Source organism: Monomorium pharaonis, chromosome 5 (genome assembly GCF_013373865.1).
Source record: "Monomorium pharaonis isolate MP-MQ-018 chromosome 5, ASM1337386v2, whole genome shotgun sequence".
NCBI lineage: Eukaryota > Metazoa > Arthropoda > Insecta > Hymenoptera > Formicidae > Monomorium > Monomorium pharaonis.
The window spans coordinates 25802265-26090622 of NC_050471.1; the positions used below are offsets into that span (position 1 = coordinate 25802265).

General features: G+C 33.4%; 23 protein-coding genes, 2 long non-coding RNA genes and 1 pseudogene across 41 annotated transcripts in view; 15 read left to right on the top strand and 11 right to left on the bottom strand.

Annotated features, from left to right (window-relative positions):
* Positions 1-8970: 8970 nt before the first annotated feature.
* On the bottom strand, positions 8971-21681 carry LOC105839661 (peroxisome biogenesis protein 1). Its single transcript, XM_012686122.3, has 16 exons — positions 21550-21681; positions 20316-20534; positions 20126-20240; positions 18798-19172; positions 17789-18371; positions 17048-17259; positions 15870-16026; positions 15170-15332; positions 14579-14738; positions 13758-14080; positions 13553-13617; positions 13393-13452; positions 12836-13022; positions 12588-12758; positions 9287-9399; positions 8971-9191 (listed from the first exon to the last, which is right to left on the bottom strand). Exons 1-16 carry the CDS (start codon positions 21640-21642, stop codon positions 9119-9121), a joined length of 3069 nt encoding a protein of 1022 aa, XP_012541576.1. The 5' UTR covers positions 21643-21681; the 3' UTR covers positions 8971-9118.
* LOC105839662 (G2/mitotic-specific cyclin-B3) lies at positions 21631-32803 on the top strand. Of its 4 annotated transcripts, none has more exons than XM_036286817.1 (8): positions 21640-21746; positions 23509-24357; positions 25720-25976; positions 26559-26870; positions 28620-29075; positions 29194-29349; positions 29878-30158; positions 30323-32803. In XM_036286817.1, the coding sequence occupies exons 3-8, from the start codon at positions 25764-25766 to the stop codon at positions 30372-30374; spliced, it is 1470 nt and encodes a 489-aa protein (XP_036142710.1). In that variant the 5' UTR covers positions 21640-21746; positions 23509-24357; positions 25720-25763; the 3' UTR covers positions 30375-32803. The 4 variants fall into 4 exon arrangements, with proteins under 4 accessions (XP_012541579.1, XP_036142710.1, XP_036142711.1 ...); XM_036286818.1 differs by having other exon boundaries at positions 23509-23815; XM_036286816.1 differs by having other exon boundaries at positions 23509-23811.
* A 2550-nt stretch (positions 32804-35353) lies between these two features.
* On the bottom strand, positions 35354-43259 carry LOC105839658 (run domain Beclin-1-interacting and cysteine-rich domain-containing protein). Of its 2 annotated transcripts, none has more exons than XM_028192578.2 (9): positions 42329-43259; positions 40434-40615; positions 39823-39974; positions 39523-39706; positions 37672-39269; positions 36785-36967; positions 36507-36689; positions 36093-36246; positions 35354-35665 (listed from the first exon to the last, which is right to left on the bottom strand). In XM_028192578.2, the coding sequence occupies exons 1-9, from the start codon at positions 42390-42392 to the stop codon at positions 35465-35467; spliced, it is 2901 nt and encodes a 966-aa protein (XP_028048379.2). In that variant the 5' UTR covers positions 42393-43259; the 3' UTR covers positions 35354-35464. The 2 variants fall into 2 exon arrangements, with proteins under 2 accessions (XP_028048379.2, XP_012541570.1); XM_012686116.3 differs by lacking the exon at positions 42329-43259 and adding an exon at positions 41415-41546.
* LOC105839657 (fatty acyl-CoA reductase wat) lies at positions 41961-94228 on the top strand. 6 transcript variants are annotated; one of them, XM_036287728.1, is made up of 13 exons: positions 41961-42118; positions 42186-42256; positions 64141-64246; positions 83000-83135; positions 84552-84691; positions 85211-85333; positions 86216-86341; positions 87142-87287; positions 87360-87469; positions 88903-89098; positions 89511-89750; positions 89886-90143; positions 90224-90457. In XM_036287728.1, exons 4-13 carry the CDS (start codon positions 83051-83053, stop codon positions 90312-90314), a joined length of 1515 nt encoding a protein of 504 aa, XP_036143621.1. In that variant the 5' UTR covers positions 41961-42118; positions 42186-42256; positions 64141-64246; positions 83000-83050; the 3' UTR covers positions 90315-90457. The 6 variants fall into 6 exon arrangements, with proteins under 6 accessions (XP_036143621.1, XP_036143619.1, XP_036143620.1 ...); XM_036287726.1 differs by lacking the exons at positions 64141-64246; positions 90224-90457 and adding an exon at positions 94092-94228 and having other exon boundaries at positions 41961-42031; positions 42206-42256; XM_036287727.1 differs by lacking the exon at positions 64141-64246.
* Positions 44518-46547, top strand: LOC105839660 (cytochrome P450 9e2). Its single transcript, XM_012686120.3, has one exon. The coding sequence runs from the start codon at positions 44581-44583 to the stop codon at positions 46114-46116; it is 1536 nt and encodes a 511-aa protein (XP_012541574.2). The 5' UTR covers positions 44518-44580; the 3' UTR covers positions 46117-46547.
* LOC105839659 (cytochrome P450 9e2) lies at positions 46655-50894 on the top strand. The gene has a single exon (XM_012686119.3). It carries the CDS (start codon positions 49056-49058, stop codon positions 50760-50762), a length of 1707 nt encoding a protein of 568 aa, XP_012541573.2. The 5' UTR covers positions 46655-49055; the 3' UTR covers positions 50763-50894.
* LOC114254970 (cytochrome P450 9e2-like) lies at positions 52110-54181 on the top strand (the record flags this gene model as incomplete). Its single annotated transcript, XM_028192514.1, has 1 exon — positions 52110-54181. A coding segment is annotated over one exon (1284 nt), but the record flags the coding sequence as incomplete, so codon positions are not given.
* On the top strand, positions 54642-56990 carry LOC118645875 (cytochrome P450 9e2-like). Its single transcript, XM_036287733.1, has one exon. It carries the CDS (start codon positions 54821-54823, stop codon positions 56354-56356), a length of 1536 nt encoding a protein of 511 aa, XP_036143626.1. The 5' UTR covers positions 54642-54820; the 3' UTR covers positions 56357-56990.
* On the top strand, positions 59411-61746 carry LOC114254986 (cytochrome P450 9e2-like). Of its 2 annotated transcripts, XM_036287731.1 has the most exons (2): positions 59412-60683; positions 60870-61746. In XM_036287731.1, the coding sequence occupies exons 1-2, from the start codon at positions 59636-59638 to the stop codon at positions 61175-61177; spliced, it is 1356 nt and encodes a 451-aa protein (XP_036143624.1). In that variant the 5' UTR covers positions 59412-59635; the 3' UTR covers positions 61178-61746. The 2 variants fall into 2 exon arrangements, with proteins under 2 accessions (XP_028048380.1, XP_036143624.1); XM_028192579.2 differs by having other exon boundaries at positions 59411-61746.
* On the bottom strand, positions 64360-70431 carry LOC105839655 (elongation of very long chain fatty acids protein 1). The gene is made up of 4 exons (XM_028192580.2): positions 66533-70431; positions 66145-66428; positions 65026-65328; positions 64360-64960 (listed from the first exon to the last, which is right to left on the bottom strand). Exons 1-4 carry the CDS (start codon positions 66576-66578, stop codon positions 64790-64792), a joined length of 804 nt encoding a protein of 267 aa, XP_028048381.1. The 5' UTR covers positions 66579-70431; the 3' UTR covers positions 64360-64789.
* Positions 70352-73013, bottom strand: LOC105835664 (elongation of very long chain fatty acids protein 1). The gene is made up of 4 exons (XM_036287734.1): positions 72912-73013; positions 71501-71784; positions 70671-70973; positions 70352-70607 (listed from the first exon to the last, which is right to left on the bottom strand). The coding sequence occupies exons 1-4, from the start codon at positions 72916-72918 to the stop codon at positions 70443-70445; spliced, it is 759 nt and encodes a 252-aa protein (XP_036143627.1). The 5' UTR covers positions 72919-73013; the 3' UTR covers positions 70352-70442.
* On the bottom strand, positions 87375-94442 carry LOC118645876 (annotated as a pseudogene).
* Positions 94443-96048: 1606 nt separating this feature from the next.
* Positions 96049-105887, top strand: LOC105837947 (trifunctional enzyme subunit alpha, mitochondrial). The gene is made up of 11 exons (XM_012683153.3): positions 96049-96792; positions 99792-99901; positions 100051-100323; positions 100431-100681; positions 101235-101618; positions 102227-102397; positions 102464-102686; positions 103049-103258; positions 103456-103651; positions 104174-104376; positions 104664-105887. Exons 1-11 carry the CDS (start codon positions 96717-96719, stop codon positions 104865-104867), a joined length of 2301 nt encoding a protein of 766 aa, XP_012538607.1. The 5' UTR covers positions 96049-96716; the 3' UTR covers positions 104868-105887.
* Positions 105888-112257: 6370 nt separating this feature from the next.
* LOC105837948 (Krueppel-like factor 3) lies at positions 112258-116602 on the bottom strand. The gene is made up of 3 exons (XM_012683154.3): positions 116332-116602; positions 115393-115590; positions 112258-114599 (listed from the first exon to the last, which is right to left on the bottom strand). The coding sequence occupies exons 1-3, from the start codon at positions 116383-116385 to the stop codon at positions 113685-113687; spliced, it is 1167 nt and encodes a 388-aa protein (XP_012538608.1). The 5' UTR covers positions 116386-116602; the 3' UTR covers positions 112258-113684.
* A 108-nt stretch (positions 116603-116710) lies between these two features.
* LOC118645624 lies at positions 116711-118947 on the top strand. Its single transcript, XR_004963316.1, has 2 exons — positions 116711-117358; positions 118154-118947. It is a non-coding gene; the product is annotated as an uncharacterized LOC118645624 (long non-coding RNA).
* On the bottom strand, positions 118154-119238 carry LOC118645625. Its single transcript, XR_004963317.1, has 2 exons — positions 118869-119238; positions 118154-118766 (listed from the first exon to the last, which is right to left on the bottom strand). It is a non-coding gene; the product is annotated as an uncharacterized LOC118645625 (long non-coding RNA).
* A 4855-nt stretch (positions 119239-124093) lies between these two features.
* LOC105829345 (endoribonuclease LACTB2) lies at positions 124094-127570 on the top strand. Its single transcript, XM_012668108.3, has 3 exons — positions 124094-126084; positions 126521-127160; positions 127337-127570. The coding sequence occupies exons 1-3, from the start codon at positions 125957-125959 to the stop codon at positions 127469-127471; spliced, it is 903 nt and encodes a 300-aa protein (XP_012523562.1). The 5' UTR covers positions 124094-125956; the 3' UTR covers positions 127472-127570.
* A 1247-nt stretch (positions 127571-128817) lies between these two features.
* LOC105833235 (endoribonuclease LACTB2) lies at positions 128818-132541 on the top strand. The gene is made up of 3 exons (XM_012674803.3): positions 128818-129516; positions 130949-131588; positions 132375-132541. Exons 1-3 carry the CDS (start codon positions 129389-129391, stop codon positions 132501-132503), a joined length of 897 nt encoding a protein of 298 aa, XP_012530257.1. The 5' UTR covers positions 128818-129388; the 3' UTR covers positions 132504-132541.
* Positions 132542-132862: 321 nt separating this feature from the next.
* LOC105833236 (nuclear factor of activated T-cells 5) lies at positions 132863-182067 on the bottom strand. 4 transcript variants are annotated; one of them, XM_036286831.1, is made up of 11 exons: positions 179805-182067; positions 162532-162704; positions 144711-145009; positions 142751-143057; positions 140611-141123; positions 139937-140383; positions 138770-139351; positions 138081-138458; positions 137186-137607; positions 136620-136991; positions 132863-136492 (listed from the first exon to the last, which is right to left on the bottom strand). In XM_036286831.1, the coding sequence occupies exons 2-11, from the start codon at positions 162665-162667 to the stop codon at positions 135890-135892; spliced, it is 4059 nt and encodes a 1352-aa protein (XP_036142724.1). In that variant the 5' UTR covers positions 162668-162704; positions 179805-182067; the 3' UTR covers positions 132863-135889. The 4 variants fall into 4 exon arrangements, with proteins under 4 accessions (XP_036142724.1, XP_036142725.1, XP_036142726.1 ...); XM_036286832.1 differs by having other exon boundaries at positions 137234-137607; positions 179805-182065; XM_036286833.1 differs by lacking the exon at positions 162532-162704 and having other exon boundaries at positions 179805-182065.
* A 1360-nt stretch (positions 182068-183427) lies between these two features.
* LOC105830707 (calponin homology domain-containing protein DDB_G0272472) lies at positions 183428-202602 on the bottom strand. Of its 2 annotated transcripts, none has more exons than XM_012670214.3 (6): positions 202380-202602; positions 200381-200428; positions 189258-189613; positions 188680-188820; positions 187932-188072; positions 183428-186007 (listed from the first exon to the last, which is right to left on the bottom strand). In XM_012670214.3, the coding sequence occupies exons 2-6, from the start codon at positions 200415-200417 to the stop codon at positions 185894-185896; spliced, it is 789 nt and encodes a 262-aa protein (XP_012525668.1). In that variant the 5' UTR covers positions 200418-200428; positions 202380-202602; the 3' UTR covers positions 183428-185893. The 2 variants fall into 2 exon arrangements, with proteins under 2 accessions (XP_012525668.1, XP_012525667.1); XM_012670213.3 differs by lacking the exons at positions 200381-200428; positions 202380-202602 and adding exons at positions 192146-192235; positions 195101-195375 and having other exon boundaries at positions 183459-186007.
* Positions 195545-200061, top strand: LOC105830709. The gene is made up of 3 exons (XM_012670215.3): positions 195545-195775; positions 196776-196876; positions 199277-200061. Exons 2-3 carry the CDS (start codon positions 196833-196835, stop codon positions 199614-199616), a joined length of 384 nt encoding a protein of 127 aa, XP_012525669.1. The 5' UTR covers positions 195545-195775; positions 196776-196832; the 3' UTR covers positions 199617-200061.
* Positions 202603-204802: 2200 nt separating the features above from the next.
* Positions 204803-210557, top strand: LOC105830706 (phosphatidylserine synthase 1). 3 transcript variants are annotated; one of them, XM_028192746.2, is made up of 7 exons: positions 204803-205182; positions 206134-206176; positions 207285-207839; positions 208199-208468; positions 208733-208955; positions 209477-209543; positions 210216-210557. In XM_028192746.2, the coding sequence occupies exons 1-7, from the start codon at positions 205020-205022 to the stop codon at positions 210269-210271; spliced, it is 1377 nt and encodes a 458-aa protein (XP_028048547.1). In that variant the 5' UTR covers positions 204803-205019; the 3' UTR covers positions 210272-210557. The 3 variants fall into 3 exon arrangements, with proteins under 3 accessions (XP_028048547.1, XP_012525665.1, XP_028048548.1); XM_028192747.1 differs by having other exon boundaries at positions 205049-205182; positions 206160-206176; XM_012670211.3 differs by lacking the exon at positions 206134-206176 and having other exon boundaries at positions 204806-205182.
* A 109-nt stretch (positions 210558-210666) lies between these two features.
* On the bottom strand, positions 210667-219906 carry LOC105830703 (neprilysin-1). The gene is made up of 17 exons (XM_012670208.3): positions 219467-219906; positions 218729-218999; positions 217906-218327; positions 216936-217272; positions 216643-216753; positions 216404-216518; positions 216152-216347; positions 215695-215847; positions 215522-215614; positions 215195-215380; positions 214772-214903; positions 214480-214662; positions 214108-214214; positions 213624-213811; positions 213228-213394; positions 212816-212965; positions 210667-211241 (listed from the first exon to the last, which is right to left on the bottom strand). The coding sequence occupies exons 1-17, from the start codon at positions 219656-219658 to the stop codon at positions 211023-211025; spliced, it is 3222 nt and encodes a 1073-aa protein (XP_012525662.1). The 5' UTR covers positions 219659-219906; the 3' UTR covers positions 210667-211022.
* Positions 219907-220120: 214 nt separating this feature from the next.
* On the bottom strand, positions 220121-225948 carry LOC105830705 (zinc finger protein 341). The gene is made up of 9 exons (XM_012670210.3): positions 225807-225948; positions 225375-225449; positions 224639-224900; positions 223814-224159; positions 223302-223496; positions 222269-222832; positions 221457-221723; positions 221164-221376; positions 220121-220781 (listed from the first exon to the last, which is right to left on the bottom strand). Exons 1-9 carry the CDS (start codon positions 225835-225837, stop codon positions 220590-220592), a joined length of 2145 nt encoding a protein of 714 aa, XP_012525664.1. The 5' UTR covers positions 225838-225948; the 3' UTR covers positions 220121-220589.
* Positions 225949-226918: 970 nt separating this feature from the next.
* On the top strand, positions 226919-232801 carry LOC105830704 (probable cytosolic oligopeptidase A). Its single transcript, XM_012670209.3, has 11 exons — positions 226919-227056; positions 227789-227952; positions 228608-228993; positions 229487-229643; positions 229725-229961; positions 230205-230331; positions 230634-231018; positions 231291-231403; positions 231555-231722; positions 231960-232091; positions 232313-232801. The coding sequence occupies exons 1-11, from the start codon at positions 226971-226973 to the stop codon at positions 232542-232544; spliced, it is 2187 nt and encodes a 728-aa protein (XP_012525663.2). The 5' UTR covers positions 226919-226970; the 3' UTR covers positions 232545-232801.
* A 4505-nt stretch (positions 232802-237306) lies between these two features.
* The window catches only part of LOC105835282 (interleukin-1 receptor accessory protein-like 1), a 213935-nt gene continuing 162883 nt past the window's right edge, over positions 237307-288358 (top strand). Inside the window, exon 1 of the mRNA XM_036286834.1 lies at positions 237307-238649. Within this exon, the coding sequence (XP_036142727.1) occupies positions 238399-238649 (251 nt within the window). The 5' untranslated portion in view covers positions 237307-238398. The remainder of the gene's footprint in view (positions 238650-288358) is intronic.

Genomic DNA, 288358 nt, shown 5'->3' on the forward strand with positions numbered 1-288358 from the left:
CGTACCGCAAGCACACGCAGACATCCACACACGTACATACACTCTTTATCGCGATTGTCCGCTTTCTCACGCTTTCGTAACATCGAATGATACAGCCTCCTCTTCTCTTCTTCGTATAACATTTTTGAGATTCGGATACTTTTTCTTTCTCTTCTCTTCTCTTCTCATTCGTTTTCTTCGATTTTCCCTTTTCTCACTTTTTCTCTTTATCTATTCTCATCTTTCGCGCTTTTTTACTCCTTTTTTTTCTTATATTCTTTCCTTTTTTTATTTGCTATTTTAAATATTTCTTTTTTCTTCTTAAAAAATATTTTTTGTTTTGATGTATCTTCTTTTTTTTCTTTAGTGTATCGATTTCTTCTTTAGTCTTTATTTCTTTATTTTATATTCTTCCCTTTTTTTATTTTCTAGTCATCTCTCTCTCTTCTCTTCTTCTTTCCCTTCTATTTTTTTCAATACTACCTTCTCCATATTTTTCCCTCTTTTCTCTATTCTCACATTTCTTTTATCTTATGTTCCTTTTCCCTCGTAACTTTTTTTCTCGTTGACTTCTCTATAATTTTTGCAAAGAGGCAAAAAGGCAATAGAAAGGAAAACCAAAAAACGAGAGGCAAAAAGCACGTTCTAGATTAGCCTTTAGTTGTGCCTTGTTCTCTTATTTTTCATCTTTCTTTTTTGCCTTTCTTTTCCTTTTTCTTCCCTCTAAAACTTCTATCGAGGTCTACGGCCGAGCCTAGTATAGAAAATTAACTATTTCCTCTCGCCGAGCCTCATCACTTTTCCGAGCTTATCGCGCCACCTCGGAACCGGATAAACAATTTCTTCAGCCGGCCGAGAATATTGGGCCACTATTCTTTAGAATTTCACGTGTGCATCAATAACGCATTCCATGCGCCAATAGTAACTCGAGAATCCAAAAATTTCGAATGATGCATGCCGCCCCAGCTACATCCCTCGCATTTGTGCATCATTTCACGTATAACGCGCAACACAATTATGTGCGTGTATGTTAATGCATTTTCCTATATTATATAATGTACGGGCGCATTGATACTTGCGCGTATATAAATTATTTTTCACGTAACAACGAACCCCGATACAGGCTTAGGAATCTATGCGCCACCGGATATGCATCCAAGGCAAATATAATGCACTTCTTCCTCCCCCTTCTCTTCCCATTTTTCCTCCCCCTCCCCTCCTCCTCTCCCTTTTTTCTCTGGCTCTCGCCATTTTCGAGCGCGACAAAGGGAGGATTTGTCGCGAGGCGAAGCTCGACAAAACCTTACACCATACCCTCCCCGCCACTAGGCGACGCCTCGTCGAGCTTTTAGAATGTTATAAACGCGTGCGTGCGTGCACGTGCGATTCGTCAACGGTGTAACGCCGTTTCCGCGAGCGCCATTGTTGCCGCGGCGGATTTCGTGTTTCGTCGATTTTGTGTCATCGATCCGGCCGACGCGCGAGAAGAAAATTCAAGGGGGACGTATCTGCAGTTAAATGCCCTTACCTCTCCACGCTCTTCGATCATAGACGTGTGGTTTATTTCTACTCCGTATTCGAAATACAATTTATTGAAACGAAGATTTGCAATGTTCCTTACGTGTCGGCAGATAAATAGAGAACACAATGTTACCGGTTTATTACGCCGTTTAAACCAGCGCCGCATTATGACCGGTCAAGAATCGAGCGAGATTCAACATTATCGTCGTCGTCGTTGTCGTCATCGTCGAGAAGAAGCGTCGTCTACTAAGCTGATTCGCGGCAATTAATATGCCTGCGAACGAGAGCATTTTCATTTTCGCTGATGCCCGCCCTCGCAGACCAGCAGAATAATAATCCATCTTAAATAACCCGCGGGCTGAAGAAGAGAAGCCCGAGAAGCACCGCCTCGTCTAAACGCCGAGCGGACGCCCGGAGTAATCTCGAAGAAGGATTCAATTACGGGTGCGGGAGCAAGCGAGGTTTAAAAACAGAAATTATGCTCGTCGTGACTCGTATTAGCGCGCGATCTCGCGTTCGTTCGCGATGAGGGGGTTTATTCTTCAGCTTCATCGGGATCCTCCGCGAATCTTTCCGAAAATCGTTCCCGATGAGCGTTGTTAAAAGCGTCAAGCAAGTCTTCTCTGGTATTTTGTAATTGTTATTGGAAATATACTTTATAGACGCAATTTATTTTTAAAACTTTCGGATTTTTATCTGTACGTAACTCCTCAATCAGCAAATTTAGTGTTCTTAATTGTCTAAGACTGTTAATTTATCATATCTTATCCGGGTCTAGATCACACGCAATTAACGACTCAACGCCATCCAAACTATGTCAGATAGTTTGCAAAGTTAAAGCAAAGTGATTCACGTGTATATACATATATAATATATATATATATATATATGTGTATGTGTGTGTGTGTGTGTGTGTGGAAGGGGAAGATAATAATGCACGTGATCTCGTCAAGTCTTCTGGAAAGAGGGGGGAGGATTTATTAAATTCCTTAAGCTATGTTCAGTCTTATTAACATTTAAGACTGAACATGTTTACCGATTATTCTCATTATTTAACATAGCAATAAATTTTATTTTTTTTAATGTACTCGAATACAATTCTACAATATACTTTGTGTGTGTGTGTGTGTGTACGTATGCATATTTATAATCTCACGTCTACTATAAACTGAAACTACTGGAGTTATATTTTAATAACAGCTTCTTGACCAACTTTGAAGATAATTTTTCTTCAACAGAAATATTTATTGCACTCCGTCACATTAACTCTACACTGAGAAAAAAGTATTGTTGATTTGACTTAAAATTTTGTCAGTTCAAGAATTTATGCATGTAGTTTAAATGCACAAATTTCAATTCAAGTATTTATATAGTCAATTAAAATATATAAATTCTTGAATAGACAAAATTTAATTTAGTTGGAAAATTTAGTCAAATTAACATTTTTTTTCTTAGTGTATTTAAGACTCTGTTATATTTAATTTCATTTTTGTCCACGCTGACTAATTATAACTTATTTTTCTCTTATACATCTTATTCTTATTCCCAAAGGACAGAAAAAACCAGGAGCCAACGATTGTTTTCCGCGACGCATGTCTAATTTCGGAATAATTCGCTAACAATTAACCATGCGTTATACAATTATTTTTTCCACTCCCAAACGCGAGGACGTAAAAGGGACGTTTATCAGCGTAGAGAAGGACGCGCAATGGGGACATACAAAATGCACGAGGACGAGGTCCAGAGTGGTGGTTTGAATACAAATAGAGCGGCGGGGTGGAAGTGTTTCTCCCGATATGGGTGGCCAACAGTGGCGGTGGTGGTGGTACGCGAAGTATAACCGGGGAGAAGTTGATATACCTTTGAAGAAGGGGACACGGGACCTTTGAGGGGCTTATCCGCACGTCTGCCTCTGAATAGCACTCGCGGATCCGAATCACATCGCCTATGCCCGTGTCCTCTTAGACCGGTCGAACGTGCGGACCGGACAGGCAAATCATTTTCCGTACGGGGGAAAAAAGGGACGCGCTTAATCCGGATGGAAATCTCCCCCTCCCTCTCCTCCCTCTTTTCCTTCCTCCTTTTCTTCCATTTCTGTCCTTTCGATGCTTTCTCGAACTAATAATTTCTATCGTTTCATCGCGTTCCGTTTTTATCGGAAGCAAAACTTTTGAATCTCCTTGTTCACCGGTCATTTACGAAAGAACTAATCTCAAGGAGAATTTTAAAATTGGAATCGTTATCTCAATCAAGTTTTAAATCTAGAACTTAAAGTGCAAATGTCATTCGACATTTTTATACTTTATACTTTTAATATTTTGATACCAGATAATCTTAAGAAGATGATCTCGTTTTTTTTTTGCGACCGGCTATTTGTCGAAATTGATGTAGAATTTTATTACGACTTAACGCACAGGTTGTCCAAAATTAAACTCAACGTTTGGAAAATTTAGATCATCCCCTGTCCTGTAGAGGCAAATTCAGGATTTCTAGCGTCAAAAGTTCCGAGGTCCAATATTGAGCTCTCGCGCCCTCGAATCTCGCGCCATCGAGATCGGGGAAACAGAGGCGCGGGGATTCCCAGCCTTAACTTGGGAATGGGATAGGATTGAAGCGTGAAGAGGCCGTTATTGTGGGCGCTGGCGCGCGTCATTTGATCTGGCATAGTAGGAGGAAGAGCCGCGGTTGTGTGTGCACCATTTCCCGGTGGCGCAGTGGTAACGGCGAACGTCATCGTTCCTCTCTCCCTGACCTCACCTAGAGCACCTCGACGCCACGCCGCGCCGCGTCGACGGGAAGAGGGGGAGGGGGGGGAGCGTTAAAGTTGCGCAACCCTCCACCGACAGGCAGGCTGGAATTTACCCCGCAGGCCGGCCAACCTAATGGAAACAAGAAATTGCGGCAAACTGCGTTACCCACGCCTCGACGCCCTGGAAATATCGCACCAACGACGCCCGGCTTTGGGGTGAGGAGTTCGCCGACGGCGCGGGGCGCCTCGCCTCTTCTCGGGGTTTTCAAAGAGACGCGTCGATGGATACTTCGGCGGGTCACACCGAGGGTCGCCAAGGGTTGCCGAGGGTCGCCCTAAGTGACGCAAATTGTTTGTGCAGCAATTGCTTGCGCGTTATGCCCTTAGTCTTCAAACTGCACTATCTCGAGATATACAATTCGATAGAGACACTGGCGACAAAAAAGGTTTAGAGTTTATATTAGAACTGTTACTTTTGACAACTTCGAATATTCGAGTAGTCCTAGTTGATAACAGATAAATTAGATAATGGGAAACTAAAATTTTCACCTTAGAGTTTACACTGAACATATAAAATTATTAAGCGAAATATTATCGAATTATCGAATTATCGTGAGGAAATAGAGGGAAAGGGCAATGTCGGAATGCTTTGTGGAACGTTCAAAGATATCTAAACGTGGAAACGGGTCAGCCCCAGTATAGGAAGAACGTAGCAATCGCGCGTGTTTATTTAACATCTCTGATAATCGAGTTATCGTTCGCTTGACGCTGCTTTCTTTCCATTCGATTCGACGATTGTGGAGAAACGCGCGGCGATACTTTCGAGAAACCGAGCACTCCCGGTGCAATTTATCGCAGTAGCACTCGGGAGAATTCCCGCGTGTTTGCGAATGTCGTTTTTCCTCGGTAACTAACGAGTTCGGCTCCCGATCGACGTGTCGATGTATCCGAGAATGTAATCACGAGCGTAATTGATATATTATTTTCTCTAGATACAATGAACGAACAGAGAGAAGCGGTTACAGCTCAGGGCTGTTCACTCGTAGTGATCCATCAGAATTGAATAATTCTAAATTAAAATTCATAACTGCTTATAAGAAATTCTGTCTTGAGCAGTAGAGGATTTTATTTAACAGATTTTTTATTACTTTTACTTAACTCGCATTATTTTTTGACATAATAATTAAATAAATGTTTAATGTAATATAAATATGAATAATATAAAAAATAAGAAACACTAAATATAAACGAAATTCTGTACAAAGATCCAAATAATATAATAAATAATAATAAAAATACATCTCTAAAGAAAGATATAAATAATAATACAAACAATAATGGATTCCATTGTAAAATGATTATCTTATTAAAATTCAATATACGACGTACGATAAACGACTATAGCGGCATGTAATACCGAGATACAATTTATTGTAGGACAAGCTTTAGGCTGACAATCTCGTCTACAATTATGAAGTTTGTCGCGCCCGGCGTAAACCCGCCGCGGGAGCGGGAAAGGCCGACGGAGCAGAACAAGGAGGCAAAATCCATCTGGTGATTTCACAGGCAATTATGCCGCGTCGCCGTGGACGGGCGTGGATGGCTTACTCTTATTTAACGCCAATGTGGGCGCGCGGCGCACGCCTCGCCGACCACCGGCGCCAATCGCTCGCTTGCCCGACCGCCATCCCATTTGCGCAAAATTGTCAATGATAGAATGGTACGAGAGATCGAAAACTCCTGCATTCAGTGCCCCCCTCCCCCCCGTACTTCCCCCCCTTTCTCCCTGCGGCATTCCCCGTCTTTTTTCTCTCGTTTCTTCTCCGATTCAAAAACCAACCGCGCGGCGAATTTCTTCCTTTATCAGTTTATCTGCTATAAGGAATATTCATACACAAATTTTCCTGCCCTCTACAATAATGTTTACTCAATGATATGAAACCATCGAAAATTTGTATTAGTTGTTTGAGTCAAACCATTTAATTCAATCATCATTAATTTCATAACTTAACGACTAGATATCTTTATCCAAAGAAGTCTATCTTTTCAAAGTCGATACAAAAAGGACATACAGACAGATAGAAATGTTCTTCATTCGTAGAGACAACTTCTATGTGTCCTATTTTAAAAATCAACAATCAGGATTCGTCACAACTTGCAACAACTTTGGAATAATATCAACGCCTTCGGGTTATGAAATTATGTCGTGGCGGAATCGCGAAGCGATTCTTGTCAAGTCTTCGTAATTTCGCGTGCGAGTTGCCGCTGCCTGTCATTATAACGTCACGGAATTGCCTCTGAGGTAATCACAACACCCTTGAAGAAGCGCTTCTCATTTCGCCATCGTGCGAAACTTCTTTGCGTAGCGTACTTCTTCGTGCAAAGAAACCCAAAGCGAACGCGAACAAACTCACCCCCTTCCGCCCCCCCCTCTCTCTCTTCACGATTATTCTCGAAAGAATTGACTCGGAAATCACGATTGTATTGTGACGACTTCTTTCAAACAAATTTTCTTTCGCACAAGAAGAATTTTTCTCAAACTGTCGAAAGATGCCAATATTTTTTCACTAATCGGACTTTTAAACACTAATAATTTAGATTTTAAAAACAATGATTATTCTGGTGGTTTATCTAATTTATAGCATTCTCAAAATGTCTATCTTTACCCATAATTCAAAGTTTCAAATCTTTTAAATTGTTTACATTCCTTACATTCTTGTCCATGCAGGGCTATATTTCTAGTGAAGCTACAATAGTTACATAAAAGAAGAATGCCGATTCTCAAGATTACCGCCGGTTTTTCCAATATCGGTCAGCCAACATTTCGCCTCGGGTCTCACTTCTTACCTAAATAACAGCCTATTTCCTTTATATCTCTGCGCCTATATATACAATTCCCCCTTACAGCTCCTCCGGATTCCTTCCTTCCTTCCTTCCTTTTTCGAGGGCGGCAATTTGTTGCCGGGCGCGAAGTCGAGTTTTCGCCGAATGTCGCCAACGCGAATAGGATTAGCGCGGCGAGAAGCGGTAATCAGGAATAAAAATGCGCCAACCGGCGGCATTTACGCTAACTAATCTCCTTCGGTGGGTGGAGAGGCACTAACGGAGTTAGCAGCCTTCGTCGCCCAATGGCTCTCTCTCTCTCTCTCTCTCCGTGTTGCTCAGCTGTCGCTTGTTAGCCTGGTAATTGGCCATTTTTATGCTAAGCAAAGTCTCCTCTTCAACGTCGTCGTCCTCGTCGTCGTCGTCGTCGTTGTCACCGTCGTCATCGTCGTCTTTGCGAGCATCTCCTTGCATCTCTTCGTATCAGCCGTCTTTCTTCCGTCATTTCGCGGCTTAACCTTGCGAAGGGCACTATCCAGCTACTCCTTTCGGCCATGTTCATCGCGCAAAAGGACTCGTCCTTTGCACACGGCTAGACCATCCAGAAAAGCAACGAACATGCAACATCCAGATTTCTGTGCGACGGCAATATGGCGGCGTTACATTCTATATTTTCGCGTTAGCGCTAGCAAACTCGTTATCTGTCGCGATATACTCTTAGCCTTGACGTCCACCACTTCTCTTCCCTGTAAACGAGAATCAGCGCGAAGCGTAATCCGGATGCTCCTCCAGCCACCCCCTCCCCCCCCTCCCCCGCGAAACTGCGACGCGACTCTCCTCGTGCTTGCCGACTTAGCATCGGCAACTTTTCGTATTAATAATCGGTATAATAATTAGTATTTTCACGCGCGACTTAGCAGGAAGGACGCGCCGGCGTCGGCGTTGGCATCTCTCGGCGCCTCTCGCGAGGCGAAGGGGGTAGAGGACTGGGAAGTTTGTCTAAGATCTTGATTTTAAGTTCGCCGGGGCGAAGGAGGCGCATATTTCACCGCGCTAATGTCCCGCCAGATAAACTACAATATTAGCTGCCTTCGCCCGTGATTTAATTTAACTTTGCCCCGGCGCGACATCCGCCTCCTCGAGCTGGCGCGAGCGCGAGCTACCGTCGCGGTTCGCCACCGCGGGTTCACCCGGTAAAATCTCTACTGTGAATTATGTTCGAGTGGATGTGGATTCTCATTCGAGATCGATTTCTCACTGAATATAGCAAAATGGAGACGTTTGAAACGCGTCTGATCTCTCGTTTAGTCGTCCCGCCTATAACATTACGAATATTTTACAAGATGCCATCTTTCTACTTCAGTTAAAATATCTGAACAGAAAGAGAAAGAAATTTTGCAATTACGCCACATAACCCTTAGATCCAAACTAATAAAAATGACCGAAGTGGGGTAACTTAAGTTAGGTAACTTAAAACCTCAGAGTTTTCTTTGAAATTTAGTATCATAAACGTTTTAGAAATAGTTTAAAAAATAAAAATTGAAAACTTTTATTACCATCATTCCATTATAAAAATAATTGAGATTTATTATTAGTAACAAAATAGTTACATGGAAGACTCAAGTTACCGCTCTTAAGCATCTGAGACGAAGGAGTAGATTAAATTTTAATCTACTCCTTCGTCTCAGATGCTTAAGAGCGGTAACTTGACATTTAATCATTAAATGTAAACATACAAATATAACAATTACACTTCTCGATATTTAGGTAATTAAAAATACAGCGAAGTAAATCAATTATGATTCGAAAGGTATGAATCATTATTACAATGATAATAGTGCAATAACTTTACTCTCTAGCTTCTGAAGAAAAGATGGATAAATGATTTCACGCTGAACTATCGCCTAAGAAGAAATCTTTATTGTAATGAATGTTATTCTTTCTTCCAAATATAAAATTTAATACATGCTCCTTATATCCTGACTTTGTCACATAGTTTTTTCCTTCTTGAAAAACATTGACTTGATTTAAAGAAAAAGATTCGGATTAGGCCAGTGTCATCTTCTGATTCTTGAGCTCGTCCTCCGTCAAGTTAGCCTCATTAGAAAATCGGGCATAACTGTAATGAATTATAATAATAAAGAATATAATAAGTTAAAAACAGATAAGTAGGATTTTTTAGTACTTTAATTTTCTTTGTATATGTTCACTTACATTTTGGTGTATTTCAACTTTTCGGCAGTGGATAAGGATGGTCTTGTCGACCTGATAGACTCCACAAGCTGTGTTTGCGTAACTTTGATGGCAGTGGCATTGACTTTGCCGTCCTGTATCATCAATAAATGAAAAACATAAAAAATTATATATAAGTACATATAAATTAATATTAATACACTTTTATATATTCCTACTTTAATTGTGTATTCAAAGCAATTGTTTATGATATAGCGCGTGATTTCAATCGTATGAAAAAATATTGTCGAGTTCGTCTCAAAATACTGCAAAAGCTTAATGCTGTGCGTTAACAGCAGCGAATTGATTTAATTATTGGAGTTAAGTACAATCTGCATCGCTTCGGAAGATACCCTCCCATGTTCCTATCCGCATAATCATTTATCACAGCAAGGCGCCTCTCTCTACCCCCTACATCTTTCTCTCACCCCCCCCCCCTCTCTCTCTCTCTCTCTCTCTCGGGATACGTCGCGCTCTCCGGAAACTCACTCGCTAATTAAACGCACAGTTTGGATACTCGCGTTCTTCCGGGAGGTAAGTGCCGCCGTACAACTTCGTTTTCTCCGATGCGTATTAATTAATAGCTTCCCGTGAGCCGCGCCACTCGTTCCTCGTACACCTCGAAGACGCCCCGGCCTTTTAACGCAGGCCCGATTAATTCGGATTAAATCGATCGGCTGCACGCGCACGCATCAGTGAATGACCGCTGAATTTACGCTTATCTCCATAATCAGGAAATTATATATTGTCAATACTTCTTAAATAAGAGAAGCCAAAGAACGAGATTGAATAAGCATCAGCAATTCAATCGACCTTTGCTTTACAGATTATCAAGTGGTTAATAAATTAATGAATTCCCAAGAGAGTTTAACACATGTATGTGGACAATATAACAACAAAATAATTATCCTGCATATATTTCAAAAGTATATCTCCACTAGCAAAGGTCAATTTTTTTTATTCCATTTAATAGATTGCTAAAATCACTAAAGTGGACAAATAAAGAAAATAAAAAAGAAACAAAATTATTAAAATAAATATTGTATATAATAAACTAAAGGCTTAATAAACAAACGGGCAACCGAGGGGGGTGGCGACAGACGCGTCTTCGACGTGTCTGAGAGACTAACGAGCGTCATAACTAGCGGAATGGCTGTCTGGCTTTCGATCTTGCAGGACCGCTGCGGGCCCTAAACCGTGTATCATTATAACGCATAAGATAATAACCCCCTCGACGTTCAGCGAGGCGGACGGGGAGAAGCAAGGAGGAAGAGGATGAAGCGAAGCGCCGAAGGGGGTAGCTCGGCGCTCTCGGCACCGTGTGCTAATAAACCTGCTCTACGTTTCCTCGGCTATATCGCGGCACCTACAGCCTCCTCTCCCTCTTCGATCTCACCCTCTATCCCCAGCCCGCACCAGGGCGTGCTTTCTCCCTCCCTCCCCCTCCTCCCCCGGTGTGTACGCACACCGTAGGGTGCACACCTAACGATATTATCGTCATTACGCACTATCTTACTTCGGAAGCTACCCTACAAATGATTCTCGGGAGTCGCGCGAGAAGCGCTTTTCATTACGGCGCTGCGCAGATACTACGATACACGACAACGGTAGCAACAACAAAACGGTTCGGCCATTAGCGATGCGATCTGCTGTTCCGTGAAAGAGTCCGAGTCCAACCTTGCGTTTGGAAAAATCGATTACAAGCGCTGACAATTGAAATTCCGATTACTCTGCACGGCGGTTTTGTTAAAATGTCTAAAATTTTAGTTAGACGCAGATTTAAAAGTAATTTTGCTGGGCCATCAAAATAATTACATAGGATACTTTAGCTGATTGCTAAAATATCGAAACTTTTTACATTATTTGTCGTGCTTGAACGTCTTTTATAAGTATTTGGATGGTTCAACAGAATTATTTTTGCAGATCTGCATCTAACTAAATTTTCAAATACTTCAGCAAAACTGTTCTTTCTCTGTTCATTCCATATAAATTCATGTGTATCTCAATATATATCTCTTATGATTTCTTCGTTGAATGATTAGGTGTCCAAAATAAACAACAATCATTTTTATCCATCTGTTTATATTCTTTTATACTTCATAAATATTATTTTACGTTTTTGCTTATAGAGACAATTTCTCTACGGATAACAAAGCAATACTGTAAATTTCTATACTATTAAGCAAGATTAAAAGAATTAATTACTTAAATAATAAGATTACAGACAATAAAACTTAGACATTGGCAGTAGGACAGATGCGGAGAGAGAGAGTCTGCAGTAAGCATAATAAATAAAATTAATAGAAGAGCTAATGAGAATATAGAGGTGATTATTAATAGAGCGCAAATCAGTTGACTTGACTTTTGAACAATGTCTATTTTGTTGCAAATTTTAATACTGTGAATCTTATTACTTTTATTTGCATGCTTTTATTAAATTATAGACTTTATAATCATATTGTTTTCTGGACATATCGATGAAATGACAAGTGATAGCGTTTTTACTTTATCAACAAGTCATGTGTTAACAACACGACTTCCTGAAATCATTCCGAAATCGACTTAAGAAGGATGCTCAATCGGTCATCCAGAGGAGTTTAAACATCACTGAAAACTGTATATATTGCTGCTAAAGATGATTCAAAACGTAATCGGAATTTAAATAAAAATCTTTTAATTAATTTGTACTTTATTAAGCGCGCCTATACTCTCATTAGCGCTTCTATTAATAATTCGTTGTCTTGTTTACATTTATTACCTATTTATATGTATACTTCCCGTTTTATATTTAATTCTTAGCGGAAAAAAATTATTCATGATATTGTTACACTTGATTTAATCAGATTTTCCTTAACGAACTTATTTAATTTTTGAGGTAATGATCGATTGATTCTGATAAACGCTCCGTTTTTTGCCGAACTTCAATTGAGAATAGTCAAAAACGCGAACATTCTTTCGAAACATACAAATAAAAAACAATTGAGAATACTTCTGCTTGATAGCAATCAAATAGCTGAATTCTGTAAGTGTCAATATTATTATACTATTGTTGCGCAGATATATAAAAAATTATATATAAAAAAGCTGCGCAACAACAATGTAGTATCGAACTGTTAGAAGTTACAAAACAGGCCTAGAGGTACAGAAAGGAGCTCGTACAATTTGCCCCAAAAGACTGTTTAGAGAGAAGCCACTATAGTGGCGTTTCAATTCAAAGAATAAGTTGACAAGAAGCCACTATGATGACGAATAGTAACCAAAGGGTTAATATACAAACACTCACCGTCGCAGCCGCCAAGACTTCAAACGCCGACAGTCTCGCCAAGGTAATCGCCGCGTTAATATCGGCCCCGGTAAAGCCATCAGAGAGTTGGACCAATACCTTCAGGTTCAGCTCGCTTACGTCTATGTTTTGGGAATTGCATAAAACTTTGAAGATCTCCTCTCTTTCCAACTGAAATGAAAGGCGCACGTGAGTATTATTGCGTGAATAATTAACGCGAAATGTCCACGTGTCAAAAATATATTTACCTCGTTCGGTAAAGGGCAATGCAAACACTTGTCGAGGCGTCCTGGTCTCAAAAGAGCCGGATCCAACAAGTCGGGCCTCGAGGACGCTGCCACAACTGCTACCCCCTCGCGATCCTCGACTCCGTCAAGCTGCGTCAGCAGTTGATTCACCACCCGATCAGTGGCTCCGGTGTTATCGTGTCCGCGTCTAAATAGAAAAAAAGCAATATATATTTTTGACATTTTGAAAATACAATGGAAGAAAAATTAAGACAAAATATAACGGGATAAATTTCAATAATCTGTGACAAGTTAACATATTTATTTACTAAGTGGGTAAACTATGAATATGTTTATTTAATTATCTATTTATTTTATTTAACTTGACTTTATTATTTAACTTGTACTTTTGAAGCAAATCGCCCAAATTATAAGTACAAGTACAAGAATACAAGACAAATATAATATTTAATATATAAAATATTTTGTCGATTATCATATTATTAAGTATGTATATTAGGATAAAGAAGATAGATAAAAAATAGAATTAGCATTTCTATGATTATTCGTCTTGTTACCTGGGTGCAAGACTGTCGAATTCATCAAAGAATAAAACACACGGTTTGGCACGACGAGCTCTATAACAGAATAAATAATAATAATTTTTTTAGAATCCGCATATCATATAAAGCCAATATTTAAAAGAGAAGGAAAAAATCTGGAAAAGTCTCATTATACCTTTCGAATACATCTCTTACAGACTCCTCACTGACACCTATGTACTTCGACAACAATTCTGGACCCTGAAATAAAGCTCATCATTTAGAAAATATAGTTAAAGTCACGTTTATACTCTCAACTTTCTATTAATAGATCCGAAAAGCGAAGCTATGAAATTTATAACTATATTTTACGTCTAATTAAAAATGAATCTTGTTTCCACCTTAATGCTGATCAGATTTACACCGCACTCGCCGGCGATCGCTTTGGCCAGCATCGTTTTCCCAGTGCCTGGCATCCCGTACAATAGAACGCCGCTCTGAAGCTTTATCGGAGCGTTCTTGAAGATCTCCGGGTACTTGAGCGGCCACTGCAAAATTTCTGTGAGGGAACTCTTCGTGTCTGCTAGTCCGCCGATGTCGGACCAAGAATGGCCGCCGCTCTTGTACAACTGCACACCCTGCAGAGACATCGGCGTGCAACCCTCCAATGCGGTATTAACGTCCTCCTCCGTCATAATAATCGGCGCTTTCTGTCTTCCTTTCACTTTGAGTAGAAAGAAATGCATAAACATAGCAATCGTAGCAAACATGATTCCCGTAAAAGCAATCACGTTAAAAAGACAGAGTTTTCCTAGACTTAAGACAAAAAATATAGAGAGAATTTTCTCTTAAAATTCACCCTCAAAGTCGTGACAATCGTGGGACAATGTGAAAGAATTTTATTTAATTTTACTACAATTGTATTAATTCTTCGAAGATTATCCTGTCCGTTCCTATCTTTTCTAAAGAAGTACGCGAATCTATTAAATTGACATAAAAATAATAAAAAGCTGAATTCATTACCGTTACAGATAGAAAAAAGTATAATGGTCGTTATAAAAAAGGCAATGATAATGATAATTACAAGTAACACGGTTACCCTTTCCAACCCTGATTAAGCGTTCGCTTTTACTGATATTTTCTTGTTTTCTTTCGCTGAAATTCTTCATTTAAAATTATTGTAGTGTTCATTGATTTTACGATCATTCGTCTATCTCATTACCGTGGCGCTTCCACGCGACGAACCGCGATTTCTCCGTCAAGTCGACGAGATCCTGGGGCATCCAACCCTCGGTCTTGTTTCCATAGTAATTCCAATTCATGTCTCCAGGCACGCACAACTTGTCCTCGAGCGTTAATCGCAAAATATCGATTCTATCCACCTGGTTAGCCACGACACGAGTTAGTGTTACGCAGAAATCAACGTCTGAACTTACATGAGGATAGGGGTAACTTAATTAAGAAGGTGCGGAAATACGAAGACGCGTTAGTCGAAATGCACCGACAAACAAGACAGCAATGGCACAAAGGCCTGTTAGAAAATGTGCAAAATAACGATATGTGAATAATAAAATGTGGATAATATCGATGCATTTCTTTTTTTTTTCTTCGTTTCTCTTTTCAAACAAACTCTTGAATTTCATCATGTTTCGTAAAGATAATAACACTAAAGTACTAGAAATCTAAATTTGCAGTAGTATTTAAATTTCACAGCTTTCCAATTTCCTGTTAATTTACGCAAAACAAAAGATTAGTTTGTCTTAAATGTCACGCATGTAACTTTTCAAAATAACTTCGAATTGATCGATTGTACCTTCTCGAGATTCGGGATCTGTAAGACTGTCTTAAAGAACTGCGCTCCTCTGGCCGGTCGTAATCTCAAGCCAATTTTGCTCACGTCGACACAAGTGGCGACGACCGAAATGTAATGAGACTCTTGGTATTGCATGATGGTGTTGATCAGCATATCCGTAACTCTAAAATTAATTTCAAATCGCTTAACTCATAAGCGAAAAGATTTTAGTCTTTTAGTTTTCTAAAATTTCTAATTTTTTTATTTCTTGAGATGTCTTGCTTTTTTTTTTTATTTTATTTTGTTAGCAATCTAAAAGATCGTTTTTCAGATTATTTCAGACATCTACGGAAATGTCTTGAAGATATCTTTTAGAAATATAAAAAACATCTTATATATGACAATATGTATTAAAAACATCTTTTAAAATGTCCTTATATGTTTTCAAAAAATATTTTGAAGATATTTTTAATAAGATATCCTGATATCCACAAGACTTCGATGTTTTTTTTAAGTAAGGGATGCTGCTAATTGAAAAGATGGTCACTTCGCATTAAAGAATTAAGACCTACTTTTAAGAAATATTAATCTATGTTTTTTTCTATGAATAACAATGTTGATTTACAAATCACGCGATATTCTGAAACTTTTTACCTCTCTTTTCAATTAAATTAACAATTATTATTTGACTTAAATTAAACCGATAAATGCAATTGTTTACCTGGAATCGTTCGTTGCGTCTATCGTATTTTTCTCGTCATTTAATGATGCGTTAGTAATGCATTCCAAATCATCCAGAAACAGTATAGATGGTTGATAATACACACACAACTTCATCCAGTGTGTAAGAGTCTTCTGTATTGTCTCTGCCTTTTTGCCTAATTAATAATAGTTGTATTTGAAACCATAAAACTTGTACCATAAGGTAGAATAGAAATTTTGATAGAATCTCAAATTGTACTTTTTTACAATTATTTTCCATAAAATTTCTTTTCAGATTATGTTCTGATTATATAATGTAGTAACAAAACTTAATTTAAATTTCAGTTTGAAAATATATAACACAATTTCAATAAATTGTGTTAAAGCGGACTCGAAAAAATTTATAAATTATAACAATGTCAACGGTAATAATTTTGAAAGTCGCCAGTAATGATTTGAAATAAACGAGACTTTTTTTAAGTCGACACAACTGGCAGATTTTATTGAATATTATATTTACGACGTTTCGGCTCCTGTTTTGGGCACTTTTCAAGTAATGTACAATCACATATAAATTTGTGACTCGTGTCAGCGAATCATAATCATATGACTATATAAATAACCAAAAGAAGAAAACTGTTTTACAATTGATATAATAAAAACAAAGAATTGAAAAACTTACGTGACATGAACTAATCGTGTCATATAAAGATAACAGAAATTAATGATATATAATTTTTTAAAATATTAGTACAAGAATATTAAGGATGACAATGTACGTCTTAACTGGTACACAGTAATTGTCAGACTGATCGAAAACAAAAAGAACATTTGTTAGTACAAATAAAGGCAAGCATTCAAGTATATTTAATGACTCTATTGTAAATTGGGTTTAAACTGTAATAAATATAATGTTCAATAAAATCTGCCAGTTGTGTCGATTTAAAAAAACGTCTCGTTTATTTGTAAATTATAGTAATTTTTCTGCTCAATAATAAAAAAATATTCATAATGAATTAAAACATAATCTAATTAACATGAACCTGTTATAATTTATTAAAACTGTAAAGGAGAGTAATTTTCTATGTATTATATATGTCGCAAAAAGAGATCAGCGTTTGTGTTTTCAGTTCTTTGGGGATCTGATGGAGATTAAATATTACAGTTAATTGGATGAAAAAATTGGCACGATATTACCTCTGAGCAGTCTGCACTCGATCACGGTCGTGTACACGAAATACGGCGCCCCCTTATAACACTCTATTAGCTTATTGCAGATGGTCGTTTTACCGGAACCAACGTTACCACAGATCAAAATATTCTCCCGATCATACTGAAAGTCCACTCTTCGTAAACCTAAGCTGAGATCGAGCACAGTCTTGCAATCTTTAAGAATACCTTCTATATATCTGTAATTTTTTATCATCGAGATTTAGTACAAATTATAAGACTAACTTAAGAAACAATCAAATAAATTTAATATTTTATTTGTAAATTCAGTATTAAAAAAATAATAAAATAACCAAGAAAAATTGCTTTTTTGTAGAAATTTTATTTTATTTTTTCTTTTACAATTTCTTTCTCATACATAAATTTTTAACTTAGAAAAAAAGGAAAGAAATTAATAAGATAAAGTATATATTTTACAATAACTAGTCGAAGTTAAAAAATTAAAGTAACATTAAAATTAACAAAGTTAAAGTTAAAGTTATTAAATTTTTAATTTTGTTATTTAACTTTTAACTTTTTAATTAATTACTTTTCAATCCTGCTCAAAAGTTGTATATGAATGAGTCATGTGACTTTTCTTCATTTTTTTTTTAAGCCAAAGAGCCTCCTTTAAAGATGTGATTTATTACTTAAAGTAACAATTCAAAGTCATTATTATCAAGTTCCATTAGTAGTAATTAAAATATCATGATACACTCATTTCATTACCTGGTAGAAATTTTTTCCATCCTCGTATTTTTCTGAAAACACTTTTCAAATATTTCCTCGCGGTATCCACCTGATGGAGGCGGGACCAGATTGATCAAGACATCCGAATTTATGATATCCCTCGTTACTATTACATAATTGCAATCCGCGGGTGACATTCGTATGATGCATTCACCGTCGTCAAATGGAATCGTCGCGTCCGCATTAAGCAGCAGCGGCTCGTGCCTCGAATGGAGTTTCAGATAATTTTCAAAAAAAAATTCTGACGCTATCGTGGAATGGGAGAGAAAAATGTTAATCGACGATGGCTTTGGCGGTTCGACCTCTTCGATCATCTGTACGATCACTCGGCAGCCAGCTTCTAAGTCGAGAGTGATGCTTAAACTCAAGGACATGTACGCACAAGAGTGAATCGAATTTAAGTCGAAATAGTCTCTGTCTAACGACGCAGAACATTTATCCAAAATGTCTTCGAGAACGTAAATTCTCGCAACTAATTCTTGCGGAGGTTTAAAAGAAGAATCCACAGTCGTCAGGAAATTTGTTCTATTCGTCCGATCCTTTGACACTTTCCTGACTTTACCTAAAATGAAACAGTTGCTTTAGCCCCGCAATAACAATAACGAATTTAATAGTTACTTTGATCATTACTTTTACATTGAATCTATTTCTGACATAATTAAAGTGTCTGACATAAATAAAGAGAATATGAAGAAAATTATATTTACTACAATTATATTTCATTTATATATATAAATATTTATTTCATGATTTAGATTTTGATGAAAGTATAATTTTTCTGCAGAATTCTAAAAATAAAATTATTATTATTAATATTTATCAGTAACTGTATCAATGAAAATGGACTTCATATAATTATTTAACCATGCAATTATAATCATATATCAAATATCATATATCAAACATTTTTCTCTCAGTGCAATACAATAAAAAAATAAGCCCGCGAGTCTTAAGCAGAATATTCTTTAATATTATTATAGAAATTTACATATCATCTTTCCATTTGATTTTGCGCCTTTCGGCAAACAGTCCCTGCGAATCAGAATGTTGGAGGGGCATCGTAGGATTATGTCGTAGGCATTTGATTTATCGCAGGACGGGAAGTCCGGCAGAGGATATGCGCGAAACACGCAAGGCACGGTTCTATTGCGAAAGCGCGGCAGTAACGCATAATTTGCGGCACAGTCCCCCGAATCGCGATTATCTTTTCCTTTAGCGAAGTAAGGTAAGATCCTGGCCAAAGAATTGCCTATCTTCCTAGCCTCTTCCGCGTCCTTTATCATTGTGTCCGCACTCGCATCGAGCACATGCACTTCTGTGAATTCCTCGAGCATTCCATACGCGAATCGTGGTTCTGTATCCGCTATAAAGATAATGATTCAGTTAAAATACATCTAAATATATCTTTATATTCAAAAATATTCTGAAAGATTTAATAAAGTTATTTGGTATTATTACAATATTAATTTTGATGTATTTTAATAATGCCAAATGATCACACTTCACAAATTCTTCGATTGTTTCTTTTGTATAATTCAACAACTTTCTAATAATAATATTAAAACCGACTTCGTTTTTTTCTTAGAATTTTCTTTGCTTTTAAAAAAAATTCTAATAAATATTTAAGAATTTTTTAAGTTTTCTATATAATTCAGAAATGCAAAGAAATGCGTTAATCAATTTTTATAATCATTGCTACTTTACGAGTAAAAGTAATGTGTTATTAATACTTTGATTTATTACGTAACGAATAAAATCACAAGTTACTTTTTTTAAATTTAATAATATTTAGTAACGATCAAGTTACTTCAAAAACAATTATTCCGACTTTGACTTTATCATTACTGTTATGAAACATTGTAACATTGTAAATTATCATTATAAAAAGTTAACAGTAACGATGTTATTCTTACAATCAATTACTTTTCATCCCTAATATAATTTTACAATTTTTTAGAAAATTTCTCAGATTATTTATATAAATTAAAACACTCTTAAAAAGTTTTGAGAAAAGTCTATATCTTTTTACTTCTTTACACATGTAAATTCTGAGAAATATTCGAAGATTTTTAAGATTTTTTGTTCCATAATTCCGCAGAAAATTTATAAAATATTTCTCTCAAGAAATTTAATTTTTTTTATTACTTCATAAAATATAGAAAATTCTTAAATATTATAAGATATGAAATTCTTTTTCGTCAGCGTGATATAAAGAATGGAGTAATCCAAGCATTTACATAATCAAGAATAATAATGCTATTTTTCGAGTAATTTTTCTATACTCGAGTAAAATTACACAAAAAACAAATGACTTGCCAACGCTGAAAGTCACGGAGGAAAACTTTGAGATCCACGCCACGATCGGCTGTCCTTTCGCGACAATTCTCACTTGGCTCAGGAGACTCGATTGCATCTTTTCCATTTGCAATTCCTACCGTCGGATACAGACGATCATTTAATTAATTCGTTATTAGCACGAGTAAAGGATATGAAAATGATATCGTACCAGAAGCTCGCGATCGCTCGCCGTGCGTGGAACAATGTGAATGCTGCTTAACGAAGGTACTTTTTTCACAGAGGACACACGCACTTCGTCTCCCTCTTGGATATTCAAACTTCTCGCAAATGTTGCCCCGATAGATAAGACATCATCATTGACACTAATGCAACCGACACAAGAAAGATAGTATGTCTTTTTGTTGTGCAATATTTCGATCGCATTCTCCTGTAATTAAGTCATTGCATAATCAAAACCAAAGAATTGCGTGAAAAATTCTATGATTATTTTATAGATAATTTACCATACAGTCGTACGGTTACTTGTACTCTGCTGAAAATATAAATCGGAGCGTGAGAACGTAAGAGGAAAGTAATAAAGGCATAAACAAAACTTCTAAGTGTAAATTAAAACAATGAAATGTTTGCAAAAGCATTGTTAAAGATAAACGCTTCTTTTACATTTCACCATTTCAATTTACGTTTTATAGAAGTTTCGTTTACACTTCTATCACTCTTCTATTATATTTAACTTACGCTCGAATTTTTATTTTCACCAAGATAATTATAATAATTATATAATCCGTTATAATTGTTTTTAAAAATGTGGCATAAAATATAAAAAAAAGCATGCATAAATTTTTGTTCCTATTATTATCAATGTCTATTACTATCATTCATATTATCTTAGCATTTAATATCGATTTTTTATTATACTGAAATAATGTATATTCAAATAAGGACCAGTTCTTTTTAGTAAACTTACCTATAGGTAAGTATATGTATGTCTACCTTTTTTTTCGAAATGAATTCTAAAAGATAAATTTTATTCTAAATTGTTTTTATAATTATAAATTTAAACTTTTTATAATTTATTTTTATAATTATGATAATTGACATTTTGCTGGCTGAAATAATTATAAAAAAATTATAACGCAAAAGTATATAACATAAAACACATTTTAATAATTGTAATTTTAACATAACTCATTTTTTTATTTAAGATAGAATTTTTTTTTTAATTAAAAATTGCGTTTTTATCGAGTTATCATTATTATCGATTGTCGAGTTTATCATTTCAGATTTTCCGCCAAGGTTTCCTATTTATCAACAGAGAGAAGAATTCTTCTCTCTGCCCATAGTTAGCGCCACAGTAACAAAAGGCGCGCGATAGTCACGTGACACTTGTTGCCGATAAAGAAGTTAGTGACAGAAATTGCCGTGGCCGTATTATAGGACCTAACCTTAGATTCCAAGCGGCGCAGCGGAGAAATTGACAGATGTGCGAAACAATTGTTCGTCGTAATATACTTCACGATAAAACGCTCGCTTCGCATCTCAGCGTCATTCACGAACGGCACATTCACAAATGAAACACACAGTCCAACAACGTGCCCTTGCGCGAAGGAAACTAAAGAAAACCCAATGAACTTTGCACTAGGTAGTTACTATAAAGCTTTATATAGCGACTGAGCGTCGCTCAGTAAGCGAATGGGAAGCTACGTATTGTTTACGATCGATAATTTGCATGTTGTCTTTGGTTAAGTAAACCGCTATTTGCAAAATAAAACATTCAAGATTTTAATTTAAGATAAAAAAATATAAGTAATTTTGATCAATAAATTTAGCCATACATAAAATTTTTGCAATGAAGGTGCGAATGTTTTAGGCTATCAGAAAATTTTGACATAACGCTAACATAATAGAAGTAGAACGAACCAAATTAAGTAAAAAAAAAGTCCTGTACCATTTTGCGATTTTTGTAATGATTAACGAGTTATTAATTTAAAAAAATAGCCGATTTGGTCGGCCTACTGCCAAATTCCGGCAAGCGCGCGACAACGCGAGATAAAACCGCGCGTCCGCGCTATTAAGAAGTTTATAGGCTTAACGTTAGCCCCATTACCGTATATTCTTTGTTTTATATTATTATGGCAACAATGAGTTTTACTTTTACATAAGTTAAAAATTAGTTCTTAATTCTCGTCCCACAATATCTTTCAAAAAGCTTTCTGAAAGATATTTTCATCTAGTATATTAAATTTTGTGCTGTGTGGGATACAATCACACACATTTTAAGAGCCACAAAAATGTTAATTTTATAAAATTATGAATACATACCTTTTTAATTATTCTCCAAAAATATATTATGTTAATTATAATTTAAGATGTGAATATATTACAGAAAAAGATAACGGCGGTACAAAAAATCATTTATTAACAAAAAATAACGATTTTTTAATTCCTTCTCATTAACTGAATTAATTCTGAGAAGAGTTTCCCGTATCTATAAAAAAAAATTTATACGAAATCTCATTACAAAATGTTTGTAACGAGATTTTGTACATATTTCTATTATAGATTTGAAAGTTCTTTTGTGAACTTTAATATATTCGCATTTTTTTATTATAGACAATATAGACGGTTTTGAAATAAGACTTAATCATCTAATCTATTCTTATATTTAAAATCGTCTTGGTTCCGATTTACAATAAAAATTTAACCTTTAAGGGTTCTGGCAGTCGCAAAATCGCGCTGGTCTGCCGAAGCCCAAAGCCGTAAGAAATTAACTAATCACAGTTAAGTATTCTTATAAAAATTAATATCATGATTGATCAATTTTTTACTTAAAGCTTAAATCTTTATTGTAGACTAGAACTTAAATACAATTTTATAATGTTATGAACCAATCAGAGCGTTTTAGCATCTTAAAACGTAAGAGCGCATTTAGCAAACCAACAGCTTAAGGCCTTGTCTACAATGAAGATGTAAGCTTTAAGCCATAAAAAATTGACCAATCACAACTAAGTATTCTTATAAAAAATTACTGTGATTGGTTAGTTTCTGGCTTAAAGCTCAAATCCTTTATTGTAAACTAGGGGTAAGCCTTTGGCACATGATACGAGTTTTCATGCTAGATCGCATACGAAACTTCTTATTACCTGTCCAGATTGGCTCGGATATTTATATTACCAATCGTAAGCCAATCGTAAGACGCCTCCTATGCCAGCATGAAAAATCATATCGTGTACCGAAGGCTTTAGTAGCAATCGCTCTTACTTTTAGAACCGTCAAATCAACGACGTTATTCTACAGAAAAATAATATTACTCAACTATGGAGTCTGCTAGTTATGAATATCGGCTTAATTCGTGACCGCGACGCGTGTGGCGCCTTCAAATGAGAACTCCCCCTTAACTACAGGAGAACTCCACAGCTGCGGCGCGGAGGATTGGCCTGGCGGTGGGTGATGCCAGCCAATCACCGCGCGACAAACGGCCGTAACCGTGCGTTTGAACCAACGTCAACTCTCGCCAAAACTCAGTCAAACCACACGGCGAGACGAGAGGAGGACGTGGGCAGCGACCGCTAGACGCGTGAGAGATCGAAACGCGACATTGCACAGCCGTATTAGCGCACGACGCGTGGCATGTGAGAACATTGTGAGAATAAAACGACCTTTCGCCTGCTCGCTCACACAAGCGCACGAGGAACCCGTAGAATCACGTAGGTAAAGCGCGCACGTTAACATGTTCCAAATACGTGTCCTCTACCGGCGTCGCGGGGGATGCACCTCTCGCTCCAGAGCGGCGCGACTCCACCATGTTTCGGCCGCACGTAATTTCGAATAAATATTTCGCCGGTGACCTTCGTGCTTCCTCTCCCGTGGCACCCGCGAGGGCAGCTTTCGATGATCTCGTTGCGATCGTTTCCCATTCGCAACCGAGCGCAACGGACCCGGAGTCGCGGAGTCTCGCTCCTGCCTGTTCCCGCGTCTTTTTCCTCTGCTCTGGGCGCATCGTTCGCGAGAACCGAAAAAAAACTTTCGTATAGATCTTGAGATTCATCACTGAATGTCACGCGAATTCCTACGTCGGCGGAAAGCGGGATAGTGCCACTTCATTTCGGCGACGACTCCGGCGATCTTTTTGGTACGGGGTGCACGGGAGACGCGTGTGTCCGAGGTGTCGAGATCGCTACGAGACGCGAGTTTCTGTGTACGAGCCGAGGGTCACACGTTAACCTTCGATCGTGCTCAAAAGCATCTCGAAAGTATGCCAGGCAAATGCAGAGCATTTTCTCGTACAATTTCGTTGCATTCCTCCAGAATTACAATTAATCCGGGAAATAGTCACTTAACTTGTCCTATTCGTAAACAATAACTTGGATTGTTTCTTTACACTCCAATTAAGTATTATTTTTAATGTTACTGTATTCTAGAATTTTTGAAATTATATTGTTTTTATTAACATTTTAAGAAAGAGATATGAGGAAAGTTTAAAATGAAAATTTTGTGTTTAATTTGATTTTGTTTTAGCACTAAAAAGTAATGAAAAAAGTTGTAAATAATTACTTTTTATGTGAAGATAGTATACGAAGAACAGTAATCACTTGCTTTTAGAAAGTAACTTTTTCAATTACTATAAAATATATTTGTATATCTTTTTATAAAAAGATAATTATAATTAATAATATGGTTTAATTAATATGGTTTTAAAAAAACGAAATTAACTAACAATAATGTAACCTTAATAAAGAAGTATTTTTTAACTCTAATTATTAAATATTTTGAAAACAAAATTTAGAGACATAAATGTTATTAAATTTTATATTAATTTTTAGTTTAAAGAGAAAAATATAATAACATTAAAAATTTTTATTATTGAATATCTAGTTTGTATGTGTTTACTATTCAACATCTTGAAACAAAATAATTTATTTATCACGTTGATGCTATGGTGCTAACCTATTATACATATTATATTAAATAAACCTTTAATTGAAAAATACTCTTATTTGACAACATTCTTTTTATTTTATTGCTTTTAATATAAGAGATTAGTATTTACCAGTTTTTTAAGAAGATGTGGATATAACTAGCATAGATTTCTTTATTAAAATACTATAGAATTTTATCAACCTAGAAAATTCAGTACTAAATATGAATATCACGATAATTGACATGTTAATTATAAATATATTTTGAATGATAATGTATTTAGTATAAATGTGTGATTTTTAGTGGATTATTAGAATATTTTATCAAATTATTTATAGAACATTTTATTTTTTCTTCTTTTCCTTTCCTTTTTCCTCCAATTACATCTCATTTCCTAAAAAATTTGATATGCATTCTCTACTTTTTTTTAAATATTTTAATTGTTTTTCTTTAATCCACTTATACTGTTACTTATTATATTTCAAAAAAATTTACTATTCTTTCTTATCTTTCTTCTTACATTTCTCTTTTTGATATTAATTTATATCATCTTTTTTTATATTTACTATGAATAAAATATACTCCAAAAATTTTATTATCTTTTTCTAAAACACTCTACTATATATTATATGCTATAAATTAAAATATAATATTAAATTAATATATAATTAATTATATGTGTTTGTGAATAACAGTAATTAGATAAGAAATTGAAGCACCAATTCATCAGATCTGCAAAATGGCACCTCCAAAGGTATTACTTGGACAAAACAGACAAAACAGCACTGCAACCTTGAGAAAAGGAATAACAACCAGAAGTCAAAATTCTTTATTGAACAATGTTTTAAAACCATCTAATACTGGCAGAGAAACTCGCACCAAACGAAAAGCAGAAGTTTCACCATTGAAGGAAAAAACGCATAAAAGATGTGCTTTTGCAAACATCACCAATGTATGTATTCTACAAAATTATTATAGCTTTATTATTATATTGAAACATACATTTTATATATAAACATATACTTTAATTTAGTAGTCAGATTTAAATACAACTTTAAGTTTGAATTTTTATTAATTAGTGTTTATTAAGTTTATTAGATGCCCATTTTCAACTCCTTATTTTACTTGTGTCTTGATAAATACTGAATGTAACTAAGACATGCAATGCTTTATGTTCAAAATACTATCAGAAGTAAGATTAGATAAGAGACAAAAAAACAAAAAATTTCAATTTGACAGAAAATACGATTCTATTATATGACATTTCTGAATCAGATCATCTTAAGTATGTATGTAGATTGTTGCCAAAATTTATTACCTAAAGAAGTAAGAAGAAAGAGAACATGAAAATCAAGTTAAAAGTGATTTAAATTTGACTACTGCTTTAATTTATTTAATTTACTATACAAATAATCCAAATCAGTATTTCACATATGTTACCTTTGATACTTTTATTACACATGCTATGTATGGTATTGTATATTTTTTATTTATAATTACATATGTAGGTTTTATTTTACGGATTCTTTTATAGGCCATTACTACATCATTAGGAGGACAAAATCATGCAACAAAAAAAGCGATTATTCAGCCCAAACCAATTGAAAGTAATATTGTTTTAGAAAAATCTGCAGATATTACATCAAAAGGGGTATCGACGAAAATAAAACCGGTGCCTCGTGTTAAGCCTATCATCAAAAAAGATGATAAAACAGAAATTGTCAATAAAGTTGTAAATAATAGACGAAGTGTAGATTTAGAAAAATCAGAGGATAATTCATTATACGTCAGTGCCTTGGAAGATGTTAATGATAGCATGAAAAGGACTCGCAGGAGCAATAATAAGGTATAATTTCTGCAACATTATATTAATATACATCTTAGAATTCATAGGTTCTCTCAATTTTATTTATTTGCACTTTTTAAAGATTTAAAGATTGAAATTTGTTTTTTGAACAAATTTTATATAACTTCTAAAATTTCTTTAAAACTGTACACTTATAATTCTTAAAACCAGGGTTTTCCAAAATTATCACAATCCATTTTTTTTAAACAGCAAACCTCTGCTTTAAAAAGTTAACTACTTACGTAGTTTTAGGGAATATGTAAATAAGCATCGGAAAGTAAATCATTTATTTATATCTCGATCTTTTTATATTTTATATTGAATATAATTTTATAATACCTAAATACTCAATACTCAAATACGTAATGAAGTCTGAAAGTGTAAAGAAAGCACTTATTTCGAACATTGATGATAGTTTTGATGTTAGCATTGATGCACATTATTTCATATACAAGAAGTTTTACAATTGTAGTTTATTTTGAGATTTGGTTTTCATTTTTACAATTAAAGGAGAGGAAACGGTTATAAACCACAATTTTGTTTTATTTTAATAACTCAATAAATATTTATTAAATTTGTTACCCATAAAGTTCTATCAATCATGTTATAAGCAGAAGTTCTTGGATATATCTCTGGATATATATAACGAACATAATTAATAATTTACTGAAAAGGAGAAAAAATATTGTGGTTATAGAACCTGTAGAAGGATATGGAACACTACCAACAAATATTCTCAAAATTATTTTTATTTCTAAACTATGGAAAACTAACTCTTGGACGAATTTTGCACTTCAGTATCACGCAAATATCAGTATCTTGCACATAGTACTATGGGAAAATATCAAAAATATATATAAAAAAATATCTTTACTCTTGGCTCTTGCAACTTTACGCATTGTAGAAGTATTATAAAAGTATTATAACAAGCAATATTAACTAATAAGTGAAATAAAAGTATAACTAATTCATTCGAAGGAATTATAGCACTCGGACTTACGGCATTCACAAATGGTCCATAATGCAGGCAATATAACTTTACACATCAAATGCATTTATGCAATCGTTAAATTTAATAATGTTATTTAAAGACTATATTCAAGCTCCTCAAGTTACACTAAAGTTAAAAAATTAATACTTGACATATTTCTCAAAATGATGTAAAGATTTCATATCTATAAAACTTTTGGTTCCTGCAATACTGAAATGCAGTTTTTATAACAACACAATAAACATGATCAGTGACTATGTTGTAACGTCTAAACAATATGTAAAGAAATAACTTCGACGGTTATTTCCAAAATTCAACACAAAGTATACGAAATATTGTGAATTTTATTAACCTTACTTCTAATCCATAACCACCTTCTCTTCTTTTGAAAAATTTTTTTAACTAACAAAGGAATTCGAAAATTCAAGAAATTATATTTTTTGGCAATGCATAAAGGATATCCTGATGTAATAAACTTTTTTCTCTATCTGAATTTACATTGTAAAAATAAAATCAACTTTTAAAAATTGTAGTCTATTTTTCTCGTTGTTTCATTATTCATCAATAAAAAAAGAACAAAATAAAATTAGAAAATTTTCTTTTAATCATATTTATTAATTAAAAAAACTTATCATAAACGTAATAATTTGTTAATAAAGTGGAAATATTTAATTATATCATCAAAATATCCTATATGTGTATAATCAAAGTTTTATCATTTTTTAAATTGTATATTAACATTTATCAAATATTTATAGGTCGACGAAAAAACTAACGAGAATCAAATAGAGACAACTGACAAAAGAGAATTTACACTTCCCGCGCATGAGAATAAAGTTACCGCCGCAACTTTGGTAAAGGCTATACCTGTAACACAATTGCCTGAAGGTGTCCAGTGGGATTTTGATGGCGAGAATTGGTTAGATCCATATCAAGTGTCGCATTATGTGATGGATATCTTCGAATATCTGAAGGAGCGAGAACACCTATTCCCTATCGGCGATTACATGGACCGACAAATATGTCTTTCGCAATGGATGAGAGCGCTATTAGTAGACTGGATGGTCGAAGTTCAGGAGTCATTCGAATTGAATCACGAAACTCTGTATCTAGCTGTAAAACTGGTTGATTTATATCTAACAAAGATGACTGTCGGAAAAGAAACTTTACAACTGCTCGGCGCTGCAAGTCTTTTCATAGCAAGCAAATTTGACGTAAATTTTACATTCACAATTATATCTCTATCACGCAAAAATTTTTATGTGGTAATATAATTGCACTTATATTGAACAATAAACTTTGATAATAAAAACTTTTTAACTTCGACTTTAGGAAAGAATACCACCAATGGTAGAAGATTTTTTGTATATATGTGACGGTGCTTACACACAAAGGGAGCTAATCAAAATGGAAATTAATATTTTAAAAGTAGTCAATTTTGATCTGGGAATACCTCTTTCTTACAGATTTCTTCGGCGCTATGCTAGGGTAAGCAACTTATAACTATTAACTTATAAAGGCTATCTCAGAATTTTATTCTATCCCAGGATTTTACTGAAAACGTTAAATAATACAGAGAGAGAGGGGGGAGAAAGAGAGAGAGAGAGAGAGAGGGGGGGGGATGGAGGTCACAAGCATGCAAACTTTAAAATTTTACAGAAAATTTAATTCTGAATAAAAAGTTTGTTATAAATATAAATCAAAAATGCTCTTAAAAAGTTAGTGTCCAAATATCTGATTATTTTTTATACATTTTTATAAATATCTGGGAATGTATGCGTTTTCTAAAAGTGGCGAGAGAAAGAACACATTATTTTTAAATCATCAGATCATAAAAGGAAATCTAATTACATTTTTCTGTTGGAAATTAGATGTTTTAGTTTTATCAAAATTTTGTTTTAATTTAATCTTCAATAGAATTTACTCCTAGAATTCTTTAAAACAATTTATTATAATAGAGAAATCTATATAAACATACATTATATATATAACTCGATTACTACTGTCTGTAAATAGTGTGCTAAGGTGTCTATGCCCACGTTAACTCTGGCTCGGTACATATTGGAGCATTCACTGATGGATTATACAATGATCAGATTTAGCGATAGCAAAATAGCAGCAGCGGCGTTACTATTAGCGTTGCTAATGAAGGACTTGGGAGGATGGACACCAACATTAGAATATTATAGTAGTTATAAACTTGACGACATAAGAGATATTTGCAACCTTTTGAACAATAGTCTACATAAAGAGCATAAAGAAACATTAAAGACTGTCTACAGCAAATACAGCCACAAGTAAGTATTTAAATATATTTTATGTAGTTATATTTCTTTCGCGTATTTTATATTTTATTTCTTATTTCTCTTAGGTATTTTTAGAATTTTTCTGAACATTTTTTGCAAAAATTGCCGATGTTTATTTGCACATTCTATTTCTATTTATTTTATTTGTATTTTAGGATTTTCTTTGAAGTAGCAAAGCTGCCCCTAAAGGACACTTTAAACATTTAAATAGAATAAAAATATAATTAAAAGTAACTGAAATAATTTGTAAGTCAAAGGAATATCTCAAATTCAGTATAAGTACAAACAGATTGAACCATTTTGATAACACGGAATTAGGAGTTAAGACTAGTCGTATCAATTGTTGGATAGTTTGAATGTTAAGTGAATATTAAGATATGATCGTTAGCATAGTGAATAGTGAACGTTGCTCTCCAAATTGTATAATGTGTGAAAAAGCGTAAAAAAATCTCGAATGCATATCGAAAACTTTTACCGCGAAACTGATTTTTTTACGGGTACATACTACATAGCGTATATATTGACTTATTATCTTTATTATTATTATATTATCTTTATTATTATTATATCATTATTTATATAAATATATATGTGACGCGGTAATATCTATATAACTTTACAGTCTTTACTATTTGTATAAGTCATTTTTATTCATTCTTTGTCTTTTTTTATTAAAAATTTATTTTAGCGCCACGCTTTTATACCATGCGAAATGAATTCTCAACCTAAGATTTGATGTCGAGTTTTTCTACAATACGCGAAAATAGACTGAAAAGTAATGCACGTATGGTCCAATTAACTCTTGAACAAAATATGTATATTTTTAAATAATTTAAAGATAAAATAAAATTTATTTTTTTATTTTAATCGCATTGTACAATTTAATAAATTCCCAATGGAAAATTCTTTTGATGACATGTCCGTTTATTTAGTTTCGCCATTCATGAAAGAATATGAAAAAATACAAATTACATAATGTAAGCCCTAAATTGAATGTTTTACGACTGTTGCTCTGTTGCGACATTCATACGTACGTAATTTTGAAGCAATCAAATTCACACATTTATATTGTTTATCATGCATCGAGCAACAATATCTTAATCAATTTTTTAACAATGACTGAATTTTATACTGCACATATTAGATCTAATTAGTGTAAAACCTGATTTTATTTTGACGATTGTTCAAAAATCATTGACCAGAGTTAATTTTTATAAAGATAACATTTGTTAAGAAGACAACACTGTCCCTATCTCATTTCTCAGGGTAGTTGACCGTATGCGTTGCTTTTCAGACTGTCTTTTCATGATTAACTTCAATCTTTCGATGACTTTCGTGACTGACGATATTTTTGAATTATACTATCAATCGCTAATTGATAATGCGAATACGATTACGCTCAAGCGAAAACTGTGCCAGCTCTCACCGTCATATAAAGAATGTGGCGCATTGTTACATATCATTGTTGTATTTACAGTTAGGCTTCCTTATTTCTTCTTCATTAGGATCAAGCTAGCTTTTCTCGTCTTTCCCCTCCAGTCTCCACATATTCAAGTATTAAGTAGTTGTTAGGTTTAATCATTAGAATATGATTGGAAGCTGAAGAGTGGGAAGAACACGGAGAAACTAACTCAATCCGCGTAAGGAAATACAGCGGAAGCTAAACTGTACATAGACTAAAGCTTACATTGTTGAAGAACTCGGAAAATTTGTTACAGTCATGAGTGAGAAAAAATATTCATCACAGACAATTAGATGACAAAAAAATTCAATATTAGGAATATAATATCCTACTTCTGATACGTGGAGAATATCTACCTTAGAGAGTATAATATCTCCTGTGTACATTTTTAGCAACGTAAGAATTCCTTTTTTTTTATTATATTCTCCTTCATTGAAACTCGTATTTGTGAGTGGCAAATGTTTTGTCATTTTGCTGTCAAATGTAAATTTATGCAAAGTATATTGAAAAAATTTTTGGGCAATTATATTAATTTATTATAAAGTTATACTTAGAAATCGCTACTTTAAAAATTAAAGAAAAAATTGGCTTATATACTCTTGTATCCTACTGAAACGAAGAGAAATTATAAATTTGAAAGAGTCGCAATTTATAAATTCGACGTTTCGAAACCTAATAGTATGACATATCTTTCTTATCTAGACGAAAATATTCAGGTGAACATCAATAGGAAATGAAAAAATCTCATCTGTGATATCAATACTTGCTTGTAATTCACAGAACTAAAACGATAAATGCGTGTGTGGTGCACTTTTTCTTTCTAAATGCATCTAAGGATGCTTCTAAATGCATCTAAAGGATGGTTATTAAATCCTTTAACGTGAAAAATAATTATAAGTTCATAATTTCGACGTTTTATTTTGGATATAATTTTGCATCTCAAATGGACAACAAACGTATAAGTAAAATTTATATACATATACTGTACATATATACGATTAATCGTAGATTTTCATCTATACATATATGTGCGCGATCGTAAGATTTCTAAATTAGGCTAGTATGTATATAGTTATTTTTCTACTATTTTAATAAAATATGTTGATTATATCGAAAAAAATGTGTGCATGTGCATTAAAAATAGGATGTAATAAAATTGTAAGAATACTTATTAGCTTGTTGTGCATTATTTTACCTAAAATATTTATCAAGAAAAAAATCTCATTATATCATCATAGAACGTAAAGAACCTCGCACCAATGGAATTTGGTTCTCGGCCAAATTTGCTGAAAGTGCAACATATTATTCATTACGACTTCCTGATCAAAAGTTTCAATAAATAAGGTCCAAAAATTAATGGTTTTCAAAATACCGAGCTTCTATATAAGTATATTGTATTTATAACTTGATATTGAATGTTCTGTAAATAGTATTGCTAAACAATACAATCAATATTAAACTAAAGTAAAACTGCTATTGTAGAATCGTTCATTAATGGTTGCTTACATCAAATAACATCAAGTTGAATTTATGATGTTAGCAAATCTCATCTGGGATTTGGATAAATTATTTATGTTTATAAAAATGTTTATAATAATATAGGAGTTTAGGTTATAAGTTTTTTAATAAAATATTACATTATAAATAAATATCACTTAATGATACAATAGCATTCTAAACTTAATTAGTTAAGTAAAATGATTAAAACTGCCATGCATCACAAAATTCAATATTAACAAATTAATCCCAGGGCCCCTATTCTTGAAGTCATTCGCAAGAGAAACGTATACGCAAATACTCGCTCTAACAGAAAGTTGTAAGTTTATTGGTTAATAGCCATACGATAGCCAATAAATTTCCAACTTTTCTGTAAGATCAGAATTTGCGAATACGTTTCTCTTGCGAATAAATTCAAGAATAGACCCCCTGTTGTAAAAATAAATGGTATCTTTCCTCATTAATTATAATTATTCCAATCTCATAACTTTATTTACATATTTTACATGTTTTTTATACATGTTTTATTAATAATTTATTATATCAAGAATTATAACAGTTATATTGCCAGAGAAATGTAACAAAAAACGTCAAAATTTCTTTTTTAAAATGTACTATAATTTCATATGCTTTTTAACGCTCTCCATAAATAAAGAATAAATATACATTTTTTTAAATTCAATATAAATCAGGTACATACTTACTATTACTAGATTTGGTTTTTACATGGTAATTTTACATTATTTGTATTGATCGACTTGAGAATCTTATTCCCATTTATAAAATAACTACAAAAGACTAATACTTTTTCTTCATGCTTGTCATGCTAGAATAGATATGCATACTGTTAAAATTTTTTATATCAAAGTCTATCAAAAAGAATAACTCTGTAAATGTAACAGATTAAATTTATTGTGTGTGCGCGCGTGCAAATTATACATTATACTCTTTAAAAAATTTACTTTTCCAATAACAATTCATTATAAAATGTGTCTCCATTTGTTTGACAAATAGTATGTTGTTTTTTTTTTTAATATAAATTATCTAATTTATGTGTGTGTGTGTGTATATATATATCTTCTAAGATTTTTCATAGGTCGATATGTTTACAAATAGTACTCAGAAGTTGTTCTAAAAGACGTCCTATGGACATTTATATTATATGCAGATAACTCCAAAGAAAATAGAAATTCAACATGTATATATCACAATGCGTCAGTCTTCGCTGTAATGTCTCGTTCATTCAATATTTTTTCTTTGAGACTGAGGCACAAATAGTATTTTTTTCAACATGAAACAAAGAGTGCAGAAAAAACTCTGGACTTCTACAGATTCTTATAGTTCATAAATGCTTTTACCCAATTTATGTTGTAATTTACAATTTTAAATTTTAATTTACAATTTAATTTTCACCTTTAACTTCAAGTTTCGCAACCTTCTACGTCAAATAATTTAGGAGTCATAATTAAGTTCGAATGAATTGACTTTTATTTTATAATATCTAACAAATATCGTCTATCTAATAAATCCATGTACTCAAGAAACCTGTTTATTCTCTTGAATACAGTATTGTTCGATATACAGGCTATCCTGAATTTAAATGTCAAAACTATGGAAGTGTGAAAGATCGAATAAGAAAAAAGTTCTTCAGTGAAATTTGCATAATTGTTTACTTCATTTAGAAAAGAATTGTAAAAATGACAAAAATCACTTTTTCTTATTTATCATTTAATATTTAATTTATACACTTATGTTGTCATTTCGTAAAGTCTCAGAGCTCTCAGAGTTCTCAGAACTCATCATCTGTTCGTTTTGCATTTAAACATTGCCCGTACCATTTTTGAAAGATACAAAATTTATTTTAACATTATATCAAGAGATCGAATTTTAGCAATTAGTTTCTTTAATCATTTCACAATTCACTTCCGTCAAAATAATGTAAACAAATACATTTTTACATTTATCAAAGGAGGAATAATCAAGAAAATTATCATGTAAATAATATATAAATTAAAAAAATGATCTCTTTATTTTTTTTCGATTTTCCCTAAAATGTAACAAAGCACTAAAGAATTATTTTTTAATTTGTCGATCTTTCACTCCCAAATTTTTAACATTTAAATTCGGAAAACTCTGCATTTAATAAATTAATAATAGACTTAATTCTTAAGTCTTAATAGAATTAATTCAGACATTAAAGTCCAAAAGACACCATAAAACCTAAATGTCTCTTCGAATTTTTTATTGTCCGGGATATGTCTCATAAGGCTTGAATAGTAGATGTTTAATATACATATCCCACTTTAAATAACGCGATAAAAAACGCTTTCTTCATTCGTCAGGGCTTCTCATCTCTTGAGATTCTTCTTGCGTGCAATCTTGCACATCGAGGACATTCAAGCTTGTTGGAATTGTGTTTGCAATCAATGTGGAAACATGCGCCGCATTTTTCACATCGTGTTACTTTCGACAGATCCCATGGAAATATCACGTCTTTGGAACAACATAGTTCGCAGACGAATCCTCTAGCTTGGCATAACTGAAAGAAAATAGTATAATTACATAAATAGTCTAATTCTACATGTAACAATTATGTCATTTAGTATCTAAAGATGAACAATTTCAATGCATAACAAAAAATATGAGAAATTTCTCATTTTATTGATTTTATTAAACCTTGCGTGTAAAGTTAAAAAATTTTAATATAATATAATATAAGCTTTTTCAATATTAATATAATTGTTCACAAAATTAAATCTTTTAAATTAAATTAAAGATAAACCATAGTTTTTTTATAATGGAATAAATACAGTTTTATTATTTTTTATTAATTTGACATTTAACATTTGGTAGTTTTACGCTCGGTTTACGTTTTTTACATTCATCTATTTGCTATTTTTTCTATTTTATATATTTGTTAAAATAAAAATTAATTTTTTAATCATTCAATTGATTAAATGCTGTACCTCGCAATCTACTATATGTGCACAACAAATTTGAACGAGCTCCTGCAGTCTGACGTATAGCACACCGAGCTTGACATTTATCAGGTCTTGAATAGAATACACATGTGGCTCGTTTATTATGTAATTTGACTCTTTTTTTAGCACATCTTGAAGACTGTAATAAAAACAGATGTCAATGAGCTATCATACTTATTTCTAGAATAATAACTAAAAAGTTGAAAATTAAGAGTTAAATAATAAAGTTAAAAACAATTTTTAACTTAATTAACTTTAAAGAAGTTAATTTTTAATTTTAACTAATTATTTTTAAAACATATTTACGTATTAACTTTTTTAAAGTTAAAAATTTACCTATGGTAAAAAATGGTAAAAGAAATAAATATATTCCCATATAAAAAACAATCTGAAATTTACCTGATCGCGAATCGACATGTATATAAGAAATCCTTGAGAAAAAATAATTTTGTGCGCAGGAGTCTTGTCTTGTCCAATTGTTTTATTCGTCTGTATAATAGCGGATTCAAGTCATTCACTTGAAACAGCGGGTCTGACATCATCTGATCCAACAATCGATATGAGAAATTCGATACGGGATATCTATGGAATATTAAGAAATTGAAAAAAACATCAGAATATCGCTTCGATCTATTAAACATTTACCTAGTTTTTATAAGTTTCTTAAAGAGACCTACCGATTGAAATCCCATTTTGATAGAATTTTTCCTGGTATAAACGCTACTTGGTTCGTGTGACACCCCGTACAGAAATATCGACCCAGATACTCGCAATATCGAAACCGATTAGCATATTTCACAGCAACCTTCATACCACAACCTGCGCACCTATAATTCTGTTTCGCTATTAGCATTCGTCTTCTGAAAAAAGTGATGCTGATTGGTTCTCTCGCTGCGCTTACTTCATGTTGTGAGAACATTCATTGCAAATAACAGTTATTGCGATTGAATTTTGACAGCAATTTGTATAGATGATTATCTATACAATTATCGTTGTAGTTTATTTTCAAAAAGTAAAAAACAAAAAGCTCAATAGCGCGCGTTTGTAGCGTCTAGTATAACAAAAATTATCAAGCAGAGATGTGTTACGAGAAGAAAGAATATAAAGATTCACGTTAGGGTAAAGAAAAAATAAACAAGTATTTATAATAAAATCACTACATCAGTCAATAAACAAATAAAAATAACTTAATATCATTATATTCTAAAATAAAAAAACAATATTTTTATATTGATATAAAAGTTAAATCTAAAAAATATAAATTAATTTGCAATTTATTATCTTGAAGTCTTATTATATTAATATTTTTTTTAAACAGTTATTTACAATAGTGGTTCTTAAACTGACAGATGAGATCCAATGTGTGATTTCCATTGTTACATATAGAATCTATATTTTAAAGATATTATTTGTAGAACTTTTAGTAACAAAAAAATAGTGGTGCAATAATTAACTTATTATTATTGATGCAATAATATTTTCCTTGTGCGAGAATGATAATAAAAAGAAACACTAAAAAATTTAGAAAAATTAATGTATGTCATACTCGTCTCTTCGCACTTACACTGGTGGTGGATGGGGTGTGAAGATGATCTGTGGGCGCGGCGGAGCCCATTCAACTGTCCCCCTCAGCGGAATAGTCCGCGCGTCTTCACTCTCGATCTCGTCGGGACTGACCGGCCAGCTCTTCGGCATCGGTAGTAAACGCTGAGGCGCGTCCTTTTCCGAGACCAGCCATTGCAGCTCGCTCGCCCTCGGCAGTTGCTTCTCGCTGAAACGACTGATGAGGGAGAGAGCTACCCCTTCAGCAGACACACTGCTCTCGCTCACATTGGAGTCTGTGGCAAATCTCGCCGCACGCGATTCCGCATCCGAGAACGACGCGGTCGACGCGGACATGCCACCGTTCGTCCTCAACCTCCGCTCATCATCCAACTCGGAGTCCTCCATGGACATGTTGTCCGAGGAGCTATCCGAGGACGTAGACAAAGGGCTGACGCTCTGATCGGTGGTTGTGGTCGTGTCGGTCCTGCCGTCGCTCAACAGATCACCACGGCTCCAGCCTCTGCCTCGACACTTCTCCTCCTGGCGTTGCCGACGTCGCAGACGAATTCGTTGCTTTAGCCGGTTAATCTCTTCGTCGCTCTCGTCATCGACCACTTCATCCAGCAGACGCCGCTGCAAACGGTTGCATTTGACCTGTTCGATGGCGGCAATCATCGCCTCACAGACGCTGAAGTGCGCGTTCTCGCGATCCAGCTCGGCATCATGAGCACGTGAAAACCGCGCCGAAGACAAAAAGCTCGTCAAACTCTGGCCTTCAGCAGGGCGCGGGAAATAACCGGTCGCCATTGGCTGTACGCTACTGCCGCCGTCCTCCATGAAACTTTTTCGCGGTGTACGAATGTCCTTCTGGCCTTCCACTTCTGAACTCCAAGAGCCTGTGAACTCAGGTGCCGAGCCAACCAGAAAAGATGTCTTTTTGCGCGTCGTCCATTGATTCAACGTCTTCATCTCCGCCGATTCTGAAATCGTGATTGGTTGTGTCTCCTCGATTGCGTTCCTGGTGCTCTCGTGAACGTTTAAAGAAGCCTGCAGGTTTTCAGAACGTTCTTGCTTTTTATTCCGATGTCTACCTTTCGTTCGATTTCTTGTCTTTCTAATGGGTGTCTTCGGCTTCGCTATAAGTTTGTCCACGTTCGAATCAACAGGTTTTGAATCTGAGTAATTAATATTAATAATCTCCGCCAATTCAATGGTACGAGGTCGGTTATTGCTACTGTTACTATTGCTACATTCTTGAATTGTCGACGAGATCGTAGCTGAATTTTCCATGACTGCGTTACTGTGACTCTTGACTAAAGCAGGCAGACTATTCCACGTTTTCAGAGGTACATCGTCGACCTCAGAATGTGCGTCCCTTTGTGCGTCATTATCAATGATAACTTGTTCAGATTTTGACATCTGATTCTCAGCACTATCTATGTCACGCGACACAGACTGCGTCGAAGCCTTCAGTTTGTCCAATTGATATCTGCTGAGGACATTTGTACTCTTGTCCCGCGTGAAGACGTGATTAATGCTAGAAAAGTTTACCGGATACGAGGATGAGCGACGATGTCGCCTGGGACTCGCTTTGGGAGATATCCATGTTGGCAAAAACTATAAATTAAAATAGAAAAATAAAAATTATTTAATTTATTGAAATCCACCATAAGTAATACCATCATATATTTAAGAAAGCGCATTTCTAAATCCTAAAATTCTTTGAAGCTCTTAAATTTTAACATTTAGAATTCCAAAATTTTTTATCATAATGCAAAAGAAATTAATTAAGAAGAAATTGATTTAAAATTTATAATTTATATATATTTATATTTCGTGTAAAACAAAAATATAACATTAAGACGCTTACTAAGCAGGGATCAATTTCCGCGAGTAGCACAGGCTGGTTCCTCTCGACCGCTCTTAGATACAAAAGTGTTGCTTCTGCCAAGTTCTCTTGACAAAGGAAGGCCCATGGTTCCAGACAAGAAAGCAAATGTTCTTTATCTGATAGAAGCCATGATAACTTGTGCGATAGGGAATGGCTCTCTAAACTTTAAATTAGTGTTCTTAGTGTCCACCATAACAAAGCTTCTTGAAATGTAGACACATTCAAATATATATATATTTTTTATTATGTATATTGTTTATTCCATAAAGAAAAACTTACTTTTTGTAGAGCCATAGCATATCCTTTTTGGATGTTATCCTAACTGGCAAATTGCATAAATAATCCTCATTTTCCGACAATATTGGTGATGTCGCCAGAGACGGTTGAAGCCAATTTAGTCCTTGAATAAATATCCAGCAATCGGGTTCACCCTTATAAAAAATTTTTATGATATGAGTTTTATATGACAAGATTTTTCTGAGGTAGAGCCATTTATATCTATAGTAATTCTAACCTGATTATTTGACAAAAAATGTTAAAATTGATAATATTGACATAATTAAAATGTGATCTAATAATTTATAAAAAATAATTATAATTAAATCATAACAGTAATAATTTCAACAACAAATCAGTCACAACCTATTCAGAACTAATTCAATTCTTTTTTTTTTCTAAAATATTTTTCTATATATCTTATCGTTTCATTAATAATTGCTTGAAATCAAACTCCTACAAGCATTGTTTTTTTAAAGAGGGTCTTATGTTTATCATATATTTTTATGTTCAACATATTTCACACAAAAATAGTTCTAGACAATTATGATCAGTTCTTTGTAACATAATATGTTCAATAAAAAAAACTTTGACAGCAAACACACGTAACTAACATTAGGATCAAATATACGACAGCCGTGCTTGAATATCTGCTCCATTATGCTGTGCAGTCGATTTAGGCCACCATAAATGTTCCATACATTAGGCACTCCATCGATCACCAGACCCTCTACAGTGGATCGAAGACTATGAAGGAGCTGCCATCGCTCCTTGTTGTAAGTATTCTCAGACATCCCTACAAAATTATTAATATTTTTCATCTATAGAAGCATTTTTTTATAATTAACTCCACTTTAATCAACTCTAATTAACTTTTTCATCAACAATTAATTTTGTCCAAGTAACACACTAACAAAAATATTTTAATATCACATAATGCAATAACTACTAACTACTTCCTACATGCTATCTAGCAATTGAATTAATTACTGATTAAAGTTAATTGGCTGAAGAAAAAAATAATCTAGTGAATAATTTTCTTAGAATTGTCTATATAACTTTTTTAGAATTTCTATGTAAATATCAAAATTTCTGTATAATTTTATAACTTTTTATAACTTTTAGAAAAATTTTCAAATTTTTTATACAAATAAAAATATTTTCAGGTATATTGAAACAAAATCTACATCTTTTCTAGAAATCTTCAAATAATAAGTAAATAAATATTAATATATTCTAAGATTTTTCATTTGATAATGCCTGATTAAATCTTATAAAATCTGAAAAAGTTCTAAATAACTTTTAGAAATTATGTTTAGAAATCTTGAAAATTTTCACAGAATCCACATATATAAAGAATTCTAAAATGTAAATATTTCTCAGTATTTCTAAAGTATTTCAATTCATAAAATACAAAAATTTAAAAAAAAAAATTTTTACCAGAAATTAGTGACAGTTGATCGTGTTAATTAAAAATATTAAAAATAATTTCTAATTTTTGTCTTCTACCCGATCGCAATTAAAAAAACAAGGAAGAGACAAGAAGAGGAGATCCTATCCGAAAGGATACAGCCTGCGATGTAGGTGATTCTTACTCATGTCTTTCTCACGTCCCCTTTGCAGGAGAGACACAATGATGCTCTTTACAAATAAATTAACGCCCCTTAATTGCGAAATTGTGTGAATTAACGCGGAGCAAAATTGAAATGGGAGAACGAACGCCCCAGGTAAACGTTCGTCAATCACTTTTGAACGAGGAGGCGAAAGTTATCGTCACTTCTAGTCACACCTCTGTCAAGGGAAACATTCACAGTCATTCGTTCGCTGTGTTGGAACTCGCACGCTTCAACGTTACTATGAATACTATGGATTACACACAATGCACTAACGCTAGCACGCGGCAGACGCATGCCGTAATCGAGAACACGCGATAAATCGGACGGGCGACTCCCGCCGTACTCGATCATAAATAATCACAACGAGCTGTCATGTCACAAATGTCACGTCACAACTCATTGCGTGTGTACTCTGTACTCTGGATTGCTTGGAATTGGAAATTGGAACTCGGTCTCGGAATCACTGTTTATGCTGGTAACTACAGGCAGCACAGATATCGACTGCGCTCCAATGTGCAGTAGTGCAGATGGTGCAGACGGTGCAGAGACATCGCCTGGGTGTGCAGCCAAGTATCGTTTATCGTTTAACATTCAGTGAACAACAAAGATAAAATAATTAATATCTGTCTCGGATCTCTCTTTAGGGTCGGTTGTTCCAACTTCTTGGTAAATTTATCTACCAGGTAAGCATGTGTCTATCTTCATTTTTTTTCTTAAATAAATAAAGACAAACATATATTTACCTGATAGGTAAATTTCCCAAGAAATTGGAACAACCGACCCCTAATCAGGCAGAAGCTGAAATTGCTGAGAATGGACAGGTTCGTGTTTTATATTTTTTTAGAGTTCCTGTAGTAAGAGTTAAGTCAATGTGATAATTTTTGATTGCTTGCCTGAATCTGTCTGTAGATGAACGACTGGAGGGGAAGGAAGGTCTTCACATTCATATTTACACATTTGGCCCCAACATGGCCAGGCCCCTACAATACATTGTGATTCCACCTTCCTCTACCTTCCCCATCTTTCACTTTTACTACTGCTCACTCTTTTCGTACAACACACACTCACATATACACTTTGTGCCCAAAATGGCACTCATGTGAAGACCTTCCTTTCTCTCCCATTGTTCATCTACAGACCTTGGCCTGAATCTTCCATATGTAACATCCATGTACCCGCGAATTTTGAATATAACATTTAATAAAAGAAGTAATAAATAATACAACAGTGCTATATAGGTATGCTGTTCAATAGCCTTATATTTTATACATGTTAAAAATGTTATACATATATGTATATTATTAAATTATTATTTGTGATGATATTGATATTTATGATTATTTCTATTTTCTACATTGTCTGCATCAGTAGAATTAACCTAAATATAATAAAATCAGCATTACCAAATTAGTTTTAACATTAGTTTGACAACATAATGTATATAATATACAAAAATAACATAATATTAACATTATATGGTGACAATTTTAATTCTTGTTATAAGGAACTTTGATTTCTGTTTCCGTTCACCAGCGCTTCTATGTGAACAAAATATGCACTTTGAACTGTTAAACTACTAGAACAATATTGGCAGATTCATTAGATAATGTCAACAATTTTTTTAGTTTCTTCCATCCTCTATCTAGGAATGGATTATATCAGTTGAATAACAACACAAGCAATTAATAATCTGTTTTTGTTCCACTGCTAATAATCGCGAAGAAATCTTATCTGACAAAACACTTCTTTATAAAACATTTTTATAATGATAATTCATTTTTATAATGATAATGTGTTTCATTATTGCGTAATGTGATTTCTACACCGCCATTAATAATAATAAGATATATAACAAAAGTTATATAATTTTATGTATACTTAAAAATTTTTGTCTTCTTAACTTTTCTTACTTATTTAATTCGTTATATATGTTATGTTAATATTTAAACATTAATCTCTAGAGATACTTTAGTATGTAAAAAGTTTATACATGGAGAACATTCATCAATTATTTTCTTTGAAAAATTTAAATAAAATTTTCTAAAAGAAAACGTTAAAACATTATGACAAATATTATTTACTATTTAATATATAACATACTAATCTATTAATATAATCTACTAATCTATTAAATTATTTGCTGACCCATAATCTAATTATATAAAATACATATGTCATTACATCTTGCAATAATTTGTTGCTCAGGTGTTATTAGCTTTCTAAGCAGAACAAGTCACAACAAAATATATAAATAAATTGTGATTGATTATGATTTTTTTTTTGTTCTATTTGAATATCTTTTCAAATTTACTGCTAAATATGATAAATTAAAAAAATATTTCTGTTGCAAAAGTTTGCATAACGTTTTGCAGAATTCTTTCAGAATTATACATAAAATATGAGAGAAATCTCTTTTGAAACGTTTCGTAGCAATTGATACTGTATAAAAATCATAATTCTAAAATAAAATTTGGGTCTATTATTTCCTCCTACATTCTGTTATTAGGCACATCCGTCACTTAGAGCTCCAAATCATTCTATTATGTGTTTTACAAGGTTACAATGTAGTCACAATTGGAAAAAATTCTATTATAGTCTATGAATAATACACAAGTAAAGATCAAATTTTCATTAGTAGTAATTATATTCATTCTGTTAGTACATTTTGTGTGAGTTTTCTAGTTAAGAATAACTGTGTCACATTTCCAAATATTAATAAAAATTTTTTAATTTTACAAATTATTGTATTACTTTTAACATCCATGTTTAAAGTCTACTATACAAAAGGTGCAAAGTTACATAATAAATATAATTACGTAATCATATAAAATCATTAATCATTCTGTAATCGTCAAAAACTGTTTTCTTGTTAAAAGCGTTGCCAATTTTTTTTATTGAAACGTATATGTGAGAAAACTATGTTCTTTAAATTAAATTATTAATAATTATACTTTTTACAAGTTACGATATTCATTGTATGCATTTAAATCAATTAACATTGCGTAATTACTAACGGGATGTATCGTCGTAATAATACCAAGAAGCGTATCTCCCCTCCAGTCTTATTCTCCGTCATGATAAAATGCGTACTACGTCATAACGTTTTACGCCGTGTTCGACGCAACATCTCGTTTTTCTGTTCGCGATGGATTCGTCGTGGACCTTTCTACTACTATTGATTACTTTGGTTGTCATTGGTGTTTTAAAAATTATCGGTGTGCTGCATAATGCATTTTTTCACTGGAAGAATAAGGGCCTACCTTACATACCAGATTCACTTTCGTCTTTTCTAATAAGTTTTAAAGTGTTTGCGGGTTACATCAGTTTCCCCGAGTTTTGCCAATGTATGTACAATTACTTTCCAAACGCTAAATACAATGGAGCAGTGGATTTCTTTACTCCTGCCGTGCTTTTGCGCGATCCCGAGTTGATTAGAGAAATTATAGTGAAGGACTTTGAACATTTTATGGATCACCGTCTTTTTATTGATGAAAGCGCAGAACCGTTGTTTGGCAAGAATGTTTTCGCCTTGCGCGGAGATCGTTGGAAAGAAATGAGAACTATATTGAGTCCCTCTTTCACCGCCAGCAAAATGAAATTTATGTTCGAACTGATATCGAAATGTTCCCATGATTTTGTTAATTACTTGGTCGATCATCCGGAACTCTGTCATGCGATGGACACAAAGGCAGCCTTTCGACGATACACCACTGATGTAATTGCTACGATCGCCTTTGGCATAAGTGTGAATTCTATGAAAGATCAAGACAACGAATTCTACCTGAGAGGAGTGGAGGCTACCAAATTTTCTACTGGAATATTAGGAACGGTTAAGATAATATTACTACGATCATGTCCACAGCTTGCTAAATCACTTGGCATATCATTTTTCCCACAGGCTACGTCAAAGTTTTTCATGAAGATCGTAGGGGAAACCATCAAAGCGCGAGACGAGCAAGGTATCGTCAGACCTGATATGATCCATTTGCTACTGCAGGCTCGTGACAAGGAAAATGCGCACAAAATGACATTGCTCGACATCGTTTCTCAAGCCTTCATCTTTTTCTTCGCCGGTTTTGAAACCTCGTCAACCTTGATGAGCTTTATTGCTCACGAATTGGCGGTTAATCAAGATATTCAGGACCGTCTGCGCGAGGAGATACAGCAGTATCTTGCCGAAGGAAACGGTGAGATAACTTACGAGTCGCTGTCAAAGATGACTTACATGGACATGGTGGTTTCCGAGACTCTCAGAAAATATCCACCAGCGGTCATGACGGATAGACTCTGCACTAAGAAATACGAACTGCCTCCAGCGCAACCAGGCTGTAAGAACGTCATGGTGGAACCTGACACTGTACTACTGTTACCCATTTACGCTTTACATCACGACCCGAAGTACTTTCCAAATCCGAATAAATTTGATCCCGAACGCTTCAGCGAGGAGAATAAAGACAACATTGTACCATACACTTATCTGCCATTCGGTGAAGGACCCCGAAAGTGTATTGGTAATCGATTTGCTCTTATGGAGACTAAGATTCTAATAGCTCATCTTTTACAAAAGTTTACTTTGAAGACTACGGAAAAAACCGTCGAACCAATTGTATACAGTAAAAGGGACTTTTCGTTACAACCTGAGGGCGGATTCTGGATTGGTTTGGAGAAGAGAGAAACATGAAAACATTGTATAAAACACAATATTCTACAATATACTTAAATGCGTTTGGATTAATATTATTGCAGACATTTTTAAAGATTTAAAAATTAAATTAAGTAAACGATAAGATTTGTTTGCAATGTATTATTAATGTATTATTAATTATTACTTATTATTATTTATATAATAATGAGTAATGGTTCAAGACAAATACTTAAATCAAACATTCAAATATTTACTAATGAAAATTGGAAAATATTAGAATTGGATAAATTAATTTTTTTCAACTAAATCTTAGTGGCTTATAAAAATTATTTATTTACATTAAAATGAAACGAACGGAAAACGAACCCACAATTAATTAAATATTTTATTAAGATTAAAATTAACTTGAATGTAATTAAAATTTAATTTTGAGAAGCACATTATATTTAATTATAAATTATATTAAATAAAGAATTGTAATTTTTTAAAGTTACATTATTCAAAATAATTGCAATATGATTTAAATAAATTTAATATTTTGTTTGTAAATTATTTTTATATAAAATAAAAAGCAAACGTTTTTTATGCAGAAATGTTTTTTAATATTTTTTTCTTTTACATAGATTTTAATCTAGGAACAGAATTAATAAGTTAAAATTTATGTGTTTAAAAAATAAAAAATTAAAATTAAATATTTAATTATTTAAAATTAACTGATTTAAGAAAAAGTTATTAACTTCTTTACTTTATAATTAATTTTTAACTTTTAACTATATAGTCACTACCTAATTCTTAAAATAATAAATATTAAACACTTACTTTGATTTATGAGTGCACTTGACTATGCAGGCTGTTTTATGATTTACGTAATTTTCATTCGATTATTGATCAGCTTCGTAGAAATATTTATTATTTCTTTTAAGAACAGATTTTTATCGCGCAAACGTTTGTTGGTTTTCTTTTTGACTAAGTTAATTTTTCTTTATTACTTTATTCAAATTATTTTTATAAAAACTAAATGGTGGCAGTATTAAATTAGCCATAATAATTACTTTTTTGGACTTTAAAAGTACTAACAACAATGCTTTTATTACTTCAAATGAGTACTAATTACTAGCCAACACTGTGCTATTACATTTTTATGTGATTTTATTTTTTTATTCAAATTTTCTTGTAATTTGTTATACAATTAAACATCAACATTATGTTTAATGGAAATGTTTAATAATATTTTTAACAACACACAGATGCAATACATTATACATATTATAAGCTTCTTTATATAATTATAATATCTAATTGATGAAATTATAATATTTCATGACATTTTTATAAAATTTCTAATGAAAGTCATTATTTTGATAATTTTACAATATTATTGTAAAATCTTGTGGAAAAAAATTTTGCAGAAAAATACACCCAAAAAATGTTCTGTTGATGTAGATTTCTCGATGTTACAACCAAATGTATCCCTAATTTTTAAATCTGCTAGAATTTTGGCTGACACGTACAGTGCATAAATTCTGTTTCTATCTGTTAGATTCATTGTGATAAACAATACATGTGCATATTACAATATTTACTAATCTACCTCAGTCAATTTTACACAAATACAATTTTTGTTACTGTAGTTGCGAGATTATTTTTTGAGTGTAAGAATTATAGCTTAAGTAGAAAATATTTAAAATATTTAAAGAAAATATTTAAAAATATATGTTTAATTAAACAAAAAATTAACTTAATAATAGGATGTGATCTGTATAATTAATTAAATATTTTTAATACAAATCTAAATAAAGAGGTACTTTTTGAAGATATGTTTAATTAATAAAACTTTATTTTATTTTTCCAAATCTAGTATTTTTTGTATGTATACTATGTGACTAGAATGTCAATCAGTTATATTTACATGACTGAGTTTATTACAAAAAATTGCAATAATTTTATATATTTACGTAAATATGGTCATTACATAATGATCTTATGATCTAAGCCGATAGGGGCCAAAGAGGCGATGATTAAAGGATACACTGCTCTATTATGCGTCGAACACTGCTCTTTATTAAATGCTATAACTTTGTTAATTTGCGAACCTGGCAAAATTCTTTTGTAAACATATTGCATATATCATATACTTGCGAAATGTGCCAAGAAAAAAATTATTTTTTTTACCCGCTACACTAGAATACCTTCTTAATTTGTTGCTGTGATTAGTAGGCTAGCTAAGCAGAACAACAAATCACTACAATATATAAATGAGCCATGATTATGATTCTTTGTTCTGTTTGTTACTACTGCACGTGATGGATTTAAAAATATTTCAGTTGCAAAAAATTGACGTGAACTTTACAGAATTCTTTTAGAATTGTATTTGAAATGTGAAAGATTGGAAATTTTCTGAAACTCTTTTTGTAACAATTGATACCGTATAGGAATCATAATTCTAACGTGATAAAATTTTGGCCTGTTATTTTCTTTCACATTTTGTTATTATGCACATCCGTCACTTAGAGCTTCAAATCGCTCTATTATGTGTTTTATTACAAGGTTACAATGTAATCACAATTGAAAAAAATTCTATTATAGTCTATGAATAATACACAGGTGAAGATCAAATTTTTATTAGCAGTAATTATATTCGTTCTATTAGTATACTTTATGTGAATCTTCTTCTAATTAAGAATAACTGTATTATATTTTTAAATAGTACGAAAAATTAAAAAATTCCCGGATTATTTGATTACGTTTAAACGTTTATATGTTTAAAGTCTACTATACAAAATGTGCAAAGTTATATAATAAATATAATTACGTAATCATATAAAATTATTAATAATTCTGTAATTGTCAAAACTGTTTTCTTGTTGAAAGTGTTGCCAATTTTTTAAAATTTAAACGTATATGTGAGAAAACTATATTCTTTAAATTAAATTATTAATAATTATACTTTTTATGCAAGTTACGATATTCACTGTATGCATTTGAATCAATTAACATTGCGCAATACTGATGAGATGTATCGTCACAATAACACCGAGAAGCGTATCTCCCCTCCAATCTTTTCCTTCATGATAAAATGCGTACTATGTGCCTACATACGTCATAACGTTTCACGCCGTGTCCGACGAAGCAGCTTATTTTTCGCGATGGATTCGTCATGGACCTTTGTGCTACTATTGATTACATTGGCCGTCATTGGGGTTTTGAAAATTATCGGTGTGCTGCATAATACATTTTTTCACTGGAAGAATAAGGGCCTACCTTACATTCCAGATTCACTTTCGTCTTTTTTAGTAAGTTGGAAAGTGTTTGCGGGTTACATCACTTTCCCCGACTTTTGCCAATATATGTACAAATACTTTCCAAACGTTAAATATAATGGAACACTGGATTTCTTCACGCCTGCCGTACTTCTGCGCGATCCCGATTTGATTAGAGAAATTATAGTGAAGGATTTCGAACATTTCACGGATCACCGTACTTTCGTTGATGAAACCGTAGAGCCATTGTTTGGCAAGAATGTTTTCTCCTTGCGCGGAGATCGTTGGAAAGAAATGAGAACTATACTGAGCCCCTCTTTCACCGCCAGCAAAATGAAGTTTATGTTCGAATTGATATCAAAATGTTCCCATGATTTTGTCAATTACTTAGTCGATCATCCGGAACTCTGTCATGCGATGGAAACAAAGGCAGCCTTTCGACGATATACCACTGATGTAATTGCCACGGTCGCCTTTGGCATAAGTGTGAATTCTATGAAAGATCAAGACAACGAGTTCTATCTGAGAGGAGTGGAGGCTACCAAATTTTCTACTGGAATACTAGCAACGGCTAAGATCATATTTCTACGCTCGTGTCCATGGCTTGCTAAATCACTTGGCATGTCTTTTTTCCCAGAGGCTACGTTAAAGTTTTTCATGAAGATCGTAGGGGAAACCGTTAAAGCGCGAGACGAGCAAGGTATCGTCAGACCTGATATGATTCATTTGCTACTGCAGGCTCGTGACAAGGAAAGTGCGCACAAAATGACATTGCTCGACATCGTTTCGCAAGCTTTCATCTTTTTCTTTGCCGGTTTTGAAACCTCATCGACCTTGATGTGTTTCGTCGCTCACGAACTAGCGGTTCATCAAGATATTCAAGATCGTCTACGCGAGGAGGTACAGCAGTATCTTGCCGAAGGAAACGGGGAAATAACTTACGAATCGCTGTCAAAGATGACTTACATGGACATGGTGGTTTCCGAGGCTCTTAGAAAGTACCCACCAGTGGTCTTCACGGATAGACTTTGCACTAAGAAATACGAACTGCCTCCGGCGCAACCAGGCTGCAAGAACGTGATCGTCGAACCTGACACTGTAATGATGTTACCGGTTTACGCATTACATCATGACCCGAAATACTTTCCAAACCCGAATAAATTTGATCCCGAACGATTCAGCGAGGAGAATAAAGACAATATTGTACCATATACTTATCTGCCATTCGGTGAAGGACCCCGAAAGTGTATTGGTAATCGATTTGCTCTTATGGAGGCTAAGATTCTAATAGCTCGTCTTTTACAAAAGTTTACTTTGAAGACTACGGAAAAAACCGTCGAACCAATTGTATACAGTAAGAGGGAGTTTTCATTACAACCTAGTGGCGGATTCTGGATTGGTTTGGAGAAGAGGGACACGTGAAAACATTGTATAAAAGACAATATTCTACAATGTACTTAGTTGCGTTCGGAATAATATTATTGTACATTTATATTTTTCAAACATTTAAAGATTTAAAAAATAAATTAAACAATAAGATTTGTTTGCAATGTATTATAATGTATTATTAATTATTTTCATTTATATATTATTTTTAATAATAATGATAATATATAAATGATAATATTTATTATTAATAAATTATTATTGTTAATAATGAGTAATAGTTTAAGACAAATACTTAAATTAAATAATGAAATTTTTATTAACGAGAATTGAAAAGTATCAGGATTATCTAAATTAATTTTTTTGGACTAAATATTAGTGGCTTCCAAAAATAATATATTTACATTAAAATGAAACGAACGAAAAACTAATTCACAATTAGTTAAATATTTTATTAAGTAAGATTAAATTAACTTGAGTTTGAATAAAAATTAATTTTGAGAAGAATATTATTTATATTAAAATTATATTAAATTATGACTTGTAATTTTTTTAAGTTAAATTATTCAAAATAATTACAATATGGATCATTAAATTAATTTAACAATACTTTATTTGTGAATTAATTTCGTATAAAATAGGAAAAATATATTATTTATTTAGAAATGTTGTTTAATAATTTTTTTACATAGATTTTAACATAGGGAAATAAATAATAAGTTAAACTGACTTTACCGTTAACCGTCGAACTATACACCTGTTTTGGCACTCTGGCTGTAAACACTGGCTGATTTGTAAACCACACATATTAAATATAAATGCTCATATACTAGTTTACCGGACTTCGATTATTTTATCGCTTTTGAACGAATAAAATACATCGGTTTCTCTTCGGACTTTATTACATTTTTACATGGCTCAGATACCTCGGATTTTTTTGCCTTTTAACGGAAAAAGCTTATTGTCTTGTTCTTTTATTATTGTTTTTTATATTGTATTATTGTTATTTATTACTCTCACTTTTACACTTTTATAAAATTTGACGTTTAACTTGTTATATATCTTAATTTTTTTAAATAATTTTAATCTTTATATTTATATATGTCAGTAATCATGACGTTTAACTTGTTTAAAATTTTAATGTATTGTAATAATTTTTTATCTTTATTTTAAACCGGTTATCTGTACAACGACTGGATGATTAAATAATAGTCGAAACGTTTCGAAAATGATTAATATGCATTGTTTTTGATTTTTATAATAAGATTATTCAATTGTTCTTAGATAAATAAAACATAGCTTTATATGATAATTCATAGCTCGTTTTATTGATCCACTTTAATTTCTCCTTTGCTTTGCAAAAATACGAACTTTACAGATTAATTTTATTTAATATTTAATAAGTTAAATTATAGTGAAATTATAGTGAAGGACTTTGAACATTTCACGGATCACTGTGCTTTTCTTCATGAAAGCGTAGAACCGCTGTTTGGCAAAAATGTTTTCTCCTTGCGCGGAGATCGTTGGAAAGAAATGAGAACTATACTAAGTCCCTCTTTTACCGCCAGCAAAATGAAATTTATGTTTGAACTGATATCGAAATGTTCTCATGATTTTGTCAATTATTTGGTCGATCATCCGGAACTCTGTCATGCCATGGAAATGAAGGCAGTCTTTCGACGATATACCGCCGATGTAATTGCTACGACAGCCTTTGGCATAAATGTGAATTCTATGAAAGATCAAGACAACGAGTTCTACATGAGAGGAGTGCAGGCTGCCAAATTTCCTACTGGAGTATTAGTAACGATTAAGTTTATATTGTTAAGATCGTGCCCACGGCTAGCCAAATTACTTGGTCTGTCTTTTTTTCCGTCGGCTACAACAAAGTTTTTTATGAAGATCATAGAAGAAACCGTTAAAGTGCGAGAAGAGCAAGGTATCGTCAGACCTGATATAATTTATTTACTACTGCAAGCTCGGAACAAAGAAAATGCCAGTGCTTACAAAATGACATTGCTCGACATAGTTTCACAAGCTTTTATCTATTTCTTCGCCGGTTTTGAAATCTCGTCGACCTTGATGTGTTTCGTTGCTCACGAATTGGCGGTTCATCAAGATATTCAAGATCGTTTGCGCGAGGAAGTACAGCAATATTGTGCCGAAGGAGACGGTGAGATAACTTACGAGGCGCTGTCAAAGATGACTTACATGGACGTGGTAGTTTCCGAGGCTCTCAGAAAACATCCACCAGCGATCTTTACGGATAGACTCTGCACTAAGAAATACGAACTACCTCCAACTCAACCAGGCTGCAAAAACGTGATCGTCGAACCTGACACTGTAATGATGTTACCCATTTACGCTTTACATCATGACCCGAAGTACTTTCCGAACCCGAATACATTTTATCCTGAACGATTCAACGAGGAGAATAAAGACAACATTGTACCATACACTTATCTGCCATTTGGTGAGGGACCCAGAGTGTGTATCGGTAATCGATTTGCTCTTATGGAGGCTAAGATTCTAGTAGCTCATCTTTTACAAAAGTTTACGTTGAAGACTATAGAAAAAACCATCGAACCAATTGTATACACTAAAAAAGAGTTTTCGTTACAACCTATTGGCGGATTTTGGATTAGTTTGGAGAAGAGAGGAACATGAAAATATTGTATAAGGGACATTATTTTATGATATAAGATACTTGTACCCAATATGACCATGTACCCAATTTGGCTCACCTCCTATTTTTAAATAGTTACACGATGGATTTCATAGATAACGCTAATACATCGTTCAAGAAGTCGATATGATATATTTATGTTAGTTAACTGCTCAATATGTCCTTTCTATGGCTTGTAATCGTATTTCATTCAAATTGTGTTTTTTTTTTTAATTTAAAATTTCAGAATTAAGTTTTTGCTTTGTATAACTATTACGTAACAATTATTTAATTTTATTGTGATTTTTTGGTATACATGCTATGTAAACGCAATGCCAATCAGTTATAGTTGTATAACTGAGTTCATTACAAAAAATTGCAATAATTTTATATATTTACATCAATATAGTAACAGTCAATAGCGGCAGAACGCCAAAAAATAAATAAATATACATTAACTTCTACAGAACCGACCTTTTTTTAGACAACTTTTTTAGTTTTAGTGTTGGTTTTTGTCCTTGCCAGTGATTTAAACTTCGAAAAAAGACAATCCAGCGTCTAATATTAGACTTCCAATCCGAAAAAAGTAGTTATTTTTTTATGTATTTGAACTTTATATTATTGTTTATTGTTAAAGTAATTGTTTGATGACATTATTTGCAACAAAAATGTGTTGAAAAATATGTATAAAAACATAATTTTATCGTACTTTGTGAGATATGGGGTAGCAAAATGTTGTTATACAAAGTAACATCAATTTATTTCGAAATAAATGCATATTATAATGAAAGAAGTAATTTTAGCTAAAGGAATAGTTTTGATAAACCTAATTATTAGTTTAATATTAGGCTTCCAATCCTGGAGAGGTTAATCAAAAATGTCATTAGTTGAAAAAAATAAACTTAAGAAGCTATAATTTCAATAATTTTTAATTGATATTACAAAGTCAAAATATTCTTACTAAACAGTGTTTCTTATTTCATTGCAAGTTTAACTAAAATATTAGTTATTTCTATTTCATAATGGCTTTGGATCTTCAGTTTATTATACTATAAAACTACAAAGGAACATAATGAATCTAATTACGTAATCATGTAAAGGTAACAATTATTATTAAAAATTATTTTATTATTGAAAACCTCGCCAATTTTTATTAAAATGTGTGAAAAAAAATATTTTGAGATTAAATTAATTATCTCTCAATACGAGTTTTGACATTTAAAAACATAGTTGTAATTAATCATTTTGTATTAAATTGATTAATATATTTCATGCTATATTATCAATGTGACATATGTCGTCACAATAATACCGAGAAGCGAATAATCTCTTCCCTCTCTTTTTCATCTCCGTGATAAGATGCGTACTACATGCATACATACGTTATAACGTTTCGTGCCGTGTGCGACGGAGCAGCTTATTTTTTGCGATGGATTCGTCGTCGACATTTGTGTTACTACTGATTACTCTGGTTATCATTGGCATCTTGAAAATTATCACTGTGATACATCATGCATTTTTTTATTGGAAGAATAAAGGCCTACCTTACATGCCAAATTCAATTTCATCTTTTATAATGAACTGGAAAGTGTTTTTGGGTTACTGCAATTTAGCCGATTATTGCCAATATTTGTACAATTACTTCCCAGACGCAAAATATTTTGGAGGGGTGGATTTTTTAACGCCTACTGTGCTTTTACGCGATCCCGAGTTGATTAGGGAAATTACAGTAAAGGATTTTGAACATTTCACGGATCATCGTACTTTCATAGATGAAAACATAGAACCATTGTTTGGCAAGAATATTTTCGCCTTGCGCGGAGATCGTTGGAAAGAAATGAGAAATATACTCAGCCCTTCTTTCACCGCCAGCAAAATGAAGTTTATGTTCGAATTGATATCGAAGTGTTCTCATGATTTTGTCGATTATTTGGTCGATCATCCAGAAGTATGTCATGCGATCGAAACAAAGGGGGTCTTTCGGCGATATACAACCGATGTAATTGCTACGACAGCCTTTGGAATAAGTGTAAATTCTATGAAAGATCAAAACAATGAGTTTTACCTGAGAGGAGTGGAGGCTGCCAAATTTTCTACTGGAATACTACAAACAATCAAGTTCGTATTTTTAATGTCGTGCCCACGGCTTGCTACAGCACTTGGCGTGTCTTTTTTTCCGCCGTCTACGTTAAAATTTTTCATGAAGAGCGTAGGAGAAACCGTTAAAGCGCGAGAAGAGCAAGGTATCGTCAGACCGGATATGATCCATTTGTTAATGCAGGCTCGGGACAAGGAAAGTGCGCACAAGATGACATTGCTCGACATTGTTTCTCAAGCTTTCGTCTTTTTCTTCGCCGGCTTTGAAACCTCAGCGACCTTGATGTGTTTTGTCGCTCATGAACTAGCAGTTCATCAAGACATTCAGGACCGTCTACGCGAGGAGATACAGCAGCATCTTACCGAAGAAAATGAGGAAATATCGTATGAGTCGCTGTCAAAGATGACTTACATGGACATGGTGATTTCCGAGGCACTCAGAAAGTATCCACCTGTGGTCTTCCTCGATAGACTTTGCACTAAGAAATACGAACTGTCTCCAGCGCAACCAGGCTGCAAGAATGTGATCCTCGAACCTGACACTCTGTTGATGTTTCCCGTTTATGCTATACATCATGACCCGAAGTATTTTCCAAATCCGAGTAAATTTGATCCCGAACGATTCAGCGAGGAGAATAAAAATAACATTTTACCATATACCTATCTGCCATTCGGTGAAGGACCCAGAAAGTGTATCGGCAACCGATTTGTTCTTATGGAGACTAAGATTTTAATAGCTCATCTTTTACAAAAGTTTACTTTGAAGACTACAGAAAAAACCGTCGAACCAATCGTATACAGTAAAGGGGAATTTTTGTTGAAACCTGCTGGCGGATTCTGGATTAGTTTGGAGAGGAGAGGAACGTAAAAGTCTTGTACAAAATACATTGCTCCGCAATATAGATATATTTGGAATAACGTTAATGCACTTTCAACTTTTAAACATTTTAACCTTAAAAAATAAATTAAGCAAACAATAAGATTGTTTACAATATATTAATGTATTACTAATTACTTATTGTTATTTACATGATAATAATTTAAGACAATGCTTAAATCAAATATTCAATAATACTGAGTGGTATTAAATTAATTAGTAATTATTACTTTTTTGGAGGGTTAAAAATACTAACAACAGTGCCAGGATGGTTTTAAATTAGCCAGTAGTTATTATTTATTTTAAGCATCAAAAATACTAATAACAACTTAGTGCCTCTGTTTCAAATGAGTATTAATTACTGGCCAATTTAACACTGGTCAATATTATATTTTTGTATAACTTTTATTAGTTTAGATATTTTTATAATTATTATAAAATTAAATATTTTACATTAATTTTGTGGAAAATTTAAATAATATTATTAACAACACAAAATATTGTATATTATGCATAGCATACGATTCTTTACACAATCATATTGTTTTATCTATAATGTCTTTAAAATTATAACGTTTTATAACATGTCTATAAAATTTCTAATAAAATAAAGTCACTATTTTGACATTTTTTTATTTGTTACATAATATAAAATCTTAATAAAATGTATATAAAATAAGAAATATACCTCTTAAGTACATAGAAAATATTTAAAAATGTACATCTAATTAAATAGAAAATTACCTATTCAATAATAAATGTAATCAGTCTAAGTAATTAAATATTCTTCTAATCTAATTAATTAAATATTTTTAAAACAAATCTAAAAAAAAAAACACCTCAAGATGCATGAATATGTGTCTAGTAATAACATTTTATTATATTTTTATTACTCTTGTGATTTTCCTATATACTATACAATGTGAATGTTGTATAAAGTATTGAAAAAATTACAATGACTTTATATATTTACATTGATATGATAATAAACGACGTAGTACCAGCATAACGCAAAGAATAATACATTAAGAAAAGATCAACGAGTTTCGTCATGTGATTATATCATCGTCCTTGGCATTACCTATTCGGAATTCTCATATTAAACAAACTTTTAGTTAAAAGATTTCAAGAATAAAAAAAATAAAATAAGTAAAAATTAAGAAAGTGTAATATAAAAAATTAACAAATTACGTCTTGTTTGTGTATGCTATGCAGCATTTAAGAAAATCAGGTACAACTGATGTAAATTTTTGACTGTTGAACTAATTGTGTTCAGTAAAAATGAGTTTTCATTGCACCCTGTTAGTGGTTTCTGGATTATTTTGGAGAAAAGAGAAACCTTGTCTTGTACAAAATACATTATTGAAATGTCTTGTACAAAATACATTAGTCTATGATATATGTATTTATGTTCGAAAAAACATTGCGTTTTTAACTTTTAAAACATTCAACGCTTTGAAAAAATTAATAAAGCAAGTAAGATTTGTTTACAATGTATTAATAATGTGTAATAGTTCAAAACAAATGCTCTAATCAGTAATCAACTTTTTATTAATAAGCAATGAAAAAAATATTAAGATTAGATGATTCTTTCTTAACTTAAATTAAAATTAATAACTTATAAAATTGGTTTACTTATATTAAAAGTTACATGAAAAAAAACTAACTCAGTTAAAAGTTATATTAAGATTAAATTGGCTTAAGTTAAATTAAAAGTCGTAATTTTTTAAAGTTAGATTACTAAAACAATTACAATGCTTCACGAGTATCACAAATCACACGTCCAAAACAACAAGTCACAACATAAAAATATTTTTAAATAAATCCTTATAGATCATATATTTGTTTTTGTTCTGCTTAGATTTTTTTAAATTTATTTTGTGTGTTAGATTTTAGAAATATTTTTGCAACATTTTACATTATGAAATTTTAGAAACATTTCTGATGCAACAGTTTATATGACATTTTGTAAAATCTTTTCAGAATTGTTTCTGAAATTGATTGAAACCTTTCTAAAAACTTTCTGTAGCAATCGGTGCTGAATGGAAATCATGGTTTTAATATTTTAAATATGTAATCTGTTATTTCCTCCCATTCTGTTATTAAGCACATCCGTCATTTAAAGCTCCAAACTGTTCTCTATTACGAACTCCAGTGTAGTCACAATTGGCAGAAGTTTTTTTATAGTTTGTAATAATCGACAGAGACATAAAAATTAAATTCTTGTTAGCAGTAACTATGTTGATTCTGTTAGTATAGCTTGTGAGTCTTCCTCTTCAAGGATGTAGGTATGTGTCAATATTTCCAAGTATTATCAAAAATTTTTTAATTTTAAACATCTACATCTAATATTTCAACATAATTCTCTTATTAACTTAAAAGTTATAATTTTATTTTTCTCTTGATTTTTATGTAAATTTACGTTTAGTAGTACTAATTTTCCAATTTTATAAGAAAGTAGCATTACGAATTAAGTCAAATTTTTTATATATAAAACCAATAAAATTTTAAAATAAATATTTGTGCAATTTATTTAAATCTACTACTTTGCTTAAAAGTTATTTATCTAAAATACAGTAAACATAAGATAGGTTTTACTGCAAGCCAATTTTTTTATTATTTACTTCCTTACAACTGATTTCAGAGCTAAAATTCGAATATTTAAGGTCAAAATTTGCATAATTAATTTAAAAGAATAAACGAATAAATTTAAGAAACTTACAATATTTAAATTTTAATAACTTTTAATTGGTATTATAGATCCAAAACGTTTTTAGTCAAACAATATTTCTTATTTCATTGCAAATTTAACTAAAACATTTAGTTATCTCTATTTTGTAATGATTCAAATATTATGTTAACTATACAAAAGGGCACGATAAATCTAACTATATTATATAAAATTATCAATAATTGTCTATATAATTAGAAAAAATTATTTTACCAGGGTGTGTGTGTGTTTGTGTGCGTGCGTGCGTGCGTGCGCGCGTCATTGTGTAAAAATATCACCAATTTTTATTAAAATGTGTGAAAAAATGATTTTAAAAAATTAAATTATTAATTAATTTCTGATACAAGTCACAACATTAGAAAATCGTTTGCAAGCGTCTAAATTGAATAACATTTATCACGCAATTATTAATACGACACGTCGCAATAACAGCGTATCTCCTCTCTTTTTTTTATCTCCTTTGTGATAAGATATGCGTACAACATGGGTATATTTAAAACGTTTTACGCTGTGTCCGACGAAGCACTTTTCTATTCACGATGGATTTGTCATCGACCTTTGTGCTATTATTAGTTACTCTGATAGTCATTGGAGTTTTGAAAATTATCAGTGTGCTACATCATGCATTTTTTTATTGGAAAAATAAGGGCCTACCTTATATGCCAGATTCGTTTTCGTCTTTTTTAATGAATTGGAAAGTCGTTTTGGGTTACACCACTTTCTCCGATTATTGCCAATATATGTACAGTTACTTTCCAAACGCTAAATATATTGGAATAGTGGATTTTGTCACGCCTGGTGTGCTTTTGCGCGATCCCAAGTTGATCAAAGAAATCATGGTAAGGGATTTTGAACATTTTCCGGATCATCGCCCCGTCTTTGATGAAAGTGTAGATCCATTGTTTAGCAAGAGCCTTTCCGCTTTGCGCGGAGATCGTTGGAGAGAAATGAGAAATATACTGAGCCCTTCTTTCACCGCCAGCAAAATGAAATTTATATTCGAATTGATATCGAAATGTTCTCGTGATTTCGTTAATTATTTAGTCGATCATCCAGAACTTTGTCAAGCGATCGAAACAAAAGGAGCCTTTCGACGATATGCTACTGATGTAATCGCTACGACAGCCTTTGGCATAAATGTGAATTCTATGAAAGATCGAGATAATGAGTTTTACGTGAGAGGAGTGGAAGCTACGAAATTTCCTACTGGAGTATTAATAATGATCAAGTTCATATTCATAAAATCGTGCCCACGGCTAGCTAAATCACTTGGCATGTCTTTTTTCCCACCGGCTACGTTAAAGTTTTTCATGAAGATCGTAGGGGAAACCGTTAAAGCGCGTGAGGAACAAGGTATTGTCAGACCGGATATGATCCACTTGTTACTACAGGCTCGTAACAAGGAAAATGCCAGTACGCATAAAATGGCATTGATGGACATCGTTTCGCAAGCTTTCATCTTTTTCTTGGCCGGCTTCGAAACCTTTTCAACCTTGATTAGCTTTGTTGCTCACGAACTGGCGGTTAATCAAGATATTCAAGACCGTCTACGCGAGGAGATACAGCAGTACCTTACCAAAGAAAACGGTGAGATATCTTACGAGTCGCTGTCGAAGATGACTTACATGGACATGGTGGTTTCCGAGGCTCTCAGAAAATATCCACCAGTGATCTTCCTCGATAGAGTTTGCACTAAGAAATACGAATTGCCTCCAGCGCAACCAGGCTACAAAAATGTGATCATTGAACCTGACAATGTATTGTTGTTTCCAGCTTATGCTTTACATCATGATTCAAAGTACTTTCCAAACCCAAGTAAATTCGATCCTGAACGATTCAGCGAGCAGAACAAAGACAACATCTTACCATACTCTTATCTGCCATTCGGTGAAGGACCTAGAAAATGTATTGGCAATCGATTTGCTCTTATGGAGACTAAAATTCTAATAGCTCGTCTTTTACAAAAGTTTACGTTGAAGACTACAGAAAAAACTGTTGAACCAATTGTGTTCAGTAAAAATGAGTTTTCGTTGCACCCTGTTAATGGTTTCTGGATTAGTTTGGAGAAAAGAGAAACCTGAAATGTGTTGTAACAAAATACATTAGTCTACGATGTATTTATGTTCGTTGCGTTATTATACCTTTAAAACATTTAACACTTTAAAAAATTTATAAAGTAAACAATAAGATTTGTTTGCTATATGTTTATAATAAGTAACAGTTCAAGACAAATGTTCTAATCAGTCTAATCAATAATCAATTTTTTTACTAATAAGCAATGAAAAATATTAAGATTGTATAGAATAATATTCTTTTTTAATTAAATTAAATTAAAGTTAAAAGAATCTTAAAGTCGTCTGTTTTACCAAAATTTTTTATTTTAACTAATCTTTTTGGCTTTATACTCTTTATAGAATTGCAAAATTCTTTTACAGAATTATAGTACGTAACTAAAATACATACTAAAATCTAATGAAGTACGGTCGATTTAACATCAAAAACGAAAAAAAATTCATTTTTGGTACGTAGAGCTGTCACTTGAGGACAATATAGTATACAAAATCTACGATATCTATGTACAAAATGGAACCGTACATACGTTTCTAGGGATAACATATACGAACAATATCGTGCAGTTGAAACTAAGATTAAGAGTTTATAAATAAAAAGATTAGTTTTAATAAATTTTTATAACTGCAAATTCAGATATAGGTTAGAAAAAGAGCACTCTGAAAAACATTTTGTTTATTCTCGGTATAAAATCCAGTTCATATGATGATATTAATACTTTAATTCTGAAAAAGAATTTTTGAATCTATAAAGGAAATACATACGAAATCTTGTTAATGATATGCCCAAATTACATTATCGACTTTAATCAAGTTTGACAGGCACTTTAGCATCTCCTTAATAACTTATAAAATTAATTTAGTTGCGGTAAAACTCACTTATAGAAATTAACTCGGTGTAAAATTATGGTAAGATTAAATTAACTTAAGTTAAATTAAAAGCCGTAATTTTTTAATGTTACATTATTAAAAATAATTATCATTTTTTAATTATAAAGTAAATTTAATTTTATATTTGTAAATTGATTTTATGTAAAGTAACAAAGTAATTATTTTTTGCATAGAAATATTTTTTAAATAATTTTTTTGTAGATAAATTTTTAACTTAAGAGAAAAGTTAATAAATTAAAATTTATGCGTTTTAAAAATAAATAATTAAAATTAAAAATTAAATCATTTAAAGTTACAACTTAAGTTAAAAAGTTACTGATTTTTTAAATCTATATTATTTTTTAACTTTTTAACTAATCGCTATTCAACTAAAAATATTATATTTAGGTATTATGTTAAACACATGTTTGTGACTTGCTCTTGAGTCTGCTTGATTATGTTAATCGTTTCTAATGATTTATGTAACTTCCACTTGACCTAAATAGCTTAGCACAGAAATGATGGACATGACATTATTTCTTCTTTCAGAAACGAATATTTGTATTGTATAAACGTTTATTGTATTTTTTCGATTTTCAAAAGCAATTTATTTTTTATTTATTTATTAAGACTACTCTTATTAAATTTTTTTATCATTTTTTGTTATTTAAAGTTAAACATTCGACATCATACTTTTTAGTATAATAATATATTATTAACAACATGCAGTTGATATATCATGTATATCATATGATCCTTTATGTTTTAATCATAATATTTATCTATAATATCTTTGAAATTATAATATTTTGTAATATCTATATAAAAGTTTTATTAAAATCACACACTATTTTAAGTGCTGCTATAAAATTTTATTTAAAAATTTTTACATAAAAATAAAAGCAGTATGTTAAGTACATATAAAATATTTAAAAGTATATACCTAATTAAGTAAATAATTATTTGCTCAAAGATAACCTTGATCAGTTTAATTAGCCAAGTAATTCTTACAATAGGACAAATTTAAATAAAGAGGAACGTTTTTTACCGAAGGTACCACATGTTCAATTTATAAAATTTTACTCCATTTTTCTGATTCTATTGTGATTTTACGCAATTCCTATGTTAATGTACTATGTCAATTATGTTAATACAATATGTGTCAATTATATTCATATACCCTTCATTGTAAAATATTGTAATCATGATATATTCACATCTAGTAGGTAATAAGCGATGAAGTAGCGACGCGATGTTGAATACATTTAAAAAAGGTCAATGGAATATGTTATAGGATTATGTTACTGCAGTCATAAGACCTAAATATAAAAAACGTCTTAAAACATTTTACAAGAATAGTCCAAAAAATGTCTAAAAAATACGAATTTATTTATAGTTTGTTTTAATTTAGAAACATTAAATAAGTGTTTTATAATAGTTAACTTATATTAAAATATTTATATATTGGTAATAGTAAGACTAGCTAAGCTTACTTACATATAAGCCAAAATACACCATTTCTACTAATGTTTGATTTCAATCATTTTATCATAACAAATTATTATTATTATTATTCAAAATAATATAGTTTATGGACAGAATTTTTTCTTTTAAATTAGTGTGCAAAGAAAGAAAGGAAGTATTATTAGACACTTTTTTTTACATATGTAATTTATTCTTTAATTAAAAAAAGTATATCTACGGCCAAATTTACTAAAACATTGGTTGGTTATGTAATAAACAAATTAAACAAAAGAATTGCAGAACACCGTAAGTTACATTGTTAAACTGATCGGTTGGTTGAATAATTAAAAAAGTCCTTGGTAATTTAATGAGGTTTATTATTGACATACATAGGCTAAAAATATGCGTCAATCACTCAACTTATTTTTTAATTACATTTTTAAGTGAATTAAAACAACTATAACCGTCATTTTTTTAGACTATTAAATTTTGTTTAAAAAAAAAGATATACTTATATTTATATTTTTTACAAGTACAAGAATATTAAGTTCTTTGGCCATTTGTAAATGCACTGTTTTTAAATTATAACGCAAAATTGCTGAAAATTCCTTTTGTTAGCTAAGAGATGCAAATTTTTATAGAGAAAGCTGATCTTCCCTTGGTGCCTATTTGATGCGCAGTTTGATGATCTGAGATGTACAAATTTACATACGAAATATTGACACAAAGATTTAACTACCAAATAAGGTTTGTGTTTAATTAGTTAAAATGTTAATATAATAATTTTATAAGGTATTGTAAAAATTCGTTATAAATTAAATTTATTTAATTTACAAACATTTATAGTTATATTTATGTAATTGTTTTCTTTTAATTTTTGGCATTTGCATACATATATATCCCTTAGAGTATTTGTTCAAATTAAAAGTCTTAATTATTATAATATTATTAAATATTATTAAAGAGGTGTTTTATTATAATATCGTATGCAATGTTTCTAAAAATAGACATTGTATAGTTGCTAATTAGCATCATTTCATTTTATTTTTACAATGTTGCAATCTTTCTGCAATTTTCTATATTATATGGGTGTGTCGAATTCTTTACGAAACACTGTATTGTACATTTTGCATTATACACCATATATGAGGAATACATAGAAAATTTTTAAAACAATAACGACACATATATACACGCACTAATACATTTCATATGTTACAATAATTTAAAAGAAAAGTGAATCTTGTTAAGTTAACAACGAAATACATTCAACAAAATTGTACTTAATAATTAAATTGATTTTTTTGATTTTTTGTAAGAAGAAATATAAAAATTTAAAAAGAATAACAAGTTTATCATGACATTAATAAATGATATGGCAGAAAAGTATATCATATTTTTATTATCACAGTTAGGCATCAAACCTTGCACACCAATTAACAGGAAAATTATAAACTGTACCTATATTTTAATAAAAAAATATTTAATATGATTAAACATATCGACGAATTAGATTCAACACTTACCATTTGTATAACAGTAAAATTTTTCTTGAACGGTAGAAGTCTTTGTTGCATATCTGGTCCAAAAGTACTCAAAAAATAATAAGAATACATTATCACGTGTATAGAAGAATTGACCACAGTTGCAGTCATGGCAAAACTAACGATAAAGTATCTGAGCGTCAACCATACATGAATAACTACAGTAACATGATGGTACGTGTGTAAATATGAGATCTGGCGATCTTTTTTTCTCAATATAAAAACTATAGTTTCAATAAAATCAATTATTTTAAGTAATAGTGTCCACCATAGATTTCCGAGTTGCTGCAATAGAATTAAATCTAAGTATAAATTAATAGACTTACATTACGCAAAGCAATATTGAAACTGACTTTGCGAAATTGTTATCTTAATTGGATCAATTAATTAAAAATCTAAATAAAAATCTTTGCAGAAGACTTCTTTTCTTCTACTCTCGAAATTCTCGAATGTTTATTTTACTGATCCAATTAGCAGACAACACTTTTTTAAGTGCTTTTTTAAAATTTACTTTTTATTAATTACACATTGTACAATTTATTTTTAAAATTAATTATTAAAAAGTTTATTAGATATTTATTAATTATGATTTAAAATTATTGGAAACAGTATATTGTGTTACAAGTGCCGAAGATCGACTATTCTCTGCGAGTGCAGAGAGTGGATTTACGGATATATAGTGTTTCAGTTAACTATGAGTATTTTTAGAAATTTATAGCTGCTATTTCTCACTTATGTGATTGTGATGATATTTTAAAGACACTATATTAGATATATAACATAAACGCGTGTAGCATGTGCTATTTCTTTTCTGATTTTTAACTCCAGAGTTTGAAAAATCTCGCTACACGTAAGAAACTTACAGTATATAATCTTATAAAAAAATATTAAACTGTATCAAAGCGCACGATATCAGCTTACGACGCGAAGCACTCGAATTCCGAACAATCAATCTACATCATATAATTATAACAAAACGACAAAAAATTCTATTGTTGATTTAACACCGTTTTTTTTTTTCATACAGAAGGATAACAAGATATGAAATAAAAAAACAGCAACTTTAAAATAATTTTTTCATATTATTTATATTTCACGTACCTTTTCAGTGTTATTTGCGTAAAGTTTATCAAATGGCTCACAATATCTCCATATGGCATCAAACGATCCACCAGTTGTCACAATATTAAACACTAGCCAAGAATTTGCAATAATTTGAAAAAAGTTATAACACTGCATAAACGTTTTCAAAGAGTACGGTTGTCTATTTCTCATAAATTGCGGTCCAATAAAGTAGACGATATATATATAGACTAGCGATATAAAAATTATTGGTATCGGCGAAGAAAGGAATGGCCACTTTATTATTTGTGCATCTGTAAAATCTGCATAATATGTATAAGTTAAAAGAATTTTGTAGAGTAACTCTTATAAAAAAAAAATTTTATAAAGCTTTAAAATTCTTTTGATTTATCTATTTAGAACTTACTAGCCATTTTTTCCGGAATATAATGATTAGACTCTACTTGTGCCATACTATTAATTATTTTAACTTATTTTAACAAATGTACTTCTCGTACGACTGTTCGAACAAAATTCAACGGTATCAATGAAGAACAACATCTTTAAAACCACCAATATTACATATATATTTATATTTACATACATAGTTATATGTAATAACCATACGCACACGCATTGCACAACACACACACACACACACACACACAAAATACTACGAAAAAGACATTTATCTATATTTCCTGTTACAAACGATGATTAGACTGAACAATTAAATAATTAGATTATTAAATAATTAGATATTAAAATTTTGTATATTATTAGTAAACAATAAAATTCAATAGCAAACGAGCTTGCATTTAGCATAAATTTAAAAGTAATTTTGTAATTTCCAAGTAATTTTATAAGTAGTGAATGGTTTTAAGACAAGCCAAGACAAAATCTTGAAATTCTCGTCTTGTCAGCACTATTTGCTAAGGATCAAGAGAATGGCTCGCGCCAAATAAACACGATCATGTATTATTATATGCGAGTTATAAGCACTTGAGATTATCAGATTTCAGTAACAACTGAAATCCAGTTCTACATTTAATTTAATCGGAGTTTAACTGACTGTATCCAATAGATAAATTTGTTTTATATAAAACAAATTTTTCTATTGAAAATGGTTAATTAAACTTCGGTTAAATTATGGAATTGGGTCCAATTAATGCCCGATTTCTTTATACCTTTTGATAACTATCTTTCAGATAAAGATATTTATCGGATAACTAAAAATTTGTTTTCTTCACTAAAACTTGTTGTTACATATCTAATGAATAGCTATTCTTAATACTAATAATTTTCGACAGTACTAGTAAAAAGTCCGGGAATGTTATTATTAATTATCATGTTGCCAGTGAAGTAAAGTTATATTTGTCAAGAGAACAAGTTTTTTCAACCCACTGTTAATTGTATATTTTGGAAAGTTTTGAAAAAAATAATACATTTAATCATACATTTAATATTCATATTTATACATACGATACAATTCATATATATACAATTTATAGTATACAATTATGTAGTACAGTAAGATCGTAGTAAAATTTGTTAAACTGATACTCTTTTTTTATTTACAGTAGTTGATAACGGACTTTATGTTCTCAGAGACTTCCTAGAAAACTGTTTGGCAGGTTTTAATTTTGTAATCTATAAAAAATATATGTAATAAGTGCTAAAGTAGGATATCAAAGAAGTTATAAAGAAAATGTGATATAAAAATTAAATTATAATAGATATATTATATTACTTATAAGTAATTTTTCCGACACGATTTTTATAAAGTGACGCTATTAGTTATATTGTAGTCTTGTAGAATCTGTATTTTAATTTCCATACCTAAAACACTTTCACACTTCCAAATAACCATTTAATAATGTTTGTACATGAGCATTGTTATACATGAACTGTTTTTAGCTGCAGTAATTAGTTACAAAAGAGGAATAAAATATTTTTTATTGGATATCCACTATCGTTAAGTAATATTCTCATATAAAATTTGCCTTCCTCTAATCTTCTATAACGTAATCAACTATATTGAATGATTGTTACGTCATGAACAGAATTTGGTCACCTAGCCACAATATCTATAATTCTCTTTTTATGATCACAAACTTTGTTCGGGATTTGATTTTCCCTTTCAAATTTTCCGTCCCTTGAATTCGTCGCGCTTGCTGATGACATGTTCACAGCATGTCAATAAGATTTAGCAGGGGACGAGCGGGAACACAATAATATCACGCCGGCCGTCTCGAACCGCAGTTTCTGAGCGTCATGCTCCTCGGTGGAGGACCGCGTGATTCTCTCGATGGAGGATCGCGTGGTCCTCCGCAGATCAGCAGCTGCGTGGTGAGTGATCGCCACGCACTGTAAGCGATTTGATCGGATGGTGTGGAGGCGCCCGATTTCTCGGAGCGATCCTCCGCAGCCAGTCTTGCGCCTGCTACCGCCCGCCAAGATCATTCTTCGCGCTTCGCGCAATTCATTCAAATTTCAAGTATTCACGATCCCGCGCTGTTTCTCTCTATCTCGGGATCGCGAGTGCCTATTGCGGTGCGTCGAAATACGTCGAAGTTCGCTTTGTTTTTCGATTAATTGTTCATTTAGTGTTATATTTTGCGCGCAATCGCGGGTTGAGAGATCAAGCAGAGATATCGACAGTACGACCATCTCATTAACCGGTTGACGACGTCGCGTTCGTGATTGCACGGCTGCTGCGCGACAAGATATCCGTCGATCGCGATCGCAAGATTTCCGTCGCGAAAGCGTGCATCGCCACGCTTAACAAGATTTCCGACGCGCTTTTCTCTTCGGCAGCCTATCATCGTGCAAGGAAGATTTCCGATCGCTCACATCTCGTCGTCTTCGCGTACGTCCGAATCTCAATCTCAATTCCGCGCGAGCGTGCACTCTGTGTATTCGTTCAGTGAGAGGTGAAACACATAATAAAGTTGGTAAAGTTGATCTGTAAGAGTGTCATTTATGATCCACCTCATCTAATCTCATCCTCAAGTGAATTTCTGAATTCACACGACACGCACTCCGCGCTCAGCGCTGGGCGGTTCCGGCACTCGCGCCGACACAAGCGGCGCACTCGCATACAAACTTAAAAGAAAAGATTCTTTTTAATTTCTGAATTCTTCTGCGTGTTTACCTTCTGAAAATATTTATTATAAATATTATTGCTTAAAATAAATAATTCTAAATTTTACAATAAGTATAAAATCTATATAATATTTATGTAATCTTTCGGTGTTGCATGAAGTAAATATAGTATTTCCAATTTATATTTCATTTTAACTTACCAGAAGATTGTATTCTAATATGTGTTCCATCGATGCAACCAATTACCCTTGGAAATTTATACTTTTCATAAAATGAAATCAGGAATTACATATAAATTTTTCAAATAACTATTCATTAAGTAATGATATTATCTCATAAATTAACTTTATTATTTCAACCGAATACATGTTCCAAAATACTAAGAATTGGTCTTCAATTGCGTGCAATAATTCGAGCACTGTATTCTTTTTCAGACAAAATTGTTGGAAAAATTCTGTGTCATACATCCCACACTTGAAAATTATTCAAATTATTTCTTATCATGTATGGTCTTCTTTCCATAAATACAGCATTATCTTCATCATCATCAAATTCAAACATATTGACATTCATTAACAAATATATTATTGTTTTTATCAAGTCAGCATCAATTACGTACTCTTCTAATTTTTTAAGTTACGTTGGAGCACATTGGAACACTGACATATCTGTTCTTTTTAGCTGCATTGCTGCACTAGTACAATATCTGTTAGATATTTGCTACTTCAGGTAGAAGATAAATCTGTCAGTTAGACCTTACAAAGATGAAAAAAACTGATTCTAGGAGATATTTTTTTGATAAAGTTATCGAAAATTTATCTAAATGTGAAGAAATCGGGGAAGAAATTAGAAACTGTTGTTCATATTTTTGACACTACTCATCTAGATCTCGATCTATCAATCTTTCTTTCGAGAAAATAAATCACATTGAAAATACTTTATCTTGTATTTGCTCTCGATACCGGTCACTATTTACATAACCAATACGTCTTACAATCATATAATTTCCAAAAATATTTATTTAATAATTTTTTATACATTAAGAAAAAAATGTATATTTGCGACTATAATTGCAAAATAATTAGAAATATTTTTTTTATAACAATTATACAGGTCTGCAAAATTAATAACAGCATATGTACACGAATTAACATCCATTTAATGTTACAATAATATAAAAGAAAAGTGAATCGTGTTAACAACAATACATCCAACAAAATTGTACTTAATAATTATGTTATTCTTGATTTCTTATAAGAACCATAAAAATTTAAAAATAATAACAAGTTCGGTATACCATTAAAAAATGTCATGACAGAAAAGTATTTCACAATTTTATTACCACAGTTAGGCCTCAAACCTTGCGAACCAACTATCCAAATAAATGCAATATGTACCTATTTTAATTTAAAAAAAATTAATATGAATGAACATATCGACGAATTAAATTCAGCACTTACCATTTGTATAATAGTAAGACTTTTTTTGAACGGTAGAAGTCTTTGTTGAATGTTTGATCCAAAAGTACTCAAAAAGTAATAAGAATACATGATCACGTGTACAGAACAATTAAGCATTGTTTCAGTCATAGTAAAACTATGAACAAAGTATCTGAGCGTCAACCATACGTATATAGCTGTAGAAAGGTGATGGTACGTGTGTAAAAATGAAATCTGGCGATCTTTTTTCCTCAGTACAAATATTACAGTTTCAATTAAATCAATTATTTTAAGCAATAGTGCCCACCATAGACTTTTAAGTTGCTGCAATAAAAACATTTTATGAAGTATAAAGTGTAAGTTAATAATATAGATATATAGATAGCTGACATGTCGATCTAATCAGCGGACTTTTTAAATGCTTTTTAAAATGTTTTTTAAGTACATTTACTCTTCATAATGTGTGTGCATTGTACAATTTATATCTAAAAATAATTCGAAGTTGCCTATTTTAGTCTGTTATCTGTTATTGCCTGTTATTGCAAAAACAAAAAATTTATTGCACCTTGTGGATCATATTAAAGTATGAAAATTTTTGAAGACAAAATACGTTCTTACTTTTATTTTAAAGAGATGGCGAAAAGGGAAAAGGGAAGAATCAAAATCTGATAAGTGCTTTTTAAAGTAGAGACTTTAAGCTTTAAAATAAAAAAGAAACTTTTAAATACGATAAATTTTCACAATGTTACGATTATTTGAAATTGAGTGAAATTTTGGTATAATTTCTTGTTGCTTAAAAATTCGATCAAAATGTTTGTTTATATATATATATATATATATATTTCACGTACCTTTTCAGTGTTATCGCCGCAAATTTTATCAAATGACTCACAATATTTCCATATGGCAACGAACGGTCTACCAGTTGTCACAACATTAAACACTAACCAAAAATTTGCAATAATTTGAAAAAGATTGTAATATTGCATAAACGTTTTCAAAGAGTACGGTTTTCTGTTTTTCATGAATTGCGGACCAGCAAAGTAAATGACATAAATATAGACTAGTGATATGGAAATTATTGGTATTGGAGAAGATATAAATGGCCATTTTATTGTTCTTGTATCTGTGAAACCTACAACATAATTTAATATAAATTTGAGAGAAAATTATAAGGGAATTTTATAAAGTATCCCTTCTAAAAAAATTTTAAATTTTTTAATTATCAAAAATAACGGTTTTTCTTCAAGTCGTCAGTGATAAATAATCAGAAAATGACTAAATCTTCGTAAATTCAACCCAACTTGCAATTTTATTTAAAATTAAAAAGTCAAGTACAACGTTTCGACCACGTATCGGGTCCTTTTCAAGTACAAAGCTGACATAGTTGGCAAAGAAACATAGCAGTCAATAAATTTGTTGCCGCAAGCTACAGATTAGTGACCATACACGGTTTATTTAATTATGACCATCACCACAGTTTACACTGTTCTACTTATATATTTTTTTCTTTTCCTATTTATACACCGTGATCTACATTGATCCAAGTTTTTACTCGTTTTTAATTTTACATTATGACGTGTCAATTGTTGCTGCACGAAACATGTAAGTTTGCATAAAAAAACCTCTCTTTTTTTCTGTATTACAAAAAATACTTCATTCTTTTACCTTTGAGACTCTATTTTTACTGACTTTACTATATTTATCATAATTACTGGTCATTATTATATTTTTCCCTTCTTTTGCTTCTTTTTTTACACAGTGTATAATCTGTAGCTTGCGACTTCAAATTTATTGACTGCTATGTTTCTTTGCCAACTACGTCAGCTTTGTACTTGAAAAGGACCCGATACGTGGTCGAAACGTTGTACTTGACTTTTAAATTTGAATAAAATTGCCAGTTGGGTTGAATTTACAAAGATTTAGTCATTTTCTGATTTTTTAAAATTATATTGACATATATATATATATATATACACTGAGAAAAAAGTAATTGATTCAACAAAACATTTAGTTGCGAGCTGCCAACAAAAGATATACTTAATACAATAATATTTGCTGTTAATGCAAATGCAATAATGTTGATTGGACTATGTATTTATTTTGCAATACCATATATTGTTGTATTGAACATATCTTGTTGGCAGCCCGCAACTAAAAAATTTTTTTGAACCAATTACTTTTTTTTCTCAGTGTACATACACATGTATATATATATATATATATATATATATATATATATAATGTATATTTAGAACTTACTGTCCATTATTTCCAGAAGATGATGATTAGGTTCTAGTTAGGTTATACTTTTATTTTAGTTTATTTCACAAGTGTATTTCTCCTACGATTGCCCGAATAAAACTAAACGATGTCAAAGAGAAACAACTTTAAAAATGTATTCATACGTACACAATGTAACAGGCAAGGTTTGTAGATGAACGACCGGAGGGAAAGGAAAGTCTTCCCACTCATAGTTAATCATTTGGCCCCAAAAAGGCCGAGACCAATATAATGTATTAGCTTTAAGTCTAAAACGATGTATCAATTCTACCTTCCCCACATTTTACTTTTACTACTACTCACTTATTTTTCTCGTATAACAAACACTACACATACACTTTATGGTCCCAAAATGGAGCTCATGCAAATACCTTCCTTCCCCTCCCGTCGTTCATCTACAGACCTTGGTAATAGGTACATGCACGCGTGTACATAACATGCACATGCGCGTACGTACGCCAAGTACGCTGTTTAAAAAGAACAAAAAACATGTTTTTTTTAAGAAGATAATCACCAACGATAAAAAGTAAATTGTTTTACAATAATGTAAAACGATTCTGGCACAAAACCGGCACCGAATAATAGTCATTTCTAAACTGCTAAAGCTGGACTCCACTCAAAGAAGTTGATAGTTTAGTGATTCCATAATTAGCAACCGTTTAAATGTAATCTCTGATTGACTAAATTGTAAGTCTTAAAATTTCAAAAATTACTGCTTTAAATAAAAATTTACAAACAATTATTTTACTTAAATTTTCAAAAATCTTGTTGCTATAATATTTTAATTCACAATTTTCGAAACGCATCCCGTATATTGCATATACAAAGTGCCTAAAAATTTTTAAATTAAAGTACCACAGCAAGAAAGTTCAACAAACGAATTATAAAAATTTTACTGTTTCTTATTCCAAGCAGTTTTCAAGATATAAAGCTTCAACACTGTATATGTAGCTAATCTAACTGTATCAAACTCTCTAATAAATGGTTAGAGAAACCGTTATCGATACGGGATCCAAGAATTGACGATTATTAATTTAACCGTAATCTATAATAAGCCAGTGTATTGAACATTTATACTTCAAAAACTACTGCTTGAAATAAAAAATGACAAAATTTATATAATTTACTTTCAAGAACTTTCTTACTGTATAGTCTTTAATTACTAAATAAATAACTTAGTAATAAGAAAACTCAATAATGGCACATCTTTATTAGTGATCAACTAATTTAAAGTTATTTTACGCTAAATTAAAACATTTATAATAAAAGTGAATTCTATAAATATATTGAAAATTAAATTAAAAACTCTTTTACGTTATCCTATACTATTACTTTTATCGGCCTATTGGTTGCAATGATCTCTCTCTTTCTCTCTCTCTCTCTCTCTCTCTCTCTCCCTCTCTCTCTCTCTCTCTCTCTCTCTCCCTCATTCTCTGTAATTTTCTGTATACAAGATAACAATGAAACGAATGTTTATAATAAAGTTAATTACGTGATTTTTGTATATTACACATTTTGTATATAACATAAAAGTTAAAGTATATTAAGAGAAAATTTAAAATTATTGTTTAAATAGTTATTTTATTTAGATCTTTTGCAAAAAATTTAAATATCTAGAAAGATATAGCACCTAAAATTAAATTCAGCTAAAACTATGACAATGATCATGGATAGCATAACAAAATATATCAACCATTAGCTTTTTATTAGATAAACTTTCTGGTATTGTCGTACGTGCTATCACAGTACAAGGACTCGAAATTATCTTAGAATCACTTTTTCAGAAAATCTCTTTTGGAAAAAACCATGTCACGAAAATGATTTCCAGGATCTATGCTTCACTAGTGAGGCTTTATCAACTCTAATTATCCAAACGTCTGTTATCATCTGTTATCAATTATATTTCATGAATATTTGATCATAAACTCTGATTTTATGATTCTTTGGACGATAATCCGTCCTTATATTTTAGATCGTCTTAAATTTATTTTTCGATACTGCACATATTTCCGGCCGAGCCGCCGATTGCGCGTGAACGCCTCAGGCACGTTTCGATGAAGAAGTATACAGGACTGCTATTCCGTAATCACTTATCGATAACTATCGATGTCCTTGAGTGTCTTTGCGCACGTATTTTAATATATTGAAAAAATATGCGCAACGACACTTAACGACATCGATAGTTGTCGGTACGTGGTTACGTAATAGCACCCCTGGAGGTTGTACCTAAAATATTTCTTTTGTTAAATACTTTTTATTTTTATTAAATAATTGAATATTAATAATTGTATTATTAATATATGTTATGTATATAAAACTATTTTACATATATAAAATATGTTATCATAATATATTTATGACGAAATATAATTACAATAGCTTTCCACATCAAACATGAGGTACTATTATTGTTTGATACGTTTTTTAAAATACTAATTTCCTCAGTACGCCTATTCTACTAATAATAATAATAAAACATTATAACATAACAAATAAGAAAGCAACTTTTTTATAAAATTCAAAAAGTAATTTGAAAAAATTGAAGCTAATTTGTGTATAATTTAATATAAATTAATTTAATATAATTTAATTAATGTAATATAAAAAAGTTTAATGCGATTTTCTAAGTCATTTGTACGATTTTACTAAAGATGGTATATATGCAGAGATTTTAAAAGAAACTAACTCGCATCAGCGAAGATAATGTTTTATCGTTTAAAGAAAATGTTTTTTTGTTTTCGTAAATTTTATTTTTTAATTTTTATAAGTGGATAACATAATATATCTAATATTTCGAAAAATTTTACCTTTTTTCTAACCGTGCTTTTAAAGCAAGATTGCATTGCAAATCTCAAAACTTTGCCTGAAATTCTAAGTTTTGTTCTTTGATACATGTGATGATACTTTGATTTGTACAGTGAGAGAATTCTCAAAAAGTACTAACTCTTTTCTTAATATTTCGAAATTAGTAAAATATTAAATTGATTAATTAGAGAATTAATTACATCTTTAGGTTTGTTTGCTCAAAATTACAATTCTTTAAAGAGAATTTAGCAAGAAGGAAAAAAATAAAAAATATTTTTTAATGATTTTATATTGTGATATATTATGATAACATATTTTATGTATGTAAAATAGTTTTATATACATAACATATATTAATAATAAAATTATTAATATTCTATTATTTAATAAAAATAAAAAGTATTTAAAGAGAAAAATATTTTAGATACAACCACCCAATATACTTCTTTAAACGCGCCTGAAGCGTTCACGTGTGTTCGGCGGCTCGACCGTCAACGAGCGATAGTGGGAAAACGGTAAGCGTCACCTCTGAAATCTGCTCGAAAAGGGCAACGTCGAGCATTGGTCTACGAGAATTACAGATTTTTAGTATTGGCAAGAAATCAAGAAGAGGTGAAGTAACAGCGTTTGGCAGCGTTTGACAGTCGACAATCATCCATTACAAGCGTTCACAATACAAGGAAAATATATTATTGAACACACAGTATACACAAGTATACAACAGTAGAGTTCTACATTCTGCCGAGTGATAAGCGACGAAAACTTATCAGTTATTTCATATTTTATTAATCATCTAAAAGGCGTCAAGTGTGTGTATGTGCGCCCCTAATACAAAAAAAAACTATTATATTAAGTAAATTGTCTTATTATCCTATTGTTTTATTGTTTTATTGTTTTTCTTACAAAAATAATGATATGAGTAAATGCGCCAACTGTAAGAATATTTATATAAAATTTATTTATTATAACTTTTTATTAAAATATTAAATAATAAGCGAGCTTAATGATCAAATAATTGAATGATTAAAATCAACTAACGGGATTATAGCGAAGCAAAAACTTGGCGTACCCGGGCATTTTTTCTATATTTCCAAGACTTTATGTTATTGATATCAATAAATATATATACAAAAATGTGATTAATTGGCTTGAGTTTTGTTTTACTATGTATCAGTTTTTGCTATCTGTTATTATTGATAACATTTCAATTTTTTAAATAATTTTTTGACAGATTTTATACATAGAATTTTCTAAAGTTTTTTTTTAAATATATTTAGCTAAATGTATTGATCTTATACTATTTTTGAATTGGGTTTTTGTACTTGACATATTTTTTTATCTTTATAAAATTTTTGATGGGTTATTATTTGTTCATTATTTTATTTGTACAAATAATTTCTATAACATTGATGGATCATTGCGTTTTAATGACCCGGGTACATCAAGTTCTTGCTTTACTATAATCCCGTTAGTTGATTTTAATCATTTAATTATTTGATTATCAAGCCTGTGTATTATTTAATATTTTAATAAAAAGTTATAATAAATAAATTTTGTATAAATATTCTTATAGTTGTCGCATTCACTCATATCATTATTTTTGTAAGAAAGACAATAAAACAATAAAACAATAGAACAATGAGACAATTTACTTAATATAATAGTTTTTTTTTTTATTAGGGGCGCACATACACACACTTGGCGCCTTTTTTACCTTTTTTAAAAAAAGAAAATTTTGTATGCATTTTGCAGTATTAAGCATCTTATTTAGAATATATATATTTTTGTAATAAAACAGTTATTATGTATAACTGAAATTGAATTATATTACACAATTTATTATATCATAATTCCCGGCTTTGTATATGAAAGTATTAACACGCGAGATTAATCAATCAATAAACTAAAAAACTCGCTTGTAATTTTTTCAACTCAATTTATAATTACACTTTGTTAAATATTTATTAAAATTAACGTTTATATTTTAATAATAGATTAATTAATAAATATGTATTATTTATTACTAACTTTTTCTAAAAATAATATATAAATATCTTTGGCACCTCTAGTTTAAATAAAATAATATTTATACAACACGCATTCTTTTGTAATTATGGTATAGTTGCAATCTAGCCATATGTGAGGTGGTATAGTACTCTATAATTTTTTTATTAGAGTGAAAATACTGCTACTATAATTTTTCGAGTAATTTTCCACCCCATAAGAGTTAAAATTCACTCTAATATATTAAATGTTCCACTCCAATAAGTTATTTTTTTTATGATTTTCCACTCCAATAAAAGTCCATTAGAGTGAATTCTAACTTTTATTGAGTGGAAAATCATTAAAAAAATTGTAGTGGCAGTATTTTCATTCTAATTTAGAAAGTATTTACTTCTACGACACATATCATTGTATGCAAATTATTATTACGTTTTTGATAGAGTTGACAGCTGTCAAAATTCAGTCGCGATGATAGTTACTCTCGCAGCACGAAGTGAGTTAAGCAAAAAACGGAATAATAGTGTGATACATAGTCTAACGCGCACTTTACAGTACACACGGATTTTTTAATGGATTAATATTAATTATATGATTTACATACAGATATATTACTTGAAATTTATTTATTTTTTATTCTCGCAAAGCAACATATCATCATGAATAACAGCAATTTATCAATATACAATATATATTTTATAACAGACCTGTCACAGATAAATCTTAATGACCTTTAGTGTTCGGCAGAAATGGTGTCCCTTTAACATAAAAATTGGGGATTGCGCCGATGTTGCATCCTTCACTAACGGCGCACGTTCAAGAAAGATAGAGTTATGAAGAGTGAGAAGACGTGATACCGATTCGCCGGTGTTCAATATCTGTTTCACTCGCATTCGATACTAATGACGTCTCTCGCTTAAGTGCAAGTGAAACAGATATTGAACACCGGTGAATCGGTATCACGTTTTCTCACTCTTCATAACTCTATCTTTCTTGTACGTGCGGCGTTGGTGAAGGATGCAACACCGGCAAGATCCCCAATTTTTTCGGTCCTCCCCGCAGTCCCCGCTTTCACTTCACCGCGCGACGAGTAACACGTACGGCGCTTCGTGTGTGAATGAATGATCGCCGCGCTGGACTCCGAGGACTGGACACCATTTCTGCTGGTGCGGTACTGGACAAAAATGACGATGACATACCTTAGTATAGAATACCGCGTACTAAATTGTGGACCAGTACTTTGTAAACGGAACAATAACCAGGGTTGGGAAGTAACGCGTTACTTGTAACGTCGTTACCGTTACCGTTACTTTACTAGATGTCTATGAGGCAGAAGTCAGAAGTAAAATGAGCATACAAAGGAGATTCTATGTATGTACATATATTGTTATTGTTCGACATACATATGTATAATAGAATAAAGAAGCATATGAATCATCGAGACACTGGCCTAATTTACACCGCGCGACCTGACCTATGCCCTAATCTATACCTATACCCTGACTTAAAGTAGGCTACTAATAAACTGTTTACACGCGTTATGTTGTGTGGCCTAAGATGGGTCACGGATCGTCAAAAAGTGGCCTGACCCAAACAAGTTTGCGAGCGTTTACACCGTTGTGAACTATCGGGTTGGGTCGAATATAGTGTATAGGTCGCAGACTAAACGTACGGTGTAAACGTGCTCACTCTGTATCAGTCTGTAAATTAATACCATTTTTTTGTTCCTTTATATAAATCATTTCAGAGACTAATCTTTTGTAATAATTGGGTTTATGGTTAAAAATTGTGACATTTTCCCAATCGAAATTATAACGCATTTCTATTCTATGTTTGGTGATAACAGAGTGTCTAGGAGGCTCAAGTTTTAAATTAGTAGCATGCTCTTTAATCCTGGTCGCAAGTTTTCTTTTAGTCTGTCCAACATATGTGGCATCGCAATCCAAGCAGTCAATTTTATAAATTATATTATTGTTGAAAAAATGATTCATTTTATTCTTTTGAACTTTTATGAACACATTTAATGTATTAATAATTCCAACTGTAAAAAAAATTTTATTCACCATTGATGAGGCTAACTCAGAAATATTTTTGATAAAAGGCAATGTAAAATATTTCTTCTTTGTAATAATTCCATTATTAATCTCATCAGTATTGTTGTTATTAACTAGAGCTTTATTTTTTGACAGTAACAATTTGTCATTAATTATTTTAATTCTTTTATTCATTTCTTTAAAAATTAAGTCCAAATACCCATTATTTTTGAGTGTTTGAATGCAATGTTCAAGATTTTTTTGGTAGTATATAGGGTGAGAAATAATAAAGCTCTGTCAATCATATTGTAAATATTCCCGATTTTATGACATAAGAGTGATGGCAGATATCTTTCTGAGTAAGTTCTTTTTTTAAATCAATCAATATAGATTGTGTTGTCTTTTATGATTAATAAAAGGTCCAAGAAACTAATTTTTCGTTCATTTTCTAATTCAATGGTGAACTGTAATCTCTCGTGGAAACTATTAAATGTGTTTAGAATATCATTGATTCTGTTCGATGGAGCGCATGAAACATCATTGGCATATCTATAGTAAAACGCTATCTCTAAATTAATCTTTTTTAAAGCTTTATCCTCGATATCCTGCAACACTAATTGTCAGCCATAATGGGGGACGACGGTGACCCCATAGGAGTACCGAAAGTCTGCTTATAAATTTTATCGTTAAATGTAAAATATGTGGAAGACAAGACAAGACAAGAATTTTATTGCTGAAATAAATTCGTTTTGAGGAATAGACGTATTTTTTTCAATATATGCCTATCTATCAATTATGCTGAGTATTGCAAGATCTTGAGGAACGTTGGTGAACAAAGAGACTGCATCTAAAGAAATAAGTAAATGCGAAGGTGGAATAGTGGTACCTATAAGTACTTTATACAATTCAAAGCTATTATCAGCTACTTTACTATTTTTAGGTAAACTATCTTTGATGATGTTGTGTAAAAAATTGGCCAACGAATATATAGTAAAGCCGTGCTAATGGAGGAAACAATAATTCTTATGCTAGCGCCACACTATGCGCGTATTCGCGATTCGTAATTCATAATTCGCGATTTATCTGACCATTCGACCAGCGAATCAGTGCGAATGACGAATTGCGCATGATGAATCAACGAATTTTCTCACCATACTATTTATGAACGTCAGATAAATCGCGAATTACGAATTACGAATCGTACGAATCGCGAATACGCGCATAATGTAGCGCTAGCATTAGAGGAGTGTCGATCTTATGAATTTTAAGTAAACCATACGCTTTCGGTAAAATAGAGTCACTTGAATGTAAACGGGAATAAGTTTTTTTGGAGATAAAATTATTATTAAGCCATTTCTTCAACATTTGGTTGAAGTTTTTTTCTAATACAGAAATAGGATCTTTTCTTATTTGCATGTAAGTATTTTGGTCATTTAATATTACTTCCATTTTTTTTAATGTAATCATTTTTATCAAGGGCCACAGTGACATTTCCTTTATGAGCTCTTGTGAAAATAACTTCAGGATGTTTTTTTTACAAAATCAGAAGTAATATTATGTAGATTGAGAATGCAACTATCATTTAAGTCTAACCTCGGAGTTTTTGTTAAAAATTTCGATTGGGAAAATGTCACAATTCTTGACCATGAACCGAATTATTACAAAAGATTAATCTCTGAAATGATTTATATAAAGGAACAAAAAAATGTGGTATTAATTTACAGACTGATACAGAGTGTCTCGATGATTCATATGCTTGTTTATTCTATTATATGTCAAACAATTACAATGTACATAGATTATGGATTAACAAATCAAACTTTCGCCTAGGGATTCTTAAAGAAGAGTCTTTGCCCTTTAATTAAAAAAAAATCATATAATCTGGATAGTTTTTTACAAAGCTACATCACTTTGAAGATTACCTAAAAATTTGGTCAAAGTTTTTGTCGCAATGCTTCTTAGACAGCACTTGTTGTCTAAGCAAGATTTTGGAATACTGACCGATTTACGCCCTCACGCAATTCTCCCTTTCTCTCGATCCAACTATCGAATTAACGGATATATAAACTGCCGAAAGAAAGTTAGGGACGAGTCAATCAGAAGTCGACAATCTGAAGTAACACACGACACTCTGCTTTGCGGGGTCGTGGACAGTGAACTCAACAGTGGTGGCAGCGCGTGTAGGATTTGCACTGCCAGAAAGATCAGCCAAACGAGGTACAACAGGTGCAATGTATTTGATGCATTGAAACGCGTTGCTGTAAAAATACATAACGTTTCAAATTTAATAGATAAACTTTGAGAATATATAAAGACAAGAGAGATAAAAAGAAATTTGTTGCAATTTGTGTAACTTTATTATCTTTTTGCATCCAAAATTCGGATAAAAAATTGTTTTAATCAAAAGCACAAATAGTTTAATGTAAAATATTATCTGTTTTAAACGAGTGTTTAGAAAATTTTTTTTTGTTACTAACTTTTTAACGAGCAACGGCTAAAATCTTTTGAACGTCACTCAAGAGGATAACCTTCATAAGTTATGAATCATAATATATGTCAAAGTCAAGATTGTCAGAGCGAGCTCCTCTGATCAAAATATTTACCTTTAAGATATATATCATATATATAAGTTATTTTTTATACAGACCCGAAAAAAATGGACTTATGCAATTATATATTAAATAATTATATGCTATTCGATCTTTTTATATCTAATTTATTTATATTTATATATAATCATATTATACCAATTTTTCTCGGGGTCTTTACTTTCTTAAAAATTCTAATATAAAAACAGCTTTTTAACTGTTTTCTCATACAGATACTTCGATATTTGTGTCTTTGTGATGTTAAATAATTATTAGCAGTTTTTTTCATTTTTTCGCTTTTGAACGAAAAAATATCTTTAACTTATTTTGGATTTTAACTAATCTGATATAATTGCTCCTTGCTCTTTTACTGCGTTACATTATATTATTTGACTCATTGACACATATAATCTAATTGATTTTTTAATTTATTTATTATTATATTTTTTATTAAATTTATTTATTTATATTTTTACATTCTTTTTCCAATGTTTATGAATTTTACATTATTATTAATAGCGATTAATTTATTTGGGAGGGACTGAAAAAGACTAACAATAAGTATATTCGAAACATTTCACAATTTATTAAATATTTTTGCAATTCTTTAAATATTTGCTTTATTAAATTTTATTTATAGACAACATCTTACAAAGCTCGTTCATTGACTTTGTATTGTAATTTACGTATTATGATAAGTGAACGAAACATGGAAACTGAAGCATATAGAACGCCGATACAGAATTTCTATGCCGGACAGTCGATCTTCATCACAGGTATTTATTTATTATGCATCTTACTAACTATGTGTGTATATAATATACTTTATTTTAAAACTCCTTTTTATTTGGGTAACTTTTATTTCAGTACTATTTCGTAATAATGCGCCTAAAATGCAAGTTTGCAAAACTTACTGTTTCTTTCTCGTTCTATAAAATTTTGCAGCCTTATTCACTTTTGCTAAATATTATAATTTATTTCTAATTGGCATTCGTTCATTATCACTTTTTTTCCTTTTGCAATCTATATTACTTTTTTACATATATTTTATTGCAATTTAAATAAATTCTTAGCTTTTTTTCCTGTGCTACGACTTATTGTAATGTAAATGTTTAATTTGTTTATGTGTTTTTAATTATTATGGCAATTTGCAGTAGCTGTACTGTTGTTGTCTCTTCATTTGTAATGCGTTTTAATTTTCAGTCAATCTAACAATTTCTGATATCTATAAATTACACTCAATAAAGTTTTCTTCTTATTATTATTATTATTAAGAAAATAAGTTATTTTTTAAAAATCAATTACTTTATGCCTTATGCTTCAAATCTAAAAGGAAATGTTCAAATTCTATCGGAATGCACGTGTCGTTAATGGTTTTGTAAAAGTAATTTTTTTGATTGTTTAAAAAATTTTAATATTATTTTATTAATGTTAAACACGCATATTACAAGTGTAAATTTCCATGCATTTTGGTTATTTTATTACACTACAAATAAAATTATATATTATTAATTTTTTTTATTTATAATTTATCGCTTTCTATATTAAATATAATCGGAGCATGATAATTTATTCAATGTTAAGGCACTTATGTAATATATTTAAATTCCGTTTCAATATTACTGTCAGAAAATCTAAAGTTACGTACACTGTAGATTTTTAATATTGGCAATAATATCGAAACGCAGCCTCCAAAAGTACATGCTCTCTTAATCGATTAAAAACGCCTTCCCCGGAGTGGTAACTTGAGTTTGCAAAAAAGAAAAGAGTCATATGGAGCCACAATTAAAGAATATAGTGCTTGTTTTTCCACAAATCTATTCTTGTTCAACAAAAATAATCCTTGTTCTAATAAATAATATTAACAGTTTTTCTAAAAAGATTTCCGAGTGCACAAAATGTACCTTCAATCATATACGTTGAAAGTTGACCAAGACGAGACAAATCATTAACTACTTCTCAGCCTTTTTTAATGTCTTCTTATACCATTCACTTGTGTTTTCGACAAATGTGACACTTGCCAAAGGCCTTTGTACCATTTTCAACGATTTGGCAGAAAAAATTTCGTTGGCAGCACAAAGTTTTAGACAAATTTTTTTTTCGAATTTTTTAAAATTCTTTATAAAAATCGCACTACACATATACGTGTATATGTGTATGTGTATAATTTACCCCTTTAAATTATTTTTTAGGGGGTAGCGGATTTCTAGGGAAAGTCTTGATTGAGAAACTCTTACGAAGTTGTGCCGATATTTCCACAATATATTTATTGATACGATCAAAGAAAGATAAACACCCCGACAGTCGACTAGACGAAATATTTGAAGAACCTGTAAATATCTAGAAAATAATATCAGATTAATATAATATACAGGGTGTTTCTAAAGCATCGGATTTGCTTAGCACCATGCGATAGAGAATGAAAATCTAAGAAGAAATGTCTAATACTATTTTTCGATGCGGTAAATAGTTTCGCCTCAATTCATTAATGTAATAAGTCAATAAGCGCGGAGGTACAAGAGAAAGTCAGTGAAAATACGTGAAGTTGACTCTCTGTTATTAAAAATTAAAAAATGCTTTTAATGCTAACAATTATCGATAAAATTCTTTGGAAGGCTACTAAAATTTTCAATAGAACTGTCGGTTACCGAGAAATATTTCCATTTTGACGGGACTTAGAAAATTTTCGAATTTATATCTTCAACTAAAGAAATTTTTTATTCCGCAGCTTATAGCTTGTGCTAATAATTCTCTATTGCATGGTGTTAAGCAAATCCAATGCTTTAGAAACACCCTGTATATCACAATATGTAAACTTATTATATGTATAAGATCTATGCAATCTGTGTAGCTTTACGATCGAGTAAAAGAGGAAGTACCCGATTTTCGCCAAAAAGTCGTCCCTATTATAGGCGATTTAAATGTCGAAGACTTTGGATTGTCAGCAAATGACAAGAACATGCTAATAAATGAAGTACTTAATTCAGATTACTCTACTTATTCTCTTATCTGTACTATAATATTCAACAAAAACTATTGCATATTTAAACAAGAGTATACATTTTATATATAGAGGAAGATCGCCAATACTAGACTATCAGTAAAAATTAATGACCGAAAGATATAAAATCGACGTCGAATTAATACATACTTTCGATGCAAAATACATCGATGTTATTTCAATGAGTCATTTGTTATTTCTCAATGGAATAGGTTTCTTAAAGTGGCAACCTTTTATTTCTTGAAAACTAAACATTGCATTGTATTATTAATACTGATAAAAACATGATTTATTTAGAGAATTAGGAAAATAAAAATTTATATACATTTATCATATATTTATGGAGCTTTTTGGTAAAGTAACTTCTTCAAAAGCAAAAATAAAATTTGCATTGTTTTTTATAAGTTACATAATTTAGGAAATAGAAAATACATTATTAATTACGTTATATTATTTTACATGTTTATAATTTTTTTAACTATTTTGTTTATATTTTTTTGTTTTGTTTTTTTTATAATGTGTATAAGATATAAAATTGTTGTGGAACATAATTACTCTTTGTTACTAAAAACAAAACAAAGATGTCTGATGATCTGTTATCTTTATAACAAAATTTCAAATAAATTGTACATTTCTGAAATAAATACAAAAGAAAAATACTAATAGTATTGTATTGATAATCTTTCTTTATCTAATTATAATCTATTTAAAAATATTAATTATAATCTAATTATAAATCATACTCTGATTATAACTTAATTATAAGTTAGCGTAGTTAAGAATTAAACTCCTTTTTTTCTAATTTTTTAACAGAAAACATTATAGTGCAATATTTATAATATAATATACATATAGGTATCGATAATTTTTCATATGGCAGCGAACGTACGTTTTAACGAAGAAATCAAAGTTTCTGCAGCAGCAAACATTGACGGTACTGCTAGTATCTTAAAGCTAGCAAAACACATGACAAATTTAAAGGTAATTCTTTTGTCTGACAATTACATATTAACACTTAGAAAAAAAAATTGTTCGATAAATTACAATCTCAATATATTTTATAGTTAATTTTTGCCTCAAACGTATTTTTATGTTTTATTTAAATATACAATGTTTAAAATTTTATATACTTGATCATGTTCGATTATATTCATCTTTATTTATTTTTAATTTATTATATATATTATATATGTTATTATATGTATTACATCTAGAAGTTGTACCTCTGTTATCGTATTGTATTGTGATTATATTATAATCCTGAGCTTGTCCATCCGGCTAGGAAACCGACTAAAAGACTTCAGCTCTGCTTCGAATTATAATTACTTTTTTTTTATTTATATTTTGCACAATGGCGTACATTTACATTTTATTTAATTCCGCCGTCAAGCATTGAAGATGGCTTAATGGAAAGCCGAAACGTTTGCAACACATCGATTCAGCTTAATTAAACTGTGACACAGCGGAACATTGTTAAATTGTCCTTATTCTCGCCCACGGATAACCGCACTGACTTTCCACAGTTCTATTTCTTGCGCATTAAATTTTGTGATTATATGGAGTCCTTCTTAATTTTGTTTTTTTTTTACTTTTAATTTTTAACATTTAAACACTATAAAAGTAATATTCTGAATTTTTTTATTATATGATTGTAGTTCCAAATATCATACTTTCTTTTCTCAATGAATAATAATAAATCCTTAACAACAGTTATTGGTATTAGTACGTTTATTTATTTAAAAAAAATTATAAATTAAATTTAACGATTTTTTATCTTGCAGTCATTTATTCACGTGTCAACCGTATATGCGAACTGCTTTGTGAACCATATTGAAGAACGATTCTACTCATACCCTATTAATCACAAAAATCTTATTATGTTTACACGTAATTTATCTGAAAATGTAATCAAGAAAAAGATATCTAGGTATGTGTAATATGCAATATAATAAAAGAATTAAATGTATTAATTTAGATAATTACACTATTATGTGAGTAGAATCATGTCACAATGGCCAAATATTTATACATTCACGAAAGCAATTGCGGAAGGACTTCTTAGATGTGAAAGCGGAAATTTACCAGTCGGAATATTTCGGCCTGCAATAGGTAACAAAATAATTAATTTTAAAAATTAACAGATTCTTTAAAAGTTTATTAACCCATTAAGATTTATGGCTAAACCCGCAAGGTTAGCAAAACAATAACAATCAGAAAGAGAAAAAGAGTATAAAAAACATATCTGACATAAAAATAACTTTGCAAAAGTTAGTTTTGCACGTGCTGTAAACAAATTATCAAAAATTGTACAGAAAAAATACGCCAATTAATTTATGAAAAAAAGTTGCTAAAGAGATAGGTATAACTTTTCTTTAAATCATTCTCCGTTTATCCAGAAAAATGTCAAACATTATAAAATTGAAATTCGTTTTTGTTTGATAGCTAGATCAACAAAATCAGCTAAACGGGTATGAAGTAATCTTTAGTTTTAGTCTCTAAATTATTATTTATTTTAATAAAAAATCTTTTTGATATGATAATAACAGAGTGCACAGATCATAAAATAATAGTATAATGTAAAAATTGCCCAAAAATAATAAGCTTAAAACTTTTACAAAGAACTTTGTTATTATAAACTGTTATTATGACTGAGTTACGTATTTTTTTTATATGTTTCAATTCTGATTTTTATTTGCGTATTAATAAAAAAAAAAACACTTTTTGCTTAATTGAATTATTTAAAAAACTGTGATTTAAAAAATTTTTTTTAATATAAATATTTTGTTTGATATATCCTATATGTATATATATATATATATATATATATATATATATATATATATAAACTGTTTTACTCTTCAATAACATCTTCTTTTCCGCAATTCTGAAATTATTTTGATAAAATATATAATATAACTTTTTATGTAAATAAATTTAAAATAAAACCATGTTTATCTTATATACATTTTTATATAATTTATCTAATTATTGTTAAATAATTATTGGTAAATAATTTGAAGTCATCTAACCATAGCATTAATGCACACACATACACACACACACACACACACACACACACACACACTTATGGCATTATTCTTCGCAATATATCTTTACTATATCTATCTAAAGTACTTCTTTTTTCAAACGCGTATATACAATAATAATAAGTTAATTCTCTGACCGATAAATGTTTTAATATATTGATAAAGTTAAAATCATTTATTTGGTCTACAGAGGAGCTTGGTTGAATATAATTTTTCTGTTAATTTTCTTAGCTCGTATAAACCGCGCGTCGACAATTTTGTCTCAAAACACATGATAAAAATATTTAAATATTTATGTGAAAAATACTTTAAACATATGAATATTAAAAACAATTATAATTAAAACCAAAACTAATGAAACAAGCAATTTTATCATTTAATCTTATTTTATTATCTATACATAGAATCAATCCCCACTTAAATTTTCTCTTAATCTTTTGTTAAACACTTTTTATATATAAATCTACAAGAAAAAATAATAAAGATTTCTTATAGTTTTATCTAGTGCCAGTGAGCCACTCGTTGGATGGATCGACAATATGTATGGGCCACTTGGCATTGCCGTAACTTCATTACTTGGCTTAACAAGATTTCATCATTGTGATTGCAATGTCAAGGCAAATATAGTGCCAGTCGATTTCACTGCAAATGCATTAATTGCTAGTGCTTGGGACGTCTTTAACCAATCCAGGTATAATCATGTACTAAATAATGCCATTACTTTACGCATCAATCAATGCAATTATTTTATACTCAATCTTACTTTCTTTATTTAATTATTGCTACAGATAATAGACTATAATATAAAATTAAATTTACACACAATTTTTTATTATAATTTTTTTACTTATTATTGCATATTTATTTATATTTCAATGTTTAGAATATATAATAATAATAACAACAATAATACATAAAGTAATCGAGCAAAACATTTTTTTTAAATAAAATTGACGGTAAACTTCTATTATTATATCAAGATGAGTAATTAATACCTTAAATATTAAGGTATTGTAACACGTGAATATTAATGTAATTGTAACACTAATGATACATACAAAAATATAATACATAATTTAGCTAAATTTTAATGGATTTTTTAGGAGAGGCACAGATATGTTAATTTATAATTTCGTATCACCAATTGATGGGCCTACTTGGAATGAATATACTCACACATTTCTCGACATAAACAAAACATATCCCTTGAGAAATGCCATATATATACCCTTAATGATTCACTTACGACATAAAGTATCCTACAAAATTTGTACTTGGCTTGGTCACTTTCTTCCAGCTTTATTTATGGATATTGCAAGCATTTGTATAAATCGTAGTCCGAGGTATCAGAAATATAAATATTATATATATTTAATAGATTAATAATTAACGTATACTTCTAGTAGTCCAAATCTATCTAATCAAATAAAATCACATTTATAATATAAAAAGTTCTAGTAATTTCTCATGGATTTCAGTATGTGGAAGTTGTATACAAAAATCGACAAAATCACCGAAGCAACCGGATATTTTTGTAATAAAGAGTGGACTTATTCTACTGACAATGTTCATGCAATGTGGAATCGTCTCAATGAAAAGGATCAACAATTATTTAAGTTTAACATGATAGAATTTAACTGGGCAAAATATTTTATTGGTCATTATCAGGGTTTACGCCTCTACATACTCAAGGATGATGAGAGTACTTTAGAAATCAGCCGTATTAAATATAAAAGGTAATGAATAATTTTTTTTAATTTTTAATTACTGCTTTTAATTTAATTTTGTTGTATATAGATAAAACTTTTAATTTTAGATTTTATTGGATACACCAAATGATAAAAGTTGTATTTATTTTTGCTGTCTTTTGGATCATCTTAATTATATTTAAGAAATTGTTTATATAATGTTAACATTATGATATTTATAATCTTATCATTTTGTTTTACTTTTGCTTTATGACACATCTAATACTTTATCATGTATGCATTCTCTTTTTTTCTGCAATTGCAATAATTTAATAAAATAATAAAATAATAAGTTAGCTATTAGATCAATATGTGAATAACATAGGAAATTAGTTTTTACCCAAAGCAGATCCTGATATTTAATCTCTCGCAGATTAACCTGAGTCATATCAACGATTTTTTAATTTTGAATTATTAGATTAATAGTGAAAATTTATCAGTGAAGTGACGTCATATTTCGTTCCTTATTGAAGAATTCCAAATAGCCAAATAGTCAAATTTGTTGAAAACAGATTATGCCAAGTGTCTACTATCAATCGTTGTCAAGCAAAAAGACTGACAAATTGTAAAAAATTATAATATTAAAAGATGTTGACAAATTGCGAACAAAAATATAACAACCTGTTGGTCATGCTATGCCAACAGATTGATGGCAGTAATCGAGCAAGGTTTGCTCTTTTTGCTATTAATCTGCAGCAAATTGCTCGCACATGCAGAATTTACTCGATTTCTGCCATCAGTCTGCTATCAAATTCTGTGAGCAGGCTTTGTCAAGCATATTGCAATTTACTGAGCCTGTTTACAGTAATTGAATTTCATACCAAGAATTTAAAAAAATTTTTTAGATTGCTTTTTTAAGATACGAAATATTTACCAATGTGTATCTTTTTTATTAAGACTGATATTAATACATAAACTGTAATTCTGGAAAAAATTTCTAAATTTATAAAAGAAATACATACAAAATTTTATTAATGACGTGCACAAATGACTCTGCAGTATCGATCTCGATCAAATTTGACGAGCAGTTTAGCATCCCCTTAACATATAACATGTGTGTGTGTGTGTGTGTGTGTGTGTGTGTGTGTGTGTGTGTGTGTGTGTGTGTGTGTGTGCGTGTGCGCGCGCGCGCATTTTTTAATTTAAATTTTATTTCCCGTATATGTTTAATTATTATAAGCGAACTCCGATTAAATATAGCGACAAAATTTCATACAAAATACCAGGATTCAAAATGATACTCCAACTCTTTTTGCAAACATTGGTGCACAAAATATTTGTAGGGGTATATTTTTAAAATTTGTCAAAATTGTCATTTTTATTGAAAAATGGTGATTAACTCGCAAAAATTTATGAATTATTTCAACAGTGATTTCTGAGTCTAATTTTCCTTTACTAAATAATAAATCGAGCTCAAAGTTTGCGCGACCAACACCCATGAATGTGCTCGCACATCAAGTTTGACTAATTAATCAAAACAAGAATTTTTACGAACTGACCAATCAAAGCATGTTTTCGAAGCGTTTGCAATGTTAACTTTGCGTAGTTTTAGTTACACATACGTTGAAGATAAATAATGAAACGACGAAGATTTAATAATTTATAAAAAAATAACTCAATATGTAAAAGATAAAAATATCAGATATTCTCACGCTTTTTTGTGCGTTTGTTTTGTACTTAAATACAAGGTTATCTGCACATTAATTGTGAGAAAATAAAAAATTTTACTCGCGCCAAAAAAATTACTTCCTCGACAGATTCGTATTTACTAGATAGACATATTTACTAGATCCTGGCAACAATAATTTCTTGAATAAATATATTTATTCAAGAAATTATTGTTGCCAGGATCTAGTAAATACGATAAATAAATATATTTATTCAAGAAATTATTGTTGCTAGGACTTAGTAAATATGTCTATCTAGTAAATACGAATCTGTCGAGGAAGTAATTTTTTTGGCGCGAGTAAAATCTTTTATTTTCTCACAATTAATGTGCAGATAACTTTGTATTTAAGTACAAAACAAACGCACAAAAAAGCGTGAGAATGTCTAATATTTTTATCTTTTACATATTGAGTTATTTTTTTATAACCCATATTGTCTCCGTTATTAGCTGACGAATTCTAGTAATTATTTATGATATTATTTGTTTAGTAGCCTACTGTTATATAATGATACTAATATGACAAAACACAACAGTCAATATTTGTTATAAGGCATTTTTACTTTTAAGAATTTCGAAAATTTTTAAATTTAAATTACACTTTAACATTTAATTACATATACTTCTCGACCCTTTTAAAACTTAACCGCATTATCGCATAACAATATTTAATATAAATGAATATATCGACGAATTAAATTCAGCACTTACCATTTATATAATAGTAAGACTTTTTTTGAACGGTAGAAGTCTTTGTTGAATGAACTTTGATCCAAAAGTACTCAAAAAGTAATAAGAATACATTATCACGTGTACAGAACAATTGAGCATTGTTTCAGTCATAGTAAAACTATGAACAAGGTATCTAAGCGTCAACCATACATAGATAACCGTAGAAACGTGATGGTACGTGTGTAAAAATGAAATCTGGCGATCTTTTTTCCTCAATACAAATATTACAGTTTCAATTAAATCAATTATTTTTAACAATAGTGCCCACCACAGATTTTCGAGTTGCTGCAATAAGAAAATTAAATCTAAGTATAAGTGAATAAGTTTATAATACACAGAGCAATATTGAATCTATTTACAAAATTATTATTTTAATTGTATTAATTAATCGTTACCTTTGTTATCTTAGAATTCTATTAACTCTTAAAATTTTCGAACATTTATTTCATCGATCTAATCAGGAAATTTTTTAAGTGCTTTTTTAAGTACTTTTTAGGTACATTTTTTAATCAATTATACATCGTACAATTTATTTCGAAAAATAATTATTAAAAATTTGTTAAATATTTAATTTACCTTTATTATTTGTTTAAAATAATTAGAGAAAATACCTATTTTATGTTTATTTTACGGTTATTTATACAACATTACTTAATTAATTTAATATTACTTTATATTAATTATTTATTTAAAATAATAATGAAAAAATATTTATTTAGTGTTTACTTTATGTGTATTCAATATCAATGTCGCATTAATATTTTTTTTGCATTAATAATTAATTGGAAAAAGACATTATTTCACATTTGTTCAATATTAATTTAAAATTTTATTTTATATTAATTTTTTATTCTTAATTTTTTATTGTTTAAAGCAACAGTTTGAAATAATCAAAAAAAGTATATAATTTAATTGTATTATATAGTTTTTTGTCGCTATATTTTTTATTTAAATAAATAATAAGGAAATTATTTGAAACACTATTTAAATATAAAAAACATTAGAATAACTACAATTATATAATTATTTATAAAAAAATATGTTTTTATCATGTTTTATCTTTTTAATAAAATCTGTTATATTAAACTCTATCATCACTAGTATACAAAGTATTTCAAACAGTTACAAGTATTTTTGCTGCCATTGCTAAGCAACTTGAACAATTCTTATAGGATAAGAGATAATAAAAAGACAAAAAGATTATATTGATCAAAATAGACGTCCGCGTAGCATGTGCTATTTCTTTCCTGATTTTAACTTTAGAGTTTGAAAAATCCCGCAACATGAAAACTTAGAATGTTAGAAAATACAATATTAAAAAATATGTCAAAATGTATGCCTATCGGCTTACGATATAAAATAATTAAGCTTTAAACAATTAATTTGCGTTAAGTAATTGTAATATAAACGATGAAAAGATTTGAATATTGACTTAATGCAGTTTTTCTTAAAAGGATTAGAGAATAAGAGCAACTTTGAAACCATTCTTCCACACTATACTATATATATATGTATATGCATATCACATATTTTTTCAGTGGTATCGCCGCAAACATCATCGAATGAATCACAATATCTCCAAATGGCAACGAATGGCCTACCATTTGTCACAGCATTAAACAGTAGCCAAGAATTTGCAATAATTTGAAAAAGATTGTAGCATTGTATAAACGTTTTCAAAGAGTACGGTTTTTCATAAATCGCGGACCAGCAAAGTAGACGACATATATGTAGACCAGCAATATAGAAATTATTGTTATTGGAGAAGATATAAATGTCCATTTTATTGTTCGTGGATCTGTAAAATCTACAACATAAATTAACATAAACTTGAGAGAAAATTAAAAAAAAATTTTGTGAAGTAAAGAAATTTTTTGTAACTTTTGAAAATTTATTAACATATATTATATATATAACTTACTGTCCATTATTTCAAGAAGATAATGATTAGATTCTATTTATGGTATATACTTTCACTTTAGTTTATTTTACAAGTGTGTTTCTCCTATGATTGCCCGAATAAAACTAAGCGATATCAAAGAGAATCAACTTAAGAAATATATATTTATACGTACACAATTATACGTAATAGAAGCATGCACGCGTTTACATAACGTAGCATTGCACCACAGTGCAATTTACAATCATAATGTATGTAAATACATTATGATTGTAAATTGCATGATAGTAATATTTATTTGCAATTACAAAATGAATATTGTATTTATTCGATGTTCGATACTGACATGCAAGCAAACAGACAGCACACAACATTTAATGGACGTCCGATTTTGGTCTTTATTTTGTCCAAACGTCCATGGATGTAATATTAATGTTTTAAAAATGTACATTATTGGCCGTTTAAAATACATTCATATTTGGACGTTTTAAAGATGTTTATTTTAAATATTTTTGAAAAAAAATTCTTGCCTAAAAAAATTTTGTGTAAAATAATTGTTAATCTTTTTTGACATGTAATAGAATAATAGCATGTATGAAAAAAAACATGTTCTTGAGAATTGTGTATATATATAATAATATTTGTAAATATTTGTAATATTTTATATGTATTTTATACACATATATTTTATGACATTTATGATAAATCTTCATGATCTGTTTTTTAAGATCACAAAAATATTTATAAAACATTCAAATAATTATCATAAATATTTTGTAAATCTTTCATAAATATGCTAGCTGTTTGAGAGAATTGAGATAATTCTCGCACTTTTTTCTCGTCATGACATGAAGAATTCAATGTTACAATGAAAAAAAATCTTAATAAAAGAAATCTAAAACTGGAAACTTAGCTCTTTATCACTATCTTTCAATGAGCTTTTCAATTTCTTTCATCAATATTAATTAATTAAATTTGAAATCCTGCTGTTGATTCTTATATTTGAGATTCAGAAACGTAATATTTAAAAATTAATTCACTATCTCAACATTTACGACAATTTTTTTCTATCTCTTTATGTTATTCATGTATTATTCCATAAAACTTGCAAATAAAATAATATTCAAATACATCAAAACAAGATACAAACTTCTAAACTAATATGCGACACTTCTAGACTGTGATCAACATAATGCTGCAACTGTTCGAAACGTTTGACCGATTAATCAAAACTAAGATTTTTACGAATTGACCGACGAATTGATGACAAGATTTTTATGAATCGGCACAGATTTAACAATTTATAAAGAAGATATAAACACAAGATATATACAAGGGAAGAAACATCCGACATTCTCGCGCTTCATTCTCGTACGCCTTATACATCTTATACTTAAATAAATCTCCATAAGATTTTTTTTTAGGGGAAAGAGCAAAATACTTTTTTGTCTTTCCTACAGACTTTTGTATTGAGTAAATTTTATGAATACCAAAAGAACCAACATCAGTAAATGAAGAACGGTGACGTTATCGACTGCGGATAGAAATTTGTGGTTATTAACACATAAATTATTAAATAATATAATATTAAATTTGATTCTTTTATTACATAAGTGCTTTATAAATAATTGTGTATAGCTACATAATCTTATAATATCATATATGTATATTGCTGCAAAATTACAATTCCTTTTGTACAATCATCATATCTCTGTGGATAATCAAACTTGGACGATTAAACATTTACGGTTTTAAATAAAAATCTTATCTTATCGAGTTCTAAATACATGTATCCATACGAGACATGTATAAAACATCAAGACAATAATAAATCATAAAATTATTATAAAAGTACTGTACTTAATTTTTATCACTGTCACACTCTTTTATAATTAATAACTTTTAAATTTAACTTTTAATCAGAGATTACACGAGCTTCCGTAAGATAATTTGGCTCGTATATTTTTACATTTTCATTTAAACTCGAACTTCAAACTTAAATCGCGAGAATCGCGATTCCTCGTTAATCAAATCTATCTTGAACGTTCTCCCTCTCCATCCCGTAGCCCGACCCTCCCCTCTCTTCCCTTTACCGAGGAAGTTACACACGCAAGCGGTGCCGACGTGCCGTTTCATCCGCAGCAAGGCGACAAGGCACGATCGAGTGTGTCCTTCGCACGCGGTGTCGCGCGCCGTGACTTGTGGATTTTTCGTTCTCCTCGATGTGAGTGGAGTGTCCGTCCGAACCGAACCGACTGAGATTATGGCGAGCTGCAGGCTGTTCGGCGCTCTCGCGCGCTGCACCCGCGCCAGCGCGAATTTCACTTCGAAATGCACAGGTGATTACGTGTCTCCGTGTCTCTAGGGTGGCGGTCCTTCCCCGTCACGTCTCTCGTGATGGTGGCGGATTTTTTTGCTTCGAAATTCAGTGTTCACACGTGTCATTGGGACACGCGAGGTAGAGAGGTTCAACAACCTCCGGTCGGCAACAATCTGAAGTAGACGAACGACGTTCGAGATCGACAATGGCCGGCGAAAGACTTACCGACACGCGAATTATTCAAGGGGAATCCATCGGCTGATTATTTTTTCCTCTCGACACTGGATATATGTGGACATGTTAGACCGGTGGTGCATCGGGCAAGATGCCGATAGGTGCGCCGGCGCATACGCGTTTTCGACCTTTGCCCTCCCGCAATCGGAGGGATAAGGTCGATTAGCGCTAACTTCGTGTCGTCGGGATCGATGACAACTGGCACCGGCAACTGAGAATTACATATGTTATTTTGAGGAATACTTTGCTATATTTGCGCAAGGGCATACAGGCAAATCCACGAGCGAAGCATGTTACGTGATCGCACTGTACTTTCGTACTTTGGACCGCAGGTCCAAAGTACGAAAGTACAGCGTTCGCGCGAACGTTCGAGCTTTGTTAAATTCGTAACGAGCTGCTCGAAATGGTGCCCGAGGATACGATGTTGTTTGAATTAAAAAGGAATTCTCATAGATTGCATTTATTGCAAGACAGAAATAAATAAAGTTTCGTTTATCGCCTCTTCTACATGTGCAGCGCGATACATCGCCCAACTTCACTATACGCTGTTTCATCTGAATTAAGATTCAAATTAATGTAAATGTAGATTCAAATGATTTAAAACTTACATTCCAGTCTGAAGTTAAAGCTTTTCTGATGTTCGATCATTCGAACCTTCGAAAAATTTTGAATAAGTTCATTTGAGAGTACTTAAAATGAAATAAACATACTTCAGATAAAACAAACGAAGATAAAATGCAAAAATATAGATATGGCAACGTAAATATAGATAATAAAAGGATTAAAATAATTGTGTTTTTACTTTTTTTTGTGTTTTGAAATAAAAAGGATAGATTTAATACAAGATAGGATAAATAGAATAAGTAGAAGAAAATATAAAGAGAAATAAATTTAAAAAATAAGACCTAAACAATCATTGGGAATAAATTTTTTTTTAATTGTAATGATAGGACTTTAAAAGAATACTCTTGCTTTTTAAATCTTTTTAATCGTTAAATAACAATCATTCAACACATAAAGATAGAGATTTTAGATTCACTGCTACCAAACATTAGATATTGTCAAGTAGATCTTTTTAAAATATGTTATTACTTTTTAATTTTTACTTGATAGTGAGTATGTTTAAGTTGCATAATAATGAATGAATTTATGTTGTTTATTAGATATGGACAAACTAAATTGGATTGTTACAAAACTTAAAAAAATTGCTGATATGGTTAGCAGAATTTTTTTTAATTCATCGTCTGTTTCCTAATATGTTTTTAACATCTTTATATGTGAGCAAGAAATTTCGATCTTTATAATTCGTTATTATGGATTAATCCCTTTGCGTGGCTTTTTGACTTTTTGTATTGACTTAAAATAATAAATTGTAAATTAATATTTCTGGATTTAATTTTCATCAAAATTAAAATATCTTGTGTATTTGAAATTATGAATGTGTATTAAGTTGTTTCTATTTACTATTATAATGTTATTGTTTTTTATTTGTTTTTATTATTTAATTGATTAATTCAATCTCTTATTTAGCTATTGATTGATGTGATCTCACATCAACCTACTGAAACTGCAAGTTGAGAGATTAAATTATGGATAACTCTCAAGATTATTATCACATGCAATAAAATAAATTGTTCAACCATTTGTAACTATTATTTTACAAAATTTATACCCAATATGATTGAATCATTATTATATAATAATATATAAAATATATTTATGCTTGTGCACTTTTCTCAGTTAGTCAAATTTGAGAAAAGCACCCAGATAGCCAAATAAAGGCAACGTGTTGTTATTTTGCTGTCACTTATTCCCTATTAATTTTATCAAACTAAAGCCAAGGTGTTTCCTCAAACTGTCTGTTGTTCTGACATCATGTAAAATTCTATATTAGAATTCAACAAACTGACGGCAACTTGTCAACATGCATGCACAATTGCTGTCAATGTGACAAGTTTATTATTCTTTAATGCATGCACTTATAATTTTATAAACTCATGAAGGTTATTTGCTCTCCTGATGTTAACTTCGTTCCACGTTAAATTACAATGACAGCAAATTGTGGGCAAGTTCACAACATAAATGCAGTGCATTAATTTGCCCGATATGCTTAATTTTGCTTGGCTATCTGGGCATATTTTGTCAAGTATCTTCAATAATTTTTTTTACAGAAAGATGAGTTTAATGCAAAATTTAATAATTGAATTGATGTTTATAAAATGGCAACAAAAAGTGTAACAAAACTTGCTATAAAATAAGAGCAAAAACACTAAAAACACCAAAAACCGTAGATAAGATACTGGCATAATCTAACAGCAAAGAGGCAACAATATAACAGCAAATTAGCAGTAAATACCATGTAACACTGTTACGTGGTTCAATAATCTGACATACTTTTTTAAATACCTTTAAAGGAGCATTCGTACTGCTCATCTATTTTTCTACTAGTGTTAAAGAAAATAAAAGAAGAATAATTTTTAATATTATATATGATATTAGTCATATTATTAATAGAATAATACAATGAGTAGAATTAATAATACAATTAAGAAAAAAATAAATATTTTTGTATTTGACGCACATACTGTGTGCATGTGTGCGTGCGTGCGTGCGTGCGTGTGTTCGTGCGTGCGTGTGTGCGTGTGTGTGCGTGTGTGCGCGTGTGTGTGTGTGTGTGTGTGTGTGTGTGTGTGTGTGTGTGTGTGTGTGTTTTAAAAATATTTTTGTATGTACAATCGCTGTTGTATTTACTTATATTTCACATTTATTAAATTATTTTTCTAGGTTTGCAACAGTCAACAAGAGCACTAGCAACCGAAGCAAATAGAAAATACTTTAAATACAAAACTGTTGGCGATGTAGCAGTCATCACTATAGATGCACCAAATGCCAAAGTAATATAGAAGTATAATATATACAATAATATACAATTGTGTGCATATATACTTGCACGTATGATTAAATTTGATAATAAAAAAAAGTACTTAAAAAAAGTATCAGAATATGTTAACACAGATCTTTATTATGTTTATTGTTTATACAGGTAAACACCTTAAATAAGGAACTAATGGCGGAGATAGAAGTATTACTGAAAGAAATTCAATCAAATTCTCTTGTAAATTCAGCAGTTATTATTAGTGGAAAACCAGACAATTTCATAGTCGGTGCTGACATTACTATGTTACAAGCTCTTCCAGATGCAGAAGCTGGTTATCGATTAACAAAGGAGGGTCATAGAATTATGGATTTGATAGCTAACAGTACTAAACCTATTATTGCTGCTATTAACGGTCCATGTCTCGGTGGAGGATTAGAAGTAACGTATCTTTCACAATTAAATTAAAAGTTGTCTAGCTGAAATAGGAAGATAGAAAAAGAAATCCAAAAATTAAAATTATTAATTACATTGATTATTTTATACAGGTCGCATTAGCGTGCCACTACAGACTCGCTGTTAACAACAAGCAAACCAATTTAGGATTGCCAGAAGTAAGGCTCGGGCTCCTTCCCGGTAGCGGTGGTACTCAGCGCCTGCCTCAACTGGTCTCCCTTGCCACTGCTCTGGATATGGTACTCACTGGTAAAAATCTTAAACCCGACAGAGCGAAGAAAGCTGGGCTAGTGGATATCGTGGTGAACCGTCTTGGACCGGGAGTTGAATTGCCCGAAGAAAAGTAAAATATAAGAAGAAATTTTCTTCCAAATAGACACGCTCCATTTTTTTACACTAATTTCTCTTCAAGAAATTTTCAAATCTTTTTTAGACATTTTATGTTACATATTTTTTTTGAAATATCAGTTATAATTAGTTATTACTCATATATGTATATATTTTTTTAATATACAACTATACAAATACTTTCTAAAAACATTAAAGTATATGTAAGAGTTATTTAATTTATATATGTTCGTAAAAGTAAGGGAGACTAATGACTTATAATGTAGTAAATGTCCAGAAAACAAATATATACGTTAAATTAATGATAATGATTATGTAAGATATTTACGCCGTAAATATTTAAATAACAATCATTTATTTACTTGCAACTTGTACAATTTATATCTCCTACACGTATATTCATGAACTGTTCAGAAAAGTCTCATTTGTCTTATCTCTCACACATGTTAATTGTACACATAATATCTCTTTAGAGTAAAGCTTATAAATGTTGCAGTGTGTAATTAAAACTTTATTACATACTTAAAAATCAAATCACTTTTTTTTAGTACATTAAGATACCTAGAAGAAACTGCAATAAAAACAGCGCAGGATCTCGCGAGCGGAAAGTTAAAGATCCAACGCGGTCCAAAAACTCTCATGGACAAGATAACGCAACAGATTTTATCCATCAACTTTGTCAAGGATCAGGTGTTCAAGAAAGCGAAAGCCCAGGTAATGAAAATGACGAACGGTTTGTATCCAGCTCCGCTTAAAATTCTGGAGGTGGTGAGAGTCGGTCTGGACAAGGGTCCCGTGGCTGGATTTGACGCTGAGGCCAGAGGTTTTGGTCAATTGGCGGTTACACCAGAGTGTAAAGGTCTTACCAGTTTGTTCTTCGGCCAGACAGCGTGCAAGAAAAATCGTTTTGGTCCGCCCAAGAGTGCAGTCAAGTACGTTTTTCAAGTAAATCTTAAAAAAAAAAAATTATACTAATTAAAATTAATTTTGTTCAAATATTCCTTAATCAGAATAAGTATTTTTGGATTTAATTTGGATTTAAAACGCATTTTAAACCATAAGAAATGTCTCAATAAGATTGAAAAACAATAACATTGAATTTGTTACATAAAAGTAACAATAATGCTCGCCCTGAAAAGTCGGGAGATTCCACGTTCAATCCCTGGCTGATGTGTTACTTTTTCGCAGCAGAATTATTTACAGTATTTAAGAAAATGGAAAAACAGATACTTATTAGCATCAGTATTATTGTTATTAAATTAATTATTAATTTAATATTGTGATATTACTAATCTGGTTTATTTTATAGCTGTGTTTTAAAAGACCGAAAATTATATTTGGTACACAGTTCAATAAACTTTGAAAAGTATATAAAATTACACAAGTAAATATCAACATGAAGATCGAATAAGACTTATAAAATTATGAGTAACAATAATGTTACAAATAGCGCGTTATTTTGGAAACCTTATTCTGATTAAAATTACTTTATCAAAATTTTTTGTCAACCAATATTATCGATATTATTCGATATGCGCAGAAAAATTGCTGTACTTGGTGCTGGTTTGATGGGCGCGGGCATCATCCAGGTCAGTATTGACAAAGGCTTCAATGTTGTTATGAAGGATACGAACGAGACCGGACTGTATCGTGGCATAAATCAGATTCAGAAGGGCCTGGACAACGCTGTGAAACGTAAACGGATCTCCGGGTTTGCATCTCTTTTATAAAAATTATCCATATATAAAAAGATTTTTAACGAAAATTTTCTGTACAGTATTGAAAGGGATAAAATTTTGTCCCATCTTGATGCGACATTAAAATACGACTCCTTCAAGGACGCAGACATAGTAATCGAGGCCGTTTTCGAAGACATCGCCATTAAACACAAAGTCCTCAAGGAGATTGAATCCGTAGTGCCGAGTCACTGCGTTATCGCGACCAACACATCCGCTATTCCCATCACAAAAATCGCTGCTGGCAGCAGCCGCCCTGACAAAGTAAAATGCATTTATTAATTAATTTTTTATCTCAAACTATAGTATTTGATAAATATGATTTTAATGTAAAAGGTATTTCTAATCATAAAAAATATTCAATTTCTTAAATTAATTATAATTAAAAAGAAAACTGTGTGTGTAATACATATACACATACAATGTTTTCTTTTTATGAATTGATTTAAGAAATTGAGATGTATATATATATTTCAATATATATGTATATCAGCTAATTAAATATTATTTAATTTTTAAAATTGTAATATATTTGTAATAGTTACAATATAACTACATTTATAATAGTTACAATATATATTGTATGTAAATACAATGTGAACTTTTCAAGACATATTTTCTTACAGTTAATTGGTATGCACTACTTCTCTCCTGTCGATAAAATGGACTTGTTAGAAATTATAACGCACAAAGGAACATCCGAAGAGACAATCAGGACCGCTGTAGACGTTGGTTTAAAACAGGGCAAGACTGTTATTACAGTCGGCGATTGTCCTGGATTTTATACCACAAGAATACTTTCTTGCATGTTGTCGGAAGCGATTAGGCTATTACAGGTAGGCTGTTGGACTGGTTATTTTTTTATTTTTTTCACAGCTGTGAAAAAAAATAGAAAGTTGATTACACACACAATGCACACACACTCATTATAATTATCAAAATAACCAGACTTTTTCTATAATAATATCACAACCATACTAATATCGTTTTGATTCTAAATCGCAAATATAAATGCGATGCAATCTTTTTGCAGGAAGGCGTGGATCCAGCGCAGCTGGATAAACTATCAAAAAAATTCGGCTTCCCTGTCGGTCCAGCCACTTTATCCGACGAGGTCGGCATTGATGTCGGTGCTCATATTAGTGTTGATCTCGCGAAAGCTTATGGCGAGCGCTTTATGGGAGCGAACCCAAATATTCTTAGCGATATGGTTAAGGCTGGTTTTCTCGGTAAGCTTATTGTTGTAGTGAAAAACAGCTTCTCCAAGGAATATATTTAGTAGATAAATTATCTTGCAGGAATTCTCGATCTTTCCCTGTCTCTCCCGGTCTCTCCCTGTCTCTTCCTGTCACTCCCTGTCTCTCCCTGTCACTCCCTGTTTCTCCCTGTCTCTCCCGGTCTCTCCCTGTTTCTCCCGGTCTCTCCCTGTCTCTCCCTGTCACTCCCTGTCTCTCTCTGTCTCTCCCGGTCTTCCTTGGAAGAAAAAAAACATTCATATAATTAATTGATAATCCACAATAGAACTACATTTATTAAATTTGTGACAAATTTTTTTTGTAAAAACTATTTAAAAATTATAATTTTTATAAAAGTTATCATATAATATTATAAATTTTATATGTATTATATCATATAATATTATAATTTTAATATGTAAATTTGATAAACGTTATCCTATTGGAAATATCGCCGACAGACTGTGAAAGTGTCAAGTCACGCTAAAACTAGATTTTGCACTTTGTGAATTTTAGGACGCAAATCTGGTAAAGGTATATTTGTATACGAAACCGGCTCCAAGAACAGAGATGTAAATCTTGGCGCGTTGGACATTCTGAAAAATTATAAGCTTGAACCTAAGGGTAGCACATCCGATGAGGACCGTCAGATGAGAATGGTCTCGCGATTCGTTAATGAAGCAGTTCTGTGCTTAGAAGAAAATATTTTAGCTAATCCCGTAAGTTAACGTACTTTATGATTATTTGATATTTTCAATGAATTACAATAAATAAGAATGATGAAACTTATAATAATATTATATATCAGATTTTTCTATCTATAATGTACTCGCGCACGGCAATTTTCAAACTTAATTATTCTCAGAGCCTTATATTACTTGAAAAATGAATTATATTTTATATTTATTTTATGTTATATATTTGTATTTGTATTTTATTTTAATAATTGTTTACATTTCCTTTTTGCTATTTTCTTTATGTTATTTATTAACTATTTATATTTTAGTTGGAAGGCGATATTGGAGCTGTGTTCGGCTTGGGCTTTCCACCATTCACGGGTGGTCCATTCCGTTGGGTCGATTCATACGGCGCCCATCGACTTGTTAAAAAGATGGAGGAGTTCCAAAGTCACTATGGCGAAGCTTTCAAGCCATGCCAATTATTGCTCGATATGGCAAATGATTCTACACGAAAATTCCATTCAAAATAAAAATTTCATAGAAATCCATTATCGGTATATCTTTATGTTGATTAATGTTCATCCAAGAGCTGTATTACATTTGTTCGCTTCAGGCTCAGAAAGAAAGCAAGCATGTTGAAAGGTGCGAAGATTAATCCTTTGCTATCTTGCAACTCAATTTGGAATTTACATTTGTTATATCTCGTGTGTGCTAATTCGTTGGGAGATTATTCCGAAAGTTGGAAAAATATTTACCATCTTCCAATCATTAAAAAGCACTTGAACATCTTTTTAGCTATTGTGATAAAATAAACAACCAATGCAAATTTGTATTTTTAAACGTAGGACTGCGCACTATATTTTTGTAAACGCAATTGAGTCTTTTAGATTAGTCAGTTACTGTTAATTTCCGTTGAAATGCATATTTGTTAACGAATTCTTTTCATCAGAATGATAATATAGATAATGTACATAATCTGTTAGTTACAAATTATAAAGCACAATTTTTTAAGCTATATAAGAAATTTTCAGAAATACTAATAATTTAAAATTTTCGTCGAATTTCACATTCATGTGTACAGTCCTAAAGTTATATTAATTTCTTTATAATGTTATTTTTGATTAATGTTTTGATGAAGAAAGTACATTATCAGAATAAAGACATTAAAGAAAAAAAATACAGCTTTGAATGTACTTAGCACAACATTGTTCACACGAGATTTATTTTACAACGTGCGCGATTCCATATGTGCAGGTCAAATGAAAGGGGCTATAATGCGTGTCACGCATAATGCGCCGAGACTATCGCGATTTCTAAAATAGTATATATTTTTGGACTTTGTATTTACACGTCCCACGCCCATCGACTTTTTGAGAAGGCATTGTAGATAGATTCGTGCATTTATTAATTTCGAGAATTTTATATGCCATACAAATATTTGATACCTTTACAGATATCTTTACAACATTGTAAATTAAGCGAAGCCGTAATATTGTATATCTATTTTTGCAAAATTTATTAGAAATAAAAGAGTTTGTATATTGAACCTATGATACGTCTTTGCTTTCGATCCAATTAGAACACAAAAAAAACACTTTAAAAATATTTTTAAAACGTCTGAAAAAACATTTCTAGAAATGTTAAATTATAATGAAATAAATTTTCTTTTTTTTAAGTAAAAAATTTTAACATTAAAAATTTTTTATATTTAAAGTTTATTATCGTTAAAAAATATTTTTATAATACTTAGAAAATATGTTTTTAATGTTAATAATACGTCAAACTCTCTTTTGTTGTTATTAAAGAACGTTTATTTTAACGTTTGAGAACATTTTCTGATAAATGTTTTTTCAAACATTTAAAGTTAATCTACAATATGATCACTGCTTCCTTTTTTCACTTTTGTCTATTGTTTTTTTGGCTTTTCGTGTAATGTTTTATCAAAATTAACAAAACAAAAATTATCGGACACTACAAGAGAAAAAAAGGTACGATTTTTAATCAAATAGTCCGCAAAAAGACAAAAGCAAGAAATAGGAAGCAAAGCGCGCGCACGTTATAACTTTTTGTATATAATACAAATTGTATATAAATTCACAGAAAATATTAAGCGCCAAAATTCGCTTCAATGGAAAAAGATTTATCTTTTACTTGTGTTATTTACACATTAATCTAGTTTCTCATTTATTATTGTGCATATATATAATTTATATTGGAAATTTCGTTTTGTAATTCGCAATTTTGATTGCGTCAATACCGTTTTGATCTAACTATGATTATAACATCTGTAAAAAAACTCCTGCATGGTAACCGATTAATTGCTTCGATTTTAATAAAAAAAAACCTAATAATCAATCCAATTATTAATATTATCCTGCGGAATTGCCCGTGCAGACGCAATATAGAAATGGAAATATTTAGCTTGATGCAACAGTCGAGAGATGTTGCACTCTTGTTTGTGTCGATATCATTTCTTCGAGTCGATTCTGGAGCAACATAAATTAGATACGTATAGTTTTATGTCTATATCAATTTCTTCGTTATTTTCAAATCACCTATAATGAATTTTCACAATCGTTTACACTAAAAAAGGAATTCATATTTAGACATTTTCAAAAATTAACTCTATAATTTTTATAAATTATATTTAATTGCATATTATAGATGTGACTATGAAACTAATTAAATCAATCAAACTCTATTAGATAGATTTGTTATTATAATTATATAAAACCTTAAATAACTTCTAAATTATAACCCATATTCAGAACGCGCTTATAAAGATATAATATGCTCTTTTTTATTGTTCTATCTTTATCATTCATTAAATATAAAATAAAAATAGAATGATGAAAAGCGTTAACATCTTTAAAAGTATATCATCAGCCCTCAATACGGGGCTATATGTTTTATAAAAATACGGAATGTTTCTTGTAACTTATTCAAAATTATTTAAAATATTTCTATTGTTTTTAATGAAAAAAATATCAAAGGAAGAAGTTGTGTATTTCGAAAAGACAAATACTATAAGGCAGTAATTTTACATGTTTACGATATTTTATTAACATTTTATAAAATGAGATTATATATGTATATTCATTATTGTCCCGTAAAAAAAATCTTCATATCAAGGATTAAATTATAGATCAAATTATATCAGAACAGATCTAATTTTATCAATCGATTTGTAAAATTAGATCTGCTTTGATATAATTTGATCTATAATTTGATTCTTCTGATATAATTTGACCTATTTTGATATAAAGATTTTTTTTTTAAGTAATAAACGTTCAATAAAATTACATAATTTCAAGAAACGTTCCGTAATATAAACACATTCTCTCCGAATAAAGGCCAGCGATTTAAAAGTCAATTTTTTGAAATAAAAAATATATTTTTTGTGTCAAAGTTTATAACAAGTTCTAAATTAAGATGTATTAATTTTTATTAGCTGAATTTTAGAAATAGTAAAGAGATACTCTTTGCATGCTCAAACGTTTTTCAATTTAAAATATTTATTATTACAAAAAGTCTAATAAGTCGTACAAAATGTAAAGGAGAGCCGTAACATCATCTTCTTCTCTATTTAAAAGTATAATAATTCTCATTAATTTAGCTTGCAACGCAACACAACTGACAAATGTCAGTTACGTGAGGCTCGTATCGGGCAGCGACCTCGTTCGAAAAATCGCCTTCGTGAAAACTCGCGATCCCGGGTGCGTGTTTGCGTTCCGTCTCGCGGGAATTGGAATTGGCGCGGGCACCACGCGCCGCGGCCTCTCGTCTCGCCAGACGAATTTCAATAAAGGCGAACGCAAAGGGTAATCGTGAGGATATTTTGCGTCATCTACCGGTCCCAGCACACCTGTTTGTAACATTAATATCGCTCAATGAGACTGAGTCCTTGGCTGACGCAAGAAAATCGGACATTTCGCGAGACGACGACGACGACGGCGGCGGCGGCGGCGGCAGCGGCGGCGGCGATGTTTTTGCTCGTCCTGTTTCTGGCACACCCGGCCCGGAAAAGTGTATAAGGCGGTTAAACCGCCTCCTTCTAAAAGGAATGTTAAACGCACGGCGGTATTTCCTACGTCAGTTCTACTCATATCCCGTATATTTTCCTCACGTCCCGGAGTCAGTTATCAAACACGATAATCGTCCGCGATAAGAAACGTCTCGACAGTCTGCGAAGAATATGCACTTTAGATGAGATACGTGATAAAAAAAAAAGTCTCGTCACCAATAATCTCTCCGACATATGCTTATACATATTATTAGCAGAAATTCGGCGGATCTCGCCGAAAGATATGCTAATCGTCGCGCGAGTGGAAAAAGCAGACAGTTTTGCTGGAATTATGTTAAACTAAAAATTAGACCAAATACAATTATTTTCATATCTGACTCTGTGTAGAAAAACCTCGCATGATATACTTCAACAAAAACCATTCTTTCCGCAAAGAAATATCCCCGAAACTTTGTTTTTATGTATCCAGGATGCGTCTTGAGTCTCCGTCATCTCACAACATTATCTAAACGTACAGAATTTGTGAATAGAAGAAAATAACAAGAACGAAAATATTATATTTTGAACTAGAAAAGTATTTTAAACACTAAAATGGGATTTTATTTCTGAAAAATATAAAAATATATAATTATTAGATAAACTAAACTTTCTTCAAAGATATTCTCATTGTGTGCAACTATATAATTGCATGCGCTTTTGTCAATGATTATCGAAAGCATTCCTGGAGGCCATTTTGTGAAAGCCATTTCAGCTCTACAGCGTCGCGTTTTGAACGAACCACGCTAATTCTGAGAAACATTGAAACTACTTTACGAAATCCGAGTCAAACATTTCCATATTTTTTTCCAATAATAAATTATTATTTAGAGTATTTTTAAGTAATTAATTTGTTCAGCTTAAAAAATTATTGATTTAAAAAGTATTATTCTAAATAAATATTTCATAAATATTTTCTCCTATGTTTCTTAAAAATAAATTGCTTCTCTCTTTCTTTTCGTTTTTAAAGTGACATTTAGAAAAATATTTTATATTATTTGTTTATTAATAATTTCTTTAATTTATTCTATTAGATCTTTCAATAAATAATGTTGCATTATTTAAAGAATATTTTGATAAATAAAACTTATATTTATTTACTTTAATACGTTCCTTCTATTTATTTACGTAACACGTTCCTCCGTATGAATTTTATTGATGTCGTGAAATACATTTGACAAATTGCGATAATGCACGTGGAATTAGACAAACAGAATTTTGCTATCTTTACGTCAACTTCTAACTCGTGCCCTCGTGATTCTCATCTCATTACGGTTTTATTGCTTTATGACGTCAACAACAAATTCATAAATTTTACATCCACAGAAAAGATTTTTAAACCTAATGCTATCTCTTCGATCTATCATAAAATAGGATCGGTATAACATCAAACGCATTTATTATCAAAAAAAATATTTTATTCTTAAATGAAAAGTTCTTAAATCTAGAATAAAATGACTTTTGATGCTATCTTATTAATTTTCTTAGAATAATTTAATAAATTTATGACAATCTTATGATATTCTAGATTTAAGAATAAACCGATCTGAAGATAGAAATTTCTGATTTAACCTTAATCTTGTTTTATTTTTAAACTGCGATTGTAATAAGATTAAATATGTCCAGAATTTTTTGTCTTGGTATCAGAAATCCTTTCTGAGAGCGTAATATTAATCAAGCTCTCGTTAAATTAAGACAGACATTGTGAGATGTAATAAAATATGGAATTTTATGTATATACGTAATTAATAAGATATTAATTAAAGATTTAAAAAAGATTAATAGTCTTAATATTTTTAGCAGTAGACATATTCAATGTTATAAATTATATATTTCTATCGTTTGAACGGAAATATGATAAGAAAAAGTATAGGTAGAGATTATAAAATCAAGATGTGTCTTACGAGTTTCCTAATATGAGTTGACATATTGGCAGTGTGAATGATAATGCGATTAATTGATTCTTATCGGTAAAAAAAACGATATCGCAAACGTCTAAAGCGCAAATGTTTAAAGCAACCACGCGACTTCACGTGATACGCGTGATGGAAATTTTCTGATTTGGACATGGAAAATAAACCTAATTATCTAATGAAAATTAGATTCACTACACGTGAACTGTATATTATCTCGTTATTATTATAGCTTGATATCAGAGAACTTCTATTGCATTTTATTATTTTATCTTTAGCATGTCTTTTGTCAACAAAAAGTTATCCACATAAAATCGTATGAGTTGTAGTGAGTTAATTAGTATTTCTCTGCCGATTAATTTTTTTCTCCACATGACGTAAATTTTATAAAAATTTTTCTTAATGTTAACAATGACTACAGTACCAAACTCACATTTTGTTAATTCTCATTACTTTAATTTTGCAATAAATAAATAAAATTGTTGAACTCTATAATTATAAAATTCAATAAAATTTTTAGTACTTAAATTATCCAAAAAATGTAACTAAATAATAAATTTTAATGCACATAATAATCTATTTGCAAATCTATTCATTTTATGTATGTACTTATTTTATGTAATTTTATGTAACTCTCGTTAAGGATATTGACTATCCTTATAAAAATGTAATACTGAGCAGTATTAAATTGGTCAGTACTTAATACTAATTTCAAGTATTAAAAGTTCTGCTATTAGTATTTTTAATACTCAAAACAAATAATAATTACTAATCAATTTAATATTTCTTAGTATTACATTTTTGTAAGAGTTTTTTTTCGTTATTTTATGTTTAAAGCCAGCCCAGAATATCATCCATCAGCATTTCAATTTATTATATTAAATTCCAAAAATCATATAAAATATTTATTTTCATATTAATAGCCAATTAATATTCACCTCGTGGAAATGTTAATTAATTCGTAACAATATACTCAGTGTAAATTTCAAAATTAAAATATCCGCGTGTTCGAATTGATTCATTAATTAATTTAAATTTCTGAAGGGTTGTGCTGTCCGTTGTTTTACGGGAATACAAGTTGCATACGTATCGGCTCAGCGAATCTGTATCAGGCATCTCGCGTTCACGTGGGCCTGCCGCGTGTCCCTGAGCCGCACGCGCCTCTCAAGAGCGACGTAACACGCCTCTCGAAAGCGGCGCGACGCGACGCGCCTCTCAAAAGTGGCACGACGCGACACGACGTCATCGGTCTTCTCCCGTATCATACGCGGCGCATTTCTTCCCCATTGTTATCGCTCGGCCATCTCGAGCCGCGACCTTCCTCAAAGAATTTAAACGCAACTTTCTGTCACTATAAAAAAATTATACGTTCACCCATTAAACAATCGCAGGATTTTTCTTTCTTGGAATTCTTGAAGTTCTAGAATTATAAAGGAGAACGCCAATTTTGTGTAAACTTCTTTCTTTTATTTAAAACTTGTGCGTAATTTCTCTCAGTTTACTAACGCAAAAAATTTTAATAGATGTATAAATCCTTTTCCCAATTAAATTTATCAAACAATATAGAACTTAAAAAAAATTTAAATTTTAAAATTTAAAAAGAATCTTTAATTTAAAAAATAAAGAATCACATGATTTTGTATTTTTATTATATATATATTTTTTAATAAAAGAAAGTTTGGCATTTTTTAAATAAATAAAATAAAAATTTAAGCAGTAAAAACAATTTGTTATTTAAAAAAATTTTCTTTACAATATTAACTGTACAAATAATTGAGAAAGAATAATGATTTAAATGTAGTAACAAGTCATTATTAATATATTTACTAGTATAATGTAATATTTATCAATTAATATATCAATTAACTTATAATTAATTGATGGAAATTAAATTTGACTTGCAAAAGGATTGCAGAGAGAAAAGATGGATAAATAATATACTTATAATGATTTACGAAAGTATACAATTTATTTAATTGTAGAAAAACTTATACAGTTTAACGATACACTGAAGTCTTGTGTCATCAAATAAAATCATTCTTCACCTGACTATGAAACAAATACATATATCTATCTACATATATACATGCCGCAATTCCAGGGGCGAATGCAATATTTTATAAGCAATCATAATTTCTCCTCCTAAAAATACATAAAATATAAAATAAACTCTGGATAAAGACAACAATAATTGAAATACTTAGAGGATGTAAGAAAAACAATTTAAAAAATTAACAGACTTTAAAAAATCAAATCAGATTCAATGGTGCAACGGTGTTATTATTGCATCCGCTCCTACGTTATCCATATTCAATATGTACAATTATTCTCATTTATAGCACGTTTATAATTTTAGAAATCTGTACATAACAGTTATATACATAAATCAATAACATCTTGTTTCCTCATAAATAAATATTTTTTCCTCTCTGTCTCTCGGTCAACGTGCTCAAACTTGAGAACTTCATTCCGAGAGCGGCTATCCGCTCTATAATAAGCTCTAACAATAGAAAAATCTAAAACAAATTGAAAGAATATCCGAGAACGTATCAGATGTTTTTCAAATATTTTTGAGATTTTTGTATTGCTTACGAAGAATCTCCGACCAGCGAAGAATCGAGCAATTTTAAACTGTACCCTTAGAAATTTTTAATTCATTTTAATGTTTCCGTTCATATGCAGCGTTAAATACGATTGTTCGATTTGTTTAACGCATTTATCACTTCCATATTGTTCCAAACTGAAAAAGCGTGCAACTACATTTAAGAAGGAATGCACGCTGCGAATGCAAATAACTCATGAGATAGCAGGATTCTCAATTGTACGACACATTAATCTTCAAGTGTAACAGATCACAGACACATTTAGGTACTCAGTTTGTGGACGACAATCCCCAATGGATCAATCGTTGCCTCATGTCTTCGTTCCACCCCTTTAACAGCTTATTATGCCCTTTCTTCCCGCTCAGCTCAATTTGTTCTATTTTCCTTCCAGTAATTCCATCTTTAAAAACCAGCAAAATTCTCTTCGTCACATAAACACATTCTTCCAATTGATCAGATTAAATCGATGCCAATAGATCAATGTCCGTTGCTGCCTATTTATCTCCAATTAATATCACTCCGTTAGAATCAAACTCTTCATTTTTCATATTTTAGATACAATTTTTACTGTAAAAGTGTTAGGTACTTTAATTTTTGTTTTTAATATTCTCCTAACTTATTGAATCAGCCCAGTTTTCTCTTTAAATCAGCATTCTTCATCTCCATGTGTTAAAAGCAATCCAATCCAATTGGACTCTGATCAAGGCACACCCATGGAAAGCGCAAAGTACAACTCACAAGCGATTTTGGCAATCGCGAGTACCAATCCTTTTAAGCCGCCAATTGAGGCGGTAGCAGCTGTTGAACGGGTCGCGTCAGTCGCGGCGCTAGCACCGGTAACAGACTCACCCTCAAGGGCGTCGGAGCCATCTGGGAGGCGGCGATTTGACCATTCGCAGAAGATGACGTGGAGGACTTGTCTCTGGTATGGCGTTTCACGTGCTTCGCCAAGTGGTCACTTCTCATGAACCGCCTCTGACAGACGGCACAGGCAAACTTCTTCTCGCCGGTATGCGTGCGTTTGTGGCGCGACAGCTCGTCGCTACGCGAGAAGCGGCGACTGCAATCCTCGAACGGACATGGAAATGGCCGTTCCCCGGTGTGAGTACGAGTATGAGCCTTCAAGTGCGACGACTTAAAGTAGTTCTTGCCACAGCCCGGATGCTCGCATTCGTAAACGCGCCGCCGTTCCGCCGCGCCCATGCTGGTTGTCGTGGTCGTTGCGGTAGGCACGGTTGGCGCCGCGCTGGCGACCAACAGAAGAGGCGTACGCGGTAAAACTAGGGACGATCCCAACAACCCTGCTACCACGATAGATGTGGGTTTAGGTGCTAGGGGTTGCAATTTTGGTAATTGTTGCTGTTGTTGATATTGTTGTTGTTGTTGCTGCTGGCAGCATTCACGATCGGTATTCTTGCTGTTCACAATAATCTCTTCCTTGCGCAAGCTCATCTTGAACTTCAAGCTACGCAGCACGTTCTCCACCGGTCCCGTTACGTTCGCTTGCACGTTCGCCCGTGGACTGGGCGGCTGTCGCGGAAACAAATCGCGCGGTACCGGTTGGCCACCAGTCGCGGTGCACCCAGCGAGATTGACCGGACTGCAGGTACCGTCCCGATTGGCGCGCATTATTACCGAAACCCGGGTTGGTTCTGGACTCGGCGGTGGCGTGCCGTCTAGCAGCAGCTGAAATAAATAAGAAGCTACTTTGTACTTTGATCACCCAAAAAATTTTTTCGCTGTTATAGACAGATTTCTTGATGTCACAAACAAAATGTACCGCTAATTTTTGTATCTGCTAGAATTCTGGCTGTTACGTATAGAATTTGTAAATTCTGCTTCTGTCAGTTAAATTGATTAAGTGCAATACATATACATATCACAGTATTTCCTAATCATTTAGCTACCTCAGCTAATTTTTACACACATATAATTTTTGTTAAAGTTGCGAAATCTTTTTTTTTTTAATCAAGAAAAGTTTAGAAGAGAAATTACGAGTACTATATATTGTAATCTATTCTGAAGTATACGAAGTTACTTCTTCACGCCGATAAAAAACAAATCGTGATCTATTCGAAAGGATGTATAAATATTGTGTATCTTAAGGTCCAATCCAGAAGTAATAAATTTAAAATATTTCATAAAGCATTAAATAACAAACAATCCAGAAGAAAAATAATTTGAAGCTATATTAAAAAATGCTATATATTTGTTTTATTCACCAATGATATTACGTTTATCAATTGAAGATATAGTAGTCAGCATTTTAGAAAGTATCGTCGGAAGGTACGCCTACTTGAAGGATAAAGAGATAAAAAGTATGAAACAGTACGCACTCAAACGAAGTCATATCACAACTACAGCTCAGGTCCGTTCTTCATTACAGTCGATTTAAACGAGATAAATTAAAGGTGAAACCAAGAAGAAAAGAAGGGTGAAAGAGATAAAAGGGAATGTTGTAAAATGCAACTTTGTTTACCTTAGCCAGTTCGCATTGCTCAACGCACCGCCGCTTTCGGGGTGGCTCATCCTCCTCCGAGTCGGAAGGTTGAGGGGTAGGCGGTAGAACAGGGCGAGAACTCGCGTCCTCTTCATCTTTCCGCCTGGATCTCGCCGATTGGTCCGTAAGCTTCTCACCCAGTAAAGCCGCAACGCTGAACGACAACTGCGGTTCCATCTGCGGAACAAAAGAAGCGCGTAAACACACGATTTCGCTAAAAGGACTTACTTTTACTGTATAAATACCTAACGAATGAAATTATCTAGTTCACAAGTCACAGATTAAAATAAATTGTACAAAGGAATAAAAAATAGATTTCTAATAACAGGCAAATGTAAAAGGTAAAATAGATGACCAATATCCTTACATTCTTCCAATTTTTTTAAGTAATCGAATTATTAAAAATTATGTATAGGCATGTGTGCATTTGCTTATTACACATTTACATTGTTATTAAGGAATATCAAATTTCTATGTTTTATTTATTCTTTGTACGTTAAACCTTGTTCCATAATTCTTTCGTGTCTGAGAAAAAATATTGACAATTTTATCGCCGACCATGTAACAAAAAATGAAATTATTTAGATAACTCAAAATAGACTTTAACAAAATTTTTAATTTCAAAATTAATAAAATTGGAGAGAAAACGAAAAAATAATAAAAGTAAAAAATTAAAATCCTTACATCTCAATTTAAAATATAAAAATATATCAAATTTTTAACTTTGTACAAGTAATTATCCTTAAATATAAATTACTGCAAATAAAAAATTATTATTTGATACAAGTATGACAAGTTACTGTGACAGAAATATGGCAAAAAAAGAAGCTCTTAAACGTTTCGTAGAAACAGACATTCGAGTTTCGCGGTCAGCGGTAGACGATATTGTGGCGGTATATTTAATTCGTTACCACTTACATGTTTAAGCTGAGGCGAGGCTGGCGGGGAAAGAGGCGCCTGATTCGTATCCATGTTCACACAGAAAGATAAACACGAGTGATTTGAGATTAAAAAAAAAAACCAGAGCAAAACACTCCTCTCCAAGTCAAAGCAAAATCAGAGTGAAAATAAGAGAGAATAGAATGTGCGCGCGCGCGCACGCATCGAGCCCTCTTCGAGCAAAACTAGAGCGACGAGTTAGTGCACGCAAACATGCGGGAGTCTCGCGGCGCAATGAGGCTCCCTCAGGTCGGCCGCCTGGCTATGGGACGCGCCGACCCACGCCCTTGCATGTGTGCGTGCGCGATCACGCGGCGCGCGCGGGCGCGACCAATCGCGGCGAGGGGCTCGCCGGCGGCTGGCCAACCGGCGCGGTCCGATCAGCCCGCGACCGCGTGATCGCAAGCGTGCTGTTCACGTGCTCCCGGTCTGACTTGGGCCGTGATCGTGACGTCAGCGCGCGTGGCGAACACGGTCGATACGTCATGGCGTCATGGTGCGCCCCGCGCGCGCGTCATGCCTCTCCGCCCTCCCCATCGCCAGCCTATCGTTCTAATGTTGTGTACGTTGATTTCGCTCTGTCGGGTCTTCGCAAGGCTCGCCTCTTTCCCTCTTCGTTCGCGTACCGTGAACGACCTCACTTCGCTTTTGTAACTCTCTTCGTCCTTCACTACAAACTCGTTTCTCTCTTTCTCTGCGTGTCTCTCTTTCTGTCTTTTGTTTATCCTTTTCTTTTTATCCGTTCGTTTTTTCTTATTGTTTCCTCTTTTATGTAAACGCAATGACCCATGTCCTAAACAATAAAGATTTGCGTATTTTTTTTCTCGTATCTCCTCGTTATGGCGTTTATCTTTTTTTCTTGTAAAATTACATAATTTTATCACCGACTTATTTCGTAAGATTAATGTTTTGTTTCTCAATTATAAAATCCAATTTCAAAACAATAGCGTAAAAATCGCTTTTTTTCTTGTAATCTTCTTTTCATTGTAAACTTCTTTGACTGGAGGTACGTACAAAATAATTTAAAATAGATTACATTTGTAAAAAATATATTGTTTGTGATTAAACGATTAATGACATTTAGAACATCCAATAAAGATGATATAAATAATTAATAACAGAAGCTTCTTAAATTTAAAATAAAATGGCTTTTTATATCAACTTCAAAAAAATAATGTTTTTATTTGATAAATAAAAATAAAAAAGCAAATGAAAATAACTTTGATTAGGTATTTACTCTCATTTTATATAATCTTTTCCTCCATTTGGCGAACAATATTTTTTAAGTATTTATTTTTTATTATACATTGTACAATTTATTTATAATATTTATTAAACGTTTATAAAATATTTATTTAACAATAACGTTTTATCTTAAATAATGATGTATAAAAAAATACTTATTTAATGTTTATTTAATATTCATGTTACGTTCTCTAAACATTAAAAAATATTTTTAATTGTTAAAGTAAACATTTTTTTAATAAAAAAGAATTGTGTTCAGTATTTTTTTAAATATTTAACAAATATTTTTCAAATATTCAAAAAAACTTTTTAAGATTGGTTTGTAGTATTCTTATTACTTTCAACGTTTTTAAACGTGTTTAAAAATATTTGTTTAATATTTAAAAAACTTTTTAAAAGTATTATTGTGTGTATGTGTGTGTGTGTGTGTGTGTGTGTGTGTGCACATTTTTTAATTTAAATTTTCTTTCCCGCAGTGTTGTAAAGCGCTTTAAAATAATTAAACAATATATGTTTAATTATTTTAAAGCGCTTTACAACACTGCGTTGCTTATAGGTTGGTCGCAACGAATCTGTACCCAGAGTACTCGACTGAACTGAAGCAAGCGCCGGAAGGAGCCCGTATGAGACTCTTCAGATTAACGATTTATAGGTGCAGCCGATAACTTGAAGCAAACACTTTGCTTTACGCCAGTCGCGTACAGCAATAAGACAATGACACATCGGAAAGTCAAATGCAGAAATATGTGCCTCGCATTCGAAATGTTGTTGCGAAAACCTTACGACCTTTTGAACGTCGGCCAATTGGATAATAAATTTTATGGATAATAAATATGTTGAAAAAAAAGATGAAAAAAATCTTTGATGTATTCGTATTTTCTTATTTATTACATATTTTTAGACGTCTGGAGAATTACTTATTAATTTATTCTTGGCAGGACAAAATGGAAAATTCGCGAGAGATAACGGGAGACCAGTAGTCGTACGATGAAATACGTATAACAACTATGAGATAAATCGTTTGGTCGGCTGATGTTATCTTCGTCCTTCCTTCAGCGATAACCAATTCGGTGAGCATGTTGTCGATTACGCTGGATGTGTTCAACAATTGCCGATACAATTTTTCATCGCCATGTAGTTGACAAGTCACGTATTTTACTTTTTCTTTCCTGAAAACTCATCTCTGTTGAAATTATTCACGCCCACGTTTCACTGGTTCTTCGTTAAATTTAATGCACAAACATGAGCAAGTTTCAAAATTTTATACACACTTGCATTTGAAGCGAACTATAAGTCTTTCTTTCTGCAGTTTTCTTTCATTCAAAATACAAATATAAAGAGTACATAAAATACAAAAAAAAATCGTAAAAAAATTAGGTTCCCGGTTACGAGGAAGTAAGGAGGAATGTCCCACGACGACGATTGTGTTAAATATATCAGCCGCCCACTTCACAGAATGGTTAATTCCATTCTCTCACCCCGTCAGGCTTGTTTTCAATCGGTACGCCGAACGCAAATAGATCCGAACGCGATTTACTAAGGGAGATTAGATACGATAGATTATGTCCTGAAAACATTGCTGAATGAAACAAATATCATCGTCATTGTGTCCATGTTAGTTTTAACATGACTTTTTGTTATTTATAGAAATTCTCACAAAAATTGGTTTCGACAGAAACAATGATTATTTATTGTCTCGAACAATTTCAAACTACGCAGACGATTATCACACGTTATGAGGTACTGCACTTCGGACGCAGCGCAAAACGGTTGATTGGTGCTTTTGCCATTGGCGCAATTGCCTTTAGGCTTGTGATGACTTTTGATGGGGGAAAAAAGTCACGAATACACAGAGAATTTGTTCTTAGAATTTTCCTTCAAAATCATGACAGTCGTATGACAATATGCGCTTCGAAAAATTTAACTACACTTTTAGTACATTAAAATGTAACTAGACTATTTTATAATATTATTAAAATTTATATTAAAAATTTTGTACTGTAAAACAGTTTGATTAAATTTTTATTAAATTTTAATAAAATTATAATATTCCTTGTTCATGTTTGTCCTACGATTATAATTTTAAAAATAAATTCTAAGAATAAATTCTAAGAATAATTCTCAAATTATATTTATTTATTTCTGATTCATCATCTATTGTCCAGATAAGAAACTTTCTATAATTGTTACATTTTGCAGAAATAAAAAGCATATTTTTTGGTACAAAGGAATTTTATAATTATAAATTTGTAAATTCATTCAATTATTTTTGAAATATTTACAAATAATATTGAAATAGTAAGAATGCGTCATGCATGCATGCTAATTTCTCTGTAAAAATTTTATTCAAAAATGCTTGAATAATAATTGTACAATTTTATGCCATAGCGTTTTCCTCTTGTTTGACAATAATTTGTACAATTATATTTTTTCACAAGAATATTTTTTAAAATATGTTTGGCAATAATTTTGCGAAGACGATTCTCTGTCCTACTACGAGTATGCAAGCATTTACTTCTAACATCAATTTTTCAAAGATTGCCACGTAAATTAAATTAAGAATTAATAATTTTTAAAATTAAACTTACAACTATGACATAATACATTATACATTACACTTTTATATTCAAATGATGCTAAAATTTTCTTGCATGCTTTCCTATCTGGGTGTTTATCGTTATACTCATTACGTCTCTCAACGCGCGGCGGCCGCAAATCAGCCACCGTGCTCGTGATCGCCGATCGCGCGGTGAAGACCTCGGCTATCTGCGAATTAAACTCGCCGACGCGCAAAAGTGTCGTTGATCTTGTTTTCAAGGCGCACAAGGGTATCGAATAGTAGAGTCTACAGAAGTAACCACTACTTCTAGGGACTCTGTCGGCTGGTGTGAGGAATCGCGTGATCGATCGTCGGAACGATATGCCGAAACTTCTTCGAATCCCAATGAACGATCACTCATTGAGATTCATGCGAGAAGGGAGTTAAAAAGCATGGGTACGCAAAAAAAGTTCCACGTCGATCGTCACATCATTTGTCATAGTATTAATAGAGTAAGGTCGCCGGCACAGGTCTCTTAAAGTGATATCCTCTTATGCCTTGAAAACTAAACATTGCACTGTAATAATACTAATAGAAACATAATTATAATGCTTTAATTATCTGCTTAGATATAATTAGAGAAACAAAAACCTATAGTTTTATTCATAGCTTTCTTCTATATAAAATTTACTAAAAACAAATCTAATCTAATCTAACTTTTATATACATATTAGTTGCGTCTTGCGAAACGATATAAAGTATACTTGTATAATTAACAAAAAAATGTTTATAAGTTTTACAGACGCTAGATAGAACTGAAAGATTTCTCGAAATCCTTATATACATTATCTTGTAGATATTTTGTACAAATTAATGTAATGTTGTTTAAAAAAAGTGTAACCTACTGTGCCAGTTTTGAGACCCAATTTGTCAGACGTTCATATTTAATTATACTGTGAAAACGTTAATTATTATAAAATGTAAAACAAATATTATAAAAGTTGTTATATCTGCTAGAGGCTTTTTTAGCTTACGTTCATGTCTCGAAAGTTTTATTTTTAGCCTTTATTTAAGATATACTATCCAAAAACAAAGTGATATGCCAGTATTGGTGACTGTTTTGTACAGTATATTTGTTAATGTCGCAAATAGATAAAAAAAACATAAAAAGGATTTACCCTTTTTACATGAGTGACTTCGAGATTCAAAACTCGAGCAAAACATAATAATGTGCGAAAGATCAACGCCCTTTTCTTTAATTATTCATAATTATTCATTAGCGTGCTTCTGGCTGTGCATAACTTTTATTACATAAAACACATACATCTTTAGATGCATGTTATGTACTCTATATTTTTTCTATCTTTGCAATTGACGATAATTAACACAATATATAAATAGTAAAGAGAATTTAAAAAAAAGTTTCCTGAAATTCCCGAATTATAAAACGTATCTTTTTCCTCCCACTTCTATTCAAACAACTCTAAAAGCTTTAAAAAGAATTTATTTCATAGCGTCAATTCTGAATTTTTCTTATTGTTAGACATATTAAAAGAAATTCTATATTTATTTTTTAACTAAATTAAATTAAAGTTATTGGCTAATAAAATTAATTTATTTATGTTAAAAGTTACAAAAGTAAATAAAAAATTAATTTATGATCAATTAAAAGTTATGTTAAGATTAAATTAAAAGTTAATTTTGAAAAGCATTATTTATATTAAATTAGAAAGTCGTAATTTTTTAAAAGATTCTTTTTAGATTGATATCAATATTAATCAAAACAACATAGATCATCAAATAAGATTATTATATTTGTAAATTAAGTTTATTTTTTCTTTTTTATAATTTTTTGTACACAGATAAATACTTAACTTAAAAAAAAATTATTAAATAAATTAAAGTTTACATGTATAAGAAATACCTATTTAAAGTTAAAATTTATTAACTTTTTAAATTATAACCCTGGTTATTTGGATGTAAACAGGAGACCAGCTTGAAAATTTTATATGTTTTAATAAGGAACGACCATGCGGCCACGCGCGTTTCCGTTGACATGGTGTCGCAATAAATAATTCACGATTAGCGCTCTTTAGACGCAATGTCTGTTTGCGACCTGCAAGAAACGCAATCGACGGCTTCATCGTCGGGGCGAAGGTGGATCGCGTGCGTCAGGGCGATTTTTAGGGTGGGAGAAGGGGAGGGGAATCGGTGGCTGGTCCATAGATAAGCATGTTAGTAGATCAACATAACGATACTTATATAATACATAAAATCAAAATCGCGTTGTGATGATGTATAGGAATGAAAACCTTAATTGGAAAATTTATGCTGATTCTTTAATTTTTTATAACTTAAATTATTTATTGGTTGGTTAAATAAGTCCTTTGCTTCTAAATCTGAAGTACAAAAGTTTTTTCCCCGTACACAAAACAGTTCCTGCGATATTGCAACAATTTATTGAAATGTTACTTATATTATTTTCTGTGCTATATAGGTTTAAAGGAAATTCTATTTTGCAATCTTTTATGCTAAGATAAAATTGCAAATATCTTTTCTAAAAGAACTATTCTAAAAGGACCACATTGTTAATTTTAAGTCACAATAATGCATAGCGCGCGCGCGCGCGCGTGTGTGTGTGTGTGTGAGATGTAAAAATTAAATCAAATTTGAAAAATGTACAAAATCCTTATAAAAATGTTATATACTAGACAGTATTGAATTGGCCAGTAATTAATACTTATTTTAAGTATTAAAAGAATTGTTATTGATATTTTTAATACTCAAAATAAGTAACAATTACTAGCCAACTGTCCAGTATTACATTTTTATAAGAGAAGTTAAGCAATTTACTCCTATTACGTGGCTCGAAATCAAAATCAATAATAAAAAATTCTTTTGCTAACACCCAAAAAGATTTTTTGCTGATATAGACAGATTTCTTGATGTTACATCCAAAATGTGTCATTAATTTTCGTATCTGTTACAATTTTGGCTGTCACGTATAGAATTTATAAATTATGCTTCTATCAGTTAGATTGATTAAGTGCAATACATATACATATCATAGTATTTGCTAATCATTTATCTATCTCAGCTAATTCTTACACTCATATAACTTTTGTTAAAGTTGCAAAATCATTTTTTTTTAGTAAACAGTATTTAATTTTTTTACAAAATTGCACCTGGAAACTCTAAATTTACATTGACAACTGAGAAAGTAGTTTAATTTCGGAAAAATTTCAATTAATTATTCAGAATGTTAACTAAATATGTTAGATACTATCTTAGATCACTAAAAGATAGTATTTGATTTCCATGATTTAAAAAAATTAAATATGAAAGGATTTTATCATTACTTTATATTTACTTTTTTTTTAAACAATTTTATATTTATTTTATTTGAAATATTATGTTACTTAATTTATGTATATCGTCATCTTGATTCATCTTTAGTCATCACAAATGATTTAAGAACTGATTTTTCAACATTTTGTTCAGCGGCATAAGTCAGTCCATTTAACATCAGCGTGAAATATCTTATGAAATACTTTTTTATAAGAATTCTCTACAAAACAATCGTATTGAATTAAAATTATAATAAGTAACTTAACATACAGATAGATCTTTCTACTCATGAAAGAAAATGATATTAAATTAACAACATTAGTTAACAGAAATTTATTTAAAAATAATCAAGATTGAATAATAATCCATTTACAAGTTTTAAAAGTTAGATTAATAATAATTCAAAATAATTTTTAACTTAGCTTGGTTTATTTTAAACAATTTTTAACTTTAACTATTTATTTTTAAAATACATTAACAATATTTCTTTATTATTTTATATAAACTTAATTTACAAATAAAATTAAATTTATTTGATGATCCGTGTGATGATCCATAATAATTGTTTTAAATAAAATAACTTAAAAAATGCTTTTTAATTTAATATATAAATAATGTTTTTCAAAATTAACTTTTAAATTAATTTCATAAGACTATTAACACCACCAGTAACTTAATTTAAAAAGAAAAGAAGTGTAATTTAAAAAGAATATTAATTCATCCAACCCTAACAATAACATAGTATTAAGAAAACAAATATGTTATGCTTTTGTTCCAATAAAATGCTATTAGTTTCATAAATACTATTATTAAAAATTATTAAGATTATGTCTTCAATTATATTGCCGTTAGCGCTAATGCTGCTAATAGAATAAACATATTTTTTTCCGTGTAAGATCATTAAAAATGTCATTAATGACTCAATGCATGGAGTTATGTGCTTATGCATTTTTTCCATGTACGTACGTCTCGATAAGCGCCTAATTCATGTATAGGAATATTAATAGCCTCGGGCGTTACGATATGGCGCGTTTGTTTTCCCGCGGCAGCGGAAAGACACGTGCAATCGCAACAAAGAAGTTTTGCGCACGTGTCGCCGTGGTACGGGGCGAGGGGCACGCGGTACGCGTGGACCATTTATATGCGTGGACCATTTTACACCATTCACCGTTTTGCGAACGCCGACGACAAAGTAGGCTGCCGGAACCTTTCATATAAACAACTTCGAACAATGAAATGATAATGCCGTCAAATGTTTGAAATAATATTTATTAATTTAACTTATATAATACTTATCAATAAGATATTATTATAATATAATAACGTACTTATTATTAATACAATAATACTTTTAAGTAAAATTGTTTCGAGTTAAATACCAATACTTTTCATTAGCTTCATTAGCGCTCTCTGTCAGTTCTAAAATAAAATAAATTTGTGAAAACGTTCTTAAGTATAAAAAGGTGCGTATTTTGGAAGAGAAAAAAAGAACAATGTCGAATTTTATTTTTTATTATTTACAATTTCCAACTGTAGTTTACCGTTGGTAAGTCCGCGTACACAATAGAATACAATGCGATTTATTTTAGCATTCGAGCTAATCGCAACTATCATTTTGCGAATCGAGCCAGTATGTCAATACGTACTTGCCGATACACGAATACTTGTCGAATAATACGTACAGCGATTGTTTCTTTTGATAGTCAAGGCGCCATCTCTCAGAGTCTTGAAGCAATCCTACATTAAATTGCTATTAATAACTGATGATAAAGTCTCTTTTTGTTTAAATTATTATATTGTTTTAGTATAATAAATATTTATAAATATATATTTAATTTTTTTTAAATTTTATTTAATAAAAAAGTTTAATATCCATAATATTTTATATGTATTTTATATATTTTTTTAATGATATATTTATATTAAATCTCTATGGTCTGTCCAATTTAAGATCACAAAAATATTTACAAAATATTCAAATAATTATTATAAATTAATTTTTTACTATAAAATTTTGTAAATTTTTTATCTTTTATAAATATTGCATGCTATATAAGAAAATAGAAATAAATTTTGTGATTTCTTGTCAGAATATGAAAATGTATTCAGTATTATGATGGGAATATTAAAACCTTGATAAAACAATTTGCACATAATATAAAAGTATAAAAACTGCAGTATTACATAATATAGCCTATAATAAAGTCGTGTTTTAATATTCATTATTAATGCAAAACATCTATCGTACACGTCACATGTATTTTACATAGAGAGAGAGAGAGAGAGAGAGAGAGAGAGAGAGAGAGAAAGAGAGAGAGAGAGATGTTCAGTACTGGCAGTATATATTAGAACACAGTCAAGTAAAAAAAATAAACGTGTAATACACAAACGTGAATCAAGTTCCAAAGCTTGTCTTTTCTCTCTTTGCTTCTGACGAATGTTCCGCGAGGAAATAAATCAAATGAGAAAATTATGACATCCTTAACGCATCTGCCACCGATAGAAAAACTATCCAGGAATGTGATTCGGATCCTAGCCTGCAACCCTGGCCCGATGACGTTGCAAGGGACCAACACATATCTCGTGGGCACTGGGCGCAAGTAATAAATGCCATTCAAGTTCTAAACCGTATTTCTATAAAATGTTTGACCACAATATAATCAATAAGTTCACTCCGTGTTAGTATCTTTGATTTTAAAAAATCTGTTTATTAATAGTAGTAAATAAGCTCAATTTTGCAAAAAAAAATAAAAAATAAGAAAGAGAAAAGAAACGATCAAGAAACAAGCTAAATTAGATGTAACAACAAATAAAAATCTTTTATCTAACACTACTTAAAAACTATTAAATTATATTTAAAAAAACTGTAAAAAATTAAAAAATTTGCATAAAAATTTAAAAATAATATGTAAAAAATTAATAAAAAATTTTTCACTAAAAAAAAAAGAAATGAATAGAATGTACTTTGCAAAATTTGATATACTATTTTTCGAATAAACGCAAAGGTGCGATAAAGAATTTTGATTGCTATTACAGGCGTGTGCTAATTGATTTTGGAGACTTAGAAACGGCCGAAGCCTACGTGAAACGTCTGGACAGTGTATTAAGCAAGGAAAATGCAACTATTGAGCACTTGATAGTTACTCATTGGCATATCGATCATATTGGTGGAGTGGAGCCCGTGCGGAACTTGATAAAGAAATTGTTCCCCATGGACAAACAGCCAATCCTATGGAAATTGCCACGGGCGTCTGACGATACGGACCGATCAGATTTCGAAAAATTTATCCAGTGGAAATTTCTGAAAGACGATCAAGTGATCGAGGTCGAAGGTGCGAAGCTTCAAATAAAGTATACGCCAGGGCACGCCAGCGACCACGCCTGCCTATTGCTGCAGGATGAGAACATCTTGTTCAGCGGCGATTGTATCCTGGGGGAAGGCACGTCGATCTTTGAAGATCTTCACGAATACATGCTGTCGCTGAATAAGATCCTCAAGCTGCAGCCCAAGGCGATTTATCTGGGTCATGGGCCGGTTCTCGACGATCCTGTGCCACGGATACAGCATTACATCAAACTCAGACAGCAAAAAGAAAAGAAAATTCTACAAACGCTACAGGAACAAGGAAGCGACAAATCAATGACAGAAATGGATATCGTTAAAATCATTCACACAGTAAATATTAATTAAAATTCGTTAAAACATAATTAAAACTTATTCGTAAACATTAAGTAAAATTTATATTAATTTTTGATTAATTTGGAATACAAGATACAACAAGATAATTATACTTATGCGAGTAATTAATTTGCTTTTCTAAAGAAATTTATTAAAATTAAAAATGTTTACAGAATAAGTATAAGACGAGTGATGAACAGTGGCTGGCTGCAGCATATATGGTAAAATATCACCTTCAAAAGTTAGAAAAGGAGGGAAAAGTGTTGCAAAATAAAGATGGCTGGAGCAGTATTAAAAGCAAAATATAAATAGATATATATGGAAAATATACCACATTAGATAAAATTACGTATTGGAACAAAGTTGAAGTAATTTTGCGCAAAAATTTATAAATTCTAGAAAAAATCTTATAACTGTACTTTATAAATACAATTTAAATATTATATTAATAAATTAAATTTTATGTCAATTTAATCATTCTATTATATATATATATATATATATATATATATATATATATATATATATATAAGAAATACTTATAATGTATATTTTATTATATATATGTATATAATAAAATATATATTATAAGTTTTTCTATCGTAGCCCTAGTTACATATACGTCATCGTTCAAGATAAATAACAAATTAGCAAGTAAGATTTAACAATTCATAGAGAAGATAACATATACAAAGAAATAAAAAATATGTAAATGGTAAGACATCCGACGTTTCCGCACTTTCTCGTGCACTTGTCTTATATTTGGATACGAAGACGTCCGTAGAATCTTTTTGCAAATACTTCTTTTCGACTTTTCTTCTAAAAAAATTTTAAAAATACTTGTGTTTATCCTTCCTACAGATTCTTTTGCCACTGATTCAGACAATCGTGCATGCACCATTATTTATCAAGGGGAAAGGAGGAGAGTATGTCCTATCCTATCTTGCCTCCGGCTGCGGACTCCTATGCTTAATCTGCTACTGTGAATTAAGATGGTCAGGAATTATCTTTGAAAACTTCATTAGTCATTATAAAAGAATTTTTATCATGCTCTAAAATAAGTCAAATTTAAACATCATAAATTTATTGTAGGATGACATAAAAACAATTGTTAATCTTTTCGGTACGGATTAAAAAAGGTTTGAGAAAAGATTAATCTAAAAATTAATGTATTTTTAGATAGACTATACCAGCAAATTATGTTTTATGAATTTTTATTTTTCTCCGTAAATATATATATAATACATATGACGTTTTCAAATTTGCAAATCAAAATATTACAGGAAAAGAATTCTTAAACAGAATTATAAAATAGTTATTTGTAAATTTTTTACTTAATTTTTTAAAAACTTTCTTGCTAAAATATTTTGAGTCACAAATTTCGAGGCATTCTGTATAATACGAGTGATAAAATCGAAAAAAAATGTGTTGCATCATATTAATAAATAGAAATAACTCGCGTTTTCTTCTGATGACGTCAAGAATTCAATATCATGATGAGAAGACAAACTTGAAAAATAAAAAAGAATCCAATTTGTCGACACGTCAAGACCGTAGCTAGACACAAACAGCAAGGAAAACTCACAGTAACTTAGGGGAAGCTAATAAAGTATATAATATTAGTTTTCAAATTACAACAATTTTAAATTTATAATACATTTTATTATTAACAAAATGCCAGGCTACAATGCAATACTCAAGACTTTGTTAGGTCAATGAGTAAAGTAGTCAAAACAACTGCAGTCATCGTTATTAAATTTCTTTAAAAAAAGTGTGTGTATATATATATATATATATATACATATGTACACATTATACATACATATGTGTGTGTGTGTGTGTGTGTGTATACACATTTTGTATGATCCTTTACAAACGCAAGAAGTATTAAGTCCATTCGTTAATAATTTTGTTTTAAAATTATAATACAAAATATAATGTAAAACTGCTAAATGTAAAATTTCTTGGAGCACTAGCTTTAGAGACGCAAATTTTAAATTTATAAGTCGGGCTAAGAGCCTCCAATGAAGCCCCCATTGGTACCTGCGGCCCTGATACACGTGTATCTTATAGTAAGCGCAGAAAGTGTAGAGAACAGTCTCGCAGCTCTCACTAAATAAAGATAATGAGTGATACGCGAACGTGAATCAAGTTCCAAAGTGCGCCTTCTCTTTTTGCTTCTTGTGATAAACGTTCCGCTAGTGAACCAGCCAAGTGAAGAAATTATGACGTCCTTGACACAATTGCCACCGATAGCGAGGTTGTCCAGCAGGGTGATCCGGATCCTAGGTTGTAATCCTGGCCCGATGACGTTGCAAGGCACCAACACATATCTCGTAGGCACCGGGCACAGGTGATAAACGTCATTCACATGTTTCCTGGACAAATCACGTCTCTACGAGATGTTTGACAGACACTGCGGGAAATAATTTATTTTGACAACGGAGAAGGGAAGCTATTGGGTTAAACTGTCGTTTTTTCCCCCAACTGATAATAACGTAATATACGAAATTGCGAAAAATTAAAACATTTTAAATTAAAACACTTGACAATCGTTCTAATCGAATGAAGAAATTTGAAATTTAGGTGAGACTTTAAAGCGTAAAAATGACGTTCTGATATATGGAAAGGACTGCTGAAATTGCTGTGTTCACAGACTAAAGAGAAATTAACGATATACGAAATACATACAATTTTTTAAGGTTAGGTTTCGCGCTCCGAAACGCGCGCGCGCCAATAAATAGCGTGCCATTTTCAAAACCTTAAAGTAAGGCATGATTCAATCATGATTGTAGAACAAATTTTTATCCGCTGTGTCTTCCTTAAGTTTCTTTAGTTTCTGCCATTACTGCCATTTATAAAGATATTCTATTTATCGCGTCCATTAGACGCAAAACATATGAATAAAATGAAAAAACACAGCATTAAAACATCTTTATAAGAGTCGCGTTCTGGAGTACAGTCCCTTTATTTATTACACAATACATTTTTTTATAATTTATTTTATTTGTTATTACTTTTTCCAATTATAATGCTAAAATTTTTTAAAACACACACACATACACCATGATAAAAATTTCCTTTTTTTAATATCAATACTTTAAGAATGTGTATGTCATATTACAAAATATCAAACATTTTTAATTTTTACAGACTATTCTAATATTACGCACGTGTGGATATCTTTATAAAATTTGAACATAATTCTTTTATTTGTTTAAGAGTTATTAATTTTGTTTACTCTTGATTCTTACGCAAAATTGCGCTATTTATTTGTATGTTTAATGAGGAAACAGCTATTTATTTACAAGTTAAATCATATTATATACTAAACCCTAATAAATATTTGCACAAAAATAAGATTATTTTATTGCCTGAGCTATTATAAGGCACATATTTCATTGTTTTTTGCAATTAGCTTTTAGGACTAAAAAATTCGAGTATTTACGATCAAAATTATTAATTATTATAAAAAGTTATCTGAGATTTTTTCAAAAACTGAATATGTATTTGAATAATAAATGGAAATAGATATATAAATAAGAAGAATATTTTAATGACATTATTATAATATGCATTTTTGTAACATATACTGTTCCTAAATAAATATCTTAAAATAATCACCAAGTTATAATTGCTGTTTCTTTTCTAATGTCTATTAATCATAAATATCATACAATTCTTGGTGAAAACATTCTTGTAATATCTCATGATACATTTTTAAGAATTTTTCATATTTTATACAAAAGTATGAAAATTAAAAAAAATTTTGATTGCTATTACAGACGTGTGCTAATTGATTCTGGAGAACCAAAAACGGCTGAGGCTTATGTAAAACTTCTGGACAGTGTACTAAGCGAGGAGAACGCGACTATCGAGCACTTGGTGGTCACTCATTGGCATAACGATCACATTGGTGGAGCGGAACCCGTGCGGAACTTGGTGAAGAAATTATTCCCAATGGAAAAGCAGTTAACCGTATGGAAATTGCCACGGGCGCCGAACGATACAGACATATCGGATCTCGAAAAGTCCGTCCAGTGGGAGCCTCTAAAAAACGATCAAGTAGTAGAAGTCGAAGGAGCGAAGCTACAAATCAAATATACGCCAGGACACACCAGCGATCACGCCTGCCTGTTGCTACAAGATGACAACATCTTGTTCAGCGGCGACTGCATCCTCGGGGAAGGCACGTCGGTCTTTGAAGATCTCCACGATTACATGCTGTCGCTGAATAAGATCCTGGAGATGCAGCCCAAAATGATTTATCCAGGGCACGGGCCGGTTCTCGACAATCCTGTGCCACGGATACAGTATTACATCAAACACAGGCAACAGAGGGAAAACGAAATTTTATGGATGCTGCAGGAACAGGGAAGCGACAAACCAATGACAGAGATGGATATCGTCAAAATCATGTATAAAGTAAATATTAATTTAAGATTCGTTAAAGAACATACGCTTGTTGAGTTGCTGTTTTAAAGGATTTTCTCTTTTGTCACATTAATTTTTACTAGAGATTTTTAGGTTTTTTTAAATGTTTTTTTTTATGTGATTATTTTTCAAAATTAGTTCTTGTTCTTTATTTATTATTGTTTAAAGATTAATTTTCTTTTTTTTTAAATATGAATTGTTATAATAGATTCAACCTCTGCACAGTTTATTTGTAACCATGATTTCGTATCTCTCAATGGATTAAAATTAAAAACTCAAACGTTTAATCAAAACACCTACAGCTATAGTCAGAATGGTTTTGATAACTTTTTATGTTTATTCAGTGGTTAAAAAAAGTAAAGCAAAAAATCGGATTTTTTAAAAGTCCAGTTGTGACCATGGTTGCATATGCTGTAATTAAAATAATATTTTAGTAAATAATAATAAGTTTTTAATTTCAGTTCACTGAGAGTTGCGGGTTCATAATCATTGCTTGATAAATTGTGCAGAAGTTAAATGAATCTATCATTAATAAACTATTATTCATATTTTTTATTTAAAAAACTAAGAAATAAATCTTTAAACAATAATAAATAAAAGATAAAATATTTATTCACTTTTACTTTTAAAAAATTACTAAAAACTTTCCTAAGAAATCAACATGATAAAATAGAAAAACTCTTTAATTTAATATAATACAATATAATTAATTACCTATACAATTAATTAATTTGTTCTTTCTAAAGGAACTAAATAAAATTATAAATGTTTGTACAGGATACACCTGAAAAACTATGGCTGGTTGCAGCATATACTGTGGGACATCACCTTCGCAAGTTACAAAAAGAAGGGAAAGTATTACAAGAAGACGAAGGTGGCTGGTGGAGAATTAAAGGCAAAATATAAATATAGATTATATAAAGAATATACAAAATTAGATAAAATTGCATAAAAGTCGAAATATTTTGGTCGCAAATTTATAAATCTTAGAAAGAAATCTTATATAATTGTACTTTGTAGATGTAAATATATAATTTAAATATTACATTAATAAACTATATTTTAATGCAAATTTAATTACTATATTTTACATATATACATATATATAAAATATAATATACGTTATAAATGTGTAATGTATATGCATATATATATATATAAATTTTAATTAAATTTGTATTATTAATATATATGGATTATATATAATAATTTTAATCATTATTGAAATTAGAAGTAAGCCGTAAAAATTTTATGAAATGCGCGTAAAATATCATAGTGAAACATTTATTCAACTTACAGGAGTAAATAATGATACATTGTTACGAATTTCTGTCGAAGTTAGGCTAATAGCTGTTATCAGACGTGCGTACAATGAGAAGAGCACACGTTTACAACAATTTTACGGGGTACATATCGCTATGTGGTACACCAGTTATCTTCCCTGTTTAGGCGAGCCATTAGTCATCGCGTGCGACTACGGACACAATACAACGGTCAATATAAAATATATATTTTTTTTTACTTGATTATAAAGGACATTGTTGCTGTCGCGACAATAAATGTTTCGTTATAAAATTTCTCTCTTTCTTTCTTTCTCTTTCTTCTACTAGCTACATAATCTTGGCGAATATTAGCACCGCTCGTCTTCAGTATGTAGGGAATTACCCCACGAAAAATTCGATGTCGCGATGTACACGAGATATCACTAAAGTGCGAAACGTTGAAATAACATGAGAGTTCAGGAAGTCGATAATTTATTAATTTTTTACATCTAGGAATACAAGAGATCACTTTCAAGCGATACTATTAGAATTCAATAATCAAAATTTAAAAATAATATTATATTACTACACTGAGAAAAAATGTTAACTTGACTAAATTTTTCAACTTGATTAAATTTCTTTAGTTCAAATATTTATTTATTTAACTTAAATACATAAAATATTTGAATTAAACAAATTTAATTAAGTTTAAAAATTTAGTCAAATTAAAAACTTATTTTTCTCAGTGTGATGATTTTTTTAGAGTTACAAAAATCCTGAGATAAAAATTAAAAAATTAAAAACAAAAGAAAAGTGTCATAAGATTCAAAGATTCAAGAATTCGAAGACTTGGGAATGTATAAAGATTGATATATTTTAAATAATCTAATAATCTTCATGATATTCATTGATCTTAATTAAGAATTCGGTGCAGTTATATGATTTTAAAAACAAAGAATTTTACGTGAATTTATTTCGCGCGGTGCGTACTCAACATTCGTGATTCAATCATTTCGTGATTCGTAAAAAAGTTCACGCAGGATTGAACTGAATGAAAAATGAAGTTACATGATCGTTTGAAATTACACGCTTAATGTTCCGAAAATTTGTATAAAAAATTTACAAAAATATATAGAAAAGGAAACATATTGTTGATATAATTTTACGCAACGCACTTTAGTTATATCCAATATATATAATAATTATATGGACATATATCCTTAATAAGCTCACTTTGTTACTTAGCCCATTGTCTACTCTCTCTTTGGATAAACGTAATATATATATATATATTTTATATATATACTACTTCAACATACAACATAATCTCTCACTCTCTCTTTCATTCCCTGTCATTTTTTAATTCCTTTATGAAGTAACATTAATGCACCATTCACGTAACTCTTAGCATTATCGATGTATTAGATAACAAAAAAAAGAAGAAAACAAAATAACTTCGATTATCGAACAATATACATATTCTAAATACATATACGAAATATATACTTGAGACATGTGGAGACCACAGCGACGAGATGATCCATTCTTTCGCAATGAAATCAAGTCAATAATAACATTCACATCAGCGTAATTGGTAACATAGTTCATATAATTACGCATATGTGTTTCTATCCATATTTGTGGCATTTTTTCTTTAAACTTTACAAAAGCAAGAGAAAACAAGATTCAAAAATTCAAAGATCAAAACTGAAAATTTAATTCTTCATTATTTTTCAGTTAACTCTCTAATTTCTTTCGTCGATATTAAAACTATTAATTAACTAACTCTAAAATATCCCGCTGTGTTGGATCCCAATATTTAGGATTCGGTTTTGAAACGTTTAAAGATGAATTCATTATTTCAACATTTACAACATATTTCTTTTCTACATTTACGTTATTCACATATTATTCTCTGCGAATCCTGTAAATAAAAAGAATTCAAAATACATTCAAATAGAGCACAGGCTAATACGCGACGCACCTAGTTGCATGTACATCGTTGAAGATAAATAACGAATCGCCAAGGAAGATTTGACAATTCATAGAAAAGATAAGACATACAAAGAAAGAAAAGATGTAAAAGAGAAGAACATCTGACATTGTCGCGCTTTCTTATGCGCCCGTCTTATACTTAAATATTAATAGTTCTTGATCCATGACAATCTGCTGCTGTGAACTTACGGCATCTCTCTGCCGTGAATCACAGAACGATCAGGAAGTATCTCTGAAAACTTCGAGAAATTTCTTCATATTGTGCTCTAAATAAGTCAAATTCAAATAACATCTCATAAACATCTTATTGTAGGACCAAATAAAATCAATTGTTAACCCTTTCGGCGTGAAAGCTTAATTCGGAGAGTATATGAAAACATTCTTACAGCTTTAAAAATACACAAAATCTTTTGACGCGTATATTATAGTTAATGCTAAACGAATACTACATTCGTTCATTTCGGCGTCAACTGTAGTAGGAACGCTTTCTAGAGTGAAACTCAGCCGAAAGGATCAAGATTATAAGGTCCAATAACTCGGAGATCAAGACTTATAAAATCTCAAAATCCGTAATATTACAAGAATTCCGAGGAAAAATCTCGGAAAGGTGTGCCAAGATCCAAAATTTACACTGTGCACTTTTTTCCCTTCTCTAAGTGATGTTAAGTCATGTTAAAAATGTGGCACAGAATTGTCAGTATCGGAACAGGCAATCTTGTAATCCGAGTAGAGATTAATCCTGCACAGTAACAAATTCAGATGCAAAAGTTCAAAACATCATACATTCATTTACAAGGCATTTTAATCGTTCAAAACGTTCTTGAATTCTTGTATCCCACATTTAGCTAATTACAGCTTAATCTAAGCGCCATCTAATAGTTTAAACACTCTTCAATATATGAGGCAAGTGAAATTTAAAATTAGCTGGCTATATTTAGCACCAAATGCAGGACACGGAAGGCAGATTCTTTAGACTTTCATGTAGAAATATGTTCGTTGAAAGATCATCCGCCTTTGTTGAGAAACGCAATGGTACTACAAAAGAAATCCGCTTTGCGGAAGTTGTTCAAAACAATTGGGATTGATGTAGCTCAGAAGATCGTGTTCCGACATAGAGGTGAGCTCTTGAGGCAGCATTCCATCCTCCGTCTTTCTGTTGGACGCAGTGCTTACGGCAGGATTGGAAATTGGTGCGTTTACAGCCTGACGGTTTGGAGTGACCGGAAGTGCGACCGTCGGCGATTTACTGGCGACCTGTTCAATGATATTGTTCTGTCCTGAAGGAGATTTCGGTAGGATTCCCTCCATCGCATTATTCATCAACTGCGCGCTTTGAGTCGCCACGCTATTCAGAATTTTCTTCGTGGCGATAATCGCATGAGCGGTAGTCGTCGAGATCGGCCGATTGTTAATGATATCCTTTGTGGCGTTGGTGATAACATTATTAATGGCTTGTTCCGCTGCGTTAGTCAAACGTTGTTGAGAGGGTTCCTGAGCGGCCCCACTAGCTAAAGCAGAACTAGCTTCGGCCACAAAGCCCGCGGGTTGATTTAACATAGAACCTATGTCTTGTTGAACAGCCTGCTGCATAACTTGGGCCGCTTGAGCGTGTTGGACAGCTTGCTGCACTGCTTGAACCTGAAACACATTTTTTACATTTTTGTTTAACATTAATTATTGCACAAATTATAATTTATAAATCTACTGTTCAATAAAATTGATAACTTTAACATCCCATTAAATGTAACATAAAATTATCACTAACCTGCTGCACCACTTCTTGAGTCGCTTGTTGCACTGCTTGTTGCACCACTTCCTCAGTCGCCTGCTGCACCGCTTGCTGTACTACCTGAGCCGCTTGAACTTGCTGTACAGCTTGCACTTGCTGTACCGCTTGCTGCACTACTTGAGCATGCTGAACTACTTGCTGGACTACCTGTTGCTGGGCCTGATGTACCACTTGGACTGCCTGTTGCTGCGCTTGCGCGACAACCTGTTCAACTTGCTGCTGCGCTTGCGCTACTACCTGTTCCACCTGTTGTACCTGTTGCATTACCTCTTGTTGCGTAAACGCTTGAATCTGTTGCATCTGCTCTACTGCGACCCCCGGCATCGCATTGCCAGCAACTGAGCAAGCCTGAAAAACAAAAAAAAAACAAAAACGTATTATATTTGTTTATTAAAAAATTTTATACTAAACTAAAAATTATTAAACAATGTAAACTTTGTTTTAGATTATTTAGAATTTAAAATTTAGTTAAAATTCTAAACTTTTTTCTGAAATTTAAAGTTTTATTTTTAGATTCCAGAAACTTTGTCTTTGTTACTAACTTTTTCGTTCAACCGCTTATATCTTTTTTGTTTTCGGTTAAGAAATACCGTTGAATTCGACGTGGCGGTTGCCGCGCTGACTTGTGGTTCTGGCAACAGTGCTGCGTTGATACTAGTTAGCAGACTGTCTCCCGTTTGCTCTACCGTTGTTGCAGGCGATACCGACGTTGTACCCGCCATTTCTGCCATTGGCTGCACTGTCTGTGATGGGATTAGCGCTTCTAGCAACATTGTCTTCACCGGAATCGATGGACTAGTTCTAGTCTGCTGACCATTACTCATTGGCTCATGTTCTGTTGTCACACGGCTTAACATTGCGGTAGAATTGGGATTCACTGAGTGCATTGGAGAGACCATCTGTTCAGCTGCGGAGTTTACTAAGGCATCCAACTTTAGTTTGTCCTGAAGAGTTGAAGTTTGTCCTGAAAAAGGTACCGTCATATATTACGATGTTCGATTTCCTATTTTTTCTTATATTATACGAAATTATATTCTTATAGTCTCTAAGCAATTATTTGTAAAGTTTTAGTACAAAAATTAGAAACTTCAAGAGAGAATCATCATGAACCAATGATCCAGGATTTTAAAGAATAAAGTTTCAACTTTATAATGACAGATAAAAACTGTTCTCAATGATTTATCATTTCAGTCTGCTAAACGCAAATTATACGTTAACAAATAAATTTGAAATATATAAAATATCTACTTAATTAATTACCCGTATAAAAAATGTAACTAAGTTTAATGATACATAAAAAAAAGGAAAAAAGTTAAGTTACAGTTACTGAAAACTCTAACTGTAATTTGTTTACTTACTTCGTAAGTAATGAGTTACATTTCAATCTTAGATTATTTTATACCATAAAGCAATATCATTTTCTGTGCAATATTGTACCTGTATTGGCTAAAATTTCTGGGGCAGCTGCCGATTGTTGGTTGCTTTCCGAAATGATGGAAGTCCGCTGCTGTTGAATAGCGAACTCATTTTCTACATTATTAGGTTCCTCAGCGGTGCCTACCGAGGATTCTATGTGATTCAGGTACTTTTCCACCACATGACTGCTTGATGCCGACAAAGCCTGAGTTCCGGTAGCGCCGGTAAAACTCGATAGCGTGCCAAAGTCGGGGTGATGATGGTGTTTCATGCGAAGATCTACTACACCGGCACCTTGAAGGGCAGCTCCATTGGAGCTATTGTCCGTTGGCAGGACACCATTTGTGTCCTTAAGGCGATGAGGACTAAGAACTTGGACCTGAGTCGACTCATGCATGTCTATAATTAAAAAACGTATGTTTAAAAAAAACTATTTCACAAAATTAAAATTAAATAAATAAATAAAATAACAATTTAGAATTATTTAAAATTTAAGAATGATAGTAATCGAGACTTTATTGAGAGAAAGAGAAAAAGAGAGAGAGAGAGAGAGAGTGTGTGTGTGTGTGTGTGTGTGTGTGTGTGTGTGTGTGTGTGTGTGTGTGTGTGTGTGTGTGTGTGTGTGTGTGTGTGTGTGTGTGTGTGTGTATCAAGAGTCAACTAGCTCTACTCATTTAGTCAAACAAATTACACACTTGCTGCATACATACCTCCAAACGAAGTCGAATGATGTGCATTCACCATCGATAGAGGATGCTGATTACGTATCAGATCCACCACTCCGAGAAGACTGTTCACAGTCTCTTGCACGGGACTGTTATTGGCAGCCGTCGCAGCGGCAACAGTCCTGATAATATCAGCTTGCGAGGATGCAGGTTCTCTGGAGTTCTCGTTGACCAACTGCTGAAGAGGAGAGGTAACCGATGTCGGACCATTTGCGGTCGCCGTCGGCGTCGGAATGCTTTGCATGCTGTTTTCGCTCAGCATGCTGTTCTGGCTGTTTTCATCCACTACTTCCGTTTTTAAGTTATCCGGCAGAATCAGCTGAAGATTGGACGAAGATCGTCGATTCATTAGAGGATTTGCTACGAGAACTGGGGGCGGCATCATGACATCAGAAGGAGAATTTGAAGACTGTGAGGCCCAGAGCATTACGGGGGTCACCTGGGGCGTTCCCGCTGGTGGTGGACTGGGATCACTCTTCAAAGCCTCTGTAGTAGCGCTTTGTTGCGATTGAGTTGATGCATTCGACAGGAAGCCTGCAGCTCCCGCAGCTGCTTGTGTCAGTAAACCTGATGAATGTCAAATAATTATTCTAATAAACTTCAAATGCAATTTTAAAATAAATTTATTTCATTGTATACCTATTAATATAATATTGTAATTGTAATCATACAAAAAAACTGTTTAAATTTTAGCCATTTAATTTTGAAAAGTATTAAAAGAAAATAATATAAACTAAATATTTAATACATTTATCTGTCTACAATACAAATCGAAGCCAATATTCGAAAGATGATTAAACGCATAACGCCATTTAGAACGACGTATTGTCCTTCTATTGTCTGTACGTGTGTGCTATAATTATTACTAATTAATTGTCAATATTTTGCATTATTAAAAAGAAATAATCAAAGAAATAATTTTGTCGATATAAAAAAAAGTACAAAATTTATAAATTTAAAATTCCAAAAACTTTCATGAGCATTAATAAATTTCTACAGAAGATAATTTTCAAAAGTAAAAAAGTTCTTTAAAAATTGTAGGTTTCTTTGGCAGTAAATACTTTTTCTAACGCAGATTTAAGAAATCTAAATGAACAATTACAGAAATTTGAGATCCAAATTTAGAATCCTAAGATCTGGAATCTAACTTACCGCTGGATGCGACAGCCGTGGCGGAAGGCGTGGTCACTAGGCTAGTATCACCGTTTGCTAGCGAAGGTGAGATGGACTCGACTTTGCCTACAGATGGTTGCGGAGGAGTGGAAGCAGCCGTGTAAAGAAAGGTATGCGGTTCGCTGGTCTTGCCAGACGACACCGCGAACAATTTGACGCTGACCGTTTCCGTAGACGCGAGATCCTGCCTGCGATAAGGCGGTATCACGCATACCAGATGTACTGGGTGTAGATGCTCCTTGTCCGGCAGTACGGTGCATTCCCAGTGCGGCTCCAGGCTGCTCGACAGGTCGTCGCTGTCCAGCTGAAAGACTACTCGCGTGTCTTTCAGAAAGTTCTTGCCGAGTATGATGAGTTCTAGCCCGCCTGTGCACGGACAGGACGTTAAAGATTTTTTGCAAATCTCTGGAATTCCAGGTGGTTGAGCTGTAAACACACAAGACCGAGAACTTTATAAGAAAGCTCTACAAATCATGATATAAGTTCTTCGTTAAATTCGAACAAAACGTTTACTTAATTCTCTGGAAATTTTCAAATTTTCCCCCCCAAAATATTATTCAAAACTTCTAGATAAAATACAGCTATAAAATAAATTCATTTTATATCTCTTTAAATGTTTCTTAATCTTTGAAAAAAATGTCCAATTAACTTACTACAGACTATCGGTTGGGAGCAGACTTGCAGCGTCTCTGTGGTCCCATCAGCATGCGTGATAGCTGTACGGAAGACCATGCGACATCGTGTGGATTTCTTTTTGCTTCTTCCCTGTAGCAGCCCGGCTTCCTGAGGAAACCGATGCTCGACGTCGACATTGCGCTCTTTGAGGATGCCAACGCAGTCGCAAGTGACATCCTTTGCCGGATCCATGTCAATTTCTATCACGATCGTGCCATCGATCTTCCGCTCGACGCAGGGTGTGGAGTTCTTGCCGCTCACTCGACAAGCCTGATAGAACATGTGGGGTGCCACTCGACCAAAATCGGTGCCGATAAACACCTGCAGATTCGTCGGCTTGTCATAGCCAATGAGTCGTACCATGGGGAAGCCGTTCCCGCTGCGGTCCTTCACCGCGCCTCGCGAGCCCTCCGTCTGATAGCGAGCTCGGTGCTGCTGCTCGGGTTGACAGACAATCTGCAGTTGGGTTTTGCCATCGGCGGAAACGTTGGCTAGCGATCAGAAAGCAATCGTAAACAATGTTAGATCGGAATGCTGTGTGGGTTTATCTGAGGAGTGGGGCAGGTCAGGGAGTGATTTACGGCAGGTGTGAGTGAAAAGAGATGGCTAGTTTGCCGAGATCTTTGGATAGTGGAGTGTTTACATTGGACCTGTTGAAAGAATGCCAAAGGAAGACAGATATATTGTGCGTTGGAAATGATCCAAGAGTAAACTAGACGCGTAATAAATTAATAGAGAGTCTTGACTATTTAAAGATCGAGAAGACAGACAGAAATTCACGAATCGCATCTGTGAAATAAGAATATTAAATATTTAAATTTTTTAATATTCAAACTTCAAAATAATGTTGACACAAACTTAAAAAAGTTTACTACAGAAACTTTGGAAGGTTAAAATATTCATATCTATTTCTACGAATGTAGATTAACTTTGATCTTGATTTAAATTATTTTTCATATAAATGTAAAAATTAAAAAAAGATAAAGCTAAATCAAGATCAAAGTTAATCGACATTAATAAAAATAGACGTTAAAATTTTAATAATTTTAATCTTTCAATTTTTAACACAAAAATCGAGAAAATTTAAAGTTTCAAAGATTTATAGATTTAAAAACTTTAACTTCAAACTTTAAAAGTTTAAAATAAATCAGTTTACAATGTCTGTATCATCAAGAAATCTATCTATTAATCGAATTGACTTTTTAATCAAGAGATGACACGTAACGAGTCCACTTCTATCATCTTTTTTACGCAATTGTCTATGATGAAACACACTGCTACAACATCTGCGAATTATAAATACTTGTCTGACCTATATTTGGTATCAAAAAGCGAGGTATCGAATTTCACACATGCATTAATGTTGTCTTTTTTTAAGAAGAGAAAGAGAAAAAGAGAGCGACGGTTCTCTGAAGGAGATAACTTATCGGCGGTGAAAGCGGCAAAATAAGCAATTTCGCCAGAAATAAACCTACAAATGAGTTTACATTTTGTTGCAAAATACTGAAGACAACAACGCAGCTTCTACAGCGCTCCGAAGCAACGAATTGTTCATCCTCTTCTCTCTAGCAAGACAAACGTTTTAGAAGAGACTTAATTTTATGAGATGCGATAAAAAACCCGAAATTTTTGTTGATATTGACTTCAGTTGATACTGAATATACCACTAATACTCAATATTGATAAACAGATTGCAAAGGAATATGCGACATTTTTGTACGATTGCATCAACCAGCAGCGAAATCTATCTTTTGTAGAAAATATTAAATTGCACATAACCATCGCGGATGTTTTGTAAAGACTTTAAAAGTTTCGTAATGTTTAAAAAGACAAATTTGGATTATCTTTGACAAACAAAATGCTTAACGTCTGAGAATTCGTGAATAATTTTAAAGGAAAGAATCCAAAACCCAAGATCCGAGTAATCTAAAGATCAAAGGTTTATAGAGTCAAGAGTTCAAGACATGAATAAAAAAAAAAGAACAAAACAGTCGCTAGAGATGATTCAGTATTTCCGTCTCAATCTGTCTTAGAAACTTGGAATTGATCTCGGTTCTATTATAACATGCGATGCATTTGTAGTTGAAAAGTTTATTCTACATTTATCTGAAGACGTACATAATTGCGAGACAAGGGTAACAGGTCCCTGGTGCGTGATCGGTGTCCTTTTGGTCAACACGCCCATGGCAGGTCGAGGTCTGGTTATTCCCACAACTCTGCCTATAGAATTGCCATTTCCGGATCTGTTGCCGGATATTCCTCCCAAACCGATCCCATTGACGGTGGTTCTGACCGTCGGTGCTGGTTTATTGTCAGGGCTGGTACCAGGGGCTGCTTCCGGGAACGCAAAATTTGCGTCCTCAGACTCTAATTTGATATCCATCTTCCTCCTCTTCGAGTCCTCCTCGCCGACGTTGTTCCAGAGCTGATAAAACAATCAAGGAATTAATCAATCTATGCAAGTACAGGGTATCTCATATTAAATGCTCAGTAAGACAATTATTATTGAATTGTGGTTACAATTAAACGATCAGCTGATGAAAAAGATAGTGCTAGGACCTGAAATATTATCTACAAAATTTAACAATGGTTCATATAATTCTGCTATTTTATTTCACTAAATCTTCATTTGAGACAGAAAATTGAGACTATTAAATTGAATTAAAATCAAACGAAAATTATTTATAATTTAAATTATATTTTCATTTGACAAAAAATCAAGGCTATTAAATTGAATTAAAATTAAATTAATATTTATATACGTAATTTAAATTATTTTTCAATATATTTAATATATATTAATTTCCATGTATCATAAGTAAAATTTAATTATTAAAGAGTTCTCAATATTAGATATTTTAATGCGACATCACTTTTTTTCTTTATTATGAGAAAGAGCTGAACGATCGGTATAACGGGAACACTCCGTATGTGCGTGAGCGTCTGTGTGCTTAATTTAACGAATCAGAACTCGGCTGGGTTCAACTACCGTTCGAGCGGTCGGCGATCTCCGATGACGATATTGATGACGATCACGCGTACCCTCGTGAACACATTAAATAACTTCATCTGGCTTCTAATGACAGGGTGATTCAGTGCCGTAGCAAAAGTGAGGAAGGCGCACGGACCACTGAGGGGCCCGTCAACTCCTTCCTCTTCTTCCTCTTCACTTTCTTCATCTTTCAGCAAAGAGAAAAAGAAAACAAAACGAAATTCATCGGTAGCAAAAGAGTTATTAAATTCGATTAATAACTTGTAGATTCTTATCAAGCTTTCTTTTTTCGAATTCTGAAAAGTTTATTCAATGGTTTTTCATAGCTTCAGATTTTCTTCTTAAGTTTTCGTAAATAGAAAATTCGAAAACAAGTTTACGGGCCCCTGAAATCTTCATAAAAAAAAACTTCTACGTAGAATTTTATAATACAGATGCTAAAACTTTACAATAGATATAGAACTTTTGTAATAGATACATAAATAATACAGTAATTTAAACAAATAAGATTAAAAAAGCATCTCACCTTGTTCGATCAAAAAAAGATTTGTTTTCAAAACTTTTTTAAGAAAAATTTTGGAGCAATTAGGATGCAACATTTAAAAAGTATTTATAAATTTTTGTAGATTTTGATAATATTTTTTATTAGCGCAAAACAATACCGTGTTTCTTGATAACTTTACAATAGATACTTTTGTAACAGATACTTGAATAATCACTTTATAATAAATAATCTAAATATGTAAGTTTAAAGAAACATTCTACTTTACTGGATCCAAAAGGTCTTATTTACACGAATTTTTAACAGGAAAATTGCAGTAATTAAGAAGCAATTTTTTAAAATTCTTATTAATTATTGTAGATTATTATGGTATTTTTCTTTTATAATCACACTCTACCCAGTGAATGATGGCGTAAGTGTACGATAATAAAAAATGCCATTATAATCTACAAAAAACAATAAATATTTCTATAAAAGTTTTGTGTAAACAAATTCTTAAAAACAAGCCTTTTTCCGAACCAATAAAGTACCAGTAAAAATACCTCCTTAATTAGATTGTTAGAATATCATTAGCAGGTACTAACATTAACGTTGTTAAAATGCTGCTGACGTTCCTCAGAACCAAGACCGGAATCGTTTGAGTTATCGTCTGGCGTCGTACCGGTCCTAGATCCGTGCTCATCAGAACTCCTCGCAGTTAGACCGAAAGACGACGGATATCTGGATTGTTTTGGTTGTTGTTGTTGCTGTTGCTGTGGGGTTTGTTGGTGCAGTTGCTGTTGATTAGTAACTGTCCTTCTGGCGGATTGGATGCGATTACCTGCAGTGCTTCTTGAGACGGACGCTGCTGTCACCGTTGACGACGCACCGCCTGCGTTGCTACCTGCAAATCAGATGTCGTTATTCCGGTATTGCCTTTCACTAGTTTTGAAGTGCAATGAAGATAATTTTAAATATCAGGTATGCAAATAAACCCAGACATGGCATGTAAAAGAGATAATAGAGATAGGGAATTTGTAAGTTATAAAATCCTCGTATCCTCTTTAATTGCCTGCTATTTTAATATGACAAATCGTCAAAGGGAATCGATAAAATTGCAAATCTTCAGATCTGAAATACACTGAAAAAGTTGTTAACTAAATTTTCCAATTTCATTAAGTTTATTCAGTTCAAGTATTTGTGGGTTTAACTAGAGTTCACTTTATATTTTTTAAGTTAAATAAATTAGACTAAAGAAAAAATTTAATGACATTAAAAAATTCAGTCAAGTTGACAACTTTTCTCCTCGCAAGTTAAATCCTCAAAGCCATCAAGACAACAAGTCCTCAAATTCTTAAAGCTATCAAAACTGTAAGTTCTCACATCCTCAAAGTTATAAGAAACGTAGATCCTCGAAGACTCCTCAAAATCTCATAAATTATTAAATCGTTATAAGTACAAATGAATTAATTTCTGGTCCTCCTTACTTCTAAAATAATTTCAAAATTGTCCTCTACTTCCTAAGATTCAAAACACTAAAACTGTAGGAAGTATACTACCTACAATCAGTGGGATCATTGCGGTCCTTAAACCATCGTCGGCCCGCTCGCCACTGACGAGTTCATCCTTGTCAAAAATTTACGAAGAGCACCGCTCGACGTAGCAAAGAATTGACAGACCGAGTCTCGATTTTACGCGTTGGACGTGAAAAGCTGGCGTCGTGTGCATCATCGAGAAACGAGGAGAGAGAGATAAACCTCCCCCGGAAAGAGAGAAAAAGAGGATGCAAAACATACCGAGAAGAACCGCGCGAAAGAGGGACAAAAAGACGAAGAGAGGAGGATGAGGAGCGCGCGGGAGAAGTGGTGACGGGAAGAGGGAGAGGCAGGGCAATGTTGGACGGTCTATGTATAGACCACTTCGACTACTGGAATGGGATAATTGCGTGGGGGTGAAGTTGCAATCGCGGACGCAACTGGTGGTGACGGGGTTCGATTCTTCCCCCTCTCGCCCTCCCGCGGTCCCGTCCCATCCCCTACCCCCCTCCCTCTACTCCGGTTACAGGGGATGGGCACGTAATCGGCGCGTGCACACACGTGCATAAGAGATGCATCTGTGTGAACGTCGAGGAAAATCACGGAACGATGTCAACGACCCGTCGGCCTGTCGGTTTCCAATCTCGTTTCTCTCGCTTTCTCTCTTTCCCCTCGTTCCTTTTCTGATACCGCTCGCTGCCCGTTATTGCCGATCATTATGTCACGTCAAAGTTGCAACAATTATTTCTCTTTCTCCACAACGATCGCCGTTAGAGAGATTATTTAAGCGATCTCGTGATTTTCCATCGCACCCGATATTACCCGTTGTTTTTGTTTTGCGTTACCGCATCGCACTGGCAAAATTTACGATCCACGTAAGGAAGATAGGATCCCCGGCTTTTCATTCATCGCCCGAAAAACTCGGGGCGCAAGTTGTTTATTATTTATAAACTTCTCGTGCGCGTTTAGAGTCCTGTCTGGGTTTAATTCGACTCTGGACGTCCTTAATCTATTTACGTTGTCAGAAAACCGATACTCTAAACGCCTAACATCGTTTATTATGATCAGATTCGTAATTTGTAACATACATTCCGAACATCAAGCTGATTGGATACAAATCCAATTTCATTTGAAAGCATTTTAGGATTCATTTCACGTGAATCTTTTGCGAGAATATAAATATGTAAAAAATATCGTTAAAAATCTAATATCCAATGTAATAATAATTTGTACTGGTGCTAATTTTATTCTCGATTAATTTTTTAACTTTTTTCAATTCTAAAAGTTAAAAAAAATAAAAAGTAAAGGAGACTAAAGCTCGTGTTAACATAGTTTTCACATAATTTTTGTATTCAACATTTTTAACAATTAATTATTATGATTAAATTATGCTAATGCGACGGAGAAAATCTTTCTGTACATTTTCTGTAATAATTCTGTATAATTTTTTGTAATAAAATATAAACATGCTGCATTATAGATTAATTCTCTTAAGTTTAAAGAACATTAATACAAAAGTTTCGAAACGCTCGGAAATTTACTCGGCTTCTTTTGAATCTGATTTTTTTCCTTTTTTATTATAATATTTGTTTAATTTTAAATAAAATTTTAGAAATAGTTCTTATATTAATAAAAGAAATAATTAGTGATAGCTATATCCATTTTTCGCTATAAATACATAAATGGAACAGATCGTTAACTTGCCTCTCTAATCCCAATAAGCCCCGGTTTTTTCCTTAATTGTAGTTAAACCGATCTCATGTAGCATCGATTGTTTTGTTTAATTAAATTTTCAAAAAGGTTTCAAAACAATTTTAACCTCTCACATTTCATATGTAACAATTTTAAATATTCATTTGAATATGTAATGAAATGTGACGGAAGAATCTTCTGAATATGTAATGAAATATTGCAACATAAAATGTTTCTAAAGTCTAGCAGATATAGTAAATTCAAACGGTAAAATTGGACTCCAAAAATAAACTAGATGTGTTTTCATAGTACCATTTCGCTTAATTCTGTTTACAAGTTAATTCAGAAACTTGAAAGAATTATAATTTTTCGGAATAATTTAGCCACTTTTTTTTAACTTTCTGACAACATTTCAGAAGAGTTTTTCCCAGTAATCTTTAATTACCTTTCTATAAGGCAAGTAATGCGAAAATTTTAGCTTCTCTGGAACTGTCTCGGAAATATAGCAGATATATTTCACAATTCTTAGGCATTCAATGAAAGCGTTTCTATATGGGATTGAAATTGACCTACGTTGAAAAATGCGGACGAAAGAAATACATATTAATAACTTTACAACGTACGCCAGTTTTGCCTCACGAACGTATGTACACGTTACACACTCCGAGCGCGGGTCATTCCTCGTCCGGCTGCATTTTTCTGCATCTGGTTTTCGAGAGTCGCGCAGAATCCTCCCCTTCTCCTCTCCCCTGTCGTTCGGCCCATCTCGCAAATAACCGATAGCGACGCACGCTCGCCACGATAGCCTGCATAATCAAGCGGCAATGCCATAAAGATAATAATCGCGAAGGTCTCGTAGGTGTGCGGCGACGCTCCGGTGGTTTTAATTACCCCGCCGACAATCTCTTGCCAGCCGATAATAAAATAAACGCGGCAGGAGTGGAAATGGAGCAGTGAGGGGAGAGGGGGGAGAGCGCGCGCGTCCGTACACCTGCTGCCAGAGGTGAACGTATCTCTTTTATCGCGCCTTCCGAGCGCGAGCGCGTGGAAGGGTACCGCCGAGAGACGAATTAGGGCTCCCGCCCCGGTATTTGCGTCTCTTTAGCCGCGTCCTCGGGCCTCCAGACGGAGGCGGAAAGAAATAGAGAAAGAGAGGGAGGGAGGGAGGGAGAAGGGGAGAGAGAAAGAGAGAGAGAGTGTGTACCCTCGATAACAGGGTCGATAAACATCGTTACTATTACACGGCAAACAGAGCGGCGCGAGCGCGCTAACTATGGCGCCTCTCCTCTCGAGTCTCAAGGATATATCGTTACCAGGACGGGCGGACGGAAGGACGACGAGTGTGGAACGGACGGACGGACGGACGGAGGGCCGCCCGGATCGATGTCCGATCGATCCTCCCGCGGCGGCGGCCACCCGTTGGTTCGCCGCCGCCGCCGTCCGTGGAACAAACCGATTCGGTTCAATTGCAGGCATTTATTTTGCATGAATCTTCGATCGAAAAAGCTCACGGAGAAAAAAAAAACGTAGGTAGTAAACACGTGAGAGTATCGCAGGAGGAGAAAAAAAGAAGAAGCAAATGGCAGTTCTACAATAGTTCCGTTCCATAGATAATTAAATTTTATAAATAATATAGGTGACTAATATGCGTCTATAATAGAGCTCTCCAACTCTATGATAACAGCGTAGCGATTATCAGATATTTCTAAAATTAGATGTTGTGTAGACGTCTAAAAAAAATACGTTGAAAATGATGAGTCATAAACATAACATAGATCGAATTTTATGAAGATAACTAAATGGAGAAGTTGATTTTTTTTAATGTAAATCGTGTCGAATGCCAAATTTCGATGTTATATGTATAAGTTGGAAACGTCTGAAAAGAGGCTTAGTTTTTCTTTCAAATGTAGGAGACGCCGATAGATCCATGGCCCATTTGACCTCGATGGAAAAATATCGCTTATGATACTCGAGTCAAAATCTCCAGCATCATTAACTTAATTTATCTTGTGTAACTTTTCTCTTGCTGAAGGCTACTACCAGCGAAATATGTATTTATCCCTTTTCTCTCTTTCTCTCTTTCGCGCGCGCAAATACTTTGGGACCTCCTTGGATTCCACAAACGATTCGTTGCGACAATGCAAGCTCATGTAGCGATCTGTGTACACTTAATGGCATCTCTCTGATAGCCTACTTAAGTAGTCGAGATAAGGAGCTGAAGAGTCTTCAGGAGCTTGGCACTGCTTGGCACCAGTACTGAAAGAAATGAAGCAAACGGCAAAAGAGGCGCGATACGTATTTTTTAATGCCCTACAATTTCGACAAATTTTCGAGAGTAACGGCAGCGCTCGTGAGAACAGAAGCGCGTTCAATGTCCTGCGAACCCCGCAGACATTAGCTTCGATGCCTCAAGAGCGAAATAAGAGGCACGATATTACATAGATTAAGACGAAAAAATTTAAATTAAATTAGATATGATGAATGGTCACTCCTATCAAAATGTACATTAGATTAAAGTTTCTAAGTTCCAGACAAGAAGAGGATAAATTAAACCGAGATCAATGATAACCTACATTGAAAGTAGAAATGGACATAAGAGACCGCAAGATACAAATAAGAATAAAACAGAGGGAAAGAGAGTTACGTAAAATTCAAAATATCAAGTTTGTTCGTGCTTAAGTAAAAACCGATAGTGCCTCTCTCTCTCTATAGGTCGAAGAAGAAGAAAATAAAGAAGAGAAATATATCAGTTTTATTGATTACTGATAGTTGATTAGAGGCGCGACGGTGGCTTATCGATAAGAACATCGTGTATCTATGAACGAGTCTCTCGATAAGGGGATAACAATTTCAATGACTGGCGGGCACGCTCGTGACGAAAAGGGGGACTAGATAAAATGATAACGGGACATTACGGGCTTATTGATAAATTTAGATTTACGAAACATTGGCATTTCTATCGATTAATATTCACGACGCCGCATCAATTTCCGTGAGTTCGGTAATGACGACATCGTAGATTTTATCGCGATGTCAGTGACATGTATACATAAATTTTACTACGACCTTGAAAATCTACAATTAAGAAGAAAACATGTATATACGTGTCCTAAACACGCATCCTTTTTCCTTCTCTCTCTAAAAAGATTTTTACCAATGAAATGATAATTAAGTTATAGATAAATAAGTAATTTAATATAGCAATTTAAAAGACATATAATTTAAGTTAGGAAATCAGTTATTAATTTCTGTTAAATATCATTTATCTTTGATCTCCATATTAAATCTAAAATAATAAAAATAATAAAAGTAATAATACTTTTTACAAGAGTTCATTAAAGTTGTCTTTAAGCTGAGAATAGTTACCTAGTTTTATTTTCCGCGTAAATAATTCCATGTTCTACAATTTATTCGAGATAATTTTATATATACAAATTTATATTCAATATTTTTTTTTAAGAGAGCAAGAAGAAATGAAAAATATAGGTCTTGATTCTCGATCAACAACGAAAATTGAACTTTATCCTCTCGCTGCTGGGGTGTAAAACAATACGCCAGGTGATTACACACCCGGGTTAAAAGAATATTAAAATGATTGTTTAAATTTAGCGAGAGAACGCCGGATGTCAATATCGAATTCTATCTCTTTCTCGAAGATACAGATGAGAATATCTATCTTTGTCCTAATCGAGTACAAAACTGTTTACTTTACATTAACCAACTGTATCAATGTAATTTTAATTTATCGCGTCTGCTCGTATCTTTGGATAAGAAAGTGACTCCAACAAAATAATATCACCAATGTAAATGTACATATAAGATGATGTACAGTAAGAATTGTAGGAAGACTGCTCTGCTCTATTCTATAGTAAATCATTTTGTTCAAATAACAACATAAATAATTTCTTGTATAAAATCTCATTTCATCCAAATAGAAATAATCTCTTTATTCGGGTCTTTTTAGAGATCTATTTTTAGAGATCTATTTTTAGAGATCCATTTTTAGAGATCTATTTTTATTATTTTAGAGGTCTATATTTTGTACTGTGTATTTGTGTGTCTCAAAATAATTCAATTCAATTCTTTATGGTATACTGCACATATATACTTTTCTATGTTTTCAATCAATTTTATAATAATTAAGTATATTTCCGTTTATATTTCAACGTGATAGATTTCACTTTAGTCGCCTTTAAAAAACTCTGTAAATCGCTAAGAAAACTTGCATATTGACAACTAACATAGTCTCGTAAATACTTTGGGTCAAAATAAGCATCTCGGAGCGTCGTTGTCAGTCGCGCTAACTGCGGCCGTCTCGAAAAACCAGTTTTGTGTGGTTCAGTCTAATCAAATTTATCAAACCTCCGCCAATTGAGTCAACTGTCGTTCGTGCGTGTATTCCGTTATTCAACAAATTATAGACGTTATTCAACTATGCATACGGCGCACCGTTAATGAACCGCGTATACGCGTATATTCGATGTTTACACGCGATTTTAGCGATCATTGAGTACAAGCCAAAGACTCCATTCTGCGTGTCAATTTGAGGTGACAATCGCATGTGGATCGTCAATGAACGTGTTTGGCAACACGCGTATATGTTTATGATAACGCAATTAAAGTTAACGAACTTTTCAGTCTAAGCTAATATCCCTGAGTCACTTCGGATATTTACACAACATCGTTGAGCACTCGGAAACCTTGAAACTTTAGAGTCTCGAAATCGTCACAACCATCTTTTGGACTTTGCTCTCCTCCTCCTCCTCCTCCTCCTCCTCCTTCCCTCCCCTCTCTCTCTCTTTTTTCTCTCTCATAATCGATCAAGTTATGAATTCTTCAAATTCTCCTTTCCTTCTTTTTCATCTTACATAAATTTTTATCCCTATTAGGATGGAAAAAAAACAAACAGCATCACGATATTATTAGTATCTAAATACTCAAATTCCTCAGTTTTAAATTTCCATGTTATACTAAGAGAAGAAACGGTAAATCGTTAGATTTTTCGATAGAGAAATTGAAAGAACTCCGAAAGTATATGCGGTAAACAAATGTGTAATTAAAGAATTCCAGAAATATATGCGACGTTACTCAATGATTGCATAAGTATATTTTCCGTTTTTATTATCTCAGCCTTACGAATCTTCTCATAATTAAAGCTCATAGACACTAATAAAACACATAAATAATATATTGATTTTTTAACTTATCTTCTGTTTTGTTTTTTTCTTTTTATTCAACGCACGATTGATTCGATTCCGGTAGAGTGCAATCGCTGAAATCAATGACGTCATTCACGACCACATTCGTAAACAGTGACAGGAATACGACAGCATTAATATTCGTCTTGTAAAGACATGTCCCGCTGTTAAGGAGTTAAAGTTTCATTTTTCAATTCTCTACTCGCAACTCATTTTGATAATTATTCAGTTTAGGGGAGTCACCTTCGGTAACCTTAACCTTTAACATGCTATCAAGATCACGATCGTGAATGACATCCAAGGATATTAGCCTTCGCTTATTATTCGTTAAAAAATCATTAATAAAAAATTTTTCATAAACGGAAGAAAATTTTTCAAATTTGGAAATTAGTGACCTATTCTTTGTAGCTGCACTGAGCTACGCTATTAAACTAGTACAGTAAGTTAAAGACAAGTATATTTTAACTTACGACCACCAGTTCAGTAGCTGGCTTGCAGCTCAGTGCAGCTATAAAACAGACCGCAGATTAGGTTGGGTTGGGTTACAAATAGGTTCCACATGTATCTTCGACTTTCCACGCGAATTGAAGTCCACCCCGTTCTGACTTAAGGTGCTAAATGAAATATAGAATTGTTCAGTTCCACAAGAGTTTTCGACTTTCCACGTGAGTAAAAGTCGAAAACCCATGTACTCTCTAAATTTCCTAGAGTGAAACATTACTCTAAAAGAGTGAAAATTAAATTTGTGCAATGTTCAAGTTAGAGTTGTCACTCTAATTAGAGTAAAAATTCACTCTTATAGAATGCAGTAATGTTTCACTCTAGGAAATTTAGAGACTAGAAAAGAACAATTACAAACCTCGTTTTGCACCGTAAGCTGGAGGGAGGGGAACGGGGTAAACCTCGCTTTAGAAAATCGAAAATCCATGTCGTTTCATTTATAAAACATTATTAATTTTTGTAACAAATAATGAATAATTAATACCTTTTGAAGGTCATTCAACGTCATGACTTTGGCAACATTTGTCAAAGTCAAGATCATCGAAGATGGCTTCCTTATACTACTAACTAATTAGTGTGATTATTTTCAGTTATTGATTCTTAACTTTCAATTTGTTTCCAATACATTTTAAAGTTTGAAAACGTATTGTATCTTCTTGAAAAATGTAATCTTATCAAGCACCGGCCTAACCTTCTAAATTTAAAATTTATCTTTTTTTGAAACTTTAACAATTGACAATATGACCAAAACGGCTAATTTTCTCCTTTTTTTTTGCTAGTCATTGATCCAGCGATATTTTTGTCCATCGACCAATTTACTTCCAACATCCGCAGTTAATTGCAGTTTGCCGCAAATCAACTTCCTCCCGCGCTTATTCCTTATTTCTTGTATCTCGTTCTCATATTTCATCGTGTCTCGACTCTTAGACGCGTATCGAGAACCGCGAAGGTTATCTAAAACCGCACGCACATATACGGCCATTTTCTTCGCTGGCTGGTCGCGATACTAGCGCTAAGTATTTTCAACAATAATAATGCCGGCGGGAGATAGTGCAGAAAAACATTCGTCATAAGTCCATTAACCCCGTAAAAGAGAGAACATAGGCATTCGCGCGCAAGCTTTGTTTCACACTCATTTTAAACTTCCAATTCACGTCATATTACAATACAGTACACAATCACACAGAACACAATCCTATTTGTAATTTCATATATTCTTTAATATACATATATGTAAGTGTGACTTTGATTGTTTGAGGATTTTACACCTCAAAGGCATACTAAATTAATGGAATTACCGACATTACCGCTTCGAATTGACTTTATAGAATAAAAAACTCTTTTACACATATAAAGTACATAGAAAAAGGCAAGGTGATTTAACTTAAGTTTAAGAATAAAAGAAAGAATAATTCAAGAAATCGTACGTAAAAAAATCATGTAATTCTATTTAAAAATCGTGATTAACACGAAGATTATCCTATCATATTTCACAGCACGTATCACAATCCTAAGTAGCATTTTATTTTCGTTTCTAATATAAATTGTATAAACTTGAGACTAAAGAGAGAGCACAAGAGAAGTTATAAGCATAAGAGAAATAGATTTGACAGGTATTTACCTCCAATAAAAAGTTAAAAGCAAAAATGTTATTATTTCATTTCTGTCTTTTATGATAGGTAGTTGCGCATCCGATCCTATCGTAGGAAAGAAAATACTGTATTTAATGTTTGCTTCAAGTCAGTGGCCGCAATATTAAATTAGAAGTCAGAATTCCGTACTTTGTTTCCGTACGTTTTTACGCATGACGGCATAGACTCATGAGATAAACAGTAATAAGAAAGCAAACAAGTGAATAGACATGAATAAAAGAAAGAAAAAAAAAGGACGTGCATAAAAAGAATACAAGTAGATTATAGTGCAAAAACCTCGAGATGGTAAAAGATAAAGTATAATAAGAAAAAACATATCGCAGCACACGGAGGCATATAAGCAAATCGTCAATCACAAATTGATAACTCGTTTCTAACCCTCGCACCTAATAATTTGAAAATGCCTTTGGAAATTTCCAAATCGTGGAAGCCGTAAAAAGTTTCCGGGAAACCGACAAATTTTATATAATGATATTCTCAATGGAAACTCTTTCTCTCACTTTACTAAAAAAATAGACCACGGCATTTACACGCAACGGTTTTTTAAACCAGATGTTGTATAATAATTTCTTTTCATTTTTCACTTAATTAGAGTTCTTTATTGTGTATGTATACAGGTCAAAAGGGATCGAGATGAACATAAAAGTCCAATATTGTCTTGGCTTAGGTCCATCAATAATCGAGGTATTAATTTTTCGAATTATGCGAATGAGAGCACGCCGAGGGAAAAGCTCGATCCGTTCGAGCCATAACACGGAAGAAAAAATCTATCTGAATGTACGATAAGCTTTCATTAATTTACTGTTCACAATTACGATAGAAATTAATTAGATTATTTGCAGATTTCATACGTTAATATCTCGATTATTGGTGAACCTAATCCAAGACAATATTGAACTTTTATGTTCCTCTCGATCCCTTCTACCTTTTTACGAGCGACTCATATGTTGGGATACCTTGTGTGTGTGTGTGTGTGTGTGTGTGTGTGTGTGTGTGTGTGTGTGTGTGTGTGTGTGTGTGTGTGTGTGTGTGTGTGTGTGTGTGTGTGTGTGTGTGTGTGTGTGTGTGTGTGTGTGTGTGTGTGTGTGTGTGTGTGTGTGTGTGTGTGTGTGTGTGTGTGTGTGTGTGTGTGTGTGTGTGTGTGTGTGTGTGTGTGTGTGTGTGTGTGTGTGTGTGTGTGTGTGTGTGTGTGTGTGTGTGTGTGTGTGTGTGTGTATAGGGGAGCGCTGCATCCGCAGCAAGGGGACAAGAATTGCCTTCTCCCTAGAAAATAACAACGCATGATCGCCCAAATCGGCGGCAAGAGTCTGTAGAGAAGGCAAGAAGAGGTACTTGCCTCTTTTCCCTCTGAAAAAAATCCTGCAGACGCTCTTATATACATATATATATGTTTTTTGTTGGACTTTAGAAATGATATCCGCGTCGCTAATTGACCAATTTAATATAAAATTTTCTCGATGAATTGAGCCAGTAAAAAAATTCTAACATAAGCATCAATCACTATGAGTGGGTGTGGCTATTTACAACATGAGATCTTCACGTTTGAATGTTTTGTGACATTAGCGTTATTCTTTCGATCATCCATCGTTAGCTAGCTTAAATAAATTCATCAAATGTGTGCTTATAATTATTGTTCCTTATTCTTTTATTTTTATACATTATCTTACGTTTCCTTGTGTGTATTTATTTGAACTTTTTCACAAACATCTAATTAAGTTAATTGACGATTAACTCACAAAAATGGTAATTGTAGTTCAATATATCAGAATTTGTCCTCTCTTTTTCTCTTTTGTAACAAACTATGTTTAATTCACACGTTGACAATCGCTGAATTAATCAATCAATTAGATTAAATACAATTAGATTGACCAGAGGTAAAAAGGCTCTTAACCTTTATGTTCTAATTATTTTTCAAAATTATTTTTTTTTGAAAAAGATTCGGAGATATACGAAATTACAGCCACAATAACTAATTACAATCATGTGATTGGATATTATAAATCGACAATTAAGAGTTGGCATGAAAAAAATATATATTTTTTTAATAATTTTAATATAATATAATTATTATAAATTTGTGTATAACAAAATTTTTATCTTTTATTAATAGGTAGGTACTACAAAATTAAAATGAAATTTAATAGTATTTGAAATTTTCTATGCTGCGAGAAAACGATTTTAATTACTTTTTAAGTGCATAACATTATATTGCGATAGTTTTAAACCATCTTACGCTGCGTTCCACTTAAGATTCGCAACACTCGTGAGTATCGTTAGTTCTTATTTTACATTTGCTAAACAACAAAGATGAAATGATATGAGCGTTGCGAACTGTAAGTAAAACACAGTATAGTGTTTAATGTTCTATTGCGGCCTTTCTCAATTTATGTTTAAGTTATATCTAATATTTTACAAGAACATATGCGTTGTTTGATATTTTAAAAAATATTATAATTAAGATATAAAATAGATATTTGTGCAACTAGTGCTGTGAGTCGACTAATTGCCCGTAAGTGCAAGATATGAATGTACAAGCCAAAGGCGAGTGCGTTTACTCGCACATATGAACAATAGCCGACCTGCACATGTCGCACACAATTTTTTTTGTTACCTGTGCGTCGAAGTGTTGATCCTTGAGTGTAAAGTGAGAAAAGGATCATTTTCGATGCACATATAGCGAAAAATATATTTTTATAATATTAATACTTATAGCGAAATAATCTTGACAACAAAAATAACTACATTTTCCTGATTCATCAGTACGATAGACACTTTTAAACCAGTTTTTTTTCTCACATCTTCAGCTTGAGGCATATAAAAAAACAACTTACGTAGTGTTTTTTTAATCATTTTTTAGACAAATAAATGTTTTACTGCATGAAAATAGTTCGGATATTGCAATGTGATGTCACAGAGCGTTCGAAAAGACTCGGTCATTTCCGGACCGTATTCAGCAATTTCATATAATGCAATATTTTATTATTTATCTTCTTGTTTAATTTATGTTAAAAAATAATTTTAAAAAATTACAATTAAAAGTATAAATAAAATATAATTGTTTTTTTAAATCATGCAAATCCCCAATACACCGATTTCAGTGATATATTTATAATTTGTCAATCAGTGAAATAAATATACCGATCTTTCAGTGATTATACATTAATTTTGAAGTAAAAAATCACTAAAAGTCAATAGATACTAATTGACACAGTTATAAGTATACCACTGCAAATCAGTGAAAATACACCGATTGTAATTTAGAGAGAGACTAAAACCACACAGAAAAAAACTATCTGGTTGTCACAATAATATAAATAGTAAAATATGGAACAGCCATACTGTCGCGATGCGGCAACCACTTTTGCGGGAACTATGATATGGTTGTCACTCCCATAGCTCTGTGGGCGTGAGAACATTTATATGGGTATGACAACCATATCATAATTCTCGCTATAGTATTGAGTGGTTGCCGCATCGCAACAGTATGGCTGTTCCATATTTAACTATTTATATTATTGTGGCAACCAGGTAGTTTTTTCCGTGCAGTATTCAAATCTTATAAGAAGACCATCTTAAAGTAATGTCTTAAGATGTTAATATAACTCTGTGATTAAATAGTTGATGACATCTTAAAACAATACTTAGATTGTTTTAAATAAACTACTAGACCCACAGCGAAGAAACTTTGCAAAGGTAAAGTCGACACTTCGGGCTACATCATATAAAAAATTCAGATTTTTTGATCAACTTTTACGAACTCGGTGCTATTTCAAACTTTTGTTCTTTTAATTTTGTCCAAGTTTATATAAGGCTTGATTAAATGAATATCGGTTTAATGATCTCTTTATCGAAGACGAATTCCTATGCAACCAAATTACGAACAAAATACTGAAAGAACGTTATGATTGTGATATTAGTAATCAGGAAAACTCTACAATTCATTGCAAAGCAACTTTTTGGGAAAAACACAAAATAAACATTCTAATATCTTATTCGATCTAAAAAATTCTTATTTTTCTTGTAGAAAAATATTTTTGTTACATGTACGTCAAAAATGGTCCCTTTCGTGTCACTTTTCTGTGGGTAAAATTGTAAATTTCAGCATTTTAACATTCTTGCATAGTTCTTGTCCTCATGTAGATGGCGTGAATCATGACGAAAAACTTTTCAGCACGTTTGATCATTTTCAACCACATTTCAACATGCACAGGCGCGTCATCTCGCGACACGCATATGGTAACTCTCGTAGACATCACCTAACATCTATCGACATTTACCGACGCTTCGTTACTTTTGCAAATCTAACCTTGACCTGTCAATTTGCGAGAACCAAGACACTCAAGGGATCACACATCGAAGTACGAGTAACAAAAAACGGGTATACAACATGGGCGTAACGGTCTTTTGTGCGGGTAAATGCATTCGTGAACAAAAGGCCGACTTTACATCTTTGTTATACAATGTACTATTTTTCTACATAAAATACAATATAATAGAATACAAATATGTATGTGAGATATAGACAATTCGGAGTTGGTTCGTCACTCTATCTATCTTTAAAACACAGTGAACGGAATTAGAAGTAAGGAACAAAAAATAAAGACTAACTCAACATGTTGAATAAGGAATATTATAAAATTTTTCTTATTTAACATATTAAATTGTTTTTTATCATATTCTATTCCGTTCATTGTTCATTTAGAGCTTTAAAGTGCCATTTTTTAATTCTTAGTCGATTGATTCATAAATCGTATCACTACGTATGTTTTTTCGCGTGCTATAATCTTTATAAATGTATGATAAAAAGAAAATGAAGGAAAACCATAACTTTTACGAGAGTTCGAGGTAAGAAGAATTTACATATAGATGACTTGCAGGAATTATATATCGTTATCTAATTATCTTTAATAACGTACTATGATTATGATACAAACCTCAAACAAATATTACGTTCCTTAAATGTAAACGTACAGATGCAAATGTATAATATTGTTACAATGTTAAATTCTTTCTGACCTGCACTTAATGCGGGGTTTACAATGTAAGCCTCAAATTTACACAGAGTTGTAAGAGTGATCGTAGGGCAGTTGTATTCTTAGTCTCGAGTTCGTTAATTCCTAGTCCAACAACTACAATATCACAACATGCCATTGCGACGTAAGTATCAATGAGAAGAGAATATCATGTATTATGCATTTAACAGACTAGCGGAAAAATATCACGAAAAAGGAAAATGAGTTAACTACACGATTTTGAGAACCATTTCAACCAAATTCCGATTTAATCGTTAATTAAAGAGTCATGCCAACATGACAAAATAATAATTCAGTGTGATAATTGTATTCTGACGATATAATCGTCTACATCATCTACATGTTTAAAAACTGATATTTCTAGCAATAAGTCGTTAATTTAAACAGACTTTCGCAAAATGATTACTAAATATAACTGTGTTAATTTCTAGTGATATTTATATCATATAATATAAAGCATACGCTTAATAGGAGATACTACTGAAAGCTGGCCATTAAGTATCACAGATGTCGTTCTATCTTTCTTGATATTCCATGAACAAGAAAAATGACACTTATGTCGACTTGTGTCCACTAAATGGAAAGTACCTCCTGTGTCTCTTGATAACAAACTTAAGTTTCTTGTATCTTTATGATAAAGGGATGTAATAACGTTGACTAGTATTTCAATTTATGATACAGATTATGTAAAAAATGTCGAGTTTTGTTAATTTTTATATATCAATATAAATTTTGTTATTTTTTGTTGTTAAATTGAATTTATACTTTACAATCTTAAATGCAACATAAATATAAACTTTCATTACAAATTAAAGATACGTTGTTTTTCATCTTATTGAATCCGCTTTTCTACTTTTTATGAACTTTTTTAAATATTATTTTAATTATAATCTCACGATATAAAATTTTATTAGTATCTTTCATTAGAATTTTTTTTTCTATATATTTATCGTTACATTTCCAAATTTTTGTATTTTAATTTCATTTTTTTATTTAACCTTAAAAACTTTAAAAAATGATTAAATTAGATATGTTAAAAGTCAAATTAAAAAAAACACTTGAAATTATTAAGTTCGTATCAAGCTACATATTAAAAATGAAAGATTGCAATGTAGAAATTAGATTTTTATCGATTAAAGAGGATTACTTAATTGGTCAAATTATAATCTTTAATTTCCAATGCATAAAACTGCGCGCATTATACCGAAGAATCTTAAACATCGTCCTTAAATGAATTAAATTATTCTAAGAAGAAAAAACTTCCCAGTTCTTAATGAATCAACATCCGTCGCAGAAATCTGGGAAAACCGTTACAAGCGAAAAAAACGAGGAAATCAAACATTTTTTTATTGAAACAAAGTCGGTTAAATTCATTAAGAATGATCCTTAAAAGATCTTCAACCTTGTCATAATTCTAATATATGATAATTTTTCTCGAATTACAGAGTTTCTATAATAACAATCACGGTCAAACTTTGGTTAACCGAATCGTTAATTCTATTGTAACCAGGAAATAGCTGTTGACAAATTTTATCAGTTACAACAGAATTAATGGACGATTAAGCTAATCGAAATTTAGTCGAAGTAACCCTAAGAGTTAAACTAACGAGATAACGTTTTTTGAGTGGTTGTCTAAACTCATCAAATATAACAGTCAAGCAAGTAAATTTTAAATATAACATGCAACGTAAGAGTTACTTTTATGTTGATATAACAGTGCTATACAATTTATAAACTATTTAGCCTTAGATTTTGCATATCGCTGGTCACGTTATATATTATGTATATTAATGCCAGTATATAATTTAATTATTGATTATATTTGATACACATTTCTATTTTTTACATCGTTTACAGTAGTACCAATCTACGATAAAATCAGTATTACAAATCAATTAAATTAAATGTATATGACGGTAATTTATCTTAACCCTTATTATAGGAGCTCCTATGTTATACAAAGAGCAAGTGGATAAGAGACAACAAAAAAACATTCAATAAACGAAAACGTGACATTTTCGTTAGAACAACGAACGATAAAATTCTAAGTTTCTGAATGAAAATTGGAAAAGCAAATAAAAGCCATATAAATATGTTAAGGGGGGCATTCTCTCTGTAATTGATGCAAATGCAGCAAAACGAATGTTATGAAGAAACAGAAGGCTTTTTATTTTTATATGGCACTGGAATAATGGATTAGCCTTTGTCAGTAGTAAGTAAAAAAAATACAATTTTCTATTACTTTTAATTAACTTTAAATGCGTTTTTCGCAAAATAGCATTTTTATAATTGGTATGCCGGATTGCTCAAAAACTAATTGATCAATCAGCATGATCCTTTGCATAAATTTACTTTATATAATATTCTATTCTGGATGAATGTAAAAGTTTTACAAAAAAATTAATTTTATATCTTCTTTTAAACAAATAAGACAACAATTTTTAACAAAAATTGACAAAAAATTTTTAGTGTTGCCATTTTGTTAATATTCTATTTTTTTTCTTTAAATTTATGTTGAAACAATGATTTTGTAGATAAAAACAATTTTGGTTTATTTGTTTTAGACCACTTTGAGAGGCACACCGTACCAATAAAAAAGAAATCTATAATATATGTATTAGTGTATATATAATTTTGCAACAAAAAAATTTTTTGTCATACCTTCTAAATGTCGAATAATAATACTATATAGTTTCAAAACATTTAGTATAATACTTTTATTTAAAAAAATTCCTAAAAAATTGCCTTTTTTTGGCCGTTTACAGGGAACGACCCCCTTAACGCTCCAAAACGTGGCCGTAATTTTTCTAATTACCATAACGATGAAGGTCCGCAGTGCCGCCTGCACACCTCAACTGTAAGAGCATGCCCATTTGATCATTAACATGGTCCAAGGTCCCGCTACTGCCCCTCCTTAATTCCTGGCGCCTTTTCTCGAGATCAGGAGCCATCAGACTCCCAACAACTTTTTCTCGCAGCCACGTTGTCCTTTTGTCGAAAAAAAAGAAACACTCACAAATTACTGAGTGACCTCTAACAAACTAGTATTTATTTGCATTCAAGATCGTTCCAAGGTTCCTTTCCTTGCATCAGTAATATGTCAAATAAATCGTTCGATATGTTCACGGGCTCTCACAAATCATAATCGCACTTGGATGCCTAGTCCTAAGTCCACTAGTGTCCACACAAGGCCCTTGCCATTCCAGTCAACACCAATCGTTCGATTTATCAGTTACGTGTCACTTGGGAATTTGACGCAACTAATGGAATATTTTGAAACGTTCGTATCAACAAGTCATCCTTCTTTTAAATCATCAGGCTTCAAGATCCGCATTGAGAGATATCAATTCTACAACGCGCTCCGCTCACTGACCGAATTTCTGAAAACGAAGGCGCATCACAGCAACGGTCTCCTCGGGCCAGTGACACGGGAACGGGTTGATGCAGGTGGACGAAAGGAAGAAGAAGAAAAAACCAAACGAAAACGCGGAAGAACCGCGAGAGGGAGATAAGTTAAGAAGAACGAAAAAGCACGACGCGCATCGCGCGCGGACTGACGCCACGCCGCTCGCTCGAGATCGACACAACCTGGGCGCGCGAGTAAATAAGCCCCCCACCCCCGCGTCGCGGCGTACGTCGTCGGCGTCGTCGGCGGCGCAGTGATGGCGCCCCGGCGAAGGTGACCAATCAACAGGCGCTAATTACCCCGGGCTACTGGCGGAGGGACACACTCGCATATACGATTGAGTATCGATATACTTTCTGCCTCCAACCGGTTGCTGCCTGCGGAAACGACGGATAAAATTCAATTTGGGGTATCGGGGCGTGCAGGTGACTCCCAAGTGACGACGGCAATTGGCTTTAGAAATTTTTCCGTAATTGTCAGTTGCAATGCTCGAAACGTAATAAACAGAAGAGATTATCGCGGGTGCGATCACCGCGATGTAATTTTAACGCTGCAAATATGTTACGTAAATAAAAAAAAAGGTTATGTAAAAACAGGCAAGCCAAATTCCCGAGAGAGATCGGGAGGGACCGCGAGCGCGAATGCGCTGAAATTCAAATTCCGCCGATTCGGCGCGGCTAAACGCGCGCGCGCGCATCTTCAAGGGACGATTGGACACGAATGCGGCAATAACGGCTTTGTCCTTCACGCGGCACGAGCTACGTATACAAAACTGCAATTTTCAGCCGAATCTTCGCGGGCCGTGAGAGAATTCTGTCACGGCGCACGGCGATTAGATAATCGACACGAACGTGATCGATTAATGCGCGTGCGCGCGAGCGCGCGTATGCACGCGCCGCGTTTCGCTCGTTCCGGACGCGTCACGATCGTGTGGCGTCGATCGCGTGACGTCAAAGGTCGATTATAAGTTTACAATCCGCGGCTCATTTATGACCCGCGCAGCAACTTAATGTGAAACGCGTCAGGATATCGTGCGCGGTTAGATCGGTTATCAATCGGTTAGATAATCTATTGTAATTGCTATTTATAAGGAAAACCATAGTTCCACGAGTTTTTTTTTTTTTTTTTTCCAACAATCCGTATAGATATTCACGCCTCTACCCCTCCCATTCTTTCCCCAACGTTCGCGCGCATCGGCACAACACAGTGTATGTACAAGGCGCAGGAAAAAGAAGCAACCGAGCAGTCTCGAGATAACATCGGAGACTCAACAAGGAGAAAGGAGAATATTCCCCTCTGTAAAACTTTTCCGCCGGGCTGGAAAATTTTTCTCCCCTTGAATAACGAGCGCTCGAAAGTGAACGTGCACAGGTTGAAAACTTTCGTTCGACGGTGCAAAAAAGTAATGCGAAATAGCCGTTATTCAACGCAAGACGGACACTCTGTATATATAATTTAGCGAGATGGTTACACAATAAAATAATGATTCCGGTAAATCGACGTCTCCGAGATGTTACATAACGATGAAAAAATTGTGTATGGTGTACGGTGGCCGTCTGGACCCCCCCGTGGGATTATCACATAAGACGTCACTGGGACGCGGAAACCCATAGATCATTTCGCTGGGAGGGGAGAGGCGGAATGAGGAATTCCCCGCACAATCACAATTTCACATTTGCCGATCCCTCTCGGTAGTTAATTCACAAATCCGCGCTTTTTTTTGCCGTCTGCGTATACCGGTTTAACAACAACGCCGTTTAAATGATGGTTTTCTCCCGCTTTTTTTTTTTTATTTTTTGATAATGATTGGTTCGCCGATCTCTCTCGCGATCGGAATTCGCTCGTCACGAAACACACCGCCAGCGCGAACATTCCACGATCTGCGCGGCGCGATGGCTCGCACGGGCACTGACGCGCTATATGCCACGCGCGTAGGTATGTTTATTATTATTTATCGTTATTGTTATCTCGGCCGTCACGGAAGCTTCGAGACACCGATCTGAAACGCGTGACACTATGATGACTGATGAGAATTATTTGACACTATCGCCATTAACCCACCCGTTTCATTAGCGTGTCTATCTGAGCGTCTAAAAAATCGCACCCTCTCACTTTCGAAATTAAATTTCGCAACGCGTACCTAGTTTCTAACGGTACCTTTAATTTATAATTTTGCCAACTGTGCCAACCTTTCCAAACGAACATGAACCTGAATACGAAGTAATAGCAGATATAGAAAAAGAAAAAATAATATTTAAAGAAAAAAAAAAATAGATATTGTTAAAAGTTTCTTTTATGTATTTATGTCGGATCTTACATATTCATGTATCTTACTGTTCTGTTAATTAAATATAAATTATATATCAGTTACATCGACATGTTATGTATTAAATTAGACTGGTATAAATTTAGATTAAACTACTAATGTCATTAAAATACAACAAGTCTAATATAAACAATATAAAACTATATTAAGTCAAGGTTACTCAAACTATTAATACGATATAATTTAACGCTGAGTTAAATTTAGATGTAATGTAATGATTTAATGTAATGATAAAGTAGAGTTTACTTACATCAATCCCCATCAAAAAATATTTAATTATATATAGATATGTGTGTGTGTGTATTAATGCGCGCGCGCACGCGTGTGTATGTAATTATATATACAGAACGTAATGTATAACAACAAAATGTGTAATAACATAATAACATCTTATATGTAACATCTTATATCTTTATATCAATATTGACCGAAAAGGCGACAGTCAGCTTTCACCTTTATTATTGTACGTTTTACGACACCTGACTACCACACGAATTTAAAACAACCTGATTCGTTAATTTCAAATATAGTTAAAAAATTATGAAAAATTTCATTATATTTATCGATATTTTGCTATTAGAAATATCAAATTAATATTCAAAGACTTGTCTTTAAGTCTCAGAAATTTCTCCATTACAATTTTCATAGAAAACACTATATATATATATGGAGAGAGAGAGAGAGAGAGAGAGAGAGAGAGAGAAAGAGAAGGATAACTAATAATCTGGTATTTCCTTAGTTTTCTCGTGAACCGGAAGTTATATAAAAAAAGTTTAAACATGGTTGTTTTTAAAATACTTATCCGACGATATCTTTTATTCGACCTATATTTTTATTTAAAATTTTAAATTTGCCTTTAATCTATTTTTGATAGTTCCCAGAAATATCATCATCACCAATTAAAATATCACCGTTGCATAATTAAGTAGATTTTGGTAATGAAAAATGTTTCCTTAACTTGGCTGCTATCCCTTTCTGAAAAAAGCGAATAGACTGCGAATCACCCTGTATAATACATACCTATAGACTTATATGCGCGCGTAACACATCCATCTAAACACCTTCGCTACTTGAGCCAGAATGAATATGAAATCATATTTGAATGCACTACGTTATGCAAATATACTATTCAGATCTACTAAGATGAACCTTACAGATATAAACGTTTCATTCAACTGCCTTATAATCTCACCTAAAGTATGAATAATTCGAGTTTATCCTCCCCTCATCACCCTGCGATCCCTCCGATCATTCCGTCTCTTCCGACACAGCAAGGCAAAGCGAATGCAGCAATAAAGTCCAATGTGCGCAAGACAATCGCGCTCAACGACATGTTTGTTACTCGTTCTCCTCCTCCTCCTTCTCCTCCTCCTCCTTCTCTTCCTCTATCATTTCTTTCCTCCCGCCTCTCCTGCTCTTTTACACGCGCCTACCGTCCAATTATTCGCTACACATATACACGTACGCACGTGTACGCGGCACCCACGAAGGAAGGACTCCTGTATGCTCGCTGATAGCGCGGTAAACGTCTGTAAGCTCGCTAGTTCCATTAGTCACGCTAGACGATTACCGGTCGCTTCGGCGATGGGTCACATGAAAAACCTGTGACGAGTTTTTGCGAAAAATCGATCACAGTCGAGCGTGTTTCCCCAGACGGTTCACGTCATGCCTCGGGCGACTTATATAAAGTTTATTCTTGATTTAAAGAAAAAGAGGGAGGAAATGCATTTTGATGACATATAACTATATATGTATATATATATATATATATATATAATATTAAAGTAACGTTATTCTCTTGCCTTCAATAATAACTATCTCGAGCGTATCGTAAAAACGAGAGATTAAAGTTTAATAAATTATCAGAGCATCACGATAATAATATAATGATATTTGAAACACTCATACTTTGAAACTAGGTCTAACAAACATCAATGCTCGATGATAGTATTGATATTTCGATGCTATCGAAATAACGACAACGTCATGGTGTCCGCGTGTGCATGAACGCTGGCGATTCTAGCATGGCTCGTTGAACGTGAATCTCGTCTACCGCTGGACGATGACCCGTCTTGCTTATTTATCGTCGCGCTTTTACGGCTTAATTGTTATTCGGTGCTTGCACTACGAGACGTTCGTCATGCACGCATACACACATACACGCATATGTGCGAATACAGACACGAACACAATACGCGCCGCTGGCTCCGTTACATCAATCGATGGATACGATCTTGATAGTAGATGTTCATACCATGCGTATTATTTTCATTACGCTTTTATTTATTCACATATATTATTTCTATTTATATACGTTTGCTGCACGTAAAAAAGAAATATCTAAACTCGATGAATCTGTTTTGTTTTTATTCGAATGAGATCTTACGTTTCGTGATGATTAAGAATATCAAGAATATCAACAATATGTATCTCTGATACTATCGATAGCAAAATTATTTTCGACTACAAATCATCAAATAACAAACTCGAAGGAACTATTTACAATGTTGATTTAATTAATTACATTTAACTCATTAAATGTAATTTTAATTAATTAAATTTTTCGCGGAATATCAAAAATCCCATATACATTTCACAATTCACATTTTGCTATATATAATGATACGTTAAGAAACATCAATAAAATTGACTTAATTTGAAGAAGATGACGACCTGCTTTATTTAATTGTAACATCATTATGCTATCCAGGGCAGCAAATATCAAAACTATATCGAAACTACGCATCTGCGATTTGCTTATACGAAGAAAACACATTGTTCGAAAGAGGGAGAGAAAAGGAGGGTAGAGTTTTATTTCGTGGCGACCATGAGAGGGAGATGAATACTAAATAGAGACGCACTTTTGTGGACTGGACTTGGGTCCTTATCTCTAGGTGGACGGCCTGCTATCATTGGTGGTTCTCATAGAATGGCTGATAACGCACGCGATACAAATGTGAACACAGATTCAGAACCTTTTCTCCGATTTTCCGCATATTCTCAGAATACTTGAAAATCACACTCTAAATTCAAATGTATAAAAAATGCCTCATTCTCGAATTAATTTCCGTATAAAAATAATACTATACTGCATAAAATAAATTTACATGTATTTAAATACGTTTGACACGGTTTCCCGCTATTTTTAAACAGAAAATTAAAATGCACACATAATTTTTTACATATTTTTAGCACTAGAAAAATTCTTCGAAAACAATTATAAAAAATCTTATAAAAAAATAATCGCTGAATACGATTATTTTTTTATAAGATTTTTTACAGACATTATTATATCTCTAATCTTGCACAGATTTTTAAGGGCCCTTAAATAGAAGAAAAAATTCTTTTAAAATACTTAATTTTTTAGTTTCAAAATCATTAAAACTAGTAAAAAGAATTTTGAAGATATCTACAAGTTTTTAACAATCTAAAAATGTGATTTGAAATTGCTGAAGGCTTTTTAAAAATCTTCGAGCTAAAAGTATTTAGGTATTTGAGCGTCACTGCCGGGCTCAATGACTATCACGTTTCGCGAACACGTGCGTCAACGTACGTACCTTAAATCATTCGTCAATTAACCCAGCTGTCCGGTCAGCTGAGCACCTCTGATTTGATTGCTGATTGAAATCAAGTCTGTTCGCTGGCCTCAAAAACGGCTACTTCGAATTTCAAACATCGGTCTTGACCTCAGCTAATTAAGTAGTTGACTTTTGAATAAAAAAACATTTATGTAAATCTTTGTAAATCGGTGAAGTTCAGCTTGCGCATACACAAACCCAAACAGCGCGTATTGTCTAGCGCCAAACTACGCACGATTCATGATTCGCGATTCATGATTCGAGAAGATTCAACATTCGAGAAGATCCGCTATTGTAAATCTCTTCGACTACTCGCAGTACATCATTCTTAATTCGTAATTCGTGATTCGCGTCCTTTGAGATTCGTAAAAAAAAAACCCGCTCGGCTAGCGATTCAGATGAACGACGAATCGCGCATGACGAATTGACAATTTTTTCTCTCGACATTATTCACGTACGTTAAGTAAATTACGAGTTACGAATTGCGAATTGCGAATGTGCGCATAATTTGACGCTAGCGAATTTAATCGAATTCACGCGGATATATACTAGTCAGGGTCTCGATAATTTTTTGTAATCAATCATATCACACGTAATTATAAGACGAACCGAATAATAACACTGTGCGCAAACATTATGTTCTCAAACATAAAAGTTTCTTCATGATACTGCAAACTTAGAAAATTTAAACTATTCCATAGTGCTAAAGAATTGAAATTCTTAACAGGGTCTCCTTCTAAAATTAGACTGGTGTTCCAAGATTAATAAAAAATTCCTACAAGTCATTTTTGTTTATCTGCTTCATTATTCGCATACGTCGCATTATTTGACACATAAGGAACGTATTCAACAATTTTTTTTTATTCAGTTATTTTCTCATTTGTTATTAAAACGTTATTAGATAGTATCTAATGTATTTAGTAATGAATATAATATTTATTCTTTAAGTAAATTCTTTTACTTTTGACTGGAAAAATTCAAAACAGAAAAGTTAGTCAACTAGCTCCAACGTCTCTTAATTTCAATGGTTAAAATTAAAAATAATTGCAATACAAAATATACTATAAATTCCATATTTTACTTGTAAATAAAGTTTATATGAAATAACGAAAAAATATATTTATTTCAGGAAAAACATTATTTAGAAAGAAAAGAAGAAAAAATATTAACTCTTTTAAAAGGAGCAATGTATTGTTAAAAGAATTAAAAAATCCTAAGAGAAAGAAAAGAGGAAAAAAATTATAATTATATTTATTACAGCTGTTTGTTCATATCAATTGCATTAAAAAGAAATTGTTAATAAATAAATTAAAAAGTTAATATGTTAAAATAACTAAATAAAATTAACTTGTTTGAAATAAGTTAAATTACAAGTTATTAACTTTTCAACCTTTATTATTATTCTAACTTTTTAACTATGTTACTGTTCATCTCTAATATAAACAAATATAATTCGCTAGAGTTTTTCGTTAAGCATATCATTGTTTAAAAAATTTATCAATATAAAAACTATATTTTAAAAAATGCCACACCAAAAAAATTGTATTCTAAGAATCGAGAAAATACTTTAAAAATAAAAAAATTCTACAGTTGAAATTAGACTACTCAATTTTATTATAATTTTGACCTCAACTTTAGAATTTTCCTTTTACTTTTAGAATATCCATTTGGTTCTTATATAAAATGCAATTTTTTTCAATATCTCGCATTTAATATTTCATATTTTCAGCAATTATACTTTCAAATATTGCATTATATTTAAATAGCAATCTCCGCGATCAAATAAAATTTATCGATAATTCTCGATAAACAATAAACGTAGATGTTCGATACGACGATCTGATTGGCTATCTTATCCTGAAGAAAGCAACGACGAGCGGATGCGACCAACCAACGCTTGCGTAAGTTAGCAATGGCTGAGAATATCGATACTCGCATACTCCGATGTCGAATATCGATACTTCTAGATATTAATCGCTGCAACGTTCATATCATTTCTCAAGAGAAAAGAAACAGAACGACAGGTGAGGCAATGTATTGTTAAAAGAATTAAAAAATCCTAAGAGAAAGAAAAGAGGAAAAAAATTATAATTATATTTATTACAGCTGTTTGTTCATATCAATTGCATTAAAAATACAATAAGAGTGGCTTCATTTCAAGAAAACAGATGTGAACACAGCGTGGTGTAACTTGTGTGCCAAAATACATCAAGTGTTATGGCAATACAACCAATATGATGAGACACTTGAAAATATACCGAAAAAACACTATGGATAAAAAGGACAAGCTCAAGAAACGAATTGCCTATGAAGAGGAAGAAAAGGTCCATTAATCACACGTGTAAGTAATAATAATAATGCATTTCCTCTTATGCTATACATATTTAAGAATTTTATAAAGTCTCCTTTCACTTGCAGTCACCGGCTGAACAATGCTGACAACACTGAGACTTCACACGCTGGAGCTGGAACAAGTTTAGAAACTGAAGTTGAGATACATGTACTTTGCCATTAATCAGTTTTATACTTTTATAAATATATTTCCAATTCTATTTTATTACTTTTTGTGTTATGATAGCAAAAACTACGTTTTACGCATGAGTGCATCACCTATAGCTTCAATTTTTTAGAAGATATCTGATTCTGGCGAAAATTATGTTTTATAATTGTATATTAACAATAAAATATTTCTAGATTGACAATTAAATAATTATAAAAAGGAAAATTTAATAGAATAATATACATAAATATTGATGATAAAAGTAATAATAAATATTTAATTTTTTGTAAATTTTATATATCTTTTCAATGATGGTGATTCTCAAGCCCACAGGTAGTGAATGCTATTCTCTACTTCATCTGTTGATCACCGATCGTTTAATTTACTATGCAATTCAAGAAATTCAAGCATTTAATGTAAAAAAATACACCTTTTTACAAATCTCCTTAAAAAATGCGATTAAAAGAAGATTTGATAAAAAATATGACACAATGGCCGAAGTTTTTAAGCAAAAGCAAATAAAATTTTATATTTATATCACTACAGATATCTAGAATTCAAAAGTTTTTTCGCAATGCATTTCATAGCGGACGTAATGAATAGAACTAGGAAGATAAAATCAGGAAATCGAAGTTGTTGAATTACATTATAAATTATAATGCATATGTGATCCTTAGCATTCTAATAAAATGATGCATTGATATTGATGAAGTTGTAACAGTTGTGATAATAATGAGTCTAATATAGTTGATGCTCTCATACAAATATTTGATTAATATCAAGCACATAATCTATTTTGCTCATACTATCAATTTGGTAGCAGAGAACTCTATAAAAAAACATCGTGGAGACCTTGGTGATCTCATTAATAAAGTTAGATCAGTTATAACAAAAAGTAACACCGACAACTGGTGAGCTGCATCAATGTCAAATTGACTCGAGTTACATCTGAAGATGGAGTAAAGAATGTTATTCTGGATATCAAAATAAAACATATTTCATTTGATAAAACGATTCGTCGGGTTATGGAATGTGTATCAATAAAGTTTTACATAAGACACATCCGAAAGATTGCCGATCACCGAGTTTGTCTCGTTGAAGAAGATACCGAATCTGTTGAAATTATTAGAATTCATAGCGCAAGAATATTCAGCCCAGACTAGCTATACTGCGATATCAAAGATAATATCGCTTATCAGATGCACTATGTCGGAGTATCAGAACATTAGACAGACGACGGAGTTATCAATGAGATTAAAAGAAACTATCGTGGCAAAATTCAAGAGGTGGTTCGGTCAAACAGAGTTCATTAACCCGATTTCTATCACTATCACCTATCGCTACTAGATCCTTGCTTCAAGACCAGAGACTTTCATAAGGCTGGCGCAGGCTGGCCAACGCTACGTACCTTTTACGCAACATGATAAATAACCTAGCTCATCCGACGAATTCGATGCTGGATAGAAAAAAAAAGATCTTTGGAGTCATCATAAGATTTTGATATACGAACTGAAAGAGAAAGACAAACTAACTTTAAGAAACCAGCTGTCCTTCTGTCTAAGCTGGATAGTTCATTAGCTCTCTTGAAGGACAACCCTTTAGAGAAAATGGGAGAACAAGAATGCTGTATCCCACATATAGCTATCATAGTAGCGATAAAACTATCAATTATAGCCACATCTGTTCCAGCGGAAAGATAGTTCTCAAATGGAAATTACAACAGCCCAGTCAAGAAGTCGACTGATCGGAAAACGCGATTGCATAGACTACTATATGCAAATCCAGTGGATCAAGAATTTCAAGAAACTACCGACGTGATTGATTTCATTACCGATAACAGCGATGATTCTTGAAACAAGTACAAGACACCGATCGATTTTCAATTTTAACTAATGTAATATAGTTCTATATTTTTATAATAAATCATTGTGTTTTGATTAACAACATTGCCTATTATTTATAGATTATTCCTTTATCCATTATTTCAACTCCTTTCGAGAAAAAAACATCCATATCAATATTCTAATATTTATTAGGCAGCCATTAAAATTGGTCACGTAAGTATCAACATGATCAAATTCAATGTATGCTGATCTTTTTTGTAACAATGTTTGGTAAGACGATCATTGAGATTCCTTCAAGTATCAATGACGTAAACAAATGATCGTGAGTGACTGAATCGGGCGTCCCTATTCGTTTTCTGATACTTCGCGATTCGTAGATGCCGCTCGAGATCGTTCGAGAAGAAACAAATTGCTAAGGTCCTGCAGATTGGTGGTGATTGAGTCTACATTGCAAAGGCCTTGGAGACGTTTAACGCTCCGGCAACGTTTATGTAATCTGCAAAACGCTTCTCTCGCCATTCGATTAGCAAGACGCTCCTTGCGAGCATCAAAACTCACGACTCCATAAAGGTATTAAGACTTTCATCTTTACATATTTAATTCTATAAATATTTTTATATTAAAAAATGTCATTACACAATTGTATCCATTACAAAAATGTCAACGTTCCAGAATTGCTTTATTTTTTTTGCATAATACTTTTATATTTGAATTATTTAAATATTTAACATAATTGTCATCTTTTCTTATTAATTTAATTTATAAGCTTCGATTATTTAGACAAACGTGTAAAACGTATATAACTATATATTGTAGAAGGAAAACTCTATGGTTGCAGATCTAGAGCACAATAAAAACGATTGCTTAACTGCTTCTACTCGCCCTGAACAAGCAGAAGTTTGTGTATAAGAATTTTTGGAAAAAACGACGGAGTGAAAGCATTTCTGAAATCGGTAACTTCGCTCGGTTTTTAATCCCGAGTTTAAGCAGACAACCACGAGATGATTTACGATTGCTCGCTAAGTGGTACTCGTTTGCATTTACGGCGATACTAACGGCGTCGAGCGCATCACTTCAAGATAACGCGAAGTGTTTAATTCGGGCACTTAAAAATCAGTGCCCGAGTATCCGCCACTGATAATAAACGCGCAAATTTATTCGATGCATCGCGCCGCGTGCCACAAGTTGAGGAAAGTCGTCAATACTGCCATAAATACCCTTAAATAAAGCGGCATACTCTTATTTCTCGGAAATATTTAAGTTTCCCTGTGGCATACGTAAGCGGAGTTACCCTAACAGTATTCGAGTTGAGGACCCCCAAAAAACATGCTTATTAAAAAGTTTGCTAAATCTTACAGACCAACAATCAAAGTAAGATGTGTAAATCGATAAAAATAAAAACATTAATCCTTCGATCTATATTTTGTTACAAACATAATATTTCAAAGTATTCAACGGTTTGTATAATACTTGTAGTTTGAACCTTCCTGTTTAAAAGAAAAGATAGAAGTCGGTAGGACTATTTATTTAAAAGTTACGATAATTTTTGTAAGTGGGATATATATGTCCCAGAAATACAAAAGAGTTAACACGTGTGTGTAATTACTTTTTCTTAAAAAAAAGTAATAAAAGAGACTCAATTCTCTTTAACTATAGTTATTGTTAAAAAATGGAGTAACGGATGACAGATTCCTCCATTACAGACCGTGTCTAAATGCATGGGTTCGTCAATTCGATCTAGTATGCCAATCTTGTGGTCGAATTTCTCAGACGTTCTTTTTGAGTTATATGCAAAAAAAAACATTAATTATTACAAGATACAACGCAGAATTATAAAAATTATTATACCATCTGATAGAAGATATTTTTTAGCTTGAATTTGTTTTATGCTATTTTAAAGTTTTATTTTTAGTTTGTGTTTAATAAATATAGTCTAAAAATAAAAAAGTATGCCAGTATTGGTAATTTTCCTCCATATATTAAATATCGCGGTCACGTGACTGCTATCGCTGAGGAAACTAGATGGTCATTATTAGCGCCAAAGGCTAACTTCTCGCGTGTCATAAAGAATCGGCATAAAGTTATGTCAGGGTTGGGAAGTAATGCGTTACTTATAACACCGTTATTGTTAGTTTTTTTTTTTTTTTTTTAAGTAACGGACTGATAACGACGTTACTATTTCTTTGCAGCTATACAGAAACATAGTTATCGTTTCTTTTTATATAATAATGGAAACAAATTTAACAGTTATTTTTATCATTACTTTTGTATATTTTATACCTATTTGTAACAATTCCTGTTATATATGTACGATTTTCTTTAGCTAGTCTGTTGAATTCATAGTCTGCTGTTTAAAATCATCTTAGATATAATTTTAAAATGTCATAAACCAATTATATATTCCCGCATACATTTTAAGAACAATTTTGAGTTTGACAAATTAAAATCTTAAAACAAATTTGAGGCTGTAAGTAAACTTAAATTTCGAAGTATTTATAAATTAAAAAAAATAATATTCTTTAATTTGCATTTTGAGCATGTTTAAATCTTTCTTTGCAAATTTTTTAGTCTTGCGAATTTAAGATAGAAAAATATTGCTTCCACTAACATTTAGATTGTCGAAAACAAACTTTGCATCAATCTCAGACTCGTAAAACTGTAACGATCGATCAAATCTACTGCTTTGCACGCACAAATTTCTATTTTCTAATCCTCGAATAAACAAAATCTTCTAGACAATTTCTCGGAGCGTAATCTCTTTAGAGCATCAAAGTCGCAAATCCTTGATTCTTCGACTCCTTGAGTCTATATATCTCATTTTAAGTGCAGAAAGTGTAACATAATGCAGCTGCAAACAACAGACCTAACACGTTAGCGCGTGCATCTGTTTCTGATAATGACGCCAATTCGAAATATACGCCACAGCTGATACATTAATGCTATTCATTTTATAAATAGTTTAAAAATACTCATATGTAATATGCTCCAGCTATCATTTTTGTATTCTTCTTTTATTACATTCTTCACAATATTGACTTCTCTCTTTATGTTTATATTTCTACTTCGAACCTACAAAACAATATGGAATAGAATATCGATGAGCCCCGATTTACAATAGGTACCTACAACCCTTTAACTCTAAACTCCAAACTTTATAGTTGAGATCTAACCAGTTTAAAACTTGCTAGACCGGTTCATAGCTTAAATAGTACCAGAAAATGAATCATTGCTAGAAAAATAAAATAACACTTTAGAAAAACTTTAATTCAAAGTAAAAACTTCAAGTAAAAGACTGAAGATTTACTGCAAACACCGTAAATCTAAAATTCGTATGAGAAATACGTATTAAAGATTGGAAATTAAAATTCTACTAATCACATAATTTTAATTTTAATCGGTTTAATTTTGAACGATTGAATTTTAATCTCCAATTCACAACCTCCAATTTTCAATATATAATCTGATGTGGGCTCAAGCGTTTTTATTCTAATATTCTCTTCAAATCGTTCAGTGCTTGTCGAACTTGTTGACGGGCTATCTTGGTAAATAACTGACTAATGAAATGTATGTAGAAAAAGTGCGAGATGATGTAACCGAACTATCTGTTATGACGATCCGCAACGCGCGATTCAATTACACGCACGTGATTCTCTGTGTATTCTCCCCCGTTCGTTATCACATTACGAATCGTCCTTACTTGCCCCTCCCCCCTCGCCGACCTCCCCCACGTCATTCTATTCTTATCGCGGCGCGCCAGGAATGCATTTTCGCGGCGACGCATCTTCGGATGACGCTCGCAGACCGTGAGCTCCGCCGAAATGTCCCTCCGGGGATATTTTTAACAGACACTTATTAACGAATTGCAGCGCGCTGCAGCGGCTAGCTATTTTGCCGTTGCTATGGCGAGGCGAGAAAAATTCGCCGAGCGCGGCGTGTCACGTTGTTTATATTCCCTCTTTTTTTTGTTTACCTTTCTAATCGAACTATCTAATCGAGTACATAAAGCCTATATCAGATTACGTATCAGATTGAAGATTGCACACACAAAAAAATATCCGTATGCTAAGAAAAGCAGTTTCTTATTTTTTTTTTTTAGTTTTCTTCTTTCAAGTAATAATTATCTCGAATGGGGTAGTCTTAAAATGTACTCATCATTTACTTGGAACAAGTAAGATTTAACTTAAAATAAACTTCTACGTACGCACAGAAAAATATGTATTTAAATTAATTAAATATCACTTATTTTAAATAGTTAATAAATTTATATATCCGCAAATTTATCGTATAAGTCATAAGTAACAAACTTATTCAAAATATATTTCTAATCTTAGTAATTTAATTCTTCGATTAAGAATGTTAAGTTAAAACAAAAATTCAATTTACTTGTTATTTTGACTTTTCTCTGCAATTCAATTTTAATAATATTCTTCGAAACAAATATAAATTCTTTTTTCCAAGTATATGATAATAATTTTTTTCTAAAATTTGATAAGTATATTTAAGACTATTTATCAAGAAAATATTATTTATTGAAGATACCGTTTAGAAAAGAGGTAAATTGAGTAATCACTTCTCTTGGCAATAGAATAAATGTTTTTCTGTGTGTGCAAACAATTATTATTATAAATTAAAAATTAATATAAATCAATACAATTCCTACAAAATACTCTATAGATCTTTATATTTCTCTTCCCTCAAAAATTCTCCTAAACTTTTAATCCTCTCTAAAAATCCTTCGCGATAAAAAAACTCAAATTTTAAGGGAAATTCCCTAACTTTTTCGCGAATTGGAGATTAGAATTTAACTGTAATCCGAGCGAAATAAATTCAATTTAAAATGATCTAACTGGACAAATTTTTATCATCGCAATTTTCAATCTCCAATGCATGGTCTGATATCGACTTCTTGATAAAAGTTCTTTTATAAAATATCCGGTTAACAGTGAGTCCCGAGAGTAACGCACATGTCATTTCAAAGAATTACTAACAATTTTAAAATTTTATAAATTGTTGTCTATTAGGTTTGAATATCTATGTAAAATGTTGGTTTTTAAAAATTATCTAATTGTTTACTCTTTATTCCAATATAAAATTATGTTTTATAATACTTATTTGCAAATGGTGAGAAAATAGCATTACAAATTTCTTACATATAGCAATAAAGATCTAATAAGTATTCGCGCAAAAACTCATTTAAATCCATTGATTTAAGGGCCAATTTCACTGTTTAAGGGCTACTTAAACTATCAACTATCTCGGGACTATTTAAACTATCAATGGTTAAAGTTAGGATGCTACCCTGCAAAGTGACCAATAAAAAAAACTTCATCAGACTTAATCTGAAATTTCTGTTTATAATATAATATATTAATATAAAATATATCTGTATATTTACATAATCAAATTTTTTCCAGTGTATAACACTATCCACTAAAATTTCAGATTGAGGATGACAAGATTTTCATATCTATTGGCCACCTTGCTAATGTCAACTGTCGGTTCGTTTCAGGGGTTGATGAAATTGGCCCTAAAAGATATTCACCTAAAGCTATACAGTAAAATAGAATCATTTACGCTGCATAAGCCATTATGAGCGAAATTTTTTCAATTATCTGCAGCTGGTTTCAAGGCTAAAATTCGAGCATTTATAATCAAAGTTTTTTGTCGTTGATAAGAGGGATAAAAGAAGAATAAAAGAATAAATCTAAGAAGCCCGCGACTCTTAAATTTCGATAACTTTTAGCTGACATCGCAGAGCGAAAATATACTTAAATAAAATATTATGCTCCATATAAACAAACGCGATTTCAGATTGCCGTAACGGTTGATACCGCGCGCGTGTGTGTGTATGCGCGACCGGGGCCGCCATGTCGCACGTACATACGCAAATACGTACACGCGCGCGCGTGCATGTGTGTGCCGATCTTACGGAATTCCGTAGATTCCGGTGCAATCCGGTCTCGGTGCAACGTCGACCATCCTACACGCGCCGAGACGCCGCCGCACGACTCGTCGTTTCTCGACGCCCGCGGTGTCTTCCTCTTCTGTTCCCCACGTACGATATAAATTCGAAATCGTGACGGACGCGATTAGGCGATTTCAAAAAATGTTCGCGAGAGCCGCGGGACGCGGTCTTGTATGCTCCACACGAGCGTTTGAATCTTGCGCTTGCGTCCGAGATGGATCCCCCGATTTATCACGCGGTCGCTGTTGTGCACCGCTCCAGCTGGTGTGTTTATATTACGTGGTCGATATCGCGGAGGCCCTCGTGAGGTGGGCGAGGGACGAGAGGACGGGGGAGGAAGGTGGAGGGGCGGCGGGGGGAGGAGAGGGGGAGGGCGAAGAAGCGCGCGCGAGAGAGACGGACCGTTTGGAGCGAGTGAGAAACGATCGCACGGCGATCTCGCGGGTTTTGCGCGTAACATTGTACTTACCGGTCGCGGATTTGGCAACGCTTTTCCCATGATGCCTACGGTACTTCTTCGCCGTCGCAACCCGGCCCTTCAGTAACATCGTACACGCACTCGCACGCGATCGTTCCCGACGGCGGCGCGTCCGCTACGCATTATTATGTGGCCGCGTGGCGGCCATATTTGCTCGCTCTCTGCTGCTCGACTGCGGCCGACGGACGGACGGACGGACGGAGCAGCCCAGCGCCGCGCGATCACGCCGCCCGTGGTAGCTCGGCTCGGCTCGGCTCGGCGCGGCGCGGCGGCGGCCTTTGGCTCTCGCGGCCATGTCGTGGCAAGTGCTTCCAGATCATAGACGCAGCTCGCGCGCGATCGGGGGTGATGAGGACACGCACACCGACGGGGAGCCACTCAGCGCGCCGCTTGCCGTACACGCACGCGCCTGCTTCCGGTGTGTGCGTCTCCCTTCCCATCGACTCTCGCGCGAGGCAAGTCTTCCATCTGGAAACCAGTGGCTAGCATGCCACTGCCTGCGCGTGCTGACGTCACGTGGCCGAGCGCGCGCGCACACCCGACACGTGCCAGGGCCGTCGCGAGACACGCGCGCGCCCGTCACGTGACTCGCGCGCCAAGATGCGTAGATATGTGCGATTGACAAAATTGTATAGCGCGATTGCGATTTATAATTGAACATCCGTATGTCACGTCCACAATTTTTATCGTGGATATAATTTTTAATTATACGTAATCTTGCATCGCGAATAAAACTACCTTGCATCATCGCAAATAACTTTGAATTACATAAAATGGTAACCTTTTTGTGATTCAAAAGATCAAAATAAAATTTTAAAAAACCAACATCTATAACGACGAAAAAATTACTTATAAAACCTCTTTTTATATTTAATGATTAGATACAAGTATAATTTTAAGCTGCAATTGTGCGTGATTAAAAGAAGTTCAATTGCTGTCTGCATTTCGCAGTTTAAGAAAAATTTTATTTTCTTCAAAATTTAAGAAAAACATATTTCGCACATTTCTACCTACGTGTCTCGACGTTCCTGGTATATAAACACTTCTTCACTGGTACGTTGAAGTTTTTATTATCTTTTTTGTCAGATTCCATAAGAACAAAATCTTATTAAAAGTTCAATTTTTTCGATTAGTTAAAAAAACCAACTTTCATCACAAATCACGTTATTATTAAAAATTTTTTTCTTTTTCGTCATCAAGTGCAAAAATATTAGAAAATATTAAAATATCATTCAATAATAAAATATCAAATATTAAATCGAAAATTAAATATTAGTAACGTTTTATTATAATAGAGGAAAGTCGTTAATACTGGCAATAGCACTCCTAAAGCGTTATCCCTTTATTTATCGAAAACTAAACATTGCACTGATAAAAACATGATCTTAGACAATTAAAGAAGTAAAACTCATAGTTCATCATTTATAGCTTTTTTCTAGATAAAATCTGCTAACAACTTTCAAAAGCGAGAATAATTATATAATTATCTTTTACAAGTTTTACAGTTTAAACAATAGTATATTATTGATAATATTAAATTATTTTACACGTTTGTAATTTCCTAAAATTGTTTCTATTTTTCATACTGCAACATGAAACAAAATTATCGCAGAAATTGCAGTTTTCTATTACAAATTATATAGTTGTGTGATGTTTTTTTATAATTTTATTTCAAATTGTGTCTTAAGTAATTTATTTTTATTTTTAGTCATTGCTTTTATTTTTAAGATACTCAATTCTAGTCTTTTCATTGGAACATAGAAATATATATTATACTTCAATATTTTGTTATTACAAAATATTAAACAGTACTATAAAAACCGTAATACTATCCGAGAGAAAACAAACTCTACTAGATACTTTCCAACTTGTAAAAAAATTTATTTTTAGCTTTTATTTAAAAAAATTGTTAAAAAATAAAGTAATATGCCAGTATTGAAAACCTTCTCTTACGAAATTAATTTTACTTAAAAAACTGATTGGTTGACTCAATTGGTAAATTTTTTGAAATGTTCAAAGGAGAAGAGATTCAGAGACAATGACGGAATAACAAAGACATTCCTGGTGCGTGTAGATATGGCCTTTTACTTCGCACACAATCAGATTCTCGTTTGACACACACACAAACACACTATTTTGAACAGAAACCGAAAGGATTATATATCAAAGGCAGCCAATGCAAAATGCGATTAATATATCGCGGCACAATAATCTTATCCCCGCGCACTATATTTATGTATATAATTATATATATATATATATATATATATATATATATATATAATTAAATAGATTCATTTATGTATGTATCATGTATATATTTATATATCTCAATTTTTTCTCACGAGATGATATCAAAGCCCACGAAACACGCGCGATATATCAAGTGTGTGATCAAAGGGTCATTTAAAAAAGCAAATAATAATTTGTAACAATATACAGAAATACATTTTTATTAGAACTTATATACCGAAAATAATCGCTATATATATAATAAAATAAATGGCATAACTAAAATTTATTTTTATATGTAATAAAATTGACAACTGGTACTAAAAGAAAAGTTATATTTGTATATATATGTATGTGTGTGTACACACACATATACACACACATTGACATTTTAATCCATTTCTGAGAATGACTATTGATCCACACTGTACGTATTGTCGCGTGGTTTATACATGTTTATAGTGTTCCTAAGATATGAGATTTTCCTAAAGCGGCCCCTAGGCGCTTAATATTATAGTATAATATTGGAATATTGCACAATATTATTGATTATCTGGAGGCTATATTGAATTTGTTTTAAATGATCTAGAAGAATATTGTACAATATTATTGTAAAATATTAATGACCGTCTAAGGACCGCTTAACGTAAAAAGGTCAATCGAGAATAAATTTCTGGGCACATGATTACCCGTTTTCCGCGGACCACCCAGTATAATTATAACGTAAATCGAGAGGAGGATACACATCGTGTAGCGCTTACAGTCATTAAACGAAGATACAATTTCCAAAGGATTACGAGATGCAAAAATAGATGCTACCCATTCGTCGCGATACGACAAGATAAATTTCTCCTCGACTCTCCTGAAAGTACGCTGGAAATTTCTCGTCGCTCACCCTTTCACCATCTTGTTTTCTCTCTTTCTCTCTCCCACTCACCACTTCCACACTTAAATTAGTATTTGTGCAATTAGGCGTTCGGTGAGGCTTCCTTACGTCTTGGAAAAAAACGCACGTTTAGCCCACTTATTCGAGTCGTTAACTGAATTAATTATTTTTAAGTGTAATCATAAATGTGATGGATAAATAGAATATCGAAGCCAATTAATTTTAGTTCATATAAAGCAAAGTATGTAGTATTTAATCGGACTACAGGCAGCGCTTTAATCTATGTATGTATAATAAAATTTACTGAAAAGAAAAGGGATACTGTAAATTCATCTAATTAATAGGAAGATTTTAATGAAATTCTCAAAATGTACTTATATAGAAATTATTCAAAAGTGCCGTTTCTAAAATTTTCATTTAAAAATTTTCTTTTTTTTTAACATCTAGGAGTTCGTAGACTTCAGGACTAAATGCGTACCGACAACGTATAATATATGGCTAGACGTTCCCAAGAATACAACAAGAGGTCGAAATAAAAGATAAAATCTATTATTCGTGAATTATTACAAAAACTAATGAAAGTACATACGAAATGTAATAAGCGTAATAAAAAAAATAGTAAGCTAATCTAATTATTTATCACGATGATGTGGTAATCAATGTGTTAGTCTTCATAGAATCTTGAACCTAAAAATTTTTTCAAGTCTCAAATTCTGAAGATGGTGTAGATAACTTAAGGATTTTTACGAGAGCTTAGAAAGCAAGCTGTGTGGGAATCGCCGATCCGGATTAGGAGATAAAAGCTGATAAGAATGACTATAGTTGTGAATTGTGTTCCAATCTTTGAAGCACATATTAAGGCTCAAGTTTCTTAATGTATCTTTTTTTTTATTCAAAGAGTATTTCAGATATTTCGAAAAGCTTCTGTGTCTCATCACGTCAACTTTTAGAACTTCAAAGTGTTTCACTTTTCTTTTTTTTTCTAAAGCTCTTATTAAACCCTAGTTTCTTGTTTAGAAAAAGCAGAATTGTTTATACGTATTTAATTACATTCTATTTCTATTAATTTCAAAACGTTTCGAAGATCACTTAAACCTCAAAACGTTCTGAAACTACTTAAGCTTCAAAGCTCGTTTTAGAAAATCTTGACATCGTGTTAGAAAATATCGCAATGATCCTCTTTCTTAACTTTTTCGTTCATTATATTTTTTTCTCTGCAAGCATATAAACCAGCGATTTTAACAGACGTTATACTTCGTGGGTCAGGATTGGAATCCTAACAAGATTACATTGTACGCCGTATATTTTAGATTCTCGATGCAAACAAATTTCCTCTGATCACGACAACCGTGCTAACTTGAAAAAACAAAATGACTTCCATCCTGTCTTCTCTTCCTATATTTTTTTTCGCACACTCATTCACCCTTGCTCTATCGCTCTCTCATGTCCGCACTTAGACGTTACACATTTTGACAAATAATTAAAGTCATCACAGAAGCGTCACATTATCATATTTCGTTAGACTACATTTTTCAGTGTGAGTGTTACTCTCATTTTGGTTAGCGCATAATATTACAATGAGTACAAAATGTTTTTCTCAAATATTTCAAGCCTAGTATAAAGCACTATTATCATTATTGTTATTATTATCATTAATATATCATTATAATTATATGTATATAATATTTATATATATAATCATGGGTGTGCTTAACATATCAGCACACACATCGCGCGCGCACACATATCCTCTTGCGTGTGCATACGCATACAAAGCTGCAGTCGCATCACTTAGTACCTAAGTTGTAGCGATAGTAATTTGTAATAATTTGTTAATCTATCAAATCGAATCTTCTTCCTTCCCTCAAAAAATGACATATTGTGCTGTGATTCAAAACAATCAGCCAATAATCATGATTAATCGATCGTTAGTCATTGTATAGATCTTTTCCCCTTATTTTTTTCATTGAGAAGATTGAAGACAATACGTACATGAGTAAAACAATAAAAAGCTGCATTTAATTGTTCAACACACAAAAAAACTCATATAAAAGAGATTGGAGAAGAGCACCTTATGTTTTTCTATTTGGTTTCTTTTTTTTCTTTCCTTGGATATATTTGTCATTAATCAATTAAAATAGAAAATAAAAATTTCTAGCACATTGTATTTTGTGATTAACAAAGGCCAGAATTAAATCTCTCAAATGTACTTTAAAATCAATTTTAACTATATTTATTATGTAAAAAATGCATATTTCTCTGGAACATGTCTCTTGTTTAAGTTGCTGCGAAAGTTTTTAGATCTTGCATACGTTCTTATAATATTCTTGTAAAAAGTTTTCTAATTTCTAAAGATTCTTGATACTTTAGTCTTGGATATATCGATATCGCAGTATTGTAGATTCTAATTTCTACATTTTTGATGAATAAAAAAATAGAAGAAAGTTCTTGGATTTTGAAAATCTCTGAACTCTTCTAAATCTTTAAATATTTCAATCTTGTAATAATAATTCTTTAAATTCTTACACTTTTCAAATTATAGAACTTTATTTTCAGGTCCTTGTGCCCTATAACTTAGCACCTAAAGCTCCCCCCTCCCCTCTCTCTATCTCTCTTTATCTCGTATGCATCTCTCTCTATCTCGAAGTCAAACTTTCGCAGCAACCTCCTTAAGAATCGTTAACTGTCCTTGCTCTTTTTCTCCAAAATTCAGGAAACCGTGCGTTCTTTCGATGCGGAACATTGTCGAGATAAGAACGTGTGATGAAGGCAGTATTGTCCGTGCGACAGAAACCGCAAGGAGAAACGATTCAGCTCCTTCCTACCTCTCTTGCTCGAAATGCAGATACTGCTAATGCACGGCGATCAATCTCCTGTTATACTTTGAGTCAGAAAATAATGGCACAAAGCGAAACGGAGCTTTGCAGGATGTTCAAGCGACCTTAAAAAGAGCGCCGGACACTTAGCCAGAACTGGCGGTTTCGTTCTCCACCGGCAAAATCGGATTCGGCGAAGCCGACGGAATAACGTCCTGGCGTTCCTTCTTATTCTGTCTCACAATCTCGGCGCGCCTCTCCTATAAAAACAGAAAAGGATTTACAGAATTAGAATTAAGATGTTTCTCTGAAGTTCATCTTAGTGAAGATAAGGATAAAAAAATGCCGTACTCTCTAACAAGTTGATGAGTAGCTTAAACATGATGCGTCAAGAAAGTTTTTAAATATTGAATTTTGATATTTTACGAAATTATTAAATCTTCAATTTGATTGACACTTTACTAATGCAAACAACAAAGTTTAAAATTATTGGTAAGCTTCCACATAAATTACGTGACATGACTATATAAAATTTTGGCATCGATATATAAGCCTTCTTCGGCACACCCTGTATGCAAAACAATCACGAACGAGGCTACATGTACTAAAAGAAAGATAACTATGAAACAAAGACTGTAATGTAATCCAGCAAAAGTACGACAACATTCCTTTTACAAACGCGACTATTGACGTTTTTGTCCTATATAAAATATAACAAGCTATTTGTCGCAACAGTAGAAGGGGAGAAAGCATAACAGGAAAAAATAACTGATGCATAATTTAATGCAATCCCCGAACATTACAATTTATCATACTAATTTTAATTAGTCGATACTGTAAAATTTCGCTATTTATATATTGTAAATAAAATGTATACACATTTGTATAAATTATAAATAAATGTACATAATTTACATATTTATACACATTTATATACTATAAATAAAATATAAAAATGTGAGATCAAATATACAAATATAAATACAAAGAAAATTACTTTTCTTATTTTTGTCGTTTGTTTATTAATGTTTAATTGAATTTCATTTAAAATATCACGATAAAAATAATGTAACAAAGAAATAATTTGTATTAACTTTAAACAGTCCAATCTTTATAACTCAATCTCTAGTTTTTTTTAATTTTTACCGTTAAGAAACCAAATGTATTATTTATATCATTGATATAAATAATTAATATTTTTTTCAATTTCTAAAGTTTCTATATCGTCACAATAACATGAAATTTTTAATTTATGCCGAATACTTTTTTGCTTTCATAATGGACTATATTTAATATTGAAAACAATAATAAATATAAATAATAAAATTTTTTATTATTTTAATAATTTAAAAATAACGATTTTTTTATCACGAGCATTAATTTGCCAAATTTATTGTATGTACAACAAATTGTCTAACGGGAGCCTGACTGTACTTAAGAGTGCGTGTGGGGGCGAAATTATATGGTAGATGCGGATCGCTTGCACGTAATGTTTAATCTCCCGCTACCGATTCATCTTCGCGGTCAACATCCTCTTGTCGAACTCGCACTTTTTCATCAGGAACTCTCGTGCCGCCATTTAACGCACTTTCACTTCACCGTGTTCTAAACTACTAATTACACAAACGCCTACGTTCGACTAGTATTTTCTTACGCAGCTAAACCTCGAGGGGCAAACCCAACTACCCGGTTCGGTCTTTTTTACTTTTCTTCCTTTTCCTCAAAAGCACGCGAATACAATGCTTTGGTTGAAGATATTAATTGTTATGTAATTCTTCGTCTCCTGCTTTTTGTAATTATTCTATCATTTGTTGGTTTATTAAATATAGACATTTATTTAAAAATTGAAAATTAGAAATTTGATAATTTAAGTTTTAGAATTATTTTAATTTAAAATTCTTTTAAAATTAATTTTATATTTATTTCTTATTTTTTAAAAATGAACTTTAAAAATTTTTTGAAACTTTGATTATGCAGATTCTCAAACTAATTTTCAATTTTTCTAGAAATCTCAAAAACATCAACTAAATAAAAAATGTCGCAGTTCTATAGCTTTGCAATACAAACTAATTCATTTCATTTTTTTTAAATCTAAACAACGAAGTTTCGTAACAACTTCATAAAGACCGATTTACTACCAAAGCTACCACATCAACTCCGAGAGCTATTTGATTGGAAACTTACATGATTGCGTAGCTTTTCCTTCTGCTCGCGCTCGATGGACTCGCGACGTTCACGTGCCTGCTCCAACTTGCCTTGAATTTGGGACTCCAACTGCTGAACACGCTCTGTCATACCTTGACGTACGCGAGCGACCTGCTCTTCCTGCAAACAGGCCGCGAATCAATAACTTATGTCTATTCTTGCTGGATCTATTATCTAGCTATATGGTTTGCCTGTTAAAATATGCAAAACAAAGCAGCAGCCTTGTAGAAAGAAAAAAACGACGATAGTTGCAAACGCGAACCCTTTAAAGTATAAATTTTTCATTATATATAAATTTCTTAAACATTATATACAAGAATTTTTGGAATCGTTGATTACACATTTAAAAACATAACAAGTAGACTTGGTTATTTTAAATTTGATTTTAAATCTTGACTTTAGATTCAGTGATCCAAAATCCTACTTGATATAGAGTTGCAAAAAAATCAGAATGATAGAAATGACTTTTTATTTTTAAAAAGTGTTACAAGTATGACACCATGCTTCAAAGAATTTAAAAGCGTTTCATTACTGCCTCACATTTTAAATCTCTTCAAATATAATGGATTTTATGTGAATAAAAAAATATTATGTATTATATAATTATAAATAAAAAAATTTTTAATTTTTTATAGAATAAATTCTGACCTATCTTTTTATTTCTATTTATCTATTTAACCTTCATGTTTATAGCAAATGTTGATTTTCAATTTTTTATTATACTAACATGTTCCTTGAGACGATCCAGCATCCTCTTGATATTTTCGTCACGTTGAGCCGCGGCAGTCTTTAATTTCTCCTCAACGGCACATCGCACTTCCTCAGTTTGTTGCTCAAGACTCAGGCGAGTCTTTTCAACACTCTCCAACTACAACAAAAAGTGAAGTTTAATATTACAAATCATCTAGACGTTATGCAATGGAGCATTATGCAATTTGCGATACTAAATAAATTTGCGATTTTAAATAAAGAGTCAGATTTGTCATTAGTTTCTAAGGCGTACCATTTGAGTTCTTCCTCTCCGCCCCCCCCCCTCCCTCATTATATGATTGTCTTTTACTGTCAAATTCCAAAGTGAAATGTAAAGGTCTAAAGTTATTTATTTTATCGTTTTAAAATTAATTTTACTCACAATTATATTTAAATTAAATTTTTTTCCGTCTTTTCTAAAATTTACTTAAAATTTACCCATAATAACATAGAAAAATTACATTTATTAAACGCAGTTTAATAAATAGCGACTAACCAATTTAATCAATTAAAAAAGCAAATATCAAAATTAATGCTCCAATTTTCTGTACTCACATGCTCCTTCAGCTTGTTCTTCAGCTCGGCGATGTGGGCCTCTCGCTTCTCTTCCGTGTTGTTCATCTTCGCGTCCAAGGACTCGCGGGTGGCGGTGATAAAGGCCGCGCTGAGCTCATCCTTCTTGCGGGACGCTTCCTCGATCTTGCTGAGCTTAGCGGCGAGGGCGGCGAGCTTGTGCGCCTCGATCGACAGTCTTCGCTCTTCGGCGGCCTTGAGCTTGTCCTCGATCGCGGCCTGCTGCGTCGGGCTCGATTGCGGCGGCGAAGGCGCTCTCTTAGGCACCGTCGGCTGCGCCAGGATCACCTCATAGCACAATCCACCCTTGGACTTTTCCTGGCATCGAATCTCGGTCGCTGTAAAGTTTCCATTGGTGCAATGTAACGAGTGTTCAAGGCAACATAATGAACTTTTGCATCAAAAAATAATGGCAGTATATTTTCAGTGAAACAATAATCAATAGTTAGATATCATTAGACCTCTGCTGTATTAAAAGTTTATTTTATTATTAGATTTTCATTATAATGCCATTATATACACAGAAAAAAATTAGTCTCAATTCAACAATCACTGTCTCATATGAAAGCAAGAATATAAAATCTTCTTTAAAAAATTTATTAATTTTTGATATATAGTTTCAAGAAAAATATGTTTTTATTGTTCAATAATTTTCATTGAATTAAGAGAATATGAAATAAAAAATAACATCTTCAAACAAAAAATTAGAATCTTTTAATACTACTAAATTGTTATCAAAACAATATTGTGTGCTCTCTTTAGATAATTATTATAATAAATTGAAATAAAAATAGATATTTTACTGTTTACTTTAATTTCAATAATGTTTAATATATGTTTAAGATAATTAAACTCTTTAAAGAAGATTTTATATTCTAACATTAATATTTAATTACAAAATAATGAATAATAATACATATATTTACAAAAATGTATTTTTATTTTATCTCGTGGGAAAAACTTCCTCTGCCATGTAAACAAAATTTTTCAAGTTAAACATTAATAATCGTACTGTAAGATCAAAGCATCTCGGAGTGCTCTAGATATCCTAGATCGATTATTTCACTTTTCATTTTGAGATAGTCAGGAGATACTGCTTGTAGATATCGATACTACGTACTCAATCTGCGAATGATTGACTCTCGTCTATCGAATACCGACGCCACGTCGCGACGCCAATATTGCGTCTCAGCGCAATAGCCCCGGGTGTGATTCGCGATTTCCACGATTTCCGGCGCCGGCCGGCTAGTTGCGGAAGCATGACTCAGAGGCACGAGAGCGGCGCGGCAAGGAGAGATCGATCAAGAGGGAACGATCGGCCGTAGGCGCCGCGACGTCTAGCGTCGTCGCACGCACCTTCACCGTCTCCTCCACCTCTCTTTCTTTCTCTCTCTCTCTCTCTCTCTCTCTCATCTCGCGCCGTGTACATACATCCCCACCATTGCCAGCCGTAATTACCGTACATCATATCGTGTCGTATAATTTTCCTGCTATAGCATTTTCGGGAATTCTAATAATTATTTAATTGCGAAAAGTGAATCTCCGTAATCCGTTATATTGTCGTTTCCTCTTCCTTCCGCCTTACCTTTCATTATGTGAGAACGATAAATTATTGACGTTTCGAACGGACATTTAATCGAACCATTAATGATTAAGATTATTTTATTTTATATCATTTAATAATCAAATAAAAAGTTTTGATTTCACGTTCTTAATGTTTATTCGATTTTCTTCTACATATATAGAGGAATGAGACAGCGTATTAGACTACTATGTTCATTACTATGAAAAGTTATCGTTATAGCCATACATCTTCATGTAGTACGGCACAATACGAGTTTGCAAATGCTCCCCGTTTTCGATTTATAATTCAACGGCGACACATTGGCGCGACCACTCTCGCCGAGGGCATTGCACCACCGATCTTTAACACAGCAAAGGTGCTCCCTCATAATTCTCGGGCGCAGGAATTTTCGAATAAAATTATACGACGACGCAGGTGCATAATGCAATAATTACTCAGATAAAATCGTTCAGGACTCAGCAAAAAGGAAGAAGATAATGCGTTTCCTGACGTATCAATTTCTTGTATCATCAATCAAATGAAATCACTAACGCAATTTAAAAAATTTACAAAATTTCCCAGAAAAATCTTTTTTTTAAGAATTAATCTTTCCATGAATTTGAAATCGATTTCTCAATTAATAAACGTTAATAGATTACATATATACATAGAGAAAGGTCATCAATACTAGTATATCACTGTTTTTAAATAATAGTTCTTAAGCAAATCTAAAAATAAAACATTGAATATGTAAACTAGTGTTTCTTCGATTAGATATTGTAGCAGTTTTTATAATTTTATATTTTGTAATAATTAATGTAACATAATCAAAAATAAATGTAAAATAAGTAGAGTTCAGATACGTAATGAAAGAGTGAACTATAAAATAAAATTGGATAAACCAAAAATATATAAGTATAATAAAATATATTTCTATTGTGTTTAAGTTTACAAAATAAAAAGACTAAAATGATTTTTATTATCAATATTATATATGTATATATAGACATAAAATTCACATAATACTGTTAATAAAAATCAGAATAGTTTTATCTCTCAGCTGTTTAAATTTTTGCCAAATATCCATCTTAAAATTGCTATTCTATCAAATGTCTTGAAATTGCTGATCACTTTTTCCTATCAAATTTCCTATCTATGTCGGAATTATTCACAATTCTCTGGAACGTTTTTCTTGCAAGAAAATCCTAGGATTTTAAAGACCTAATACGATTCGATCGAACAGTTTCAAGTGCGTCTCAACATGTTTAATGTCCATCCAAAGCTCACTTAATCACCGAATACTCACTGATGAACTTCACCTTTTTCGGCTGCTTGGTCCGCGGCTTGCCTTTGCCGCTCGGCTTCTTAAACGGCGCATTATTTCTCCTCTGTCCCGCTTCGGAAATTCAGACACGATCAAAACACTCGAAGCGTTTTCAAGAGAGATTAACGAGAGAGAAGGAAGGGCTTGGTAGAATTATGCTTTGACCCATTGGGAGACACCATTTCTCTCGTTTATCATTATGCAATTATCAGACTGTATTGTTCGAATAAAAAAACGCAATAATTCTAAATATATATTATAAAAACTATTAAGTCGTAACAGATTTACAGTAATTGAAAATACCACAAATACAGCAGTAAAAAGCATCGATTTTGCTTGCTCCTTCACCTTTTATTTTCGTCATAAATATTGATCGCGTGAAATTTATGGAGGTTTTATTACGTAATAATCATAAAAATGGAAGAGATCCATCTACGGACGTCGTATTTCGCGAGACATAAAAATTAGAAACGCTCAAGTTTCAATCAATGCATAGGTATCCCAACGGAAACAAAGAAGCTATAAAGGGAGTGAAATTAGCATCATGCATGTCATTGTCTAGCTGAGAGATCGATTGGTGTCCCAATGGGTTAATTATCGGGAAATCGATGCGACCGTTTCGCGTAGCCATGTTGGACCGCACCCTGATCATTTCGGCGAACACGTGCGTACCGGCATGGCAAAACTCGCGGTATTAGGCATTATAAGAGCAGTTAAAAGATCGATTGACGAAGTTATTACATATTAGTATAAGCCACGTCATCGCGTTGAAGGACTCTGCTCATAATTGTCCTTCAAAAATAAAGTAATTATGAAAAGAAAATTTTGTTGCTTTGTATCTCATCGCAAGTCTGTTTATATTATTAATAAATAATATAATTAATCTAAACAAAAGATATTATCGTAAATAAAAATTATAAAAAATGTACCAATTGCAATATTAACTCGTGCGTTAAATAGAAATATTAACTTTCTTTTGTGTGTGATGTCCATAGGATAAGAATGTCTTACATCCGATTAAATTGTTGGATCAAACGTAATTTTAAATTTGACAAAATTGCAAGCCGAAATGTGGAAAAAATAATTTTTTTTATAAAATACTTTGTATATTAATGCAAACGGTTTACTCAATAATTTACTTCAAGTATGTAACGTATTCATGTCCCAAGTCTCTTTTCTCGAGGCTGTAGAGCCGGCATTTTTCAGAGACATAATTTTATTCGCAAGTTACTTTTTTAGAAGTTGGACGTGCCGACAAAGAATAATTTTCACGAGCTGGCAAAGTTTTGCGACACCCCGTAGAGAAAAATGGTGGACCGTGAGTATCGATTCGCGGACGGTCTGAGAAATTGATCGAACTGCAGGTGGCCCAGGATAATGTCACGATACAACCGTGATGTCGACCGTCGTATACTGCGGTAAAGGACAGTGCTCTTCGCGTGCGGAGGGCACGGAAAAAAAAACGTGATTGCTTGGTCAGAAAAATTAATATATAAAATTCTTAAACCCCTCTATGCGAATTACGTATCGCTCAAAAATTACACACGCAGTCGAAATTGAATAATAAAATGAACTATGTGAAATAATTATTTTATCAGAACGTTTAACAAAAAATGTTAAATAAACGAGGAAAAACGAATAATAAAAAATTCATGATACGTATAAAACATTAAAAGATGACAAAAAATAAGTATATAACTGAAAATAAAAAAAAATATTAATTATCATTAAAACAAAGAGAATTTGTAAAATACATAATTAAAGACTTATCAGAATTGCGCAATTTAATAAATCCGATCAGTGTACGATTTTCTAATAGCAAATGGTCGCATTTATTTCCAAACACTTGGCACTTCCATTCTGAGTTGCTTTCTAGCAGGAAAGGATCAGGAAAGATAAAATTGGGTGATTTGTTAGAAAACTTTCTTGAAAATATGTCCGGTAACGGGTGCTTAGAGACCACATTTTTTTCCTTCCGGTTTCCGATTCGCAATTTTACTTTTTAATTACAAAAACTTAAAGTAACCGTGAAAAAAGATATCTTAAAGTTTCTATTCTAAGAAATATAGAAAGGCAACGTCTAAAAAGAATTCATACAATCAAACAAATCAATGCTACTTAAATTTAGAAAGTTAAAAGCCAAAAACAAGTAATACTTATCATAATTTATAATAAATTTTAAACTTCAAAAAAATTATAAAGAATTTGAATTAAGGCGCTGTCTCTGAAAAGCAATTGCAGTTCAGCACCTTATTCTGTAAATAACACAAAAGGCATCTGATCAAGTTTGGCTCGATAAATGTTAAATTACTTTACAATTGCTCGGTAAAGAATAGTTACTATACTTTACCTACATAAGTAGATAATTTCAAAAGACCGACAAATTATTTTACAAGAATTGCCAATTTTGTACAGAGAAAAATCAATTACCCAATAATTGCTGTGAAAAGATTGGCTCCGACTTGAGACGATTGCCATAAAACCACTTTTCGAAGAATTCTTCAGAAATAAAAAACTTGTATATTCGCAAAGTTTTTAAACAATTTAAAAATCATCGCAAAGATCAAGGATTCTATAGGAGCAGCTCCACCCCTAAAACTCTATGACAAATCAGTGACAAAAGTGTCGAAATCTCTGTCGCAAATTCTGACGTTTCGCTGCTTCAAGGCCCTAAAACCTTTGTAAATTCAAAAATGTAAATTCTACATTTCTCACGCGCTTCCAAAAGATTGATGTATTTTTAAAATCATTGAGAAATTTGATTATCCGAAGTCACGAACATTATCTTCAACATAAGACATTATCTTCAAGCAAGACTTCAGACCAAGGATTAAAAGCGCCTTGGCAACCAATCTTTACAGCAAATCGGAGAACCGGAAGGAAGACCTCGATGAGGGGATAGATTAGGGAATAGTGGGCCTCGCGCGACTCACTCACCTACGACACCCAGCGGGGCCTTGCAGCTATGACAGAAGCACTGGAGCACCGAGTCGCGTACGAGACCGATCAGCATGTTGTCGTTTTTTTTTTCGTACGTGGGGGTTTGTTTCACGCGGAGGGTGAGTCTCGCGGATTTCGGGACAGGTGATCTCGACGACGGGATCGGGCACGCGAGACTGAAACGCGAGTGGCTGGAAGGACGAGAAGAGGATGAGACCAGAATAGAGAAGAGTTAGGCACGCCGGAAATGTCGCTCAGGTCGTAACTGGGGCGGTGGCTGGAGGGCGACTGGCCCGCACACTGCGCCGCGACGCCCGGCGTCGCTCAATATTCGACCACCCTCCTCCTCCTCCTCCTCCTCCTCTTCCTCTTCTTTTTCCTCCTCCTCCTCCTCCTCCTCTGGTCTTCGTCTTCCCCCCGTGCCACGCAACCAACAGCCTACCCGATGACAAGCCACCCTTCCAGCTAGCAAACTCCAACCTACGATCGCCACTACTACTAGAGCAACCGTCGGAGGGGGTGGCTTATTGGCTATACGGGGTGTCCCACGAGAAGGCCGTGTTATGACAGAGAGAGAGTTTAATAGATGCGCAGAAGGATGGGGGGAAAAAACGTCAAACGGAAGAATGGCCAGAGTGGCAGAAGGGAAACTTTAATTAGGAGTAGTTGAAGGTTAGATATTTTGTGAGCTTCGAACATTGGGATTCTCTTTAAGGTTGCTTCGTCACGGATATATTCTTTCTTGAAGATTGTATTCTTCTCAAAAATCAAATATTTGGAAGCTAAGATTTCAAAGTACTCCCGCGACTCCCGTGAATAGTTCCCAGAAAAACCCGGCGCGCTTAGACGTCGAGAATTCCAGATTCTCAAGATCTCTTAGGGATGTTAAGAGTTCTTTGTTCTCCGGAAATTCTACACATTCTCGAAAGATTTGACTATTTAAAGATCCTTGATTTTTTTGGACACTCGGTACAATTCGGAGCCGGTCGCTAAGCACGTGTGCGGAAACCTATGTGCAAGCGTAAAACACCATCTGTCTATCTCCCGTTCTGCTCCTCTCTCTCCCTCTTTCTTTCTCTCCCCCCCCCCCCCCTCGTTCCATCGTACTGCTCTCCAGAATCATCCGATCGGCCGTCGCCATTCTAATGAAGGACCGGCTTCAATTTCCGAAAACAATCAACGAAAAAAATCTGCTTGGAGAAAGGGCGTGATTAACACGAAACTTCGCAAAATACTGAAAAGAATTCGAATTGATTTCACAGTCTTACAAGCTTCCCATATCTTCAATTAACATGTTAAATCGCTGAATATTTCGACACCTCGAAATCCTTAAGACCTTCGATATTGAATTAAGAATCCTAGATATCTAGAATATTACAATACAAATAAAATAGATTCAAAACTTGTGATATATTCATTGCAAACACGTATTATTAGTTAATCAATCGGATAAAGCCAAAGATCCCGATTGCGAATCTCAGAATAGATGAGCCTTTAATTTTGCGATACGCAATTTATTATTACGCTAATGAATATCAAAATTTGGTCATTTACTATGATTGATATCTGTCATTTATGAATATATTCTTCGCTTGGACTTTATAAAAATTCATATATTCAGTCGTACTCTTAGAAACAAAAGGTATATACTCAATTTTTTGTAAATTTACAGTGTGGACGGAGAGTCCACATTCAATGATTCACAACACGGATCTGATCCGCATCTGCAATGCGTAGTGTGTCACAGACTCAAAGTTTGGATCTATTATACAAGTATGTATTATATCTATTATAATTATTCTAAGATTCTGGAACACTGGGGATCTCATTTTTTTCAACATCAAAGATCACAGGTATATTCCTCTCTAAATTTATCTCTTTAAAGTCAAATTCGAACTGTTATTCCTAAGATTCAACAAGGGGAGAACAACGACTGGGAAATATGGGGTACGTAATGATCGCGCTTTGTGTAAAGTTTTCCATTGAACGAACGATCGAATGGTGTTTTGCTGGAACTCGCATAGCCAGTCGCTATGACGCAGCCAGCGAGATACTGACGAGAGTGGCGAGTCGGTTTTACCCGTGGAAATCAATGAGAAATGAAATTTTCATGATACATGACGATCGTAGCCGCGGATTTAGTAGAGGAACAAATGAAGGACAAATATTCAGTTCTTATCCGTTAATTGTCTTGCACACAAGACAAAAATTCAAAATAATACAAAGTCTAAAATCAGGTCATAAGCCATCTTAAAAATACTTCACAAAAAATAGTCGAAATATTATACACAACTCTAAACCGTTAACATATACAAGCCATTCTTTGTAGGTATACACACTAAGGTTTCAAGTAGATCAGTCAAATTGTAAAGCTAACAGAGTTCGGAAGCGGATAAGTTTGTGTTCTACACGACAATTCAGTTCACTCGTCTGCAATTGCTACGGCCAAATTCGATCAAACTGCGCTACAAACTGCTCCTTCATTCATCCCATTCTCCATATTGGCTCCCTGCGATTTCTTTCTCTTTTCAAAGAAATGGCTCGCTAGAAAAAGAATTGCATCACAAAGAAGATCATCACTGAAACAAATGCCTATTTTACAGAGTTCGAGAAATCATACTTTTTTGGAAGGCTTAAAGAAACTGGAATACCGTTGAGCAAAATATATCGAAGATGTATTGGAGATTCAAGACTAAGATTTTTAAAAAGATTTAAACAAAAGTTTTAAGAGTCTACTTTTCTCAAAATTTTGCCTTGTTTCTTGTTTAGAATTCTTCCAACATCACTATTTTCTTTATCTTCGACATTACATAACAGAAAAATAAAGTCCGCTTTTAAAGTAACTTTTGTAGCTGATCTTGTTTGGCAACAAAAATTGGTACTAAAGTTTTAAGTGCGACCACAAAAAGACGTAGTTGCAAACGCCCGGGAAATCTCGATGTGGTAAGCTCCATGTAATGGAACCGGACTCAATCGTTACGATTTAATTAGATCCAAACAACGGTGATAACGAGAAAAAGAGAACGGAAAGATCGAAGAAAAAAAATCAAGTTTATCATCGCGTTATCCCTCCATTTCTTCCCAATAAAAACTTACGCCAAAGATGAGATTCTCATTTCATGCATCGAAAGTCCCGTTCAATAATTTCTTCTCTCCACGCCTCTTGTCAAATTAAATGTTAAAAGTGTTTAATTTAAAAACGATTATTTGGAAACTAGTTATCCGGACACAGAACAATATTAAAAGTTTCTTTTCTATAAATTCATCGAATAGTGAAATTTTTTAAGGAAAATTATTAGACGTAAAAACTTTTACCAGTGATTTCGTAAAATGTATTCATCAAAATTTGTGTTTAAATTGAAAAGATTTACTGGACTGCTGATAACAAATCAAATCAAAAAATTGCAACAAAATGTTGATTCTATTTTATCTGTTTTTTTTAAATCTGTTATTTAGGTATAAAAATGTGTGTAAAAAATGGTGAAATTGTGGCGGAATAATATTAAATAAACAAAATTATCATTAATATTAATAGACAAGATAATTAGACTTAATATTTTACAGCATATGGCATATTATAAAACATTTAACAGATATCCTTAAAGTATAAAGATTTGACATTCTTCGGTTGGATCAATAAAACTTCTGGTTATATTCATTCAGAAGTTTCTATCACTAAAAAGTTATACTGACTTAACTAAATAAGTGTAATATCATTATCAAGAATTCTAGTACAAATATATTTAGCAGGAAGACATTAATTATACTCAACTGATAATTTTAAAAACTTTCTAATTCAAAAGATTTTATCTTTCAATAGACACACTGAATCTACAAGATTTTCAATTTATGCAACCCGATTTTTTTTTCCAGTAAATCAGCAAGAGAAATTATTATTATTCCAAAACCAAAACATTTTCAGAAACGTAATCATATTTGTTTCTTACGTTGTTCGATTTGTTTTAAATTTAATAAATAGTTCATGAGAAATCTTATATTTTACAATAAAATATGTTAGAATAAAGTACATAAAATCTCTTTAGTAAATTACTGATTTCTCGATAACTCTCTGCTTTAATATGCAGAATACTTTCACATGCAGAATAACTAAGGAAATCTTGTTATTCCATTTAAAAAATGATCTTTGAAAAAATATGATTAAACTCATTTCAGCTTGCTCTTGTGTGCGAAGGGAACATATGTAAGAGTCAAGTGTCCTCATCTGCCTTTTCAAGTCACGCTATCACTCGCGGTCGCAAACTGGCGACCCCAAGTTGAGAGCCACGGAGGCGACGGGTCGCCGCTGTGCACCACCATAGTCGTCAGCCGTCCGATGCAGGCAACTTCTTCCTCCGCAGCGTTCATTCTCGCTCGCCAGCCACGAGGACGCGACCATCGAGGTCCGAGGACTCTGACCTCTTATCCGTATGCCGCCCGCCGGTCTCCGCGGCGTTTAGGGTGTGCGTACTTCGGCGCCGAACCGTCCGGTCGCCCCGGTCCTCCTACTCCCTAATTGCCGAACAATTGTCCGATATCGTCCAAGGGACACGCAAACCTCGCACGCGTCCCAAGCAAAGACGAATATGTCTCAATTCAGTTCACAAAAAAGTGCGAACAATTCGAAACAATGTTCCACGTATGCTTTTGACTAACACTTTGCAATTACATCTTTTTTTTTTGTTCTTTTTTTTTAAAGAACTAAATGTTTTCTTTACATCGATCGATTCCTCTTATTATTCTGTAAAAGTATACAAGCTATACAAAGTAATGATTGAAAAATAAATAATTGCGAGATATCCTATATTTCATATCAAAATATATTAAAATATATGCAATCTCTTTCGTAAACTACTGATTTCTCAATAATTCTACATATTTTCATATGCAGAATAACTAAAGAAATTATATCACATTCCATGTAAAATAATCTTTGAAAAAATAAGACTTTAAACAATCAATTTTTTCAAAAACTGACTTTATTCCCTTGAAACCCTAAAACTTTGCCTCAAAATATTTTCATATTTTCCTTAATCAAACATATTTGTGCCATTTAAAATCAGACATTTCCATTATTGATTTAAGTAAAATTAACTAGTCATAATCAAAAATCAATTTGACCGAATAAACTGGTTCTCTTGAAAATAGCTTTGTTTTCTAATAATTCATGATGCAAAATCATATGTTTAAGTGATTATTTCACTCTAATCAGTGTTCGTTAAATATGTACCAATCATTTAATAAATATCATTTCACATATTTCTGAAGATTGTTACTCACATTCTTTGGAAACGGGTGATTCCGCTGCGGTGGCCATGACGTTATTCTCTGCAACAAAAATACTCCATAAATAAACGTTCAAATAAACTTAATAAACAATAAATACATCGGATGTTCAAGGGAATGTACAAATATAGAATGAGCATGTCTTATCACATCAGTTCCACCTATTCTTTCTATTCACTACAAATAGGATCCTGGCATCGTCGTGATATCTATCCTTTTTAACTGCATGATAGCTTAAAATAAGTCCACTAAGGATTTGAAATAAAAGAAAATAGGTGAAAATTATAAAAGGATCTACAGAACATTTAGCAAAAAAAAGACTTATTATGACATTCTTGAATAAAAAGGAAATTATCTTAATAAAAAGTGATAATATCGATTTGCTTTCCTAAATTATTCATGTTAATTAAATTTTTTTAAATAATGTAAGACTATAATTTATGTCTTTATATATTTGTTCTGAATGATATGCATGTGTAAGCAAGATTGAATAAATTCATATATTTTTAACTAAATAAAGTTAAAAATAATATGACTTATAAGATTAATTTTATTAAGTTAAAAATTGCACAAACAAGAAACAAATTCAGTTAAAAGTTGTGTTAAAATTACATTAATCAAAATTAAATTAAAAGTTAATTTTTAAAAAGTACTATTTATATTAAACAAAAACGTAATGACATAATGACATAATTTCTATAAATTACTCTAGATAACAAAATAATTACAATAAAGACCGCCAAATAAATTAAATATTTTGTATGTAAATTAAGTTTATATAAAGTTTGTAAAGAAATATTTTTATGAGAATGTACTTTTTTACAATGTTTTTACAATAAAATCTTTAACATACACACATAGAGAAAAAATCAATAATGTTAATGTGTACTAAAAATAAAATGTATTAAAAACTAATTGAAATTAAAACTCAACTCCTGAACTAACGTCCTGGATAAAAGGCATAGCAGATGCCCATTCTCATGCTAAACTTTTTTTAAGGGGAGAGTGTAGACCACTATTTAGCCAGGTGTTCGTAGTATATATGTATCTCAAAGAAAAGAAATGCACTGGATATCTTTGTTCAATCGCGTTTATAGTATTGAATCAAACTTGTAAAATGTCTAGTTAGTGCGACAAGAGCTTCAAATTTAACCTTTTAATTTTCAATAAAATAAATAATAATTAGTTAACTAATGTCATCTTATTCCAATATAAAACGGTTGAGATTGGTTTATATGGCGACATCTAGTGGCCATTATTAACTACTTATACAAATCTGCTTCTTTGTTAAAGAATATCTACTTTACAACTAAATTAAGCATTGAAATAAATCCTATCTTAAAAAAATTTCTTTTAAATGTGAATCACTGTTATACAATTAGTTATAATAAACAGTTAAGTGTGAATATTAAATATTTTCATACACGATTATAGTATCAATTTGTCATTTTGTTAAGAAATAAACTAATAATAAACTAATTACAAAACAAAAACAGGCAAACGATATTTGAAACACCCTGCATATGCCTTTGTCTTCTGCAAATATGTCAGAGAGTTAATCAAAGCACATAAAACGTAATGGAAAATTACTGCGCATTTACAAACCGAAGACACACTCGCAAAACTAACGAGTTCCACATCAGCTCGGTGTATAATCAAATTGATATCACAATGAAATTAAACAAAGGCCTAACACTTTTATTTATAAACGTTCCGCCATAACTTCCTGTCATCATCGCTCAAAATCCATTGACAACAGTCACATCGCCTGACGTTACTCACGTAAATCGAAGAGCAATAACGATCACGCACCACAAGAACCCGTCGTCTCGAACGCAGCCCGAGATCGACGACGGGACAACCGGACAATCACAAAAACATGCCCCTCGATCAAGTCTCCGAAGAGACGAGCCGATACGACAACAAATGTGGCGCGAAGGTCGGCGGCGTCTCTTTGTTCGCGTCGCAAAAGGGCGAAGGGAAGGATATTTACCTCACTCTCCTTCTCACTTTATCTTTCCCTCGCGGAGGAAGAATTCTCTCTCTCTCTGCTCCCAACGACGCACTCGCTCGACGACGGGCTGCTTTTTCTCGTCTCGATTCACACGAATCCCGAATACTTTCGTAAACTCGAGTTCGTACGCGCGCAGATGCAACGACGCCGACGCCGACGTGACGGGACAGGAGCAACCACGTCGCCGTGTGTGTATACTATACCAAACCGGTCGCTTCGTACACCGCTTTTATCGCGCAGCGTCTTTGTGCGGCATTCGAGTGATTCGAGTCGCCGAGAACGGCCGAACGTCGGCGAGGTTGGACGAGCGATTGCCAGCGCGACCGGCCCATTGGTCGACCGGTGGCGCCACGTCGCGCTCATTGGCCCGTTTGAATTGTCGAACGTTGCCGGCTGCGTATGGCCGTGTGTATATGTATACGTACACTCACGAGATCGTTTCCCGATTAACTTTCCGGCCTGCTCGCGCCGGTTACACATGACGCTCGGTTCATTTGTCCTATTTTCTTTGCTTTGCTTCCATTCTCGAAGAAGCCCCTTTGTTTCGTTATAATTATAAAAAGTGAAAAGTAAATTAATTTATTGCAGATTTTTTTTACGCCGTGTTATCACTCAAATTTAAATGTCAATTAAACATTTTAATTATAATCAATTAAATATCAACAATAATTTTAAAATTTATGATCTCCGGCATATATCTTTTTAGTTATTAATTTTGTAATCCTAGTAATATTGTTTTTATTTAAAATCACGAATTTATTTTGTCATCATTAGTTTTTCTCTTCTTTTCTTCCGAAATATTATAATTGAAATAAATCAGCCTTGAATACATGCAATTAACAATTTCTCAACAAAGTTAATAAACAGTATATATTTAAATATTTAAATACTGACAAAATTAAAGAAAACACTTCTCCAAAATATTATAATTACCGTTTATATAATTATCATTCTTTAATTTCTAACCTTTGTTTTTTTTTTTAAATCTGTACCGTTATGCAAGTTTTAATCCTTTTTTTTTATGACGCTGAAAAGAATCGCGTGCTTGATTCTTTCGGCGCATATCAATGGGTCGCAAACACGCATTGTTTCCCGATGCTCTTAAAAAAAGTCATTGCAGATGAATCATATATAGCTACATCCTTCAAAGAAGAGTGTGTGGGACGTCGTGACCGTTATGCAGTCGCGCCGTGCTTTGTCGTGAAAAAAGCGAGTCCCAAATATGGACGGTACGTTCGCGACTGGTTCCGTCGGGAACCCGACATTGTTGTCTTTTATCTCTGCGCCTACGTCGAAAGTGGCGCGATTTACTGTGATTTCCACCTTCCGTCATTCTCGATCAATTCTTTGAACGGCTTTTATGACGGTTTGCGTGACTCCTATTTACACGTGGCATTTGTTATTGCGCATTTAGATGATTATCAGGAGCTTCGTACGTTTGAGATAAGATTTATCACACGTTTTTTACGTGCTAAGATGGAAGACTCGGACAGTCATCGTTGTTATAATAAAACGCAGAACACAAAAGTACCTGAATAGCTTCTATAATTCTTAGAATTAGATAGAAAATAACTTAAACTTAAAATTAATCTACACTAATGCAAACGGGTTTAAATGTCATCAATGCCAAAAATATTTTGCAAAATACCTATTATAAATAATATGTGGAATACCAGCAGAAATGTATAAGAGAATTTGTTAGAAAATTGATTGCAAAAATCAATCCAAATTTGTATTTAATTACTGCTAGGGAGTTGTTTTAGAATTTAAATTTTTTTTTTTGTAAATGTTGAATTATGTTAAAATAAAAATTCTAGGTTTTTTGTCATGAAACAATAGATTCAACTAAAACGACTTTGTATTAGAACGTAAAAGAGCTGCTAACACCGCTTTTCAGTGTCTTGACGTATAAATTTAAACATAAAAATTTTATTAGAATAAAAAATGCATTTGGCATATATCCATAAGTGTCATGATAAGGTATTATTAACTTTCTTTGCACATACTATATACATATTTTAACGCAATAATTTTATTATAACGCAATAAATGTCACTTCTGTTCATATATTTCGATATACACGGTCAATGGGTAATTGTTCCATAATTGACACAGCTAATGTGACGTTGAATAACGATCGAAAGATACAAAGGTGTTCATAAGAAGAACGATATATCTCATCATTCTATCAGGCGTGCCTCTTCCCTGCTCTTCCCGCCATTTCCCATTCTCCTCTCCCCCTCCTAGAAGCTCACTTCGTCCACGTACGCCGTCTCGTTCGCTCGACCAATCGCGCGCGCTAGCTCAGCTGGTCGGCGTGAAGTTGTGCGCGATCGTCTCACAAGTTCGAGAATGATCGAGAGTTGTTAACGCGCGCGCCGCGTGTGCACAACTTCATGCGAGTTTTATCGCAGCAGCCGCAGGCGTGTTCATTTCACGCGCGTATTTAGGTGGTCGGGCACAGTGGTGCGCACGGCGGAGTCACGCGTGTTCTGTTTGCTGATGCTGCTCGAGCGTGGTTGAGGTAGTGAAGCGAGTTGTTCGCGGACAGGATGTCGACAGAAATGTTGCAACGGAAGGACGACGACGCCAAGGCGTCGTCTAACACCGTCGATTATCATGCTGCCGAGGAGCAGCCCAGGCTTCACGCCGGGACCGACAGTTTTCCGAGCATCAACGAGAGACCGGTTGACGACATTTCCCTCGAGTTCTTCTACAAACCACACAGCATTACCCTGCTGCTCATCTCCATCGGCGCCGTCATATACTCGGTGTTCACCAGGTTAGCCTGACACTCGCTTTGTATGACTCTTTCGAGTTCGCGGGTACAGATTGCGTATATGTCTCGCAGTTTTTTTCCTTTTCACTCTCGTTTTCCTTTGTGTAAAATGTGTGCGTTTGGTTAAAGGACCACGTGATGAAGCCGAGGAAATTTTATACAGTTTTTTTGAGTGCAATTGGATTTGCTGTGAGCAGTATCAAATTTTCGGTATCTAATTTTGATAAAATATACAATCTTCTGAAAATGCAATATACAATTCTTTGATTGCCGATGATCTAATTGTGTCCCGAATGATGCAATTCTTGTATGTTAAGGCTGCACTGCAACAGCGTGAACGTAGTCGTGAATGATTGTGAAGTATTGTAAGGCGCAGTTACATTTAATCTCTGACTTTAATCTCAGGTTTTCTTATTTTTATAAATGGAAAAAGATAAAAAGTAAGTTAAACTGAGATTAAAGCTGAATTGGTAGAAATGGACATGACATTGTCCATTTCTACATCGACATTGTCACAGAATGACTTTTGTTACATATAAATGAATTTTAATTTGTTATCGGCAAGAAATGCTAATAAAAAGAGGAAAAAGTTTTACTGTAATTTTTTTGAAATAATTACATAAATATAAGTTGAAAAAGATAAAATACACATATATATATATACACATCAAATTCTATATGCAATTGTTATGGAACAATTATAATTTGTCCTCGGTCTGTCTATTATAAGCCACATGATTACACTTTTATTTAACTTGACTGTATTATATAACTTGTTGAGCTATCAATTCTACTTAATATTTTTATGTGTTCTTGTCTAGATAGCAGTTTATTACCAGGGATTTAAATCGAATTTCATTAGCTTAAATTATTGATTTTAATTTTTTATGTAATAGAAATGTTTTGAAAAATATGTACAAATTGTTATGTTTTTATTATGGTTAATAAATATAGCTGAACTTTGTGCAACATGGATTCAGTCACTGCTTATAAATCGGTTAGTGAGAAAATTTTATGTAAATTTAGACAATAGTTTTAATTATTATCACAGATATAAATTGAGTTCAATTAGCTTATACCATTGACAGCAAGTTTACAGTTGAAAAAACATGCTTGTATTTATTCTCAATATTAATAGAGAAAGAATAAAGAGTAGAAATACTGATATGTTTTGGATTTATCCTTCTTCAGTACATGAATATAATATTGTACAAGAGAATGGCAAAATTAATTGTTAAAAATTCTAATATTCATGATATGATGCTATAACAATGAATTACAACCATGTCAGATGGAAGAAACCTTGATCAAAAGTCATAAAATAAAAATAAAGTAAATCGTCAAAGTATATGTCATGAAACTGGGCATAATCTAATTTTAAACAAAACCATGGTAAAGAACCTATTTCTCACTGGAAATCGAGAATATGTCCAGTCTAGTTTGTTCTTTTCTATATTTTTGTTAGAAAAGAAAAATAATCCAGAATAACATTTGTTCCATTCTTATGTTTGAAAATCGATGCAACATAATTAATAATAAAATAAATTATTATAAATAATGGACTGATCGGTAAACTGCCAATTGTATTCAAATTAAGTGTCTCTAGTCTTGGCTTCTTTCTCACACAACTACTTATGGATACTTGATTAGCTTGTATTATTGATTTTAATTTTTTATATAATAGAAAAATGTGTATCAATCATTATATTTTATGATTAATAAATACATGAATTTTGTAACTTGGATTGTTCTGCTTCAATTGTTATTTACAATTCAGTTAGCAAGAAAATTTATGTAAATTTAAGTAGCAGTCATAATTATTACCAAATATTTAAATTAAGTTTGATTAGCTAGTATTATAGATATTAATTTTATATGTATTAGTAGATATTGAAAAACGTATAGATTGTTATGTTTCTATTGTGATTAATAAATACAGATAAACTTTGTGCAACTTTGCTCTGATTTCAATCGCTGCTTACAATTTAGTTAATTAGAATATTTATGTAAATGTAAATTACAAGTTGCATGTGATATTTTCATGTCAAAATATACAGTATGTTCATAGATTTGGTATTATTTTTTTTTTAATAAATTTTTTTCAGAAATACCACTAATATAGAAGACAACTTGTGGGCTGGCATGCTGTGCATTATTTTCTTCTTCCTCATCATATCTGTCTTGACATTCCCCAACGGCCCATTTACCAGGCCACATCCTGTTGTGTGGCGAATAGTGTTTGGCTGCAGCGTGCTCTACCTGATGTTTCTGCTGTTCCTACTGTTTCAAAACTATGAGACAGTCAGGAAGATTCTGGTGTGGGTGGACCCAGGTCTAGCTTCTTTCCATATCGACATGGACAAGGAGTATGGTGTCAACTGTTCGGATATCACGCCAGAAAGGGTCTGGAATCACTTGGATGTGTTCGCGGTGGCTCACTTCCTTGGCTGGGCCTTCAAAGCCATTCTGATTCGTCATTACGGTATCCTCTGGGCCATCAGTGTCATGTGGGAGGTGACGGAAATCGCCTTTGCTCATTTATTGCCAAATTTTGTTGAGTGCTGGTGGGACGCGTTGTTTCTAGATGTTCTAGTGTGCAATGGATTGGGTATCGGTGTCGGTATGAAGATCTGCTCCATACTGGAGATGAGAGAGTACAAGTAAGAACTTTGTTTGAATCTTGAAAATGTCCTTCAAATTTTATCCTTCGTTTATTACGTTAACTACGGTTTGGAGATTGAGGATTGTGAATTGGAGATTAGAATTTAATTAGTTAGAACGAAACTGATTAAAATTAAAATTATATAGATGGTGAAATTCTAATCTTGAATTTGCAATTTTTAATCTCTAGGTGTAATAATTTCCAGTTTAATGGAAAATTTATTCTACTTTGCCGAATTTTATTTCTCTTTTATAAAAACTTTATTTTAGTTTTATTTTCAAGACTCCCAAAGAAGAGTCTTTCCCTGTTTCTCATTGAAGAGAATATTGAAATCTTTGACTTGTTTCCTGAATACAGGTGGGTCAGTATTCGTGATATCGAAAGCACCACTGGAAAGCTGAAGAGAGCAATGCTGCAATTTACTCCTGGCAGTTGGACATCCGTCAGATGGCTTGATCCAACTTGCACGCATATGCGATTGGTCGCTTTGTGCCAATTAGTGATATTCTGGCAGGTCTCCGAACTGAATACCTTTTTCTTGAAGCATGTTTACGAATTTCCGCCATCGCATCCGTTTGTAGTGGGCAGATTAGTATTGATCGGCGTTATAGTCGCGCCGTCTGTTAGGTGAGAAAGTGCATACATTTCGATTTAATATGTAAACAAGATAAATGAGTATTAGAAAATTCAAGTACTTTCGAAATTTTATGTTTTTGCCAAATATATTGAAATTTCGGAATTACGAACTTTAAGTTTACATTATATTATTAAGTATTACGTGTAATTTGTGAGTCAAATACTATAATATTAATATGATATATTAAAAAAATGTGTATTTTAGCGTGCAATTGAAGTAGCGTCTGTTATAATAAACATTGTTGTTTATTACAGGCAGTATTATATGTACGTAACCGACTCGACATGTAGCCGAGTAGGAACGCAGTGTTGGGTCTATGGGGCAATCATGGTAACAGAGGCTCTGCTATGTATACGCCATGGTGCGGCCTTGTTTGAACGCACTCAAGCTCTCAATATCCTCGTCTGGCTGCTTTGCCAGTCTCTAGTCTCCGTTCTTTGCGTCTACGGTTGCGTTTTATGGCATCAATACTTCGAGGTAAAATACAGACGGCAGCTGATAAGTAATGTATTCGCGTGCAGCGTAATAAACTTAGTAGCAGCGAGGAACGATGCACGCACAACGTGAACTTATAATCGCAAACTTCAGCCAAAATGATAGGAAGTTTTATTCCTTTCCTTATAGCGATTATAAAAAAGTGCGGAATAAAATTACAAGTTTACCTTGTGCGCTATTGTTCTTTACTACACATTTATATTGCACGCGTGTGCATTACGTATCAGTTATCTCATGTACGAAATGCATTCAGATTGTAATCCTTCTCTAGACTTTCAGGAGTAGGATTTTTAAAAAAATATTGAAAATGAAGGATAATTTGAAAAGAGGAAGATAATTTGAAAAAAGTATTTATGTAATATCGTAAATTCTCTTTCTTTGAGCTTTTTCTTTAATCCCAGTGATTATATGTCACCTAGATAAGCACTGTTCTCGTCAATAGCTGATTAATTTTTGTAACTAACTTCTTGTTCCTTTCAAATGCATTGTGCTGATTGCTGCAGACGGGAAAGAAACCTACTCTAAAACAGTCTGTCTCCCATCTGAGCAAATTTGACACGGATGTAAGCGGTATGTGTTAATTAATTGATTATGCATCGATGTGTGATTGCTTGGTGGTTTGCAACAGTAATACTGAGTTTGCGGCACTTGATTAATCATTCGTTGCTGCCATTGTTGCCGTTACTGCTACTGTCAACCATCCTAAAACTTACCCGTGATTTGTTCAGGACTTGTTCATGTATAATATCCTAACTCGACTTTGTTTTCATATATATATTCGAAATTCTAGTTAAGAAGATCAATGATTAATCATTTAAATAAACTACAAAATTATTTATTATAACCGTTGGCTGTTTTCATTCTGCAATTTCTGAATTTAAAGATGTCAGATTTTTGTTAAATTCTCGAATTTACTTCTCGAATTTTTAAATATTTTAATTTCTAAAATTTTATTTTTTAATTCTTGAGAGAATTTTTCATTTAAATTTTAATATAAATCTATGAATCTCTATAAATCTACATATATCTCTTAATAAATTATTTAGTTTTTAATTAAAAAACAATTATATTTTTTGTTAATTTTGTTTTTTAATTTTAATTCTATTTTCCTTTATTCTATGGCCTATATTGTGCTTTTTAAATCGAGAGTTTAAAAAAATCTTTTTCAATCAAATGTCACAACTCAGTTGATGTTAGAGTAACAATCTTAATGTGCCATTTACAAATGTTTTTTTATTTCAGGGAATATGGATCGTCGTACGAAATCCATGGAAGAATTGGATAAAAAGAAACTATGAGAGGAAAAGTGAGAAGAACCGCTTGATGGTGAACTGTAGACACTAATTGTGCTTTCTAGTCGAATAGGACAATCGCGCGTAGAGTACAATGAATGATGATGACGCGTGCGTGCGATTGTTTATTACGTGGTGTGAATGAGCTCTAAAGCTGTATTACTTTTGTTCCTTAAAATAAGTGACTGGAGAATGTTGTCACTTAAAGTGATTTGCGGACGCTCTCCAATTTAGCGTTCAGTTAAGTTCGATGTGACCTTCATGTAAAAAGAAAATTGTTTATTGATTCATATTCCTTCAGATTATTTTTCTTTGTCTTTCGTACTTCTAGTTATAACGTTTAAACTCATAACGACGCGCTTGCAACAACGTGTTTATCGAAGCCATTGCTTTTTGCCAACTAAACTTAAAGCACGTTTTTATTGTATGTGAACGAGAATCTCTACAAATAGAGATACAGAAGTAAAACAGATATTCATTTTTTTTACTTTAAAACTCTTAGAACTTTTGAGTGACACAGTTTTATTGATTGCGAATGCGCGATGAAATCAGCGCTTAGTATTTAAAATTAAATTTTAAAACTGCGTTATACAGATGTTTATACGCGAATTTCTCACAGAATATGAACGGATCTGAATTGTGTTTCTGTGTCCGTCAATTAATCCATTTTATGAACGACTAGTTTACATTGGTTCGTCTGCTAGATCTTGAAGTTCTGCAAGTTCGCTCGTTCACTTGTATTTTCCGCGAACAATCCTCACTCCGGGAGTACTATCGCGGTCTCCTCGGTTTCTATGTACGGGAACACGTTGCAGATATCGTTGGGTGCGATCTGCGAACCAGACGCACATTTCCATGCTTCGCCGAGGAGCTTGTTATTCGACGCAGAGACGAATACGCGGATCCGGTTTGGCAGATCCCCGCTTTCGTACAGAGAGACATACGACGACGTAAGCGGCATCTTTGTGCAGTACATCTGCAACGTAGAGATGTCTAAGTGTTGATTATTTTGGGACAGTTCGAAAACTGTCAAAAGATTTAAGAAATCATAATTCTTACGAATTCTCGATTTTTATCATTCAATTTCATCTAATGGTTAATCAGGATGTATACTATTGAGAAAATCTGGGAAAATCTGAAATTTTCAAGAAATTATGTAATTTTATTAAAATTCAAAATTTTGAAATCTTATTTTTAAGTTCTATCTCTTTCTAATTGAAATATTTCTTTTTCTGTTTTTTTAAATTGTTGGTAATAAAATGTCGACACTCGATTAGCGACAATCAATTCATGTTTATTTTCGTGTAATTCGTGAGTTTTTGTTAACAATAAAAGTGATAATAAAACATAGTACATTATTTTAAATTGATATTGTATATTTAATCATATTTCGTATTCTCTACTTTTAGTTAGTATTATTGCGAGCGAATCGTTATGTGCTATTTGGTTTATATTGTTTCCTGAAATTTAATATTTAAAACTCGAATAACTTCATATGATTTAAGGAATACTAAAGAATATAATAAATTTATTTAAAGTTGCATTAAAAAAATTTTCTCACGTAAAATTTTGTTGAATAAATTTCTTGAAAAAACCAGGAGTTCTCAGGGAATTTTTTTACAAAATTTTTAAGTACACATCTTGTTAATTCACACAATGCTTTTTTACTAACAACTAGCGTCCTAGGTCTCTTAGCTTTACAGCGAATTAGAAAATAGCAAAAAAATAATTCTATTCACGTATTGTACAGAATGTTTACTACCAAAAAAAATCAGAGAAACCTGAAATTTTAAGCAATTTTTTTTACTTTTGAAAATCGTATCATTTTGATATTCAGAAAAAATTTTAATTTTATCTTTTGACAATTATATCTTTATCTTTTTCTTAATGGAAAATGTCAATAATTTATTAGAGAGAGTAATAAAAATGGCATACATATACATTTACATACATTCTTTGTATTTATATAAATCGCAAATTTTATTTTAAAAAATTATTAGCAGTAGAAAACTGTTTATTACTCTAAATTGGCGTTGTGTTTAATTACCTTTCGAATTCTGTACTTCTGATAAGTTAGATCTGCGTGTCGTCAGATTGTTAGATATCATTCAGTTCATCTCACTTATATTTTTTATAGTATTTTTTCTTTTAAATTTAATATTTAAAATTTGAGTAGCTTCTCTTTGTTTTAGGTACAGTAAAAAACACGTACAATAAAATTTATTTCAATTCCATAAAAAAATTGCGTTTAAAAATTCTATAATCTTAACTTGAATTTGGAAATCTTAAAAAATTTAGAAACTAAAAAATTCTTTTACAAAATTTGAGTAAACATTCTGGTATAAAAGAAATAAATCCTTATAATTTTACATGTCTACATAAAATTATATTCTTTTTATTTCCTAATTTGCTAGTAAAAAAAACATTGTGTAAATTAACCTTAAGATGCTTGAAGGTTCGAGAATTGTTACATGATTGTCCGCTCCAAGGACTAAGAGAGATCTCACTAAATGAAACTGCTGTTAATGTAAAACGAACTGAGAACAGTACCTGAGCGTAGGCGAGGTAGAATAATTGGTTGATACGGAGTTGTATCCACGGTAGTCTCTTCGTATCCGACCTCGTAAAAGCCAAAGTATCATAGGCTAGTCTGAGCCCCATAATTTCAGACAATCGCTCGTTCAAGGTCAATCGCGGAATCTAGAATATTTACATATATCAACATTTTGCGTCTACGAACGATTCAATTAATCAAGCGATACGCAAGAAACACAAATTGTCTGTTATGTCAAACCACATAGAGTCTTTCTAACAATCCCTTTTCTGTTTGTTATTAAAAAAATAAATCTCTTTAAAATTCGAGTTTTTTTTCTTGGTAAAAAATCCCTGTTTTTGATCATATTGACCTAAGTGATATTAATAGGAAATTCGAATAGAACAGTAGGGTTAAGCAACAGCTCACCGTAAAGGACACAATTTGATCAGTGAAGGGTAATGTCATTTTTATAGGCTTTTGGTACATATTCTCCTTTTGACAGTTAACGTAATCGTCGAAATGAGCATTTGTGAATTCGTTCTCAAACATCAGGGAATCCTGAGTATTTTTGGTTTGATCCCAGTAGTGTATACCTGTTAGAAAATATAATTTGGATAATAAAAGACTTAAAAGAAATCCAGGAAAAATAATAGTTGATATTTATTTTAATTTAGTCTTTAAAATCAATATTATAAATTAATCTTTTTTAATTTTTATGAACTATACGTAAAGTTGCATGAGCTTTAAGAGAGATAAAAGGAAATTATGAAAAATATTGATAACTTTAGGTATTTGTATGATTAGTATGATGTAGTTATTTACCATTTGCGTCGAAATGATGGGCAATTTGATGAGCTATTAAATTTCCAAGCGTTGCCAGCACAAGATAGTCGAAAGATAATTCATCATTTATTAAGGACCAATCAATGACACCGTAAGGAATCACGACGAGGTTTAGAGCATAGATCGTTCGGGCCTTCGACTGAAACGGTGTAGCGTAATATGTCCAACTGTAACGTAATTTGTAGATAATAAAAATTTAGAGTTTAAAAGAAAGATTTATATATATATATATATATATATATATATATATATATATATATAACTTAGAAAGGATTATAAGGAAGATTATATCTTATATAGAAAGATTATATTTTTGAATTAAAAGATATAAATCCTTTTTGTTCCAGATTTATAAAAAAATACATAAATAAAATTACTATACAAATCTATACAATTAAATATTTAGAATTTTATTAATCTAAGTTGAAATAATTGAGCATCAATTAATTATATACATATTTACATTTGCTGTGGATCGCCAACTTGTCTACTTGGTTCAGCGTATATTAGAGTTCTGTATCTTTTCAATAGAATCATCGAATTGTTGAAATAATTGTCATCCAAAATTATCTGAAATTGCCAATATATGTAACTAAAAAACCAGATAAGATATACAAGTAAGAATGTTTTAATTAAGATGGAGAATAGATAGAAATTCTAAATATAAATTTAAACTTTAAAATAAGAAAAAGAAATATATATATATATATATATATATATATAAATGTTATAAAATGTCTTATTCATAACATTTTTTGAAATTCTATATTTTTATCTGTTATATTTAATAATATATCAATTAATTTTAATAAAATAATAGTGAAGAATATTTTACCTCTGATACATTATATTCATCATATAACAAGTTTCTATTCTTGAAATAGGACACAACAGGAAGTGTGAGTTTTAGACTACTAATCTTTTTTAATAATTCTTCTCGTCCTTCCTCTTTCGCCCATTGTGCTTCTTGCATATTTATTGATAACGTTCGCTTCAAATCGTTGAACGTCTTTTCTATCTATTGATATGAATAATAAAAATCGAAGAATGAAAAACAAGTAATTTATAAATTCAAAAAAATTGAGAACTTATACATGTATATTTTATTTATACTCAAGTTTATTTACCATTTGATTCATTTGCACTATTTCGTGATCGGTAAAAGACGAAATGTATAAACTAGACGCTTCCAGCTGTAGAAGATAAGTAGCCACATGCAGACAATAATCCTTCACATTATCACGCTTCGGCAAAACCAGCTGCCAAGAATTTCATTTTATTGTATCAATAAAAATAATTATTAAAATGTAAAAAGTGATAATTTTTATTAATATAAAATATAAAATTATTAAAAGACAATTTTTGAATTCAACACATTAAAACCTACAAGAAAAGTCTATTCTGATTTTAGTTAATTTCCAAAAAACTTTTTTGTAGTCCTATATTATTTTTGTGATATACTTTTGTATTTATTTTATTTAAATCTGTATATATATTTTTTTCTTTTATTCTATATTTGCAAGCGAAATATCTCAACATATAGAGATTACCTCCTGATAAAGCCTGTGCGCGTACAATCCCATTATTGCATTGTTGAGACCAATAGGATCCTCTTGAGCATATTTCTCTAATTTGTATAAACCTTTGGTCAACGCGGGGTAGAAATAAACTTGAATACTCGCGTTAGTTATCATGTCCAGTCCTGTTAACAAGTGAATTAATTGTGCCCAATTTATCTGCGGAAGAAAATTGAAGTGAAAGATTAAAAGTTGCTGACAATGTAACATTTTAAACATTAGAGTGAAATATTTGATTTTACAATTTTTTCCTTTTTTTTTTGTAGACAGGTTACTAAAATTTTCTGTGTTTTTACTTACAAAAGTACTGTTGTTCTGCAAATCTTCTAAAGTAACTTTGCTGTAGTCATTCATCAAATACGCCTCCCGCATTTCACTTTTAGACGGAAAGTTCTGTGGAATTAATATAATATAACGTTTTGTTGACGAATAAAAATAGTTATCAAAACCTTTGTGTTTTTAAGTTTAATTACCGAAAAATACTCTTGCATTATAACAGACTCGATCACATAAACGGTTTTTTCTATGTATTCGGATTGTATATTCCATTCTAAGTTTAACTCCTTGAAAACATTCAGCTCTGTCAATGCTTTCCTAACGGATCTTATAAATTCACTTGTATCATTCTGTGGAAAAATAATTATTGTTCTTAATTATTATTAATTATTACTAATTAAACTCCGTTCCTCTCTTACTAATTCATTTTATTACTTTTCTAATCTATATTTTATCTACTTATTTCTTTAACTTCTACAGGAATCTCAATAGGAACTTATTAACAAAAGAACATTAGCTAAATTAAAAAGATGGATTTCCTTGAGAAAAGATTTTGTTAAGTTAAAAGCAAAATTATCTTTATTTCTTCACATTAATAAAATTTGATTAAAAAATTTTCGTCAATTATTTTATGATAAATTAAGCGGTTTGTACCTTGCATTCTTTATAATTGTTGTACAAAATTTCAAGATCCACGTACTGTCCTTTCGTCTCTAATTTGTCCTCGAAGCACGGATCCTCCACGTGCTCCGTTTTAAAAGGACTCTCATAAGTCGTGGGACTTATCTTCAATGTAAAATTGTTTGGATAATATTCGTCCAATTCTGGCACGACATCAAATAAAAGAGCGCTGCGAAATAATCCTAATTTATAATAACATTTTAATAAATCTGCCTTAAAACTTACCTATGATGTAACATTAATTGGGCGAGTAAATTGGTGAAGTCCATGTAATTAAAACCCCACACAGTGGTATTATTATATTCATAGAACCGTCCTATTTTTCTTAACGTATCATTTGCTACAAAAAGAAAATTAATCAACGCCCGTCACAACAGCTATTTGTTATAATTTTATTATTTTTCAGATAAATGTTTATTCAAAGTTATTGATTGTTCATTAAATGCTGGATATCTTCAACTTACCCATTTTTATTCTTTCACTAAAATTCATATTTTTTTCATATTGCACACAACTGTCGTAGTACGTCGCAAAAGTAGAATGCACGTTCTCACGTTTCTCTTTTAACATCTGATCTAAAATTATTTTGAACAATTACAACAAATAAGAGATTAGGAAAGAAGTTAATACATTAAAATATGTGTTTATAAAATCTCTCCCAGCATAACTTTAATAACAATAAAATTATTTTAAATGACTAAATTATTAAATAATTAATAATTTATTAGCAATTATACGTTATCAATAATAAATTTACTAGCAATCCGTTGGTAGTTTCTAGATCTCCGAACTAGGTTTTCGTCTATCAGCTGTGGATTGGCTTCGAAACCACCGCAAGCGTACTCGTAGAAGTCCTCGCAAGGATCGACCGAGTGATTCATGTAGGACAGCATTCTACTGGCAATGTATTTGCAATGTCCTGTTGTGCAAATACTCATGTCCTCATCAAGAACAGTAGTTCCTGTCGTAATCATAAGATTCTCATTGTAATTTACAGGGATGCTGTATTTCTCTGTTCCATTAAAAGTTACATTGTATTCTTCTGTATAACTTTTTGTGCTCATGGTCGTTTTATTCATTATATCTTCAGTTTTCTATAAATTGAAATATTATTATAAATTTTAAGAAAGTTCCGCAGATTTGAAAATATTTATGTAAATTTAACCTTGGTGACAACTTTTTAAAATAATTTTTGAGAATTTTTATATAATTTTATAACTCGAATCTTTAAGAAACTTACAAAATTTTCTGCAATACTTCTTCATATTCTAAACTTTTTAAAAAAACTTATCTGAAAAAATTTACAATAATTTTTCAGATTTTTTGTGAATTTAGAATATAAATTTTTTTTAATATTAAGATTTCATGAAAATTTTGTTCACCAAGGCCATATGTATTAAATATTAATTTCAACACAAATAAATGAATATAGAGTCATTGTATCAGTTGCTGAAGAATTACCAATAATTAAATAACTGTTTAAGAAAAAAAAATTAAAATAATAAGATTTTAAAATAATAAATTACAAATTAATTGATTAAAACTTTTTAGATTTCTCAATTTTCATGCAATTTTAATTAAAAAATATCTTTTACTTAAGACTGTAATTACATAAGTTGTTTTTATTTGTTTATTGACTAATTCTATTTTTTATTTGTTGTCTAACTGGTGCAATGACTGTGGAATCCCAAAAGCAAATAAATTTCAATATATTAAATTTTTATTACATTTTTAACTTTTGTAGTTGAAAACTTCACATCTATAAATGGAGTATAATTGACAGGAGAACTCTCTTCAGTTACAGTCTCATTAATTATCATCGCGTTGACCTCTGTAACTACAGAATCCTCATAATTATCAATACCACTCATAGCTTTTAATCTCTCAAATTTTTTAGTGGAGTTTTCAAAAGCATTTCTTTCGAGGTCATTTGACTGAGTCGACAATGTATTAGTCATAATGTCAGCTTCTGATTTTTCCAAGTCGTAATATCTATCGGTAAAATCATTTGTAGGTTTTTTAACGAATTTTGAAGTCATAACATCCTGTATAATATCAACAACTGTAGTATATTTTGACGTATTGGTGCTAATAATTGGTCCACTCTGTGATATTGAAACTGCTTTATCATCGATATCATCAGTCACCTCTAACAGAAAAATTTTAATAAAATTTTAATGAAATTTTTCGATAAACTTAACATTTCAATAAATTTGATAAAATATTAATGAAAATACAAAGAAATTTTAATTATATTTCTCTTCAAAAATAAATTTTTGTTTAATAAAAATTCAATAAAAATGTAATAAAATTTGGGCAAAAAATTATTTTTATTTAATAAAAAATTTAATAAAAGTGTAATAAATTTTTAATATACAATTGCAACAAAAAATGCTAATATTTTGTAAAAATAAATTAACATTTTATTAAAATTATAATTTTTCAATAAAATTTTTAATAATTAAGTCACTAATAACATCGATTAAAATGTTCCAAAATAAACATAAAATTCAACAAAGTATTGTTATAATTTCATAAAAATTTTTATACCAGGGACAATAGGAGTAGGTGATGTTATTTCATTCATCTTGTTTTCAAAATAACGCTCAAAGTGACGAAATCCTTTAACATTCTTCTTCAAGTAATCTTCAGTAATGACATTGATATCTTCTGTTGATCTACTTTTTGTGGTTGTAGTGGATGTAATTACTATTTTTGGAGTTGTCTGAGTACTTGATAGAACCACTCTTTCTGTTGAAGGTCTTTGAGTTGTTGGAATTGTTATGATTGTTACTTCTTTTGTGCGTTCTTGATAGCGATGCTGTTTAAAATACTCAGTAAAATTATTCAAAGATATAAGTAAATTTACTGTAGCAGTAAGTTTTAATAAATACATTTAAAATAAGATTTATACTAATATAACTAATATAAATAATATAAAGATAATTTTAAGAAATATCTTATTAAATCCATCTACATCTATTTTACTATTGCACTATTATATACATTCTGATATATACACACACACACACACATATATATATATATATGTGTGTGTGTGTGTGTGTATACACATACACATACACAAGATATGTATTATATACATTTCTCTTATAAAAATATAATACTAAGCAGTTGGTTAAATTGGCTAGTAATTATTATTTATTTTGAGTATTAAAGTATAATACTTTTAATAAAAATAAATATTAATTACTGGCCAATTTAATACTGCCCAGTAGCACGTTTTTATAAGGATTGTCTAAAATTGAATCTCTACTCAAAACATACCTGCTCAGTACATTGAATACCTTTACAATTTCTCTGATTTTGTATTTTCCAAGGTATACAGGCAAGGATAAGAATAAGACACAGAAAGAAGAAGATAAGTAGAGCGATAAGGCAGCTTCTGTATGACTGATCTCGTTGAGCAACTTTACCCTGCTCCCGATTATTAATCTGATACGTTTTACGAAACGGCATGATCTCTATCGATTAACAACCGTACATGTTAATTTGAACTAAGCTACTAAGAAAGCTCTCGATTCTACGATGTAAAGCATATACAATTTATTTTCACCCCTAATCTCAAGATACTGATTGCGGTTTCGCTGACCGTTTCCTTTCAAATATAAGAATTATCACAAGATAGTAGTAGCTTACACAACAGAGTGCTTTTGAATTGATTTCAAACTAGAGGTAAATTTAACTCTTTTTCATGTATCTAGAACATTACTTAGGTTTTAAATATTAACTTACAATTAAGAAATTGATAAATTAATTCAAATTTAATAAGATGACTAAATTCGTGGAAGTTAAAAAAATGTTGACTAATCAGGATTCAAGTCTAAAGGAAAGCATCTTCAGGAATAGTTACAATACAAACATTAGGTATTTTATAAAATTGATAATCTCTCTTAAAAGTAATTTTACACCTTTCGCATGTAATTTCTGGTCTAGATTTATTATTTTATAACAAATAAATTAAAAAGAGATGTCGCGCTGTCAATTTTTGTTATTTAGCTCTGATATCATACGTACGCCCTTATAATAGTTAAAAAAATTCGAACGAATGAAAGTGTTCGACAGACAGTACTCGAAGTATCAGTTATAACTACTGCTAGTGTGCCTATACGACGAGTTTTCTCATAGAAGGATCGAAATAGGCGACACCGAACATCTTCGATGTGCGCGCAAATGTATATATAAGTTACTTATATCAATAGAGCATTTATAATACAATTATCACAGATATGTAAACTACAAAATATCGTACGCGAATATAAAATGCAATTTGCGACTTTTTTCGCCGATGATCCCATTGCACGTGCTACGACGGTTCGTCTACGTCCTAATTGATGTACAATTTAAATATACGAATCAAAAATATATATGTATATATATTGCAAAATTTCTACTCGCTCGTGTAGGGCGAGTAAAATTCCATGTTGCGCTTCAAACCATCCTCAAAACTCATAACTGGCGAGTTAGATCGCTCGTTTAATTCATCACCGATCGACTCGATTTTCGAGATGAGAGGAACGTTCCCAATTTTCTTGCTGGATTCTTCTTCGAAATCGTCAGATCTGAATGTTTCAGAGGCAATCTGTAACAACATCAAAGAATAGAATTAAAAAATGCAGAGAAAAAAAATCAAATGTAAAATAAAGTATTTAAAAAATTGTAAGTAGAATTAACAGCTTTTAAATAAACTTTATTGTGCTAATTTTTTAGATTTTTAAGATTTTTTCGGATTTTCTACGTTTTATTCGATTTTTAAATAATAATAAATATAAGATAAAAGTAATTTTATGTAAAGTATTCATTTTCTTAAAAAAATTTTTTATTTTTAAAAAGTAGTGTGGGATAAAATAAAAAATCCTTTTAAATGAGAAAAATATAAGCATGGCGGTGTCAATAAAAAAACAAAAAGGAAGTTTTAAAACACATTGAAAAAAATACGAAGAACTATCTAAAATTTTAATTACCTTTTTTTCTATTTCATCAGCTTTAAGCTTTTCTAATTTCTCTTTGTCGGCAAGCGGAATTGCAGTCTTTGATAACGTTTGTCTCTTTGGAGTGGGCTTTCTTGGCTTAAATGATCCGGACGCCTTTTTCGGTAGCTGCGAGCTGGTGTGCTTCTTGGTCTCATTCAATTGCTCGCAGTTGTGAGTAAGCAACTGTTCCTTAGTCTTAAAGGCCTGCGTAAAGTTAATAGTCAACTGTTGAAGTTATGTAATTAACATTTCATGAGAATGAATTAAGAACTCTTGAGACTCACGTGGGAGCAGATGTCGCACTTAAGGTTGTGCTTCATCTCGTGATGCTTGAGAGCTTGTGCCCGATGGAAGTTGCGATTGCAGTGACTGCAACTAAAGCGTTTAACGTTGCTGTGCGTCAATAAATGCCGTTTGAGCTTGTCGGGCCGCGAAAACTCGCTCATGCAGCCCAGGTAGTTGCGAAATGGGCACTTGAGCCTCTTTGTCAAATCATGGATCAGCATGTGCCGGCCCAATCGGTCTTTCCGTTTGAATCTGGCTGGACAATGCTGCAATTTTAAATATAAAATACAAACATTATATCTAAATAAGCAATATACATTCACATTTCAATATATTTTAATTATTATGCTTCTAAAAAGTAACATCCATATCTATAGATTATAATATAAATCTAATTTATTTATAATAATAAGTTAAATATTTTTTTGATCAAATGGGATGTTAGAATTTAATATTTCTCATATCAGTTATTAAATACATTTTTCAGTTCTATAAAATATTAAATTTCACGATATAAATAGAAATATTTCTAGCTTCATTACAATTGTGTTTTAAATCTAATAATCATGTCAGCACACAGTTTATACATATAGAACTACAAAACATATTTAATAAATTAATATGAAAAAATTATGAAGTACAAAGTTCCACTTCTTATTTCCTGTCTAATATTTATTTAATTGCAGAAATTGCTTAAACCATTTTACAGTTTACTTTTTTCATAAGGTACGTCCAATTTTCAAAGAAAAAAACTGAATATTGTTAAAGCAAAATTATAATTTTACTTATTATTGTAATTATTCTTACTTACCGGACAAGTAAAAGGTGTCTCTTCACTGTGTATTAGCTTATGATTAGCCAGGTACTGTTCTGTTTTAAAAGCCTTGCCGCAATCCTCGCAGGCAAATCTCGCCGATGCCGAGTGGGTCTTGAGATGACGGCGCAGAAATCTTTCGATGAGGAAGCTCTTGCCGCAGTGCAGGCACGCGTAATTGTGCGTGGTAGTCTCCATGTGATGCTGCAACGCCTCCAGATTCGAGAACGACGATTTGCAAGTCGAGCAGCAATAATACTTCTCTGTAGTCTTCTGCTTCTGGACGGAGTGGACGTACTGATGGCAGCCAAGATCCGACAAGGTGCTGAACACCTCGCCGCATACGTGGCACCGATACTCCGAGCACTTGTGACTGCGCGTGTGCTCCAGGAACTCCTCCAGATCCGAGAACATCATGCTGCAGCTGCTTTGCACACATTTGTATACTTTCAGCGCCAAATGCGAGACGATTAGGTGACCTTTCAGGGCTTTGTACGAGTCGAACGTTTCCTTGCAGAACTGACAATGGTACGTGCGGTCGATGCTTCCATCCGGAGGCGCCTAAAAGTTCCAGAAAAAAATAATTGAAATGATATGTAAAAATAAGAAACGTAGAGATAAAATAAGATGTATAAAATTAAAATTTAATTGTATATTAAAAATAACACCTTAAAAATATACAACTAATGTAATTTTTAATTATATTTGTATATAATTAAAAATATACTAAAAATATATTAATTAATACATAATATATTTATAATAAATATATCATGTATCAACTAATATTTATAATAAATATATAATGTATCATATAATACATATATATTTAGGTACTATTAAAGTATTTCAAAAATTCAACTATAAATTAAAATAAAGTTTAATGTAACTTTTTTTTATATTATCAGATATTTCTTATTCTTACAAAAATGTATTTTTATAAAAGAAATATTTATACAAAAATTTTTTTCTTGTAAAAGAGAAAAATAAGTCTTATTTAATTTAAGTAATTTAATTATAAATTTCTTACCTCTGGTGGTAACGAGTGAATGGCAGTACCAGGCCATACTTTGTGCGAAGACATGTGTTTTTTTACGTTTGATTTCTGCGCGAATGCACGACCGCACACTACGCATTGATAAGGCTTTTCTCCAGTGTGAGAACGTTCGTGCTGTTGCCAATAGAATTTTTTTGCAAACTGCTTGTTGCAATAACCGCACTTATACTATAATGACAATCAGAAAAATGTGCATCTTAATTTAAAAGATTTATATTAATGTGATTTTTAACATTTTATGGAAATTTGCATTAAAAAAAAAAACATATACTATTACATTTAAAGTCCCACAATAAATTTTCATAATTAAGTAATTTAATAATTAATCACAAATAATTTTTGTAATTAAATAATTTAGTCACATTTACTTTAGTTTAATGTCATAGAATCAAACTTTATGGATATTTTTATTTCAAACATGAGTTTGAAATAAAAATATTTATTGAAAACATGAGTCACCGAAATAGTAATAGTAATAGTAATACCTTCAAGTTCTGCGTTCGATTAATGTCATTTTCCGATTCATCGAGTAAATTATCCTGAAGGGATGTCTCGTTGTTCTCAAGAGAAGATTCGTTGTCTTCTAGAGGCGTCTTATTGTCCACCAGAGATAGCTTGTTGTCGACTAACGAGACACAAGGATGTTCGGATTGGCTTGAGGTATCCTCTTGCGAACTGAGGTCGCTTTTCAGTATCAGCATCTCGCTCGAGTCCTCTTTCGTCGCCTCGATGGCAGCGTTACCGAAAGTGTCCAGGCTCTCTGTATTCAAGATAATCGGCACGCTGAACGTAGAGTCGGTCATGAAATAATTGGCAGCTTCCTGATCCACACTGTAACAATTAAAGTGGATTCGAGAAAGATGATATTTTTCAAAAGAAACATGTTTTACAAAAGTAAGGAATAATCTTCAAAACAACACACAAAAATAAAGTAACAATAAAGTTACGTAACACAAAAGGGGATAATATATACATAAAAAGAAAAAAAAACATTTAAAAAAATAAATGGAACAATTATTCCTATTCAGAATTATACAGCATAATTACAAAAAACACAAATTAATACGTTCATAATGCTCAATAACAATTTACAACATTAGATGTTTAATATCTTCATATACTGATTTAATACTTCAACAAATTAAAACTTTTTAAAGATCAAAATCAGATTCAGCAATTTAAAATGTACAAAAACTCTACTGTTTTTACTTGCTTATTCCAGAAGTCAAAATCAGCTTATTTTACTCACAGTTCTTTATTGTATACTATATAATAAATTGATAATAATACAGTTATCAATGACAACATACCTAAATAGCATGTCAGCTTCTTCGAGAATAATTGGTTCTCCAAGCTGAAAGGTCTCCTGTGAATTATACTGCGACTCATCTTGCGTGGCATCTTCTACATGCATTACCTGACTCTCGTCGTTCGTTAAAAACTGAGTCAAGTCCACTGTTTGCTGCTGCGACTTTTTATGTGCCCTCTTGTGGAGTACAAACATCTGGAGTGATGTAAACTGGCTCTTGCACTTGCCACATTGAAATATGTCTTCCTCATCTTGATCAATTGCTGATGAAAAAAATTTAAGCATTATATAACAAATGTGAGCATAATATAAAAGACAGAATTAGAAAACAATGTAATACAATATAATAATTATATTATAATATGCATATAATGCAATTGTTAATAAAGATTCAAAATGTGATTAAACAGACATACCAATTTGAAATGTGATGTGTTGTTGTCTACTTTCATGTTTTAAGTAAAAATTTGCAAGTTGCACAAAAATGTATGTGGAACGTATGAATGCCATATTTATTGCTAATTAATTGTCGATATTTTGCTTTACCAAGAAGAAAAACAATAAAAGAAACAATTTTGTCATAAAAAGAGTGAATTTAAAAATGAAATTCCAAAAATTTCTTTGAGGATCAATAAAAATCTATAAATATCTGAATGATTTTCGAGGCCAAAAGATAAATTCCTTGAAAATTCCAGATTTTTTTTTTTCAGTAAACATATTAACGTAAGAATATATACCTGATTGCTCAACTTCAGCTATCAGAGTTTGCGACTCCAGCAAAGACTGCACAGAGGAGCCATCCAACGAGACATCTACAAATAACATTAAATCATTAAACGAGACTGAACATCGACAAGACGACCGCCACGAGCACCAGGATCATGAAACTGAGTACGGTTCTTAGAACAAAGCGTAGATCGCAACGTACAAAAAGTATCAACAAGCCGAATCAAGCACGAGTCAGTGACCCCTATTTTCTACACCCTTGAAACTCGCGGTTCGCACCCTCCCGAACACAGAATTCGAGCTCGTCGTGGAACGAGTTCATCGCGGCGCGGGAAAACGACGAGCGGTCGCCTAAACTCCCGAGAAGATCGGACCCTGGAGCTCGAAGGTAGACTGTTGACGTTTTCGGAATCGGTAAACCCCGCCTAGCCAAGCGCGCCTACCTGTCAGAGCGTCGAGGATAGACTGCGCCATCGTTTCGCGGTCGCGATCAGCACGTTGTCATCATAGCGGAGACACTGCAGGCGCTCCTAACTCGCGCGGGTCGGCGTGTTTGCCCGCCGGGATGGAAACATTACGTGCACCACATTCACATCCCCATCGCTGCCGAGCTGTACGGCGCCAGCGCACTGATCGATACACTTAACCTCAAAACGCGACATCGCCGCGCGATGCCGCGATGTTGATCCGCGTCGCCGTCGTCGTCGCCGCCGCTTCCCGTTTGTCGGTCGACGACGCGAACGATTTCGAGAGGCACGTCCACCAGATGACAGCCCGTCGAATCACATCTAAAAGTGTTAAGAGACTTCACTTAACGAAAATAAATCCTATCTTTCGAGTGTGTGCAATCGAGGGATGTCAAGGGATGTAAATGCAGAGCCGTAATTAGGCAGATTGTTATTATATCACAAAGATTATAGTACTTGCAGCAATAGTGTTGGTTAAAACAATTATTTAAGACCGACTAAAGAATCGTTCCTCACAATATTTCTAATTTTATGATTTCAATTAAACATAGTATTAATTAATATTTTAAAGATATTATAATTTCGATAAATAATTAATCGGAGTTGGTCGAAGTGGCCCTTATAGACATTAATACATGTGAATGACATTTTTTTTGTGCAGAAAAATTATTTATGAACAATTTGAACAACTCTATTATGTATATTATATTTGTTTTATTATTATTTCCTTTTCCTTAAAAATAAAACTTTTCCCAGGACTCGTGAAAGACTAGTTACGGTTCTGATCGTAAAGGCAAGACGCCCATTATATGCTGTTTACATAAATACTAAGGAATTTCTAGAATCGATCTGTGAGCGTGTGAGCTGCGAGTAAACATGAATTACATAATCGATGTATATGTATGATGTGTATAAACATACGATAAAATAAGCAGTTTTATAAATTAAATTACGTACGACATGTCGTAATCGCACGACGATATCGATTGTATCGATTGAATCGAGAGATCGTAGCCGCAAGTTCGACGTATTGATATGATACCGATCATAGCGGCTTTTATAGGTTGGATAACTTTTTTTTTAACTGGACCACGATGAGTTTTTGATGTTATTTAAGAAATAATTGTCCTTGTGTGTAAAATGGCGGTGTCCTTTCTTGGGAGAAGAATTGCTCTAACGCGACGGAATTTTTTGAAAATTCCGAAGCGACACGGCTATATAGTTTTGTAAGTTTATCTTCTTTGACGTAGAGGTTAAGTTTCACTGAACTCACGTTACTTCGGCGTTTTCTAGCATTTTGTTATGTTTTTTCATGGCACTTGTGCTGTTTCACATTTATACGGTGTTTTTTTTAAATCAATTTCACTAATTATATGCTACAGTTATATTTTCATTGTTAGAGATCATCATTAGAAATCATTAGAATCATTAGAAATCAAATTTTATCTGGACTTGTATACATTTGAAATTGCGTTTTACGTTATTTACATTATTTAATTTGCTTATATATTTAGTCCATATTTATGAATAATGTACGTTGCTTATTTTATTAAAATTGTGTTTATTTTTTTATTTATAAATTTATTGTACATTTGTGTATTATTAAATGTTACATAATATTGTGTTATTTAATATTTATTTTACTTATTGTTTAATAAAACATATTTAATTGTATATTTTGGTAAATATATAAATTAATTGGTTAGATAATTAAAATTATATTTTATAATGTATGTTTAATTTATATTGTAATATATTTATATTATTAATTAATTAGATGTATTGAACTAAGCCTAAATACATTAAATTAAATTATCTAAAGATATAATTATTTTATATTTTTTGTTACTATTTTGTTTAATAAGATTTTTGTTAGGTATTTGCAATAAATGTTTTATTTATAATTACATACATTATGGATCTTAATTTTATAATGATACTTTTTTCTTGATATTAAGACTTCCAGAAATAGGCGAAGAATCGTCAGAGAAAAATCCTTTATTAAAAGATGACAATTTGCCAGAGTTTAACACATTTACAATTGAAAAATGTATAGCGGCTATTGGAAAGCAAACTGTAGATTTTGAAGAAAAGATGAAAACTCTGGAAAAAACTGTAGATTGTAAGTATAAAATGTCAAACTAAAACTAAAATAGTACTTATTAAGTATTAAGAGATATCTTATTTTGAAAATTATAATTAAATTAAGAAGATACGATTTTAACTTATTTTGATGCTGATAATATAATTAATAAATTATTATTTTGTACATACTATTTTATTTCTGATAGCTATTTATATTTTTGTTTAAATATACTTATGATGTAGCCTTCTATTTACAACGTAAATTTTACATTGATTTATATTTATTTATTATTCGTCAACTTTGTACATGCACAGTGATAGTCAATTTTTTTGTCATGTTAAATTATTAAAATTATTTTATACTTACGATTGAGGATGACAGTAAAGTTGAAACGTCTTGTTTGTAATTTTATTTTAATTGTATCTAATAAAATATCTTTTACTTATTGTTAGATCTAAATCTAGCTTTTTGATCTTTTTACATTGCTTTGCATAATTAAATGTATAAATTACTACATTATTATATATTTAGTTGTACATACAACTTTGAATATAAATAGAGAGAATAACTAACATTTTGGCATTTTTATCTGCATACTAATAAAAAAAAACTATTGTGACATGAATCAAAAGAAATATAATCCAATGTTTAATTACGATTTTAATTTACAATTTTTATTAATTTTTTACAGCAACAAAAGATCTAGATATATTTAATGATTGGTTGCATCCAATCGAGGATGCATATCTTCCCCTAGAGACCACTTGGGGAATAGCAAAGACTTTGTATTTTGGTAATCAGAGTCTAATGCCTACAAAATGCTACATGGGTATCCACGAACGTGCCATAAGAGCCATCGCTACTAAATTTGGTAGTGCATCGCTCTTTAAAGCATGCAAGGAGGCGCTGGACAATAAGGACATTAAATTGACACATTCGCAAAAGAGAGTGCTTACCAAGTATGTGCTGGAGGGAACATTAAATGGCCTGCAGTTGCAGGGTAAAACATTCGAAAAATATTTGGACGACTTGAGCTATGTTTCATCGAAAGTCAAGGAATACAAGGCGAAATACGAGGTGTGTGTCGTATAATCTGAAACATATTTGTAATAATTACAATATAAACAAGCTGGAAAGACCAATTTTATATACATATGTATATGTATATAAAAGAATTTTATGTGTATATATATATATATACATAAACTTGACACAAACATATTAGGCACTTATATTAATTTTATTATTATTTGTATGGATTTTTATATTTTATATGTATTTTTTTGTATTATTAGTTATCGATTATATTATACATGAGTTTAAAGAGTTCTTGAAACAAAGAATGCATATGATTCATATTTTATAAATTTAATTCTCCTTAGTTAAAAATATTTTTAAGAATCTAAATGCCTAATATATATTTTTTTTTTATTGAAGGGAGTAACATAATTATCAAGATTTTATTTTTGTCATCACAGTATATTCTTTGTTTTATTTAAGAAAAATTCTTCTTTGCGACTTATTTTAAAAAAATACAGCAACAAATTGAAATGTAAATTAATCTTTTTAGAGTGCTACAGCTGCATATAGTATGATAATACATAACAAACACATTGTAGAAGATTTTCCGGAAGATTATCTCAAATCCATCGCAATCGATTCTAAACAACCTTATCTGGGCCCTTGGATGATCACTTTAAAACCGTACATTTTACAGCCATTTATGGGTATACATCATTCGTATTTTTATTAATAAAGTTAATACAATTTTAAAAATTCTAAAATTTAATTAATTGGTATATTTTCAGAGTATTGTCCTGACCGTGAACTGAGAGCAACGATTTGGGATGCTGATGTTATCCGGTGCTCTAATTATCAGGAAAGATCCGTTCAATCCAGCGTGACGTTGGAGGAACTTCGAGGAAGGAGAATTGAGCAGGCAAAACGCTTAGGATTCAAGAGTTATGCGGATATGAGTATGCAGACAAAAATGGCTGGCACTCTAGAGAATCTGCACAACACGCTAGAAATTCTTCGGAGTACTGGTAATCATTCCATTACTTTTATATTTATATTTTGTTATACAAATATAATTAATAATTAATAATTTATTATAGCACTGATAATTGATTTGCTAAAATTATTTTTAAAAACACTTAATGTAATTAATAATTAGATTTATCGGAAAAAATAATATATTTTATTAATATCTTACTTTAAAATGCGTGATACTATTAATAAATTTTAGATTATTATTAATATTAATAAACTATGATGTTATTTTGAAGCTTTCCCAGTTCAAGAACAGGAAATTGCAAGTTTAACTGAGTTTGCAAAAGAGAGAGACTTCAATGATATTATAAGGGTATGGGATGTTGCATTTTGGGGTAGAAAACAACGTCGTAGTATGTTTAAGTAAGTAAATTATTAAAAAAAAAGATTAAAAATATCTCATATTTAATGCGGTATGCTAAAAAATTGTACTTTTACAATTTATATATTAAAATATTACCTTACAGTCAATTATATTTGAAAGTATACTTGTTAAGTAGCTAAAAGTATAGTTTAAAAGAAATATGTAAAGTATAAAAATTTGCATATTATTTAAGATATTTATTTAGATATATATATATATATATATTTGCTGCAATTCACGCTATTGAATAAAATATTGCAAAATTACCTATTTTCAAGTACCTTTACCTAATTTCGTTCAGCTACGATGATAACAAATGGAGAGAATATTTTCCGCTACCGACCGTTCTGTCGGGTCTTTTCGAGCACATCGAGTCACTTTTCAACGTAAAAATCGTTGAAAACAAGAAAGCAGATATCTGGCATAAGGATGTTCGGTTTTTCGACATATTCGACTTGAACGAATCCAGTGCAGCACCTATCGCAAACTTTTACTTGGATCCTTATGCTAGAGGCAGAGAAAAATTCCGCAAAGAGCAAGACTCGGGATGGGTATCCACGATCAAAAGCAAAAGCAAAATCGGCAATAGCACTCCGTTGATCGCCCTGATATTTAATTTTCCGCCACCAGTAGGCGATAAACCCTCACTGCTCTCCTTCAGAGATCTGCAGGTTCTCTTCCAGAAGGTAATAGACTATTATACATGATATTTTGCAACAGATAGGGAAAAATTTGATTTGAGGAATAATTTTAGATAATAGATAAGATAAGACAAAAATGATAAATAACCTAATAACAGTTTTGTTATTTTTTATTTTAGTCTTATTTTATTATTTAGAGTCACTGCTTAAATGTACTTCTATTTGGTGCTGAACATCCTGTATATTATATTGTTTGTTTATAAAATTATAATGGACAGATGTTATTTGTTAATAAAATAATTATTTTCTAATTACAGTTTGGACATGGTTTGCAACATTTGCTAACTACGGTTGAGTACTCTGATATTGCCGGATTATCATTTGTGGAATGGGACGCCGTATTCATTTGCGATTTCTTCATGGAAAACTGGTATAATTATTGTTAATATTCTTCTCTTATTTAACTGCTGTTTTTATATTTTTAGCACTTTTATGTGTTATCGTTATAATGTTATTAATTAATAAGTATAAAATGTAATTTAATTTTGTATTATTTAATTTTAATAATTCAATGATTATAGGCTGTACGAACCATTCATGTTGCAAAAAATCTCCGGACATTATGAAACAAAAGAGCCATTACCTGCAGAAGTTATTGAAAGTATTAAAACAATGAGATCGCACTTGGCTGGCTACAAACTTTGTAAAGAACTTTACTTGTCACATTTGGATCTGGATTTGCATTCCAGGTAATCTACAAAAAACCTTTATCGAACAAATACTAAATTTTAAATTTCTTCAAAAACTATTTAATTAAAAGAAGTGTAATTATGTTAATTGAGCATTTATATCTTATTATATCAATGTTTAAAATAAACCAAATGTTTACCATTCTTTCAACACAATAATTCAAATATATTGGTATTGAAATGATGTCGGTCTTTGCGTTTTTGTTTAATTTTATTTAATTATTAAAAAAATTACAGTGAAACATTTTGGGTGCAAATGATGAAACGCCTGTGGCCGAAATATTTTGCATTGCCTCTCGAAAAAAGGAACGTTCACGTTTGCAATTTTGAAGCTATATGGAGTGGCAATTGGGCAGCCGCATATTTTAGGTATTATTACAGAATTCATTTATTCTATATAAATTAGAAAATTCTTGTAAATTGATTTCAATTTAAAATAACTTTACAGTTATCTCAAATTGTAAAATTTTCTTATATAATGAAGTAAACAAAAGTGGTTATTTAACATTGGCACATTGTTTATAATTGTTGATCGCTTATATTGCACAACCATTGATTGAATCTTTTCTATTGAACTTGTTTAATTGCAGCAAAGTTTGGTCCGAGATGATAGCTGCCGATTTGTATACGGCTTTTCAAGAAGTCAAATCTGACGAGTCACAGCAGAAGGAGTTAGGTGCTAGGTTTCGCAATACATTTTTATCCTTAGGTGGCAGTTATCCTGCCGCCGAGGTGTTCAGGAAGTTCAGGGGAAGGGATCCGAGTCCGCAGGCATTATTGGACAATCTCGGGTTAACACGAGCAGTGAAGGAAACTAAGTGATGCGATTATATGATAAGATAGAGTACTACTATTTAAGAGTACGCAGACATAACGATATATAATGAATCCTGTATAACAGGTGCTGTTATCTAGATCTATAAGAATAGATCCAGAAATTAATTGAATTGTAAAGTGATTAAATTACGCAATAAATTATTATTTGTAAAATATTGTGCTAAAAAGCTGCAAAGTTTGTTTAAAGTGATATACGAAAGTTAAATAATTTGAATAAAAAGAAATATTTAGTGTATTATAAACAAATTCCTTTTTTTAAATATTTTTGTCTTCATAATAAAACATTTTCTACAATAACATTTCCCAGAATAAAGTGTTAATTAATATCTCTTTAAGATAACATTATAAATATATGTATATATCTACATTATATTCTTGATTGTAATCCAGCATAAAACTTATCCATTTTTGTGATGAAGATACGCAAGGAAATAAATAATAAAAAGACAAAAATAAAATGGAATTTGTATCAGGAACAGAATAAAACAAATGGATAATAGAGTAGCAGAACTTTATCCTTTAATTCTTTGTAAATTAAAGAATAAAGTTCATGGTTGAAAAGTAAAAGAATTGAAAAATGCAAGATAAATTTTCGTTCAATGACTTGATCAAAATTTTAAAGTAATATTTATTATAGGTATTTAAGGTAATTAGTTAAGGTAAAATTAGTTTTTCTTACAAAAAATTTCAAATCTTATTAAGAGAATTTACTTTTAACATATTAAATTTCAAGTATTTTGAAAATATGATTTGGAAAGCGGAAAAAATCGGAAACTAAAACTGCTTTAAAAGAATTTGGTGAGGAGATTTAAATGGAAGATTTGTATTAAACTATTTTGCCATTTGATCTTAATTCATCTTTGTGTTGATTAATTTATTTGACAGGTTTATTTGATTTAAATTCAGAAGATCTATACTATATAAATGTTTTTATCAAATTTTTTCCAAAACAGATTTACATTTAATAAATCTACTTTTTCTGTACTGATAACAAATCGCGCTTTAGTAGGTTTTTAATGGTCTTCAAGAATTTTTTAATTCCTCTATTTTTCTTTGTTTTCATAATTTAAATCCAATGCAGCCTATATAGTTCTGTTATTAACATTTTATTTAAAAATAAAAAAATAATGAACAGTTATAAACAATTATTGCTTTGTAAAAATATTTTCTATCTGTACAAACTGGTGTTATTTTTACGTATTTATTTTTATGTATTTAATATAATAATGATTTTTTTACTAACCGATAAAAACTACTAACTATTTTACCGCGTTTCGATAATTTATCTCTGTTTTAATCAATTCATTCAATTGATCACAGATGATAGTGGAATCGTGAATCTTTCTAATTAATTTAAAGTAATTTACTTGCTTTATCGAGATCTAGATAGATTACCAACGTAAACTGACGTGCAATGATAAATTCGCTTATTAAGTAAAATAAGTAAGTTAAATGAGAAAAAAATACAAGTCGGGCAAAAATTATCATAAAGCAATTAAAGTTACGAGTAAACACGAGATATGTGGAACTTTATAAACAAGCGGCATTTCAATTTCCTGGAATATTATCTGTTTCTTTTCGCACAGAAGGTTGTAGCTTCCTTGTAATAACGTAGGTCTGTTTTACATCAATAATTCCTGGAAAACGTTTTACAGCCTGCTAGTAATTAGTCATTATCGGACTATCATAATTACTATTTTGCAGACCGCTCCCCCGAGAAGATTCAAGGCGAGATTCAAATTTTGATTAACTTAATTGACGATTATCTCAGAGAGCGGTTGCAAGATTTCCAACTGTACTTACCATTTTTTTGTCTAATCTCTTTTTTAATGCGTTAAACAACGAAAGATTAATAAACACATATTAACGAGAAATATCATCTGTGCGTTACACCGTAATTGTTGATTAATCGGCCATTAATTAGCCCTAAATACTCCTCGTACCGAAACGCTGTTTTAGCGACTCTCGATGAGACGTCAGCGTTATCAACGATAGGATCTGGTTCCCCGGGATTGACTGCTTAATTAGCAGCCGTAGACTAGCCAGGTTTTTCCGTCGCACGTTCTTACCGAGTCGTCGTCGTTGTCGCATTCGAGACGCGCGATCTTATTCACACCCGTTATACTACGGCGCGGTAGGTAGGTAGGTAGGATTATGAGTCACCTTCTCCGCATGAATACTAAATGCCTCGCTGCATCATTATCAGGCGTCGCACGTGCAAAATTTATTTATGAGCTCGTTAATCACGGTTATTTATAGCGAGCCCATTTATTTACTATGTCAATTCTTTATGGGACGATCGAGTTCGCACGATTACTTGCGATACGGGGATCTGAGTTTGTTGTTGCAAAAAAAAAAAAAGAAGAGTGTACGGATCCGCGTTAAACCTGCGGCTTAGTAAAACGTGCGGAGAAATCGTGAAGAAATTGTGAGTGCGAATAAAGATCGAGGAGATAAAATGAGAAAACTGAAGCTTAATGTACATGTAAAAAAAAAAAGGAATTGAATTGCAGAAATCAAAATGAAAGTAGGAGCAGCCTTTGAGAGACGGAAAACGAAATTATAGTCAAAGTCGCCTCTGTCGACTTCGCCCCGCGATTTTAATTACGCTCCTTCGTTATTATTATCTTTTAATTTCAACTTCTTGCAACTGCATCCTTAACAGAAGTTTTATTTAAGCCGGCAGGCGCGGAAGCTGCGCTGGAAGGAGCGCTTTATATGAAGAGATCGGGTGGAACGGGGAGGGGGGGGGGGGAGCGAAATACGAACCCTGGCGTGGTTATCCATTCGGATTCGAAACTGACGCAACTCCGCGTGAGCTGCTGCTGACGTCGTCGTCGTCGCGCTTTTCGCTACGCTAACGTGCAACAACGAGAGACGAAGGGGCGAAGTGACCGCGAAGCTTCCCGGAATGCGATACGCATACACACACACACACACACACACACACACGCGCGCACACATGCGGCGTGCAAATGCGCAACGAGTGCACCAGACTGTCTAATCGCGCCGAGAGTGCGCGAAGGAGAGATTTCGACGAACAGAGAGAAGCCCACAGAATCCGCGCTCTTTCAAGCATGATGACGCGCGTCTCTGTCTCTCTCTTTCTCTCTCTCTCTCTTGCCGTCTCATTATGTCTTCTTATACCGGGTGTCTTCCGCCCCGTCGACGTCGCAAGGTTGGCTCGTGGGTATGCACGAGACATGCGTGCAGGGTGCATACAAATAATAAATACGTGCATTAGGCGCGAGTGGTACGGGCGTATCTACGTGGATTTTGGCGTAGCGCTACTCAAAACACGCGAGCGATATACTAGCGAGTCGTAATTCAGAACTTCGTCTGACAGTTACAGCATCCGCGTTTCGTACGTATGTATACATACATACGTATGTTGAGAGATCGCCGCCCGAGATTAGATATAAATAACGGCTTACGCGCAATATTATTCGGTCGAGGAAAATGCGAGTTTCTGTTTTCCTAATCGCCGGCCATGATCGAAAACGTCGAGATCAGCAAAGATATTTTACCATTTACCATGAATAAAAAATTATTTGTCTGTGACCAAAGATTTACATTTTTTTAAATTTGTATGTTGTTTTATTTATATAGTTTGTTACATTAGCGATTGGCCAACGCTGATAGAAATGTATTATGACATTATTAATAATGGAGGAGGAAAAATATTATTTAAAATATAAAGCAATCATTTTTGCACTTTATTTTATTAACAAAATATTACAAGCTATGTTTAAGAAAGATATCTTTTTTTAACATATAAATATTCTTTTTTCTAGACTAGTCTAGACATATAGAGATATACGAAAAAGATTTAAAATTTAAAATTAAATCATGTTTTGAAAAATTCTTAAAAAAACAATAAAGAAGATAAAGGACTTATTTTAATGAAATTTATTTTTTACTTTGCCTATTTTTTAACATATTTATTTGTTTATATTTTCTGAGTTTTTTTGTGCTTTATTTTTGTTTCGGGACAAAACTAATCGCGATGTAATGCCATTGATATAAAATGATTTGATAAACTTTCAAAAAAAAGTGTTTGGTTTTTGTAAGAAACTATTTTTACAATGCAGGGTAATTCTTAAGTAAGCGTAAAAAATGCAAGGAGATAATTCTTGGCTTATTTTATGAAAAAGAAATCCTATAAACACATATTGATTTAAGAACTCCTTTTTCAATAAAACATTTTTAGACCCACCGGGGACATTCGTAATCATGTCGAGCCTTTCAAAGTGTTGATCTTATGTGTATTTTTTCGTAACGTTTCAAAACCCTTTTACACCAGAGGAGTGAAGCCTAATAAGGGACGAGAAGCAAAGAACGCTATTTTCCATCGTGTCCCCGAGAAAACGGAAGATCAGCCTCCTTCAAGACCGTCTTAAAATCCGCTTTGTGATCCGGTTTACGACATTTCAAGACTGTCCTCAAGACGATCCCAAATAACAATCAACGGATTATAAATGCCGGCCTTTGCATTCCGCCTCGCTCGTTTCCCCTGGTCGATCGACCTTTCACCCTTTGTGCCTCAATCCCGCAGCGTTCTTCCTGTGCTCCGACTCTGACAGCTCTTACCTCCGCGAAACAAACTTTCATTCTCGCGGGTCCGCTATGCCGCCACTTGTATGTACATAAACACGCGCCGGCCGGCCGGTGCGCCGAGCGCGGCCGAGGGCGGCCGAGGTCGCCCGAAGCGGCGTGAGGCAACAGGCGGCTCGTTTCGGGCGGCAGGTGGGGAGAGCCAGTTGGACCGCGCGCGTCAGTGAGTCGTTGGAGTTCGTGGCGCGAGCATTGTCCGCGTCTGTACCGTTCGCTCTGAGTCCTCGCGGCCTGTGAGACACGCGGTGTCTCCTACGTACGTGCGCGAGCGAGCGAATCCCGATCGAGCCGAAAGGCCAATACCACGCGGCGCTCGGACAAAGCCGTTGTAAGCCGCCACGCGCAAATATTAGCCGTGCCGAGAAGCCGCCGTGTGCCTTTTCTCTCTCTCTCTCTCTTTCTCTCTTTCGAGAGAGGATCTTCGGAGTCGGAGGACTTCGAGAAGCGTTCGAACGAGGGGGACGGCGGAGGGGGAGAAAGGAGTGAGAGAAAGATCTCCCGCTGACGTTTCGAGTGTTTGACGTTCCCAGGTAAACGCGCTCCGCAAAACGCTCCGTGTTTGACGGCAAACACGGCGGCGGACACACACGGTCGCTCTTCCGCGTTTCGGGAGAGAGAGAGAGGAGAGTATATTGTTTACCGTCTCGCCGGCGATATACGGCGCATCGTCGGCTTCCGCGAATTTTGAATCTCATCGCGAGAGGAGTCGTTGATCCGCCGCCAACTTCGCGCGCGTCGAAGTTCTCGGATCTTCCGCGCGCGCGCGCGTGTGTGTGTGTGTGTGCGCGTTGTGTGCTGCTGCCAACTTCGTGCCGCGAGCGTAATTTCGGCGGACGCGTTTTCGTGGAGTACCCTTCGCGGGGAGACGGTCGCATGACGCGGACTTGCCCGGTGGTACACCGTCGTCGTCACGGCACGTCGTCGTCGTCGTCGTCGCCTCGATGGAGCGACGATGCGCGAGCTGTGAGAACGTAGCGTTCTTCTGGCGTAACAGCGGCGTCGCGCGTCAATCGCGGTGAATTTCCCCCGAGAGACATCTTCCCTCTCTCCCCTCTTTCTCTCGTCGTCGAGCAACGCGCGGGTGCGGAAAGAGAGGAGCCGCCAAGTCGGTCGCGCGAGTGTGTTGCCGAGTTGTGCTGCTGTTGTTGTTGTTTGTTGTTGTCGTCGTCGTCGGTCGATCGACCGACCGGTCGAAACGAATCGTGTGCGTGGTGCGAAATCGCGAATGATGGGCGCGAAAATGAGGGGGACGTCGGCGGGATGCGAGCTGCACGCCACCGCAGTGATCGCGCTCGCGATCCTGTCGACGATCGGCGGCCACGGCAACGAGATTAAGGATTACTGCTCGATACACAAGTACGACAATCTGCCGGGCGGGCTGAGCTTCACGAAGGAGGTCGTTACCATGGAGTACGCGAACGTGGGTGCGTTCAAGGCTCTCCACTGCTGCCTCAGGGGATACAGGAGCATCGAATGGTGAGTTTTCCCTTAACGTCCGTCCTTTTCGCGCTCTCTCCGCAAGATTTAGCAGATTCTCGACACGTGGGAATTCCATTGTGACGAAAATCTCGTGCACTCTCGAAGTACAGCAAAGTGGCACACGCGAAATAATTCAAGTGAGACGTAACGCGGCGCTGGAAAGGAGATTTGAAAAAAAAAAAAAAGAATCTATCTCGGTGAGATAGATATAAATTTTCCTCCTTTAGAAACGACGAAAATAATTTTATTCCTAACAAACGAACCAGTCAATACGAAAATAAAAATGTGCTTCGCAGAAACGTGTACGTCGTCGTTGTAATCAGATTTGTTTACAGCCAATGAATATCGAAGAAAACGTCGCGAGCAACATTCGCTTGTTAATTACTTGATTTTTTGTGCTTAGTGTATATTTTAATACTCTTGCATTTCTCGAAGTCTCGTTTTCTTAAATGTATTAACTTTTGCGGAAATATATTTTTATTTAACTCCAATTAATTTACATTTGGGATTTCTTGCTAGAGATTTTTTTAAGTGCGCATTTGGATTTTTATTTAGAAATATTATAAATAATATTTGTTATATGTATACTGCGTGTATGCGATATATGATCTTTGATAAGAGATTCCATTGATGATTCTGAAAGATAAATCTCTTTATTATGACGCAAGAATACCGAATAATTTATTAGTAAGAAAAATATAAGATATTTATAAAATTGTATATTCATTTTCGGATAAAGAAACGAATGAGAATAATACAATTGATGTTTTCTACATTTTTGGTTCTTTTTTATATAAACTATAAAACTTTTAGAATGATTTGCTAATCCAACTCCAGTGTTTTATGTTCTTTAATTTTTAAAAAATACTTTTAATTTAGAATCGCATTGCTTAATAATTTGGAAATTGATTTTTTGCTAAATAATTTATTAATGAAGGAGAACAAGAACTATTTAAAGCAATAATATACACTGACAGAAAAGAATGTTTAACTCAAATAAATATTCATTCGAATAGTACTAATAACATATTTTATAAAAAATGAATAATATTTATTTCAAATAAGAAATATTTTCTAAATTATAGAAAGTATTACTTGTTTCAAATAACTATTATTGATTTTCTATAAAATATGTCATTGATATTATTCGAATGAATATTTATTTGAGTTAAGCATGCATTCTTTTCTGTCAGTGTATTAATCCTTGGAATTCGGGAAACTCGGATAGAATAATATAGTTGATGTCTACAAGTTTTTAGTAACTTTTTTCCGGCCTTAATTTTTTGACCCAACTCGAGTTTTAATTCTCAATCATTTTCTTTTAATGTATTTATTTTTAATTCATTTTTGCGAGATTGCTACATCGCTTAATTCGGAAATTGATTCTCTACTCTTTACCGAATAATTTATTCATGAAGGTAAACAAAAACTATTTATAGAATAATGTATTCTCGAATAAACATTTGAATAGAACAACATGATCGATATCCAAGTTTTTTATCTTTTTTAAGCACTTCTCTCATCGAACTTTAATTTTTGTATTTATTTTAATTCCTCAACTCTTTGATACTTTACATAAATCATTTGCTACAGCGACAGAACTAAAAAAAAACCAATGCTTTCTAGTTTGAATGTTTCGAATAATTAAAATTTTATATCATTTTTTATGTGACTTAGTGTAAATTTAATCAATTGTACACTGATGTATATGATACTTGCGGACTATAATTGCATAGTAAAATAATTATAGTCAGGAATATCATTTTTATAATAACTATTATAATAATATTAGTAATAATAATTATATATTTATAGTGATACCTACTAGAAAAAAAGTTATACTACAAATTATGCCGATTTAAAATATATACCATGTGATTAATATTACTAATATTATGGTAATAAATACTATAAAAATGACCTGCGTATAATTATTTTACTCTATAATTGTAGTCATAAATATAATACATTTCCTATCCGTGTAAAGAAATCAAAGTATTATTAATTTATATTATGAATATATTATAGATTAGAATTATGTTTCTTTTTGCAGATAACTCACTTGAATAATATTCAGGAACTAATTCTCTCTTGCACAATTTATTAATGCAGAAAGACAATAGTTATCTAAAATAATAATATGTTTTATAAAATGAGTTTTCAGATAGAAATCCGAATAGAGCAACAGACCGATAAGTTTCTGTTTTAGTTAATTCTCTAATCCAGATTTGTATTCCTTAATTATTCTTCAATACTTCCTCTTTATTTGAAAATCATATATAGTCATATTTCGCCTAATAGTGATTCGTAAACGCGAATAGGATACCTTGCGAATTTTCGCGCGACTTGAGAATCCCTGCGCCGTGTAATATTCCTTCTTTCCCTTCGTCGCGTTTCCTTCGCGTAGCCCGAACGAATGCGCTCCCGTGCTCGTTCTCCACCTTTCCGGGAGCATTTCTGCCTGCCCTTTTATTCGCGCACGACCCGACGATGGGTGATAAATGCGAATGAAAACGAATCGAGGACTGCTTTTGGGCACAAAAGCCGCCGTCGCCGCGCGGCGGAGAGCGCGCGCTCGCATTATGCGAATGACATTTTCCTTTTAGCCGAGGTATTCGTCTCGTGCCCGAAGCACCTGCTTATCTTCCGTTATCGCACTCGCGCGACACACGTATCGATAATCCTTTTCACGCTACCTGGCCGTAGTGCAGTTCGCCGATTCTGAAACGAGTCCCCGTGCGAGCGGCGGCGGCGACGCCGCCGGAGCGTTTTCTCCTCGCTTCGAGATCTCATCCCCCTTTCAGTTCTCTCCCGAGTAAAGAGGAAACACAGTTGAAGATAAAATTGAGGTGGGAGAGGGGCAATTGGTCGGTCGCGTTAATTTGGCAAGTTTGATTAGCGATAAGTGGTCGAATTACTCTCGTCGATTGGAAGCTATCGATCCATTACGAGAGGGAAAATTTTAGAAATCAAGTGGCCCCGCGTTAACCCTCGCGGTAGAAGAAGGATGCCTACACGGAGAGAATTTTCTCTTAAAATTTACCCTCAAAATCTAGTAATTGTAGGATAATGTGTGATCTAGAGGAATTTTACTGTACTCTTTATAGTAAAATTTATTATACTTTTAGTAAATTTTACCATACTTTTAGTAAATTTTATTAAAACGTATAGTAAAATTCCTCGAGGCCATTCATTGTCATACAATTACCATTTTGAGGGTAAACTTTAAGAAAAAATTCTCTCCGTGTATTAATCCAATTATAAGTATTTCGCATCCGGCTACTTTTTCCAATCGATTTATAATCGTATCTTCAGGTTTCTAGGAAGAAATAGATATATTTCTTATTAATTAATACACAAATAAAGTGCCCAGTTTAATTTAATTATAATACTTTTGAAATGTCGACAGACCCTCGCCGGCAAAAATCGAACATTTCGAATTGGGCCTTAAGGGGTTAAAATGTCGGCGAAAACTCCTCGGGTGTCGCCCCTTTCACCGCCCTCGAGATGTTTCCGTTACAATCGGATCTCCTTTGTAGCCCGCGACTACTTATATCTTGAGGATCCCTCTCTAGCGCCATTCTTCGCGTCTGACCCACATTTTTCTCATCGCTCGAGCAATATTTCCCGGCGGCGCGCGCTGAAAGACGGCGCATTAAAGATTTATAAGCTTACGACGCCCGGTACGTGACTTGTAAATCTCCGCGAGCCCAGACAGAAACGCGGAAACTTCTCTCTCTCTCTCTCTCTCTCTCTTTCTCTCTTTCTCTGCGCCTCTTCTTTTTCTTTCTTCACCGCGGAAAGTTTCGCGAATCCGCATTCCACCGTTTCGTTCGTTCGTTCGCTCGCGCGAAATCTTTATTTCGCGCTCGCGTCGCCGGAATCCCTTTTCGCGGTGTTTTTACATTAAGAGCTCGTCTAACGCGGAAATAAGACGCGTATCCCGTCACGAGATATATATTGCGGAATAACGCCGGAGAGGTGGGAGGGAGATGGGGAATCAAGTTTTCCTTCGGAAAATTTGTAATTCATCTTGCTGATCTCTTTTTTTTTGTACAGGGGAGAAATGTTTGTTCTCGCCATTTGAGAACAGATGGAAGAGGGTAAATGGTTTTTACGGGTTTTACTTTATGAGAAGATGTGCAAAAGTTTCGGAGCGGAGTAACATCAGTTAAGAATTCAAAATCAGCTTTATTCACATTTGGAAGAGATTTTTAATTTAAAAATATATAAATATGAAAAAAATACATATAATTCAAATGCGTAGAGGAATAAGTAATATAATAACTAATTCAATTTTACAAAGAAATGCGATATCATAAAAAAAACTTTTATATTTTTATAATAACTCAGAATACCTTCGAAATATTTTTAACGATATTTTTAATAGAAGAAATTTTAAATTAATCTTGGAATTTTACTGCGAGTGAATTTTTACCCAAATTTTAATCCAAGGGTTTACAATTTAGTTATATAAAAATTTTAGTTTAAAATAACATTTAAGGTAAATGTTTCAGTTCAACCATAACGATAGAGTCAAGATTGTTGAATTTTTGTTATAAGGATTGATTCACGATATTAAGTGACTTAATTATCATTAACTGAAATATAAAATATTGGTGTTATCATATTAAAAAAATGTTTGATTGTCCTGAAAATAATAAAAACTTGTAGAGCATTTAAATGTAAACGGAATAATCTAAAATACTTGTCCTTATATTTTTTATAAAGTAATTATAAAACAATTATTTTAACGAATACATAACATTTCGTAAACAAATTTAAGAACATATAAATTCTAATTTAGTCCTGTAATAAATTTATTTGAAAAAAATTTTTATAATATTTAAAAGTAATTTACTGTACACGGAGAGAATTTTCTCTTAAAAATTACCCTGAAAATCGTGGTAATTGTGAGACAACGTAAACCTTGGAAAATTTTACCATACTTTTAATAAAATTTACAAAAATTTAGTAAAGTTTAGTAAAATTTTAAGAAAATTTGGCTAAGTTTTAGTAAATTTTATTATACTTCTAACAAAATTTACTAAAACTTAGCCAAATTTTCTTAAAATTTTACTAAACTTTACTAAATTTTTGTAAATTTTATTAAAAGTATGGTAAAATTTTCCAAGGTTTACGTTGTCTCACAATTACCACGATTTTCAGGGTAATTTTTAAGAGAAAATTCTCTCCGTGTATAAATATATCTTCAAGTATTTAAAGAATTGCATTTTAACATTATTTAAACAAAAGGCATTTAAAATTAATAATAAATTCGGTTACTCGGCCCTTTACTGTGATAAAATTTTATATGCATTAAGATAGTGTTCAGTTATTCTAACACCTTGCAACGTATAAAACAGAAAAAAAAGTGTAAAAAAAGATTCTTAATTTTGTGAGTAAATTTTCATCTAGAGTAGTTTTAACGTAAAAAAGATACGTGTATCTTGGAGATTAATCATTTTGAGATAGGAAATAAGATAGGAATTTTATTTTATTTTATACTACTTAAAAATCAAAGGTCGTTTCCTACTGAATTTTTTAACTTGAGATTAAAAAGCAAGATGGCTTATGCAACGTTAGTAGAAAAAGGATACTCCCAAAAAAAAGTAGCAATTTATCGGATAATCTCAGCGTCCGGGAATATTCAGGGAGAGTCAACGGTGGATTCAACGGTGAAGCTGTGAACGTTACAACCCCCTGTCGTCTTTCCGCGAGGCGTTTCTTCCTTTTTTCCCCTACGTCTCTGCGAGGGACAAGAACGAAACGTTCAATTTAAAAAATTGTTCTCTTTACCTCTCCCTCGTTAACACGTTGCTTACACCCGCGACCTTCTGAACTTCCGCCCGGTAATCACTTGAAATTAAAACGCTCATTGTAACAAATAAATGTTATCTGATATAAAATTTTTTTACACGACGCGCTAATAGCTAGATAACAACGTGAAACGCGCCGTTCAACGGGAACATCCGTGCAGAGGCTGTAGTCTCGTTTAATCGTATTACGCGATATTTTATCGTTATTACGCTTACGTAATGGGAATTCTACCGTGCGCGATAAGATGCATGCAAAACTCGGCGGCGGGGCGGACGACGCGTTAATTGCGCTTATCTTCTTATCTCCATCCCGGTACGGCGGCGTCCCGGCGTTCGTGATTACTCGAAGTTTACGCCACGGACACTTTTCCGGTAGCTTTATCGGGTTCTTAATATCATTATAATTAGACGCAAAGTAGACGCGTGCAGGCGGAGCGGAAAGAAATTCGGAGTAACCGGAGACATCACGACTACACGTGGCCCACCCCTCCAAAGGCTTTAAAGATCCTCCCCGAGCAGCTCCTCCGTCGGGCTCTATTTTCCCGCGAGTTACAGCGCGCGCGCGACAGTCCCCGGGTTTAAGCGCGAATTACAGGGGGCGTAAATCGCGTCGAAGCAGAGGAGGAGGGGGAGAGGGGAAGAGGAGGGTTGGAACGCTTGTTTATTCCGCGATAAATCGAGGAGTGTTTTCGCAAAGCGGAATAACGGGAAGCCGCGAAGGGAAGGGAAGGTGGAAGAAGCAACGGGGCGCCCGCTCAGGGGGTTGGTAGAGAGGAGCGGGAGGGAGGGGAGGAGAGGGAGAGGGGTTGGGAGGACTGCGGCACGGTTGACAAGCATTGGCCTCGCCCGCCCCGTCGAGTAACCACAAAGCACGGAACAAAGGAATATCACCCGAGGACTTTCCTGGAGGATCCTTCGCGCGCGCGCACGGGAACTTTATTATCCCCGGGGACAAAGTGGGACTTTACGAGGCCATTGTGCCAAGCAAGACACGGTCTTCCAGGTGTCAAACGGTATATTTGTTCTGCGTATTCACGCCACGGCGCAGAGGGGGGTTCGAGAGAAGAGTATTCACCGCCACCGCCGCCGCCGCCGCCGCCGCCGCCGCCGTCGTTTGGCTTTGAGCACCTACTCGGAATATCAAATCGTTATTAGATTAAAGGAGGCGAAGAATCCTCTCCTTTCTCTCTCTGTGATGTCAAAATAAGAAGACGTGCTGTTAGAACGTAAAAGGGCAGTTAGAGAAGGCGCAGCGAATCGAGGACATCGGAGAAGTCTCTATTCTTCGCGGTTCGTTTCGCTTATAAAAGTATATATCTCGCTAGAAATTTATCTGGCATATATTGTATGTGCGTTTCTAATCGGGAGTCACGCGATTTTTCACCGACAAATAACTCCGAAAAGGAATCAATGTGTGTTTTCCAGGTTTTTTTTTTCTTGTAACGACGTTCTCTTCTGTTTTTCATATTATTGCGTAACTGCAACCAGGTTTTTTTTTATCTTCGCCATTATTATTATATTATATTATCTGAATTTTTATATGTTGTTAGCTAATTTAAATCAATGAATGGATAAGACAATAAGAGATTTTCTATTAGAACCGTTCGAAGTTGACATTAGATTAGTGGATTGATTAAACTTAATTTTATTCAATGGAATGAAAGCTGCAATAATAAGTGTGTTTAGTTCCGAGAAATTAATAAGCAATTAATATGAGAAATTACATCAAAATTATTAAAATTTAGTATGAAAGTATTATTAGAATTTTGCATCACCGATATGATTATTAATTGATTTATGTTATTAGTATTATTAATAATAAATATGTCAATAAAATAATAATGGTATATCCTTTTGATATAATATAATTATTATATTAATAATCTAGGCTTATAAGCAGTGCAACATTACTGCTGCATATTTTATATCTTCTACATTTTTAAAATTATTATTATTAAAATAGCGTTAATTCTTTAAATTTCGGAGCTTCCTTTTTAGCTTTTTGAAGTACGTGCTCCAAAATTCTCTCGGTTCCTGAGGGTCTTTTTTTACTTCTTCTCTCTAGTCTTTTCTTTCGTCTTTTTCTCGTCCCACCTGATACGTCTCTATCGGCCGTGTCCATCTGCAGGTCGACGATGAACACGCATGAAATTATGCTTAGGCGCGTTCGGATCGGTTCTATTGCCTCGGACGAGGGATAGCCTTGATTAAATTTCATGGAAAAAAATGCAGCCGCGATTCGCCGAACTCCTTTCGTCGAGCGCGGTCTTCTTTTTCCCCTTTTACCTTCCTCGCGATTTAATGGCGAGCGAGGTCCCGAGAACCAGGATGACAGCGCGAAAGTAGATCGGAAGTTGAAATTTCGATTCTGGAAATACCGAAGTTAAGTGTGGAATATAATTTACTTACTGCAATTTTACTTTTGTAAATGGAATTGTAGTCAAGAACGGAAACAAAATATTAAGGAAATATGTAGATCAATGTGAAAGCACAATTGATTATCTTCGTTGTAATATGTCTTTTATGATTTCATGCATCTTTCGTTAAACTACGTGGCGGAATAAATTTTTGGTCTCGAAATACCGTCATGAGATGAACGAGAATAGCAATATCACGTTAGCCAAGAATCGAATCTGACAGAAGTGTTTCTGCAACAAATTCTTTACTATATTTATGAAGGAAAGGAAGGGATAATATATGCTTGTTAGCATCATTATTATTAAATTGGATCCAGTTACGACCGAGAAACAAAATATTCAGAAGATAATTATGAAACATTTAAACGAATTAAGCATTGCTAGAAATTGAATAATAAAACAAGTAATATAAATAAAAAATCAAGTATTTTTAATTTTAAATTTTTGCTCAAATCAAATTATCTTTGATTAAATTAATTATAACATTTGACAATTTTTAATACAATTTATATTATTAATAAATATTTGTTTCGTGTGGAAATTGTTTCATCTTCGGTTTTCAAATTACATTAACTTATACGAAAATCTACCCAGAGTTGTAAAAAAAAAAAAAAAAAAAAAAAAAAAAAAAAAAAAAAAAAACGCTATTTCTGTCGAAGGCGACGAGATCCCGAATTCTTTCGCTCGGAGATCAAAAGTCCGTAAATATCTCTTAATTCTCTAGCACACCCCTTTCCTGGTTTTCACGCGCTATCGGTAGAGGGGAGAGCAGGGGGGTGGAAGGAGAAGTGGATTCGAAAAGGCTGAATTATGGTCGCGAAACACGTGAGGCGGCTTTCGCGTAAGCTCGTTAATTGCGCGCGAACGCCCGGCCGGAGGAACAAAAGGGTACAAATAGATGCTTTTATGCGATATGGATTTCGCTCGTTCGCCGAACCGTGCCGGCGAGGGCCGTGCCGCGCGCATAAAATTCCACAGAACAATCGCCAGAAGTAACGGCTCCGTTCTGCCACCTCGCCTCCCCTCCCCCCCCCCCCCGCTTCCCCGGACCACTCCTTTATTTCACCGATTTTTTTCGCGCGGCGCTTCCGTCCCCCCTCCCCTTTCTCTTTCTCGAATAGAGACGTGAGACGCGGAAGGAATTTCGCGATCATACATGATTCATCGTGCTCCGGATATTGGTTTTTAAGGGAAAGACCCGTTGAATTTTGAACCTCTATGGAATTCTGTTTGCCGGGCCATTGATATCTATACAGATTTTTTTTTTTATCGGAAATCGAGGAATGGAAATTTCGAGATTTCAGAGTTTAAAAAGCTAACTGGCGACCGGCGAATTATATATGGAATTATCCCTGACGGAAGTTTGGGAACTAAAACTTTCTCGTTTTACTTTCCTACGTCAAACCGCGATTTATTAAAAAAAAAAAAAAAAATGAGATTCTAGATTCTGTTTTAAATTCAAGTGCTCTTAATATGAAAAATGCATCCCGCACTGAACACTGTCAATAACAGATCTGTCCATTAAACGATATCGACGGGGATTCGTTTTATATCTATTCGGTTAACTTTTACTCTCTTCATCCCCTTTCATCCGATATATATACCTGTATATTATATATACATATATAAAACAACGTGCGACTTTTGAAATATATTTACTTCAAGAATACAAATTGAATCACGCTCGCTCGCTAAACGTGCCATGTTTCCTCAATTTACAAATTGCGTGACATGCATATTGCGTTCGTGTCAGATCAAAGTGCACTGCAATAATAATCTTTTCAAACAGTCATCCGTCAGAACCCCGACACTGGCAATTAAACCGCACTTAATACGCAATCGCGATCTTACTATCGGCGTCAATGGTGCCGATTTTAAGACCAGGGTCAAGTAGAGGGGACGACGCGTTTGGCTTGCGAACGCACCACTCGCGTTGTCCCAGGTGTGCGCCATCCCTTCTACTCGACTCTGGTCTTGACAATCGGCACCACCGATTGGCGTGTTGCTCGACGTGCGTAACAATCGGTGAATCGCAGCAGACTATTAGCATAGTTGCAGTTTTCAAACTTCTGCCACGTTAGCCGCAGCCGTGGAGGGGATGAAGAACTAAGGACCAATCACACTAAAGAATTAGTGAGTGCCCAGTGCATGATTGGTTCATATCCTTAGTTTCCTAGTTCTTCATCCTCTCTACAGCCACGAAGTCCGAAAACTGCATCGCTGGCAGCCAGAAGAATCTACGTAAACAAATTTACCGATTTCTTGTGTGTGCGCGCGCGCGTCAACGGTACGGAAAACAAATTAAAGCCGCCAGCGACTTCGCTCCGCGCCGCGCGCTTCTTATCTCGAACAACAATGCAAATCGCATCGCGAACTTTCCAGCGCACGTGGCGTTTCCATCGCAACGTACGGACGAACGAACGGCGGCGAACACCATCGCGATCGCAATTTGCGGCCCCGACGGACGCGCGTCCATTTATCCGCGTCAGGCCCGGGAGAGGGTTAAAGTGTCAGTCTTCGGAGAGCGCGCGGTGGTGCGATCTTGTGCAATCGCGAAACGCGAAACGTTACTCCCGTTTCCTCCGTATATAATGCGAATGACACACACTCGCGTTATTAGGGATAATGATCCTGGCGTGTCGAGCAAAGGATCAGAACCGAGGACGCTATTTTGAAATAACGGAAGCCGGTAATCGCTTCGCGGAAAGTCGTTTCCCACTTTTCAGAGAGAGAGAGGGAGAGAGAGAGAGACGCCTCTTTTCCCCCGGACGTGTGTTGTACGTGTGGTACGTGTTACGTGCGCCCGGCAACACGCCGCGTCTTTTATGAGAGACCAGCAGCTCTCAAATCGACGAGTTACGCGAGTGTTCCGCTCGCGAGATAAAAGGAGAAACTGGAATTTAATGTGACGCAGTTATTTCCCCCCCTTCCCCGCCTCCTCCTCTCATTTCCCCGCGAGTCGCATTAATTATGAAATTCATATTTTATATCGAAATATCGAAGGGAATTTAATAACTTTGTGTACGCTGACTCGATTCACATTTTCAAGAGAGCTGGAGAATATCAATCGGGATTGAAATAGAAAATGTAATGTATTAATATTATGATTTTTTTCGATAAAAATGTTAGAAAAACAAATTTTTGAGTTATTTTTAGCTTTAGAGATTTTTGTGCCAAGTCAGAGCATTTACTTAATTATTGTAAATATTTCTCTAAATAGTTTTTAAATTAATACATCAAAAAGAAATGTGCGACTATAATCGCACAGTAATAATTATAGTCAGGAATGTTTTTATACTTTATATTTTTAATTTGGTATTCAAGTTTCACTATAAAATTCGAGCCTTTAATTCCTAATTGATGAATTTTTAAATTTAATTATTGAATATTACAGATAATTATGTAAGGATTTATTTTGATATTTTATGGCCCTTACACACTTCCGACGTGGCGTACGAGCATTACGAAAAATGTGGTTTGCATTATCTGCCGCGAAGGAGCCGCGAAGCTCTTCGCGGAAGGCTGTTTTATCTTCGAGCTTGAGAGAGTAAAACGTAATCGTGATTTCGTTACGGGGAAAAGTGCGTCAAAGTTCCGTTCGCCGAATCGATGGGCAGAGGCGGTGGAGGCTTGGCAGTTTCGTTCTCGATCAGCGAATTCGCGAATTTGAGCAACTTCGTATCGATCGAAGGAACTTCCCGAGAGATGTTTGCCAATAGCGCGAAAGAGCCGTACTTTTCAGTCGCATTCGCTTACATTTGCCTCACGTTGCCCCTTTCTCCCTCCCTCCCTCCCTCTCGCTCTTAACATTAAATCAGTACGCATTCAACGTTTGTGGGCAAGGAGGAAGAGATAATTGCAGAAAGGGCGGTTTAGGAAGATAATTCCTCAAGCTTTCCCAAAGATCATTTCAAATTTTGCTCTGAAACATCTGCACTGAGAAAAAAGTGTGATATTTGCGATTATAATTGCTTAGTAAAATACTTATACACGGAGAGAATTTTCTCTTAAAAATTACCCTGAAAATCGTGGCAATTGTGAGACAACGTAAACCTTGAAGAATTTTACTATACTTTTCACAAAATTTACTAAAATTTTAATAAAATTTGCCAAATTTTATTAAAATTATAATGAATTTTGTCAAAAGTATAGTAAAATTCTTCAAGGTTTACGTTATCTCACAATTACAACGATTTTCAGGATAATTTTTAAGAGAAAATTTTCTCCGTGTAGTCAGGAATATCATTTACTTTTACTACTATTAAAATCTTCATTTTAGTTATGGCAACTATTACATAAGTTACATAGTCCAAAATATGATTATGAGAATTTTATAATATAGTTTAATTAAACTATAATTTTTATGAATAACTATAAAAATATGATTTCAAAATGATTATAAATTATAGTAATATGATTACTGCAACTATTTTTTTTCTCGGTGTGCTTGATAACTAATGTAAACTAATTATGAGTATGGAGTAGCAATTTAATCACGATTTTCCGATCTCTTTAATTTGACAACGACGACGAAATCTAGTCGCCGAGAACAAATAGGACACTCTGTATGTGACAAGGGGGAGAAGCGCGCGCGCTCAAAATTGGGAAATGCGGTGAACAAGGAGGAAATGAAGGACAGGATGACAGAGATGGTTTGTACGGGAGGGACGAGGAGGTTGGGGGAACGGGCGGCGAAAGCCGCAAGAGAATCTTTTGACATTTCGACGAGAATCCTCCCGACGAGAGATGTGTGCGTCGAGCTTGCGGCCGACGACGTCTGTCAACGCGCTTCCCCTCCCCCCTTCTCTACCCCCTTTGCCACTTCTCCCTCGTCTTCTCGGAGAGATCACGGATGCATTGAATGGGAAAATGAAGTATTTTCCGCAAACCGTGGATCTCTCCAGTTATTTCGACGCATTCGAGAGAATGCGAGGAGCGCGGCTAAAAGCGACGTATTCGATCTTCCGCGAAATTAAAGCCCAAATTGACCCTAATAAGAATTCGTGAACTGGCACATCGTCGAGTTTTTGACGCGCTAAAGGTTTCAATTATGAATTATTTAGGTTAGGTGGTTTTCATTAATTCGTATGTAAATTTGACGAACAAACGTTTACCAAAGTTATTAATGCCAATGTAAATATTATAATTTTAAAGAGGCGTTATTACATATTCAATAAACCGATTGTAAATATTATAAAATTATTAAAAAATGTTTATGTAGAAGCCTCTCAATTACGCGTTAGCACAATTAAATGTACGTTAATGTACATATTTGTTACATTACTATATATTAATATATTAAGTACGTTTTATTAAGAATATTATAAATTCACAAAAAAAAAAAAAATTAAAGAGAGGGATACTTAGGGAGCGCTTATTAGAGAAATTATATATACTAATGGTAACTTTTCGCTTTTTTTCAAACGTTAACAATAAACTAAGATTTTATATTATAATAATTATAAAAAATTGAAGAACGTAAAAAAATTTGTACAATTTCATTAATACGTATACGCTTGTAAAATATTGAAGCTTGTTTTCCTTCAAATTTTTAATTTATCATCGTTTCGGAGTTTTCCGTTTTAAATTCCGGAAGACGAATGTACAAAACGCGCAAAGGCACAAACAAAAGCAAGAAGGTACACGCGTGGGATGTAATCCGATAATTCTTTATGGTAAAATGACGATTCGGTTGAATTGGCAGGCTGAATTGATCGACGTCGAGAATTAATGAGTCCGCGCCGCGCGGCAGCAGAGTCACGGGACGCTACCGCGTTCCGTGATTATCCGTGATCGGGTTTCGAATGGAAAATAACGTCGCGGACATACAAACGCGAATGCGAAACGATGTATCGCCCGGCGTTCTCGCCGAGCGCGTAGCTAAAACCGGATCCCATCGATCTCGATGTTTCCGGCGGACGGACGTTTCGAATCTCGCGTATAAGCGGCCCCGGTTATCATATCGCGATCGCATCATCCGCCGGTGGGAATCCGGTGTTCTCGCCGCTCGCTATACATCCCGCTCGATGGAAGGAGAAAGAGGGCGAAGTGCTTTCCGAACGGCTATCACAGCTCGGGGATTTAGAAAGAGGACCGCGCGCGCGCGCGCGCGCGCGTGCGAGTAGCAAAGTACGTATTTTGCCGCGCGGCCGGGAATTGCGTTTGCGAGATATACGTGTGGTCATATCGCCTAACGATCGAGCCGCTATTCTTGCAAATCCCGCCGCGAATGTTCCGCGAAGTTACGGCTCTCCGGAAACGCGGGGCAACATCGCGGCCGCTCGGAAGAAAGCTGGTGAGAGCTAGCGGGGGGGAAAAAAAACTCACCCGAATGATATCCGGAATTTATTGGGACTCGAGACGTAGAGTGTATACCGCGGGAGGAGAAAAAAAAGTTGTTAACCTACCTAAGTGCTGGCAACTTGACGAAATTTCTTCAGTTCAAGTGCATTCATGTATAATACATTTGAAGGCTTTTCTATAAAGACTCAAGAGTTGAACTTTCAGAAAAAAAAGAGAGTTTAGCCTCAAATCATTCATTGTAAATGTGGTAATTTTTGTCCGGATATAATATGTAACAACTACTAGAACAAATTTATAGTCCTTGATTAATATGAAATGAGAATGAGGATCCATTAAAAAAAAAAAAAACGATCTTTCGACTTGTTTGGTTCTGACGGGAATTTTTTATTTATTATCCGTTTGTTTTATAATACATAACATTTACCTTTTGCTTTATAACATTAATAAGAATAAAGGAACAATGAAGAAGAAATATTAATTAAAGTAAGTATAAAGAAATAATTTTCTTTATCAAATTTCTCGCAAAACATTCGTTTACATTTATTTGTCTTCGTATATAAATAAGAGAACAAAAGTTTTAATTTATATTTTAAAGATTAATATTTTGAAGGTTTGTCAAGAAAAAAAAATTTTCGACTTGATAGACTTTTGCGAAAATTTTGTATTTATCTATTTATATTTAATAATGGTTTTATATTTTTTTTCTGGTTTTCAATCTCTTCTGGAACAAAATTGTTCATTGTTTTTATAAAGAATGATTTGACACTCCGGATTTGGTAATCCGGATTAAAAAAAGGGATTTGTTTTGTAGAAAAAACATTTTATTTGAATTAAATGTTTTTTTTACAAAGCTGTGTGATCTATTTAACTTAAATAAATATCGTATATCTAAATATATTATATTTAACTCAAATAACATAAATATTTGAACAAATTTCGTCAAACCAACAATTTTTTTATTGTAATGTTAACATAAATGAGATCGTCTGAAAAAAATTGTCAGTGTAAAGATCGGCGGATGCGGGCCAAGATAAACGCAGGCAGGTGCGAGACATCGGTGACGTCGTTCCTCTTCATCGTTCGCGGTCGACGATGCGGGATTTACTGTTACTCGGAGAAACGATGAGCTTGACAGAATGTGTCATGGCTTACTAATTAGCAAGGGGTGGGGAGGGGAGGGGGGAAGGACGCGCAAAGAAGAAGCGGCGCGCCACGTCGCAGGCGAGTTAGCTCGCTCATTTCTATTTCTGTTGGGGGATGACATCGAGTTCGTCGCGAGTGAGGTAATGCAGGGACGTGAGAGAAGGGAGGCGTGAGAGATGGAAGGGGGGAGGGAGTGTAAAGACGAGAGAGAGATTTACGAGGTCCATAAATTACGGCCGTCGATCGCCGCCGCCGACACTTCGCTTTTACACTAATTTTATGATCGTTAAATATTCTTATTTTCCATCACCGACGGAATCACTCATCGTCCTCCTTTCGTCTCTGACGCGCGCCCCCCCCCCCCTCCCTTCTTCTTTTACTTAATTATAACCATAATTAAGCGGTGCCGCGCGACAGCTGGCGAGTTTTACGACGCGATCGAGGTTTTCTTTCGCCGCGAGATGATTGGTAAATATATCTCGCCGAGCGCGCAATAAATATAATAATTTCTGCGTGCGGCGTGATTAATTCCTCCTCCCATTCCCTCCCGCCGCTCGACAACGCTCTTTCGCAATCGGAACGAGACGTGATTTTCTTCCAGTCAGGTTCTTTCGCCGATCCCTCGGGCTCGTTAAATAAATCTCGCGAATCTCGCGGGAGCGAAACGCCCGGCCTCGTGTCGCCTCTCGCGTTGCATAAAACCCTCGCGCTCTCTCGTTATTATTATTTCCGTTTCGCGGAATCTGAGAGAAACTTTGTTCGCAGCGCGCAGCTTCGTTTTAATCGCGCGGAACTTTCGCTTTTGCGCGCGCGCGCGCACACATACGATCCGCGGTGATGATTCTTTTAATGCGCGCGATGGAGCGCGTCGCGTTCCCATTGTTGCGAAAGTTGTGCGAGCGGCAACGTGGACGACACGATTCCGCGCCGTTAATCGGCGGCGCAAAAACGTTTTCCGGAAATCGTGCAACTCCAACTCACTACCGTCGCCTCTCATCGCCATCGTCGTCGTGTATGCGTGGCTTTTGTTCTCGTCCGCACGTGGTGTGTGTGTGTGTGTGTGTGCATGCGCGCGCGCGCGTACGTATCTGCACGGTTTACGGTTTTCCGGGTATCGTTTATATAGTTGTCTTATAGCTCTCGCGCTCGTTATTGTTAATAATTGATGCCGCCATGGGCAGTGACCTGTAGTGAGACTGCAAACGTTCTGATTATAGGGTGACTTCCGGGAAACTTGTAGGTACATTTAATGATAGGGAGAGAAACAAAGAAAGAGAGAGAGAGAGAGAGAGAGAGAGAGAGATGTAGATTCCGAGACTTTTCCATCTATGGAACCGAATTGAATTGTTAGAGTATTTAACATTGTAAGATTAAACTTTCTTCTATATAGAGAGAAGAAAAATAATATCGCACATTTCTTCCTCAGGATAGATTATTTTTGTCATTCATTTCTTTCTTTTAAAAAGAGAAATAGTTATTTTTCCATATAAACACGAAAACAGGACGATTATTTTCAAAATTGCAATATATATATAAATCGGCACTATAAGCAGCATTACAACACATATATCTATTACTAATGATAATAATAGTATAGTAATAATTACACCAAAAGTAATATTTCTGACTATAATTATTTTACTATGCAATTATCACACAGTGACAACATTTTCTTTCTCAATGTAGATTTTCATCATTTAATTCTTTTTATAATAAAGAGAGGGATAGTTCTTTTTTTCTACAAAAACTCGGGAGCAACACGATTATTTTCAAAATCGCAATAAATCGACGGTCGAGAGTGAACGAGAAAAATTGTAATTGTAGGGAAGTTACTCGGAACTTAATTTCCAGTTAATTCCACGAGAGGGAAAGAGAATTTTCTTTTAATGAAGTGAAAGGAGAGAGAGAGAGAGAGAGAGAGAGAGAGAGAGAGAGAGAGAGAGAGGCGAGGATTCTCCTCCCTGCCTCCTCTCGATATAAAATTACTCGGAGGATTTTCTTTTATCGGCATTCCACGCGTGTAGCTTTTATGAAAAAGGGGATGCACGGAGTGTGTGTGCATCCTTTCCTCTCTCTAAATGTATCTTCAACGTCGAAAAGACGAAGGGAAATTATCCCCTTTTCACGTCGCGCGAGTTCCGCTCAACTTTGCGCGCGGTAACTTTATCGAGTTTGCCGCGCGCGAAACTTTCAGCCGCGTCTCGCGGGTGAAATCGCATTCTAGGAATCGGCACAATGCAACTGTTTCTTTTCTCGCCGCTGCACCGCATACGCAAATCCCCGTCGATTGAAACGCTCTAAAGATGCGGCTGTGAAAGCGCGTGCACCCACATACACACATACACACACATACGCGCGCGGGCATACACATGTGCGCGTGCATATGCTTTCGTATTATTGATCGGAAAATTAATGGCGTATTCGCGGCCAGCGCGGAGTGCTTTTATCGTTTGAAAGAACGCAATTTAATTTCCGCGTGAAGATTTATGACGTTAAAGGAAGAATTCTCCTGCAGGAGCAGGGATCCTCGGTACTAGGATGCCGAAAGTTTCTCCGATTTAAGGATTTAAGGGTATAACGATTTTTCGAGCAGCATAAAGCAATCCCGCGACTTTAATTCTATATCATCGTAACCTCGAATTGAAGATCCGGCTGCGGAATGACAGTTTTATATCGGCGGTGAGAAAAATTAAAATGGAAAGCTAAATCAGAGAACTTTGTTTTTAAGAGAAAGAGCGGGGGGAATGAGGTTATCAAGTTATATGAAGATTAAACAAAGTTGAAAGTTATTTTCATAAAATATAAATATTAACTGTCGAATTAATTTTATTCTGCATAATTAAGATTAAATTTAAAAAACTCGAATTATATTTCGCGCGGAGAAAAATGAACTCTTGCGGGAAAATATATCACTCAGTTTTCAGGTTTCTTCTTTCAAGTAACGGTTATCTTCGTGAAGACTGTAGTCTTGAGAATAGTCTTAAGATATACTCACGATTTACTTGTGAAACAAGTAATATTATATTTACTTCATATAAACTTCCGTGTACACACAGGAAAATACATATTAGGATTAAATATTACTTATTTCAAATATTTCAAAAGTTTACACATCCAATTACATATCCAATTTATCCTAAATATATATTTTGAATCCTAGTGGAGTTTAAAAGAGAGAAAAATATAGTTGTAATAACTATAATATTATTACAATTTATAGTCTTTTTTTTGGACTTAACCATATATTTACATTTATTGAACAATATAAATTATAGTTTGTCTAAAGTTTTTATAATCATAATTGGTTTGTAGTCTATACAACTTGATATGGTTGTCATAACCAAAATGGATTTTAATATATTACGTTGAATCATAAATCAATCATTATAATCATATGGTTATTATTACCAATATAGTAATAATTACTATAAAAATGATATTTTTGCCTAGAATTAATTTATATACTATGTAATTATAGTCGTAAATATCACATTTATTTTCGACAAAAAATGTCATATTGTTTTCTGCTAAAACTTGTGATAAGTATATTTTAAGATAATTATCGAGAAAATCTGCTCTATTAAAGATAACCGTTTAGAAGGAAGAAATCGAGTGGCTCTCCTCTTTTTTCGTCGGGAGAAATCTTATAATAGCCATTCGTTTTGTGTGTCACTCAAGTGTTTTCGTTATTAACGTTCGCTCGTTGCAACATAGATAGGTTTCCCTCTTTCTTTCTCTTTTCCCTCCCGCTTTTCTTTTTCTCAAATGGCTATTTGTATTCTGGGTTAGAGAACACACAATGCCATTCTCCGAGTTAATTTATTTTCAGGACAATTCAACTTCTTTCCGAGAAGAGTTGCGACCTACCTAAGCCGCTCGTTTTCTTATATCTAACCGTATCGGCGCGGCGCCTTCTCGCGTTTTCTTGTGTCCCAAATGCGCTTTAACGACGCTCTTTACCCGCCGCGCTCTATTGTGCGAATTCTGGCAACCGTGACCGGCATGTAAGCCGCACGCGAGCGAATGGCGTAACGCTCAGGTAAAACTGCCTTCCGAGAAGCTGATAATGCGTTCCTACTTCCTCCTACCGCCACCTGCGCCTCCTGTCCTCCCTCCGGTGTCTGCGTGCACCGGGTGTCTCGATTGGTGCCGCCGCCGACGTCGCGGGCATATTACTCATTGAAACCGATATAATCTCGACGAGGTCAATTTGCGACGTCGCGTAGAGGAAGGGTTACATACGCGGTTAAATAATTAACGCGTGCACGCCCGTCGGTTCACGCACGGACACACTCGGAGCGGAGAGTAACGGGGCACCCGGTATGGCGCAATGACAAAGTTAACGCATTAGCATAATGCCTGAGTTAAATATTAATGAGTTAAAGTGAATCGCCTCGTTTTGTTCAGCGGAGAAATTTGCAAAAGATCTCGGCGGGAGTGATTACGATCGGCCGGTTAACAGGAAGGGCTCGCGCAGGGAGGAAACGGAAGGGGAGGGAAGGGGAGGGCAAGGAAGATACGACGGGGCGTGTATGTGCGAAATGTCGCTCGTACCGGGAACGTTACCGTTTACCGGGAAATGCACGTGTATGCAGAAACGCAGGTGCACCCGACGAGAAGGTGGAATGGAACGGGGGGGAGGGGGGAGGACAGAGGAAGCGGCCGGAGGAAAGGGGACAGGAGGATGTACGAGAGTGTCCCGGTCGAAGCTGTTCCCTTATGTATACGCGATAAATTCACGTCGCCTTGCGGGGAGGAGTCGATCGCACTTACCTCGTTGCGGAAAAATCTTACTTATTTCGAAAACGTTCGATGCCAACGATGAAGTTCGTCGGCCGAAAAGTCTGAAGTCATCTTAATAGACTGAAGCCTTCTTCTTAGCCTTGAACTTCGCTTAGTTTTTACTCGGAACTTGGTGGTGGGTCCTTTCTTTGAGATCTCTCTTAGATCTCCTCCCGAAATTCTTCGAATGCAAGAATACCTTTTCACGTGAACGTGTCACCCCGACTTACACTGAAATTATTATTATATTGACTTGAAACTTGTGCTTTTCTGTAATGTTGAATTTTAATTGTGATCTTTACATAATATTATCTTTTAATATTATCTTGCAGATATTATATTTATAAGCCGGATTACTTTAAATATTGTAAAATTAACGTTAAAATATACATTTGTGTCATACAACTAGTTTAGAATTTACATTTTGTGTTCTTAAAAATTATAGTTATATTTTTATGTATTTATTTTATAAATAATTTATTAAAGACGAATGTTAGGATTGTTCGGATATTGATTCATTTTTTTATGCTTTTCATTGTTTTCGGAATAATTTCAAAATCCTTTATATTCTTGAATATTAATAATAACGATCTATACATTTCAGATAATATACAGATGTATTTTATATCTTGAATCCTTTTAAAAATTCAAGAGTCTAGATCGTTATATGTCCGTACAAAGACATTTACCTTAAAATGTGAAAAATATTCGCTACTAGAATTAAATATTATGTGGCAGCGTCTCAGAAACAATTATTAATTCAAACCCTTTGCATAAGTAAGATATTGAGAAATACAGAAACTGCCACTTTCGAGATTCGCATTTTAAAGCATGCTTTTAATTTTAGCTAAAGTTAAAGTTATGTTCCGCCGCAAACGTGTTTTATCTTTAACAGCCAGTTTCGAGCAATGACAGAAAAATTTGATATTGAATACATTTACCTGACGTTTATACTTTTAAGTCTTTCCCTTCCCGAATAACAATATGAAAGTTAAAACAATTTTATATATTGAGGCAATAGATTCTCCTCCCCCTCTGTCTTCGATAGCGAATTCTATAAACTTCGAGACTTCCCCAACGTGCGCATGCTATGTATAAATTATTGCTTTGACTCGCGTGTGTCACAATAGAACGGTGACTGCAGGTTGGTTGTTTTCCAAATACTACGGCATGCATCGAATAATATCTGTCTTCTCCCGGTAACTGTTTTATTGCACGATCGTTTCTTGTGTGCGTTTTGCCTATTGATAAAATGACGGAGAAAGAGGAGCGCGTATACATAATTCAAGATGCGCCGTAATTCAGGGCCGTAATTTTGAATGTTAAAAATATAAGCGTAACCATTAATTGACTTATAAAAGTCCTGCAGAGGTCAATTAATTATGCTTGCGGACTTCGCACATTTTCTTAGCTTGCGACAATTCGGATACACACACTGAGAAAAAAAGGATCTTAATTTGACTAAATTTTTCAATTGAATTAAATTTTGTCTATTCAAGTATTTATATATTTCAATTAACTATATAAATACTTGAATTGAAATTTGTGTATTTAAGTTAAATGCATAAACTCTTGCACTAACAAAATTTTAATTTAGTTGGAAAATTTTGTCAAATCAACAATATTTTTTTCTCATTGCGCGTGTCGGAATTAAGCGAATTTACGCGGGTAGTTTAGGAGGGGGGGGAACCCCCGTCGTAATCCGGGGATTTGAGGATGTGTCGAACTGCCGCCGACACAAAAATTGCTCGATCCGAAACTCGCTTAACTTGGGCGAACAGCTGACACAAGTGACAAATCCGCAAACGATGAACCGGCGAATGAAGATGGAATGAGTGTATATACCGGAGGTACATTTCAATATTCCGCCGTTAAAAGCCGTCGCGTCTGCCGGCTGTAACGTCAACCCGGGATTATCAAAGATTAATTTTATTCGTTAAGTGCGTAGGTTGTAGCAGGCGTGAAATCCCACCGAACCAATCTCGCAAAAATATGCATACGGCCCGATGATTTGTCGCAGTCGATAAAACCGCAATTTTTCCGGACGATCCGTTTTTTTTTCATGCCTTTTACCAATTCAAACCATCTAAACTGTCACACTGTGTGGTGAAATATTCACAAAAAAGGGGAATCTATAAATATTAACCATGCTTGCGTACAAATGCAAATGTAATAAATATTAGAGAAGAATACGCGACTTTTACGTTGAAAGGTGTGTCGCGCTTGATTTAAGTTTATTAATTATAAAATGTTCTTATATATTTTTTATTACATGTGTCTTAATTTTTCTTATATTTAGAAGAAAAATATGGGACTTACATTAAAGGATATTAGACTTGATTTAAATATTTTTATCAATTATATCCTTATATGTTTTTTTGCTATGCATGTCTTTATCTCTTTTATATTTACTGTTAATCACGTTACCACAATTATCACTTATTATGCACGATCTATTTCTATTATACGTACCTTGATTCATTTCACGGCGTAACAGAACGTGTTTCTCCTTCCTCTCTTTTTGCCTTTCATTGTTAAAACACTCGAACGAGGCGAGAAATCATCTTCCATCACGCTTGATCGAATATTAATTTCCGTCTCCTCTCGTCGCTCGGTCCGTACTCTCGGCCGAACTACTTCGTGAACATAATCCTCTCAGATCGCTTTATTGTATAACTTGGAGGAGCTTCATAATGAGCTCGGTTGTACCCCTTTCTCCTCGATTTCTCAACAAGCGTTGGCACACAGTGCCTTAATATCCGGATCCTCGAGTTTGACTCTGCGAATCGATTTCGCGTGATCTGTTACACGGAAAAAGATGCTCAAGTATATGTACAAAAATCTGCCTTTTCTTTTGCGAAATTGTAAGTGCCAAGAAATTTCCGAGCTGTACAATTGAAGGATTTTCCACAGAAGCCAAACAATAAAAAGTTAATTTTTTAGGAAACACAGAAGGCTTTTCATCTTTAAACCGTTCGTTGTATAAATGTGATAATATTTTTCCAGATATAGGTATAAAAAGAAAATTATGTAGGCTTTAATTTTGAAGGCTTATTTAAAAGTAAAATATCTGGACTTGTTTAATTTTTGTGCCAATTTCATATTTATTAGCTATTTACCTCGTAACATTTTATATTTACTTTTTTTAACAATAACGCTAAAGATGCAAAAGGAAATATTATTTAAAGTATAAAACAATAATTTTTTTACTTTTTATTTACAACATTTACAAATTGGTCTTAAGAAAAATATTCTTTTATATTTTTCTTTTCATAAATATGATTTTCTTCAGTCATATAACAGTTATAAAAACAAAGTGCTTTAATTAATATACGAGGATCTATTAAAAGAAAAAGAGAAATCTCTGGGCTTGTTTGGTTTTAGAAGATTCTTATAATAAGGAAATAAATTTATTTTCCGATCTCTCGAATTTTTAAGGATTAGATGTAGACATGTGTTATTGTCGAGTTCCTCGAAGTCACGAGCAAAAAAGACATTTTCACATTTGCGTAATATTCCTCGAATCCCCATCTATAATTCATGATTTGTTATGATTTGCATTCGTATGTAAAATATGCAGTCGGCGCGTCTCTTGTTTCTAGAGCGCGTAAAACCGTACGGCGCGATTTCTTTCAGCCTCGCTTGGTCCTTTGTTTCCGTCGAACAATAAAGTTCTCTTAATCGTGTCTTTTCGTGTTTCTCTTCCGGAACATACCAAAGACCTCTTTTTTTCTCCGAGCAAAAAGAGTCCGTCTTATATTAAACGTTATGCAATATATACCTCGCAGGAGTTCATTATTCGGAGCGGATAAAATTCCGAATGGAGGCATTATTAATCTTCAGGGTTCCGCGCTTCTTTTTAGAGGGTAAAGAATCGAGGAAACGTGCGAGAGAGAGAGACATTTATTATCTCTTGAGCCGTTAGTTTAATCGAAATAAAAATCACTTAAAATGGCGCGTTCCCTTTTTCGGAAATAAAACTGCACGGATCCGAGATCTGGTTGATGAAATGAAAATCAAAACACAGAACCTTCATTAAATTAATTAATGATCACGTTAAAGCTCGGGTGAGGGGGGGGGAGATCCTCATAGAAGTGGAAACGTCGAGTCGATGTCTTCGGAGGGGAAAGGAGGAGGAGATTTAATGAGTGACGACGAGAAAGTTTTCACCTCTAGCGTGTAAAACGCTCTGAAAAATGACTTTTTCCGGGGCGAAGGGAGAGAGGGGGAGACGCGGTCATTACTGGCTCACTGGTAATTACAGGGTGTCGCCTCGTAAAGCTGTCTCCGTGAACTTTTAATGTAGACATAAACGGTCCCGTGTCTTGTACCCTGTCCTTCCTAATATGTTCCGCGGGAAATTGGTGTCCCGAATAATGCTGCTGAATAATGTTGAAAACGGCGCGGCTTAAGCTCGTTATCCGCACCCCGAAAATCTCTTCCGGAAAATGGTTTTGCCAAGAGCGGCACTTTTTGATCGGCCGGGCCCTTTCTCGGTAATGCGCAAAATGATCTTTTAAAAAATAACGCGCTTGTTATCGAAAGTCTATTTTTTACTAATAAATACTTGTTACATTTATATATTAATTTAATGTTATATTTAATCTATAAATAACTATATATTCTATTGTTAATTTTTTAATCTTTGCGATGACATCTTAAAGCTTCTTTTCTTAATTTCTCTATTTATGTTAAACCATCGGCATATTTTTTATATATATTAACATTCACATTTATTGCATAAATTATTATTATTGTTATAATTCCCGTTATAATGTATATAAGTTAAGTATTCACATTGAAAATTCACGTTTAGATGGTTAATCGACTGTCAGTACTATCCCGTGAAATTCATGAAACTTGAATTGAATATATACGATGCGGGAGTATCGAAAGGGTTAATCCAGTCGGAGAATTGCTGTCCTTAACGGCGCCGGTGTAACAGCAATTTCATAAGAACGCGATCGCGCGCGCACGCTATTGCCGGGGCGTAGTTCGAATTACGTTTGGAAAGTTCGGAAATCGTCGTCGTTCCGAGTTTCGACTACGCTGTTACCGGCCTTAACTTTTCCCATTGTCGGCCAATCGTCAGCGCGAGCAAGAAACTGCGGTGAGTCCACATGGGAGGGAGATGCGACGGGGTTTACTGCAGACCACTCGTTGTCCTGGACTAGTAAAAAGAAAATTAAACGAGTTTGTTATCGAGCGAAATTTGACGAAAGCATCCATTATCAACTTCCAGTGGAGGAGTAAAGAAGAGAACTTGTAAAACGAGTAAATAGAGACGCGAACGAAAAACATTTAAGACGTGTGAAATTCAAATGTAGGTAAATAAAATTATACATTTTTATTCTTTTTAATAATAATTGCTTATTTATTATATTTGTTTTGCGCGCATAAATATTTTATTATTATAAAAGAATAGGTAGAGAGAAAGCCATAATAAGCCTTCTAAAGTGGACTCCCTTGTTTCTCGGAAATTACAAACATTACCCTGTATTCATACTGATAAAAACATAGGTATATTAAGCTGGCTGAGCCATATCATCAGAATGTTGGAAAAAAAAATTTTTTTTGCTCCAGCAAAAAAAAAATACCAGCCAAAAAATAAAGAATTGACTGGATAAAAAAATTTTTTTTGTCACCAAAAGATAGCAAATAATTAGCAAATAATTCCAATATAGAAATCGATGTGTTTTGATGATATGGCTCAGCCAGCTTAATATACCTTAAAAACATGATGTGCTTAGGTAAATAAAGAAATAATAAATCATAGTTTATACAATCGTGGCTTTTTTTTCTAGATAAAATTAATTAAAAATGAATCTAACTTCATACGTTAATTTATAAATGTTTTGTACAAATGGCAAAGAAAAAGTAAAGAAAAATATTGTCTACTATGCCAATTTTGAGATTCAGGCGTTCACTTTTGATTATGTGATTTGAAAACATTAATTACTACAAAATACGAGACAATATTATAAAAAGTGTCATATCGTTTGATAGAAGACATTTTCCAGTTTACATTTACGTTTCCAAAGTTTTATTTTTAATGGTACGGCTATCCTGGCGTTTTGCAGTCCGAGTCGGCTGTCGCGTTCATCCCGAATGACGGCCAGTCTAATAATGGCCTTTCAATTGCGCTCTCGCGAGCGCAGATTTTCTCGCGTTATTTGAATCCACGGCGGCGTAACGGAGAAATTTCGGTGTTCAACTTGCTTGCTTCGCACGCCCTATTGTGTTACGGTTAATAGCTCGCGGCTTTATGAACACCCGCGCCACAATCGCGCGTCGCCCAACACACGAACCGGTGGACATTAGCGCATTCGCGCGTTTACCTAATACAGGGTGCTCCACTAGAAATCTATCAGATTTCGACGGAACAGTTTTGAAAAGGCAATCGACAGGAAAAAAGTGAAAAAAAGTCCGACAAAAAATTTGATATCACGGAAATCCATCTACCAACTTTTACCGTTTTTATCCCGTCGTCGTTGATTAATAAAAGAAAGTCGATTAAAAAAATTTTTTTACCAGTGCGTCGAACGTGGTCCCTTTCGCGTCAATTTTTCATGCGCAAAAGTCCCCGATTTCAACATTATTATTACAGTTATTGCTCTCTAATAGATGCCGTAAGTCGTAGTGACGACTTTCCAGCATGACTTTTTTTGCACGTTTGATCATTTTTCATACCCTTGTCTTTATTACCACTCTCGCATGCACGTCATCTTGTGACATTCGTACGGTAACTCTCGCAGCATTACCAACACTTCGTCGCTTTCATAAACTTAATCTTGACTGTCAATTCGCGAGGACTTAAAGAGAGGGCTCAAGGACCTCCGGCGCACTGGTAACGACAAATACGGTGTGCAATACGAGCGGATCAAGCTTTTTCTTACTTGCGCTGAAAAATCCGACTTTTCGCTTTTGTTACACAATGTACTATTACATTAAGGATATTATCTTGCGTTGACTTGTACTATATACGTTGCACTTCGTATGCAATATTTCATGTCGAGTTGCGATACCTCAAATTTTACGTATAATTTTACATTAGCGTTTCGAGGACGTTGACGCCGATCCGGCAAAAATCCGTCCCGTGACCACCCGGTACGTACATTTCAGCTGCGCACATCTCGTCCGCAGATTAGGATGAGAGCCGGCGTTTATGCGGCACGGAATCCCACGCTTTCTCGAAGTTGTCAAGCGCGGATGCATAATTCCGCGGCTTGGTACCACGGGAGAACGGCGGTAAATACACACGAATTCCGGTGCAATTCCTCATTCGCGTCCTCCCCTCGTCTCCCCCTCCCTCTCTTCTACCGTCGATCCTCCCCGTCGGGGGGGGGGGGGGGAGGAGGGGAGATCCGGGTGGAGAAAGTCCATCATGCTCGCGCGGACTCGTTATCGGTAATCTGTTATTACACCGCGAGTGGCAGTTTTGCTTGGGCTCGCCGTCGAAGTTGCACGAGATGCACGTTTTCGATCTCTTGCGTGTAATTTAACTTGCTCCTCAGTAGTAACCTTTCATTATGCTAGATACGTGAACCGCGGTAAAATTTGCAGCAAGTATAAATCGTATCAAATCATATGTTTTCTCTCTCTTTCTCTGCCTCTGTATGTATGACAAAGGAACTTTAAATATTTATATTTCACGTTACAGTTTATGTTATTTATTTATTAATTTATTTAACATTATTTGATGTATATTTTGTCTAATTTTCGTAGAAGATTTATAATCCTTACAATACAATATAAAAAACGTATATCCTTTCCATGGATGGAAAACCTGCATGTGGGCTTTACATCTGACATACCTATTTAAAGTGGTTTAAAAAAATGTCTGAAAATTCATAAACATACTTTCATGTTTCTAAAATATATGTCTGTACTTTAATTTGGAAAAATGTAGTATAATGTAATTACTGCACTGAGAAAAAATATTGTTAATTTGACAAAATTTTCTAACTAAATTAAAATTTTGTCAGTTTAAGAATTTATGCATTTAACATAAATGCACAAATTTTAATTCAAGTATTTATATAGTTAATTATGAAATATTAATATATTAATATAATAAATACTTGAATAGATCAAATTTTATTTAATTGGAAAATTTAGTCAAATTAACATTTTTTTCTTAGTGTAAAGATTAATCGTAATTAGGTAAAAGAATAAGTAGTTGATTTAACAAATTGTAACTTAGAAAAATGATTCTAGAGCTTTAAAAAAAAATTTTTTTTTAGAAAGTATAATTATTCGGGTACATTAAGTGAGTGATTTTAAATAAGGATTCAAATATGCTTCTATAATCTCTTTAATGCGATAATTTGACGCTTCAATTCTGTTTTTTAAGTTCATTTTTTTAAGTACTTATAATGTAAACAATTTTTAAAGGTAACATTTTTTCGAGAAAAATAATCTTTAAATAAAAACAGGAATTTAGACGTTAATTTAGGATGAAATTAGAACAGTTGATCGCCTCGTCATACAAAAGACATTCTTTCCGTCACAAACTTTTATATTCGAAGAAAGATAAGGAATTCTTTGTAACGTCAAGAAATTTCCATGGATAAAAATTGATCTGACACAAATTGACACCTAGGGAGAGGATTAATTTTTTATAATATACTCTATTGCGGCAGATGTAAGTCGTAAGAAAAATGACGAATACACGAACCGCGCGTAATGAAATAAAATTTTACGATCAATTGTATCGGAAAAAGAATCATGTTTATAAAGAGCATAACAGTAGTACGGTTTATATGCGTTTAATTCTCGTTTGTTTTACGGCCTGAAGAAGTTATCAAAGCTCGGAGTCATTCAGTGCAGGTCGATACGGCGAAGATTGCCCTTATAGTTTAAACATGACGGCGTTGTATGTTGCATCTGATCTCCAAGCTACTAATTTGCCGTGTGTAAAGGCGACCGACTCAGAAATTGTCGTGATTAAAACAATCGCAGGATAAGTTAATATTAGAGGCTGATGTGAGCGAGGCAATTAAAGAAGTTTAAGCGAGAGAGTAAGCTAAAGAAAAAAAAAAAAAATGCGACTGACCGCAAAAGGGCTCAAGTTATTATTATTTAATGTTATCTGGCGGTTCTGCGACGTGCTCTTTGTACGGGAAGGTATACATGCTGCTTGCTCTCGAAGTGCATGCGGACGGACGTGGCCGGTTCGTAAATTTCCAGCCCGCAACTCCAGCGTCCGAAGAGGAACGAACGGACGTCGTGTTTATGCGCCATACTTATTGAAGTTCGTGGTGAAGTTCGGTATGACGAATGGTACTCAGAAAATAGGAACGGCAGAGAGAGGAGAGAGAGAGAGAAAGATGTGGAGAAAGTCAGCAGGTGTGGAAAGGGAGAGGGGGTGAGGCAGGGGGGGGGAGGAAAAACGCAATAACGACTCTCTGCGAGAGGAGTTCGCTAGGAAATGGTAATATCGAGAGTTGTAAATCGCTAGCGAGCTAGCGAGCGAGTTAGTTCGTTACATCGGTCTGTTTGTTGCCGCGCGCGCGCTCGATTAATCATTCCGCAGATTCCCAGAAATAAATAACGGAAGTTGGGGGGGGAGTACCGCGCCCGGTGCGTTGAAATATGGTGGTGCTTTGCGCTGTCTTCCTCCCCCTCTCCTTCTCTTTCTCTTTCTCTCTCTCTCTCTTTCTACTCTCTCTTTTGCACAATGCTTTTCGCCGTTCGCGAGTAGTGATTTTATCATGACAACAAAACGCGAATGTCATCGACGTGAATTTATGCAATTTAAGTGCTGCGAAGACAAAGATTAACATTCGTTCGGAAGCCATTCGCTAATCGCCGATAATTTATCTATTGATACCCTTTTTTAAAGTATTAATTTAAATAACGAAGAATTAAATGAGATATGATATTTTTCTAAAATTATAACAGATTATATTAATGACATTAATTTTTTTAAAAATGTGTAATTTTTGCGACTGTAATTATATAGTGAAATAATTATAGGTATCATATTTTTAGAGTAACTATAATACTGGTAATAAATATTACATGTTTACAGCACTTATAGTAATATATTATTTTATACTATAACTCATTGTATTCAAATTTTCATTTTGGTAATGGCAATCTTGCATAGATCAGAATTATGATTATGAGAACTCTTTAATATAGTTTAAACAAACTCTAATTTTTAATATTGGAATATCCATAAACATATGGTTCGTTCCAAAAATAGCTCTAAATTATGGTGATGTTATGGTTACTACAATTATTTTTTTCTCAATGTACAGTGCTATCATTTCATAAAATTCTATTACTAGAATTTATATAACAAGTATTGTATTTACAAAATAATCTTTATATCTGGACGTAAATTTGAGGCAATTGCAATCAATTAAATTAAAACTCTAAGAGAGTTTAAAATTACTCATTTTTTAAAAATATTTTTGATAGCTGATATCGATGAGTTTCGACATATTTCAGACACACGCCCGGGATTTCATTACAATACATTAATACTTCTAAGAAAAATGACAGTGCAGTCCATATCGCTCCCCCCTTATCATTTTTTTATCTACCTCTTATCTACTCTCTTACTACTTATCGCTCTCTTTATCTCGTTATTCAAGGAATTGAAGTATTACTTAATAATAATACACGGTACACACCCGGTTCTTCTCTTGCGAAAGGCTCCCGCGGTCGATCTCCGTCTTTAAATACTCCGACCGCGCTCGCCCATTGTTCGGAACATGAGCTCGCTCGAAAAAAAGGGTTGCTGCGGGCCGCGCGCGCGTCCGTCGGTCCGTCCGTCCGACCGGCCGACGTTGTCGGTGGTCGAGATCCTCGAGGAAGCGGCGCGGACGGTTCTTGCAGCGGTATAAAAGTGCGAGCGAGCGCAACAATAAAGGCGAAACGATCCTCCCGCGGTTTAAAACCCGGCTGTCCGCGGTTTGCCTTGCTTCGCTTCGCCTTCGCCTTCGCCTCGGTTCGACTCGCCAGGCCAAGCCAGGCCAGGCCAGGCCAGGCCAGACCAAGTCGAGCCGAGCCAAGCCAAGCCAAGCCGAGCCGAACCGAGCCGAGTCGCGGTGGTCTCGCTTTAATCTCGCGTGACACGACCGAGGTGAATGGACCCGGACATCCAAGGACTCAAAGATTTCCGAATGCGAGCGGCAACGAGAGAGGAATAGAGAGAAGGAGAGAGAGAGAGAGAGAGAGAGAGGATCGAATAGGGACAAAAGGGAAGGTCCTGGCAGCACACGTGTTCAAACGCCGCTTTGTCGCATCGTACCGCAAAATTTGCTTAAACTGTATGTAAAAACGGAAAAATATTCTGTCCGCCTGTGAGCGAATATTTTACGTTTTTCCCATTTGCCGGTGGATTATGCTCGGTTTGAATATACACTGACGTGAAATTTAAAATTTTGGGAGGCCTCACTTTAAAAAACAAAGGAATCGCGGCTTTGTTAATTCTCAAATTCAAGCGTCCATAAAATTTAATTAGTACTTAATTAGAGGCGCGTAAGCCGCCGATTTAATTATACGTTTTTATTATCTTTCGGTATAATTGTATGAAGATAATTGATAATCTACACGTTTATTCTGTGTAGTTGTGACAAGTACGAAAGAATGATATTTAATTTCGGAGTTAATTTATTCATCACGATTATTTCTTTCTCGATGCTTGAAAATTAAACGCAGAGAAGTCTCTACGGAACGAAATTGCTGATTCCTAAAAAAAAAAATAAACGTATAAGTATATATTTGCGTATTTTAGAGATTTTCGCATTTGTGCGAATATTCTCTTCATTAGGAGGAGGGAATAAAGGAACGTGCACTATGCGCCAGGTACTTGTCGCACCTGCGGAGGAAGTAACGTCGTAGGAAGTTACGCGTCATTAAGCCCGTCCGAGTTTTTTTCCGCTACCCGCCGTAAAAAGAGATATGACCCATTATTTGAATATCATGACTCACCTCGTAATACTATAGTTATATAGAGGGTACACATCTCACGCACACGCGCGCGTGCGCGGCGCGAAGAACAAAGACGTGGGCTACTTTCCACGATATGAGACGGATAATACGGTGCTGTGCGCTTACGAGGGTACGGCCCGGATAGTAGATAGTAGTTTATGAAAAAAAAAAGAAAGAAAAAGTTACAGAGCCGGCCGTCGTCAACCGGCGAGATCCGCGGGGGATCTCCCCGTCAGGGGTCCGGAATTCTCGCGTAATGAAATCACGAAGAAAAATTGCGCGGCGGTCGTCGCGAAGGTTGCTTACGCAAGCGCGCGCGTCTATCGACGTAGCGCGTATGATTCTTGAAAATCATTATGTCTACGTGCGCTGAGCCGCGGAAGGTCGGATTGCGCGGAGACGGAAACCCATCAATCGCTACTCGAGGATGAGAAATACTCCTCGTTACAAACGCGTATTGCGGCGCGTTGCTTGCATTTCGAGCGCACCCTCAACGATGCCAACTTCGAGTCGTAACAAACATCCCCACCGCAGCAACGTCCAGCCAGTAGCAATGGGTTTAGGTCCCGGTGGAGGGGATGTCGCTGTGGCGAGGACGGTTGTTGCGGGTCAAAGTTGGCATCGTCGGCGCAACTGCCAGAGTTGTCTCGCTCTTTTATTTTTTTTTCCTACAGTCGCCCCCTCGGAACTTTCTCGTCCTGGGGAGGAAGATAAAGTGTTTTCCCTTCGTTTTGCAGTCGCATTATCCGCGAAAAGGTTCGAAGTTTGATTACGCGCTCGGAATTTAACTTTCCCGGAGGAACCGCCAGCCGTTTTTCGACGACGTCGTCGTCACGTGGATCCACCACGCGTCTCGCGCGCGGCACGCGCGAACCCGCGCGTTTCGTGACTGGGTCTCGCGTGTGCGTTGCGTAAATATATCGTTAGCCCAGATTGATAGGCCGGTCATCACGAGGTTGAGAAAGGTGCGCGCGCGCGCGCTCACGGCTGCCGCAAAATGTGAATCGCAGAAATTCCGCGCAAAACGCCTTTCATCAATAACGTTGGCAATATAATAATGCTTACGGTAATTATAATAAATAACAATAAGGTAATAACAGTAACAATAATGAAATAATAGGAAGGATATTATTCACAATTGATACGGCGAAATTAAAATTGCATCGAATTCACGTAATAACGTCGCATTAATTGACGCCATTGACAGCGCAGTCAGACTCAATATTACATTACCGCGACACGTACAATGTATTTAATGCAAAAATGACGCGACACGTTAATCTCCCTCGCGCCCGGCGGTGTTTACGAAAGTCTCGCGCTCGCGAAATACACTTCGCAGGCGAGTTTACCGTCAACATTTCCCATTACGCTTACGAATGCCTCGGCGCGACTCGAAGGTATGCATGACGGTGTCACGTACTCCGCTCCTCGCGCTTCGTTGTCTCTCCCCACCCGGTAATCGAAGACGTCGCGTATCGCCGGGCCGCTTTGACGACTTCGCCGAATGAAGTACGCGTTCCCCGTATCTTACGCCGGCGCGGCGAGACAATGCCCGGGCTTTTCGCGCGAGCGACGACGAATTTACGATTCCGTGAGCGCGTGACAGGTGCATAGCCCTCTCTCCTACGCATGCCATTCCGATAGGGACTTCTTTGCGAGAGTCCCTCCCCTGCCCCTCCTCCTCCCCGCTTCCTTTCTTCGTCGTGTGAGAATGATCGGGGATCAATGATCTCCATCCGTGCGCGCTAAGCCGTTTCCAATGATTCCCCTCCTCTCCCCTCCCACGCCGAAGATAGCGCTCAATTTATATGTAAATCCCACCTCGTCGAACTGTCGAATCGCTCGAAATGACTCGCGCCTGAGGAGCTCGTAGTTTTTGAATTCAAAGATGTCGTGGAAAAAAGCGCGATTATGTGAATACAGAGAGAATTGTGTAAAACATTTCTGGGATAAGAATTGAAAATACGATTTCGGAATTCATCTTGATAAACACCTTTTTTTTTATTGTACACAGAAAAAAATTACTCTCAAATTGAAACTTATGTATTCAAATTAACGCGATCCTTGTTTCACATATAAGCAACAATATATAATCTTTTTAGAAGAATTTGAAAATCTTGAATTTCAAGATATTATAGTCTTATTTCAATATTATAAGTATTATTTTAAAAATATGATATAATTGTTTTGATAATTTTATTTTAAGTAAATTATAATCTTCGATTTAAACATGTAGTATTTTCTATTCAATATTTTTCTTTTTTCCATTCAAGAAAATTATTCTTAAATAACAAGAATATTATTTTCTTGGTTAAACTATATAAAATTTTGAAATAAATCTTCATTCAAATAAATCTTTTTGATTTAACGCGATATAATCTCATTTCAAGATTTCCGTTTTGAAACTGGAGATATTGTCAAAATGAGAATTTTTTTTCTGTGTATGCCACAATATTTTTGTCGTTAATTTCCATCACTTTTCTCTATCTCTGTATGTGGTTAATGGTGTTTTTTAATATAAAGATAGATTTTAAATAATATATTTTATTATTGATATAAAAACTTACAATTAATATAAAAAAAAAATTTTTTTAATTAAAAAGTTTACCGAATTAAAATTAAAGTTACAACATTTTTAACAGGTTACGAAATCCTCGCAATATAAACGAGAGTTGAGAGAAAAAAATAAAAATTTCTTAATTTCTAAAAAAAAGTAATCATTGTACACGAGATAGGTCATTTGTGTGGCTTAGGTAGGATTTTCAAACCCGGGATCCTGCTTCTTATTTTTGTTTATAATATATAATCCTGGGAGGTTTAGTTTCCCGGAATCTCCCGAGATTAAGTACAAAAAATATCGAAATTCCAGAATCAAATGCTTGTTACTGAGATATCAAATTTTTTTTTAGCAGGAAAGTCGTTGTTTACTTAAGTGTTCTTAATATCAAAACAAAGAAATATGCAGGATGTTCAATGATGTGTATTAATTATTATTCTAGTTTAAGTCAAAGACAAGCTTATAGTTTAAGTCAAAGACAAACTTATGAATGAAAATTATTCTAAAAGATTAATTGTATTTCCAAATATTTTCGAAATTCGAGAATTCTAAGATCCGAGAATGTTTAGATTCAAATGAGAGTATCAGGATGACTGGCAAGGGGTGCAATAGGACTCGCAGAAGTCAGAAGGACCTGAGGGTCTCGGCATTCTGGGAATGGCAAAATTTTGAAGTCCCACAGTTCCGCGAACTCGGGTCCTAAATCCTCGATGTGTAAAAGCGCGGCAGATTAGGATCCTTAAATATATACGTAAGTAATACGAGGAAGAGAAGCTTGGGCAATGGTTCAGCCGGAACATTCGGCGAAGCTCGGCTCGATGGCGTTTCTCACGATCCTGGGTGCCTCGCAGTCACGGGAGGCCCTGCAAAAGAAATGGAAGCGAACCGGCGGGCAGACTCTTCGGGGCCCCGTCTCGGTGAGCCTCTTGCCTCTTCCCTTTTGCTCGTTCTCTTCTTTTTAATCACCCTCTCCTCTCCCACAAGAGACCGCGCGCGCGAGTTCCATTTACCGGGCCGGCTAGGTGCATTGTATCCGATCTTGAGAAATGAGAAATTGTAAGTTATGTAACGTTCGATGTTATTAAGGATGCAATACCTGATCAAATGTAGCGTTTTAAATAGCGAACGTTTGTCGTATCGCAGCAAATAATTAATTATATTACGCTGAAACAAATATTGCATTAATACGAAATAATAATGTAGCGGTGTTTATTATAACATGTAATGAATTGTAATTAAATGACATATTTTCTAGCAAACATTATGTTACCATAAAATAATGGCGGCGTAATGATATATATATAATATATTAAGGATGTTATATTTATTTTTTTTAATTGAAAAAATTACGAAAAAATATGAAAGTAATTAATAATACGAAAAATTTGACGATGATTATCTATACTTGGATAAAAAATTATTTTAATAAGAAATAGAAGTGTGTTTTAATGGAAGTGTATTAAAAAATGATAAGAAACTAAATTTTTTAATATAAATGTCCTAAGTATTCAAGATGACTTAAGATTTATTACGTTGCAAAGATTAGTTGTTTTAAATAAATAAAATTTATTTATGTTAACTTTTTTTAAAGTTTAATTGTGTTATACACTTAAGGTATAATACATTGATAGACAAATATGTGATATTTGCGACTCTAATTGCATAATAAGATAATTACAGTTATTTTTATAGTCTCTTTTACAATAATATTAGAAATAATAATCATATACCTATAGTGCGAAATATGAAAAAATTGTATTATAAATTATAGCTTTAAAATATAGCTATTATTATTAATATTATAGTAATAATTACTATAAAACCAAAATATTTCCGACTATAACTATTTAAAAATGCCATTATAGTCATAATACAACATTTTTTAAAAGTCTATAGAAGAAAATAAATTTTTTTGTTATTAAATTAATACCGTTAATATATAACTTTTCTTCGCAGTATTCGAGAGTTAGTTTTTCTCATTTGATTCAAACAATAAAAATTAATTTTTCCATTAAGTTTGAGAAACGAAAGATCGTCATTTCTCTTTGTTCTTTTCACAAAAGCGCGTGAAATTTAGTTGAACGGCGGAGAGATCGGGCAATCCCCTGTCTCCTCTCTCCGGCGATTCTTATCCGGTGGTGTTAACGCAAGCACGACGTTTCCTTTATACGGCTCTTTTAACATAGTCGGCGGGCCGCGAAAAAAATGGGATATACTTCGTAGAACAATAAACTAAGCCACGGGAGAGCCGCGCATTCATAATTTTTCAATGCACCGTTGCTGCGACGCACGGCTGCTCCGTCCGTTCTCACGCGGGACGCGCGTACGCGTACAGGGTGACTCGATAAAAACCGGTAGTCCTTCGAAAGGATCTCTCAATTTATTCGCTTTTGGCTTTTAGAGAGGAGAGGAGGCAATCTCCGCCCGCGCCCGCGCCATCGTCACACGATCGTTCGGTTCCTCGGACCGTCGAAACGGACGGCGACTCTTCCACGCGATTCTCTCATACTCGTCGAATTCGCCGCGGTTGCGCGTTTTTTTTTGTTTTTTTTTATTAATTCAGAGACATCGCGAACTGTCTCCGCGACGCGCGCACTCGGTTCTCTGAACACCGGTGCGGTTTAAATAGCTTTGGGTTTTAGAAACTTGTACTCGTTCTTAGAACGCGCTGCGATTCCCGCCCCGTATTGTGTATATTTCGACACTGGAGTTTTCACCGCGCACTTCTCCCGCACTCGAGTTGTATTTTACGATTATTAAGTTTCTAGGATCCTTGAATTCGTGCACTCTCTATATGTATATATATATTATATATATATATATGTATACATATTTCGAAGGTAGATTTACTTGCGGATAGAAGGAGAGGCAGCAGAGACGACGTGGGGAAAATAAGTACCCTAGCTCCCCACGTCTACCGCGAATTATCTTTCGGAATTTCTTCGGAGATGAGAGAGTCAAAATTGAAGTTTCGCCAAACCTAGACTCCTCTGCTTATCAATAAAGCAAACTGTGTTTAGTTTCCGAGAAAAAGGAGAGAAAATTAATAAATGAAATTCAACGCTGAAATTGGAACATAAATGTTACAATAGAGCTACAATAAAATATTTTAATTAAAATAGTCATCGCGCTGAATAAATATTGAAAATTTACAATAATGAAAATTTGAAAAATAATAAAACTTTACAATAAAATTGTACACTGAGAGAAAAAAATGCTGGATTCAAATAAATATTTCTTTGAATAGTACTAACATATTTTATAAAAAGTCAATAATATTTATTTAAAGCAAGTAATACTTTCTATTATTTAGAAAATATTACTTGTTTGAAATAAATATTATTGATTTTCTGTAAAATATGTTATTAGTACTGTTCAAAGAAATATTTATTTGAATCCAGCATTTTTTTCTTTTAGTGTAGATAAATTATTTGATAAATGTTATTACACGTATCCTAAATTAAAATAACACCTAGAACAAATGTGTTTTATTTGTGATTATAATTGCATAGTAAAATAATTATAGTTAAAATATCATTTTTATGACAATTATTACTGTAATATTGGTAATATTAACTATGTAGTATAGTAGAGACTTATACGTATAATTGTTTTATGTATACAACTTACATTAAAATCTCATTATAAGTTGTATAGACCAATATTATGATTATGAGAACTTTAATATAGTTTAAACGAATTATAATTTATATTGTCGAATAACTATAAAAATATGGTTAAGTTCAAAAATGACTATATAGTGTATAACAATTACGGTTACCGTAACTATTTTTTTCTCTCGGTGTATACAGTTTGATTCTATAACAGTACAGCTAATAAGAATTGTTTCAATTTCTTTGACTTGTTCCCCGGCAATCTTTTCTTGTTACCGTGCGAAATTACCGAAAAGTAAAACCCGGTCCGCCTAACGGTACCGTCTTTGTGTTCGCGTACGTGTACATACATGTTCTTTGTTCCGCAAAATCTCTCGGTGCCACGTAAGTACGCGTAAGTTCGAGAAGTTGCCGGCACGTAATATTCCCATCGGTTGGCCGCCGGTCAAAGGTTAACGTGACGACGCACAAGGTGGTCCAGCAACGTCGCGCAGCATCCGTCACGATTTTAACCTCCGCATGCGTTTCCTCTCCTCCCCTCCCATCCAAGACCGAAGGATCCGAAGAACCGTGGGCGAAGTCGGGAGAGAATATTTCGGATCTCGAGTCACTCAGCAAGACCTTAAATATGCACATTACTTCAACCTCAGAAAGTCAACGTTAGCCGGAATTAGCGGTCGAATGATAAAAGGTTGACTCTCGAACTCGAAGGTAATTTGTTCCTCGTTTACGTGACCGTTACTAAACGTTTACGTTCACTGAGGAAAAAAAATAGTTGCAGTAACGATAATAGCACTATAATGTATTGTTATTTCTGGACTCAAATATATTTTTATAATTATTTAACAATGTAAATTATAGTTGATTAAAGTTCTCATAATCATAATATTGATCTATACAACTTATAAAATGGTTGCCATACGTAAAATACAGATTTTAACATGGTAAGTTTTATTATAAAGTAATCATTATAAGCATTCATAAATATCCACCATATAAGTATAATCATTATTACCGGTATTAATTGCAGTAATAATTATTGCAAAGGAATAAAAGCAACAAGTTAACAACAAGCTTCCAATCCAGATTACAAATCTAAATTAAATAAATTAAAGAAAACTCATCAGAGATCCGTGATTGCTTTTTTTTAAACCTGTGGTCTCTCATTTCGATAATTGTTTAATCACGAGTATCCCTTCGTTCCCTCAATTGATCCTCAGATCGATCAAAGAGAAACGAGCCAAGAGAGTTAGAGCTTTGTAATATAACGATCACGCTCGATTGCCTCGAAAAGTCATCGAAATTGGCCAGCACGAAAAACAAGACGCGGAAAGACGGACGAGAAAATGCAGAACAGAGGCGGCGGATAAGGATGCAGGAGGGGGAGGGGATGCGATCCTCTCTCCTTGTAGACTGCCTTCCCCTGGAGCCGCGGACGTCTCATCTTCGAGAAATCCCGAAAGATAATTCGGGCCTGCGGGCCCCGAAGGTGCTTATTTCCCTCCTTTCCTTTCGTCGTGCTCCCTCGTCTCTTTGTATTTCGCTGCTGCGAGCTGCACGCTAACGCCGCTCCAAGAAAGAAACACACGGCCACCTCGCCTTCCTCTCCTGCGCTCCAGGAGTATTTGCTCGAGAGGCGGTATCGATGGCCGCGTATCGAGGGTGCAAATGCTGCGGGGATACGAATGGCCATTTCAACGCACACACGCGACATTCCGGAACTGCAGCCTTCCATAGATAATCGATATCGAAGCGCCTGAAATATGCGTGAAATTTTGCAGACAATTGATGCCGGGAATAACCGGGGAATCTCGCCAAAAGAGAATCGAAACTTTTTTTTTTAACAGCCTCCGCCGCGAATATTAAATTACGGAATAATTGACATTGCAAAACAGTGATATTTATGTACGTATTAAATTTAATTATTAAAGAATAATATGGAATATATATATCGAAAGTGAGTGTCAGTTTTATTGGAATTCTTTACATTTTTGTTTCTTCTCCCGATGACAGTCGAAAAAACTTTTCAGTAATTTAATAATAATTCTATTGTCCCATGTTATTTTAATATTTCAATGACATATTATTGCAATATTATTACGACAAAATAACGCAGCTGTAGCTCTGAGTCCTTGAGAAATCCTTCTTCGCGACTTCGAAAATTCTTTCTCTCTGAGAAAACACGTTTCGAATTCTGCCTCGCTTGTGTCTCGCAGCGTTTGCACTATTTACGGGGATGATTAAATGAGAAAATAGATCGTCGCTCTCTCGCAGCCCGCTCGTGCAAGCGCGAGGCACTCGCGTAATGCACGCCGCGCGAGCGTTGAACGTCCTATAATCAGGCATTACTGCAAATTCGAGTCACAGGATGGAGCGTTCGCCCGAAGTTGCCCCGGGGGGATGGAGATAATAATTTATTTCTAATTTAAAAGCACAGCCCCCGCACACTCGTTCGCTCGCTCGCTCGCTCGCCAGATAGATATGAGAAATTCTCATTTCACGGAGGATGCCTTATAAAATGCGATCCTCTGACGTGGCCCCGACGAGGAGCGGCCATTAAGATACGAGGGCGAACTATTATCTAAATTGCTGTTACGGTTTGTTAAAAAGTCCGCCTCGTACGGCGACTCGCTAAAAGTATAATCGCGCAGATGCAGCTGCACGCTCCGTAGATAAATAAAGGGTGCGCAAAAAAAAAAGGAAAGGGAAACGCGCCGCGCCCGTTAAAGCAAGATAAAAAGACTTAAAAATTTTAGTGAAAATTTGTGTAAAAGTTGTCCCTTATCCGAAACGATCTGTCGCCCGATCTGCTGAAAGCGAAACCTGAAGCAATATAATGAGAGCTGCATTCAACTGCAGCTGCACGTGGATAAATCTAAGCGACGAAAAAATTAAAACACAGACGTCCGTCGTTTTTAGTCCTAATTAAGGTGTTATGCAACGATTGCTTCATTGTGTTTAGTTATTAAGATCGTACATAAGCTGGAAAAATAGAATTGTTATAACTTATTTATATGAAACCTGTATGGTATAACTATATAGTCGAGATTTCACTTCACTATAAATTAACAGTTACGCAAACAACGTTGGCGTGGTAATACAATAACTATTTTTATAGTTATTGTATAACTAAAATTGTTGTAAAATAATTACAACATAGTTTTACGTAGAAAATTTGTATTTGTTGTCACTTTGTATAGTTGCCACAACTATTGAATCTTTTTTTAAGTGCATGATTATTAAATTTACGTGTATTATTATAAAAGATAATTTCGCGTTTCGATCAATCTCTCTTTCTTTTTTTTTTTCGAATTTTTGATTTGCAGAGAAGGACAATTATCGATAAATATTAATTCGCAGAAAAATTCGAGTGCAATTTTCCCGTTCCTTGAATTAAATGCGAATTGACGACGGACGAAGTACGAGTGGACCGAGTGACGCGGCAATTAACCCGAAGGAGTTCGCCCCCCTCCCTTTTTTTTTTCGGCCCCCCGGAACTCCCCCTGCGCCCTTAATCACCCCGAGCCTTTTAAACTCCTTTTCGCGGAAGGAGACGAAATAAAAATAGCGGGAGTCGGGTAACATAAAGCGAGCACTCGAAAGTGGCGACGTTGCAATTTCAGGATCCTATGGCACCGGGGGCCGTCCTCAGGACGAGTGATCTCGTGCTGCTGCCGGAGTCGGTCCTTCACTCTAACCATTTACCTTCTAGCAGTTCTGCTTTTTTCCTTCTCGCTTTTTTTTTTTAAAGTTGCTCTCTTTCTTTCTTTCCATACTTGTTTTCATTCGCCCTTTTCTCTATCTCTCGAAGTGCGTTCCTGTTACATTTCAAGCGTGGAATGTCTGAAAAAGCGAACCTAATAAAATATAGAGCTGTAGGGTTTTCAGGCATTTTTTGATTATGCGACGTCGGGACGCATGGGAATAATTCAAACGCTGTCGAAAGAGAGAAAAAGAGAGAGGCGGACAAACGCAAGAGTTTTTTCATTAAAAATCTGTATCAAAAATACGCTTATTTAAATTGAAGGAGATCCCTTCTCCCATCAAGTCCTCAGGAATTTTATCCCGATTAATAATGACAAAAAAAAATTAATTTAATTTACATTTCGAAACCGTATATACCGTAACTTTTATATTGAATTTATCATATCACATTTCACGTGTCACATAATTTCGTTACAAGATTTAAATTGTCATCTCGTCCGAGCATTTATTGCGTAATGCTGTTACGTATATGATTTATTATTCAATTTCATCGTGACGTTCCGCGAGATCTACCGCGCGGTATCGTTCGCTTTACAGTACGCTGTACTTGTACCCACGGTGTCATTTTGCTGTACAGAGAGCGCGCGTCTTCTCTTCCCTTCGCCGAGATTAAAGAAATCTTTCTCATTATGTTGCAGGTGAGTATTTTGCATTCTGCGCGGCTGTGCCAGAGCCATCACGTCTTTTCTTTTTTCTGAGGGGAAAACTCGCGCGGAGGTGCCCGGATACGGTGAGTTTCTTCGTTTCGTTCCGACGTGCGGATTATAGTTTTAATTTCTGTCGACGGGCGTATCACCGTCTCTTTTCCGGAAGACAGGTGCGCGCCGCTAATAGGATCCGCGTTTTCTTGCAGCGACACGAGAAACGCGACTTTCCCTCGGTTGGGGAAAAAAATTTTATTCGAGTCTAGGCATGTTAATTAAATGTGCGATGAAGCGAACGCCGGTTATCAGAAAGCGCTGTCAGCGTTGCACGCTGTAAACATATCAATCATGTACGCACGTTTTTAATTGACGTGCAATTAAATTTCCAGTCATTTTCGAAAATTAATAATTAATTATATCGGGACTGATTACTTTACGTGCGTACGTACATTAATTCAGTTTATAAGGGCGCAATTTATATATTGATAATAACGGAAGAAAAAATCTCGGCGCGCGCGCGCGTAACTCGATCGGCGAGACGAATTTAATCATGTCGCGAGAGACATTATTAGTTGCGCAAGACAAGAAAATTAACGGCAGGTTAAAATGAACAGCGCGCGGCGGAGTATTGTGTGCCGATAAATGCGTGTGTAAACAAAATATCGGGTCGAGTTCAGGTGACACAAAATTCACCTGCTGCCTCTTAATAACGTTCCGAGTTTTATAAATTTGAATTCTCGTGTAACCGCGAGGTAATTAATTAGCCGCTTCCGTCCGACATGTTACTTTTGACGTCGCGCGAAATTAAAAAGAGCCACCGCCACGGGAAAATGTTTGAATTACCGATAAAACGCGGCCGCATAATTAATAACGTGTAACGAGGCATCGCGCGCGCGCGCGCGCGCGTACGGCATATAGAGAATTTATAATTATCATCGCGGAATTTGCGATTTTCCGGAGCGCGTTTTCACATTTTCCGAAGGGCTCGGATGCAAAAACCATACTTTTGTTTTCGACCGAAATTTTATTTTGTTCCCCATTAACGAGATATCCACGGTCGGGGGAGCAACGCACGTTAGCTCCTCGCAAATGACATTACATATTCAATTTATTCGAGATCCGCAACGCCGGTTGATTTTTAAACACTCGATTAACATCGTGATTTCTGTCTATCTCTCTTGGAGAGGTAATTAGAAATTGCTGTAGAAATTGTAGGTATCGTATGAGTTTCGAGAGAAGCTCCAAGCGCGACGTAATTAAGAAACTGTTGAAACTTTATAACGAAGAAGTGTGCGATTTTTCTTTAATTTTACTTAATTTTTCAACGATTTAAAAAATTTTTGGGCAATGGTAATTATGAGATCCGAGGAGTTTTATTCAGATTAAATGAATTTTCAATAATTAGCTATAATGAAAATTTTAAGATGCGTTATTCATAGTGTCATATAAAATCAGAGATTATGAATTAGTACTTAAGTAATGGGAATTGAGTATTTAAGAGAGAGAAAGAGAAACTTCAAGAATGTGAATTCTTAGTGTCCAATACAGAATAAACAGATATGTGTTTTACTTGTACGTAAAAGATTCAAATCGGTAGTTTCAGCAGCTTCTGAAAAATCACGTCAGCAAACTTGAAAAATGTTTGTTTTTCAACTTACATTCCGTAAAAATTAATAAATATTTAATCATAAAGTTTGTAGATATATTTACTAAATATGTATAGTGAATATAAGAGTGTAGAAGAATACACGCAGTACAGTTTTTTTTTTAATACAAAAATGTCTTTTCGAGTATATAAATTATATTATGACATAATTGTATTTAATTTTATTTGAGTTTTTAAAGAGTCTATTTGTTACGACATTTTATTAGAAATAAAGTTTTAATCTGTCAATAAAAAGAAACATTAAAAATTGGATTTTCAATATTTAGGATACTGTCAATAATTCTGTCTAATTATCCTAAAAAGGGGGATATCTTCAATCGCTTGAATAATAAATATCGAGTGTGTTTACAGTTGTAAAATACAAATTTATTTTCGCACGCGTCTGTCTGTCATCGGATATATAATTTTGCGGTATCTCGTGGCTATTTCTATCGGACACGCGCCTCGCGATTTAATTGGAAACTGAGTAGAGGAGGGGAGAGAGAGAGAGAGTGAGAGAGGAGTTCGGGGAAACACGAAAACGCGGACGTGCGTAACACGTGCAGACGCGTGAACGTATAGGTATATATCGACATCGATACCCACCACCTACGGTCGCCGCCCACCGGAAACGGTGTATTCCATCATGGACATCCGGTGACTCTTTTTATAGACAGGTGACTACCCTTTCCCTTTCAATTCCCGTGCGTGATTGTGGTACCAGGTGTTTCCGAGGCCTCTGTTTAGAGGCGCGCACGATGATATTTTCCAACCGCGATGAGTAATTTCGCGCGAGTTAAGAGAGCCCTACTTCCTGTTTTTAATCTTTTGCATCGTGTCTCGCTGTCATTAAAAAAAAATTTTTGACTGATTTTATTAAAAGATCTTGTAAATGAAGAAACTATATATCTTATATATTTTTTTTATTGTCCTAATTCTCTTTGGTGGTTCACTGATCAAGGCTATGTACACTTTCACTTCTTAAAAGTAAACTGATAAAAAAAGGGTTAATTATTGATTGCTGTTTAAGGAGATTAGACATTGGGTAGAAGAAATATTTAATCCTAATTTGCTGACTAATTTGGGTTATATTGACCCAAGCAATTTTTCTCATTTTGTTGACCTTACCTCAAATTAAAAAATTGAAAAATGTTTTGAGTCATGTCATTGTACAATCGTATTCTTGAAGTGGAACGTTGGAATATATCAGAATTTTTTTTCAGACCTTAAAAACCCTTTAAAAAACGCAAATGTCTATCAGTGACTCGGATAATAAGCAGAGAAAAACACGGTATAATATTTGTTATATAATAAAATCTGTAATCAAATCTATTACAGATATATCTTTAATAAAAATAAATATTTTTCAAATCTTTTGGATCTCCTAGAATTCGCTTGCAATTTCTAAAACGAAGAAAATCGCTAATTTGCCGTGCCGTTTGTTAAGTTTATCTTGACCGCGGCGCGGAGCACATTCCGAAATAGCGGCGCTTTATCTCCTCGTTACGGCGGGCGCGCTCATTATCCTCTCGCAATTTGCAGCGCAAATCTCGCGCGGCGCGTCGCGTCGTCGTGTTGCCACATCCCGTCCGTAAGCCGCGCTATACGAAAAACGGCGTGCGTTACAACACGCTGCCCGCGGGCGGCGCGGCGATCGCTCGCGCTGTACGCTAGCTCGCCGCTAATTAGATCTTGCGCGCGATGCCCTTTCGGAGTAATCGAATTTCCGAAAGTATTAGTCTGCACACGGCTGTAACTCGGCGCGCGGTAATTAGAACGCGCGCGGGGTTTCCCCGCGCCGAATCCCGCAAACGCGCGCCCGCCGCCCGGTATAAGGGTTGCATAATGGCGCACATAATGCGGAAACGGGTGTAAATTTTAGGCGGGCGGTCGTTACCGCGCGGTGACCCGACGTTAATGCGAAAACGATCCAGGAATCGATTCGACGGACTCTATCGGGGGGTAACGCGAGCGTAACCGAGAGAGAGATGCGAAATCAGAAGAATCGACGAAAGAGGTATTTGCATAATTGAACGGCCAAATTTTAAGAAATGAGAATCCAAGAATTATGAATATATTGTACATAGTAATAAGGTAATCCGGATTCTCATCTCTTAATCTGTCTAATTAATTGAAAAGTATAGCATTCACTTCGTGAATCTTAAAGAACCATTGTGACTTTTTTTGAACAACCTGCGTTTTTCATTGAATCGTATCATTTCCAGGTTTATCAAAATTTTTTATTTGAACACAAATTATAATATGTAAGAGTCTTAAAAGTATTCTTCATAATTTCCGATTGTGAGTTATAAGCTTTTATGCGAAAAGCGATGTAATTACGGTGACCTTTCTCCGCGATATATAATATACGCACAGGGATAATGAATTAATAATATATAATAAAACGCCCTTCTTAAAACGTAAAACGTTCCCGCGCCGTTTCTTTGCTCTGTTAACCATCCGGTTGAATTTCTCGGGGCCGTTGGGTCGTGCAAAATCGAATATCGCCTCGGCGAATGATCTCTCCCGGCTGGACCAATCGCCAGAGTGTTCTTCTCTCTCTCTCTCTCTCTCTCTCTCTCTCTCTCTCTCTCTCTCTCTCTCTCTCTCTCTGGTCACGAGATAATCAAGCCACGAGAAAGCAACGGGGCGAGTTATGAGCTTCCTTTGTTCCAGCTCGCCGATCCACTCTCTTTCCTCCCTCCTCTCCTCCTCTTTCCGACGATCCCTACCTTCTCCTGGTGCACGGGCCCCCATGACTCTCACACGTGGATCTTCTCCTTCTGGCTTTCTCACGCGGAGAAACACGGGAGATCTCCGTGAAGGATGCTGCGGTAGACGTCGTCGCTGTGGAGTTGACCGCGACGGGCTGTCGATAAGAAGCGTCGATAAGCGCCGTTTATAATACGGAGGGATGTAAACGGATTCCTTGCGGGTAGGTTCTTTCGTAGGGCGTAAGAACACGGCGATTGGTCTCGGGCATCGTAACCCCTCGAGAAAAACAGAGAAAGAGAGCACGCGCGAAAGAAAGAGAGAGAAAGAGAGAGAGAGAGAGTTCCTCGTCGACGTGGTTGGTGCAACGTTAGCCCTAACTCGCGTTGCAATCTTGATCTATCTTACGGTATCTAAGATATGTACATATTTAGATGTATCTGCGCGCGGGTCGACAGACAACATTACGTATAGGGCGATTCAAGTTGGGACAGGGTTGGCCTCGCGATCCCGGAGAACCCCGCGGCAATCGCGCGGCATTATCGGTAACGAGCAAAAAATTTTGTGCCTGGAAAGTGTATGCGGGAAATGTTCATATTGAAAGATATGTGTATTTCTTGTAACGCGCGGAGATTTTACATGATATAAAATGAGAGTGAAAGCTAACGTTAATTACCATGTATAATACATAAATAAATAGTAAATATCTGTCATACACACACTCACACATGCGCGCGCGCGCGCGTTAAGGGAATAGAATTAGATTTTTTAAATACCATTATTATCAAAGCATAATCATATGTTGTGTTCTTTATTAAGTGACTTTTATAATTGAAATAAAAATATTTGCTGAAATTTAAGATTATACTATATATCAAATTCTTTAAAGGAGATCCTTTGAATTATGTACAAACAAGATTATTACATAATTATAATATAATATTTTGCTTATGAAACAATGATTCTTAAATATAATAGTTTTAATTTAATACTAATGTTTGATACACCTGCTTTTTTCTATGTAATAGCAATAACTTTTATAATAAAATACAATTCTATTTGGTTCACTCATTTTGTTATTTATGCATTAATATATTTTTGCATATAAATAACGATATAGAATATTAAAGCCAGAACTATCAAAATACCCGATTTCAACATTTTTTAATTAATTATTCAAATTTATAATGTATTTGTAGAGATCTTTGGAGAGTTTTGTTGTTGTATGTAAATGATTAGATTGATTAATTCACTTTTCTCCTTTATTTTTAAATATAGTATACTTAAAGACTATTGTCTTGAATATTAATATACTCTTAAATACTAACACACTTAACGTTAGTAAACAACTAAATACTACACTGAGAAAAATAAGTTGTTAATTTGACTAAATTTTTCAACTTAATTAAATCTGTTTAATTAATATTTATGTACTTCAGTCAAATATATAAAGATTTGATTTAAAATTCAAATATATTTTTTGTATTTAAGTTAAATGAATAAATAAATATTTGAACTAAAGAAATTTAATCAATAAATGATATAAATTAATCATCTGTAGTAATTCTAGTAGTATATATTATAACGTGTTTTTCGTATGTCGTGTTTCTCTTGTCCACGTCTCCTCCACTCGTATTCGCCTTAAATCGCTGAAAATGCAAGACACCGCGACCGTACGTCGCGACGTCGTCGGCCCTGGACGTCGCCGTCGGTGGGCTACATGTGTACGTACACCAGTCGTGTAACCAGCCGGGAGAGAAGGTGTAATTTAACGGGAACGGGTACGGATCGAACCGTGGGTTACGTCAGTTCCTGTTTGCACTTTCCTGCTAGTCCCGTCGCGTCCCGTTCCGAGCTCGCGCTCTCTCTCTCTCTCTCTCTCTCTCTCTCTCTCTCTCTCACACACGCGAGCGAACGTGCATGTGCGCCTCGCGTCGTAACGGGCTGGAAATTTATGGCGCGCCGTCGTCGTGTGCGCCGTTGTTTGCGGGAGGCTATCGATGTAAACGACTCTCCCCGAAGAGACGTGACCGATCTCGGTGTGACGCGCCGCGTCGTCTCCCCCTCGCACGTCGCCGAAGTTGCCGCGGCATTTTCGGAATTTTGATATAATTTATAGAGCTCTGACGCCCTGCCTCTTCTCTCTCCGGAGTTTTCCCTCTCTCGGATCCTCCTTTTCTCCGATCTGCGATAGTATTGTGCACCCGGGCGTAAACATTGCCGTAACTCGTACGCAGAAAAACAGCCACACATTCTTGAGAATACGTTTATTTTCAAAATGTTAAATGTTGAAATAAAGTTACACAGCACTGAAAAGATGTAACTTGTTTTTGCGAGGAATTTTATAGTTTTTTTTTTG

Bases quoted from the DNA above. Each gene is read 5' to 3' on its own strand.
- LOC105839661 (XM_012686122.3), bottom strand. From the start codon at position 21,642: ATGCGAAGCGAGCGTTTTATCGTGAAGTATATTACGACGAACAATTGT. The intron at 14,081-14,578 runs GTAATGAGATAG...TTCTACTCAAAG, and splicing joins CGTCGCGTGGAAGCGCCACG to TGAAAGGAAGACAGAAAGCG. The intron at 9,400-12,587 runs GTGAGTGTTTGT...TTGATGATACAG, and splicing joins AAGTCTTGGCGGCTGCGACG to GACGGCAAAGTCAATGCCAC.
- LOC105839662 (XM_012686125.3), top strand. From the start codon at position 25,764: ATGGCACCTCCAAAGGTATTACTTGGACAAAACAGACAAAACAGCACT. The intron at 29,350-29,877 runs GTAAGCAACTTA...GTCTGTAAATAG, and splicing joins TTCTTCGGCGCTATGCTAGG to TGTGCTAAGGTGTCTATGCC. The intron at 30,159-30,322 runs GTAAGTATTTAA...TTTGTATTTTAG, and splicing joins TACAGCAAATACAGCCACAA to GATTTTCTTTGAAGTAGCAA.
- LOC105839657 (XM_036287725.1), top strand. From the start codon at position 41,963: ATGGTGCAGACGGTGCAGAGACATCGCCTGGGTGTGCAGCCAAGTATC. The intron at 89,099-89,510 runs GTATAATCATGT...TGGATTTTTTAG, and splicing joins GACGTCTTTAACCAATCCAG to GAGAGGCACAGATATGTTAA. The intron at 89,751-89,885 runs GTATCAGAAATA...CATGGATTTCAG, and splicing joins TGTATAAATCGTAGTCCGAG to TATGTGGAAGTTGTATACAA.
- LOC105839658 (XM_028192578.2), bottom strand. From the start codon at position 42,392: ATGTGTAAATATGAATGTGAAGACCTTCCTTCCCCTCCAGTCGTTCAT. The intron at 40,616-42,328 runs GCAAGCAATCAA...ATAATTTTGTAG, and splicing joins TCATCTACAGACAGATTCAG to GGATGTCTGAGAATACTTAC. The intron at 36,247-36,506 runs GTAAATTTCAGA...TTTTTATTACAG, and splicing joins ACATGTCGATTCGCGATCAG to TCTTCAAGATGTGCTAAAAA.
- LOC105839660 (XM_012686120.3), top strand. From the start codon at position 44,581: ATGGATTCGTCGTGGACCTTTCTACTACTATTGATTACTTTGGTTGTC.
- LOC105839659 (XM_012686119.3), top strand. From the start codon at position 49,056: ATGCATTTGAATCAATTAACATTGCGCAATACTGATGAGATGTATCGT.
- LOC118645875 (XM_036287733.1), top strand. From the start codon at position 54,821: ATGGATTCGTCGTCGACATTTGTGTTACTACTGATTACTCTGGTTATC.
- LOC114254986 (XM_028192579.2), top strand. From the start codon at position 59,636: ATGGATTTGTCATCGACCTTTGTGCTATTATTAGTTACTCTGATAGTC.
- LOC105839655 (XM_028192580.2), bottom strand. From the start codon at position 66,578: ATGGCACAAGTAGAGTCTAATCATTATATTCCGGAAAAAATGGCTA. The intron at 66,429-66,532 runs GTAAGTTCTAAA...CATATTATGCAG, and splicing joins TATTCCGGAAAAAATGGCTA to ATTTTACAGATGCACAAATA. The intron at 65,329-66,144 runs GTACGTGAAATA...ATTCTATTGCAG, and splicing joins ACGCAAATAACACTGAAAAG to CAACTCGGAAATCTATGGTG.
- LOC105835664 (XM_036287734.1), bottom strand. The intron at 70,974-71,500 runs GTACGTGAAATA...TTTTTATTGCAG, and splicing joins GCGGCGATAACACTGAAAAG to CAACTTAAAAGTCTATGGTG. The intron at 70,608-70,670 runs GTAAGTGCTGAA...AAATTAAAATAG, and splicing joins GTCTTACTATTATACAAATG to GTACATATTGCATTTATTTG.
- LOC105837947 (XM_012683153.3), top strand. From the start codon at position 96,717: ATGGCGAGCTGCAGGCTGTTCGGCGCTCTCGCGCGCTGCACCCGCGCC. The intron at 99,902-100,050 runs GTAATATAGAAG...TTGTTTATACAG, and splicing joins TAGATGCACCAAATGCCAAA to GTAAACACCTTAAATAAGGA. The intron at 103,652-104,173 runs GTAAGCTTATTG...TGTGAATTTTAG, and splicing joins GGTTAAGGCTGGTTTTCTCG to GACGCAAATCTGGTAAAGGT.
- LOC105837948 (XM_012683154.3), bottom strand. From the start codon at position 116,385: ATGGATACGAATCAGGCGCCTCTTTCCCCGCCAGCCTCGCCTCAGCTT. The intron at 115,591-116,331 runs GTAAGTGGTAAC...TTTGTTCCGCAG, and splicing joins CCTCGCCTCAGCTTAAACAT to ATGGAACCGCAGTTGTCGTT. The intron at 114,600-115,392 runs GTAAACAAAGTT...TATTTATTTCAG, and splicing joins AGCAATGCGAACTGGCTAAG to CTGCTGCTAGACGGCACGCC.
- LOC105829345 (XM_012668108.3), top strand. From the start codon at position 125,957: ATGACATCCTTAACGCATCTGCCACCGATAGAAAAACTATCCAGGAAT. The intron at 126,085-126,520 runs GTAATAAATGCC...TTGCTATTACAG, and splicing joins CTCGTGGGCACTGGGCGCAA to GCGTGTGCTAATTGATTTTG. The intron at 127,161-127,336 runs GTAAATATTAAT...AAATGTTTACAG, and splicing joins TCGTTAAAATCATTCACACA to AATAAGTATAAGACGAGTGA.
- LOC105833235 (XM_012674803.3), top strand. From the start codon at position 129,389: ATGACGTCCTTGACACAATTGCCACCGATAGCGAGGTTGTCCAGCAGG. The intron at 129,517-130,948 runs GTGATAAACGTC...TTGCTATTACAG, and splicing joins CTCGTAGGCACCGGGCACAG to ACGTGTGCTAATTGATTCTG. The intron at 131,589-132,374 runs GTAAATATTAAT...ATGTTTGTACAG, and splicing joins TCGTCAAAATCATGTATAAA to GATACACCTGAAAAACTATG.
- LOC105833236 (XM_036286831.1), bottom strand. From the start codon at position 162,667: ATGGCTCCTGATCTCGAGAAAAGGCGCCAGGAATTAAGGAGGGGCAGT. The intron at 138,459-138,769 runs GTATGTATGCAG...TTTTAATTATAG, and splicing joins TCATTCGACTTCGTTTGGAG to ACATGCATGAGTCGACTCAG. The intron at 136,992-137,185 runs GTTAGTAACAAA...TTTGTTTTTCAG, and splicing joins ATAAGCGGTTGAACGAAAAA to GCTTGCTCAGTTGCTGGCAA.
- LOC105830707 (XM_012670213.3), bottom strand. From the start codon at position 195,176: ATGCTGATCGGTCTCGTACGCGACTCGGTGCTCCAGTGCTTCTGTCAT. The intron at 189,614-192,145 runs GTGAGTATTCGG...GAAACTTTACAG, and splicing joins GAAAAAGGTGAAGTTCATCA to CGACCGAGATTCGATGCCAG. The intron at 186,008-187,931 runs GTAAGTTTCCAA...CTGTTTTTATAG, and splicing joins AGGAAAAGCTACGCAATCAT to GAGAGGCGCGCCGAGATTGT.
- LOC105830709 (XM_012670215.3), top strand. From the start codon at position 196,833: ATGCGTAGTGTGTCACAGACTCAAAGTTTGGATCTATTATACAA. The intron at 196,877-199,276 runs GTATGTATTATA...AACTCATTTCAG, and splicing joins AGTTTGGATCTATTATACAA to CTTGCTCTTGTGTGCGAAGG.
- LOC105830706 (XM_012670211.3), top strand. From the start codon at position 204,953: ATGTCGACAGAAATGTTGCAACGGAAGGACGACGACGCCAAGGCGTCG. The intron at 207,840-208,198 runs GTAAGAACTTTG...TCCTGAATACAG, and splicing joins CTGGAGATGAGAGAGTACAA to GTGGGTCAGTATTCGTGATA. The intron at 209,544-210,215 runs GTATGTGTTAAT...TTTTTATTTCAG, and splicing joins ATTTGACACGGATGTAAGCG to GGAATATGGATCGTCGTACG.
- LOC105830703 (XM_012670208.3), bottom strand. From the start codon at position 219,658: ATGCCGTTTCGTAAAACGTATCAGATTAATAATCGGGAGCAGGGTAAA. The intron at 217,273-217,905 runs GTAATAAAAATT...TTCAATTTATAG, and splicing joins CAACTACAAAAGTTAAAAAT to AAAACTGAAGATATAATGAA. The intron at 214,904-215,194 runs GTAATCTCTATA...AATTCTTGGCAG, and splicing joins CGCACAGGCTTTATCAGGAG to CTGGTTTTGCCGAAGCGTGA.
- LOC105830705 (XM_012670210.3), bottom strand. From the start codon at position 225,837: ATGGCGCAGTCTATCCTCGACGCTCTGACAG. The intron at 225,450-225,806 runs GTAGGCGCGCTT...TGTTATTTGTAG, and splicing joins TATCCTCGACGCTCTGACAG to ATGTCTCGTTGGATGGCTCC. The intron at 221,724-222,268 runs GTAAGTAAGAAT...TTAAAATTGCAG, and splicing joins AGACACCTTTTACTTGTCCG to CATTGTCCAGCCAGATTCAA.
- LOC105830704 (XM_012670209.3), top strand. From the start codon at position 226,971: ATGGCGGTGTCCTTTCTTGGGAGAAGAATTGCTCTAACGCGACGGAAT. The intron at 229,962-230,204 runs GTAATCATTCCA...GTTATTTTGAAG, and splicing joins AGAAATTCTTCGGAGTACTG to CTTTCCCAGTTCAAGAACAG. The intron at 232,092-232,312 runs GTATTATTACAG...GTTTAATTGCAG, and splicing joins TGGGCAGCCGCATATTTTAG to CAAAGTTTGGTCCGAGATGA.